The 233,539-nt window shown below is 47.3% G+C and overlaps 1 protein-coding gene across 1 annotated transcript; it reads right to left on the bottom strand.

Moving 5' to 3' along the window:
• Positions 1–16,121: 16,121 nt before the first annotated feature.
• Positions 16,122–184,153, bottom strand: CLSTN1 (calsyntenin 1). The gene is made up of 19 exons (XM_088457161.1): positions 183,873–184,153; positions 120,482–120,604; positions 104,444–104,473; positions 100,130–100,325; positions 92,967–93,175; positions 92,493–92,642; positions 91,093–91,278; positions 90,565–90,813; positions 88,411–88,532; positions 79,636–79,798; positions 78,629–78,679; positions 77,675–77,832; positions 76,836–76,984; positions 76,450–76,676; positions 65,847–66,017; positions 56,166–56,311; positions 23,409–23,544; positions 20,293–20,477; positions 16,122–18,775 (listed from the first exon to the last, which is right to left on the bottom strand). The coding sequence occupies exons 1-19, from the start codon at positions 183,952–183,954 to the stop codon at positions 18,578–18,580; spliced, it is 2,931 nt and encodes a 976-aa protein (XP_088313287.1). The 5' UTR covers positions 183,955–184,153; the 3' UTR covers positions 16,122–18,577.
• Positions 184,154–233,539: the final 49,386 nt, after the last annotated feature.

Raw genomic sequence — 233,539 nt, 5'->3', positions numbered from 1 at the left:
AGAGGTCCAAAAGAGGACCTTTCTGAGAGTTTCGGGGCGCAGAGACTGCTATTCACCAGGACTATAAGCCCTCCACCAGATACACTACCGCATGGTTCCCCTCTCTCTTGGAGGATCTCAGGGTGGGTCCACGTTTCAAGCCTTTACAGTGTGAGTACTCTCTTGTCTGGATTAGGGACCTCATTATCCACGGGTACAAGCTTGAAGGATTCACAGGTCCTATCTACGACCTAGCTTATTCATCATAGGTAATGGCTCTCCTTGGAACTCAGTCCTCCTTTGGCCTCTTGAACTGAATATTGCCCCTTACGTAAATGATTTCCTCCGGAAAGTTCCTTCCAGGCCTGAGTTGTGGGAACACAGATTGCGGACCCACAGTTGCCTCATGCAATGCGGATGAATTTTCAGGGGTCTCATCAGAAACAAATAGAAGTTTCCAGGTCTGAGAATGTTTTTAACATATAGCCCAGAATGTTTTCCTTCCTCAGGAAGAGGTAACCTCTATTTCATTAGCCCCACTCGACTAAGGTCGGTGCGCCTCTACATCTGTCTCTTTTGAGAATAGGGTGAGATTTACGAGGCCTTCCCATCCACTCCAGACCGGTTCAGTGGGGCCTCCTCTCAGTGGTCGGGTTCACCTTTTTACTTCACCGACAAGTGAGGTTGGGCTATAGTACTCAAGACGCCTTTGTTGTGGTGGTTGACTTTTTCTCACCGGTTGGAAGTCAAGCGGTTCCGAGTGTAAGATTAGTTTCTCCTCTAAACAAAAAGTGTCTGAGAAAGGGGGGCAGTGACTCTAGTGAGACACTTACAGGACTCTGGACTTCTCTGGAAGCAGTATTGCTGTTAAACAGCTTGGAATTCAGGGTGGATAGATTAGAGTCCATGAAAGAGGCAAGCTGTGAGGACAGAGGTTTTTGCAGTGGAGATTTCAGCAAAAATTATTCCCAGGAGTGGAAGATGGAGAGGCAGTCTACCTCATTTATCAGGATGGACATCCCTCTAGGGATCTAACAGCTGGTTCACCCGTGGGGTTTTTCACAAGTCGACCTCTCGGCAGCAGGACACGTCTCCACATTGGCCCAGAGGGGTGTGGTGGTTGCATCCTACGCCTTCTACTGATCTTTACAGACTCCGAGCTAGGAAGGACATTCCTTTAAAGCTCTACCGCCGTATTGAAAGGGTGTAGGTATTTTGGTGTGAACGCCGGGGCTCTCCTAGATAGTTCAGGATATCTAGGCTCCTTCTTTTCCTGGAGGTAGGTTCTCTGTGGTCCTTTGTCTGGAAACTCTGACAGTTCTGGTCTTAGCACTATTTTCTTTCAGAGGAATCTGGTTTTGCTTCTGGACGTTCACACTTTCCTCCAGGAAGTTATCACATTACTACCACTTTTTATTCCTCCCATGGCTCCGTGGAGATTTGGTTTTAGTTATTTTTTTTTTCTTACAGTCTCTTTTCTCTGTTTGAAGCATGACAGATTGTCGATTTGAGATTCTTATTTTAGAAAGTGGTTATTTTTAGTCCTGGTTTTAGGCCAGCACTGTGTCAGAACTTGGAGTTCTCTCCCATTGTCCTTCCTACTTGCCTTTCTGTAAGGACAGGGTTGAGTTTTGTTGCACATGTCTTTCTTTCTTAAGGGATGTCTGCGTTCCTCATTTTTCAGCCTATGGTGTTTAGGGGGGATTCTCTGTCTTCTTGATCCCTGGATGTTATCAGAGCCATCAGGGTCTACGTGAATAGGATGGCATCTCTCATGTAGATGGGTTTTCGGTTGGTCCGATATATTTTGGTCGTATTCATTGTCTGTCACGCAGCAGGCTATTGCAGGCTGCATTAGTCTGACCATCAGTTTGGCCTTTTAGCCTCATCTAAGGAGCCTTTGTTTCCATCGGGGTGTATTCCATGCGCTTGGTGGGTTCTCCCTAGGCAGTGGGTCTAGGGGTTTTCTATGGCTCTGCTTTGTGGTGCGGCCTCTTGGTCGGGCCGACATACCTTTTGTCAACCTTATTGTTTTGGCTCTTTTGCGGCCTTCTGTCTCGCATTTTGGCCATGAGTTTCTGCAGGGTTCTCAGCGCTCTCCCGCCCGGGATGTGAGCTCTGGGACATCCCCACTGTAATGAGACTCCAGTGTCCCCTAGTGGATGAAGGAGAAAACAGGATTTTGGTACTTACCGATAAATCCCTTTCTCCGATTCCACAGGGGACACTGGACGCCCACCCGGCGCTGTTCTTGCCTGCCAGGTTTGATTGTCAGTTCTATGTAATAACTGACTGTTTCCTTTGTTTGTCTTTTACACGCAGAATGTGTTTGTATGCTGCCTCAACATCCGGACCTGTTGTCTCAGGATCCTTGCCTTTCCCTGGATCGTCTGACTGCGTCCCTACTGTAGTCCAAAGACAAAGAATTCTCTGGCTCTATCATCATCGGGATGTTTTGAGTGCGTAAGCCAGCTTCAGCTGGGATCTACTAAAGAGTGTGGTGTACATATTTCTTATGGTATCGTACCTGTAGCTACGATCCTCAGGTGTTTAGGATTTCCAGGGTTCTGGCATACCTTCCAGCTGGATTGGATCTAGTCCTCCACAATTGCTCCACTCCCGGGTGTCCAGACCTACCTTCAGGGTGTTCTCTGGTTTCTGCCTCCCTTTATCCCCCCTAGGGGATCCTTGGGATTTGGCAGTAGTTCTTCGTGCCCTCCAGGGGCCTCAATTTGAACCACTAGTTTTGATAGCCCTTACGTGGTTTATAGCTTAGACTCTTTCTTATGGCTTTTGCATCTGCCAGGAGAGTGTCGGAATTGGGAGCGTTCTTATGTGGCTCCCTCTTATGGATATTTCACAAAGACAGGGCTGCGAGTCTCTCTCGCCCTGTGTATCTTCCTAAAGTAGTTTTTGAGTTCCATATTATTAAGGAACTTATTGTACCAACATTTCGATCACCAGTCCTCTCGGATGGTGGGGTCTCATTGACTGTGGTCCGGTATCTCAGGTTTTATGTGGACCGTACCAGTTCCTTCCGGAAATCAGACTCCTTATTTGTGCTCAATGGATTTCACAGGAAAGGATGGCCGGCCAATAAACAATTATTGGCTAGGTAGCTTCGTATGACTATCTCAGGGGCCTACACACAGGAAGGCCTTTCTGTTTCGGCTTCTGTTGATGCTTATTCTACTTGGGCTGTGGGCGGCTCGCTGTGGTGCCTCGGCTGTTCAGTCTTGTAAGGTGGTCATCTGTCTAGACCTTTCTAAGGTTCTTTGCATTGGATACCTTTGCCTTTCAGGATGCTTCCTTTGGACGCCGTATTCTCCTCTCAGCGCAGGAGCGTCCCCAACCTTAATTGGACTGCTTTGGGACATGCCCAAGGTCAACCCTGTGGACCCCCTATGGACTTCGAAGAAAGAGATAACAAGGGTAAGTTCTTACCATCTCTCTTATTTTCTTCTTCAAAGTCCATAGGGTCCAAAGGGCACCCGCCATGACACACCTGGCTTCATATGGGCTGTGTTACTGGTCACTGGTTTCCCGTCTCCTCTGTGAGTGTGGTTCTTGACTGTTCCAGTCTTCTTTCTTTTCTTCTCCGGCCTTTGGCTACTTACAAACTGAGGTGCCTCTGGCTTGGGGACAAGGTTATAGGGAGAGTGGACAAAAATGCATCCTGGGAGCTGAAAGCTTCAACTGTGTGGTGCCTGGATTTGGTTCCCAACCTATATCCCAAGGTCAACCCTGTGGACCCTATGGACTTCGAAGAAAGAGAGATAACAAGGGTAAGTTTTTACTGTATTTCATTTTTGGCAGTGGTTCCCATTCATAGCTGTGTTATAAGAAATAATTAACCTTTATTTGAAATTCTTACAGATGCTCAGCCTCCAGCAATGCGCTTTTTGCAAAGGTCAGGAACCATTTCTGGCCATGGTGGTATTGGCCTGGTGAAGAGCAGTGTCTGGGTTCCTCCAAACACCTGGCATTAATGCCAAAGAGTACAATCTTTGTCTCTCATGGTCGGAGAGTCCTTCAGATGCATTTTGGCATACAGGCCTGATTGGTGGATTGCTGCAGAGATGGTTGTCCTTCTGGAAGGTTCTCCTCTCTCCACAGAGGAATGCTGTAGCTCTGACAGTGACCATCGGGTTCTTGGTCACCTCCCTGACTAGGGCCCTTCTCTCCCGATCGCTCAGTTTAGGCGGCCGGCCAACTCTAGGAAGAGTCCTGGTGGTTCCGAACTTCTTCCATTTACGGATGATGGAGGCCACTGTGCTCATTGGGACCTTCAAAGCAGCAGATATTTTTCTGTACCCTTCCCCAGATTTGTAGACCTCCGAGACAGGATTGTCTTGAGGCACAGACAATTCCTTGGACTTCATGCTTGGTTTGTGCTCTGACAAGTGTGGGACCTTTATTTAGACAGGTGTATGCCTATCAAAATCATGTCCAATCAACTGAATTTACCACATGTGCTGTCCATCCTTGAGCTGTTCCTATAGCTTAATTGATCAGTGGAAACAGGATGCATCGGGGCTCAATTTTGAGCTTCATGGCAAAGGCTGTGAATACTTATGTACATGTGATTTCTTTAGCGTTTTTTTTATTATTATTAAATTAGCAAAAATCTCAACCTTTTTACACGTTGTCATTATGGGGTATTGTGTGTAGAATTTTGAGGACAAAAATTAATTAATTCCATTTTGGAATAAGGCTGTAACATAACAAAATGTGGAAAAAGTTAAGCGTGGTGAATACTTTCCGGATGCACTGTGTATATATAATATACAGTATATATACACTAAAGTGTGTGTGTGCAATGTACTTTGTGCTTGTCTTCATTGGAATGTATTATCTTTTCTTTTTCTGCCTGTACCTGTTCTCTCTGTACCTTGGCAGTTAGCCCCCTGTATTAACAGGGCGAGAGGGTGCACAGAACAGCTTGAGGACCTTTTAGCGAATGCTAGGAGACCTGCAAGCGTCTACAAAGTATGGTCCAAGTGCATTACAGTCTTTTATCCGCTCCCTGCCGAGCAGCGTCATAAATGGGATCCTGCTCCCCCGATGGACGCGCATATTGCCCGCCTAGTTAAGAACTCTACCCCTTCCTATCCCTAATACGGCTTCCCACTACCTAGCCGAAAAATCCTTAAGGTTTTTTTAATTCCCATGCACGTGCTATCACACATCTGGCTTCTGCTTGAATAGCTTAGGCCATCGGCAGTTGGACTGACACCATAGAAGAGGGCCTCTCCTCTGGTACTCCTAGGCGAGATGGCTCTTGCCACTAGTATCCTAACCTACAAGGTGTCAGCTTCCTCCGTTGCAGCTAGGAAAGGCCCCTGGCTTTGTTCCTGGCACGCTGACTCATTCGAAGAAGGCGCTGGAGGCTCTTCCTTATTCTGGGGTGTTCTCTTTGGTCTTGAATTGGACAAGATTATTGCCTCGGTGGCAGATTCCAAGACGGCGTTTCTGCGGTGGTCACTAGTGACTAATTTTCACTCCTATCATCCGCAAGGAAGGCCAAGAATCAGGGCTCTTCCACCAAGGGCTCTAAGCCCTGAAGCGAACAACCCTGGACTGCCTGACGCCCCACCACCAAGCCTGACAGGGCAGACCTTCACCTGGGAGACTGACTTCTGCTTTTCTCCCAGACTTGGTTGGCGACTGTCTGACACCTTAGTACTCTCAAACCTTCCAAAAGAACCCAGTTCGTTCCATGGCTCTTCCAGTGGCTCCTGAAAAGCAAAAGCCCTGCTGGAGTTCATTCACTACCTTCTGCCCTCCAAGGTAATTATTCCAGTACCCCGGGCTCAGAGAGGCACAGGCTTCTATGCCATCCTCTAATTGGTTCAGAAGCCGAATGGGTCCTTTCGGACAATACTCAACCTAAAGTCTCTCAACTGCTTTGTGTGGGTCCCTAAGTTCCACATGGAATCTGTGTTCTATCATTCGGATGCTGGACCTGGTGGATTTCATGGGCATCCAGGATGCCTACTTTACATGTTCCTTTCCGGATCAATCACCAGCATTTCCCCCAGTTCGATGTCCAGGGGGACCATTACCAATTTCGGGCATTTCCATTTGGTCTTCCACGGCTCATGTTTTTACATAGGTCATGGCAGCTCATTTGTGGCGCAGGGATGTCAGGATTCTCCCTTACCTGGACAATCTTCTTATCCTGGCCCAGTCGCCAGGTGTTCCCTAAGGACATCTTTATCTGACCATAGATCTCCAATCTCATGGATGGATCAACAATTGGAGACCATCTTTAACAAACAAAGGACAAAATGCACAGGTTCTTGCATCACCGCCAAGTTCCCATTCACTACTGCATGCAGATCCTGGGCTCACTTGTCTCCACCTTTGACTTTGTGAAATATGCACAGGTTTGCTCCCGGCTGCTTCAGAGGGAAGTTCTGACCCGATAGAACACATACCATCTCCAGATCAAGACTCAGACCATCATCCTCTCTCTGGAGGTCCAGTTCTACCTTTTGTGGTGGCTCCAGGCATCCCCTTTTTGTATTCAGGATGGGGTTCTGCTCACCATGCCAGTCTGCGAGGGTGGGGGGCAGTAGCCTGCCAGCAATCCTTTTCAGACTCGTTGGATGGTTCAGGAGAGCAGCCTTCTGATCAATTTTCTGGAGCTCTGAGCAATCTTCCAGGCTTTGTTTTGCGCAACTGTTCCTCCAGGTTTAGTCTGACATTGCGACTGTCACCTACATCAACCATCAGGGTGGCAGTTGCAGTGCCATGACTGAGGAGAGTCGCATTCTCAGCTGGACAGAGCGTCATCTACCCGCTCTGTCGCCGGTCTTCATTTCAGGGGTCCAGAATTGGGAAGCTGACTTCCTAAGCTGCCAGGACGTTGTTTCAGATGAGGTCTCTTAATCTGCCCATTTTTCAGCTTCTGGTTCATCGCTGGGGCCTACTGGATATAGACTTGATGGCATCTTGACACAACCACATGTTGCTGAGGTACTATTCTCACACCAGGGATCCAGGACCTCTAATGGTGGACGCCTTAGCGGTTTGATGAGTCTTTTGTTTCATTCACATATTCCCTCTGGTCTCACTAATTCCGCGGGTTCTCCGCAAATTGAAAGTGGAAGGTAGCTTCATGATCCTAGTGACTCCCGAGTGGCTGCGGGGAACCTGGTATGCAGATTTTCAAGTCCTTCCCATCTGTGCGCCTTCCGGTCCAGCTACCACGGAAGGAGCACCGCTGGGGAGTCCCATGCCTACATCTAGATCTAGCCGGTCTTGCTTTGACGAGTTGGCCAAGGGCTTTTCCAGGGCTGTCATTCGTACCATGCTCACTGCCTGCAAACCTGCCAGAGCTAGCATTTATCTCCGGGTTTGAAAGGTTTACTTCTCAGTGTTCGGCCAGGGGCTGGTGGGCATTCACTGGCAGACATAGGAAACTATATTCCTTCTGGCCATCATGTTAGGCCAGAGCCTGTCTGACTTGAGCACACTTTCATCACTCTGTTGCTGGTCTTTCACTCCGATTGGATCATTCTTTGGACACAAGTAGGCTACATCCTGAAGGTAGTTACTCTGTTCCACATCACATCTCTGTTCCAGATTGTGGTTTCTGCCTTTTCATTCATCTGCTTAGTCACCGCGGAGGCCTCTTTGGATGTTGTGAGGGCCCTCTGCATCTATGTAGACCACACTAGGAATATCTGTAACGCTGGCCACACACTAAATGACTCACAAATTATGTGATGTCATTAGCGATTTCCCTTGAACTCTTCCTGAAAGTCCAGGACACGATATGGTGTTTAAAGTGTCCAATCTGACCAACGACCTCTCGTGCGTCCTTAATGATTTCCAGTGTGTTGTATGAGATTGCACCTCCCATTATATATATTTAGGGTGTGCAGTCCAGGAACCTTTCCTATATTAGAAACAACAAAAAGTAATCACTGAATGAAATCAGCAATAAGATTTGAAAAACCACATGGTGGTCCATAATCAGTTGTATATATTTGCAAAGATATGGCTAAGCCTCCAGGTCGCGTCACGGCGTCTCTGATACCGGAGGTCCCTATCACTTGGTCAGAATCTGGAGTGCAGAACCCCAAAAAAGCCGGCGCTAGCCAGCCACCCCAGCGAAGCACACCAGTGAGAGACTAAGGTGTTAGTATGAGATTAAAGCAAAAACTGTGTGTTAATAAGTGAAAGGTGTAAATAAAATGCTAAGAAAACTATATATACACAATAGAAAATAAATAGTTGTTTCTTGTATAGACTAACCCGTCCCTTACATGCACCTGAGTGATATTACTTAAGTGATTGAGCAGCTACCAACATGTATTACCTTTCCTATATTGCCAGATCTTGCCGGCTGTAGGTACGTGCATTGTCAGTGGACACTTATGATTTGCACGATTTGTCTTTCCAATGCATTGAAATTGGGCAGAAAATCGTCTAGTGCGTGGCCAGCTTAAGTCTGATTTCTGTTTTGTGCTCTACGGCTTTCACAAGTGGGCTCAGTTTGACCATCTGCCACGTATACGTGGGGGTACCTCTTCTGTCCACATGTTTATCCGTTTCTATTCCTTTGACACCTTTGCGGACACAGCCTTTGGATGGAGAGGTCTCAGTGCAGCTCAAGAGTCTCCCGTCCCTTAGGGAACACTGATGTCCCAAAGCAATTCCCCTATGGAAGTGTAGAAGAAAATGATATTCATGGTTTTTACCTGGTTGAATCGTTTGCTTTGAGATCCATAAGGGACACAGAGCACCCACCCTGACGCACCTGGATTGTGCGGGTTTGTTCCATTTCCCCTGTTAATCTCTTGCTAATTTATTTGGCTGGGTGGGGTATCGGGGGGAGAAAGAGGCTGAGCTGCGTGATCTCAAGATGTTAACTGTTTGGTGCCCAATCCTCCTGCACAGTCCTACACCCAGCATTGTCCCTGTGTCACCTATGAATCTTAAAGAAAAGGATTTAAAAAGGTAAGAACATAAATCTACTTCTTTCTAGTGGTGACTAAGCAGTGGGAGGATCCCTTATCAGCTGGTACCGGTTGTTTGGAGAGCGTAAATGTAGCCTGTTGTGGTATCCAACCAGTGAGCCATGGATTGCTTGGAAGCATGCCAGCTGCGCCGATGTGCGTCAAAGTACAAAGCGGCAGTCTGACTTTCAAACTTCCACATTCAACATTAGTCTGCAATGACCAAACAACATCCAAGAAATGGCGGTGGCTCTCGGGATCAGAAAGATGAAAAACGGATACAACAGGCTCCGGCTTCAGATGGAAGAGGGACGACCACCTTAGGGTGAAAAGACAGCAGAGTCCAAGTGGAAAATCATGAGCAGGAAACGGGCAGATAGCGCTGCCAATCCTGAAACATGCTGCGCTAATAGCCAGAAAAAAAAAAAAAAAAAGCTAATTTCCACGTACGCCAACGCTAGTCCACCAACTCAAAGGGTTCAAAAGGGGCCTATTGGGGAGCTGCTGTCACAGGAGAGTGAAATAAAACACAGCTACCATTTATTGAGTGCGTCAGGTGATCGTTAGATGTTTAATATAACCAAGTAATTCAAAAGTGTGTTCTACAAGAAAGGACAAAGATCTCGGTCAGGTTTGTACACGACCATACAGAGAAGGGTTTACATTACAGGGTTATTCAATATTGAATAACCCTGTAACTAATCCAGGTAATAATTGTAAATTATAGTATTGCTTATGTCTAGAATTGAGGCAACACTGGGCCTGATTCAGCAAGAAACACACGGATCCAGACGCACGCAATCGGCCAATGTTCACGGTCTGCACACGCGTCTGGGTCGCAGTGCGTGAACCGCTCACTGCGCCCACAAAAGCGAGCTCAGTCGATACTCAGATGCAGGGAAAAGTGATTGACAGGACGTGCCATTTGTGGGTGGATGCAGGGAATGGGCAGCTGAATGCAGGTGTGCCAGTGCGTTGGCGCTCCCAGTTACAGGGGCGTGCAGAAATTAGCCACTAAGATGCAGGACACAGCCTGGCGTCCTTTTGTGTGCTGGAAGTCTCAACTCCTGCGGCAGAGTCAGGGCTGCGTGCGGAGCCGATGTTCCCTCAGCCTTGTGCATCAGTACAGACGTTAGCAGAGGGTAAAGGGGGCAGCATTATGTAGTGCTGGGCATCTGCCTCTTTGTGCTGCGATTGCCGTGCGTATGCAATCATTAACATTTTCTCGCAGCAGCCGATTGTGTGCATCCCTTGCAGAATCAGGCTCACTGTCCCTTAGTATTCATGTATATTTTCTAGTTGCACTTTGTACCTTTTTTACAAGAGTTATTCCAGAGCGCATGGTATATAAGCTAGCTCATTGCAAACAGCAGCAGCCACGTCCTAGGACTGACTGCAGAAAGTGCCCATGCAATACAGATTCCAGACGGTGACTGGGGCTCTTGAAAAAGCAGCTTGCCCATTCACCTAGCTGTCACCATCTATTCGAAGCTAACAAACCACCAAGAACAAATTGAGGTCCGGAGGCAGAACAGGCGGTATGTATGGCAGCTGTACATGCAGCACCCCCTGCCTAAATGTCTGAAAGAGAGGCCAGGAGTCTCTGAAAGAGCACCATCAAGGCAGAAACCGGACCATGTAACAAGGAAAGGTGGATGCCTTGAGACAATCCAGATGTAAAAGGAAAGGCAGAACAGAGACGCTGAGACACTACCCAATGTAAGAGTTCCACACCTGGTGGTAAATGACTGCAGTGGACAGTTTGAGCCTGTAGTAGTCTTAATGACATCTGAAGAAAACCCTATTAATCTTAAGATGCTGGTTTCAAGTGCCACACGAACAGCACCAGCCACGGAAAATCAGGATGCAGGAATGGTCCTTAAATTAAATCATCCCACAGTGGTATCGCGTTCAGAATGTTCACATATGTCGCAACCAGTCTGGTGCAATGAGGAGAACCTAGGCCTTTTCCCGCTTGATGCAGCAGATCATATGTGGAAGCATGGAGAAGGGCGGGGACAGTTAAGACACAAGGACCACCGGCCGGTCAGAGCATCAACCAAGACTGCCTAATTATCCCTGGACGGCACCCCATAACACGGAAGCTTCATGTTCAGATTGGATGCCGTGAGGTCGATGTCTGGAAGATTCAAATGCTCCACAATCAGCTTGAACGTGTCCTGGTGTAAGGACCCTGGGTGAAACATGCCAACTGTGGAAGTCTGCTTCCCAGTTGTCCCACCCTGGGATGAAAATTGTGGAAATGGCTGGAAACTTCTCCACCTACCTCATGATCCAGCAGACTATAGACTAAAGATTCTTGGTCCCATCCTGCCGGTTGACATATGCTACAGCCATGACATTATCAGACTGGACCCAAATTAGAGCTGAGCCTGTGTGTGGGCATTCCATTTTGCCAGAAGCTCCAGTACATTAATAGAATGGGCAGTCTGCTCCTTGGGCTCTTGGCCAAAGAGTCACTGCTCCAGCACTGGAGACTGGCACCTGACGGACTGGAATCGGATCCTGGTTACAATTCCAGATGGAGAACTGACAACTCATCGACAGGTTGGGGGAGTGGAGGCACCAAGCCATGGAGTTTCGTGTCAGGAGTGACCAGGGGAATAACTGCTGATAAAGGCAAGGATCAGATTTCCTTCAATGCTGTAGGATATTACGTTGAAGAGCCCTACAATCTTCCTCAGCAACGGCATACAGCGTAGGATGGACACCCAGAATGGGAGCAAAAGAGAGCACCAAAGACTTCTTCTGGCAGACAAGATTCTGACACTGCAAACACGTTGATAGGATGTGTTGAACAGCAGACCCAGGAACACCATCTTCTGCGTCGGGACCAGATTGGATTCGGCCAAGTTGAGATTCCAACTGTTGTTTTGAAGTAGAAATCACCGCCTGCATGTGACTGCTGAGCAAGGGCGCATACAAAGCTTTTACCATCAAGTTGTCCAAATAAGGGATGACAGTAGTCGCACTGTTACATTGGCAGGGGATCAAAGGGGCCATTACACCTTAATGAAAATGGGTGCGGTTGAAGGGCAAAGCCCTAAACTGGAAATTGAGGGACTACCATAACCAGACGCTCATGGCCTCATTCACATGTGTAAATATACATCGTTGATATTGAGCGATATCCAGAAATCACCCCCTCCCCCTTCCGTGGAAGCAATGATGCAAAGAAGAGATTTCAGATTAGAATTTTTTGTACTCTGTGTGGGTACAGCCATTTCAAGTTTAGAATGGGGCGAAATGACCCATCTGGTATCGGCAGAGATGGGATTAAAAGCCCAGCCACCATTGAAGTCCTGGAACCTGTACCACCACACCCAAGGCCAGAAGAGTATACTGTTCATAGCAATGCACTCCACCTAACCTGGTTCTGTGGTAGAGGGATACAAGGTAAAGAAGCTGATGAGGACCCATGAGATCGAGAATGTATGCCCAAATGAGGATACCCCTGACCCATAAGTCCATGACCAACTAGAACCAGACATCCAGGAACAAAAACAGACTGGCACCCACACCCATAGTTCCAAGACCTACACAGAAAGAGTCATGCTGATGGTTTGTTGCCCAGTCATGGACTTGGGCGGTGGGACGCCATGGCTAGATGTCATTTGAAGTGACCAGCTCTGGGGTGCCCCCCATGGACCCTTTAGTGGGCAGAGGCTGAATCCTACTAGAAAACTGAAAGGGCTGAAACCGTCCAACTTTGAGATGGGATTATTGAGAGATACGGACTCTTCCCTCTTGTCACCTGAGTGAAGATATGTTCAAGCTCCAGCCCAAACAGGGACTTCCTCACAAAAGGAACTGCCCCCAACATCTACTTAGACTCGGTCTCCGCCTGCCACTTAGCCAGAGTGACCTCCTGGCCGATATAGACAATGTCAAGATAAGTGAAAGGAGGCAAATCACATCCTAAGAAGCATGACCTACATAGATGGGGGTCTGCTTCAAGTTGTCCACCAGAGCCAGGTGGTCTGATGCACATGTTGTATGGCCTCTGCCAATTGGTCCGACCAGGTAGCCCAGGCCCCCATGGAACTGGCTGGAGAGTTGATGCTGCAAAAGAGAACTAGGACTTAAGCAAAGATTCACACTTATGATCTGTGGGATACTATAAAGTGGCAGAATTTGTTGTGGGAAGGACCGTGGCCTTTGCTATGCGGGTAATAGGTGCATTTACTATAGGAGGGACTTCCCATACTAATGTGTCCAAATCAGAAAACTGGTATGTGTACCTGAATCATGTGGAAAGTTTAAAACGCTTCCCCTAATATGTCCGCAAAATGCACAAATGTAGTTAATATAACAACCGGTTTCTTCTTTGAAAAAAATTAATTCAGAAGGAGCCGCTGAGGCCGGAGGCTCTCCCTCCACTATCTTTAAAGTCTGGGGGTAAGGGTAGATAGCTAGGGCAGTACTGGTGGACAAAGAGTGTGTTAGGGGCAGTGCTCGGGGAAGGGGTCAGGATAGGAGCTGGGGCAGCACAGGGATAAAGAGGGGGCAAGTGTAGATAGCAACTGGGGCAGGGAGGGGGCATGGATAGATAGCACCTGGGGCAGTACTGGGGGAAATAAAGGTTAGGGGCAGGCAGTACTGGGGTAGAGTAGATAGCAGCTGGGACAGTACTGGGGGGGGCAAGGAGGGGGTTAGGGAAAGGCAATACTGGGGGTAGGTAGGGGGTTAGGATAGCAGCTGGGGTAGTGAGGGGTACGGGTAGATAACACTTGAGGCAGTGGTTACCTGTTTTGCTTCTGCTGGAAGCCCTTGGCCGGGTCACTGTTGTCCGCTTGCAGCTCCCTTCTGCCCCATGTGCTGTCCACCTCCTGCATACAGAGAGCTCAGCTGGCTGAAGGAGAGCAGGCTGCTAGAGGGTCCTGGCCCCAATGACAACGCCATTGCAGCCAAATCGCCTCCGGACTTCTATGCAGGTGATGTCACCGTCTTTGATCAGGGACCTGCTTCATCTGCCTCTACTGCCTGCAGGAACTGCGCTAATCTCTGCTGTTGCCTGCCCAGCCTGCAGGAACCGCGCTCCTCTCTACTGCTGCCTGCCCAGCCTGCAGGAACCGCGCTCCTCTCTACTGCTGCCTGCCCAGCCTGCAGGAGCCGCGCTCCTCTCTACTGCTGCCTGCCCAGCCTGCAGGAGCCGCGCTCCTCTCTACTGCTGCCTGCCCAGCCTGTAGGAACCGCGCTCCTCTCTACTGCTGCCTGCCCAGCCTGTAGGAACCGCGCTCCTCTCAGCTGCTGCCCAACCTATGCTGGCTTCCCCACTTTTATTTATTTATTATTTATTTATTAACAGTTTCTTATATAGCGCAGCATATTCCGTTGCGCTTTACAATTGGAAACATTGATAGAACAAAACAGGGTAATAACAGACAGACATAGAGGTAAGAGGGCCCTGCTTGCAAGCTTACAATCTATAGGGAAACAGGCATTGATACACAAGGATAGGTGCTATATATATTGCAATTTGGTCTGGCCAGAATGCAGAGTTTCTTGGTGGGCTGCACTTCTCTTTTTACTCTCCCACATTGCAGATTGCAGAGTCTGGAGAGCACGCTTGCAGGAAGGAGGTGTCGGGACTCAAACAGTGAGGGCGATTGGCTGGGGGGGGGGGGCTGCTGCCCAGTGGTACACACACCGCATCCTGCAGAACCCGATCAGTTTTAAAAACTGGATCCCAAGTTTCCTGTAGTGCGTAAAAACATGCTATAGCGCGTATTTTGCGATTGCTAATTACCTTTGCCCAGGCCGGTAACACCCGGTATCTCAGGACATGCACTGACCGAAAGCCTCGGGCTCACAAGCTTCACAAAAGGGATCCTGCTCCTTGCTACCTGGGGGAGCCTGGAAGATGGGCAGTCCCCGGCTTAGATTTGGGATGTCTATCTCCATTTGCAGACATACTGTAAATAGGTCAGAGACACACAAACAAGGACTATATAACCTGTGTGTATTGGCAAAAAATATATCTTTTTTGTCAATAAACTGTAGACTGTACTTTGTATAAAATGTAAAATCCCTTAGTATAGTATAGTAATGCCATTCCTAGTGTAGCCGGTCACCTATATGCAGATACCTTATCGCTACTACAGTTGTCAGGTTATATGCAAAAACAGACTTTAGGAAAACAAAGTAAACTAACCACACTAACTGAAGGAACACTCTATAAAGAAAAGTGGGTTATAAAGGTAATGTTTTATATAAATATACCCTCCGGGTGCTGCTGCAGGCAGTGAAGTCGGCGTCTGAGGTCAGTAAGGCCGGGAAAGCAGCCGGCAGCGGTGTGGGAAGAACTTCCCTCTGACTCATGGAAGAGTGGGCAAGATGGCGGACGCCAATGGTAAAAGCTGTGCTCCTGGTAATGGCCGCCGGAGAGACCCAGAGCTCAATTAGTAAGCGACTTATACTAATATGGGCCACATAATACAAGCCGCAGCTCCCGGTGGTAATCTGGCAATGAGGGGGCCATCTGTGATAACATGAGCCTTAAACACCCGCAGGTTTCTGGGGACCCGAAGCGGGATGCAGCAGGGGAGACTGGTGCTGTCCTGGTCCTCCACAGCCTGATCCCCATAAGGGGAATCAGGTAACTAAATGCTGTATAAAGGCATTAGGAAAAAAATAACCTAGCTTCAAATTATGTGCGCCTCTCCTGCAGGCACTAAATAAAAAACTGAAATGCTGGAGGAGGGGGGAAGTTTCAGAACCAACAGCTACTTGTGTCTACTCCTCAGCCTCCCTCTAAACCCAGCGTTGCCCAGATGAGACAAAAGAGGAATACTGCGGACACCCCAAAACATTGGGCACCTCTGGTCTCCTTTCATGTTCTAGGTTCTGTAATAGCAGAGAGGCAATGACACATATAAAGGTACATTAATGTCACCGACCTCACTGGGAGCTTAGAAGATCCTTACTTATATATTATAGTATATATTTGTTACCATCATTTCCCACAAGTCACTGCTCCAGAAACTCCTTATTCCTCATCAAGTACTTACATAGAATCAATCTATTTATCCATTATGTCAGCGATGACCTGACCGCGACGTTCCGTTTGGCGGCAGAACTACCTCTCCGTGTTTTCCTTAGTCCAGAGTCGCAGCAGAGCACAACGCAAATAACACAAGACGGGCAGCGGAATTTAGAACCAGATATTTATTGTAGCTTATAGACTGTTCAAACGGACCTATCACCAATATACAAATCTGAAAAGTTAATATCCATAGCGCCTACGTACAGCATCAGCGTTATCGGTCGTGTTACATGACGCATTGGCTTTTATGTCTAAGTACAGCAGCTACAGTGATATTAAAATGGATGGACAGAGCTACACAACATAAACACAGGACAACTGGGAGGAACAAGGTAAAATTCCCCAGGTTACTCCACAGCTAGCAGTTATGTGTATCACGTTATCACAGAAGTCATTAAAACATTATCCCCGTATCTTACGTAAAAATCTAAGAATTTACATTTATGGTAAACAAAGCCTAAGCCAGCTGGTCTGCAGCGCTCGTGTACTGCAGCGCTCGTGTATGTAGGGGGGAGACCCTGACCCCTGTACACCGCTGACCCCTGCTGGTTCAATCTGGTCATTGCTCTACAACTTGCAGCCATCAACTCTCACTTATCTTTCAAGCCTTCTAATGCACCCGTCGTCACACGGCGGTGGTGGTTCCCGCTGCGCGCCAGCGACAGGATTCCCCACGTTCTCAACAATTGTCAAATCATCTAAACCTATTTAAAAAAATTAATCTCGGCCCATATTACAGCGTACAAATAACGCCATTCTAATTAATGACATCGTCCACTTACCTGGCACAAAAACACCTGTTCCTACTTACACCCACATTATCCCCCCAGTGTCAGAGGGTCACACACACCCTGACAGAGGCGGCATCTTGTAACACCCACAAACGGATACTGACTGTTTATATCATGACGGGAGTTTATCAGTGTGCGCAACTTCTTATCCACCTGGCTGCGAGCCGCGGTCTTCCTCGGCCCCTGTGTGCTGCAAGTCTCTCTCCGTAGTGCCAGCTGACAGGAAGTCCCATGTGCGTAGGGTAAAATGCTTCCCCTATAAGGAAACCCTGATTTATAATATTTGCCGGTATTAAAAGGATTTCCAAGTCTCTGGCACATGTATCTGTGACTGTTATTAAATGTCCGTTATATATGTAATCGGTTACGTTACAGAAGTAAGCCTTGACGTCGGCAGTGATTAATAGGAGAACATATTGGATTTCATACGTAATTATCCTTCCTGGCGAGACAGGATTGCGCCAGGAGACCGGTGACCCGCCGCTCTGCAGCTGTAGAGCTTCATGTCACAGCGTGACTTGCAAGTCACAGACTGGCAGGCAATGCTGGGACTTGTAGTTCCACAAGAGCAGGACAATGGCAATTTCTAATTACCAAGCGCTGACCCCTATGGCAGCAGACAGGTGCCGGCGTGTCCGGTTACGTCCAAGCCGCAAACGCCTTTTACTTCTCAGTGATCCCGCTGGTGCCCATAAGAGCATCACCCGACAAAGCCCCTCGCCTGATTCAGAAGTTCATTTATTCTCTTTTTTTTTTTTTTCTTCTTCTTCTTCTTCTTCAAACACAATTTACAGATTTATTATTTTACGCCAGTTTGGGAAATAATAAGAACTTACATGTAAACAATATAGGTAAGGCCCAGCTGGCAGCTTCTGGGCACGAGAGGACATTTCATAGGCCCTGGCACCCTGGCGGTCGGCGCTCTTACCAGGAAGTAGCACGGGGACAGAACAGGAAACTCCCCCACTGGGGGCTAAAAGGTAAAAAGTACCCAAGAGGCATTAATAACGCAAGGGGCGGCAGGCTGCACTCCTGCCCCTCTGAGGTCTGGTGTGCGGGCACCTTGTGGTCATTATAAATACAGGGCATGCCAGACGCTCTGGAGCAAGGATTAAAGCTGACTTGCGCTACCTTGTTTTCTAGCCTGTGAGGCTGCAGACCTCTGCCAGCCATGGAAAAGGGCCTCACTGAGGCTGCGCAAGACTGGCACAGGTGCCAACCGACATTCCATGATCCCAATTCCCTTCACACCACCAACATGGACATAATTACATTAATTCCAACATATTTACAACAAAATATTAAAAAGTCTTTTACTACTTGTACTAGTTGTCTTCTACGTGCCCCCTTTTATGGTCAGCGGAGCAGTTTGCGATGTTGCCCTATTTCGTGAGCTGCTGCCAGGAGAAACTGGCACCTCGGACAGAGAAAGGGTTCCTGGGTGAATTCTGCCAATATCGGACATGCAGTGATTGGGGTAAAAACAAACAATAAAATCACCAGTCTACATGGAGTCCGTGTGCCCCATACGTCAACCCACATGTTTGCAGCTTTAAGAAGAGAAATTAGGAATGAAGAATGAAGTCCAGAAACGGCCGTGTCCCTCCAGTCACTGAGCGACGGAGAGAACCTGGAAGGAGAGTGCAAGATGGATAGAAACACCGACACTGGCCCCAATCACCAGGAGGGCAGTAGAGGGTGCACAGTTTCTCCATGTGTCAGCAGGAAGATGAGTGTGTGCTGTGGTGACTGGGTGGTGATGGCGGTCGGCATCAGTAGGTCAGGGTGGAGTCGTCCCACTCCAGCTGCTGCTGCCGGTTCACGTTCTGCTGGTCCTCTTCCTGCTCGCCCTCCTCTTCCTCGCTGCTTTCCGATTCGGCGCTGGTAATGTCATCATCTTCCCCGTCTTCACTCTCCTCATCGTCATCGTCCTCCTCTTCCTCCTCACTGCTGTGCTGGTCTTCATAGGTCTGAGAGAGAAGATATAAGACTACGGTCATATGGGGAGAAGACCTGAGATACTCCGATTACTGTAACCTGAAGGACACCGGACATCAGTGATTCCACATGGATGAGCCTCTCAGGCCCCGCTAAATAGTATACTCCCATACGTGCTGCAATAAGCCCCCGTACCCAACAATTAATGTTAATGCAGTCTAATCAATCATTATCTTATATGACCAAAATGACTATCGTCAGCCAGCGACATGAACATGACAAGTATCCGCATCATCTCACAGCTAATACTGAGCACTTAGACGGAAAACATTATAACCTATGGGGGCAGAACTACTCATAAATAAGGTTTAGTTTTATTTTAGGGGACAAACAGTTGTAAAAATGTCCTGAATGAGGTTCAGTCACTGGTCAGACAGACTCCTGGACCTCAGAGGACTCACCCGCTAGCCCTGGCCCTCCCAGCCTCCTCCTCACTAGGCAGATCACAGGAGTCTATGTGCAGTAGGGAAGGGACGGGAGGCAGAGAGGGAGGCTCAGTCACTGGTCAGACAGACTCCTGGACCTCAGAGGACTCGCCCGCTAACCCTGGCCCTCCCAGCCTCCTCCTCACTAGGCAGATGACAGGAAAGTCTATGTGCAGTAGGGAAGGGACAGGAGGCAGAGAGGGAGGCTCAGTCTCTGATCAGACAGACTCCTGGTCCTCAGAGGACTCACCCGCTAACCCTGGCCTTCCCAGCCTCCTCCTCACTAGGCAGATGACAGGAGTCTATGTGCAGTAGGGAAGGGACAGGAGGCAGAGAGGGAGGCTCAGTCTCTGATCAGACAGACTCCTGGTCCTCAGAGGACTCGCCCACTAGCCCTGGTCCTCCCAGCCTCCTCCTCACTAGGCAGATGACAGGAGTCTATGTGCAGTAGGGAAGGAACAGGAGGCAGAGAGGGAGGCTCAGTCACTGGTCAGACAGACTCCTGGTCCTCAGAGGACTCACCCGCTAACCCTACTCCTGTCCCAAGTAAAGTCAGACAAATACCATCAGCATTGAGGCTTAGATCATATGTGGCACCCTAACATCTTGCTAGTCCCTCATTGCCTGGGGCAGGTGTATACAGCCTAGTACTAACCACCAGGAGAGACTAATTGTAACATTTCATTTCAAGCACGTACAGAAAACGCTCCATGAGCCTCTCTATGCAAATGAATGATAATTAGTAAGTGACCATGCAGACAATACGCTCCCAGTATTGCAATTCAATTGTTCTGGCGCCCATTAATTATCGCCCTCTTCACACCCTAACAGACCGGGCTTTAGGTGTGCACGGTCCTGGTTAGGGCGCCCTTACCATGGGTTTATTGCACATTTCTTTGCTCGCACCCTCCTGAGGCTGCAACAGAAATGCCGACACCAGTGGTTATCGCGCTCAGACGGAGCATCAATTGAATTGCTCCACCGGGCAGCTTAAAAGAATAGCCGCTGCCTAAACAATGAAATCACCCCCCTGTGAGCTACTGATAGAGATCAGCATCACTTACCTCCATGGGATTTACAGTAATGGTGAGAGCGGAGTCATCCCAGTCCATCTCATTCTCCTTGCCGCCCTCTTGGTCTCTGATGGTGCGCTGGTGAGCGGCGCGGATGCGGAACACTCCCAGAATGATCATGAAGACGAGGAAACTCACACAGACCACGATAACAATGGTCGCCGCACTGGGAACAACTGTGGAGGAGAAGATACAGTAAGCTGGACTGCAGTCACCTACCCAGCGTCTCGTCCATTTCCACCCTGCATGGCCACAAGTACGTGACACCACCTATAATTAATGCGGTGTGCTGAGCCGTTACAGACATACCCTTCCCCATAGTCACACATTAGCAGTAGGGTCAGTGTGGCACTGCCATAGGATGCCATCTCACCAAGCAGGCAGGTCATCACACTTCTGCCTCAGGCACCTGTAAGTGTGGTTAGTGGACACGTCTGCAGAGGGAGGGGTCTACAATAGTCACATCCACATTCATATGTACTAAATACTATATAGAGAGGCTACAATAATTGCTTTTGCCATACCCAACAAATACTGAGAATCAGATATAACACAATAAAATAAACACCATTTTCAACAGCCTCTCACAACACAACTTCCACACTCTGACACTGGCAGGAACCCGGATAAGAACGTGGCCAATAGTTCCGATCAGACATTTATCTGTCCTGTCAGGCAGGTCCAGTAATCTGTGACACAATCACGGTATATCACTTACTGGCAATCCTACCACTATAGCAGCAGAGGGCGCTATCTCCCAGCAAGTGAATCAGAATTAGTGTGACAGGAGTACCTTTAGCTGGGGGCAGGATACGGATATTTCCAGTTCACAAATCCAGATTCTTAAGGAGGCAATCAAACATATTACGCTATCAGACATATAAGGACGCTATCAAATATATAACACTATCAGATATATAAGGACGCTATCATATATATAACACTATCAGATATATAAGGACGCTATCAGATATATAACACTATCAGATATATAAGGACGCTATCAGATATATAACACTATCAGATATATAAGGACGCTATCAGATATATAACACTATCAGATATATAACACTATCATATATATAACACTATCAGATATATAAGGACGCTATCATATATATAACACTATCAGATATATAAGGACGCTATCAGATATATAACACTATCAGATATATAAGGACGCTATCAGATATATAACACTATCAGATATATAACACTATCAGATATATAAGGACGCTATCAGATATATAACACTATCAGATATATAACACTATCAGATATATAAGGACGCTATCATATATATAACACTATCAGATATATAAGGACGCTATCAGATATATAACACTATCAGATATATAAGGACGCTATCAGATATATAACACTATCAGATATATAACACTATCAGATATATAAGGACGCTATCAGATATATAACACTATCAGATATATGACGCTATCAGATATATAAGGACGCTATCAGATATATAACACTATCATATATATAACACTATCAGATATATAAGGACGCTATCATATATATAACACTATCAGATATATAAGGACGCTATCAGATATATAACACTATCAGATATATAAGGACGCTATCAGATATATAACACTATCAGATATATAACACTATCAGATATATAACACTATCAGATATATAAGGACGCTATCATATATATAACACTATCAGATATATAAGGACGCTATCAGATATATAACACTATCAGATATATAAGGACGCTATCAGATATATAACACTATCAGATATATAACACTATCAGATATATAAGGACGCTATCAGATATATAACACTATCAGATATATAACACTATCATATATATAACACTATCAGATATATAAGGACGCTATCATATATATAACACTATCAGATATATAAGGACGCTATCAGATATATAACACTATCAGATATATAAGGACGCTATCAGATATATAACACTATCAGATATATAACACTATCAGATATATAAGGACGCTATCAGATATATAACACTATCAGATATATGACGCTATCAGATATATAAGGACGCTATCAGATATATAACACTATCATATATATAAGGACGCTATCATATATATAACACTATCAGATATATAAGGACGCTATCAGATATATAACACTATCAGATATATAAGGACGCTATCAGATATATAACACTATCAGATATATAACACTATCAGATATATAACACTATCAGATATATAACACTATCAGATATATAAGGACGCTATCAGATATATAACACTATCAGATATATAAGGACGCTATCAGATATATAAGGACGCTAACAGATATATAACACTATTAGATATATAACACTATCAGATATATAAGGACGCTATCAGATATATAAGGACGCTATCAGATATATAAGGACGCTATTAAATATATAACACTATCAGATATATAACACTATCAGATATATAAGGACGCTATCAGATATATAACACTATCAGATATATAACACTATCAGATATATAAGGAAGCTATCAGATATATAACACTATCAGATATATAACACTATCAGATATATAAGGACGCTATCAGATATATAACACTATCAGATATATAAGGACGCTATCAAATATATAACACTATCAAATATATAACACTATCAGAAATATAAGGACGCTATCAGATATATAACACTATCAGATATATAAGGACGCTATCAGATATATAAGGACGCTATCAGATATATAAGGACGCTATCAGATATATAACACTATCAGATATATAAGGAAGCTATCAGATATATAACACTATCAGATATATAGCACTATCAAATATATAACACTATCAAATATATAACACTATCAGATATATAACACTATCAGATATATAACACTATCAGATATATAACACTATCAGATATATAACACTATCAGATATATAACACTATCAGATATATAACACTATCAGATATATAACACTATCAGATATATAACACTATCAGATATATAACACTATCAGATATATAACACTATCAGATATATAACACTATCAGATAGACTGTATAACCCATCCATGTTATGTGCTGAGCACACAACATAACATGGAATGGTTATATATCTGTAACGCACCTGAGGTTGGGTGAGGATTGGCCAGGTTGTGTCCGGACAGGTCGACAAAGGAATGGTGCACGGGATGGACAAACTGTGGTTGCGCGGCGATGTGATTTGGGGCCTCTGCGGGGCTGGCGGTGTGTATCACATTCACCTGTAATAAGGAAACATATACCATAAAATACAGAGTCACACATCTCTAACAGCCCCGCGCCATATGTCACAGGCATGGTCATAGCATTAACACGGGATATAGTCGGCATCTGGGATGAAGGTGGTATGAACACGGCGCCGTAATCCCAACAGGTCGGGATCCCGGCACCAATATCCAGACCGCCAGCATCCCGGAGGTAAGTATCGGGGTGTTAGGGAGAGGTTGGGGTTAGGCACCGGGAAGGGGGTGTTAGGATTAGGATGCGGGGAGGGGAAGGTAAGGCTTGGGCACTAGGTTAGGCACCAGGGATGGAAAGTTAGGGTAGGGGTTAGGAAAATACTTGCGTGCGTTCCCATGGCTGTCGGGATTCTGGCTGTCGGGATTCTGACCAGCGCCATCCAGACAGCCAGGATTTCATACCCAACCGCATTAACACACGTGTATAATGATCAGCTGCTGCCTGTAGCTGGACACGTCTGTAAGACTTTGCCCCCACGTACAGGGGTGGTCTCATATCTAATGCCCTTCATGTAGTGTGTGGTCTCTGTATGGTTGCGCTATAGAAGATACGGTCATTTCCAGGCGGCCAAAGGGAGACGGGAACATGAGAAATTATATCTGATCATTAAAGCTGAACTAAACAACTCAAACTGTGTATAATGTATAATATGGGAATAATAATAACCGTGTAACTCCCATGTAAGAGGCGGCTATATAATGTATAATATGGGAATAATAATAACCGTGTAACTCCGATGTAAGAGGCGGCTGTATAATGTATAATATGAGAATAATAACAGTGTAACTCAGATGTAATAGGCGGCTGTATAATGTATAATATGGGAATAATAACCGTGTAACTCCCATATAAGAGGCGGCTGTATAATGTATAATATGGGAATAATAACGGTGTAACTCCCATGTAAGAGGCGGCTGTATAATGTATAATATGGGAATAATAACGGTGTAACTGCCATGTAAGAGGCGGCTGTATAATGTATAATATGGGAATAATAACGGTGTAACTCCCATGTAAGAGGCGGCTGTATAATTTATAATATGGGAATAATAACGGTGTAACTCCCATGTAAGAGGCGGCTGTATAATGTATAACATGGGAATAATAACGGTGTAACTCCCATATAAAAGGCGGCTGTATAATGTATAATATGAGAATAAAAACCGTGTAACTCCCATGTAAGAGGCGGCTGTATAATGTATAACATGGGAATAATAATAACGGTGTAACTCCCATGTAAGAGGCGGCTGTATAATGTATAATATGGGAATAATAACAGTGTAACTCCCATGTAAGAGGCGGCTGTATAATGTATAATATGGGAATAATAACGGTGTAACTCCCATGTAAGAGGGGGCTGTATAATGTATAATATGGGAATAATAACCGTGTAACTCCCATGTAAGAGGCGGCTGTATAATGTATAATATGGGAATAATAACGGTGTAACTCCCATGTAAGAGGCGGCTGTATAATGTATAATATGGGAATAATAACCGTGTAACTCCCATGTAAGAGGCGGCTGTATAATGTATAATATGGGAATAATAACCGTGTAACTCCCATGTAAGAGGCGGCTGTATAATGTATAATATGGGAATAATAACCGTGTAGCTCCCATGTAATAGGCGGCTGTATAATATGGGAATAATAACCGTGTAACTCCCATGTAAGAGGCGGCTGTATAAAGTATAACATGGGAATAATAATAACGGTGTAACTCCCATGTAAGAGGCGGCTGTATAATGTATAATACGGGAATAATAACGGTGTAACTCCCATGTAAGAAGCGGCTGTATAATGTATAATACGGGAATAATAACCGTGTAACTCCCATGTAATAGGCGGCTGTATAATGTATAATACGGGAATAATAACGGTGTAACTCCCATGTAATAGGCAGCTGTATAATGTATAATATGAGAATAATAACGGTGTAACTCCCATGTAATAGGCGGCTGTATAATGTATAATATGGGAATAATAACCGTGTAACTCCCATGTAAGAGGCGGCTGTATAATGTACAATATAGGCATAATACCCGTGTAACTCCCATGTAAGAGGCGGCTGTATAATGTATAACATGGGAATAATAATAACGGTGTAACTCCCATGTAAGAGCGGCTGTATAATGTATAATATGGGAATAATAACCGTGTAACTCCCATGTAAGAGGCGGCTGTATAATGTATAATATGGGAATAATAACGGTGTAACTCCCATGTAAGAGGCGGCTGTATAATGTATAATATGAGAATAATAACCGTGTAACTCCCATGTAATAGGCGGCTGTATAATGTATAATATGGGAATAATAACCGTGTAACTCCCATGTAATAGGCGGCTGTATAATGTATAACATGGGAATAATAACGGTGTAACTCCCATGTAAGAGGCGGCTGTATAATGTATAATATGGGAATAATAACCGTGTAACTCCCATGTAATAGGCGGCTGTATAATGTATAACATGGGAATAATAATAACGGTGTAACTCCCATGTAAGAGGCGGCTGTATAATGTATAACATGGGAATAATAATAACGGTGTAACTCCCATGTAAGAGGCGGCTGTATAATGTATAATATGGGAATAATAACCGTGTAACTCCCATGTAATAGGCGGCTGTATAATGTATAACATGGGAATAATAATAACGGTGTAACTCCCATGTAATAGGCGGCTGTATAATGTATAACATGGGAATAATAATAACGGTGTAACTCCCATGTAAGAGGCGGCTGTATAATGTATAATATGGGAATAATAACCGTGTAACTCCCATGTAAGAGGCGGCTGTATAATGTATAATATGGGAATAATAACCGTGTAACTCCCATGTAAGAGGCGGCTGTATAATGTATAATACGGGAATAATAACGGTGTAACTCCCATGTAAGAGGCGGCTGTATAATGTATAATATGGGAATAATAGCGGTGTAACTCCCATGTAAGAGGCGGCTGTATAAAGTATAACATGGGAATAATAATAACGGTGTAACTCCCATGTAAGAGGCGGCTGTATAATGTATAATATGGGAATAATAACGGTGTAACTCCCATGTAAGAGGCGGCTGTATAATGTATAATATGGGAATAATATCTGTGTAACTCCCATATAAGAGGCGGCTGTATAATATATAATATGGGAGTAATAACGGTGTAACTCCCATGTAAGAGGCGGCTGCATAATGTATAATATGAGAATAATAACCGTGTAACTCCCATGTAAGAGGCGGCAGTATAATGTATAACATGGGAATAATAATAACGGTGTAACTCCCATGTAAAAGGCGGCTGTATAATGTATAACATGGGAATAATAATAACGGTGTAACTCCCATGTAAGAGGCGGCAGTATAATGTATAATATGGGAATAATAACCGTGTAACTCCCATGTAAGAGGCGGCTGTATAATGTATAATATGGGAATAATAACGGTGTAACTCCCATGTAAGAGGCGGCAGTATAATGTATAATATGGGAATAATAACCGTGTAACTCCCATGTAAGAGGCGGCTGTATAATGTATAATATGGGAATAACAACGGTGTAACTCCCATGTAAGAGGCGGCTGTATAATGTATAATATGAGAATAATAACCGTGTAACTCCCATATAAGAGGCGGCTGTATAATGTATAATATGGGAATAATAACGGTGTAACTCCCATGTAAGAGGCGGCAGTATAATGTATAATATGGGAATAATAACGGTGTAACTCCCATGTAAGAGGCGGCAGTATAATGTATAATGTGGGAATAATAACGGTGTAACTCCCATGTAAGAGGCGGCTGTATAATGTATAATATGGGAATAATAACCGTGTAACTCCCATGTAAGAGGCGGCTGTATAATGTATAATATGGGAATAATAACGGTGTAACTCCCATGTAAGAGGCGGCTGTATAATGTATAATATGAGAATAATAACCGTGTAACTCCCATGTAATAGGCGGCTGTATAATGTATAATATGGGAATAATAACCGTGTAACTCCCATGTAAGAGGCGGCTGTATAATGCATAACATGGGAATAACAATAACGGTGTAACTCCCATGTAAGAAGCGGCTGTATAATGTATAATATGAGAATAATAACGGTGTAACTCCCATGTAAGAGGCGGCTGTATAATGTATAACATGGGAATAATAATAACGGTGTAAATCCCATGTAAGAGGCGGCTGTATAATGTATAACATGGAAATAATAATAACGGTGTAACTCCCATGTAATAGGCGGCTGTATAATGTATAATATGGGAATAATAACCGTGTAACTCCCATGTAAGAGGCGGCTGTATAATATGGGGATAATAACCGTGTAACTCCCATGTAAGAGGCGGCTGTATAATATGGGAATAATAACCGTGTAACTCCCATGTAAGAGGCGGCTGTATAATGTATAATATGGGAATAATAACGGTGTAACTCCCATGTAAGAGGCGGCTGTATAATGTATAATGTGGGAATAATAAAGGTGTAACTCCCATGTAAGAGGGGGCTGTATAATGTATAATATGGGAATAATAACCGTGTAACTCCCATGTAAGAGGCGCCTGTATAATGTATAATATGGGAATAATAACCGTGTAACTCCCATGTAAGAGGCGGCTGTATAATGTATAATATGGGAATAATAACCGTGTAACTCCCATGTAAGAGGCGGCTGTATAATGTATAATATGGGAATAATAACGGTGTAACTCCCGTGTAAGAGGCGGCTGTATAATGTATAATATGAGAATAATAACCATGTAACTCCCATGTAATAGGCGGCTGTATAATGTATAATATGGGAATAATAACCGTGTAACTCCCATGTAAGAGGCGGCTGTATAATGTATAATATGGGAATAATAACGGTGTAACTCCCGTGTAAGAGGGGGCTGTATAATGTATAATATGGGAATAATAACCGTGTAACTCCCATGTAAGAGGCGGCTGTATAATGTATAATACGGGAATAATAACGGTGTAACTCCCATGTAAGAGGCGGCTGTATAATGTATAATATGAGAATAATAACCATGTAACTCCCATGTAATAGGCGGCTGTATAATGTATAATATGGGAATAATAATCGTGTAACTCCCATGTAAGAGGCGGCTGTATAATGTATAATATGGGAATAATAACGGTGTAACTCCCATATAAGAGGCGGCTGTATAATGTATAATATGGGAATAATAATAACGGTGTAACTCCCATGTAAGAGGCGGCTGTATAATGTATAATATGGGAATAATAACCGTGTAACTCCCATGTAAGAGGCGGCTGTATAATGTATAACATGGGAATAATAATAACGGTGTAACTCCCATGTAATAGGCGGCTGTATAATGTATAACATGGGAATAATAATAACGGTGTAACCCCCATGTAAGAGGCGGCTGTATAATGTATAATATGGGAATAATAACCGTGTAACTCCCATGTAAGAGGCGGCTGTATAATGTATAATGTGGGAATAATAACGGTGTAACTCCCATGTAAGAGGCGGCTGTATAATGTTTAATATGGGAATAATAACGGTGTAACTCCCATGTAAGAGGCGGCTGTATAATGTATAACATGGGAATAATAATAACGGTGTAACTCCCATGTAAGAGGCGGCTGTATAATGTATAACATGGGAATAATAATAACGGTGTAACTCCCATGTAAGAGGCGGCTGTATAATGTATAATATGGGAATAATAACGGTGTAACTCCCGTGTAAGAGGCGGCTGTATAATGTATAATATGAGAATAATAACCATGTAACTCCCATGTAATAGGCGGCTGTATAATGTATAATATGGGAATAATAACCGTGTTACTCCCATGTAATAGGCGGCTGTATAATGTATAACATGGGAATAATAACGGTGTAACTCCCATGTAAGAGGCGGCTGTATAATGTATAATATGGGAATAATAACCGTGTAACTCCCATGTAATAGGCGGCTGTATAATGTATAACATGGGAATAATAATAACGGTGTAACTCCCATGTAATAGGCGGCTGTATAATGTATAACATGGGAATAATAATAACGGTGTAACCCCCATGTAAGAGGCTGCTGTATAATGTATAATATGGGAATAATAACCGTGTAACTCCCATGTAAGAGGCGGCTGTATAATGTATAATATGGGAATAATAACGGTTTAACTCCCATATAAGAGGCGGCTGTATAATGTATAATATGGGAATAATAACGGTGTAACTCCCATGTAATAGGCGGCTGTATAATGTATAACATGGGAATAATAATAACGGTGTAACCCCCATGTAAGAGGCTGCTGTATAATGTATAATATGGGAATAATAACCGTGTAACTCCCATGTAAGAGGCGGCTGTATAATGTATAATATGGGAATAATAACGGTGTAACTCCCATGTAAGAGGCGGCTGTATAATGTATAATATGGGAATAATAACGGTTTAACTCCCATATAAGAGGCGGCTGTATAATGTATAATATGGGAATAATAACGGTGTAACTCCCATGTAAGAGGCGGCTGTATAATGTATAATATGAGAATAATAACCGTGTAACTCTCATGTAAGAGGCGGCTGTATAATGTATAACATGGGAATAATAATAACGGTGTAACTCCCATGTAAGAGGCGGCTGTATAATGTATAACATGGGAATAATAATAACGGTGTAACTCCCATGTAAGAGGCGGCTGTATAATGTATAATATGGGAATAATAATAACGGTGTAACTCCCATGTAAGAGGCGGCTGTATAATGTATAATATGGGAATAATAACGGTGTAACTCCCATGTAAGAGGCGGCTGTATAATGTATAATATGGGAATAATAACGGTGTAACTCCCATGTAAGAGGCGGCTGTATAATGTATAATATGGGAATAATAACCGTGTAACTCCCATGTAAGAGGCGGCTGTATAATATGGGAATAATAACCGTGTAACTCCCAAGTAAGAGGCGGCTGTATAATGTATAATATGGGAATAATAACCGTGTAACTCCCATGTAAGAGGCGGCTGTATAATGTATAATATGAGAATAATAACGGTGTAACTCCCATGTAAGAGGCGGCTGTGTAATGTATAATATGGGAATAATAACCGTGTAACTCCCATGTAATAGGCGGCTGTATAATGTATAATATGGGAATAATAATAGTGTAACTCCCATGTAAGAGGCGGCTGTATAATGTATAATATGAGAATAATAACCGTGTAACTCCCATGTAATAGGCGGCTGTATAATGTATAACATGGGAATAATAATAACGGTGTAACTCCCATGTAAGAGGCGGCTGTATAATGTATAATATGGGAATAATAATAACGGTGTAACTCCCATGTAAGAGGCGGCTGTATAATGTATAATATGGGAATAATAACCGTGTAACTCCCATGTAAGAGGCGGCTGTATAATGTAGAATAAGGGAATAATAACCGTGTAACTCCCATGTAAGAGGCGGCTGTATAATGTATAATATTGGAATAATAACGGTGTAACTCCGATGTAAGAGGCGGCTGTATAATGTATAATATGGGAATAATACCGGTGTAACTCCCATATAAGAGGCGGCTGTATAATGTATAATATGGGAATAATAACGGTGTAACTCCCATGTAAGAGGCGGCTGTATAATGTATAATATGAGAATAATAACCGTGTAACTCCCATATAAGAGGCGGCTTTATAATGTATAATATGGGAATAATAACGGTGTAACTCCCATGTAAGAGGCGGCTGTATAATGTATAATATGGGAATAATAACGGTGTAACTCCCATGTAAGAGGGGGCTGTATAATATGGGAATAATAACGGTGTAACTCCCATATAAGAGGCGGCTGTATAATGTATAATATGGGAATAATAACGGTGTAACTCCCATGTAAGAGGGGGCTGTATAATATGGGAATAATAACGGTGTAACTCCCATATAAGAGGCGGCTGTATAATGTATAATATGGGAATAATAACGGTGTAACTCCCATGTAAGAGGCGGCTGTATAATGTATAATATGGGAATAATAACGGTGTAACTCCCATATAAGAATCGGCTGTATAATGTATAATATGAGAATAATAACGGTGTAACTCCCATGTAAGAGGCGGCTGTATAATGTATAATATGAGAATAATAACGGTGTAACTCCCATATAAGAGGCGGCTGTATAATGTATAATATGGGAATAATAACGGTGTAACTCCCATGTAAGAGGCGGCTGTATAATGTATAATATGGGAATAATAACCATGTAACTCCCATGTAAGAGGCGGCTGTATAATATGGGAATAATAACCGTGTAACTCCCATGTAAGAGGCGGCTGTATAATGTATAATATGGGAATAATAACCGTGTAACTCCCATGTAAGAGGCGGCTGTATAATGTATAATATGAGAATAATAACGGTGTAACTCCCATGTAAGAGGCGGCTGTATAATGTATAATATGGGAATAATAACTGTGTAACTCCCATGTAATAGGCGGCTGTATAATGTATAATATGGGAATAATAACGGTGTAACTCCCATGTCTAAGAGGCGGCTGTATAATGTATAATATAGGCATAATAACCGGGTAACTCCCGTGTAAGAGGCGGCTGTATAATGTATAATATAGGAATAATAACGATGTAACTCCTATATAAGAGGCGGCTGTATAATGTATAATATGAGAATAATAACGGTGTAACTCCCATGTAATAGGCGGCTGTATAATGTATAACATGGGAACAATAATAATGGTGTAACTCCCATGTAAGAGGCGGCTGTATAATGTATAATATGGGAAAAATAATAACGGTGTAACTCCCATGTAAGAGGCGGCTGTATAATGTATAATATGGGAATAATAACCGTGTAACTCCCATGTAATAGGCGGCTGTATAATGTATAACATGGGAATAATAATAACGGTGTAACTCCCATGTAAGAGGCGGCTGTATAATGTATAACATGGGAATAATAATAACGGTGTAACTCCCATGTAAGAGGCGGCTGTATAATGAATAATATGAGAATAATAACCGTGTAACTCCCATGTAAGAGGCAGCTGTATAATGTATAATATGGGAATAATAATAACGGTGTAACTCCCATGTAAGAGGCGGCTGTATAATGTATAATATGGGAATAATAACGGTGTAACTCCCATGTAAGAGGGGGCTGTATAATGTATAATATGGGAATAATAACCGTGTAACTCCCATGTAAGAGGCGGCTGTATAATGTATAATATGGGAATAATAATGGTGTAACTCCCATGTAAGAGGAGGCTGTATAATGTATAATATGGGAATAATAACGGTGTAACTCCCAAGTAAGAGGCGGCTGTATAATGTATAATATGGGAATAATAACCGTGTAACTCCCATGTAAGAGGCGGCTGTATAATGTAGAATATGGGAATAATAACCGTGTAACTCCCATGTAAGAGGCGGCTGTATAATGTATAATATTGGAATAATAACGGTGTAACTCCGATGTAAGAGGCGGCTGTATAATGTATAATATGGGAATAATAACGGTGTAACTCCCATATAAGAGGCGGCTGTATAATGTATAATATGGGAATAATAACGGTGTAACTCCCATGTAAGAGGGGGCTGTATAATATGGGAATAATAACGGTGTAACTCCCATATAAGAGGCGGCTGTATAATGTATAATATGGGAATAATAACGGTGTAACTCCCATGTAAGAGGCGGCTGTATAATGTATAATATGGGAATAATAACGGTGTAACTCCCATATAAGAATCGGCTGTATAATGTATAATATGAGAATAATAACGGTGTAACTCCCATGTAAGAGGCGGCTGTATAATGTATAATATGAGAATAATAACCGTGTAACTCCCATATAAGAGGCGGCTGTATAATGTATAATATGGGAATAATAACCGTGTAACTCCCATGTAAGAGGCGGCTGTATAATGTATAATATGGGAATAATAACCGTGTAACTCCCATGTAAGAGGCGGCTGTATAATATGGGAATAATAACCGTGTAACTCCCATGTAAGAGGCGGCTGTATAATGTATAATATGGGAATAATAACCGTGTAACTCCCATGTAAGAGGCGGCTGTATAATGTATAATATGAGAATAATAACGGTGTAACTCCCATTTAAGAGGCGGCTGTATAATGTATAATATGGGAATAATAACCGTGTAACTCCCATGTAATAGGCGGCTGTATAATGTATAATATGGGAATAATAACGGTGTAACTTCCATGTCTAAGAGGCGGCTGTATAATGTATAATATAGGCATAATAACCGTGTAACTCCCATGTAAGAGGCGGCTGTATAATGTATAATATGGGAATAATAACGGTGTAACTCCCATATAAGAGGCGGCTGTATAATGTATAATATGAGAATAATAACCGTGTAACTCCCATGTAATAGGCGGCTGTATAATGTATAACATGGGAATAATAATAACGGTGTAACTCCCATGTAAGAGGCGGCTGTATAATGTACAACATGGGAATAATAATAACGGTGTAACTCCCATGTAAGAGGCGGCTGTATAATGTATAATATGGGAATAATACCGGTGTAACTCCCATATAAGAGGTGGCTGTATAATGTATAACATGGGAACAATAATAACGGTGTAACTCCCATGTAAGAGGCGGCTGTATAATGTATAATATGGGAATAATAATAACGGTGTAACTGCCATGTAAGAGGCGGCTGTATAATGTATAATATGGGAATAATAACGGTGTAACTCCCATGTAAGAGGCGGCTGTATAATGTATAATATGGGAATAATAACCGTGTAACTCCTATGTAATAGGCGGCTGTATAATGTATAACATGGGAATAATAATAACGGTGTAACTCCCATGTAAGAGGCGGCTGTATAATGTATAATATGGGAATAATAACCGTGTAACTCCTATGTAATAGGCGGCTGTATAATGTACAACATGGGAATAATAATAACGGTGTAACTCCCATGTAAGAGGCGGCTGTACAATGAATAATATGAGAATAATAACCGTGTAACTCCCATGTAAGAGGCGGCTGTATAATGTATAATATGGGAATAATAATAACCGTGTAACTCCCATGTAAGAGGCGGCTGTATAATGTATAATATGGGAATAATAACGGTGTAACTCCCATGTAAGAGGGGGCTGTATAATGTATAATATGGGAATAATAACCGTGTAACTCCCATGTAAGAGGCGGCTGTATAATGTATAATATGGGAATAATAACGGTGTAACTCCCATGTAAGAGGCGGCTGTATAATGTATAATATGGGAATAATAACGGTGTAACTCCCATGTAAGAGGCGGCTGTATAATGTATAATATGGGAATAATAACGGTGTAACTCCCATGTAAGAGGCGGCTGTATAATGTATAATATGAGAATAATAACCGTGTAACTCCCATGTAAGTGGCGGCTGTATAATGTATAACATGGGAATAATAATATCTGTGTAACTCCCATGTAAGAGGCGGCTGTATAATGTATAATATGGGAATAATAACGATGTAACTCCCATGTAAGAGGCGGCTGTATAATGTATAATATGGGAATAATAACGATGTAACTCCCATGTAAGAGGCGGCTGTATAATGTATAATATGGGAATAATAACGGTGTAACTCCCATGTAAGAGGGGGCTGTATAATGTATAATATGGGAATAATAACCGTGTAACTCCCATGTAAGAGGCGGCTGTATAATGTATAATATGTGAATAATAACGATGTAACTCCCATGTAAGAGGCGGCTGTATAATGTATAATATGGGAATAATAACGGTGTAACTCCCATGTAAGAGGCGGCTGTATAATGTACAATATGAGAATAATAACCGTGTAACTCCCATGTAATAGGTGGCTGTATAATGTATAACATGGGAACAATAATAACGGTGTAACTCCCATGTAAGAGGCGGCTGTATAATGTATAATATGGGAATAATAACCATGTAACTCCCATGTAAGAGGCGGCTGTATAATATGGGAATAATAACCGTGTAACTCCCATGTAAGAGGCGGCTGTATAATGTATAATATGGGAATAATAACCGTGTAACTCCCATGTAAGAGGCGGCTGTATAATGTATAATATGAGAATAATAACGGTGTAACTCCCATGTAAGAGGCGGCTGTATAATGTATAATATGGGAATAATAACTGTGTAACTCCCATGTAATAGGCGGCTGTATAATGTATAATATGGGAATAATAACGGTGTAACTCCCATGTCTAAGAGGCGGCTGTATAATGTATAATATAGGCATAATAACCGGGTAACTCCCGTGTAAGAGGCGGCTGTATAATGTATAATATAGGAATAATAACGATGTAACTCCTATATAAGAGGCGGCTGTATAATGTATAATATGAGAATAATAACCGTGTAACTCCCATGTAATAGGCGGCTGTATAATGTATAACATGGGAACAATAATAACGGTGTAACTCCCATGTAAGAGGCGGCTGTATAATGTATAATATGGGAAAAATAATAACGGTGTAACCCCCATGTAAGAGGCGGCTGTATGATGTATAATATGGGAATAATAACGGTGTAACTCCCATGTAAGAGGCGGCTGTATAATGTATAATATGGGAATAATAACGGTGTAACTCCCATGTAAGAGGCGGCTGTATAATGTATAACATGGGAATAATAATAACGGTGTAACTCCCATGTAAGAGGCGGCTGTATAATGAATAATATGAGAATAATAACCGTGTAACTCCCATGTAAGAGGCAGCTGTATAATGTATAATATGGGAATAATAATAACGGTGTAACTCCCATGTAAGAGGCGGCTGTATAATGTATAATATGGGAATAATAACGGTGTAACTCCCATGTAAGAGGGGGCTGTATAATGTATAATATGGGAATAATAACCGTGTAACTCCCATGTAAGAGGCGGCTGTATAATGTATAATATGGGAATAATAATGGTGTAACTCCCATGTAAGAGGAGGCTGTATAATGTATAATATGGGAATAATAACGGTGTAACTCCCAAGTAAGAGGCGGCTGTATAATGTATAATATGGGAATAATAACCGTGTAACTCCCATGTAAGAGGCGGCTGTATAATGTAGAATATGGGAATAATAACCGTGTAACTCCCATGTAAGAGGCGGCTGTATAATGTATAATATTGGAATAATAACGGTGTAACTCCGATGTAAGAGGCGGCTGTATAATGTATAATATGGGAATAATAACGGTGTAACTCCCATATAAGAGGCGGCTGTATAATGTATAATATGGGAATAATAACGGTGTAACTCCCATGTAATAGGCGGCTGTATAATGTATAATATGGGAATAATAACGGTGTAACTCCCATGTAAGAGGGGGCTGTATAATATGGGAATAATAACGGTGTAACTCCCATATAAGAGGCGGCTGTATAATGTATAATATGGGAATAATAACGGTGTAACTCCCAAGTAAGAGGCGGCTGTATAATGTATAATATGGGAATAATAACCGTGTAACTCCCATGTAAGAGGCGGCTGTATAATGTAGAATATGGGAATAATAACCGTGTAACTCCCATGTAAGAGGCGGCTGTATAATGTATAATATTGGAATAATAACGGTGTAACTCCGATGTAAGAGGCGGCTGTATAATGTATAATATGGGAATAATAACGGTGTAACTCCCATATAAGAGGCGGCTGTATAATGTATAATATGGGAATAATAACGGTGTAACTCCCATGTAATAGGCAGCTGTATAATGTATAATATGGGAATAATAACGGTGTAACTCCCATGTAAGAGGGGGCTGTATAATATGGGAATAATAACGGTGTAACTCCCATATAAGAGGCGGCTGTATAATGTATAATATGGGAATAATAACGGTGTAACTCCCATGTAAGAGGCGGCTGTATAATGTATAATATGGGAATAATAACGGTGTAACTCCCATATAAGAATCGGCTGTATAATGTATAATATGAGAATAATAACGGTGTAACTCCCATGTAAGAGGCGGCTGTATAATGTATAATATGAGAATAATAACCGTGTAACTCCCATATAAGAGGCGGCTGTATAATGTATAATATGGGAATAATAACCGTGTAACTCCCATGTAAGAGGCGGCTGTATAATGTATAATATGGGAATAATAACCGTGTAACTCCCATGTAAGAGGCGGCTGTATAATATGGGAATAATAACCGTGTAACTCCCATGTAAGAGGCGGCTGTATAATGTATAATATGGGAATAATAACCGTGTAACTCCCATGTAAGAGGCGGCTGTATAATGTATAATATGAGAATAACGGTGTAACTCCCATTTAAGAGGCGGCTGTATAATGTATAATATGGGAATAATAACCGTGTAACTCCCATGTAATAGGCGGCTGTATAATGTATAATATGGGAATAATAACGGTGTAACTTCCATGTCTAAGAGGCGGCTGTATAATGTATAATATAGGCATAATAACCGTGTAACTCCCATGTAAGAGGCGGCTGTATAATGTATAATATGGGAATAATAACGGTGTAACTCCCATATAAGAGGCGGCTGTATAATGTATAATATGAGAATAATAACCGTGTAACTCCCATGTAATAGGTGGCTGTATAATGTATAACATGGGAACAATAATAACGGTGTAACTCCCATGTAAGAGGCGGCTGTATAATGTATAATATGGGAATAATAATAACGGTGTAACTGCCATGTAAGAGGCGGCTGTATAATGTATAATATGGGAATAATAACGGTGTAACTCCCATGTAAGAGGCGGCTGTATAATGTATAATATGGGAATAATAACCGTGTAACTCCTATGTAATAGGCGGCTGTATAATGTATAACATGGGAATAATAATAACGGTGTAACTCCCATGTAAGAGGCGGCTGTATAATGTACAACATGGGAATAATAATAACGGTGTAACTCCCATGTAAGAGGCGGCTGTACAATGAATAATATGAGAATAATAACCGTGTAACTCCCATGTAAGAGGCGGCTGTATAATGTATAATATGGGAATAATAATAACCGTGTAACTCCCATGTAAGAGGCGGCTGTATAATGTATAATATGGGAATAATAACGGTGTAACTCCCATGTAAGAGGGGGCTGTATAATGTATAATATGGGAATAATAACCGTGTAACTCCCATGTAAGAGGCGGCTGTATAATGTATAATATGGGAATAATAACGGTGTAACTCCCATGTAAGAGGCGGCTGTATAATGTATAATATGGGAATAATAACGGTGTAACTCCCATGTAAGAGGCGGCTGTATAATGTATAATATGGGAATAATAACGGTGTAACTCCCATGTAAGAGGCGGCTGTATAATGTATAATATGAGAATAATAACCGTGTAACTCCCATGTAAGTGGCGGCTGTATAATGTATAACATGGGAATAATAATATCTGTGTAACTCCCATGTAAGAGGCGGCTGTATAATGTATAATATGGGAATAATAACTATGTAACTCCCATGTAAGAGGCGGCTGTATAATGTATAATATGGGAATAATAACGATGTAACTCCCATGTAAGAGGCGGCTGTATAATGTATAATATGGGAATAATAACGGTGTAACTCCCATGTAAGAGGGGGCTGTATAATGTATAATATGGGAATAATAACCGTGTAACTCCCATGTAAGAGGCGGCTGTATAATGTATAATATGTGAATAATAACGATGTAACTCCCATGTAAGAGGCGGCTGTATAATGTATAATATGGGAATAATAACGGTGTAACTTCCATGTAAGAGGCGGCTGTATAATGTATAATATGGGAATAATAACGGTGTAACTCCCATATAAGAGGCGGCGGTATAATGTATAATATGAGAATAATAACCGTGTAACTCCCATGTAATAGGTGGCTGTATAATGTATAACATGGGAACAATAATAACGGTGTAACTCCCATGTAAGAGGCGGCTGTATAATGTATAATATGGGAATAATAACCATGTAACTCCCATGTAAGAGGCGGCTGTATAATATGGGAATAATAACCGTGTAACTCCCATGTAAGAGGCGGCTGTATAATGTATAATATGGGAATAATAACCGTGTAACTCCCATGTAAGAGGCGGCTGTATAATGTATAATATGAGAATAATAACGGTGTAACTCCCATGTAAGAGGCGGCTGTATAATGTATAATATGGGAATAATAACTGTGTAACTCCCATGTAATAGGCGGCTGTATAATGTATAATATGGGAATAATAACGGTGTAACTCCCATGTCTAAGAGGCGGCTGTATAATGTATAATATAGGCATAATAACCGGGTAACTCCCGTGTAAGAGGCGGCTGTATAATGTATAATATAGGAATAATAACGATGTAACTCCTATATAAGAGGCGGCTGTATAATGTATAATATGAGAATAATAACCGTGTAACTCCCATGTAATAGGCGGCTGTATAATGTATAACATGGGAACAATAATAACGGTGTAACTCCCATGTAAGAGGCGGCTGTATAATGTATAATATGGGAAAAATAATAACGGTGTAACCCCCATGTAAGAGGCGGCTGTATGATGTATAATATGGGAATAATAACGGTGTAACTCCCATGTAAGAGGCGGCTGTATAATGTATAATATGGGAATAATAACGGTGTAACTCCCATGTAAGAGGCGGCTGTATAATGTATAACATGGGAATAATAATAACGGTGTAACTCCCATGTAAGAGGCGGCTGTATAATGAATAATATGAGAATAATAACCGTGTAACTCCCATGTAAGAGGCAGCTGTATAATGTATAATATGGGAATAATAATAACGGTGTAACTCCCATGTAAGAGGCGGCTGTATAATGTATAATATGGGAATAATAACGGTGTAACTCCCATGTAAGAGGGGGCTGTATAATGTATAATATGGGAATAATAACCGTGTAACTCCCATGTAAGAGGCGGCTGTATAATGTATAATATGGGAATAATAATGGTGTAACTCCCATGTAAGAGGAGGCTGTATAATGTATAATATGGGAATAATAACGGTGTAACTCCCAAGTAAGAGGCGGCTGTATAATGTATAATATGGGAATAATAACCGTGTAACTCCCATGTAAGAGGCGGCTGTATAATGTAGAATATGGGAATAATAACCGTGTAACTCCCATGTAAGAGGCGGCTGTATAATGTATAATATTGGAATAATAACGGTGTAACTCCGATGTAAGAGGCGGCTGTATAATGTAGAATATGGGAATAATAACGGTGTAACTCCCATATAAGAGGCGGCTGTATAATGTATAATATGGGAATAATAACGGTGTAACTCCCATGTAATAGGCGGCTGTATAATGTATAATATGGGAATAATAACGGTGTAACTCCCATGTAAGAGGGGGCTGTATAATATGGGAATAATAACGGTGTAACTCCCATATAAGAGGCGGCTGTATAATGTATAATATGGGAATAATAACGGTGTAACTCCCATGTAAGAGGCGGCTGTATAATGTATAATATGGGAATAATAACGGTGTAACTCCCATATAAGAATCGGCTGTATAATGTATAATATGAGAATAATAACGGTGTAACTCCCATGTAAGAGGCGGCTGTATAATGTATAATATGAGAATAATAACCGTGTAACTCCCATATAAGAGGCGGCTGTATAATGTATAATATGGGAATAATAACGGTGTAACTCCCATGTAAGAGGCGGCTGTATAATGTATAATATGGGAATAATAACCGTGTAACTCCCATGTAAGAGGCGGCTGTATAATATGGGAATAATAACCGTGTAACTCCCATGTAAGAGGCGGCTGTATAATGTATAATATGGGAATAATAACCGTGTAACTCCCATGTAAGAGGCGGCTGTATAATGTATAATATGAGAATAATAACGGTGTAACTCCCATTTAAGAGGCGGCTGTATAATGTATAATATGGGAATAATAACCGTGTAACTCCCATGTAATAGGCGGCTGTATAATGTATAATATGGGAATAATAACGGTGTAACTTCCATGTCTAAGAGGCGGCTGTATAATGTATAATATAGGCATAATAACCGTGTAACTCCCATGTAAGAGGCGGCTGTATAATGTATAATATGGGAATAATAACGGTGTAACTCCCATATAAGAGGCGGCTGTATAATGTATAATATGAGAATAATAACCGTGTAACTCCCATGTAATAGGTGGCTGTATAATGTATAACATGGGAACAATAATAACGGTGTAACTCCCATGTAAGAGGCGGCTGTATAATGTATAATATGGGAATAATAATAACGGTGTAACTGCCATGTAAGAGGCGGCTGTATAATGTATAATATGGGAATAATAACGGTGTAACTCCCATGTAAGAGGCGGCTGTATAATGTATAATATGGGAATAATAACCGTGTAACTCCTATGTAATAGGCGGCTGTATAATGTATAACATGGGAATAATAATAACGGTGTAACTCCCATGTAAGAGGCGGCTGTATAATGTACAACATGGGAATAATAATAACGGTGTAACTCCCATGTAAGAGGCGGCTGTACAATGAATAATATGAGAATAATAACCGTGTAACTCCCATGTAAGAGGCGGCTGTATAATGTATAATATGGGAATAATAATAACGGTGTAACTCCCATGTAAGAGGCGGCTGTATAATGTATAATATGTGAATAATAACGATGTAACTCCCATGTAAGAGGGGGCTGTATAATGTATAATATGGGAATAATAACCGTGTAACTCCCATGTAAGAGGCGGCTGTATAATGTATAATATGGGAATAATAATGGTGTAACTCCCATGTAAGAGGCGGCTGTATAATGTAGAATATGGGAATAATAACCGTGTAACTCCCATGTAAGAGGCGGCTGTATAATGTATAATATGGGAATAATAACGGTGTAACTCCCATGTAAGAGGCGGCTGTATAATGTATAATATGGGAATAATAACGGTGTAACTCCCATGTAAGAGGCGGCTGTATAATGTATAATATGGGAATAATAACGGTGTAACTCCCATGTAAGAAGCGGCTGTATAATGTATAATATGAGAATAATAACCGTGTAACTCCCATGTAAGTGGCGGCTGTATAATGTATAACATGGGAATAATAATATCTGTGTAACTCCCATGTAAGAGGCGGCTGTATAATGTATAATATGGGAATAATAACGGTGTAACTCCCATGTAAGAGGCGGCTGTATAATGTATAATATGGGAATAATAACGGTGTAACTCCCATATAAGAGGCGGCTGTATAATGTATAATATGAGAATAATAACCGTGTAACTCCCATGTAATAGGTGGCTGTATAATGTATAACATGGGAACAATAATAACGGTGTAACTCCCATGTAAGAGGCGGCTGTATAATGTATAATATGGGAATAATAATAACGGTGTAACTGCCATGTAAGAGGCGGCTGTATAATGTATAATATGGGAATAATAACGGTGTAACTCCCATGTAAGAGGCGGCTGTATAATGTATAATATGGGAATAATAACCGTGTAACTCCTATGTAATAGGCGGCTGTATAATGTATAACATGGGAATAATAATAACGGTGTAACTCCCATGTAAGAGGCGGCTGTACAATGAATAATATGAGAATAATAACCGTGTAACTCCCATGTAAGAGGCGGCTGTATAATGTATAATATGGGAATAATAATAACGGTGTAACTCCCATGTAAGAGGCGGCTGTATAATGTATAATATGGGAATAATAACGGTGTAACTCCCATGTAAGAGGGGGCTGTATAATGTATAATATGGGAATAATAACCGTGTAACTCCCATGTAAGAGGCGGCTGTATAATGTATAATATGGGAATAATAATGGTGTAACTCCCATGTAAGAGGCGGCTGTATAATGTATAATATGGGAATAATAACGGTGTAACTCCCATGTAAGAGGCGGCTGTATAATGTATAATATGGGAATAATAACGATGTAACTCCCATGTAAGAGGCGGCTGTATAATGTATAATATGGGAATAATAACGGTGTAACTCCCATGTAAGAGGCGGCTGTATAATGTATAATATGAGAATAATAACCGTGTAACTCCCATGTAAGTGGCGGCTGTATAATGTATAACATGGGAATAATAATATCTGTGTAACTCCCATGTAAGAGGCGGCTGTATAATGTATAATATGGGAATAATAACGATGTAACTCCCATGTAAGAGGCGGCTGTATAATGTATAATATGGGAATAATAACGGTGTAACTCCCATGTAAGAGGCGGCTGTATAATGTATAATATGGGAATAATAACGGTGTAACTCCCATGTAAGAGGCGGCTGTATAATGTATAATATGGGAATAATAACCGTGTAACTCCCATGTAAGAGGCGGCTGTATAATGTATAATATGGGAATAATAACGGTGTAACTCCCATGTAAGAGGCGGCTGTATAATGTATAATATGGGAATAATAACGGTGTAACTCCCATGTAAGAGGCGGCTGTATAATGTATAATATGGGAATAATAACGGTGTAACTCCCATGTAAGAGGCGGCTGTATAATGTATAATATGAGAATAATAACGGTGTAACTCCCATGTAAGAGGCGGCTGTATAATGTATAATATGAGAATAATAACCGTGTAACTCCCATGTAAGTGGCGGCTGTATAATGTATAACATGGGAATAATAATAACGGTGTAACTCCCATGTAAGAGGCGGCTGTATAATGTATAATATGGGAATAATAACGGTGTAACTCCCATGTAAGAGGCGGCTGTATAATGTATAATATGAGAATAATAACCGTGTAACTCCCATGTAAGTGGCGGCTGTATAATGTATAACATGGGAATAATAATAACGGTGTAACTCCCATGTAAGAGGGGGCTGTATAATGTATAATATGGGAATAATAACCGTGTAACTCCCATGTAAGAGGGGGCTGTATAATGTATAATATGGGAATAATAACCGTGTAACTCCCATGTAAGAGGCGGCTGTATAATGTATAATATGGGAATAATAACGGTGTAACTCCCATGTAAGAGGTGGCTGCATAATGTATAATATGGGAATAATAACGGTGTAACTCCCATGTAAGAGGCGGCTGTATAATGTATAATATGGGAATAATAACCGTGTAACTCCCATGTAAGAGGCGGCTGTATAATGTATAATATGGGAATAATAACCGTGTAACTCCCATGTAAGAGGCGGCTGTATAATGTATAATATGGGAATAATATCTGTGTAACTCCCATGTAAGAGGCGGCTGTATAATGTATAATATGGGAATAATAACGATGTAACTCCCATGTAAGAGGCGGCTGTATAATGTATAATATGGGAATAATAACCGTGTAACTCCCATGTAAGAGGCGGCTGTATAATGTATAATACGGGAATAATAACGGTGTAACTCCCATGTAAGAGGCGGCTGTATAATGTATAATATGGGAATAATAACCGTGTAACTCCCATGTAAGAGGGGACTGTATAATATGGGAATAATAACCGTGTAACTCCCATGTAAGAGGCGGCTGTATATGCCCTCAGGCTGTGGGCGGAGTATAGGGGGAAGGACTGAAGCATCCTGGGATTGCAAAGCTTTGCTGTTGGTGTCCGGTCCTCCAGGTCCCACCTACACCCCATTGTCTCCCTGTGGAGCCCTATGGACCCTGAAGTAGAAATTACCTTTATTAATGGGGTTTCCATTAATGTATTAGGGAAATTTATGCAGATTAGTCCACACTGCACAGTAACTTTGTGCCTTACTGACTCCCGTAGAGTATATGGTTTAATTAGGTTGCTGCGGGCAACAGACCCAGGGACCGTCAGCTCAGCGCCCCCTACTTAAAACTGAGTATTTTTTGTTGACCATTTCAGAATAAAACAGATTTACAAAGAGAACGCCGGCCCTTAGGTACAGAGAGAATGCATATAGGGGCTAGTGATCGCAGCAGAGGAGCGGCAGTAACAGGGTCCTAGACGGGGACCCAGACACACATCGTGATGTTAGCCCTGGCCAAAGCTGGATGGACAACAAATCAACTATCCAGTGGTAGATAAAGGGACACCCCATAGAGACAGGTTCTAGAAGAAAGAAGCAGAGTATCTACACCAGTACGGGGGATGGCTCCACCACCGCCAATCTCTACGTTATCGCTTCCCGCTTTGCCTTTAGCGACACAATAAGTGCAACTATAATACATATCCCCCTTTGCTTCTCTCCCAGTAGGGGGAAACGTAATGGCTGGAATTGTGGCGATGTCTGCCTGGGGTTTTGTTTTTTAAGAGGCAATAATTTAAAAAGCAGGTTGGTTTTTCATTTTAAATTATTGCCACCTAAAAAAACAAGAGATATGGTAAGAACTTACCTTTGTTATCTCTGTTTCTACGAAGTCCATAGGGTCCACAGGGTTGACCTTGGGGTATAGGTTGGGAACCAAATCCGGGCACCACGCAGTTAAAGCTTTTAGCTCCCAGGATGCACTTGGGTCCACTCTCCCTATAACCCCGCCCCCCAGCCAGAGGCACCTCAGATTGTAAGTAGCCAAAGGCCGGAGGAGGAGAGAAAAAGAGAGAGAAAACTGGAACACTCTAGAACCATACTCACAGAAAAGGAGACGGGAAGCCGGTGACCAGTAACACAGCCCATATGAAGCCAGGTGCGTCAGGGCGGGCGCCCTGTGGACCCTATGGACTTCGTAGAAACAGAGATAACAAAGGTAAGTTCTTACCATATCTCTTGTTTTCTACTTCAGGGTCCATAGGGGGTCCACAGGGTTGACCTTGGGGATGTCCCAAAGCAGTTCAACCAAGGGTGGGGACGCTCCTGTGCTGAGAGGAGAATCCGTCGCCAAAAAGGAAGCATCCTGAGAGGCAAAGGAAACCAATGCCTAGAACCTTAAAAAGGTATGGACAGAAGACCACGTGGACACCTAGTAAGGCAAAACAGCCGAGGCGCCACGACGAGCCGCCCACGAGGGTTACACGGCCCGAGAAAAAAAAAAACAAGCCTCAACGACAGAAATGCCCCCCCATGGGTAGGCCCCTGAGGAAGACATACGAGGCCATCCAGTCAACATTTCATTATAGGCCGGCCATCGTTTCCTGTTAAAACCAGAAACCGCAGACCACCAATAAGGAGTCCGCTTACCATAAGGAACTTGAACGGATCACATAAAGCCAAAGAGGCCGGACCACAGTCCATGAGGCCACAACAGCCGAGAGGACTGGGAACTGAATGGCCATACCATAAGTTCCAGAATAATATGGAACCTAAAAACCACTTTAAGAAGAAACACAGGGCGAGAGCAACTCACACCCTGACATGATGCCCTCCAGAAGAGGGAGCCACATGAGAACGCTCCCCATTCAGACACTCTCCTGGTTGATTTAAACACCCTGAGAGAGAGAGAGAGAGAGCTTAAACAATAGACCATGTAATGGCTATCACAACCAGCGGTTCCATTGACTGTCCCCGGAGGGAACAAAGAACCACTACTAACTCCCCAGGAGTCCCTAGGGAGGACAAGTGGAGACATAATCCAGAAAACACTCCAAAGGATGAACTGGATATCAGAGCGGAGCAATTCCATATCTTAACCATACCGACAGTGTAGAGATCCGCACTGTCAGGAAGGCCAGGCCAAGGGTGAAACCCAAGCCAGCTGGAAGGAATGCCAGAATATCTGGAAATCCTGGACACCGGAGGATCGTATCGACAGGTACGATACCATAAGAATTATGTATGCCACAGTCCGTGGCAGATCCCAGCAAAGTCTGGCCTATCTGCTCTAAACATCTCAATGAAGACAGAGCCAGGGAAGCCCGAGGACCACAGTAGGGGCGCAGTTAAAGACAAGCGATCCAGATCCAGGGAAAAACAAGGACCCTGAGACAACAGGTCCAGATAGTGAAGCAGTAGGAACGGAGCATCGAGGAGGAGACTCCGAAAATCTTAGTACCAGTGATGTCTGGGACGACCTGGAGCCCCCAGAAGGAAAGCCCCTCCGTCTCGAATTAAACTTCCGAAGACCTCGAGGAAGAAGGGAGACCGGAGGACACAGGTACACAAAGTGGAAGGACCACTTCACTGACAAAGAGTCACTGAAGGTAGCTTCAGTACTCCTAGAGCTGGACTGTAACACCGGTAATGTGTGATCGAGTCAGAAGGCCATGGGGATCAACCCCCTCAGGGAGGCCCCCTCTGCTCACCAGGAGTTGAAACCTCTCTTGGAGAAGAGACTAGTCCCCGGGATGCACGCCGTGACGGCTGAGGAAGCCCGCTTCCCAATGGAGAGCTCCGGGAATAAACACCGCAGAGTTGGCCAGGAGAAGACCCTTGGACTATGTCAGAATGGGTGACATTCCTAACATTGCCACCCAACTACCAGTGTTGCCTAGATGGAAGCCACTGTTGTGACACTGTCGGACTGAACCTATTCAGGTTAACCGTGACAAATGGGTTAGGCCAGAGTGAAAGTCCAAGACAGCTTAAAGTATCAACAAGTTAAGTGGCAGGGCAGAAGCGACAGACGTCCAACTGCCCCGAAATGAATGCGGACCAGACACTGTCTTTAGCAAAGAACACCCTGGACGAGATGGCCATAGCCACCCGGACAGAGACCAACTCGCCTCCGTAGAAAGTATCATCGTTCGAACAGCGATCCGGTGGAAAAAACTCGATCCATCTGGAGGGGAGTCAATTATGGCAAGGCCTGGAATGGAACTGAGCACATTCCACCCTACCAAAAGGTAGACACTCTGGTAGACCGCGCATCACAAAGAGTAATGACATATGTCGACTGCGTAGATATCCGCACACTCGAAGTTGAAGAGTGGAGATCTTGTCTTACGCCAGAAAAATTCTCAGATTCTGAGAATCCAGCAGTGCTCCCAGATGAAGAAAACCCTGTGAGGGATGCAGGGAGGACTTTTCTGTGACGAGAAGAAGCCCCGGTTATCCTGACCTGGCGGTAAAGTACCTTGGTGATCCTGCTAAAAGTAGGAGACCGTCCAGAGAAAGGAGCATTCGGATATACTGAACAGGTGAACTGTCAGAAAATCCATAAAGCTGGTAAACCCCGGTGGAGTTGAGGACAGCCCCAAAAGGCAGAGCCCGAAACTTACAAGTGTTGCTGTGGCACAGCAAACCTGAACCCATGCTGATGAGAGGGCTCTGTATGTACCCGTAGGTACGTATCCTGAATACTCGGATATACCATAAAATCCCCAGGTTCCAAACATCGGATGATGGAGCATGGACGATTCCACCTGAGTCAAGGCACCGTTGGAATCTGATTCAGGGATTTGAGACAGAGTATAGGCAAAGGAGGACCAGTCGGTCACCGCCCCAAAAAGAAAGTAGAACAACCAGTCCCTCACTGAGATAGTGAGGTTGGCCGAAATAGCTCTGCTTACCACAAAGACTGTATAGCTTTCTGGGATTGTAAGGCCCTGATCAGTTCTGAAGAAGGGCCCGTGTAACAATGCCTGTGAGGAGGCTGCATGAGCAATGAGAGGCCGTTGAGAATCAGTACCTCACTCTGGAAATTCCCCAGATGTAGACCTGTCCCGTCAGGCTGAGGGTATATCCTCAGGTGTAGAAACAGGGTCGTCCGGAAGTCCAGGACTGCTCGGTACTGGATATGGTGGCCCCCGTGGAGGCCGACAGCCTAGGAAAAAACAGGCCTTTAGGCTGACCCTGAGGACAAAAAGACTTAACAGAGTTAGTCCGAATGTAGTGGGAGTAGCTAAAGACGGTATCTCCCCATTAGTGATACTGCCAATGATGCAACGATCTTGTCAAGGTCAGGACCAAACAAGAACTTCCCCCTGGAAGGAGTGTGCACCTCTGCTTTCCCATAACGCAGCCATAGGGTACTAAGGCGGATACAGACGCCGCCGAAACCCTGAAAGTTAGAAGACCGGCATCCCATGAGGTAATCCCACATATGACCACTGCATATTTTGTGAGCGGCAAAAAGATATTTGAACCTCAGACGTGTTGGAGGGGAAAAACGTCACAAAAGCATCACCATGCGATGGCCATGGTAGGACGGGCAACAAGCCCTGAAAACTTGAGTACATTGATTTCAGGCAAAGTTACCACCTACGGATCCGTAAAATTCGTCCAGGCCGGGATGGGAGGCGTATTAATGCCTGTAACCCGATGATTAACATACAAATCCATCCCAGAAAGGGATTTCCATTACTTGTGAGGACCCTCAGGGAATGGGAAACAGGAGGCCTTTGTGACTCCTCGTATCTGGGGACAGCCAGACTCCCGCTATGAGATCCACCCGCTGGGCAGAAAACGGGAGATGTATGATACTGGTGCAGGATCGACATTCTCTATATCCAGAATGAGCCTGGCTACCAGCCCCAAAGCAGGGATAATAATACTTGAGATCGGCTCCCCCCCCTGTGAGAGGGAAAGAGCCGAATATACCATCCAGTTCACGGCAGAGCCACTGGTCAGTAACCACAGGGCGTATATCACGCCAATGAGTATTTCGTATAAAACGACATCCACCAGGGTGGCCGTTGTGGTAATCCCTGCAAGGGGAATGACAGACCGATGTGGTATCGGAGGTAATTCATGTACTGTGAAAAACCCCGGCAGGGAGCGATAGTCTGTGACACAGGGGTAAATTGCAAGAAATTGCGAGATACCCCGAGTTCAAAAGGGCAGTATGGTGAAGTAACTCCCAGCGAGTGACGACAATGGGGCCCGCCCGGCGATCCTCAAAGGAGAGGATCCTGAGAAACAACGCCCTTTAAGGGGGTCGTGCAAGGGGCCCGGCACCAGATGGTGCCGCATACGTAAACCTTTCTGAGTTAAAATCCTCCGCACTAATTCCTGCAGGCTATGACTTGCAGGATAGCAATAATGGGTGCAGTATCGTGTGCAATCTCCTGGTCAGATATATCTGACTATCTTGACGGAAATATTAAGCAGCGCCATACCGGTCCTGACTGACGCTAAGATTAGCTGCAGGAACCCATTATCAGCGTACGCAACTCACAGTTCCATCTAAAATATGGCAACGTGCAGCACGCAACAGTATGTGACAAACCTCACAGATATTAACAAATATATATATGTGAGGTCTCAGAACCACCCCAGGTACACCTGTATTAGGGCAGATAAAGAAAAGGGATAGATATACACTGACAGGTGAGAGAAAAAGCAGACAGTCAGCACTAGCATAAGTCACATACAATGCAGAAAAATATATATACATACATAAGCATGACATATAATATACTGCACAATGTCGCTACATTCAACTGCCCAGATTCAGTGTCTGGGAAGGCTATAGCGCTGTGTACACTCACCCAAAATGGCCAGGTACGCAGGGGGACTGGGCTCACTGACATCCTAGGAGTTCTGCAGCACCACAGAGAGAAAATGGCCGCTGGAGACCTCAGAAGAAGCGTGGCCCGCGGAGGAAGCAGCTCAGCGACGCCAGACTGTAGTATTGAAAGGCGCGCTGAGCTGAGGGGAGGAGCCGCTAGACAGGGAAGGCTTCCTCCCCTGGCTAGCAATTAACCCCCCGGGATGCCGGCTCCCGCTGCCGCTATAATCCCTGGTGGGCTGTGGACACGCGGGGTATGCCTCCATGGAGGGGGAGCCCGCCGCCACCGCTAGCGCCTCCGGTCTGTCCCCAGAGACCGGAGGCATAAGGCTGCATTATTCACACGTGGATCACCGCAAGCGGTGACCACGCGACTTACCTGTCCCCGTCGATCCGGCAGCAGCCCAGGGATTCCTCCAGAGCCCGGCTAGTACAGACTCTGGGGTCCCGCTGCGATCCCCAGATCTGTACTGGCGTCGCAGCGCCGGCGGGGTGTAGGAGCGGCAGCTCAGACGTCCATTGGACAGTCTGATGCTGCCGCTCTGAAGAGTAGTAAAAAAAAATAATAAAATAAAACTCTTTTAAGCTTAGGGGCTGCTAAGCAGCCCCCCTGCAGTAACGGTGACCCGACTCCGGCCGGGCACCAACTTAAACTGAGGTGCCTCTGGCTGGGGGGCGGGGTTATAGGGAGAGTGGACCCAAGTGCATCCTGGGAGCTAAAAGCTTTAACTGCGTGGTGCCCGGATTTGGTTCCCAACCTATACCCCAAGGTCAACCCTGTGGACCCCCTATGGACCCTGAAGTAGAAATATAAATAAAGTAATATGATGGAGTTTAGTGCCTAGCAATGTGAGTAACTCTTCCACGCCCTCATCATTTCTCACCTTGATTACTGCTCCTCTGTGGCTTCCTAACTCCCACCTCGCCCCTCCCTAGTCTATCCTCAACTCTGCTGCCCACCTCATGTTCCTCTCTCATCGCTCTACCTCTGCTGCCCTCCTCATGTTCCTCTCTCATCGCTCTACCTCTGCTGTCCACCTCATGTTCCTCTCTCATCGCTCTACCTCTGCTGCCCGCCTCATGTTCCGCTCTCATCGCTCTACCTCTGCTGCCCACCTCAAGTTCCTCTCCCATCGCTCTACCTCTGCTGCCCATCTCATGTTCCTATCTCATCGCTATACCTCTGCTGCCCGCCTCATGTTCCTCTCATCGCTCAACCTCTGCTGTCCTCCTCATGTTCATCTCTCATTGCTCTACCTCTGCTGTCTGCCTCATTTTCCGCTCTCCTCGCTCTACCTCTGCTGCCCACCTCATGTTCCTCTCCCATCGCTCTACCTCATGTTCCTATCTCATTGCTATACCTCTGCTGCCCGCCTCATGTTCCTCTCTCATCGCTCTACCTCTGCTGCTCGCCTCATGTTCCACTCTCATCGCTCTACCTCTGCTGTCCGCCTCATGTTCCACTCTCATCGCTCTACCTCTGCTGCCCACCTCATGTTCCTCTCTCATCGCTCTACCTCTGCTACCTACCTCATGTTCCTATCTCATCGCTCTACCTCTGCTGTCCTCCTCATGTTCCTCTCTCATCGCTCTACCTCTGCTGTCTGCCTCATGTTCCTCTCTCTACCTCCGCTGCCCATCTTATGTTCCTCTCTCATCGCTCTACCTCTGTTCCTCTCTCATCGCTATACCTCTGCTGCCCACCTCATGTTCCTCTCTCATCGCTCTACCTCTGCTGCCCACCTCATGTTCCTCTCATCGCTCTACCTCTGCTGCCTACCTCATGTTCCTATCTCATCGCTCTACCTCTGCTGCCCACCTCATGTTCCTCTCTCATCGCTCTACCTCTGCTGCCCATCTTATGTTCCTCTCTCATCGCTCTTCCTCTGCTGCCCATCTTACGTTCCTCTCTCATCGCTCTACCTCTGCCAGTCACTAACTATACCACTCCAAATTAAATTTAATATCCTCTCTCTCGTCCTCACTGCCCCCCCCCCTAAATCTCCTGCCTTTTCTCCTCTACACTTCCCTCTGCTAATGATTTCCGCCACACCCCCTCCCTGATCACCACGTCCCAATCTCACAATTAGGATTTCTCCTGGGCTGATCCTAACCTCTGGAATTCCCTCCCTCGAAGAGACATCCATACAGCCACCCAATGTTTAAAAACGTACCCTTATAACGCATTTAATAATTCTAGCTTGCCACCCCTCCTCCTAACTCTTCCCTCAATGTGTCCACCCATAATTCCCTACAGATTGTAAACTCGCATGAGCAGGGCCCTCTCTCCATTGTCTTCTACATAATATAATTATGTTTCTGGATTAATCTGTAATTATTTATCCTGTTGTCAGTTTTCTCACATTGTACAACGCAACGGAACGCTTGTGGCGCCTTATAAATAAAAGATACAAATAACAATAAATTATACAAAGATTTTTTGATACTTATGTAAAGGCAAGTTAGAGTTCACCCTCCCTTTCAATAAAGCCATGTATTTCAAGGCTATGTGTTACCAGGGTACAGGCACACCTCTGAGAAGGACACCATACAGTTACCAGGGAATACAGGCACATGTCTGAGAAGGACACCATACAGTTACCAGGGAATACAGGCACACCTCTGAGAGGGACACCATATAGTTACCAGGGAATACAGGCACACCTCTGAGATGGACATCATACAGTTACCAGGGAATACAGGCACACCTCTGAGAAGGACACCATACAGTTACCAGGGAATACAGGCACACCTCTGAAAGGGACACCATATAGTTACCAGGGAATACAGGCACATGTCTGAGAAGGACACCATACAGTTACCAGGGAATACAGGCACACCTCTGAGAGGGACACCATACAGTTACCAGGGAATACAGGCACACCTCTGAGAAGGACACCATACAGTTACCAGGGAATACAGGCACACCTCTGAGAAGGACACCATACAGTTACCAGGGAATACAGGCACACCTCTGAGAGGGACACCTTATAGTTACCAGGGAATACAGGCACACCTCTGAGAAGGACACCATACAGTTACCAGGGAATACAGTTACACCTCTGAGAAGGATACCATACAGTTACCAGGGAATACAGGCACACCACTGAGAAGGACACCATACAGTTACAAATACAGGCACACCTCTGAGGACACCATACAGTTACCAGAGAATACAGGCACACCTCTGAGAAGGACACCATACAGTTACCAGGGAATACAGTTACACCTCTGAGAAGGACACCATACAGTTACCAGGGAATACAGTTACACCTCTGAGAAGGACACCATACAGTTACAAATACAGGCACACCTCTGAGGACACCATACAGTTACCAGAGAATACAGGCACACCTCTGAGAAGGACACCATACAGTTACCAGGGAATACAGTTACACCTCTGAGAAGGACACCATACAGTTACCAGGGAATACAGTTACACCTCTGAGAAGGACACCATACAGTTACCAGGGAATACAGTTACACCTCTGAGAAGGACACCATACAGTTACCAGGGAATACAGTTACACCTCTGAGAAGGACACCATACAGTTACCAGGGAATACAGGCACACCTCTGAGAGGGACACCATACAGTTACCAGGGAATACAGGCACACCTCTGAGAGGGACACCATATAGTTACCAGGGAATACAGGCACACCTCTGAGAGGGACACCATACAGTTACCAGGGAATACAGGCACATGTCTGAGAAGGACACCATACAGTTACCAGGGAATACAGGCACACCTCTGAGAGGGACACCATATAGTTACCAGGGAATACAGGCACACCTCTGAGAAGGACACCATACAGTTACCAGGGAATACAGGCACACCTCTGAGAAGGACACCATACAGTTACCAGGGAATACAGGCACATGTCTGAGAAGGACACCATACAGTTACCAGGGAATACAGTTACACCTCTGAGAAGGACACCATACAGTTATACAGTTACTAATACAGGCACACCTCTGAGAAGGACACCATACAGTTACCAGGGAATACAGTTACACCTCTGAGAAGGACACCATACAGTTACCAGGGAATACAGCACACCTCTGAGAAGGACACCATACAGTTACCAGGGAATACAGGCACACCTCTGAGAAGGACACCATACAGTTACCAGGGAATACAGTTACACCTCTGAGAAGGACACCATACAGTTACCAGGGAATACAGTTACACCTCTGAGAAGGACACCATACAGTTACCAGGGAATACAGTTACACCTCTGAGAAGGACACCATACAGTTACCAGGGAATACAGGCACACCTCTGAGAAGGACACCATACAGTTACCAGGGAATACAGGCACACCTCTGAGAAGGACACCATACAGTTACCAGGGAATACAGTTACACCTCTGAGAAGGATACCATACAGTTAACAGGGAATACAGGCACACCTCTGAGAAGGACACCATACAGTTACCAGGGAATACAGGCACATCTCTGAGAAGGACACCATACAGTTACCAGGGAATACAGTTACACCTCTGAGAAGGACACCATACAGTTACCAGGGAATACAGGCACACCTCTGAGAGGGACACCATACAGTTACCAGGGAATACAGGCACACCTCTGAGAGGGACACCATTTAGTTACCAGGGAATACAGGCACACCTCTGAGAGGGACACCATACAGTTACCAGGGAATACAGGCACATGTCTGAGAAGGACACCATACAGTTACCAGGGAATACAGGCACACCTCTGAGAAGGACACCATACAGTTACCAGGGAATACAGTTACACCTCTGAGAAGGACACCATACAGTTATACAGTTACTAATACAGGCACACTTCTGAGAAGGACACCATACAGTTACCAGGGAATACAGCACACCTCTGAGAAGGACACCATACAGTTACCAGGGAATACAGGCACACCTCTGAGAAGGACACCATACAGTTACCAGGGAATACAGTTACACCTCTGAGAAGGACACCATACAGTTACCAGGGAATACAGGCACACCTCTGAGAGGGACACCATACAGTTACTAGGGAATACAGGCACACCTCTGCGAGGGACACCATATAGTTACCAAGGAATACAGGCACACCTCTGAGAGGGACACCATATAGTTACCAGGGAATACAGTTACACCATTGAGAAGGATACCAAACAGTTACCAGGAACCACCCCGATCAGAAGGCGCCATCTGACTGGTTCCTAGTGAATGGACAGGCTGCCTTCTCACATACTAGTTTCTGTTCCCAGTCTCTTCTGTGTGCGCTCACCTCCACCTGGAACTCATTGCTGCTGTAGCGCCCGTTCAGCTCAGAACAGACCAGTTTAAACTTCCTATCAAACAGCGAGACGGTATTCCAGTTCCTGTAGCGGACCAGATGCAGAACCTCCTCATAATTTGCCATTGTGTCAACACCTGTGAGAAATGAAAGGCGCGTTAAATTCCTGCGAGACCCTCGTGTAACAGTGTTACTGCTTACGGACACCGTTACATAACATGGCGTGTTCCCCAAGCATGACTGATCAGCGGGAACACAGATATACAGTAACAGTACAAGGAACAGTCTCTCATACCAGGAACCACATGGGAATCCCAACAAAACAATGCACAAACCAGCTGCTGGGCAATACAACACCAGTAAGACCAGGGAACTGCTCCTACTGAAGACTCTGCTGCTGCGAGAACAGCTTAATCACAATGTCTGATCTCGCCTCTGTATAGTTTATTGTTCTTAATATTATTCCTTCCTCTCTTCCTTGTTTTAGGATTGGTGAATTACAATCAGCCTGTGTGAGTGCGCATCATCTCACCTCAGTAACCCCGCGACAAAAGAAGGTAGTGTGTACCCTAGTCTTCAGCCATACACCCGATACCCCTACCACTTAGTCACATAGCGCACAGAGGAATGACCTACGGGGGACTATGGGATAATTACTTGCTCAGATACCCCTACCACTTAGTCACATAGCGCACAGAGGAATGACCTACGGGGGACTATGGGATAATTACTTGCTCAGATACCCCTACCACTTAGTCACATAGCGCACAGAGGAATGACCTACGGGGGACTATGGGATAATTACTTGCTCAGTTACTCTTCAGCCATACACCAGATACCCCTACCACTTACTCACATAGCGCACAGAGGAATGACCTACGGGGGACTACGGGATAATTACTTGCTCAGTTACTCTTCATCCATACACCCGATACCCCTACCACTTACTCACATAGCGCACAGAGGAATGACCTACGGGGGACTACGGGATAATTACTTGCTCAGTTACTCTTCAGCCATACACCAGATACCCCTACCACTTACTCACATAGCGCACAGAGGAATAACCTACGGGGGACTACGGGATAATTACTTGCTCAGTTACTCTTCATCCATACACCCCATACCCCTACCACTTACTCACATAGCGCACAGAGGAATGACCTACGGGGGACTACGGGATAATTACTTGCTCAGTTACTCCTCATCCATACACCAGATACCCCTACCACTTACTCACATAGCGCACAGAGGAATGACCTACGGGGGACTACGGGATAATTACTTGCTCAGTTACTCTTCATCCATACACCCCATACCCCTACCACTTACTCACATAGCACACAGAGGAATGACCTACGGGGGACTACGGGATAATTACTTGCTCAGTTACTCTTCATTCATACACCCGATACCCCTACCACTTACTCACATAGCGCACAGAGGAATGACCTACGGGGGACTATGGGATAATTACTTGCTCAGTTACTCTTCATCCATACACCAGATACCCCTACCACTTACTCACATAGCGCACAGAGGAATGACCTACGGGGGACTACGGGATAATTACTTGCTCAGTTACTCCTCATCCATACACCAGATACCCCTACCACTTACTCACATAGCGCACAGAGGAATGACCTACGGGGGACTACGGGATAATTACTTGCTCAGTTACTCTTCATCCATACACCCCATACCCCTACCACTTACTCACATAGCACACAGAGGAATGACCTACGGGGGACTACGGGATAATTACTTGCTCAGTTACTCTTCATTCATACACCCGATACCCCTACCACTTACTCACATAGCGCACAGAGGAATGACCTACGGGGGACTACGGGATAATTACTTGCTCAGTTACTCTTCATCCATACACCGGATACCCCTACCACTTACTCACATAGCGCACAGAGGAATGACCTACGGGGGACTACGGGATAATTACTCGCTCAATTACTCTTCATCCATACACCAGATACCCCTACCACTTACTCACATAGCGCACAGAGGAATGACCTACGGGGGACTATGGGATAATTACTCGCTCAATTACTCTTCATCCATAACTCAATACCCCTACCACTTACTCACATAGCGTACAGAGGAATGACCTACGGGGGACTACGGGATAATTACTTGCTCAGTTACTCTTCACCCATACACCAGATACACATACCACTTACTCACATAGCACACAGAGGAATGACCTACGGGGGACTACGGGACAATAGTTGCTCAGTTACTCTTCGCTTGAACAACACCCACAGTAGCATTACCGTATATGCTGGAGTATAAGCAGAGTTTTTCAGCACATTTTTTGTGCTGAAAAAGCATCCCCTCGGCTTATACTCGAGTGATGCCGGTTCTCCCGCATGGTACGCAGCTGAGTAGCGTACCATGCGGGCCGCGGTGTAGACTGTGTCTCTGTGACACAGCTGCACCGCGTGTGTAGCGCTGACCGGACTACCCCTGGTACTACCAGGGGGGGTACTGGCACTACCAGGGGGGGGATTACTTCTGGGGGCACTACCAGGGGGGGGATTACTTCTGGGGGCACTACCAGGGGGGAGTTACTACCAGTATTTTTTGGTAAAATTAGGTACCTCAGGTTATATTCGGGTCGACTTATACTCAAGTATATACGGTAGATCTAAATAACAAGAGATATGGTAAGAACTTACCTTTGTTATCTCTGTTTCTACGAAGTCCATAGGGTCCACAGGGTGACCTTGGGGTATAGCTGGATCCTGGATCCTGGGGCACCACGGAGTTAAAGCTTTTAGCTGCCCCCAGGATGCACTTGGGTCCAACCTCCCCTATACCCCGCCCCCGAGCCACAGGCACCTCAGTTGGTAAGCAGCCCAGGCCGGAGGAGGAGACGAAACAGAGAGAAGGAAGACTGGAACACACAAGAACCATACTCACAGAAATGGGAGACGGAAAACCGGTGACCAGTCACAGAGCCCATATGAAGCCAGGTGCGTCAGGGCGGGTGCCCTGTGGACCCTATGGACTTCGTAGAAACAGAGATAACAAAGGTAAGTTCTCACCATATCTCTTGTTTTCTACTTCAGGGTCCATATGGGGTCCACAGGGTGACCTTGGGGATGTCCCAAAGCAGTCCAACTAAGGGCGGGGACGCTCCTGTGCTGATAGGAGAACCCGGCGCCCAAAGGATGCATCCTGAGAGGCAAAGGTGTCAAACGCATAGAACCTCAAAAAGGTCTGAATGGAAGACCAGGTGGCCGCCTTACAGAGCTGAACAGCAGAGGCGCCACGGCTAGCAGCCCAAGAAGGGCCCACGGACCGAGTGGAACGAGCCTTAACCGAGGCTGGAACACGTAAACCCTCCTGCATATAAGCCTCAATAATAACAGAACGAAGCCAACGGGCTAGAGTCTGTTTGTTGGCAGGCCAACCCCTCTTGTGAAAACCAAAGAGGATAAACAAAGAATCCGACTTCCTCACAGAACTAGTCCGGTCCACATAAACCTGGAGTGCCCTTACAACGTCTAAGGAAGTCTCCCCAGCCGAAAGATCAGGTGACTGAAAGGCTGGTACAACAATTTCCTGATTAATGTGGAACCTGGAAACCACCTTAGGCAGGAAATCAGGACGAGTGCGAAGCACCGCTCTGTCCTGATGCAAAATCAGAAAAGGGGGACGACAAGAAAGCGCCCCCAAATCTGAAACCCTCCTGGCAGAAGCAATTGCCAAGAGGAAAACAGTTTTAAAAGTTAGCCACTTGAGCTCCACTGACTCCAAGGGCTCAAAAGGAGGACCCTGTAAGGCCCTAAGAACCACCGCCAAATCCCACGGGGCCACAGGTGGCACAAAGGGAGGCTGGATTCTCAAAACACCCTGGAAAAAGGTGTGTACGTCCGGCATAGCAGCGATCCTGCGCTGGAACCACACCGACAGACCAGACACGTGTACCTTCAGTGAAGAAAGACGTAATCCTAAGTCCAAACCGGACTGAAGGAAAGCCAGAATACGCGAAACTCGGAACACCTGGGGATCATAGTTTCTGGCCTCGCACCACTGAAAGTAAGTGTGCCACACTCTGTGATAGATCCTCGCGGAAGCAGGCTTGCGCGCCCTCAGCATGGTGGTAATAACGGAGCTAGAAAAGCCCCGAGACCTCAGGACGGCTGTCTCAAGAGCCACGCCGTCAAAGATAGTCGACCCAGATCCGAGTGAAGACAGGGCCCCTGAGACAACAGGTCCCGCCGTTGAGGTAGGAGGTACGGAGCGTCGATGGACAGGCTCCGCAGATCGGAGTACCACGGCCTTCTGGGCCACGCTGGGGCCACCAGGATCAGTGTGCCTCCGTCCTGTTTGAACTTGCGCAGGACCCGAGGCAGCAGAGATATCGGAGGGAACAAGTAAGCCAGTTGAAACAGCCATTTCACCGACAGCGCGTCTATCAGACTTGCGCCTGCGTCCCTTGACCTTGACCCGTACACAGGCAGCTTGTGATTGTAACGGGACGCCATCAGGTCCAGTTCTGGCAGCCCCCACTTGTCCACGAGTAGTTGGAATACCTCTGGATGAAGCGACCATTCCCCGGGATGCACATCGTAACGGCTGAGGAAGTCTGCCTCCCAATTGAGGACTCCTGGGATGAAAACTGCCGAGAGAGCTGGAAGATAGCGCTCCGCCCAAGCCAGGACGCGGGACACCTCCGACATCGCAGCTCGACTGCGAGTCCCTCCCTGGTGATTGATGTACGCCACCGTGGTGGCGTTGTCTGACTGCACCTGAACGGCCCTTCCGTGAAGAGCGGTGCCGGACGACTGCAGGGCTCTGTATACTGCCCGCAGTTCCAGGATGTTGATGGGAAGAATCGCTTCCTCCGCCGACCAACGACCCTGAAGTGACAAGGAGCCTGTCACCGCCCCCCAACCCCGGAGACTGGCATCTGTCGTGAGCAGAACCCATTCCGGGATCCAAAAGGGGCGCCCCTCCAGGAGATGCGCTGTCTGCAGCCACCAGGCTAGGGACAGACGCACCTCCGAGGACAACACCAGCATCTGAGAGCGGATCCTGTGTGGCAATCCGTTCCATTCTGATAGAATCAGCCCCTGCAGGGGCCTGGAATGGAACTGGGCAAACTCCACCATGTCGAATGCCGACACCATGGACCCCAAAACTCTCATCGCTGAGTGCACCGACACTCTGCCACTGCTCAGACAACTGTGAATCCGCAGCTGTAAGGAGGAGACCTTCTCTGGAGTCAGAAAAATCCGTTGCTGACGAGAGTCCAGCAGGGCCCCCAAATGAACCATCCATTGTGATGGGATGGGATGAGGGAGGATTTCTTCCAGTTGATCAACCAGCCGTGCGCCTGTAGACAAGCGACCGTCAGGTGGAGATGCTGGATCAGTACCTCCGGGGAGCTTGCCAGCAAGAGGAGGTCGTCTAGATACGGTAGCAACCGTATCCCCTGGCTCCGAAGGTGAGCCGCCATGACCGCCATCACCTTGGTAAATACCCTTGGTGCCGTGGAGAGACCAAAGGGTAGAGCCCTGATTGGTAGTGGTTGTGGAGAATAGCAAACCGCAGAAACCGTTGGTGCGATGTTGCTATAGGCACATGGAGGTAGGCGTCCTGGATATCCAGGGAGACCATATAATCCCCCGGTTCCATCGCCAGTATGATGGAACGCAAAGTTTCCATCCTGAATTTGGGAACCCTGAGAAACCTGTTCAGGGACTTCAAATTGAGGATGGGGCGATGAGAGCCATTGGGTTTCTGCACCAGAAACAGCGTAGAGTAATACCCCATCCCACGTTGAGACTGTGGTACGGGTATAATGACCCCCGCCGTCAGCAAGGCCTCTATGGCTTCCTGAACCTGCAAGGCCTTGGTTTTGTCCTGAGAAGGACTTGTGCAAAAAAACTGGCAAGGCGGCCTGTGCCGAAAAGACAGGGCGTACCCCTGGGAGACCACTTCTCGCACCCAGGCATCCGTGGTGGTATTGTGCCAGCACTGGGCGAATTGAAGAAGTCGGCCTCCCACTCTGGGGTCCCCCAGAGGGAGGCCCGTCCCATCACGCAGAAGGCTTATCTTCTGGCTTGGAAGAAGGGCGCCTAGCACTCCAGGCTTGCTTCTTTGGCTTTGAGGCGGTCTTGGGTGCGGACTGCCTCGGGAAGGACTGACCCTTTGCCTTGCCCTGAACCCGAAAGGAACGAAACGCCGAGCTCCGGACCTTAGCAGGTGTAGTAGCTGAAGGGAGGAAGGCTGACCTGGATTTTGCCAGGGTATCTACTATTTTGTCCAGGTCCGGACCAAATAGTAATTCCCCATTAAAAGGTAAGGCCTCCAAGCCTTTCTTTGAATCCGCGTCTGCTCTCCAAGACCGCAACCACAAGGATCTACGAGCAGACACTGCTGCCGCCGAAACCCTAGAGGTCAACAGGCTAGCATCCAAAGATGCTTCTCCAATGTAGGAGGCGGCATCTCTCATCTGTCCTAACAACGCCCTCTGGACGTCCGGAGATTCATCCGTAAACGTGTCCTCCAAGGCGTTGGCCCACCCCTCAATGGCCTTGGCCACCCAGGAGATGGCCATGGACGGCCGGGCTACAGCCCCTGAGAGAGAATAAATAGACTTTAGACAAGTCTCCACCTTCCTGTCCGTAGGATCCTTCAGCGAGGATATAGACGGCAATGGCAAAGTAGCACTCCTGATGAGGCGTGTTACATGGGAATCGACTGCAGGCGGAGTTTCCCATTTCTTACAATGCGCTTGGCAGGAAACGCTTACTGGGCGTCTGCCAGGCCACCGCCATGTGATCAGTCAACTGATCAGACAAGGGGAACGCTGTAGAAGTAACCTTAGCCTTTTTAAAACTAGGATACCTTGACTTGGGAGCGGGTGCCTCATCCTCAATCAGAAGAATAGCCCGCACCGCCTTAACCAGAGCCCGCACATTGATGGAAGACTTAGTGTCTACCTCCTGGACTGAGGCATCTGAGGCTGAGTCATCCTGTACCTCACCATCATCCGAGAACCCCTCAGAATCCGAAAGATGCGCAGCCTGTGCCATTACTGAGCGTTTAGACGCCCTGGAGGGCAGGTCACTGTGCAACATCGACTGAAAAGCCGAAGATGCTGCCGCCAAATCTTGGACAGTGTGGGAAAGCGCATCCACCCAGGGTGGAGGAGCTGTCACAGGAGCCTGAAACGGCACCACAGCCGGCTGTGCCACAGGGGTGGACTGAATATACATTGGCAACCCCGCATAGGGACCAACAGGCTGAGACCCCGGGGGAGTCTGCAATAATTGTGGGACACCCGGGGAATGGGGGATGGCAGGCTGGGGCAACGCCCTAGTAGGGGCGGCAGTCGGGACCGACAGACGGTCCGCGATGGACACCAGCACCTGGGAAAACATCGCCCATGGTGGCTCCTGCGAAATGGGAGGTTTAGACGTACCAGGGACCGCCTGGCACCGTCCGCACAGGCCGTCCTGTGACAAATCCTCCCTATCCACTCCTGCAGAACAGCGCCTGCAGGAGAACAATACCGGAGCCCCGGAGTGCTCAATCTCCTCCTCAGACATGACTTAGGAAGAAAACGTGCGCACTCACCAGTGTGCTGAACAACAGCCCACAATATGGCACCGTGTAGCACACAACTGTATGTGACGGACCTCACAAATACGTGATCTATATAGGTGAGGTCAGTAGAAACACCCTTCCCCCGCACACCTGTAGGGCTTGTAGGAGAAGGAAAGGGATAGGTACAGGCTGACAGTAAGTAGAAAAAAGACACAGACAGGCAGCACTAGCAAAAGTCACATACCATGCAGGAAGATATACTCACTGCACCTTTCCACTACAATCAACCTCCCAGATTCAGTGTCTGGGAGGGCTATAGTGCTGTGTACACTGTCCTTGTCGGGGGAGAGGTACACAGGGGGACCGGTCCGCGTGCTCCCTGAGAGTATCCACGCTGCCACAGAGAAAATGGCCGCTGGAGACCTCAGAGGAGGAGTGGCCGAGTATCTGCAGCTCAGCGACGCCAGACTCCGAGCTGAAAGGCGCGCTGAGCTGAGGGGAGGAGCCGCTGACAGGGAAGGCTTCCTCCCCTGGCTAGCATATTAACCCCCGGGTTTCCGGCATCCCGCTTGCCGCGATATTAACCCTGGTGGTCTAGTGGTCTGGCGGGGTATGCCTCCGCTGGAGGGGGGGCCCGCCGCCACCGCTAGCGCCCCCGGTCTGTCCCCTAGACCGGGGGCATGGGACTGCATTTAAAAGGAACCCGCGCACCGCCGCTAATCAGCGGTGCGCGGCTTACCTGATCTCCCCGGCGTCTTCCGGCAGCAGTCCCGGGGGAAGCCAGAGTCCGGCTAGTACAGACTCTGGCTTCCCCCGCCGCGATCCCCAGTTCAGTGCTGGCGTCGCGGCGCCAGCAGGGAGAAGGAGCGGCAGCGTGGGCGTCTGTACAGACAGCCCAGCGCTGCTGCTCTAGAGAAAAAACTAATAGTAAAAAATAAATAAATTTAACTAAGTTAAATAAAAAATTAAAAGCTTTAGGGGGCTGCTCCTGCAGCCCACCCCGCAGGGTGACCCGACTCCGGCCGGGCACCATCTAAAACTGAGGTGCCTGTGGCTCGGGGGCGGGGTATAGGGGAGGTTGGACCCAAGTGCATCCTGGGAGCAGCTAAAAGCTTTAACTCCGTGGTGCCCGAGGATCCAGGATCCAGCTATACCCCAAGGTCACCCTGTGGACCCCTATGGACCCTGAAGTAGAAAATTACTTATTACCAGTGCCCAGATAAGGTTCTGTAGCTATTTCCAGGCTGTCTGATAATGAGTCTCTCCCCTCACCTCCATATTAGAAGACGAGGGTAGCTGTACAGCAGCCGCTTACTTACCTGTGATTACAATGCCCTGATTGGAGCTTACCTGTGATTACAATGCCCTGATTGGAGCTTACCTGTGATTACAATGCCCTGATTGGAGCTTACCTGTGATTACAATGCCCTGATTGGAGCTTACCTGTGATTACAATGCCCTGATTGGAGCTTACCTGTGATTACAATGCCCTGATTGGAGCTTACCTGTGATTACAATGCCCTGATTGGAGCTTACCTGTGATTACAATGCCCTGATTGGAGCTTACCTGTGATTACAAAGCCCTGATTGGAGCTTACCTGTGATTACAATGCCCTGATTGGAGCTTACCTGTGATTACAATGCCCTGATTGGAGCTTACCTGTGATTACAATGCCCTGATTGGAGCTTACCTGTGATTACAATGCCCTGATTGGAGCTTACCTGTGATTACAATGCCCTGATTGGAGCTTACCTGTGATTACAATACCCTGATTGGAGCTTACCTGTGATTACAATGCCCTGATTGGAGCTTACCTGTGATTACAATGCCCTGATTGGAGCTTACCTGTGATTACAATGCCATGATTGGAGCTTACCTGTGATTACAATGCCCTGATTGGAGCTTACCTGTGATTACAATGCCATGATTGGAGCTTACCTGTGATTACAATGCCCTGATTGGAGCTTACCTGTGATTACAATGCCCTGATTGGAGCTTACCTGTGATTACAATGCCATGATTGGAGCTTACCTGTGATTACAAAGCCCTGATTGGAGCTTACCTGTGATTACAAAGCCCTGATTGGAGCTTACCTGTGATTACAATGCCCTGATTGGAGCTGCTCATCTCCATCCCTTTCTGCTGCAGGTGAGTTAGGTCTAGCTGCAGGCTCTCCCGATTGGGGTCCAGGTCCTCCCCCACCACACTGATGTCACACGTGTCCAGGTTATGCATGATCTCCTCTGACACCAGGGACTCTTGTACTGATGGAAAGAGAGGACAATGGCGCACAGGTCAGGCCTAGCTAGAAACCGATACAGCTTCTATATAATCACAGATCTAATCAATACTAAGGATTAATGTGTCACATACATGAAGTCCAGTATAATGGAAGAAACAAACATTTCCCTGCCCGAATTCACTGAAACGCGATGGACGCTGTGTGCCGCTCCACAGCGCAAGTTTTGTCTTGCACCCCAGAAAGGCGTAAAGGAAAACGTGCGATATTGTCGGTACCATAACTGTCTGAGATGTGCGCAGCAGAGCATTGCGGCTGTATGTACGTCAGTGATTGCTTTCTCCCCCCAGAGAGTCCAAATTGGTTTCAACACATAATTTTATCATCAGGTCTGTAGATTCTTAATGAAGATACACTGAGAGGGGAGGGTTATAGGATACACTGAGAGGGGAGGGTTATAGGATACACAGAGGGGAGGGTTATAGGATACACAGAGGGGAGGGTTATAGGATACACAGAGGGGAGGGTTATAGGATACACAGAGGGGAGGGTTATAGGATACACTGAGAGGGGAGGATTATAGGATACACAGAGGGGTGGGGTAATAGGATACGCTGGGAGGGGAGGGTTATAGGATACACAGAGGGGAGGGTTATAGAATACACAGAGGGGAGGGTTATAGGATACACTGAGAGGGGAGGGTTATAGGATACACTGAGAGGCTAGGGTTAAAGGATACACTGAGAGGCTAGGGTTAAAGGATACACTGAGGGGGGAGGGTAATAGGATACACTGAGAGGGGAGGGTTATAGGATACACTGAGAGGGGAGGGTTATAGGATACACTGAGAGGGGAGGGTTATAGGATACACTGAGAGGGGAGGGTTATAGGATACACTGAGAGGGGAGGGTTATAGGATACACTGAGAGGGGAGGGTTATAGGATACACTGAGAGGGGAGGGTTATAGGATACACTGAGAGGGGAGGGGAGGGTTATAGGATACACTGAGGGGGGAGGGTTATAGGATACACTGAGAGGGGAGGGTTATAGGATACACTGAGAGGGGAGGGTTATAGAATACACAGAGGGGAGGGTTATAGGATACACTGAGAGGGGAGGGTTATAGGATACACTGAGAGGGGAGGGTTATAGGATACACTGAGAGGGGAGGGTTATAGGATACACAGAGAGGGGAGGGTTATAGGATACACTGAGAGGGGAGGGTTATAGGATACACTGAGGGGGGAGGGTTATAGGATACACTGAGAGGGGAGGGTTATAGGATACACTGAGAGGGGAGGGTTATAGGATACACTGAGAGGGGAGGGTAATAGGATACACTGAGAGGGGAGGGTTATAGGATACACTGAGAGGGGAGGGTTATAGGATACACTGAGAGGGGAGGGTTATAGGATACACTGAGAGGGGAGGGTTATAGGATACACTGAGAGGGGAGGGTTATAGGATACACTGAGAGGGGAGGGTAATAGGAAACACAGAGGGGAGGGTTATAGGATACACTGAGAGGGGAGGGTTATAGGATACACTGAGAGGGGAGGGTTATAGGATACACTGAGAGGGGAGGGTTATAGGATACACAGAGGGGAGGGTTATAGGATACACAGAGGGGAGGGTTATAGGATACACTGAGAGGAGGGTTATAGAATACACTGAGAGGGGAGGGTTATAGGATACACTGAGGGGGGAGGGTTATAGAATACACAGAGGGGAGGGTTATAGGATACACTGAGAGGGGAGGGTTATAGAATACACTGAGAGGGGAGGGTTATAGGATACACTGAGGGGGGAGGGTTATAGAATACACAGAGGGGAGGGTTATAGGATACACTGAGAGGGGAGGGTAATAGGATACACTGAGAGGGGAGGGGAGGGTTATAGAATACACAGAGAGGAGGGTTATAGGATACACTGAGAGGGGAGGGTTATAGGATACACTGAGAGGCTAGGGTTAAAGGATACACTGAGGGGGGAGGGTAATAGGATACACTGAGAGGGGAGGGTTATAGGATACACTGAGAGGGGAGGGTTATAGGATACACTGAGAGGGGAGGGTTATAGGATACACTGAGAGGGGAGGGTTATAGGATACACTGAGAGGGGAGGGTTATAGGATACACTGAGAGGGGAGGGTTATAGGATACACTGAGAGGGGAGGGTTATAGGATACACAGAGGGGAGGGTTATAGGATACACTGAGAGGGGAGGGTTATAGGATACACTGAGGGGGGAGGGTAATAGGATACACTGAGGGGAGGGTTATAGGACACACTGAGAGGGGAGGGTTATAGGACACACTGAGAGGGGAGGGTTATAGGATACACTGAGAGGGGAGGGTTATAGGATACACTGAGAGGGGAGGGTTATAGGATACACAGAGGGGAGGGTTATAGGATACACTGAGAGGGGAGGGTTATAGGATACACAGAGGGAAGGGTTATAGGATACACTGAGAGGGGAGGGTTATAGGATACACAGAGAGGGGAGGTATATAGGATACACTGAGAGGGGAGGGTTATAGGATACACTGAGAGGGGAGGGTAATAGGATACACAGAGGGGAGGGTTATAGGATACACTGAGAGGGGAGGGTTATAGGATACACTGAGAGGTGAGGGTTATAGGATACACTGAGAGGGGAGGGTTATAGGATACACTGAGAGGGGAGGGTAATAGGAAACACAGAGGGGAGGGTTATAGGATACACTGAGAGGGGAGGGTAATAGGATACACTGAGAGGGGAGGGGAGGGTTATAGAATACACAGAGGGGAGGGTTATAGGATACACTGAGAGGGGAGGGTTATAGGATACACAGAGAGGGGAGGGTTATAGGATACACTGAGAGGGGAGGGGAGGGTTATAGAATACACAGAGGGGAGGGTTATAGGATACACTGAGAGGGGAGGGTTATAGGATACACTGAGAGGGGAGGGTTATAGGATACACTGAGAGGGGAGGGTTATAGGATACACTGAGAGGGGAGGGTTATAGGATACACTGAGAGGGGAGGGTTATAGAATACACAGAGGGGAGGGTTATAGGATACACTGAGAGGGGAGGGTTATAGGATACACAGAGGGGTGGGGTAATAGGATACGCTGGGAGGGGAGGGTTATAGGATACACTGAGAGGGGAGGGTTATAGGATACACTGAGAGGGGAGGGTTATAGGATACACTGAGAGGGGAGGGTTATAGGATACACTGAGAGGGGAGGGTAATAGGATACACTGAGAGGGGAAGGTATCGGGATATACTGAGGGGGGAGGGTTATAGGATACACTGAGAGGGGAGGGTTATAGGATACACTGAGAGGGGAGGGTTATAGGATACACTGAGAGGGGAGGGTTATAGGATACACTGAGAGGGGAGGGTTATAGGATACACTGAGAGGGGAGGGTTATAGAATACACTGAGAGGGGAGGGTTATAGAATACACAGAGGGGAGGGTTATAGAATACACAGAGGGGAGGGTTATAGGATACACTGAGAGGGGAGGGTTATAGGATACACAGAGGGGAGGGTTATAGGATACACTGAGAGGGGAGGGTTATAGAATACACTGAGAGGGGAGGGTAATAGGATACACAGAGGGGAGGGTTATAGGATACACTGAGAGGGGAGGGTTATAGAATACACAGAGGGGAGGGTTATAGGATACACTGAGAGGGGAGGGTTATAGGATACACTGAGGGGGGAGGGTAATAGGATACACAGAGAGGGGAGGGTTATAGGATACACTGAGAGGGGAGGGTAATAGGATACACTGAGAGGGGAGGGGAGGGTTATAGAATACACAGAGGGGAGGGTTATAGGATACACTGAGAGGGGAGGGTTATAGGATACACTGAGGGGGGAGGATAATAGGATACACTGAGGGGAGGGTTATAGGACACACTGAGAGGGGAGGGTTATAGGATACACTGAGAGGGGAGGGTTATAGGATACACAGAGGGGAGGGTTATAGGATACACTGAGAGGGGAGGGTTATAGGATACACTGAGAGGTGAGGGTTATAGGATACACTGAGAGGGGAGGGTTATAGGATACACTGAGAGGGGAGGGTTATAGGATACACTGAGAGGGGAGGGTAATAGGAAACACAGAGGGGAGGGTTATAGGATACACTGAGAGGGGAGGGTAATAGGATACACTGAGAGGGGAGGGGAGGGTTATAGAATACACAGAGGGGAGGGTTATAGGATACACTGAGAGGGGAGGGTTATAGGATACACAGAGAGGGGAGGGTTATAGGATACACTGAGAGGGGAGGGTTATAGGATACACTGAGAGGGGAGGGTTATAGAATACACAGAGGGGAGGGTTATAGGATACACTGAGAGGGGAGGGTTATAGGATACACAGAGAGGGGAGGGTTATAGGATACACTGAGAGGGGAGGGTTATAGGATACACTGAGAGGGGAGGGTAATAGGAAACACAGAGGGGAGGGTTATAGGATACACTGAGAGGGGAGGGTTATAGGATACACTGAGAGGGGAGGGTTATAGGATACACTGAGAGGGGAGGGTTATAGGATACACAGAGGGGAGGGTTATAGGATACACAGAGGGGAGGGTTATAGGATACACTGAGAGGAGGGTTATAGAATACACTGAGAGGGGAGGGTTATAGGATACACTGAGGGGGGAGGGTTATAGAATACACAGAGGGGAGGGTTATAGGATACACTGAGAGGGGAGGGTTATAGAATACACTGAGAGGGGAGGGTTATAGGATACACTGAGGGGGGAGGGTTATAGAATACACAGAGGGGAGGGTTATAGGATACACTGAGAGGGGAGGGTAATAGGATACACTGAGAGGGGAGGGGAGGGTTATAGAATACACAGAGAGGAGGGTTATAGGATACACTGAGAGGGGAGGGTTATAGGATACACTGAGAGGCTAGGGTTAAAGGATACACTGAGGGGGGAGGGTAATAGGATACACTGAGAGGGGAGGGTTATAGGATACACTGAGAGGGGAGGGTTATAGGATACACTGAGAGGGGAGGGTTATAGGATACACTGAGAGGGGAGGGTTATAGGATACACTGAGAGGGGAGGGTTATAGGATACACTGAGAGGGGAGGGTTATAGGATACACAGAGGGGAGGGTTATAGGATACACTGAGAGGGGAGGGTTATAGGATACACTGAGGGGGGAGGGTAATAGGATACACTGAGGGGAGGGTTATAGGACACACTGAGAGGGGAGGGTTATAGGACACACTGACAGGGGAGGGTTATAGGATACACTGAGAGGGGAGGGTTATAGGATACACTGAGAGGGGAGGGTTATAGGATACACAGAGGGAAGGGTTATAGGATACACTGAGAGGGGAGGGTTATAGGATACACAGAGAGGGGAGGGTTATAGGATACACTGAGAGGGGAGGGTTATAGGATACACTGAGAGGGGAGGGTAATAGGATACACAGAGGGGAGGGTTATAGGATACACTGAGAGGGGAGGGTTATAGGATACACTGAGAGGTGAGGGTTATAGGATACACTGAGAGGGGAGGGTTATAGGATACACTGAGAGGGGAGGGTTATAGGATACACTGAGAGGGGAGGGTAATAGGAAACACAGAGGGGAGGGTTATAGGATACACTGAGAGGGGAGGGTAATAGGATACACTGAGAGGGGAGGGGAGGGTTATAGAATACACAGAGGGGAGGGTTATAGGATACACTGAGAGGGGAGGGTTATAGGATACACAGAGAGGGGAGGGTTATAGGATACACTGAGAGGGGAGGGGAGGGTTATAGAATACACAGAGGGGAGGGTTATAGGATACACTGAGAGGGGAGGGTTATAGGATACACTGAGAGGGGAGGGTTATAGGATACACTGAGAGGGGAGGGTTATAGGATACACTGAGAGGGGAGGGTTATAGGATACACTGAGAGGGGAGGGTTATAGAATACACAGAGGGGAGGGTTATAGGATACACTGAGAGGGGAGGGTTATAGGATACACAGAGGGGTGGGGTAATAGGATACGCTGGGAGGGGAGGGTTATAGGATACACTGAGAGGGGAGGGTTATAGGATACACTGAGAGGGGAGGGTTATAGGATACACTGAGAGGGGAGGGTAATAGGATACACTGAGAGGGGAAGGTATCGGGATATACTGAGGGGGGAGGGTTATAGGATACACTGAGAGGGGAGGGTTATAGGATACACTGAGAGGGGAGGGTTATAGGATACACTGAGAGGGGAGGGTTATAGGATACACTGAGAGGGGAGGGTTATAGGATACACTGAGAGGGGAGGGTTATAGAATACACTGAGAGGGGAGGGTTATAGAATACACAGAGGGGAGGGTTATAGAATACACAGAGGGGAGGGTTATAGGATACACTGAGAGGGGAGGGTTATAGGATACACAGAGGGGAGGGTTATAGGATACACTGAGAGGGGAGGGTTATAGAATACACTGAGAGGGGAGGGTAATAGGATACACAGAGGGGAGGGTTATAGGATACACTGAGAGGGGAGGGTTATAGAATACACAGAGGGGAGGGTTATAGGATACACTGAGAGGGGAGGGTTATAGGATACACTGAGGGGGGAGGGTAATAGGATACACTGAGAGGGGAGGGGAGGGTTATAGAATACACAGAGGGGAGGGTTATAGGATACACTGAGAGGGGAGGGTTATAGGATACACTGAGGGGGGAGGATAATAGGATACACTGAGGGGAGGGTTATAGGACACACTGAGAGGGGAGGGTTATAGGATACACTGAGAGGGGAGGGTTATAGGATACACTGAGAGGGGAGGGTTATAGGATACACTGAGAGGGGAGGGTTATAGGATACACAGAGGGGAGGGTAATAGGATACACTGAGAGGGGAGGGTTATAGGATACACAGAGAGGGGAGGGTTATAGGATACACAGAGAGGGGAGGGTTATAGGATACACTGAGAGGGGAGGGTTATAGGATACACTGAGAGGGGAGGGTAATAGGATACACAGAGGGGAGGGTTATAGGATACACTGAGAGGGGAGGGTTATAGGATACACTGAGAGGTGAGGGTTATAGGATACACTGAGAGGGGAGGGTTATAGGATACACTGAGAGGGGAGGGTTATAGGATACACTGAGAGGGGAGGGTAATAGGATACACTGAGAGGGGAGGGGAGGGTTATAGAATACACAGAGGGGAGGGTTATAGGATACACTGAGAGGGGAGGGTTATAGGATACACTGAGAGGGGAGGGTTATAGAATACACAGAGGGGAGGGTTATAGAATACACAGAGGGGAGGGTTATAGAATACACAGAGGGGAGGGTTATAGGATACACTGAGAGGGGAGGGTTTAGGATACACTGAGAGGGGAGGGTTATAGGATACACTGAGAGGGGAGGGTTATAGAATACACAGAGGGGAGGGTTATAGGATACACTGAGAGGGGAGGGTTATAGAATACACAGAGGGGTGGGGTAATAGGATACGCTGGGAGGGGAGGGTTATAGGATACACTGAGAGGGGAGGGTTATAGGATACACTGAGAGGGGAGGGTTATAGGATACACTGAGAGGGGAGGGTAATAGGATACACTGAGAGAGGAAGGTATCGGGATATACTGAGGGGGGAGGGTTATAGGATACACTGAGAGGGGAGGGTTATAGGATACACTGAGAGGGGAGGGTTATAGGATACACTGAGAGGGGAGGGTTATAGGATACACTGAGAGGGGAGGGTTATAGGATACACTGAGAGGGGAGGGTTATAGGATACACTGAGAGGGGAGGGTTATAGGATACACTGAGAGGGGAGGGTTATAGGATACACTGAGAGGGGAGGGTTATAGAATACACAGAGGGGAGGGTTATAGAATACACAGAGGGGAGGGTTATAGGATACACTGAGAGGGGAGGGTTATAGGATACACAGAGGGGAGGGTTATAGGATACACTGAGAGGGGAGGGTTATAGAATACACTGAGAGGGGAGGGTAATAGGATACACAGAGGGGAGGGTTATAGGATACACTGAGAGGGGAGGGGAGGGTTATAGAATACACAGAGGGGAGGGTTATAGGATACACTGAGAGGGGAGGGTTATAGGATACACTGAGGGGGGAGGGTTATAGGATACACTGAGAGGGGAGGGTAATAGGATACACAGAGGGGAGGGTTATAGGATACACTGAGAGGGGAGGGGAGGGTTATAGAATACACAGAGGGGAGGGTTATAGGATACACTGAGAGGGGAGGGTTATAGGATACACTGAGAGGGGAGGGTAATAGGATACACTGAGAGGGGAGGGGAGGGTTATAGAATACACAGAGGGGAGGGTTATAGGATACACTGAGAGGGGAGGGTTATAGGATACACTGAGAGGGGAGGGTTATAGAATACACAGAGGGGAGGGTTATAGGATACACTGAGAGGGGAGGGTAATAGGATACACTGAGAGGGGAGGGTTATAGGATACACTGAGAGGGGAGGGTTATAGGATACACTGAGAGGGGAGGGTAATAGGATACACTGAGAGGGGAGGGTTATAGGATACACTGAGAGGGGAGGGTTATAGGATACACTGAGAGGGGAGGGTTATAGGATACACTGAGAGGGGAGGGTTATAGGATACACTGAGGGGGGAGGGTTATAGGATACACTGAGAGGGGAGGGTTATAGGATACACAGAGGGGAGGGTAATAGGATACACTGAGAGGGGAGGGTAATAGGATACACTGAGAGGGGAGGGGAGGGTTATAGAATACACAGAGTGGAGGGTTATAGGATACACTGAGAGGGGAGGGTTATAGGATACACTGAGAGGGGAGGGTAATAGGATACACTGAGAGGGGAGGGTTATAGGATACACTGAGAGGGGAGGGTTATAGGATACACTGAGAGGGGAGGGTAATAGGATACACTGAGAGGGGAGGGTTATAGGATACACTGAGAGGGGAGGGTTATAGGATACACTGAGAGGGGAGGGTTATAGGATACACTGAGAGGGGAGGGTTATAGGATACACTGAGGGGGGAGGGTTATAGGATACACTGAGAGGGGAGGGTTATAGGATACACTGAGAGGGGAGGGTAATAGGATACACTGAGAGGGGAGGGTAATAGGATACACTGAGAGGGGAGGGGAGGGTTATAGAATACACAGAGTGGAGGGTTATAGGATACACTGAGAGGGGAGGGTTATAGGATACACTGAGAGGGGAGGGTAATAGGATACACTGAGAGGGGAGGGGAGGGTTATAGAATACACAGAGGGGAGGGTTATAGGATACACTGAGAGGGGAGGGTTATAGGATACTCTGAGGGGGGAGGGTTATAGGATACACTGAGGGGGGAGGGTTATAGGATACACTGAGGGGGGAGGGTTATAGGATACACTGAGGGGGGAGGGTTATAGGATACACTGAGGGGGGAGGGTTATAGGATACACTGAGAGGGGAGGGTTATAGGATACACTGAGAGGGGAGGGTTATAGGATACACTGAGAGGGGAGGGTTATAGGATACACAGAGGGGAGGGTTATAGGATACACTGAGAGGGGAGGGTTATAGGATACACTGAGAGGGGAGGGTAATAGGATACACTGAGAGGGGAGGGTTATAGGATACACTGAGAGGGGAGGGTTATAGGATACACTGAGAGGGGAGGGTTATAGGATACACTGAGAGGGGAGGGTAATAGGATACACTGAGAGGGGAGGGTTATAGGATACACTGAGAGGGGAGGGTTATAGGATACACTGAGGGGGGAGGGTTATAGAATACACTGAGAGGGGAGGGTAATAGGGTACACTGAGAGGGGAGGGTTATAGGATACACTGAGAGGGGAGGGTTATAGGATACACTGAGAGGGGAGGGTAATAGGATACACTGAGAGGGGAGGGTTATAGGATACACTGAGAGGGGAGGGTTATAGAATACACTGAGAGGGGAGGGTTATAGGATACACTGAGGGGGGAGGGTTATAGGATACACTGAGAGGGGAGGGGAGGGTTATAGAATACACAGAGGGGAGGGTTATAGGATACACTGAGAGGGGAGGGTTATAGGATACACTGAGAGGGGAGGGTTATAGAATACACTGAGAGGGGAGGGTTATAGGATACACTGAGGGGGGAGGGTTATAGAATACACTGAGAGGGGAGGGCAATAGGAAGGTGCAGCAATAGTGGCAGTGCACAGACAGAAGTGGAGTATGCATGATGATGACTTATTATTATTAGTATCTGCTAAGTACAGGAACAAGGCAGTAAGATGGTTCCTGTTGTAGTGAACTACCCTCGCTGGTGCTGTCACACGCTGGCTGGCAATCACTGCTGCAGAGACTCTGCAAGCATCAGATGTTCTAACACATGGGCACTTTGCAAATGATGAACAGCTTGAAGTAACATTTATCTGCATATAAATCAGGTTTGGGGGGAAAAAAAACTAGTAGCGCACAAACCTGTAGGATCCTCATCCCCTTCACCTTCTGCTTCCACCTCACGTGTGATGGTGCTGATGAGATGTAGCTCGGGGAACAGAGAGACCCCTTCTGTGCTCTCAAACTCTGAGGCGGAACGTGCAAAGTGATCGATGCCGCTCAGGCTGATCTTGGGCTCCTCAGGCTGCAGCACCATGACGTATCCATCAACATCCGGGACACTGATACAGGTCTCCTCGTTAAAGCACCTACAGCAAAGCACAATGAGACAAGTTCGTGAGGGAAAGTGCGGAGACAAAGCCGTGGCCACGCGGCACGCAGCCGGAGGGGACACTCTGATATTTCAGGTTTAGTTTTATCTGCTCAGGTTATTAAAGGGTTTTGATACGTTCTTGCGTTTTGCGTACTTCACAGTGGTGGTGATCTTCAGGCGCCTGATGCCAGGGGTGGGGAACTGGCGGGAGTTCAGGTAGGAGATATGCTGCATGGCCTGGTCAAAGCGGTCAATGTCATCTCCCTCCAGCGTCAGGCTGGACTGGCTTGGACTTAGAGTAACCTGTGAATTCAGATCATTACACTGTAACACAGCCGGTCAGGTCATCCAAGCCTACAGCATTCTGTATATAGAAGGTAAAGGATTCACAACGTTTACAACAAACCAGGACTGAAATAATCAGTATCTGTAGGAGGGGGGCACTGCACCACTGGGTATAGAGGTTTAGCTGGCGTCTGGGCACTTTACATTTTGCTCTAAAACGCTACAATTGCATATACCCTGCAGCCTACTGGGTCATTATTATTATTTCCCCATATAGTGCCCGTCTGAGCTGCGCGGCCATTTCCTTTGTTTTCCTTCAGCTGTTCTTTGCTGCTGATACCCATCTCCTGCCACCCACTGTCACCCTAGGGCAGCCCAAGTGGTTATACGGGGAGAAGCTCCTACAGGGGGGAGGGAGTCCCTAGATATGGTGTCCGGGAGGACTTCTCAATCTCGTCTAACACCATGTGATTGAGGTTGTTGCAAAGATTTGGTATGAAGTACAATCTGAAGAGATTGGGGACCACAATGGGCACTACGTGTGGCCCATCCAAAGCCATTCTTTTCAAGCTTTGTTAACAAACTACTTAGTTAGTAGAATTCAGAATACCAATTTATGTATCTTTTGCTGGTCTCAGCATTATTTCCCGGTCTCTTCTCTATGGGATGTTATACCAGTGTCTTACCACTAGCCCTATTATCACTCACCTTAATGCCTTTCCCAACGCCATCTGCAGGTGGAAATTCCAGGCCCTCTTTGCAGGTATATAAACAATCTATCACCTTCTTGCTCTCTAGCTTTCCAGTGCGGACCATCAATCCCGCGAGGTTTCCTCGGAAAAACTGGGCCATGTGCTGCTCGCCACCTGGACAGAGAGAGGAGACAGATGTCAGTCAGTGTCGGGACCAAACCCACCCATGAGTCTTTACCAGCAGAAGATGTTACAGCGTTGCATGCAGGTTAGTAACACCCAGCCGTGGGCACTGCCCGGCCTTCGCCAGGAAACACGGTAGGGGAAAGGCATGCGAATGGGCTCTGAGGTGGCAGATGCAAGCGGTGGAAACAGAAAGAGGTATGAATCAGGCAAGCTGTGCTTTCTAGCCTATGATCGGAAGTAGCAAAAATATACATAACAGATATAAACCACCAATATGTCTCTACACATATTGCTACATAAAGTCTTATATTTTACATTTCTCATTCACAGCTACTAAAAGGAATATTACAATTCTAAAGTCAAATGGGGGTAAACTGTGGGCCATCAGCTGTTGTGGAACTACAAATCCCAGGAGGAAATGCAGGGGCCTGTAACTACACAGTCTGCCTTAGCCATTCTTTTTTTATCTATCTGTGTGTCCATGTTACTGTTCCCATCGGCAGGCAGCTCTGTTGTAGGACTCCCACTATTAGCGCGAGGGATCCAGCGTTACCCAGCGCTGCGGTCAGCTACATGAAGTGCTAGGTTAGCATTGCTTCTGTGTTATGAGATGGGGGGAGGAAGACTGAGAAACAGAAGAGGGTCAGAAGCGCATCCCAAAATTCACAAAAATAAATGGAGAAAGAGAAAGTGAGCTGTGCGCGTCATGCACGGACGGGATGACGTGAAATGTCTGTGTGGTTGGTGGAAGAGATGGATGGGGTAAGGGATAAACCGCAGCCACCTGCATCACTGTCTGTCATTGGGTCAGTGACATTCCCACTTCCTGAATACTCTGCAGAACGGTAAGAGAAGGGACAAACAGGGGAAGTGACCACAGGGTTAGGGACATTTGTAACAACAGAACATGTTATGACAACAATGCTTTGGCAGGAGGACACGTGTCTACGGCGGTGTGGCTGAGCTCAGAGACGTCCCACGGCGGCACAAGCTCTGTTCCGGGCGGCCTGCCCCCTAGGTTGGGATGGGTTCTGAAACACAATGCAACTCTGGCAAATACACAGAGAGCGAACTCCCAAACACAACACTGCCTGGGCGCAGGGCTCATGATCATGGTGACCGGCCCATATTAATACAGTCTACATGCCTATTATAAATATCAAGGCCTAGGAGAACTCACTACAAACAGTCATTAATATTCATGAGAAAAGCAGCCAATCACTTCACTAGGATACACTGACCAATGAGCACTCCCGTCAGGTCACGAGATCATTGTGCACTGATTGGCTGCCGTTTCTGCTTCACCATGATATTCCTTATAGGCTGCATTATATAGTATGTAACAAAACATTGCCACCGGGTGTAGGCAGCACAAAGGGACCTGCAACCAGCTCATCGGAAGTGGCACTATCCGTATACCCCCGGGCTGGCTCTATGTACTCTGTATGTAGCCTGAGGCAACCAGCTCCTCGGAAGTGGCACTATCCGTATACCCCCGGGCTGGCTCTATGTACTCTGTATGTAGCCTGAGGCAACCAGCTCCTCGGAAGTGGCACTATCCGTATACCCCCGGGGCTGGCTCTATGTACTCTGTACTCTGTATGTAGCCTGAGGCAACCAGCTCATCGGAAGTGGCACTATCCGTATACCCCCGGGGCTGGGTCTATGTACTCTGTATGTAGCCTGAGGCAACCAGCTCATCGGAAGTGGCACTATCCGTATACCCCCGACGCTGGCTCTATGTACTCTGTATGTAGCCTGAGGCAGCGATAGATGGATAGGTGTCATTACCTTGCCAGCATGCTCCGACCACCAGCTGGGTGCCCAGCTGTGTAGGGTGTAGAGGATAGTCCTCGGTCACTGTGAAGGGGTCATACAAAGCACCGTCCACATACAGAGTGACTGCGGGGAAGTCTACAGTGAGGACGTAGTGGTGCCATTCCTTGTCGCAGGACTGTAGAGACAAAACGCAGAAAGACCGTAAGGCCGTTATTAGCAGGAAGGGGACATGCAGGGGAGGCGCTGTACAAAGCATGAGCTGCCCGAGGCAACCAATCCCTAGTACAGCGCAGTACATACAAGCAAAGGTTACATTGACTGCTATGTGTAATGGCGCCTGATCGGTACACACACATCTCCTACATTACAGGCACATGAGATACACCCTAACACACATAAAGGAACCGTTCCATCTGCAGTGCCACCCCTTTATGGGCACACATATCTCCTACATTACAGGCACATGAGATACACCCTAACACACATAAAGGAACCGTTCCATCTGCAGTGCCACCCCTTTATGGGCACACACATCTCCTACATTACAGGCACATGAGATACATCCTAACACACATAAAGGAACCGTTTCATCTGCAGTGCCACCCCTTTATGGGCACACACATCTCCTACATTACAGGCACATGAGATACACCCTAACACACATAAAGGAACCGTTCCATCTGCAGTGCCACCCCTTTATGGGCACACACATCTCCTACATTACAGGCACATGAGATACACCCTAACACACATAAAGGAACCGTTCCATCTGCAGTGCCACCCCTTTATGGGCACACACATCTCCTACATTACAGGCACATGAGATACACCCTAACACACATAAAGGAACCGTTCCATCTGCAGTGCCACCCCTTTATGGGCACACACATTAATCAATAAAGAGTCATGAATACTCATAATATGACATATACTATACATGCAGGATAACAGTTGCCCAAAGTATCAGCGTAATTTTATTTATTTTTTCACATTTTCTTACTTTCATCTCACTATGTTTGAATCTATTTTGTTTTTTAATATTTCACTAGAACAAGGTTTTAAACGATACAATAAAGGTCATATTTTATGGTGCATACACACGGTCAGATAGGTCAGATGAATGATGAACGATTTTAGACTGTATTAAAATGAATGGAATCATCCAAGTCTGACTGCACACACATCAGATGTCGGATATCGCTATCTGACCATCGGGAACGCACATCGCTCATCGTTGCAGGCTCACGTCAGATTTTCTTTCACATGTGAACGAATTAATGATTTTTACAACCATTATCGTTCAGATCTGACAGGAAATCTGGCCGTGTGTGTGCGCCATTATCTGACCCTGTGTGTGCGCCATTATCTGACCGTGTGTGTGCGCCATTATCTGACCATGTGTGTGCGCCATTATCTGACCCTGTGTATGCGCCATTATCTGACCCTGTGTATGCGCCATTATCTGACCGTGTGTGTGCGCCATTATCTGGCCGTGTGTGTGCGCCATTATCTGACCCTGTGTATGCGCCATTATCTGACCGTGTGTGTGCGCCATTATCTGGCCGTGTGTGTGCGCCATTATCTGACCCTGTGTATGCGCCATTATCTGACCCTGTGTATGCGCCATTATCTGACCCTGTGTATGCGCCATTATCTGACCCTGTGTATGCGCCATTATCTGACCCTGTGTATGCGCCATTATCTGACCCTGTGTATGCGCCATTATCTGACCCTGTGTATGCGCCATTATCTGACCCTGTGTATGCACCATTATCTGACCCTGTGTATGCACCATTATCTGACCCTGTGTATGCACCATTATCTGACCCTGTGTGTGCACCATTATCTAACCCTGTGTATGCACCATTATCTGACCGTGTGTGTGCACCATTATCTGACCCTGTGTGTGCACCATTATCTGACCGTGTGTGTGCACCATTATCTGACCCTGTGTATGCACCATTATCTGACCCTGTGTATGCACCATTATCTGACCCTGTGTATGCACCATTATCTGACCCTGTGTATGCGCCATTATCTGACCCTGTGTATGCGCCATTATCTGACCCTGTGTATGCGCCATTATCTGACCCTGTGTATGCGCCATTATCTGACCGTGTGTATGCACCATTATCTGACCGTGTGTATGCACCATTATCTGACCGTGTGTATGCACCATTATCTGACCGTGTGTATGCGCCATTATCTGACCCTGTGTATGCGCCATTATCTGACCCTGTGTATGCGCCATTATCTGACCCTGTGTATGCGCCATTATCTGACCCTGTGTATGCGCCATTATCTGACCCTGTGTATGCGCCATTATCTGACCGTGTGTATGCACCATTATCTGACCGTGTGTATGCACCATTATCTGACCGTGTGTATGCACCATTATCTGACCGTGTGTATGCACCATTATCTGACCCTGTGTATGCGCCATTATCTGACCCTGTGTATGCACCATTATCTGACCGTGTGTATGCACCATTATCTGACCCTGTGTATGCACCATTATCTGACCCTGTGTATGCACCATTATCTGACCCTGTGTATGCACCATTATCTGACCCTGTGTATGCACCATTATCTGACCGAGTGTATGCACCATTATCTGACCCTGTGTATGCACCATTATCTGACCCTGTGTATGCACCATTATCTGACCCTGTGTATGCACCATTATCTGACCCTGTGTATGCACCATTATCTGACCCTGTGTATGCACCATTATCTGACCCTGTGTATGCACCATAACAATCCTTTGTCCTCAGTATAGGACATTCTGTCTCCTTCTTTTGGAATTTGTATATTAGATTTCGGGTATTGTCCTTGGCAGCACCCCCACTAAAAGATCCAATTTCAGCGAATACATTTAATGGGGTTCATTTGAATACAATATCGATAGTGCAGTTTTTTGTCCTTTTCCCTTGATTTATAGTATGCAATATGCCGCTATCTCACAGTAAGGACTGGCGCGCGCTGTCTGTATCGGGAGCTAACGCAGGTGTGAGGGGAGCAGAAATCTATCATTGGGTTACATTGTGAAGACATGAAGTCTGGAGAAATAAGAGCCATTTATAGTACAGAGCGAGAGACAGAATGAACTTCATGATAAGACAAGGTCACAGCAGCTCCCCAGGGGAGGAGACCGTGACTATCCGCATCCGAGGGCATCAGTAACAGTAACGCTAGAAGTTCTGCTCAGCTTTCACTTATCGCTACCTCATTTTATTCATTTACAGGCAACTTAGAACTGAAGAACATCATCTACATCAGGGAGAGGAGAAGTCATCTGAAAGAATGTTCAACAAGGTCTCACTACCCTGCTGGTATCTTGTGCCAGTACGGTACAGTCTCACTACCCTGCTGGTATCTTGTGCCAGTACGGTACAGTCTCACTACCCTGCTGGTATCTTGTGCCAGTACTGTACAGTCTCACTACCCTGCTGGTATCTTGTGCCAGTACTGTACAGTCTCACTACCCTGCAGGTATCTTGTGCCAGTACTGTACAGTCTCACTACCCTGCTGGTATCTTGTGCCAGTACTGTACAGTCTCACTACCCTGCTGGTATCTTGTGCCAGTACTGTACAGTCTCACTACCCTGCTGGTATCTTGTGCCAGTACGGTACAGTCTCACTACCCTGCTGGTATCTTGTGCCAGTACGGTACAGTCTCACTACCCTGCTGGTATCTTGTGCCAGTACGGTACAGTCTCACTACCCTGCTGGTATCTTGTGCCAGTACTGTACAGTCTCACTACCCTGCAGGTATCTTGTGCCAGTACTTGTGCCAGTACTGTACAGTCTCACTACCCTGCAGGTATCTTGTGCCAGTACTGTACAGTCTCACTACCCTGCTGGTATCTTGTGCCAGTACTGTACAGTCTCACTACCCTGCAGGTATCTTGTGCCAGTACTGTACAGTCTCACTACCCTGCTGGTATCTTGTGCCAGTACTGTACAGTCTCACTACCCTGCTGGTATCTTGTGCCAGTACGGTACAGTCTCACTACCCTGCCGGTATCTTGTGCCAGTACGGTACAGTCTCACTACCCTGCCGGTATCTTGTGCCAGTACGGTACAGTCTCACTACCCTGCCGGTATCTTGTGCCAGTACGGTACAGTCTCACTACCCTGCCGGTATCTTGTGCCAGTACTGTACAGTCTCACTACCCTGCCGGTATCTTGTGCCAGTACGGTACAGTCTCACTACCCTGCTGGTATCTTGTGCCAGTACTGTACAGTCTCACTACCCTGCTGGTATCTTGTGCCAGTACGGTACAGTCTCACTACCCTGCTGGTATCTTGTGCCAGTACGGTACAGTCTCACTACCCTGCTGGTATCTTGTGCCAGTACTGCACAGTCTCACTACCCTGCTGGTATCTTGTGCCAGTACTGTACAGTCTCACTACCATGCTGGTATCTTGTGCCAGTACTGTACAGTCTCACTACCCTGCCGGTATCTTGTGCCAGTACTGTACAGTCTCACTACCCTGCCGGTATCTTGTGCCAGTACTGTACAGTCTCACTACCCTGCTGGTATCTTGTGCCAGTACTGTACAGTATCACTACCCTGCTGGTATCTTGTGCCAGTACTGTACAGTCTCACTACCCTGCTGGTATCTTGTGCCAGTACTGTACAGTCTCACTACCCTGCTCACATTTTGCCCAGTGCTGTTAGATACAGTCTCACTACCCTGCTCACATTTTGTCCAGTGCTGTTAGATACGGTCTCACTACCCTGCTCACATTTTGTCCCAGTGCTGTTAGATACGGTCTCACTACCCTGCTCACATTTTGTCCCAGTGCTGTTAGATACGGTCTCACTACCCTGCTCACATTTTGTCCAGTGCTGTTAGATACAGTCTCACTACCCTGCTCACATTTTGTCCAGTGCTGTTAGATACAGTCTCACTACCTTGCTCACATTTTGTCCAGTGCTGTTAGATACAGTCTCACTACCCTGCTCACATTTTGTCCAGTGCTGTTAGATACGGTCTCACTACCCTGCTCACATTTTGTCCCAGTGCTGTTAGATACGGTCTCACTACCCTGCTCACATTTTGTCCAGTGCTGTTAGATACGGTCTCACTACCCTGCTCACATTTTGTCCAGTGCTGTTAGATACGGTCTCACTACCCTGCTCACATTTTGTCCAGTGCTGTTAGATACGGTCTCACTACCATGCTCACATTTTGTCCAGTGCTGTTAGATACAACCTCCCACACTGGTTTTAAATTTCTCACCAATTTCAGCTAAAGGTATCCTTAATAAAATCAGTTTACATCATTGCCTGTAAAGCGCTGTAGAAAGCTCCATCGGTGACTTGTATTAATAATTACAGCCAAATTTAATTTTCCACAAATCAAACCTGGCTCCACTGTAAACCCTCAAGCACCGTATCACAAGCACCTGATGTGTTCATCATCTCTAGACACAGGTCGATCCTAGCGATCATATCAGGACAGAGAGACCACAGGGTAACCCATCTGTACCCAGCCACTGCTGCCATCTGCTGAGTGACCAACATGAAAAGCAGAATTACCATTATCAATGTACGGCACCCTCAACGCGCGGCACCCTCAACGCGCGGCACCCTCAGGCAGCTCCGGGTGCTTGGAGAGTGTTGAGTAACAATGACAATGAGAGATGTCTTACCAGGTAGCCAGAGAAACACTGCAACTATATCTAAGTGCTCTCTGGACGCTGTCATAGATCTGTGAAACTCTGTCTCATATCTCTGGACGCTAATTTGCGCTATGGAAATACACCATTGGCAGAGATGCATGACCGGAAAGGTTTTATTTTGCCATATTAAAATATCAAGATTCCGTTGCCCCTCATCTCCCCTCACTATGAGCCAGCAAAGGCCAAGCTTGGTCTAAAGGCTGCAACCTATCCACATACAATTGTTGGGCTCAAACCTTTAAGATGCAATCAGAATGCAGATAGGTCATTTCCACGTCTTACGTGCCAGGTGGCGATTTAACGTCTCTGCGGGCACAAGGGTTATTCCTGTCTGCGTCCTACAATGTGACATGAACACTCATCTACAAGTGTTTACTGCACAGTAACTTGCAACCCACACCACCCACAGCAATCTGCTGCACGAGCGCCTGACATCGTCATCATCGCACAGACGTGTCTTTCTGCAGCAATCTGCGCCCGTAGCCGCCTTCTCCATCTCCCCCTTGCCTTTAGTGCCAACAAATGCCAGGCCTGGGGAACACTCTCACGCAATTGCAAATAGAAAGCAGGACAGATCTAGCACACTGAGAAACTTCCATGGGGAAAATACATTGCGTTCTAGAGCTTGGTCACACTCCGGTTCTTGCTGAAGGTCATTTCCCTGACCGGTCAGCTGGGGCTCGAAGTTCAACAAGGGTGAGTGCCGCAGACTGCCCAGGGGTGTCTGTCTGGCCACGTTAATACAGAGGATACCAGGACTACCGATAATGGATACATTTTGGTCGGACGGCAGTAAGAAGAATGGTCTCTCCCAATATCACTGGAGGGGCCGTAATCTGGGCACAGCTGGGTTATCTGCTGATCGGTCACTGAGTGGCAGCACATGCACCAGGGACTGGTAAGCCTGGCACTGTATTATCCTACAGAGGGCGCGTTACAGGGACACGACAATGCTGCATGATAATATTCCTAGTCTAGACCAGTAGAACTAAGAGATATAACAGTCATGTGCTAATGTACACCAACGTAGCCAATGACCTATAATGAATGCTACCGTTGTTGCAGACTATAGGGGATATGTACTAAGCCTTGGAGAGAGAGAGATAAAGTACCAACCAATCAGCTCCTGTCATGTTACAGGCTGTGTTTGAAAAATAACAGTCTGGTTTTCACTTTCCCTCTCTGCAAAGCTTAGTACATAGAGCCCGATGACAGATATCTCATTCCGTCTCAGCAGAGCACAAATGTGACAGCTGGCGCTCAGTGAAGCCTGCGGAGGGAGGGAAAGGCGATTTGCTGTGCGGAATCAGCTCAGATTTACTGATCATCCACAGATCCAGAGAAGAGAGAGTCTATTCTGGCAGAAGGGCAGATATTCCCCTGAACCCAGGTTGTAATAATCGGAATAGATGACTATGAGGAGAGTACTGTCATTACATTGTGCTAATAGTGCTCAGCAGAGAGCTACACTAGGACACAGGAAGCCTCTACGCAACATGGCACAGAGCCTCAGACAGACAGCGGCAGATCAGGACTGGCACAGGCCATGTACACAACGTTAGTGAGGGGACGATCAGGACTGGTACAGGCCATGTACACAACGCTAGTGAGGGGACAATCAGGACTGGCACAGGCCATGTACACAACGTTAGTGAGGGGACGATCAGGACTGGCACAGGCCATGTACACAACGTTAGTGAAGGGACGATCAGGACTGGCACAGGTCATGTACACATTGCTAGTGAGGGGACAATCTGGACTGGCACAGGCCATGTACACAACGCTAGTGAGGGGACAATCTGGACTGGCACAGGCCATGTACACAACGCTAGTGAGGGGACAATCAGGACTGGCACAGGCCATGTACAGGCCATGAGGGGACGATCAGGACTGGCACAGGCCATGTACACAACGTTAGTGAGGGGACGATCAGGACTGGCACAGGCCATGTACACAACGTTAGTGAGGGGACGATCAGGACTGGCACAGGCCATGTACACAACGCTAGTGAGGGGACAATCAGGACTGGCACAGGCCATGTACACAACGCTAGTGAGGGGACGATCAGGACTGGCACAGGCCATGTACAAAACGCTAGTGAGGGGACAATGGGGAGTGGCACAGGCCATGTACAAAACGCTAGTGAGAGAACAATCAGGACTGGCACAGGCCATGTACAAAGTGCTAGTGAGGGGACAATCAGGACTGGCACAGGCCATGTACAAAGCGCTAGTGAGGGGACAATCAGGACTGGCACAGGCCATGTACAAAGCGCTAGTGAGGGGACAATCAGGACTGGCACAGGCCATGTACAAAGCGGTAGTGAGGGGACGATCAGGACCGGCACAGGCCATGTACACAACGCTAGTGAGGGGACGATCAGGACTGGCACAGGCCATGTACACAACGCTAGTGAGGGGACGATCAGGACTGGCACAGGCCATGTACACAACGCTAGTGAGGGGACAATCAGGACTGGCACAGGCCATGTACAAAGCGCTAGTGAGGGGACGATCAGGACCGGCACAGGCCATGTACACAACGCTAGTGAGGGGACGATCAGGACTGGCACAGGCCATGTACACAACGCTAGTGTGGGGACAATCAGGACTGGCACAGGCCATGTACAAAGCGCTAGTGAGGGGACAATCAGGACTGGCACAGGCCATGTACACAACGCTAGTGAGGGGACAATGGGGAGTGGCACAGGCCATATACAAAGCGCTAGTGAGGGGACAATCAGGACTGGCACAGGTCATGTACAAAGCGCTAGTGAGGGGACAATCAGGACTGGCACAGGCCATGTACAAAACGCTAGTGAGAGAACAATCAGGACTGGCACAGGCCATGTACAAAGTGCTAGTGAGGGGACAATCAGGACTGGCACAGGCCATGTACAAAGCGCTAGTGAGGGGACGATCAGGAAAATCATCAGTTTTTATAAATGAGGGTATTAATGCCCATTATCCTCCTCACCCACCACTTTGCCCAGCTTTGGTGTACCCGCTGTTACCATTGTCCCAGTGTGTCCTCCTCCTCACCAGTGCCGTAGGCCCAGGGGCTGCCAGCAGGAGGCAGCAGACCGGCCGCTCACCTGGTTTAGCTTCCAGTGGAACTCGGCGGGCTTATAAGCCTTCTGCTCCGAGGGCTCTTGGCGGAGCAGGAATCCCAGCTTGCAGTTGTGAATGTAGAGGGAGTAATGGTGGCGATTCATATCTACATAGAAGAAGTGTAGAGGTTACAGCCAATAGGTCACAACAAATTGCACAAGTCACAGTATTCAATTACCACCGTGAACAGTGACAGCAACGGCTCCTAGAACCACACAAGCGGCAATATTGTGATATCTATAAAACCACTGACAGCACAAATCTCCTCCTTATTACTTGGAAATTACAGTACAAAAAGTATCAACCAGTCACCTGCACAATGTGCCTCCTACCTCACCTCACCGAGGTCACTGTGACCAGGCACCTGCACAATGTACCTCCTACCTCACCTCACCGAGGTCACTGTGACCAGTCACCTGCACAATGTGCCTCCTACCTCACCTCACTTTGACCAGGCACCTGCACAATGTGCCTCCTACCTCACCTTACTGAGGTCAAGGTAACCAGTCACCTGCACAATGTGCCTCCTACCTCACCTCACTGAGGTCACTGTAACCAGTCACCTGCACAATGTGCCGCCTACCTCACCTCACTGAGGTCGCTGTAACCAGTCACCTGCACAATGTGCCGCCTACCTCACCGAGGTCACTGTGACCAGTCACCTGCACAATGTGCCTCCTACCTCACCTCACCGAGGTCACTGTGACCAGTCACCTGCACAATGTGCCTCCTACCTCACCTCACAGAGGTCACTGTGACCAGTCACCTGCACAATGTGCCTCCTACCTCACCTCACTGAGGTCACTGTGACCAGTCACCTGCACAATGTGCCTCCTACCTCACCTCACCGAGGTCACTGTGACCAGTCACCTGCACAATGTGCCTCCTACCTCACCTCACAGAGCCGGGGAGTATCAAGGGAAATGGCACACATCGTCGGATCGGCAGCAGATCGCCATGTGTGTCGGCACCTTGACTTCATAACTTCTGCCGTTAGCGCCCTGTACATTCCCTGTGCCTCCTCCTCCACCCATTGGACACAATTATTTCTAATAAGCTCCTGTCTAGTTATATAGAACCACACAAGCGGCAATATTGTGATATCTATAAAACCACTGACAGCACAAATCTCCTCCTTATTACTTGGAAATTACAGTACAAAAAGTATCAACCAGTCACCTGCACAATGTGCCTCCTACCTCACCTCACCGAGGTCACTGTGACCAGGCACCTGCACAATGTACCTCCTACCTCACCTCACCGAGGTCACTGTGACCAGTCACCTGCACAATGTGCCTCCTACCTCACCTCACTTTGACCAGGCACCTGCACAATGTGCCTCCTACCTCACCTTACTGAGGTCAAGGTAACCAGTCACCTGCACAATGTGCCTCCTACCTCACCTCACTGAGGTCACTGTAACCAGTCACCTGCACAATGTGCCGCCTACCTCACCTCACTGAGGTCGCTGTAACCAGTCACCTGCACAATGTGCCGCCTACCTCACCGAGGTCACTGTGACCAGTCACCTGCACAATGTGCCTCCTACCTCACCGAGGTCACTGTGACCAGTCACCTGCACAATGTGCCTCCTACCTCACCTCACAGAGGTCACTGTGACCAGTCACCTGCACAATGTGCCTCCTACCTCACCTCACTGAGGTCACTGTGACCAGTCACCTGCACAATGTGCCTCCTACCTCACCTCACCGAGGTCACTGTGACCAGTCACCTGCACAATGTGCCTCCTACCTCACCTCACAGAGCCGGGGAGTATCAAGGGAAATGGCACACATCGTCGGATCGGCAGCAGATCGCCATGTGTGTCGGCACCTTGACTTCATAACTTCTGCCGTTAGCGCCCTGTACATTCCCTGTGCCTCCTCCTCCACCCATTGGACACAATTATTTCTAATAAGCTCCTGTCTAGTTATATCCTGAGCAGTGTTCTGACCATATAGCCTGATTCAGAGTTATGGAGGTGGCGAAGCTGATACAGACTAATCATAACGGTACAAAACAGTGCCTCACGCCTCAATGATGTCACTGGTCTCTCCTGACTGGACAGGCGGCAGTCCCATTCCCACAGTAACGACGCCGCAGTTATATAGCGTTACCGGTTATAAGGCGAGCAGTACCTGTCTTGTCAGAATTACACAGGATGGTCTCCTTCTCTCGTCCCCCTGGTCCGTGCCTCATCCAGACCGATATCACAAATGGCTCTTTCAGGTCCGTGGTCACAACCCCGTCTGGGATCTTCACCGCCTGCGTGCCGTTAAACTCAAACACCTGGTCGCTGTCATGTCCGTTATCTGTAGACAGCCCCAGTGTCCAGTTGGAAGCAGCGCTGGGTGGGGGGAGCAGCTCGGCGGTGTTAGACGTTGCTCCTACACAGACAGATATAAAACGTTAGGACCTCTCGGGACTTATTGGACTAAGTCCTGATACAGGTGAAAGTCCTCTACTATAGACACCATTACACACACAGGATCAGATATACAGCTAGGGGACTGATTGGGGAGACCGAGGCCCGGTGACAGATCTGTACCCACATTCTAGAGAGATTTAGTTATACAAATAGCAATATGTCTTTGTCCTATTGTATATAGACACCCGAGAGAGACGTCGTACCTCCATCACTTAGTATAATATAGAGATGATCTCACCACACAGCCGGTGCAGGGACTTCTCAGAGTACGTGTCCCTGTCGCAGCCTTTGCCAATGTGGCTGGTCTCCAGCTGTACAGTCGCTTGAATTGAAGTGATTGGCTCATCGCAGGTCTCCAGATGCATGCCAGGGAACAGTGCCAGGGATCCAGTGCCAGGCTCATACTCTATTCTCTTACTCCAACCTACAGTAACACCAATAGGAGAAGGAGTTATGGGGGGGGATGACTGGCATGGAACAGAAGATGCCCAATATACATTGTGCCCATTTCCCCAGCCAGGGAACAGTGCCAGGGATCCAGTGCCAGGCTCACACTCTATTCTCTTACTCCAACCTACTGTAACACCAATAGGAGAAGGAGTAATGGATGACTGGCATGGAACAGAAGATGCCCAATATACATTGTGCCCATTTCCCCAGCCAGGGAACAGTGCCAGGGATCCAGTGCCAGGCTCACACTCTATTCTCTTACTCCAACCTACAGTAACACCAATAGGAGGAGGAGTAATGGGGGGATGACTGGCATGGAACAGAAGATGCCCAATATACGTTGTGCCCATTTCCCCAGCCAGGGAACAGTGCCAGGGATCCAGTGCCAGGCTCATACTCTATTCTCTTACTCCAACCTACAGTAACACTAATAGGAGAAGGAGTAATGGGGGGATGACTGGCATGGAACAGAAGATGCCCAATATACATTGTGCCCATTTCCCCAGCCAGGGAACAGTGCCAGGGATCCAGTGCCAGGCTCACACTCCATTCTCTTACTCCAACCTACAGTAACACCAATTGGAGAAGGAGTTATGGCGGGGGGGGGGGGCTGGCATGGAACAGAAGATGCCCAATGTACATTGTGCCCATTTCCCCAGCCAGCGAACAGTGCCAGGGATCCAGTGCCAGGCTCACACTCTATTCTCTTACTCCAACCTACAGTAACACCAATAGGAGAAGGAGTTATGGGGGGATGACTGGCATGGAACAGAAGATGCCCAATATACATTGTGCCCATTTCCCCAGCCAGGGAACAGTGCCAGGGATCCAGTGCCAGGCTCACACTCTATTCTCTTACTCCAACCTACAGTAACACCAATAGGAGAAGGAGTTATGGGGGGGGGGGTGACTGGCATGGAACAGAAGATGCCCAATGTACATTGTGCCCATTTCCCCAGCCAGGGAACAGTGCCCATCGATCCAGTGCCAGGCTCACACTCTATTCTCTTACTCCAACCTACAGTAACACCAATAGGAGAAGTAGTAATGGGGGGATGACTGGCATGGAACAGAAGATGCTCACTATACATTGTGCCCATTTCCCCAGCCAGGGAACAGTGCCACGCTCACAGTACAGTCACACGGAGCCATACGGGCAGACACCAGTGGCACAGGATTGTTACTTACCCTGCCAGCTGGCTTTACATGTTGGTTTAATGTTGATTTTCACCAGTATGTCTTCGGTGGCCCTCTTCTTCCCGCAGTCATAGGCGGTCACTGTCAGCTTATACTGCCGCTCCTTGCCGTAATTCAGCTTCTCCGTGTTCTGGATATAACCTGACCAATCAGAATGAGGACAGGGTCAGTCAGGCCCTTGGCCACGCGACTAAATCACGCTGAGAAATGGAGGACACTGGGCGGACTAGTGATGGCCAGTGCGATCCTGTCCTGACGTGATAAGGGGCTTATTCTGCTTTCATCGTACACATAATACAGCACCGATACCGCCAAAGGGATAAAGCAAGAAAGCGAAAATATTACTGCTTTATATATAGAAGTCATCGGTACTTGTAATAAAGGGGCTTGTGTGCGCGAGTTGGCTTCCACCACAGACGTATGGACAATATTAAGCCCTGAGTCAGTGTTTAGGAGTCGTCTTACCGTCTTTGTCAATGGTGAAAGGCACATCGGGAGTTACGATCTCGTAGCTGCAGATCTGGCTAAACTGGGGGGAGCAGTCGGCGTCCACGGCTTCCACCTTCAGGATGTTGTCGTATTTCTTGCCCTCGATGGCCGTCGCTTTGTACGACTTCTCCTTAAAGACTGGAGCGTACTCGTTCACGTCATTCACTTGGATGTGAACAGTTGCCCTGTAGCGACACAATAACTCAATACATGGCGTCTACATAACTGGGGGGAGCTGGGCTGAGGGGGCTCTGAGGGGTAGGACACTTACTGGGACTCTATTGCACAATGTCAAGATTAAATACCCTGATAGTGTAAATGATAGAGCCCTTACAGACACCAGTACATGCAGAAGGGTACACAGCGGGTGCGTCATGCTTAAAGAGCAAAAATAGGCCTAAATATAAACTTTACTCAAAATCCTCAATGCCAATTCTCCGTCTGCCCCCATCACACACCCCATATCCCCCCACAACTGAATAGACTGCTAGGAGAGGGTTGTGCGTAACTCCCGAACTGGTATACAATCAGGAAACCGGCTTCCCGCCTGTCATATCCCGGCAATGGTGAAATTCCGGGCGTTTATATCTAGACGCCTGTCATTTCCCCGACGCCGGGCGCCGCGAGTGGACAGCCGGGGATGGGGAGGGTTAGGTTTAGGGCACCCGGGGGGGACTTAGGGTTAGGCACCCCCCCCCGGGAGGGTTAGGGTTTGGCACCCCCAGGGGGTACTTAGGGTTAGGCAGCGGGGAAGGGGGGGATTAGGGTTAGGGACTTGGGGTGGGAGGTTAGGGTTAGGCACTCCTAAGGAGGGTTAGACACCCCCCCGGGGGACTTAGGTTTAGGCAGCAGGGAAGGGGGGGGGATTAGGGTTTAGGCAGCGGGGAAGGGGGGGGGGATTAGGGTTAGTCACTTGGGGGGGAGGTTAGGGTTAGGCACCCCCCCGGGAGGGTTAGGGTTTGGCTAGGGGGAGGGAGGGTTGGGGTTAGGCACCCCCGGGGGGGACTTAGGTTTAGGCAGAGGGGAAGGGGGGGGATTAGGGTTAGGCACTTGGGGGGGAGGTTAGGGTTAGGCACCCCTAAGGAGGGTTAGGTTAGTTTATACTTACCTTAGCGACGATCGGGATTTCCAGCGCTGTCGGGCTTCCGCTGCCGGGAACTCTGCTCTTGTCGTCCAGGTGCTGCAGGGAATCGAACCGCCGGCCGTGCGGCCAGCGGTATTTCATACAGATTCCCAGGAACTGACTGCACTTCCATGCCGAGGGGAGGAGACCACAGAGCCGTCTGTGTCCATCAGGTCAGTGGGGTCACTATACAGAAGAGTGACGCTTGGGGTAGAGTTATCCCTTAGGTACAATTGGTTACACACAATTTTAAAGGAGTCGATTAAACTAGCAGCAAGCCCAGCTCCGTGCTGCTGTAACGGTGGGGAAATCCCATTACTCATTATACAGTACATGAAAGCATCAGTTATATGGTAAATGCAGGAAAAACAGGTGAGAAATGTAATGGGAGCCAGGTCTATTTTATGCGGCTATCATAGACAAACACCATGTACAGTATATGTACGTAGCTCTATGATGGGTGATATGAGGTGACCGTCCACAGGTACATGTGCTGGGGAGAACAAAACCTGCCCCTACCTTTCCCCAAAACGTCCCGTGGTGTTCTTATGTGCCAACGCTGCCACCCGGCTAATTTCCCTTTCGTAGTGCCCCGGCAGATTCCCCTATGGTGAGCGGTAAGGCGGGGAACGGGCGGATGTCCGGCTATCTGCCATTTCACAGAGCTCTGGCATCTACCTGGTAGTTACCGGCACGGTGGGGAATAGGCAGCGCGATGTCACTGCGTCGTGTAGGACGACCACTCAGGGACAGTGGTCATGAGAGGCCACCACTAACATAGCGCGTTACCCAGCTCACCGCAAAACCGCAGGGAAGACCCCTGGAGCACTCAGAAAGGGAGATAAGCCGGGCGGCAGGGACTGCACACAGGAACACCACGGGACGTTATAGGAAAAGGGAGATAAGCCGGGCGGCAGGGACTGCACACAGGAACACCACGGGACGTTATAGGGAAAGGGAGATAAGCTGGGCGGCAGGGACTGCACACAGGAACACCTTGGGACGTTATAGGGAAAGGGCGATAAGCCGGGCGGCAGGGACTGCACACAGGAACACCACGGGACGTTATAGGGAAAGGGAGATAAGGCGGGCGGCAGGGACTGCACACAGGAACAGCAAGGGACGTTATAGGGAAAAGGACATAAGCCGGGCGGCAGGGACTGCACACAGGAACACCACGGGACGTTATAGGGAAAGGGAGATAAGCCGGGCGGCAGGGACTGCACACAGGAACACCACGGGACGTTATAGGGAAAGGGAGATAAGCCGGGCGGCAGGGACTGCACACAGGAACACCACGGGACGTTATAGGGAAAGGGAGATAAGCCGGGCGGCAGGGACTGCACACAGGAACACCACGGGACGTTATAGGGAAAGGGAGATAAGCCGGGCGGCAGGGACTGCACACAGGAACACCACGGGACGTTATAGGGAAAGGGAGATAAGCCGGGCGGCAGGGACTGCACACAGGAACACCACGGGACGTTATAGGGAAAAGGAGATAAGGCAGGCGGCAGGGACTGCACACAGGAACACCTCGGGACGTTATAGGGAAAGGGAGATAAGCCGGGCGGCAGGGACTGCACACAGGAACACCACGGGACATTATAGGGAAAGGGAGATAAGCCGGGCAGCAGGGACTGCACACAGGAACACCTCGGGACGTTATAGGGAAAGGGAGATAAGCCGGGCGGCAGGGACTGCACACAGGAACACCACAGGACGTTATAGGGAAAGGGAGATAAGCCGGGCAGCAGGGACTGCACACAGGAACAGCACGGGACGTTATAGGGAAAAGGAGATAAGGCGGGCGGCAGGGACTGCACACAGGAACACCACGGGACATTATAGGGAAAGGGAGATAAGCCGGGCGGCAGGGACTGCACACAGGAACACCACGGGACGTTATAGGGAAAGGGAGATAAGCCGGGCGGCAGGGACTGCACACAGGAACACCACGGGACGTTATAGGGAAAGGGAGATAAGCCGGGCGGCAGGGACTGCACACAGGAACACCACGGGACATTATAGGGAAAGGGAGATAAGCCGGGCGGCAGGGACTGCACACAGGAACACCTCGGGACGTTATAGGGAAAGTGAGGGCATGATCTGTGGAAGGGCACCTCATATCATCTATCAAAGTGCTATTTACATGTTATTTGTGTTGGTCTATGATAGCCGCTGCGGCTACTGTTCCACCAATGGCACTCCTGTCCCATTATATCGGTCACTTGTTTATCCGGAATCTTCCATATAAGGAGCTCTTTCATGTATTATGACTTCACCAATTTACATTAATATTGAAAGCTGCTGCGACCACACCTAGGGAGCGCTGAGGAACAAGTTCTGTCTCTACGGTCTGGGAACGCCAGTGCTACAAACAAAACTTGGGGCTACTTGTTTGCGCGCACACTTCCTTGCGGGGGCGAGATGGTTCGCGGGTAATTGAATCATCCCTAAAATGTTCTGTGGTCTCCATTCTCCTCTTATGTGATGTCACTGTGTTATAATATCACAATCCGTAATCTCATGCATTTCAATGGCAACTACACTACCAACCAAAGAGGCAGAACTGCGGTGGGGTCTCACATCCCCAGGTGGGGTACACGTAGTGAGGACGTGCACTTTTGGAAGTGTATCTTTGGCACCTAGTATAAGGCAGACGCACGGACCACACACTCAGAGGAGGACGCACGGACCACACACTCAGGGGAGGACGCACGGACCACACACTCAGGGGAGGACGCACGGACCACACACTCAGGGGAGGACGCACGGACCACACACTCAGGGGAGGACGCACGGACCACACACTCAGGGGAGGACGCACGGACCACACACTCAGGGGAGGACGCACGGACCACACACTCAGGGGAGGACGCACGGACCACACACTCAGGGGAGGACGCACGGACCACACACTCAGGGGAGGACGCACGGACCACACACTCAGGGGAGGACGCACGGACCACACACTCAGGGGAGGACGCACGGACCACACACTCAGGGGAGGACGCACGGACCACACACTCAGGGGAGGACGCACGGACCACACACTCAGGGGAGGACGCACGGACCACACACTCAGGGGAGGACGCACGGACCACACACTCAGGGGAGGACGCACGGACCACACACTCAGGGGAGGACGCACGGACCACACACTCAGAGGAGGACGCACGGACCACACACTCACAGGAGGACGCACGCACCCCACACTCAGAGGAGGACGCACGCACCCCACACTCAGAGGAGGACGCACGCACCCCACACTCAGAGGAGGACGCACGCACCCCACACTCAGAGGAGGACGCACGCACCCCACACTCAGAGGAGGACGCACGCACCCCACACTCAGAGGAGGACGCACGCACCCCACACTCAGAGGAGGACGCACGCACCCCACAATCAGAGGAGGACGCACGGACCACACACTCAGAGGAGGACGCACGGACCACACACTCAGAGGAGGACGCACGGACCACACACTCAGAGGAGGACGCACGGACCACACACTCAGAGGAGGACGCACGCACCCCACACTCAGAGGAGGACGCACGCACCCCACAATCAGAGGAGGACGCACGGACCACACACTCAGAGGAGGACGCACGGACCACACACTCAGAGGAGGACGCACGGACCACACACTCAGAGGAGGACGCACGGACCACACACTCAGAGGAGGACGCACGGACCACACACTCAGAGGACGACGCACGGACCACACACTCAGAGGAGGACGCACGTACCACACCACACACTCAGAGGAGGACGCACGGACCATACGCCTGGGCTTGTATCTTACAGTCATACAGTGCTACGCCTGGGCTTGTGTCTTACAGTCATACAGTGCTACGCCTGGGCTTGTGTCTTACAGTCATACAGTGTGTTACACCTGGGTATGTGTCTTACAGTCATACAGTGTTACACCTAGGTATGTGTCTTACAGTCATACAATGCTACACCTGGGTATGTGTATTACAGTCATACAGTGCTACGTCCGGGCATGTGTATTACAGTCATACAGTGCTACGCCCGGGCTTGTGTCTTACAGTCATACAGTGCTACGCCTGGGCTTGTGTCTTACAGTCATACAGTGCTACGCCTGGGCATGTGTCTTACAGTCATACAGTGCTACGCCTGGGCATGTGTCTTACAGTCATACAGTGCTACGCCTGGGTATGTGTCTTACAGTCATACAGTGCTACGCCTGGGCTTGTGTCTTAGTCATACAGCGCTACGCCTGGGCTTGTGTCTTACAGTCATACAGCGCTACGCCTGGGTATGTGTCTTACAGTCATACAGCGCTACGCCTGGGTATGTGTCTTACAGTCATACAGTGCTACGCCTGGGTATGTGTCTTACAGTCATACAGTGCTACGCCTGGGTATGTGTCTTACAGTCATACAGTGTTACGCCTGGGCTTGTGTATTACAGTCATACAGTGTTACGCCTGGGCATGTGTATTACAGTCATACAGTGCTACGCCTGGGCTTGTGTATTACAGTCATACAATGCTACGCCTGGGTATGTGTATTACAGTCATACAGTGCTACGCCTGGGCTTGTGTCTTACAGTCATACAGTGCTACGCCTGGGCTTGTGTCTTACAGTCATACAGCGTTACGCCTGGGCTTGTGTCTTACAGTCATACAGCGCTACGCCTGGGCTTGTGTCTTACAGTCATACAGCGCTACGCCTGGGCTTGTGTCTTACAGTCATACAGCGCTACGCCTGGGTATGTGTCTTACAGTCATACAGCGCTACGCCTGGGTATGTGTATTACAGTCATACAGTGCTACGCCTGGGTATGTGTATTACAGTCATACAGTGCTACGCCTGGGCTTGTATCTTACAGTCATACAGTGCTACGCCTGGGTATGTGTCTTACAGTCATACAGTGCTACGCCTGGGCATGTGTATTACAGTCATACAGTGCTACGCCTGGGCATGTGTATTACAGTCATACAGTGCTACGCCTGGGCTTGTGTCTTACAGTCATACAGTGCTACGCCTGGGTATGTGTATTACAGTCATACAGTGCTACGCCTGGGCTTGTGTATTACAGTCATACAGTGCTACGCCTGGGTATGTGTCTTACAGTCATACAGTGCTACGCCTGGGTATGTGTATTACAGTCATACAGTGTTACGCCTGGGCTTGTGTATTACAGTCATACAGTGCTACGCCTGGGCTTGTGTATTACAGTCATACAGTGCTACGCCTGGGCTTGTATCTTACAGTCATACAGTGCTACGCCTGGGTATGTGTATTACAGTCATACAGTGCTACGCCTGGGTATGTGTATTACAGTCATACAGTGTTACGCCTGGGCTTGTGTCTTACAGTCATACAGTGTTACGCCTGGGCTTGTGTCTTACAGTCATACAGTGCTACGCCTGGGCTTGTGTCTTACAGTCATACAGTGCTACGCCTGGGCTTGTGTCTTACAGTCATACAGTGCTACGCCTGGGCTTGTGTATTACAGTCATACAGTGCTACGCCTGGGCTTGTATCTTACAGTCATACAGTGCTACGCCTGGGTATGTGTATTACAGTCATACAGTGTTACGCCTGGGCTTGTGTCTTACAGTCATACAGTGTTACGCCTGGGTATGTGTATTACAGTCATACAGTGCTACGCCTGGGCTTGTGTATTACAGTCATACAGTGCTACGCCTGGGCTTGTGTCTTACAGTCATACAGTGCTACACCTGGGCTTGTGTATTAGTCATACAGTGCTACGCCTGGGCTTGTGTCTTACAGTCATACAGTGCTACGCCTGGGCTTGTGTATTACAGTCATACAGTGCTACGCCTGGGCTTGTGTATTACAGTCATACAGTGCTACACCTGGGTATGTGTCTTACAGTCATACAGTGTTACACCTGGGTATGTGTATTACAGTCATACAGTGCTACGCCTGGGCTTGTATCTTACAGCGCTACGCCTGGGCTTGTGTCTTACAGCGCTACGCCTGGGTTTGTATCATCTCATCCCTCCCTGTGCGCTTACTTGTGGGACTTTTTGGCGCTTGAGCCGTCTGGCCCTTTGCCGCAGTCGTAAGCCTGGATGGTAAAGGTGTAGTCTTTCTGTAATTCACAGTCCAGCTTCTCTGTGGAGCGAATCACGCCCTCTCCGGTGCTCTTGTCCACCACCACCGCCTCAAACGGCACATCCTGCTCATGTATCTTAAATCCGCAGATCTCACCTGGAAAGACCATAGGGAAATAGCAGGTTATAGCCGTAACCCAAGATTTAACCCTTCTGCTGCCCAAATGTCTTCTCAAAACAGAGCAATCGAGCAGAAAAAGGGTTAACGTGCACACATGGGGTAACATATGACCACAGATAGACAACCAAAGTAAATAAATAAAATATGACTAGTGGGCAGCCAGGGGGTGTGAGGGATCGTGTGCAAGGCAAAAGCACTGTGCTGTAATAGATGGGTGAGGTCCAGGGACTGTTACTGACAAGAAGCGGATGCCTGCCTGTCAAGCAAGTCCAGTATCTTGCATCCATTCATGCAGGAATACAGAGAGAAAGAAATATACATAGAGAAATATAGGTAGACAGGCATTTCACAGGAGTACTCCAGTTACACAACAAGAAAGGAAGAAAGAAAAAGGTGGGATGGGGACGAAAAAGCAGAACAGGGGGCATGCAGCCGAAGCGGCTGGTATTCACGTTAGTGAGATCCACCCCTGCCAAGCAAATGGGCAATGTGGTTACCACAGCAGGGGGCTCAGCAAGAAGTACTGAAATTAGGTTACGAAACGTAGGCTCCCATTTACTAACGCGTATTATCATCAAAACGAGTGATAAATGTCACTGTGTATGATAATGGTGCTCCAGCCAATCAGCTCCCAACTGTCACTGTGTATGATAATGGTGCTCCAGCCAATCAGCTCCCAACTGTCACTGTGTATGATAAATGGTGCTCCAGCCAATCAGCTCCCAACTGTCACTGTGTATGATAATAGTGCTCCAGCCAATCAGCTCCCAACTGTCACTGTGTATGATAAATGGTGCTCCAGCCAATCAGCTCCCAACTGTCACTGTGTATGATAAATGGTGCTCCAGCCAATCAGCTCCCAACTGTCACTGTGTATGATAAATGGTGCTCCAGCCAATCAGCTCCCAACTGTCACTGTGTATGATAAATGGTGCTCCAGCCAATCAGCTCCCAACTGTCACTGTGTATGATAAATGGTGCTCCAGCCAATCAGCTCCCAACTGTCACTGTGTATGATAAATGGTGCTCCAGCCAATCAGCTCCCATCTGTCACTGTGTATGATAAATGGTGCTCCAGCCAATCAGCTCCCAACTGTCACTGTGTATGATAAATGGTGCTCCAGCCAATCAGCTCCCAACTGTCACTGTGTATGATAATGGTGCTCCAGCCAATCAGCTCCCAACTGTCACTGTGTATGATAATGGTGCTCCAGCCAATCAGCTCCCAACTGTCACTGTGTATGATAAATGGTGCTCCAGCCAATCAGCTCCCAACTGTCACTGTGTATGATAAATGGTGCTCCAGTCAATCAGTTCCCAACTGTCACTGTGTATGATAAATGATGCTCCAGCCAATCAGTTCCCAACTGTCACTGTGTATGATAAATGGTGCTCCAGCCAATCAGCTCCCAACTGTCACTGTGTATGATAAATGGTGCTCCAGCCAATCAGCTCCCAACTGTCACTGTGTATGATAAATGGTGCTCCAGCCAATCAGCTCCCAACTGTCACTGTGTATGATAAATGGTGCTCCAGCCAATCAGCTCCCAACTGTCACTGTGTATGATAAATGGTGCTCCAGCCAATCAGCTCCCAACTGTCACTGTGTATGATAAATGGTGCTCCAGCCAATCAGCTCCCAACTGTCACTGTGTATGATAAATGGTGCTCCAGCCAATCAGTTCCCAACTGTCACTGTGTATGATAATGGTGCTCCAGCCAATCAGCTCCCAACTGTCACTGTGTATGATAAATGGTGCTCCAGCCAATCAGCTCCCAACTGTCACTGTGTATGATAAATGGTGCTCCAGCCAATCAGCTCCCAACTGTCACTGTGTATGATAAATGGTGCTCCAGCCAATCAGCTCCCAACTGTCACTGTGTATGATAAATGGTGCTCCAGCCAATCAGCTCCCAACTGTCACTGTGTATGATAAATGGTGCTCCAGCCAATCAGCTCCCAACTGTCACTGTGTATGATAAATGGTGCTCCAGCCAATCAGCTCCCAACTGTCACTGTGTATGATAAATGGTGCTCCAGCCAATCAGCTCCCAACTGTCACAGTGTATGATAAATGGTGCTCCAGCCAATCAGCTCCCAACTGTCACTGTGTATGATAAATGGTGCTCCAGCCAATCAGCTCCCAACTGTCACTGTGTATGATAAATGGTGCTCCAGCCAATCAGTTCCCAACTGTCACTGTGTATGATAATGGTGCTCCAGCCAATCAGCTCCCAACTGTCACTGTGTATGATAAATGGTGCTCCAGCCAATCAGCTCCCAACTGTCACTGTGTATGATAAATGGTGCTCCAGCCAATCAGCTCCCAACTGTCACTGTGTATGATAAATGGTGCTCCAGCCAATCAGCTCCCAACTGTCACTGTGTATGATAAATGGTGCTCCAGCCAATCAGCTCCCAACTGTCACTGTGTATGATAAATGGTGCTCCAGCCAATCAGCTCCCAACTGTCACTGTGTATGATAAATGGTGCTCCAGCCAATCAGCTCCCAACTGTCACTGTGTATGATAATGGTGCTCCAGCCAATCAGCTCCCAACTGTCACTGTGTATGATAAATGGTGCTCCAGCCAATCAGCTCCCAACTGTCAGTTTTCTAACAGATGACAGTTGGGAGCTGATTGGCTGGAGCACCATTTATCATACACAGTGACATTTATCACTCGTTTTGGTGATAAAACTCGTTAGTAAATGAGGCCCTTAATCTCTTGGGGTAGTGGAAAATTTAAGAAAAATGTAAAGAAAAGAAAAACAGAAGCAGTGATAAGAAAAGTCTTCCTGTGCAATGAACCTGGCTACAATTAGGGAATCAAGTGCAAAAACGTCATATGGGAAAGGTAGAAATATCAATAGCGCAGACATCCATTTCTCCTAGCGCTCCGCACATAGCGGTGACGGCTGGATAAACGCCACCTGTCCTACTCAGCAAATGTCCTCTATATAAAGCCGTCTATAACATTTCTATACAAAGGCCCAGACCAGCCTCCTGCTGTCACACTTATGGAAACAGTTACAGGCAACTGGAAGCTAGACGAACGCCATCAAGAGCGCTGGGCCGCTAACATGTTTCCGGATTAACGTTACGCTGGGTACACCTTGGGCAGTATATCAGCCGTCCAATCCAACTGGCTGATATATTGCGAGCGCGTCAGCAGGTGAGTACCCCCGATATATCTGTGAACGACACTGTCACAGATATATCGCATCGGCCGTGCAGTACAACAGATGGTCGATATATCGGTGCGTCTGCTGGTGTGTACGAGCGATCACCTATACACATGCTGCAGGGACCTGGCGGTGAGTGACAGCTCAACTGGGCGGGCAAATTTAAATGCCCGGCACATCAGGCAGACAATAGGTCGGCAGGTTGACCAAATGGCCGACCCGTCGATCTAGTGTGTACCCAGGATAACACACCATCAGTGCCAAAATATAAGCATATACTCTGTAGGGCAGGCTTAGGGGCTCTGCTGTTAGGCCAGATGACAAAAGAACTATAAATCTCAGCATTTCCTGCCAGCCAAAAGATAGCAGGGTATGATGGGACTTGTAGTTGTACAGCAGCGGCAGAGCCTGATGTTACTTATCACCAGATAGAAAGGACGTGCCTGTGTACCCGCAGCAGCATAAACTCACAGGCCATACTACGCAGCGTATCACAGAGCGGACGATAGAGACCCAGGCGAGGGATAAACGCTGCAGAAAGGCCACGTTCCGGCCAATAGCCCGATACAGGCGTCATACCGCAAACATACCTTCAACAATACCGTCCCGAAATGGATGTCTGCTAACTAGATATTTCTAACCAATGGGGGGGCGGGGTGTCACATAAATCATTTTTGATTTTGAAATAAATTATATAAAAATAAAAAATAAGACAGATTATATAAAATAATAATAATAAAAAAGGGATCAGTATCTTCCGTTTAACCCCTTCAGTGCCGATACATAAAAGGCAAACGGTATTGCGGGCTGTACGGCGCTGAAGGTGCCAAGTGCTGATTCCCCGTTATCAGAACCAAAAGTTAGTGGGTTAATAAGTCAGAAGAGGGTAGAAAGATCCCGTTTATCACCTTCTTTGGTGACTGTCACCTCAAAACTCTCTAAAGGGAGAAAAGACAAACCTGTGTCAGTAAGACGGGAGAGAAAGCATCAGACATACATACATCACAGTGTACCTGCCCGGGGGCTAGAGAGGAACGCACGGGTCATGTATGAGGGGGAGACCATATAATAATAATAATAATATTAGTCATGACGTTATTTCTATATATACTACGGAAGTGGCAGCCGGTACACCATCACTCACCCTATGGTATACCAGTCCTTGTGCTACGGTTACCTGTACTGGGAAGGGGCACCACGCAGGACACTAATCCCCTGACCCACGTCCTGCCACCAGACCCTTGTACACATCTAAATACGCAGCATTTATTCCTGTCCTGCCAAACTCCCCCTGAGAGAGATGGAGGGTAGCTGGCCTGCAGGGGGGGGGGGCTGCTAGACAATAGCAAATACAAGCAGCTCCCTCCCCCCCCCCCCCCCCCCCCGAGCTGGACAGAGAAGAGATAAATGTCCGTGCTCGCTATCCCCCTCTATAATAACGCACACAGAGGCCAATTAGCAGTAATGAAGCAGATAGCTGTAACCCTACTGACAATATAATCCTTGCATTAGATAATTCACTTTAAGCTTAATGTAACCCCCCCAGATTCTTCCAGCGTTGTGTAAAGCAATGAGGGGAATGTCAGCCAGCGGGGGAGACGCCATGTAGACAGGTTTCTAGCTCTGCCCAGAGGGCATTTAGCTGCCTCAGGTATCCGCATGTGTGTAGCACAGACCTGCCAGGTGGGAGCCTCGATGCACCGTCCTGCAGGTTTACCCCAGACAATCGCTGCTCTGACGCAATGGCGAGTCTGGCACAGGCCAGGACCTGCAGCTCCCTCCACCAGCTAAAAGCTCCCGTTCACACGCTGCTCCCATTGTTGGGCTTTATAATGAGGATGAATGGCTCGGGGCTGATGGCCAGGCTTCCTGAGTGTGAATCAGACTTGCTTATAATGCAAATAAATAGCGTCAGCATCGCGGCTACAGTGAGAATACAGAGACGCTGGGGTAGAGTTACCCCGTTATCACATGATCTGCCCCTGATAGAGGGATTCAGCTCCCCCACACAGCGGGTATTTAGGGGCTACACTGAGCACCACCTGGGCTACAGAGCTCAGTGATAATCAGGAAGAACAATGAATGTGTCTTCCATGAGCTCCCAAGGCCAGGCCAGGTCTTACAGAGTGTATACAGCGTTCTACATGGCAGGCAGAGGAAACGACAAGACATGGCTTCCCACTAAACAAGGGGTGTATGGCCTTGTATGGGAGGCCGTCTGCTCGGAGGGTTTATCTAGTCCCTGGGGAGACCCCCGGGGCAGACATGTACTATATATCTGTGTTGTTTGGGGCAGACCCATGACCTCATTGTTCAGCAGGATAATCTGTGGGGGTGGGCTGCAATAATTAGCTGGGTAAATAGAAGCCAGAGCATGGGGCGGCTCTGACAGGTCCTCAGAGACTGAAGCGTTGGTAAAACAAGTAGATACTCTGCAATCTCAGCGGCCTCACACTGTGGCTGAGCAATCTAATGGTTATCCCACTGTAGCCTTCATTATCTAAGGACTAAATCTAACAACAAACGGTTTATAAAGGGTACAGGAGCTGCTTATATGAGGGATGTGTGAGGACAGGGCTGCATGTGACAGGGGCAGTGAGGAGGGGAATGGCAGGAAGCCACAGACAGAGTTATATAGTGTAAGGAGCAGGGTCCCCAGCAGCACAGAGTATATCAGGAGATAAGTGATATGTTAGTGAGGACAGGGCTGCATGTGACAGGGGCAGTGACATGATGTGAGGAGGGGAATGGAGGCAGCAGGAAGTCACAGACAGAGTTATATAGTGGGAGGAGCAGGGTCCCCAGCAGTACAGAGTATATCAGGAGATGTGTGATGTGTCAGTGAGGGCAGGGCTGCATGTGACAGGGGCAGTGACATGATGTGAGGAGGGGAATGGAGGCAGCAGGAAGCCACAGACTGAGAGTTATATAGTGGGGGGAGCAGGATCCCCAGCAGCACAGAGTATATCAGGAGATGTGTGATGTGTCAGTGAGGGCAGGGCTGCATGTGACAGGGGCAGTGACATGATGTGAGGAGGGGAATGGAGGCAGCAGGAAGCCACAGACTGAGAGTTATATAGTGGGGGGAGCAGGATCCCCAGCAGCACAGAGTATATCAGGAGATGTGTGATGTGTCAGTGAGGGCAGGGCTGCATGTGACAGGATGTCAGGATGGGAATGGAGGCAGCAGGAAGTCACAGACTGAGAGTTATATAGTGGGAGGAGCAGGGTCCCCAGCAGCACAGAGTATATCAGGAGATGTGTGATGTGTCAGTGAGGGCAGGGCTGCATGTGACAGGATGTCAGGATGGGAATGGAGGCAGCAGGAAGTCACAGACTGAGAGTTATATAGTGGGAGGAGCAGGGTCCCCAGCAGCACAGAGTATATCAGGAGATGAGTGATGTGTCAGTGAGGACAGGGCTGCATGTGACAGGGGCAGTGACATGATGTGAGGAGGGGAATGGAGGCAGCAGGAAGTTATATGCCGCGGCAATGGGATGTGTGGGTAGAGTATGGCTGTACACTGGGGGACAGGGAGAGCCAGCTCCCCGGTACCCCAGCGGTGTGACCAGGTAATTAGGAGAGTCCCAGACTGCAGACTAGGGAAGCACTGGTTACACTGCAGAGTGCTGGAGGACTGAGAGAGCAGCTCCCAGTACCACCAGCACTGAAAGAGTTAAAGTCCCAGCGTTGACACAGTTTAACGCCGAAAACACTGCACATGGTTTATAATAAACCGTATTGAAATATATATTTTATATTATATTATATATATATATATATACACACACACTGTATGTATTGTTATAAAGCACTGCAGCTGATCTGCAATGCATTGATGTATAAAGCAGAGTATTTTTAATAGACTATGCACTAATAGGAATATGGGTTAAGAGTATATTTTTGTAATAGGAATTGCCATCCAGACATAGGGAGTGATATGTAATTACCCTGACCTACAATAGTGGCCGAACCCTTTGTTCACAAAGCTCGCATCTGAAATGCGCTCCAGGGGTCTTCTGTGTGTCTCTGCCTAACATGCCCCTAAGTACTGGAAGTGTTAAGACTCTGATATCCAAACTGATTGATGCATAGATACTTGTATTTGGAAGGATGAATGGAATTTACCATGTCCTGTGAAATGTGGTAGATATTAAAATGGAGGAAATCGGGTCACTCCTTGGAAATGTAAGATATATTTATTTATATTTAGTGAGATAGTTTGATTGGTTAAGGAGCACAGGGCGGATTTACCCCCACCGTGGTATAGTGTGTAAGAATGATATGTGGGAATGTGAGCCCTGCATATGTATAGCTTTTTGGACATCAAGAACTGCTGTACAATCTTTGTATGTTGGGATAACCCCAAGGGGGAAAGAGTATTATTTATAACGACTGCATCCTGGGACAACAGAATTGCGCCAAACGCTATTCCTTTCTACGGCTGTTCTGGATTGAGCCCAGTGTCTCCACGCTCACGCCCTCTGCCAGCTACCGTGCAGGGTCTGGTCCATGGTGAGGGTTCAGGGGGAATCAGCCGACACCCATCAGGAGGTGTGGCCACAGATCTTCAACGCATACATAACAGTAAGCGGTTCCAGGGCCAGTCGAAGGACCTGGTGGTGGCAGCAACGTTACACGCCCACTGCTAAATGGGCGGAGTCAGTAACAGGCGTTACTGACGGTAAGCGCGGGATGTCGATTGAAAGATCTACAGTAAAAAGGTAGACAATGTCTAGATAGATACCAGATGTTAGAGAGTCAATAGGTCAACAGGGACAAAAGGTCGACAGGAACAAAAGGTCGACACACTAAAGGTCGACATGTGAGCAGGTCGACGGGTACAAATGGTCGACAAAAAATGGTCGACACATGTTTTTATTTTTTCTAACCCTCCCTCCTGGTGCCTAACCCTAACCGTTCCTCCTGGTGCCTAACCCTAACCCTCCCTCCTGGTGCCTAACCCTAACCGTTCCTCCTGGTGCCTAACCCTAACCCTCCCTCCTGGTGCCTAACCCTAACCGTTCCTCCTGGTGCCTAACCCTAACCCTCCCTCCTAGTGCCTAACCCTAACCATTCCTCCTGGTGCCTAACCCTCCCTCCTAGTGCCTAACAATAACCGTTCCTCCTAGTGCCTAACCCTAACCCGTCCCTCCTAGTCCCTAACCGTTCCTCCTGGTGCCTAACCCTAACCCTCCCTCCTAGTGCCTAACCCTAACCGTTCCTCCTGGTGCCTAACCCTCCCTCCTAGTGCCTAACCCTAACCGTTCCTCCTAGTGCCTAACCCTAACCCGTCCCTCCTAGTCCCTAACCGTCCCTCCTAGTGCCTAACCCTAACCCGTCCCTCCTAGTGCCTGACCCTAACCGTCCCTCCTAGTGCCTGACGCTAACCATCCCTCCTAGTGCCTAACCCTAACCCGTCCCTCCTAGTCCCTAACCGTCCCTCCTAGTGCCTAACCCTAACCCGTCCCTCCTAGTCCCTAACCGTCCCTCCTAGTGCCTAACCCTAACCCGTCCCTCCTAGTCCCTAACCGTCCCTCCTAGTGCCTGACCCTAACCGTCCCTCCTAGTGCCTGTCCCTAACCGTCCCTCCTAGTGACTGACCCTACCCGTCCCTCCTAGTGACTGACCCTAACCCTCCCTCCTAGTGCCTAACCCTAACTGTCCCATCTAGTGCCTAACCCTAACCCTCCCTCCTAGTGCCTAACTCTAACCCTCCCTCCTAGTGCCTAACCCTAACCGTCCCCTCCTAGTGCCTAACCCTAACCGTCCCTCCTAGTGCCTAACCGTCCCCTCCTAGTGCCTAACCCTAACTGTCCCTTCTAGTGCCTAACCCGTCCCTCCTAGTGCCTGACTCTAACCCTCCCCCCTAGTGCCTAACCCTAACTCTCCTTCCTAGTGCCTAACCCTAACCCGTCCCTCCTGGTGCCTAACCCTAACCCTCCCTCCTAGTGCCTAACCCTAACCCTCCCTCCTAGTGCCTAACCCTAACCGTCCCCTCCTAGTGCCTAACCCTAACCGTCCCTCCTAGTGCCTAACCCTAACCGTCCCCTCCTAGTGCCTAACCCTAACTGTCCCTTCTAGTGCCTAACCCGTCCCTCCTAGTGCCTGACTCTAACCCTCCCCCCTAGTGCCTAACCCTAACTCTCCTTCCTAGTGCCTAACCCTAACCCGTCCCTCCTGGTGCCTAACCCTAACCCGTCCCTCCTAGTGCCTAACCCTAACTGTTGGGGTAAGTGCCTAATTCTAACCCTCCGCAAAGTGCCTATTCCTAAAGAAAAAAAAAATATATACAAATCATGTGTCGACCATTTGTACCTATCGACCTTCTTACATGTCGACCTTTAGTGTGTCAGCCTTTTGACCCCGTCGACCTATTGACTGTCTATCATCTGGTGTCTATCTAGACATTGTCTACCTTTTTCCTGTAGATCTTTAGACCAGATCCTGGTAAGCAGGAATCCCAGATACCCCTAAGATCAAGCCTAATCAGTGATCGCGTAGAGAAGTGAGGTCATCCGGTCACACCGGGGAATAATGATAGTAGAAGGAGCAGGGCCCCCAAATAGTATACTACTGACGCAAGGTTCTGGGTTTCATATATATATACACACACATATATACATTCCACACACACACATACTACACACACACATACATACATACATACCACACACACACAACGCAAATGATAGTTGCTGCGTCTATGTAGGTCCTGCGGTGTCTGTAATATGACATGGTGGAACTAGAACGTCGTCTATAATATGACATGGTGGAACTAGAACGTCATCTATAATATGACATGGTTGAACTAGAATGTCGTCTATAATATGACATGGTGGAACTAGAACGTCGTCTGTAATATGACATGGTGGAACTAGAACGTCGTCTATAATGTGACATGGTGGAACTAGAACGTCGTCTGTAATATGACATGGTGGAACTAGAACGTCGTCTATAATATGACATGGTGGAACTAGAGTAGTCTATAATATGACATGGTGGAACTAGAGTAGTCTATAATATGACATGGTGGAGCTAGAGTCGTCTATAAAATGACATGGTGGAACTAGAGTCGTCTATAAAATAACATGGTGGAACTAGAACGTCGTCTATAATATGACATGGTGGAACTAGAACGTTGTCTGTAATATGACATGGTGGAACTAGAACGTCGTCTATAATATGACATGGTGGAACTAGAACGTCGTCTGTAATATGACATGGTGGAACTAGAACGTCGTCTATAATGTGACATGGTGGAACTAGAACGTCGTCTGTAATATGACATGGTGGAACTAGAACGTCGTCTATAATATGACATTGGTGGAACTAGAACGTCGTCTATAATATGACGTAGTGGAACTAGAACGTCGTCTATAATATGACATGGTGGAACTAGAGTCGTCTATAATATGACATGGTGGAACTAGAACGTCGTCTATATGATGACATGGTGAAACTAGAATGTCGTCTATAATATGACATGGTGGAACTAGAGTCGTCTATAATATGACATGGTGGAACTAGAGTCGTCTATAATGTGACATGGTGGAACTAGAGTCGTCTATAATGTGACATGGTGGAACTAGAGTCGTCTATAATGTGACATGGTGGAACTAGAGTCGTCTATAATGTGACATGGTGGAACTAGAGTCGTCTATAATGTGACATGGTGGAACTAGAACGTCGTCTGTAATATGACATGGTGGAACTAGAACGTCGTCTATAATATGACGTGGTGGAACTAGAACGTCGTCTATAATATGACATGGTGGAACTAGAAAGTCGTCTATAATATGACGTGGTGGAACTAGAACGTTGCCTATAATATGACATGGTGGAACAACGTCGCCTATAACATGACATGATGGAACTAGAACGTTGTCTCTGACAAAATGACAGTGCGGATACAATATGAAGAGGCTGTGAGCTAAGTGTATACTTCAGAAGTAAAAAAAAAAAAATCAATAAAATTAAATATATAACTTTTTGGTTTTCTGTAAAATGTTAATAAATACACCCCAGCATGTGCATTGCCATATGTGACACTGGAATAAGGATTAATCACACGCCCCTTGGATTTATCAAGTACAGAGAGCCTGCAGGACTCAGACAGGCTTATCCCAGTTGCGGCATTTGTACCCTCAGCTCACAGCAGCACAGAGGGAGGAGGAGACGGGGAATGAGAGGCGCAGCTCCCTGGTGGGATACGGGAGCCTTTGATTCTCACATCACACGTTCCAGCCTGCAGCAAGACCGGCAATAATACCGGCTCATTTACATTCCAGGCACGGCTTCCCTTCCACTCCCAGCAAGTTCTCAAAGTCCTTTGCTCGCTCACTTGAAGGAGGTCGTCTGTTATTCCTATTATACATGTTAAGCTAGTAATCGCGCCTGTGAGCTTCGGGGAGAGCTGGCAGAACCCATTATACCCTAATGTATGCCCAGTCCCGGCAGTATCACAGTATGGAGAGGGCAGGTGGCCTGAGCCCTCCTGGCATATTGCAATTACAACATCAAACACAATCCAAGTCTATGGTAAGCAATCAATGTGCAAGTTGTGCTGTAGCAGATATACCCACGCTCATGTATAAATATACAGAGACCACGATAGCATCACTAATGGAAACACAAACACAGGCTGGTTATATTTATCACAGGAAAACCCACAACGCGCCCGGAGGAATTCTCTAACCCCACCACTGCTGTATATGGACGCTGCGTGCTGGCACCGCAGGGGAGATGGCTGGAATTGCAGCCCTGGGTGTGACGCTATTATTTCTGATGGTCAGTAACGTAATACTGTAGCTAGAATTAACCACACAGTCCGAGAATAACCAATATAACAGAATCATTGCACCTAACCCGCAGAGTGATTTCAGTCCTACAGCAGCATCATCATTCCGCCTCTGCGAGAGCAACGTCTGGGGGAGCACAGAGTAGTGTACAGGGACAATACACCTCGCAGACATGCAGGACACGGGGGCGATTCCCCTTATAAAACTGCTTTACTGTGTCAGCACTTAGCAATGCGAGTGCTGTAATCGCAGGTCTATGACACTTGCACATTGGATGTGGTGGTCCTGTCGGGGCAGATGTGGCAGCTGGTACGTGTTACACACCCAGATACAGATGTTCTGCTAGATACATGCCATAGGACATTCCAGGGTGCTGCAGACAGAACGTCAGTCTCATTCCTAAGACGACAGTTTTGGGCACCATGGCTGCTTGGCACAAAGACACAAATCTCTCTCCTCCCGGGTACTAGGCCTCATGTATAGACCGTTGCGCAGAAGCCGCGCTGCATGAATTCATCTCACCGTGCTCCTACCCTATAGGGTGCAAGCACTGGGTGTCTAGATGGACATAATTACACAGCAGCATTCCCAGGGAACAGAGGCCCAGGACACCACAAAACAGGACCTCTGTTCCAGCACGGCTATGGTCATTAACTCATTCCACGGCAGCCAGCAGCCCGCTACGCTGTAGTAGTATGCGAGCCATGGCTAAACCAAATAACTAATAAGGTGAGGAGGCATCTAAGCAGCTTAACATTTGCAACCGGATCCTGCAGGAAAACATTTCCACCATACGTAATGGGCTTCTAGCTCAACAAAAACACCTACTGCAGAAGCTGGGACAAAGGGCCGGCTATGGGCACTGCCGGGGGAGGGACAGAACAAGGCCTTTCTGTATGTGACATGGGCAGCTCCCTGTGACTCCACTCTCTGGGAATGTGGCCTCTGCCTGCACCAAGTGTGTATGGGGACTGGAGATTCATATTAGGTGGCTGCTCGGAAATGCTTCCAGGAACCATTCCAGACTGCAGCCCATACACCCAGCATTGGGTCACATCAGCAGCAATGCACCAGGTATATATATATATATATATATATATATATATATATATATATATATATATATATATATATATATATATATATATATATATATATATATATCTATCTCCTTTATCCTGACTTATGTTACCTGCAGCCCATACACCCAGCATTAGGTCACAGCAGCAGCAACGTACCAGATACATACAGTCAGGTGCATAAATATTGGGACATTGACAGAATTTTCATATTTTGGCCTCTATTCACCACCACAATGGCTTTGAAATGAAACAAACAAGATGTACTTTACCTGCAGACTTTCAGATTTATTTTGAGGGTAATTACATCCAAATCAGGTGAACGGTGTAGGAATTACAACGGTTTCTATATGTACCTCCCACTTTTTAAGGGGCCAAAAGTAATGGGACAAACTAAACAATCCTAAATCTAACTTTCACTTTTTAATACTTTGTTGCAAATCCTTTGCAGGCAATTACAGCCTGAAGTCTGGAACGCATAGACGTCACCAGACGCTGGGTTTCATCCCTGGTGATGCTCTGCCAGGCCTCTACTGCAAATGTCTTCAGTTCCTGCTTGTTCTTGGGGCATTTTCCCTTCAGTTTTGTCTTCATCATGTGAAATGCATGCTCAATCAGATTCAGGTCAGGGGATTGACTTGGCCATTGCATAACATTCCACTTTTTAGCCTTAAAAAACTCTCTGGTTGCTTTTGCAGTATGCTTCGGGTCATTGTCCATCTGCACTGTGAAGCGCCGTCCAATGAGTTCTGAAGCATTTGACTGAACATGAGCATATAATATTGCCCGAAACACTTCAGAATTCATTCTGCTGCTTTTGTCAACAGTCACATCAATAAATACAAGGGAACCAGTTCCATTGGCAGCCATACATGCCCACGCCATGACACTACCACCACCATGCTTCACTGATGAGGTGGTATGTTTTGGATCATGAGCAGTTCCTTTCCTTCTCTTCACTTCCCATCACTCTGGTACAAGTTGATCTTTGTCTCATCTGTCCATAGGATGTTGTTCCAGAACTGTAATGGCTTTTTTAGATGTTGTTTGGCAAACTCTAATCTGGTCTTCCTGTTTTTGTGGCTCACCAATGGTTTACATCTTGTGGTGAACCCTCTTTATTCACTCTTGTGAAGTCTTCTCTTAATTGTTGACTTTGACACATATACACCAACCTCCTGGAGATTGATTTGGTCAACTGTTGTGAAGGGGTTTTTCTTCACCAGGAAAATAATTCTTCTGTCATCTACCACAGTTGTTTTCCGTGGTCTTCCGGGTCTTTTGGTGTTGCTGAGCTCTCTGGTGCGTTCTTTCTTTTTAAGAATGTTCCAAACAGTTGATTTGGCCACACCTAATGTTTTTGCTATCTCTCTGATGGGTTTGTTTTGATTTTTCAGCCTAATGATGGCTTCACTGATAGTGACAGCTCTTTGGATCTCATATTGAGAGTCGGCAGCAACTGACTCCAAATGCAAATGTCACACCTAGAATCAACTCCAAACCTTTTACCTGCTTAATTGATAATGAAATAACGAGGGAATAGCCCACACCTGTCCATGAAATAGCTTTTGCGTTGATAATCCCATTACTTTTGGCCCCTTAAAAAGTGGGAGGCACATATAGAAACCGTTGTAATTCCTACACCGTTCACCTGATTTGGATGTAATTACCCTCAAATTAAATCTGAAAGTCTGCAGGTAAAGCTCATCTTGTTTGTTTCATTTCAAAGCCATTGTGGTGGTGAATAGAGGCCAAAATATGAAAATTCTGTCAATGTCCCAATATTTATGGACCTGACTGTATATATACATATCTCCTTTATCCTGACTTATGTTACCTGCAGCCCATCACCCAGCATTAGGTCACATCAGCAGCAATGTACCAGGTGTGTATATATATATATATATATATATATATATATATCAAAATAATGCCAGCACTCAGCAAATGAATAAACTGTACATGCCTAGGTGCCCTCAGATGGTCCCAATGGATCAAAGATATCCATACAAATAACAGCGGCACTCACAGGACTTGTAGAGAAGACTCCAGACTCCCAAGGTCAACGTTTCAGTCAAACGACTTTTATCAAGATAAAAGTCGTTTGACTGAAACGTTGAACTTGACCTTGGGAGTCTGGAGTCTTCTTTACAAGTCCTGTGAGTGCCGCTGTTATTTGTATGTATGTATATATATATATATATATATATATATATATATATATATATATATACACACACACACACATATATATATATATATATATATATATACACACACACATATATATATATATATATATATATATATATATATATATATATACACACACACACACATATCTCCTTTATCCTGACTTATGTTACCTGCAGTTTGAGCCTTATATAGTATTTCTGCATAGCTGAATAGGATACTGATCTAAATCTGTTATTACAGAAAAAAAGTTACAATAACTTCACAAATTAAATCCTTTGGGCAGTGACGTTGGGTCTAACAAAGCGAAGCTGCGATGCCCATCCTCATCTCCATTCTGTGCTAGCTGGTATCAGTCATAAGAAGACCACACGGGAATATCCAATTACCCAGGACGGCAGAATATCAGTGTATTTGGCCTAATTGTGTGATCGCCTGATTACTGTACACGTGGCAACGCTTCATTCTGACCGCTTTATTATGGATATTTATGTTCTGAGGTGTCAGAGCTGGTTGGTTACTGCGAGTCATCTATAGCGGATTCTGCCATCGCAGCTACAGCCAATGGTAAATGCTGCATTATACAATGGGAGAGAGTATGTGCGTGAGGCACCAGGGCCAAGGGGGTTAGAGTATGTGCGTGAGGCACACTGCTGTGTGAGGCACCAGGCCCCAGGGGTCAGAGTATGTGCGTGAGGCATACTGCTGTGTGAGGCACCAGGCCCCAGGGGTCAGAGTATGTGCGTGAGGCATGCTGCTGTGTGAGGCACCAGGCCCCAGGGGTCAGAGTATGTGCGTGAGGCACGCTGCTGTGTGAGGCACCAGGCCCCAGGGGTCAGAGTATGTGCGTGAGGCATGCTGCTGTGTGAGGCACCAGGCCCCAGGGGTCAGAGTATGTGCGTGAGGCATGCTGCTGTGTGAGGCACCAGGCCCCAGGGGTCAGAGTATGTGCGTGAGGCTCGCTGCTGTGTGAGGCACCAGGCCCCAGGGGTCAGAGTATGTGCGTGAGGCACACTGCTGGGAGGCACCAGGCCCCAGGGGTCAGAGTATGTGCGTGAGGCACGCTGCTGTGTGAGACACCAGGCCCCAGGGGTCAGAGTATGTGCGTGAGGCACACTGCTGTGTGAGGCACCAGGCCCCAGGGGTCAGAATACTACTACTAATAATAACAGCTTGTATCATCTAAGTAACCTAGCAGACCCCCAGAGATATCAGGTCTGGCCTATCTGTATAGCAAACGCCCAGTAACAGCGACAAATAGCCGCTCTTTAGTTACAGTCTCATTATAATCTGCAGGACTTCAGATCTCTCCTGTAGGAATATTATTAGTTAAAAGTAATTATTTCAGCAATGAACAAAGTTAAGAGTAAAACATACATGGTCACATTACAGAGGAACACACACGCTAACAGTAACGTTTCACACTCTGCAATGATCAACGCTACAACAAACCGGAGTGTAACACACAAACTCACACATTCTACACACCTGTCCTCCTCCATACGTCTTATAGGCACAAGGAGGAGCTGCCCAGCAGCATTATATGAGCTAACAAACCGGAGTGTAACACACAAACTCACACATTCTACACACCTGTCCTCCTCCATACGTCTTATAGGCACAAGGAGGAGCTGCCCAGCTACATTATATGAGCAATTTGCTAACAAACAGAGTGGGGAAGGGTAGAAAGTGCTGAGCGGCGAGGTCCTGCCTGACAGAGCCGGGGGGTGAGGAACCCACTGAGGCAGAATCTGTGCAGAGCAGGCAGCCAATCAGCTGATACATGGGGATGGTGCGTGGGGCTGACAGCCAATCAGCTGATACATGGGGATGGTGCGCGGGGCTGACAGCCAATCAGCTGATACATGGGGATGGTGCGCAGAGCTGACAGCCAATCAGCTGATACATGGGGATGGTGCGCAGAGCTGACAGCCAATCAGCTGATACACGGGGATGGTGCGCGGGGCTGACAGCCAATCAGCTGATACACGGGGATGGTGCGTGGGGCTGACAGCCAATCAGCTGATACATGGGGATGGTGCGCGGGGCTGACAGCCAATCAGCTGATACATGGGGATGGTGCGCGGGGCTGACAGCCAATCAGCTGATACATGGGGATGGTGCGCGGGGCTGACAGCCAATCAGCTAATACATGGGGATGGTGCGCGGGGCTGACAGGCAAGTTCATTATTGCCGATTAGCAAACTTCTGTATCAGATAGACGGATTTATACATCCTGGGCATCCCCCAGCACTGTGCAGCACTGTACACACACATATACACATACATACATACACACATGTACACACAGATACACTGATTTATACATCCTGGGCATCCCCCAGCACTGTGCAGCACCGTACACACATACATACACACATGTACACACAGATAGACGGATTTATACATTCTGGGCATCCCCCAGGCACTGTGTAGCACCGTACACACACATATACACATGTACACACATACATACACACACATATACACAAATGTACACACACATACATACACACAGATACACTGATTTATACATCCTGGGCATCCCCCAGCACTGTGCAGCACCGTACACACATGTACACACACGTACACACAGATATACACACATGTACACACAGACAGATTTATACATCCTGGGCATCCCCCAGCACTGTGCAGCACCGTACACACATGTACACACACGTACACACAGATATACACACATGTACACACAGACAGATTTATACATCCTGGGCATCCCCCAGCACTGTGCAGCACCGTACACACATGTACACACACGTACACACAGATATACACACACGTACACACAGATATACACACATGTACACACAGACAGATTTATACATCCTGGGCATCCCACAGACACCGTACAACGCAGGAACCAGAGCCCGTACACACACATACACATAGGTAGGCACAGATACACATTACACACGTGTACACAGATACATGTACACACACATAGGTACACACATGTGTACACAGATATGTGCACACAGATATGTGCACACAGATACACATACATGTACATACAGATATGTGACACACAAATACTAATTTTTATTTATTAACAGCTTCTTACATAGTGCAGCATATTCCGTTGCGCTTTTCAATTGTAAACATTAATAGAACAAAACTGGGTAATAACAGCCAGATATATAGGTAGGAAGGCCCTGCTCGTAAGCTTACAATCTATATACAGAAATGTACACACACATATACACACAGATATATGTACACACACATATGTACACACAGATTGTGTACATGTGTACACAGATAGACACACACACACAGATAGGCACACAGACAAATATGCACACAGATAGGCACACACTTACACGTATGTACACACTTACACGTATGTACACAGATAGGCACACACTTACACGTATGTATCCAGATAGGCACACACTTACACGTATGTATCCAGATAGGCACACACTTACACATATGTACACAGATAGGCACACACTTACACATATGTACCCACTTACACGTATGTACACAGATAGGCACACACTTACACGTATGTACACACTTACATGCATGTACATAGATAGGCACACACTTACACATATGTACACAGATAGGCACACACTTACACGTATGTACACAGATAGGCACACACTTACGCGTATGTACACAGATAGGCACACACTTACACGCATGTATCCAGATAGGCACACACTTACACGCATGTACACAGATAGGCACACACGTACACTTATGTATCCAGATAGGCACACACTTACACGCATGTACACAGATAGGCACACACTTACACGTATGTATCCAGATAGGCACACACTTACACGTATGTATCCAGATAGGCACACACTTACACATATGTACACAGATAGGCACACACTTACACATATGTACACAGATAGGCACACACGTACACGTATGTACACAGATAGGCACACACGTACACGTATGTACACAGATAGGCACACACGTACACATGTACACAGATAGGCACACACTTACACATATGTACACAGATCAGCACACACGTACACGTATTTACACAGATAGGCACGCACTTACACGTATGCACAGAGAGGCACACACGTACGTATGTACACAGATAGGCACACACGTACACGTATGTACACAGATAGGCACACACGTACACGTATGTACACAGATAGGCACACACTTACACGTATGTACACAGATAGGCACACACATACACGTATGTACACAGATAGGCACACACGTACACGTATGTACACAGATAGGCACACACGTACACGTATGTACACAGATAGGCACACACGTACACGTATGTACACAGATAGGCACACACATACACGTATGTACACAGATAGGCACACACATACACGTATGTACACAGATAGGCACACACGTACACGTATGCACAGATAGGCACACACGTACACGTATGTACACAGATAGGCACACACGTACACGTATGTACACAGATAGGCACGCACTTACACGTATGTACACAGATAGGCACACACATACACGTATGTACACAGATAGGCACACACGTACACGTATGTACACAGATAGGCACACACGTACACGTATGTACACAGATAGGCACACACATACACGTATGTACACAGATAGGCACACACATACACGTATGTACACAGATAGGCACACACATACACGTATGTACACAGATAGGCACACACGTACACAGATAGGCACACATGTACACGTATGTACACAGATAGGCACACATGTACACAGATAGGCACACACGTACACGTATGTACACAGATAGGCACATCAGTCATTTGATAACTTGGAGGCAGCGTAGAAGGTTCTGTGCTATTAGCCACACACCAACATAAACGCTCCTAAGGAGCCGAGTTAGACGGGGGCTCATACCTGCGTAAAGTAGGGGGGCATCTTTGTCTAGTGCTATTAGCGGAGGGTCCAGCAGAACAGCGTTACTGTTTTCCGTTACAATTCCGTGGTACGTCGTTTCAATCCATGGCTTGTGCTTATTAACTGCAGAAACAGGGAAGATAAAGAACCACAATTAGACAGAAGAGGTGGTAAAATTTCATTTTTAAAAATTATTTCCATAGAAAATGCTGACTTGTATAAATGAAACTGACTGCATTGTCCTGCCATTGTGAGGAATGGGATACGCTGTGACGAATGGGATACGTTGTGACGAATGGGATACGTTGTGAGTAATGGGCTACGCTGTGACGAATGGGATACGCTGTGACGAATGGGATACGCTGTGACGAATGGGATACGCTGTGACGAATGGGATACGCTGTGACGAATGGGATACGTTGTGACGAATGGGATACGCTGTGACGAATGGGATACGCTGTGACGAATGGGCTACGCTGTGAGGAATGGGCTACGCTGTGAGGAATGGGCTACGCTGTGAGGAATGGGCTACGCTGTGAGGAATGGGCTACGCTGTGAGGAATGGGCTACGCTGTGAGGAATGGGCTATGCTGTGAGGAATGGGCTATGTTGTGTGGGCACCCGATGTCCTGGCATCACGGATCGCAGACATGGTGGGCAGCCACCTTACACTTCTAGGTGACCCATAGCGGCCTGACGGGGGGACCATAACGCAGATGAGACCACACAAATCTGCCATTGGGCTTAATCAGAATGTGCTGGGTTAGGTGTCTGGTGAACAACCTACAAGGGCAGTAACATCGCAGAGGGTACAGCTGCCAAATGCCTGTAACAGTGACAGTCCCGCACCCCTCAGATACAGTCTGGGGAGGGATCCAGCACCCAGCATAATTGGGTACGGGATGACAGCGCTCGGGATCTCGGCGCTCAGGATCCTGACAGGGTTAGGAGACCAGGACTTGTCGGTCAGTATTCTAACCCACCCCCTATCCCAGTTACCTAAACCTAACCTCCTGCTCTACGTACCCTAAACCTAACCCTCCCCTCATAGTACCTACCCCCGGTATTTCCCGTCAGGATGCCGCGCCAGGATTCTGACAGGAGTGGGGATTCCAGCACTGGCACTGTAAGTGCATCCCGTATAATGACAGTCTCTATGCCCATTCTCTGAGCTGTAGGACGGCAGCAGAACTATCTATATAGTAACACGGGGAGCCCTGGTCACACAGCACCAGCCGCCATGTACAGACAGAATAACACATTAAGCGGCAGATTGTTGAAGGGAATGAACAACATTTATTAGGGAGCGAGGAGATAAATCTACAGCAGGAAACGTGTCTACAAGATTCTAGCAAAATCTTCAGGGTTATAGCGAGGGCCCCACGTGACCCCCACCCTAAAGAACACATTGGAGGGTAAAACGCAGACAGACTGGCTTGTTACATGTGGGTACCTGCTGGGCTTTGTGGCAGCAATATTTGTACCATACAAACATTAATAGTCTGGTATATCTGCCATAGGGGGGAATTTACACCTATAACGCAGCAAAATGCTATATGATAAATAAAAAGCTATAATGAATAAATAGTATCTACATTACATGTGCAGATAAAGGAATGTACCACGTACAATTCCCTACAGAGCGGCACCAATCACTGCCCTGAAATAAATATTCCTATACACCATAAAGCAGGTAAATAGTGACTAATTACCAAGTAACAGAGATTAGCAGGAGCAATGTACAGCGCTAATCAGGCTGAAGCCTTTATCTGCTGTAATCTGCTTATCTGAGTCTTAACATTGGTGCAATCAGACCCTAATACAGCAGAAGGTAACCCTGTGCCCCGCCTGCTGCTCCCTACTCACTAATACAGCAGGAGATAACCCTGTGCCCCGTCTGCTGCTCCCTACTCACTACTCACTAATACAGCAGAAGGTAACCCTGTGCCCCGTCTGCTGCTCCCTACTCACTAATACAGGAGATAACCCTGTGCCCCGTCTGCTGCTCCCTACTCACTAATACAGGAGATAACCCTGTGCCCCGTCTGCTGCTCCCTACTCACTAATACAGCAGAAGGTAACCCTGTGCCCCGTCTGCTGCTCTCTACTCACTAATACAGGAGATAACCCTGTGCCATGTCTGCTGCTCCCTACTCACTAATACAGGAGATAACCCTGTGCCCCGTCTGCTGCTCCCTACTCACTAATACAGCAGAAGTTAACCCTGTGCCCCGTCTGCTGCTCCCTACTCACTAATACAGGAGACAACCCTGTGCCCCGTCTGCTGCTCCCTACTCAGTAATACAGGAGACAACCCTGTGCCCCGTCTGCTGCTCCCTACTCACTAATACAGGAGACAACCCTGTGCCCCGTCTGCTGCTCCCTACTCACTAATACAGGCGATAACCCTGTGCCCCGTCTGCTGCTACCTACTCTCTAATACAGCAGGTAATAACCCTGTGCCCCGTCTGCTGCTCCCTACTCACTAATACAGCAGGAGATAACAACCCTGTGCCCCGTCTGCTGCTCCCTACTCACTAATACAGCAGAAGGTAACCCTGTGCCCCGTCTGCTGCTCCCTACTCACTAATACAGCAGAAGGTAACCCTGTGCCCCGTCTGCTGCTCCCTACTCACTAATACAGGAGACAACCCTGTGCCCCGTCTGCTGCTCCCTACTCACTAATACAGGAGATAACCCTGTGCCCCGTCTGCTGCTCCCTACTCTCTAATACAGAAGGTAATAACCCTGTGCCCCGTCTGCTGCTCCCTACTCACTAATACAGGCGATAACCCTGTGCCCCGTCTGCTGCTACCTACTCTCTAATACAGCAGGTAATAACCCTGTGCCCCGTCTGCTGCTCCCTACTCACTAATACAGCAGGAGGTAGTAACCCTGTGCCCCGTCTGCTGCTCCCTACTCAGTAATACAGGAGACAACCCTGTGCCCCGTCTGCTGCTCCCTACTCACTAATACAGGCGATAACCCTGTGCCCCGTCTGCTGCTCCCTACTCTCTAATACAGGAGGTAATAACCCTGTGCCCCGTCTGCTGCTCCCTACTCACTAATACAGCAGGAGGTAATAACCCTGTGCCCAGTCTGCTGCTCTACTCACTAATACAGGAGATAACCCTGTCACCCGTCTCCTGCTCCCTACTCACAAATACAGCAGGAGATAATAACCGTGTGACCCGTCTACTGCTCCCTACTCACTAATACAGCAGGAGATAATAACCCTGTGCCCCGTCTGCTGCTCCCTACTCACTAATACAGCAGGAGATAATAACCCTGTGACCCGTCTACTGCTCCCTACTCACTAATACAGCAGGAGATAATAACCCTGTGACCCGTCTAATGCTCCCTACTCACTAATACAGCAGGAGATAATAACCCTGTCACCCGTCTACTGCTCCCTACTCACTAATACAGCAGGAGATAATAACCCTGTGACCCGTCTGCTGCTCCCTACTCAGTAATACAGCAGGAGATAATAACCCTGTGCCCCATCTGCTGCTCCCTATTCACTAATACAGCAGGAGATAATAACCCTGTGCCCCATCTGCTGCTCCCTACTCACTAATACAGGAGGTAATAACCCTGTGCCCCGTCTGCTGCTCCCTACTCACTAATACAGCAGGAGATAATAACCCTGTGCCCCGTCTGCTGCTCCCTACTCACTAATACAGCAGGAGATAATAACACTGTGCCCCGTCTGCTGCTCCCTACTCACTAATACAGCAGGAGATAATAACCCTGTGCCCAGTCTGCTGCTCCCTACTCACTAATACAGCAGGAGATAATAACCCTGTCACCCGTCTCCTGCTCCCTACTCACTAATACAGCAGGAGATAACCCTGTGCCCCGTCTGCTGCTCCCTACTCACTAATACAGCAGGAGATAATAACCCTGTGCCCCATCTGCTGCTCCCAACTCACTAATACAGCAGGAGATAACCCTGTGGCCCGTCTGCTGCTCCCTACTCACTAATACAGCAGGAGATAACCCTGTGCCCCGTCTGCTGCTCCCTACTCTCTAATACAGGAGATAACCCTGTGCCCCGTCTGCTGCTCCCTACTCACTAATACAGCAGGAGATAATAACCCCGTGACCCCTCTACTGCTCCCTACTCACTAATACAGCAGGAGATAATAACCCCGTGACCCCTCTACTGCTCCCTACTCACTAATACAGCAGGAGATAACCCTGTCACCCGTCTGCTGCTCCCAACTCAATAATAATATTAGTAATAAATACATTTCAGGAGACACTTCTGTATACTGAACTGCAGCCAGTAACACACACACACACACACACACACACACACATACTGCAACCAGTAACACACACACACACACACACACACACACACATACTGCAGCCAGTAACACACACACACACACACACACACACACACACACACTGCAGCCAGTAACACACACACACACATACTGCAGCCAGTAACACACACACACACATACTGCAGCCAGTAACACACACACACACACATACTGCAGCCAGTAACACACACACACACATACTGCAGCCAGTAACACACACACACATACTGCAGCCAGTAACACACACACACACATACTGCAGCCAGTAACACCCACACATACTGCAGCCAGTAACACACACACATACTGCAGCCAGTAACACACACACATACTGCAGCCAGTAACACACACACACATACTGCAGCCAGTAACACACACACACATACTGCAGCCAGTAACACACACATACTGCAGCCAGTAACACACACACACACACATACTGCAGCCAGTAACACACAAACACACATACTGCAGCCAGTAACACACAAACACACATACTGCAGCCAGTAACACACACACATACTGCAGCCAGTAACACACACACACACACATACTGCAGCCAGTAACACACACATACTGCAGCCAGTAACACACACACATACTGCAGCCAGTAACACACACACACCTATACTGCAGCCAGTAACACACACACATACTGCAGCCAGTAACACACACACATACTGCAGCCAGTAACACAAACACACCTATACTGCAGCCAGTAACACACACACACACACACATACTGCAGCCAGTAACACACACACACACATACTGCAGCCAGTAACACACACACACATACTGCAGCCAGTAACACACACACACATACTGCAGCCAGTAACACACACATACTGCAGCCAGTAACACACACACACTGCAGCAAGTAACACACACACACACACTGCAGCCAGTAAAACACACACACTGCAGCCAGTAATACACACACACACACACACTGCAGCCAGTAACACACACACACACACTGCAGCCAGTAACACACACACACATACTGCAGCCAGTAACACACACACACACACACATACTGCAGCCAGTAACACACACACACATACTGCAGCCAGTAACACACACACACACACTGCAGCCGGTAACACACACACACAAACTGCAGCCGGTAACACACACACACATACTGCAGCCAGTAACACACACACACTGCAGCCAGTAATACACACACACACTGCAGCCGGTAACACACACACACAAACTGCAGCCGGTAACACACACACACATACTGCAGCCAGTAAAACACACACACTGCAGCCAGTAATACACACACACACACACACTGCAGCCAGTAACACACACACACACACTGCAGCCAGTAACACACACACACATACTGCAGCCAGTAACACACACACACATACTGCAGCCAGTAACACACACACACACACATACTGCAGCCAGTAAAACACACACACACACATACTGCAGCCAGTAACACACACACACACACACTGCAGCCGGTAACACACACACACAAACTGCAGCCGGTAACACACACACACATACTGCAGCCAGTAACACACACACACATACTGCAGCCAGTAACACACACATACACACTGCAGCCAGTAACACACACACACACACACACAACTGCAGGCAGTAACACACACACACACACATATACTGCAGCCAGTAACACACACATACTGCAGCCAGTAACACACACACACATACTGCAGCCAGTAACACACACACATAACTGCAGCCAGTAACACACACACACTGCAGCCAGTAACACACACACACTGCAGCCAGTAACACACACATACATACTGCAGCCAGTAACACACACACACACATACTGCAGCCAGTAACACACACACACACACACTGCAGCCAGTAACACACACACATACTGCAGCCAGTAACACACACACACACATACTGCAGCCAGTAACACACACATACTGCAGCCAGTAACACACACACACACATACTGCAGCCAGTAACACACACACACACATACTGCAGCCAGTAACACACACACACACATACTGCAGCCAGTAACACACACACACACACTGCAGCCAGTAACACACACATACTGCAGCCAGTAACACACACACACACATACTGCAGCCAGTAACACACACACACACATACTGCAGCCAGTAACACACACACACACTGCAGCCAGTAACACACACACACACACACACTGCAGCCAGTAACACACACACACATACTGCAGCCAGTAACACACACACACATACTGCAGCCAGTAACACACACACACATACTGCAGCCAGTAACACCCACACACACACACTGCAGCCAGTAACACCCACACACACACACTGCAGCCAGTAACACCCACACATACTGCAGCCAGTAACACACACACATACTGCAGCCAGTAACACACACACATACTGCAGCCAGTAACACACACACACTGCAGCCAGTAACACACACACACTGCAGCCAGTAACACACACACACACATACTGCAGCCAGTAACACACACACACACATACTGCAGCCAGTAACACACACACACACACTGCAGCCAGTAACACACACACACTGCAGCCAGTAACACACACACATACTGCAGCCAGTAACACACACACACACATACTGCAGCCAGTAACACACACATACTGCAGCCAGTAACACACACACACACTGCAGCCAGTAACACACACACACACATACTGCAGCCAGTAACACACACACACACACATACTGCAGCCAGTAACACACACACACACACATACTGCAGCCAGTAACACCCACACATACTGAAGCCAGTAATACACACACATACTGCAGCCAGTAACACACACACATACTGCAGCCAGTAACACACACACACATACTGCAGCCAGTAACACACACACACATACTGCAGCCAGTAACACACACATACTGCAGCCAGTAACACACACACACACACACACATACTGCAGCCAGTAACACACAAACACACATACTGCAGCCAGTAACACACAAACACACATACTGCAGCCAGTAACACACAAACACACATACTGCAGCCAGTAACACACACACACACACACACACACATACTGCAGCCAGTAACACACACACATACTGCAGCCAGTAACACACACACACCTATACTGCAGCCAGTAACACACACACATACTGCAGCCAGTAACACACACACACACATACTGCAGCCAGTAACACACACATACTGCAGCCAGTAACACACACACATACTGCAGCCAGTAACACAAACACACCTATACTGCAGCCAGTAACACACACACACACACATACTGCAGCCAGTAACACACACACATACTGCAGCCAGTAACACACACACACCTATACTGCAGCCAGTAACACACACACATACTGCAGCCAGTAACACACACACACACATACTGCAGCCAGTAACACACACATACTGCAGCCAGTAACACACACACATACTGCAGCCAGTAACACAAACACACCTATACTGCAGCCAGTAACACACACACACACACACACACACTGCAGCCAGTAACACACACACACATACTGCAGCCAGTAACACACACACACACATACTGCAGCCAGTAACACACACACACACATACTGCAGCCAGTAACACACACACACATACTGCAGCCAGTAACACACACACACATACTACAGCCAGTAACACACACACACATACTGCAGCCAGTAACACACACACACATACTGCAGCCAGTAACACACACATACTGCAGCCAGTAACACATACATACTGCAGCCAGTAACACACACACACTGCAGCAAGTAACACACACACACACTGCAGCCAGTAACACACACACACTGCAGCCAGTAATACACACACACACACTGCAGCCAGTAACACACACACACACACTGCAGCCAGTAACACACACACACACATACTGCAGCCAGTAACACACACACACACACACTCATACTGCAGCCAGTAACACACACACACACATACTGCAGCCAGTAACACACACACACACACACACTGCAGCCAGTAACACACACACACATACTGCAGCCAGTAACACACACACACACACACTCATACTGCAGCCAGTAACACACACACACACATACTGCAGCCAGTAACACACACACACACACATACTGCAGCCAGTAACACACACACACATACTGCAGCCAGTAACACACACACACACATACTGCAGCCAGTAACACACACACACATACTGCAGCCAGTAACACACACACATACTGCAGCCAGTAACACACACACACACATACTGCAGCCAGTAACACACACACACACATACTGCAGCCAGTAACACACACACACACATACTGCAGCCAGTAACACACACAAACACACTGCAGCCAGTAACACACACACACACACTGCAGCCAGTAACACACACACACTGCAGCCAGTAACACACACACACACACACAACTGCAGGCAGTAACACACACACACATATACTGAAGCCAGTAACACACACACACACATGCTGCAGCCAGTAACACACACACACACACATATACTGAAGCCAGTAACACACACACACATGCTGCAGCCAGTAACACACACACACATGCTGCAGCCAGTAACACACACACACGCTGCAGCCAGTAACACACACACACACACTGCAGCCAGTAACACACACACACACTGCAGCCAGTAACACACACACACACGCATACTGCAGCCAGTAACACACACACACACACTGCAGCCAGTAAAACACACACACACACACATACTGCAGCCAGTAACACACACACACTGCAGCCAGTAACACACACACACACACACACTGCAGCCAGTATCACACACACACACACACAACTGCAGGCAGTAACACACACACACACATATACTGCAGCCAGTAACACACACACACACATGCTGCAGCCAGTAACACACACACACACACGCTGCAGCCAGTAACACACACACTGCAGCCAGTAACACACACACACACACATACTGCAGCCAATAACACACACACACACACACTGCAGCCAGTAACACACACACACACTGCAGCCAGTAAAACACACACACACACACATACTGCAGCCAGTAACACACACACACATACTGCAGCCAGTAACACACACACACATACTGCAGCCAGTAACACACACACACACACTGCAGCCAGTAACACACACACACACACACAACTGCAGGCAGTAACACACACACACATATACTGCAGCCAGTAACACACACACACATGCTGCAGCCAGTAACACACACACACATGCTGCAGCCAGTAACACACACACACACATACTGCAGCCGGAAACACACACACACAAACAGCAGCCAGTAACACACACACACACATACTGCAGCCAGTAACACACACACATACTGCAGCCAGTAACACACACACATACTGCAGCCAGTAACACACACACACACATACTGCAGCCAGTAACACACACACTGCAGCCGGTAACACACACACACAAACTGCAGCCGGTAACACACACACACATACTGCAGCCAGTAACACACACACACACATACTGCAGCCAGTAACACACACACACACATACTGCAGCCAGTAACACACACACACACACATACTGCAGCCAGTAACACACACACACATACTGCAGCCAGTAACACACACATACTGCAGCCAGTAACACACACACACATGCTGCAGCCGGTAACACACACACACATGCTGCAGCCGGTAACACACACACACATACTGCAGCCAGTAATACACACACACATGCTGCAGCCAGTAACACACACACACATACTGCAGCCAGTAACACACACACATATGCTGCAGCCAGTAACACACACATACACACTGCAGCCAGTAACACACACACACACACACACACAACTGCAGGCAGTAACACACACACACACACATATACTGCAGCCAGTAACACACACATACTGCAGCCAGTAACACACACACACATGCTGCAGCCAGTAACACACACACACATGCTGCAGCCAGTAACACACACATACACACTGCAGCCAGTAACACACACACACACACCCACACAACTGCAGGCAGTAACACACACACACACACACACATACTGCAGCGAGTAACACACATACACACACATACTGCAGCCAGTAACACACACACACACATACTGCAGCCAGTAATACACACACACACATACTGCAGCCAGTAATACACACACACACATACTGCAGCCAGTAACACACACACACATACTGCAGCCAGTAACACACACACACATACTGCAGCCAGTAACACAAACACACTGCAGCCAGTAACACACACACATACTGCAGCCAGTAACACACACACACATACTGCAGCCAGTAACACACACACACATACTGCAGCCAGTAACACACACACACATACTGCAGCCAGTAACACACACACTGCAGCCAGTAACACACACACACACACTGCAGCCAGTAACACACACACACTGCAGCCAGTAACACACACACACATACTGCAGCCAGCAACACACACACACATACTGCAGCCAGTAACACACACACACATACTGCAGCCAGTAACACACACACATAACTGCAGCCAGTAACACACACATACTGCAGCCAGTAACACACACACACATACTGCAGCCAGTAACACACACACACACTGCAGCCAGTAACACACACTGCAGCCAGTAACACACACACACACACATACTGCAGCTAGAAACACACACACAAACATACTGCAGCCAGAAACACACACACACACACATACTGCAGCCAGTAACACACACACACACATACTGCAGCCAGTAACACACACACACACATACTGCAGCCAGTAACACACACACACACATACTGCAGCCAGTAACACACACACACACATACTGCAGCCAGTAACACACACACACAAATACTGCAGCCAGAAACACACACACAAACATACTGCAGCCAGAAACACACACACACACTGCAGCCAGAAACACACACACACACATACTGCAGCCAGCAACACACACACACATACTGCAGCCAGTAACACACACACACATACTGCAGCCAGTAACACACATACACATACTGCAGCCAGTAACACACACACACATACTGCAGCCAGTAACACACACACACATACTGCAGCCAGTAACACACACACACACACATACTGCAGCCAGTAACACACACACACACACATACTGCAGCCAGTAACACACACACACATACTGCAGCCAGTAACACACACACACACATACTGCAGCCAGTAACACACACACACACATACTGCAGCCAGTAACACACACACACACACACATACTGCAGCCAGTAACACACACACACACATACTGCAGCCAGTAACACACACACACATACTGCAGCCAGTAACACACACACATACATACTGCAGCCAGTAACACACACACACACATACTGCAGCCAGTAACACACACACACACATACTGCAGCCAGTAACACACACACACACATACTGCAGCCAGTAACACACACACACACATACTGCAGCCAGTAACACACACATACTGCAGCCAGTAACACACACACACTGCAGCCAGTAACACACACACACTGCAGCCAGTAACACACACACACTGCAGCCAGTAACACACACACACTGCAGCCAGTAACACACACACACTGCAGCCAGTAACACACACACACACACTGCAGCCAGTAACACACACACACACACTGCAGCCAGTAACACACACACACATACTGCAGCCAGTAACACACACACACATACTGCAGCCAGTAACACACACACACACATAGCTGCAGCCAGTAACACACACATACTGTAGCCAGTAACACACACACACACATACTGCAGCCAGTAACACACACACACTGCAGCCAGTAACACACACACACTGCAGCCAGTAACACACACACACACACTGCAGCCAGTAACACACACACACACATACTGCAGCCAGCAACACACACACACATACTGCAGCCAGTAACACACACACACATACTGCAGCCAGTAACACACATACACACTGCGGCCAGTAACACACACACATACTGCAGCCAGCAACACACACACACACACACACATACTGCAGCCAGTAACACACACACCCACATACTGCAGCCAGTAACACACATACACACTGCGGCCAGTAACACACACACTGCAGCCAGTAGCACACACACACACACACACATACTGCAATACCGCAGCTGTTAACAACACAAACATACTGCTATACCACAGCTGGTAACACACTCCTTGTCTGCAATACTATAGTCAGTAACAGATAACGCTGTAATATGTAACCCCTGCAATACCGCAGCCAGTAATATGTAACCCCTGCAATACCGCAGCCAGTAATATGTAACCCCTGCAATACCGCAGCCAGTAATAGGTAACCCCTGCAATACCGCAGCCAGTAATAGGTAACCCCTGCAATACCCCAGCCAGTAATATGTAACCCCTGCAATACCCCAGCCAGTAATGTGTAACCCCTGCAATACCGCAGCTAGTAATGTGTAACCCCTGCAATACCGCAGCCAGTAATATGTAACCCCTGCAATACCGCAGCCAGTATTATGTAACCCCTGCAATACCGCAGCCAGTAATATGTAACCCCTGCAATACCGCAGCCAGTAATATGTAACCCCTGCAATACCGCAGCCAGTAATATGTAACCCCTGCAATACCGCAGCCAGTAATACGTAACCCCTGCAATACCACAGCCAGTAATACGTAACCCCTGCAATACCACATCCAGTAATGTGTAACCCCTGCAATACCACAGCCAGTAATGTGTAACCCCTGCAATACCACAGCCAGTAATATGTAACCCCTGCAATACCACAGCCAGTAATGTGTAACCCCTGCAATACCCCAGCCAGTAATATGTAACCCCTGCAATACCCCAGCCAGTAATATGTAACCCCTGCAATACCACAGCCAGTAATGTGTAACCCCTGCAATACCACAGCCAGTAATATGTAACCCCTGCAATACCACAGCCAGTAATGTGTAACCCCTGCAATACCACAGCCAGTAACACATAACCCCTGTCACATGTACAGACACAGGTTCACTTTTATTTTTGGATTGTTGGAGGAAACCGGAGCACCAGAAGCAATCCCACACAAACATGGGTAGAACCTACAAACTCCACACAAATAAAACAATGGTAGAAGTCAAACCCAAGATCTCAGTCTTTTGAGGCAGCAAAGCTAACCACTACTCCAACCGTGTCACACAATATATGTATGTGTGACTGACATAGCTCAATCTGTTAGTATAATGTGCCAATGTGTAAAAACAAAATAATGTCTACTCCAGCAACCATATTCCACCAATAGCAAATCATTCATAGCTCGGAGCTAGGGACTGGTGTAAGCTATGGAAGCTAGCAGTGAGATATCATCCATAGCTCAGAGCTAGGGACTGTGTAAGCTATGGAAGCTAGCAGTGAGAAATCATTCCTAGCTCGGAGCTAGGGACTGGTGTAAGCTATGGAAGCTAGCAGTGAGATATCATCCATAGCTCAGAGCTAGGACTGTGTAAGCTATGGAAGCTAGCAGTGAGAAATCATTCATAGCTCGGAGCTAGGGACTGGTGTAAGCTATGGAAGCTAGCAGTGAGATATCATCCATAGCTCAGAGCTAGGGACTGTGTAAGCTATGGAAGCTAGCAGTGAGAAATCATTCATAGCTCGGAGCTAGGGACTGGTGTAAGCTATGGAAGCTAGCAGTGAGAAATCATTCATAGCTCGGAGCTAGGGACTGGTGTAAGCTATGGAAGCTAGCAGTGAGAAATCATTCCTAGCTCAGAGCTAGTGACTGGTGTAAGCTATGGAAGCTAGCAGTGAGAAATCATCCGTAGCTCAGAGCTAGGGACTGGTGTAAGCTATGGAAGCTAGCAGTGAGAAATCATCCGTAGCTCAGAGCTAGGGACTGGTGTAAGCTATGGAAGCTAGCAGTGAGAAATCATTCCTAGCTCAGAGCTAGGGACTGGTGTAAACTATGGAAGCTAGCAGAGAGAAATCATCCATAGCTCGGAGCTAGGGACTGGTGTAAGCTATGGAAGCTAGCAGTGAGAAATCATCCGTAGCTCAGAGCTAGGGACTGGTGTAAGCTATGGAAGCTAGCAGTGAGAAATCATTCCTAGCTCAGAGCTAGGGACTGGTGTAAACTATGGAAGCTAGCAGAGAGAAATCATCCATAGCTCGGAGCTAGGGACTGGTGTAAGCTATGGAAGCTAGCAGTGAGATATCATTCCTAGCTCAGAGCTAGGGACTGGTGTAAGCTATGGAAGCTAGCAGAGAGAAATCATTCATAGCTCAGAGCTAGGGACTGGTGTAAGGTATGGAAGCTAGCAGTGAGATATCATCCATAGCTCAGAGCTAGGACTGTGTAAGCTATGGAAGCTAGCAGTGAGAAATCATTCATAGCTCGGAGCTAGGGACTGGTGTAAGCTATGGAAGCTAGCAGTGAGATATCATCCATAGCTCAGAGCTAGGGACTGTGTAAGCTATGGAAGCTAGCAGTGAGAAATCATCCGTAGCTCAGAGCTAGGGACTGGTGTAAGCTATGGAAGCTAGCAGTGAGAAATCATCCGTAGCTCAGAGCTAGGGACTGGTGTAAGCTATGGAAGCTAGCAGTGAGAAATCATTCCTAGCTCAGAGCTAGGGACTGGTGTAAACTATGGAAGCTAGCAGAGAGAAATCATCCATAGCTCGGAGCTAGGGACTGGTGTAAGCTATGGAAGCTAGCAGTGAGATATCATTCCTAGCTCAGAGCTAGGGACTGGTGTAAGCTATGGAAGCTAGCAGAGAGAAATCATCCATAGCTCAGAGCTAGGAACTGGTGTAAGGTATGGAAGCTAGCAGAGAGAAATCATCCATAGCTCAGAGCTAGGAACTGGTGTAAGCTATGGAAGCTAGCAGTGAGAAATCATTCATAGCTCGGAGCTAGGGACTGGTGTAAGCTATGGAAGCTAGCAGTGAGAAATCATTCATAGCTCAGAGCTAGGGACTGGTGTAAGGTATGGAAGCTAGCAGTGAGAAATCATTCATAGCTCGGAGCTAGGGACTGGTGTAAGCTATGGAAGCTAGCAGTGAGAAATCATTCATAGCTCAGAGCTAGGGACTGGTGTAAGGTATGGAAGCTAGCAGGTAGAAATCATTCATAGCTCAGAGCTAGGGACTGGTGTAAGCTATGGAAGCTAGCAGTGAGAAATCATTCCTAGCTCGGAGCTAGGGACTGGTGTAAGCTATGGAAGCTAGCAGTGAGAAATCATCCATAGCTCAGAGCTAGTGACTGGTGTAAGCTATGGAAGCTAGCAGTGAGAAATCATTCATAGCTCGGAGCTAGGGACTGGTGTAAGCTATGGAAGCTAGCAGTGAGAAATCATCCATAGCTCAGAGCTAGGGACTGGTGTAAGCTATGGAAGCTAGCAGTGAGATATCATCCATAGCTCAGAGCTAGGGACTGTGTAAGCTATGGAAGCTAGCAGTGAGATATCATCCATAGCTCAGAGCTAGGGACTGTGTAAGCTATGGAAGCTAGCAGTGAGATATCATTCATAGATCAGAGCTAGGGACTGGTGTAAGCTATGGAAGCTAGCAGTGAGAAATCATTGATAGCTCGGAGCTAGGGACTGGTGTAAGGTATGGAAGCTAGCAGTGAGAAATCATTCCTAGCTCGGAGCTAGGGACTGGTGTAAGCTATGGAAGCTAGCAGTGAGAAATCATTCATAGCTCAGAGCTAGAGACTGGTGTAAGCTATGGAAGCTAGCAGTGAGAAATCATCCATAGCTCAGAGCTAGAGACTGGTGTAAGCTATGGAAGCTAGCAGTGAGAAATCATCCATAGCTCAGAGCTAGGGACTGGTGTAAGCTATGGAAGCTAGCAGTGAGATATCATCCATAGCTCAGAGCTAGGGACTGTGTAAGCTATGGAAGCTAGCAGTGAGATATCATCCATAGCTCAGAGCTAGGGACTGTGTAAGCTATGGAAGCTAGCAGTGAGATATCATTCATAGATCAGAGCTAGGGACTGGTGTAAGCTATGGAAGCTAGCAGTGAGAAATCATTGATAGCTCGGAGCTAGGGACTGGTGTAAGGTATGGAAGCTAGCAGTGAGAAATCATTCCTAGCTCGGAGCTAGGGACTGGTGTAAGCTATGGAAGCTAGCAGTGAGAAATCATTCATAGCTCAGAGCTAGAGACTGGTGTAAGCTATGGAAGCTAGCAGTGAGAAATCATTCATAGCTCAGAGCTAGGGACTGGTGTAAGCTATGGAAGCTAGCAGTGAGAAATCATTGATAGCTCGGAGCTAGGGACTGGTGTAAGGTATGGAAGCTAGCAGTGAGAAATCATTCATGGCTCAGAGCTAGGGACTGGTGTAAGCTATGGAAGCTAGCAGTGAGAAATCATTCATAGCTCGGAGCTAGGGACTGGTGTAAGCTATGGAAGCTAGCAGTGAGAAATCATTCATAGCTCAGAGCTAGGGACTGGTGTAAGGTATGGAAGCTAGCAGTGAGAAATCATTCCTAGCTCGGAGATAGGGGCCACCCGTATTATACCTGCTGCAGAGGCTGCGAGGAGGTGGGTGTGACGCGGGACCCGCAGCCAGATGAGTGTTGTTCAGTGTGTATGAACAACCATCATCTGGAGATATATCTTTTAGGTGTATACCCAGCTTTACAGTTTGTCATGTCGGGAGCAAAACTTAAAGGGACACGAATGGAACAAGAAAACACAGAGCCAATTACACAGACAGGAGCGGATGGTCTCAGTGGTAACATGGCGGGTCATCCATCATGGGTACACCCTGGATTCAGGTCATTTGAGTACAAGTTAGTGTCGCCTGTTTGACCACCCCAAAGCCAGCAACATACATTCTTAATTTACAGAGGCCAAACATTGGTTAGCAGGGTCCCAGAGTGTCACATCACACGGAGATATCATTTTTAGATTGTAAGCTCTCACGAGCAGGGCCAGCTACCCTCTTGTGCTTCTCCTTACTATAGAGTAATTTACTTCTTACTCACCACTAGGGCACCTAACACTTGGTGCTTATGCTCTGTTGCTTATCTGGGTGATATGGTCGCTAATTGCAATATGTATTATCCATGTCCATGTCCTGTATTGTATTGTTCTGTAAGTCACTTGTCTACAATTTGTTTATGTACTTTGTAAGGCGCTGCGGAACACTTGTGGCGCCATATAAATAAATGATAATAATAATAATAATGGACCAGTCATGTTTGCTGTACATCTGAATGAAGGAATTTGTTACAAAAAAAAAAGTGAATAACCTACTAAACTGTGCCCCCCCCCAAAAAAATGGCAAATAAGATAACCAGACACTGTCTGATGCCCTGAGTGGTCATATGTATTACAGGCTGTGTACAGTTTTATAGGGTTTTACAGCTTTTATTACCCAGCAAGTGTCTATCAGCAAATACAGTCCCTAGAGTATTTTAGGGTACATTAACATGTCTGTTGTGATATTTATGTAGTACATGCAAGTTTGTAAAATATCAGGAAAAACACTTTAAAATCTGTTTAAAAACAATTTCCCATCAATAGAACACCCAACATCCATGTTCCACATCATTACGCCCATTTCCACCACTATAACATCCAAAATCCATGTTCCACATCATTATACCCATTTCCCATCAGTACAGCACCTCACCATACATCTCACATCATTACACCCATTCCCCATCACCTCACCATACATGTCCCACATCATTACACCTATTTCCCATCAGTACAACATCCACCATACGTGTCCCACATCATTATACCCATTTCTACCACTATAACACCCAACATCCATGTCCCACATCATTACACCCATTTTCCATCAGTACATCACCTCACCATACATGTCCTACATCATTACACCCATTTCCCATCACTACATCCCCTCACCATACATGTCCCACATCATTACACCTATTTCCCATCAGTACATCACATCACCATACATGTCCTACATCAATACACCTATTTCCCATCACTACATCACCTCACCATACATGTCCCACATCATTACACCCATTTCCCATCACCTCACCATCCATGTCCTACATCATTACACCCATTTCCCATCACTACATCCCCTCACCATACATGTCCTACATCATTACACCCATTTCCCATCAGTACAGCACCTCACCATCCATGTCCCACATCATTACACCCATTTCCCATCAGTACAGCACCTCACCATCCATGTCCTACATCATTACACCTATTTCCCATCACTACATCACCTCACCATACATGTCATACATTGTTACACCTATTTCCCATCACTACATCCCCTCACCATACATGTCCCACATCATTACACCTATTTCCCATCAGTACAGCACCTCACCATACATGTCCTACATCATTACACCCATTTCCCATCAGTACAGCACCTCACCATACATGTCCTACATCGTTACACCTATTTCCCATCACTACATCCCCTCACCATACATGTCCCACATCATTACACCTATTTTCCATCAGTACATCACCTCACCATACATGTCCCACATCATTACACCCATTTCACATCAGTACATCTCCTCCCCATACATGTCCTACATCATTACACCCATTTCCCATTACCTCACCATACATGTCCCACATCATTACACCCATTTCCCATCTCCTCACCATACATGTCCCACATCATTACACCCATTTCCCATCACCTCACCATACATGTCCTACATCATTACACCCATTTCCCATCAGTACATCTCCTCACCATGCATGTCCTACATCATTACACCCATTTCTCACCATACATGTCCTACATCATTACACCCATTTCCCATCAGTACAGCACCTCACCATACATGTCCTACATCATTACACCCATTTCCCATCAGTACATCACCTCATCATACATGTCCTACATCATTACACCCATTTCCCATCACCTCACCATACATGTCCTACATCATAACACCCATTTCCTCATCATACATGTCCTACATCATTACACCACCTCACCATACATGTCCTACATCATTACACCCATTTCCCATCACCTCACCATACATGTCCTACATCATTACACCCATTTCCTCACCATACATGTCCTACATCATTACACCCATTTCCCATTACCTCACCATACATGTCCTACATCATTACACCCATTTCCCATCATTAAACCTCACCATACATATCCTACATCATTACACCCATTTCCCATCTCCTCACCATACATGTCCCACATCATTACACCCATTTCCCATCACCTCACCATACATGTCCTACATCATTACACCCATTTCCCATCAGTACATCTCCTCACCATACATGTCCTACATCATTACACCCATTTCCTCACCATACATGTCCTACATCATTACACCCATTTCCCATCAGTACAGCACCTCACCATACATGCCCTACATCATTACACCCATTTCCCATCAGTACATCACCTCACCATACATGTCCCACATCATTACACCCATTTCCCATCACCTCACCATACATGTCCTACATCATTACACCCATTTCCCCTCAATACAATACCCAATATCCATGTCCCACATCATTACACCCATTTCCCACCAATACACATCCAAACATTGACTGTGACAACCACCTTTAGCAAACAAAGTTTAGAATCCATGCAACGTACAATCCGTACATTTCTCCTTAGAAGGGAACCCAGGTTTTCAAAATGGCGCTAGGGCTGATCTGTGTGCTTTGATCGTTTCAAGCTATAGAGTCCTTCCAATTTATTGGCTCTGCCATCGTTTGGCTTCAGCATTTCACAGAAATATTGTTAGGCATTTGTTTGTTATTTCCCCAAGTTTTGACTTGTATTACGGGACTCCCTAGACCACAATACAAAGGGCATTGCTGAATGGGTGACAACTGCCAGATGTATCAGTGGATGACTAGCACAAGGCATTAAACAATCTAGGCCCTCTCACCTGTGTGCCTAACTCAGGTTTGGCGTTTTGGAAGTTCTACTTTGGTTTCAGAGTTCATGTTCCTGGGGACCCAGTACAACCACCCTGTGGATTACATGTAGTCAGACTGGCGAGCCTTTGTGTGGTGTGCATCGACCCTTGTGATTACTCTATTCCATATGTATCTGAAGTTCCGAAAAACTTTTTAAAAAATTGATATATAGCTCAGACTTTAGCAAATCTAACATATAAGCTAATAACTCTGACTAGCTTTGCACACAGAAACTGAACTGATTTTATGTACAGAAGGAAGCCAGAATTTATTATCGGGAACGTTCTGAAAGTCATCAGCATCTATGGCTGAGGCTGGTAACACTTGCAATACAGAAGTGTTCAATTTCGTTAGCTGGACACATCTGCAGTATAACGAGATTCATGTTTCATGGACCTTATCAGCAATCAAGGCTCTGTCCCTAGTGACTATTCTATTGCCAAGCAATGTTCCATCTTCATGGCATTAAATAGGAATACCCACTGCCCACCACTGGTTGTTGACCTTGTGATAATGCCGGTGAAGGATCCTGGCAATGGAATCTTTTGGGGTGGGGGGGAAGGGGGAAGACATCAGTGATGCCCAATAGACTTTGTTGTGACAATATAGCACCAGTACTAGCAGGTTACCAAATGCAAGAGAAACAACCCCCCAATTTGGTGGTAAAGTCAGCCCATCCAGCCCCAAACACTTGTTCTGAGGGACCTTAGGTCAATATACATCCCAAATTGCCCTGTTGCAGATCTCATGGTTGGTAATAGATGTGAAGCTCTGATTGGGCAGAATTGGGTCATTTACATTTCTTAGGGAAACCCATTCAAGCTCCTAGAGATTATATAGGACTCTGCAGAGGTAATGCCAGAGCACCAGAGGCGATACAAGTCTAGCCCCAAAGTCATTTCCTCATTACACATGAACCACTATGTACAAAGAAGGGATTTATTCTTTAGGCTGGAGTGAAAGCGTATACTGTAATCTTCCAGTGACATAGGAGGCCCAATGTTCTTGGCTGCTAGAAAAGACATATTACCCCTTTTGATTTCTTCATCAGCACCAGGATTACACATAAGAAATATGACTGGAATGAACCAAGCCGTTTAGGAGGGGTCCATCCTCCAGGTGCTTCTCATTCTTTAGTCACTCACTAGACAAACACAAGAGAAACTAAGTTATCAACTTAGATGGGAAGGAACGGCCGACTGATGCGCAATGATCACAGTTCGCGGGAGAGGGACAGAGGGCACTCTAAGCCGAGACAGCGTCTCCAAAAGACTAGCGACGTCTCGTTAAGTTACTGCACGAGACTTCGGTAAAATAACTCTCCAGGCAACAACATCACTCACAATCTGTAACTAAACTGGAAACAAGATCCTACTTATAGTGATTTCATACATGTAATCTCACCTAATAATACTTTTGTGATGTGGATTATACTGGAACACTCAAACCATTTAGGGGTAGATTTACTGGAGATGTTGCCCATAGCAACCAATCAGATTCTACTTAACATTTAACTAGTACCTTCTAGAAGATAATAGCTAGAATCTGATTGGTTGCTATGGGCAACATCTCCACTTCTATAAACTCTCACTTTAATAAATTGACCCTTTAGTGTGAGAGAACCAGGTGTAAATCACCACCTCCAGCCGGTCACAGGAGCTGTATGTGCCCAGCATGGCAGGCTTAGCCTGGCATCAGCTCTCCAGCTGCCCTTCATGTAGAAATAATCGGCGCACAAATGTACAACCTCTGGCGCTGTGAGAGAGCACATGGCGCTGATGTAGGGCATGTAACAGGTCAGTGGTCCGCGATACGTGGCGCTGTGCTCATGTGTGGGGGCCTGGGCCACGGTAAATAAGTCTTTTCACCCTTAAATCACCATAAAGGCAGCTCCTCCAATTCCTGCACATAATCTTCTAGATTTGTGTCAGAAGGAAACTAACCTACCAGTATGCTCCGACTATGGGCGGATACACAGCACCCGGAGGTAGTCTGTGCTAACACAAGTACAAACTCCACACAGAATAAGTCCCTAGTCAGAATGAGACCAATGACTGCAGCACAGAAAGACAACAATACTAACCACTGTGCCATGGTACACCTTGAAGAGCTGGGGTATGGTTAAGTCTCATCATTTCTGATTAGGGAGCATATGTTCTAGTACTAAATTGATATTGGTACTGTAATATATAAAGTTCCAATCTGCAACTAACCCCCTGTACATGACTGCTAATCAGTAGGGATGCTGATCCCTATTATATGGCTCATGTACAGGGGGCACACAGCTGGGGCACATCGACAACGCCGCTCCTTAGGTCCGTCTCGCACCTACACACCAGTATACAGACAAGTAGCGTAAGCCCAGGGGAGGTTCTCAGATCTGGAATCTTTCTTTTATTCTGGGTTCTGACCATATAATGAGCTGTAACATGTCATTGGAACACTAGAATATTAATACTGAAAAGTTACCATATTGACGCAGCTACCCAACACTAGCACCTTATAGTGATCATAGAGCCTGATTCAGAGCCGGACGCAATTAGCGCTCGCTCGTCCAGAAAATAGGGGTGGCTATTCAAATGAACCGTTCGCTCTTTGCGGTCTGTTCACGCCTCTAGGTCTGAACAAGCGTACAAAACTTGCGGTCGTTTTTTGGGAAACTACGCCCCCTGGCCGCACGCATCCTATGTCATGTCCGCTATTTATTAGATTAATCGAGTACATCGACCAGGGTATGAACTGCTCGCTATTCTTGTGGTTGGTTTTTGCTACCACAATTTTGCGAGCAGTTCGGGCTATAAAATAACCCAGTGACGTGGTCAATGACGCTGCTGTATTAATTATGCACACCCATAAAACGCTCTTTTTGACCTTTAAGCACGCCTGCGTTCGGATCTCCACTCCCCGTTTTCAAGCACCTTCCCCCGTTACCACCCACATACGCCTCATTCTGTCACTCAAATTATCAGGCATTCGCTATTTTGCGAGCACATGAATTTCGACCGCACTGACTGGTTCGTGCATGCGTATAACGATCCGTACGCATGCGCAGTTGGGCAAACATCGCTCGGAGCGAACGAGCGGCTCTGAATCAGGCCCATAGTCCCATTATACCATGTATGACCTCAACACAGACATCACTTTCCACAGATTTAGGAATTCATTTGTTTTCCGCAGGAGCAGCTCCCGTCTAAACTATTCAAAAATCGGCTAATCCCATCTAAAGAGACCCAAAAGATGGCTGCGCGGTCTGGTTATGGCGCCCAAAAGCCCTACTTTGGCCTGATTTCTGCGATAAGCAATGGGCACCTGAGCTAGGTACACCGGCCTGTGTACGGGATGCGCCTAGGAAACGAGTAGTGGCATTTATCCTGGGAAATACAGAAGCCAACCATATCGCACAACATTCCAGATTGAAAAATAGAGCAACTTCATGCCACACCCTACATTCACCACACCCCAATCTGCGCGGCAGGAGAAAATACGTTCAGAATGTTCCCTTATTCAGAAAAACCCCACAATCCTAAAAATCAGGATAGTGCAGTGAAAACTGGGACTCTGCATACAGATTTACGGTCCGAGTAACAGTTCCCACAAAGAAAAAGGCAGAAATGTGGCATCTACTTGAGATTGATGTTATTGGGAGGGTCACAAACTGTTAGTAAGTGCGGCTGGCTCGCTTTCTCCCTGCGCAATGCTGCGATTGGAGGTCTGGTGGCCTCATAAGGGGACATTTCTCTTAGGCTTGTTCTATATAACCCTTTACTCTCAGCCAATGGTATCATAACGCAGAACCTCTAACCTCTCACCATTAAGGGCCTCATTACCATCAGTACCCCTTCTGTATCCAGTGTAATCAGTTTATAACTCAGTGCACGTGTCATAACGCAGAACCTCTAACCTCTCACCATTAAGGGCCTCATTACCATCAGTACCCCTTCTGTATCCAGTGTAACCAGTTTATAACTCAGTGCACGTGTCATAACGCAGAACCTCTAACCTCTCACCATTAAGGGCCTCATTACCATCAGTACCCCTTCTCTATCCAGTGTAACCAGTTTATAACTCAGTGCACGTGTCATAACGCAGAACCTCTAACCTCTCACCATTAAGGGCCTCAGTACCTCTTCTCTATCCAGTGTAACCAGTTTATAACTCAGTGCACGTGTCATAACGCAGAACCTCTAACCTCTCACCATTAAGGGCCTCATTACCATCAGTACCTCTTCTCTATCCAGTGTAATCAGTTTATAACTCAGTGCACGTGTCATAACACAGAACCTCTAACCTCTCACCATTAAGGGCCTCACCCTCATTACCATCAGTACCCCTTCTCTATCCAGTGTAACCAGTTTATAACTCAGTGCACGTGTCATAACGCAGAACCTCTAACCTCTCACCATTAAGGGCCTCATTACCATCAGTACCTTCTCTATCCAGTGTAATCAGTTTATAACTCAGTGCACGTGTCATAACACAGAACCTCTAACCTCTCACCATTAAGGGCCTCATTACCATCAGTACCTCTTCTGTATCCAGTGTAATCAGTTTATAACTCAGTGCACGTGTCATAACGGAGAACCTCTAACCTCTCACCATTAAGGGCCTCATTACCATCAGTACCTCTTCTGTATCCAGTGTAATCAGTTTAAAACTCAGTGCACGTGTCATAACACAGAACCTCTAACCTCTCACCATTAAGGGCCTCATTACCATCAGTACCTCTTCTCTATCCAGTGTAACCAGTTTATAACTCAGTGCACGTGTCATAACACAGAACCTCTAACCTCTCACCATTAAGGGCCTCATTACCATCAGTACCCCTTCTGTATCCAGTGTAATCAGTTTATAACTCAATGGTGAGAGGTTAGAGGTTCTCCGTTATGACACGTGCACTGAGTTATAAACTGGTTACACTGGATAGAGAAGAGGTACTGATGGTAATGAGGCCCTTAATGGTGAGAGGTTAGAGGTTCTCCGTTATGACACGTGCACTAAGGGCCTCATTACCATCAGTACCTCTTCTCTATCCAGTGTAACCAGTTTATAACTCAGTGCACGTGTCATAACGCAGAACCTCTAACCTCTCACCATTAAGGGCCTCATTACCATCAGTACATCTTCTGTATCCAGTGTAACCAGTTTATAACTCAGTGCACGTGTCATAACGCAGAACCTCTAACCTCTCACCATTAAGGGCCTCATTACCATCAGTACCTCTTCTCTATCCAGTGTAATCAGTTTATAACTCAGTGCACGTGTCATAACACAGAACCTCTAACCTCTCACCATTAAGGGCCTCATTACCATCAGTACCTCTTCTCTATCCAGTGTAACCAGTTTATAACTCAGTGCACGTGTCATAACACAGAACCTCTAACCTCTCACCATTAAGGGCCTCATTACCATCAGTACCCCTTCTGTATCCAGTGTAATCAGTTTATAACTCAGTGCACGTGTCATAACGCAGAACCTCTAACCTCTCACCATTAAGGGCCTCATTACCATCAGTACCCCTTCTCTATCCAGTGTAATCAGTTTATAACTCAGTGCACGTGTCATAACGCAGAACCTCTAACCTCTCACCATTAAGGGCCTCATTACCATCAGTATCCCTTCTCTATCCAGTGTAACCAGTTTATAACTCAGTGCACGTGTCATAACGCAGAACCTCTAACCTCTCACCATTAAGGGCCTCACCCTCATTACCATCAGTACCCCCTCTCTCAGGTGTAATCAACCCTGTATGAACCTGTTCTATTTATATGAGACACATGTAAATGACGGCCATGTATATGTAATATCGGTCAGAGGAGAAATAAAATGTATATAATTGTGTATCTATTGTAAGATTTTTCTTTTCCCATAAAAAAACAAACCTTTTTATACACAACAAATCCTGCAATACGCTAAAATCTCAACAGGTGGCCGGGAAATGCTCAGCACTATATCCCGCCTCAGTGGCGCACAGCCAGAGCCGTTCCCTAAAAGACCAGACAGGTAAAGCAGTAGGAGAGATGGTGACTAGGAATAGCTGGCAGGGCATCATTTTCCTGTGTCTGAGTAATAATAATGGAGACTTCATATACAAGCAGACGACGGGATTTCTACCAATCCTACGAATATATGTTGCACGAAAACGAAGAAGTGTTTAAAGAGCATACAAGACTGCCGGCATAGTAAGCATGAGCAGTACTATCATTGGTGATACTTAGGAGTTAAGTGAGTAAAAATTGTTGTGTTAATAAGAGAAAGACCTGTCAATGAGGCGTCAGAAAAGCATGTTCTACGTGCCAACGCGTCAGGTCACTTCTGATAAGTGTCAGTACAACACAAGAGGTTAATCATACCCTCCAAGATACAAACATCGCACTGCAACGGAACCAAGAATTGGCGCCATTTTGTTTCCATCATGGAATGCGCCCGTCATGTCTGTACTGGAGACGCAGCCATCAGATGACTGGAAACCAGTGACACTACTCGCACTCCGCAGCCTAATGTCGGGAGGCTGCCAATGATTTCCTGCAATGTGATACAGTCCTCAGATGCGGCTTCAGCCATCGTACATCGGCGACCAATACATTGTTTTGGATTTTTTTTTCATTTTTTACTTCTCTTAATCTAATGAATTAAGATCTAAAAGTTGACTTGAGGGGTCTTGACCTGAAGACAGTGTAGGGGCTGCAGTACAATGCACTAACGTCATTGGACTGTATGCACCAAAGTGAATAGTTAGGGCTACAAAAGGCCACGGACCCCATTGAAGGACTTGCCCATACCCAGGAGAAGCAGCGGTGATATAACTAATCACATCCACCTTTATGTATTACTGAGTGCTTGCTTCCTGCTCAGGACAGATCCCACTGGGAAGCAGTGGTGATATAACTAATCACATCCACCTTTATATATTACTGAGTGCTTGCTTCCTGCTCAGGACAGATCACACTGGGAAGCAGCGGTGATATAACTAATCACATCCACCTTTATGTATTACTGAGTGCTTGCTTCCTGCTCAGGACAGATCACACTGGGAAGCAGCGGTGATATAACTAATCACATCCCCCTTTATATATTACTGAGTGCTTGCTTCCTGCTCAGGACAGATCACACTGGGAAGCAGCGGTGATATAACTAATCACATCCACCTTTATGTATTACTGAGTGCTTGCTTCCTGCTCAGGACAGATCACACTGGGAAGCAGTGGTGATATAACTAATCACATCCCCCTTTATATATTACTGAGTGCTTGCTTCCTGCTCAGGACAGATCACACTGGGAAGCAGCGGTGATATAACTAATCACATCCCCCTTTATATATTACTGAGTGCTTGCTTCCTGCTCAGGACAGATCACACTGGGAAGCAGCGGTGATATAACTAATCACATCCACCTTTATGTATTACTGAGTGCTTGCTTCCTGCTCAGGACAGATCACACTGGGAAGCAGCAGTGATATAACTAATCACATCCACCTTTATGTATTACTGAGTGCTTGCTTCCTGCTCAGAACAGATCACACTGGGAAGCAGTGGTGATATAACTAATCACATCCACCTTTATATATTACTGAGTGCTTGCTTCCTGCTCAGGACAGATCACACTGGGAAGCAGTGGTGATATAACTAATCACATCCACCTTTATATATTACTGAGTGCTTGCTTCCTGCTCAGGACAGATCACACTGGGAAGCAGCGGTGATATAACTAATCACATCCACCTTTATATATTACTGAGTGCTTGCTTCCTGCTCAGGACAGATCACACTGGGAAGCAGCAGTGATATAACTAATCACATCCACCTTTATGTATTACTGAGTGCTTGCTTCCTGCTCAGAACAGATCACACTGGGAAGCAGTGGTGATATAACTAATCACATCCACCTTTATATATTACTGAGTGCTTGCTTCCTGCTCAGGACAGATCACACTGGGAAGCAGTGGTGATATAACTAATCACATCCACCTTTATATATTACTGAGTGCTTGCTTCTTGCTCAGGACAGATCACACTGGGAAGCAGTGGTGATATAACTAATCACATCCACCTTTATATATTACTGAGTGCTTGCTTCCTGCTCAGGACAGATCACACTGGGAAGCAGTGGTGATATAACTAATCACATCCACCTTTATATATTACTGAGTGCTTGCTTCCTGCTCAGGACAGATCACACTGGGAAGCAGCGGTGATATAACTAATCACATCCACCTTTATATATTACTGAGTGCTTGCTTCCTGCTCAGGACAGATCACACTGGGAAGCAGCGGTGATATAACTAATCACATCCACCTTTATATATTACTGAGTGCTTGCTTCCTGCTCAGGACAGATCACACTGGGAAGCAGCGGTGATATAACTAATCACATCCATCTTTATATATTACTGAGTGCTTGCTTCCTGCTCAGGACAGATCACACTGGGAAGCAGCGGTGATATAACTAATCACATCCACCTTTATATATTACTGAGTGCTTGCTTCCTGCTCAGGACAGATCACACTGGGAAGCAGCGGTGATATAACTAATCACATCCACCTTTATGTATTACTGAGTGCTTGCTTCCTGCTCAGGAGAGATCACACTGGGAAGCAGTGGTGATATAACTAATCACATCCACCTTTATATATTACTGAGTGCTTGCTTCCTGCTCAGGACAGATCACACTGGGAAGCAGCGGTGATATAACTAATCACATCCACCTTTATGTATTACTGAGTGCTTGCTTCCTGCTCAGGACAGATCACACTGGGAAGCAGTGGTGATATAACTAATCACATCCACCTTTATATATTACTGAGTGCTTGCTTCCTGCTCAGGACAGATCACACTGGGAAGCAGCGGTGATATAACTAATCACATCCCCCTTTATATATTACTGAGTGCTTGCTTCCTGCTCAGGACAGATCACACTGGGAAGCAGTGGTGATATAACTAATCACATCCACCTTTATGTATTACTGAGTGCTTGCTTCCTGCTCAGGACAGATCACACTGGGAAGCAGCGGTGATATAACTAATCACATCCATCTTTATATATTACTGAGTGCTTGCTTCCTGCTCAGGACAGATCACACTGGGAAGCAGCGGTGATATAACTAATCACATCCACCTTTATGTATTACTGAGTGCTTGCTTCCTGCTCAGGACAGATCACACTGGGAAGCAGTGGTGATATAACTAATCACATCCACCTTTATATATTACTGAGTGCTTGCTTCCTGCTCAGGACAGATCACACTGGGAAGCAGTGGGTTAAACCTGTAGACAAATATTTTAGCAAAAATGTTTCAAGTCTGTGTGTAAGGGGGGAATTCAATTGTTTTCAACGGCGGCCGTTAGTATTGGGCACCTGACGGAGATATTACATTGTTGCTCCATTCGTGCTTGAGAGCTGCTGGCGACGACATCTCTGCTCGCACCTTCCAGAAGTGGCGATCAGAAACGTGCGGAAAGTCTGTGTGAAAAGACTGCGCCCTAACCAGGACTTTAGATGGGTTTAGGAGCTTTACACGCCTAAACCCGGTGCCTTTGGGGCGTGACGTGTGTGAAAAGGTATTCCAAACCACGGCATGTCGCACCCCGATCTCCCGTCACTTTAGATGGGAAATTAGGTGCGAAAAACAACTGAACATGTGCGCGGCCATCAGAATAGGATATTGATGTTCAGTGGGGAACACAGCGAGGAGCACAAAGGTGTCGCTGTACGCCAAAGGAATCCATCATGACCTGCGGCACCTGATCGCTTCCTCTATTTCCTCTTCAGCAATATCGCAGTGTAAGGGTTAATAATCGGGGACAGATGCACTTTACACAGTGATTTTTGCTTTACACACAGCACAATAACCTACCAGCTCTGCTCCTGCTCCTGAACGTGGATCTGAACAGAAGGAAAAGTTGGAACAAAGGCCCTCATTCAGAGCCACTCGCTAGCGGCAGTACGCTCGTTCCGAGCGATGTTCGTACATCTGCGCATGCGTACGGTTTTTAGTACGCATGAGCGAACCAGTCAGTGCGGCCGAAAAACATTTGTACGCAATATAGCGAGTGCCTGCTATTTTGAGTGACAGGAGGAGGCGTATGTGGGTGGTAACAGGGGAAGGTGCTTGAAAACGGGGAGTGGAGATCCGTTCGCAGGCGTGCTTAAAGGTCAAAACGGGCGTTTTAAGGGTGTGCATAATTAATACAGCAGCGTCAATGACCACGTCACTTGTTTTTTTTTAACTCAGAACTGCTCGCAAAATAGCGGTTGAAAAAACCAACCACAAGAATAGTGAGCAGTTCATACCCTGTTCGATGTACTCGATTAATCTAATAAATAGCGGACATGACGTATGGAGCGAGCGGCCAGGGTTTAAGATATAAAAGAGCGTATGTTTTGCTCGCTCGTTCAGACTTAGAGGCGTGAACAGACTGCAATGTGCGAACGGATCATTTGCATAGCCACCCCTTGTTTTTGAACGAACGCAAATAGCGAACGGCTCTGAATGAGGGCCAAAGAGTAAAACGTTCCCAAAAAGGTAAAATGTTACATTCCCTGTGGAAGTAGCCCGATATAAGAGCAGCACAAAACCAAATGGAAGTTGATCACTGAAGAAGCATTAAAGTGCCTGAGAGTGACAGGCCGTGAAGAATGAGAGACCCTGAACGAGAGACAGGCTTATGGAGAGTGACGGGCCGTGAAGAATGAGAGACCCTGAACGAGAGACAGGCTTATGGAGAGTGACAGGCCGTGAAGAATGAGAGACCCTGAATAAGAGACAGGCTTATGGACCATCTAAGTATTTCTCAGGCTGTAAATAAACTTAGAAAGGAGCCGCTCTGCAATGGATAAACTTTTCAGTCCGGAGTCATACAGGTATGTAGGTGGGTACAGGCAGTAGGTGGGTGCAGGCAGTAGGTGGGTGCAGGCAGTAGGTGGGTGCAGGCAGTAGGTGGGTACAGGAATGTAGGTGGGTACAGGAATGTAGGTGGGTACAGGCAGTAGGTGGGTACAGGTATGTAGGTGGGTACAGGTATGTAGGTGGGTACAGGTATGTAGGTGGGTACAGGTATGTAGGTGGGTACAGGCAGTAGGTAAACACCTGCCTCAGCCACCCAGCGTGATCATTGCACCTAGGTGTGGCTTTCTATACTTAGTGTACAGCAGACAATGCCGCTTTGTATGACAGTTATGGGACACAGGAACCAGGTGCTACTTATGGTTACCTAGAAATACGGCTTATATGGGCTGTAATCCTGCAACTCATTAGCTGCAATCATCAGACAAAAGACATTATTAAGTCTGTTAGTAATACAGTCTGTGAGCAAACAGGGTTATAACCACAAATTAAATACATGTCTGCCTGGCTGAGATGAATTGCGCTCCGAGGAGCGGTTACTAGGCCTGTATGGAACCCGCTACTCTCCCATGTATAATGTTACTGCCATGGAACGCCGCACACATAGGCAAGTAATTTTGTGTCGGCAGGTGATTTGGTACAGGGCGTATTTGAGGATCCCCCAGTTTAGGACACACGTGAGATCTGAAGTTATATTCGCAATCACACTGATAATCACATGCCAGCAGTATCATACAGAGACATGGAAGGGAGCAGTGCTGCCTGCATCACCATCACACTGATAATCACATGCCAGCAGCATCATACAGAGACATGGAAGGAAGCAGTGCTGCCTGCATCACCATCACACTGATAATCACATGCCAGCAGTGTCATACAGAGACATGGAAGGGAGCAGTGCTGCCTGCATCACCATCACACTGATAATCACATGCCAGCAGTGTCATACAGAGACATGGAAGGGAGCAGTGCTGCCTGCATGACCATCACACTGATAATCACATGCCATCAGTGTCATACAGAGACATGGAAGGGAGCAGTGCTGCCTGCATCACCATCACACTGATAATCACATGACAGCAGCGTCATACAGAGACATGGAAGGGAGCAATGCTGCCTGCATCACCATCACACTGATAATCACATGCCAGCAGCATCATACAGAGACATGGAAGGGAGCAGTGCTGCCTGCATCACCATCACACTGATAATCACATGCCAGCAGCGTCATACAGAGACATGGAAGGGAGCAGTGCTGCCTGCATCACCATCACACTGATAATCACATGCCAGCAGCGTCATACAGAGAGACATGGAAGGGAGCAGTGCTGCCTGCATCACCATCACACTGATAATCACATGCCAGCAGCGTCATACAGAGAGACATGGAAGGGAGCAGTGCTGCCTGCATCACCATCACACTGATAATCACATGCCAGCAGCGTCATACAGAGAGACATGGAAGGGAGCAGTGCTGCCTGCATCACCATCACACTGAAAATCACATGCCAGCAGCATCATACAGAGACATGGAAGGGAGCAGTGCTGCCTGCATCACCATCACACTGATAATCACATGCCAGCAGTATCATACAGAGACATGGAAGGGAGCAGTGCTGCCTGCATCACCATCACACTGATAATCACATGCCAGCAGCGTCATACAGACATGGAAGGGAGCAGTGCTGCCTGCATCACCATCACACTGATAATCACATGCCAGCAGTATCATACAGAGACATGGAAGGGAGCAGTGCTGCCTGCATCACCATCACACTGATAATCACATGCCAGCAGCGTCATACAGACATGGAAGGGAGCAGTGCTGCCTGCATCACCATCACACTGATAATCACATGCCAGCAGCATCATACAGAGACATGGAAGGGAGCAGTGCTGCCTGCATCACCATCACACTGATAATCACATGCCAGCAGCGTCATACAGACATGGAAGGGAGCAGTGCTGCCTGCATCACCATCACACTGATAATCACATGCCAGCAGCATCATACAGAGACATGGAAGGGAGCAGTGCTGCCTGTATCACCATCACACTGATAATCACATGCCAGCAGCATCATACAGAGACATGGAAGGGAGCAGTGCTGCCTGTATCACCATCACACCGATAATCACATGCCAGCAGCGTCATACAGACATGGAAGGGAGCAGTGCTGCCTGTATCACCATCACACCGATAATCACATGCCAGCAGCGTCATACAGACATGGAAGGGAGCAGTGCTGCCTGTATCACCATCACACCGATAATCACATGCCAGCAGCGTCCATGAAAATGAGAAGCACAATTTTATAAATCTGTGGGGGCGATTCAATTGTTTTATCACACCCTATCTACTGTCTAAAGTGACAGGAGATCGGGGTGAGATATTCAATTGTTTTTGGGCACCCATGCATATCACGCATGTCATGCCCAAATAGACAGGGTTTACCTGTGTAAAACAACTAAACCCATGTAAAGTCCTGCTTTGGGAGCGACTTCATCACACATTTCTGCTCGTCTACCTGGAAGCTGTACACGCCAGAACAGAGCAATAATCAGATGCATGGCACCACCAGCCGCAGATGAATATCCGGGTCGGCTGTCACCAAGGAGACGGGCAGGAAGAGATTACAGCCTCCCCGTATGAAGCAGAATGGTCCGGACCATACGGGGAGGCTGTAATCTCTCCCTCCCCGGTGACAGCTGTTCCGAATACCACCCAATCACCATGCTGGAAACAGGTCCCGGGTCACCCGTTTCCACTGAGCCTGACCAGGGTTTTACCCCCTAAAAACCCTGCTCGATACCTGAGAAAGAATGCCGGGACTTTTTCCTAGGAGCCTTTTGCACTGAACCGCTACCCGGGATGACACGGCAATAACCCGGGTATTAGGGAAAGCTTATATGTGAGGCAGTGATGTACCCAGGGCTTAAGGCTCATGTAAAAGCATTTGCCACCAATTGTTCTAGGTACAGAACATGTATATTCCATGCAGACGTGTCCATGTCACAGACAGCCATTGCTCCCTACACCTCCATTCTCTCCCCACGCAGCCACGTAGTCTGTGTACAAGTATGAGCAGGGCCTCTGATTACTCACTTACATGCAGACGTGTCCATGTCACAGACAGCCATTGCTCCCTACACCTCCATTCTCTCCCCACGCAGCCACGTAGCCTCTGTACAAGTATGAGCAGGGCCTCTGATTACTCACTAACATGCAGACGTGTCCATGTCACAGACAGCCATTACTCCCTACACCTCCATTCTCTCACCACGCAGCCACGTAGTCTCTGTACAAGTATGAGCAGGGCCTCTGATTACTCACTAACATGCAGACGTGTCCATGTCACAGACAGCCATTGCTCCCTACACCTCCATTCTCTCACCACGTAGTCTCTGTACAAGTATGAGCAGGGCCTCTGATTACTCACTTACATGTAGACGTATCCATGTCACAGACAGCCATTGCTCCCTACACCTCCATTCTCTCCCCACGCAGCCACGTAGTCTCTGAGTAATCAGAGGCCCTGCTCATAGTTGTACAGAGACTACGTGGCTGCGTGGGGAGAGAATGGAGGTGTAGGGAGTAATGGCTGTCTGTGACATGGACACGTCTGCATGTTAGTGAGTAATCAGAGGCCCTGCTCATAGTTGTACGCTTACATGTAGACGTGTCCATGTCACAGACAGCCATTACTCCCTACACCTCCATTCTCTCCCCACGCAGCCACGTAGTCTCTGTACAAGTATGAGCAGGGCCTCTGATTACTCACTAACATGTAGACGTGTCCATGTCACAGACAGCCATTGCTCCCTACACGTCCATTCTCTCACCACGCAGCCACGTAGTCTCTGTACAAGTATGAGCGGGGCCTCTGATTACTCACTAACATGTAGACGTGTCCATGTCACAGACAGCCATTGCTCCCTACACCTCCATTCTCTCCCCACGCAGCCACGTAGTCTCTGTACAAGTATGAGCAGGGCCTCTGATTACACACTAACATGTAGATGTGTCCATGTCACAGACAGCCATTGCTCCCTACACCTCCATTCTCTCCCCACGCAGCCACGTAGTCTCTGTACAAGTATGAGAAGGGCCTCTGATTACTCACTAACATGTAGACGTGTCCATGTCACAGACAGCCATTACTCCCTACACCTCCATTCTCTCCCCACGCAGCCACGTAGTCTCTGTACAAGTATGAGCAGGGCCTCTGATTACTCACTAACATGTAGACGTGTCCATGTCACAGACAGCCATTGCTCCCTACACCTCCATTCTCTCCCCACGCAGCCACGTAGTCTCTGTACAAGTATGAGCAGGGCCTCTGATTACTCACTAACATGTAGACGTGTCCATGTCACAGACAGCCATTACTCCCTACACCTCCATTCTCTCCCCACGTAGCCTCTGTACAAGTATGAGCAGGGCCTCTGATTACTCACTAACATGCAGGCGTGTCCATGTCACAGACAGCCATTACTCCCTACACCTCCATTCTCTCCCCACGCAGCCACGTAGTCTCTGTACAAGTATGAGCAGGGCCTCTGATTATTCACTAAAATGCAGACGTGTACATGTCACAGACCGCCATTACTCCCTACACCTCCATTCTCTCCCCACGCAGCCACGTAGTCTCTGTACAAGTATGAGCAGGGCCTCTGATTACTCACTAACATGTAGACGTGTCCATGTCACAGACAGCCATTACTCCCTACACCTCCATTCTCTCCCCACGCAGCCACGTAGTCTCTGTACAAGTATGAGCAGGGCCTCTGATTACTCACTAACATGTAGACGTGTCCATGTCACAGACAGCCATTACTCCCTACACCTCCATTCTCTCCCCACGCAGCCACGTAGTCTCTGTACAAGTATGAGCGGGGCCTCTGATTACTCGCTAACATTTAGACGTGTCCATGTCACAGACAGCCATTACTCCCTACACCTCCATTCTCTCCCCACGCAGCCCCTGTACAAGTATGAGCAGGGCCTCTGATTACTCACTAACATGTAGACGTATCCATGTCACAGACAGCCATTGCTCCCTACACCTCCATTCTCTCACCACGCAGCCACGTAGTCTCTGTACAAGTATGAGCGGGGCCTCTGATTACTCACTAACATGTAGACGTGTCCATGTCACAGACAGCCATTGCTCCCGACACCTCCATTCTCTCCCCACTCAGCCACGTAGTCTCTGTACAAGTATGAGCAGGGCCTCTGATTACTCACTAACATGTAGATGTGTCCATGTCACAGACAGCCATTGCTCCCTACACCTCCATTCTCTCCCCACACAGCCACGTAGTCTCTGTACAAGTATGAGCAGGGCCTCTGATTACTCACTAACATGTAGACGTGTCCATGTCTCAGACAGCCATTACTCCCTACACCTCCATTCTCTCCCCACGCAGCCACGTAGTCTCTGTACAAGTATGAGCAGGGCCTCTGATTACTCACTAACATGTAGACGTGTCCATGTCACAGACAGCCATTACTCCCTACACCTCCATTCTCTCCCCACGCAGCCACGTAGTCTCTGTACAAGTATGAGCAGGGCCTCTGATTACTCACTAACATGTAGACGTGTCCATGTCACAGACAGCCATTGCTCCCTACACCTCCATTCTCTCCCCACGCAGCCACGTAGTCTCTGTACAAGTATGAGCAGGGCCTCTGATTACTCACTAACATGTAGACGTGTCCATGTCACAGACAGCCATTACTCCCTACACCTCCATTCTCTCCCCACGTAGCCTCTGTACAAGTATGAGCAGGGCCTCTGATTACTCACTAACATGCAGGCGTGTCCATGTCACAGACAGCCATTACTCCCTACACCTCCATTCTCTCCCCACGCAGCCACGTAGTCTCTGTACAAGTATGAGCGGGGCCTCTGATTACTCACTAACATGTAGACGTGTCCATGTCACAGACAGCCATTACTCCCTACACCTCCATTCTCTCCCCACGCAGCCACGTAGTCTCTGTACAAGTATGAGCGGGGCCTCTGATTACTCACTAACATGTAGACGTGTCCATGTCACAGACAGCCATTGCTCCCGACACCTCCATTCTCTCCCCACTCAGCCACGTAGTCTCTGTACAAGTATGAGCAGGGCCTCTGATTACTCACTAACATGTAGACGTGTCCATGTCACAGACAGCCATTGCTCCCTACACCTCCATTCTCTCCCCACGCAGCCACGTAGTCTCTGTACAAGTATGAGCAGGGCCTCTGATTACTCACTAACATGTAGACGTGTCCATGTCACAGACAGCCATTACTCCCTACACCTCCATTCTCTCCCCACGTAGCCTCTGTACAAGTATGAGCAGGGCCTCTGATTACTCACTAACATGCAGGCGTGTCCATGTCACAGACAGCCATTACTCCCCACACCTCCATTCTCTCCCCACGCAGTCTCTGTACAAGTATTAGCAGGGCCTCTGATTACTCACTAACATGCAGACGTGTACATGTCACAGACCGCCATTACTCCCTACACCTCCATTCTCTCCCCACGCAGCCACGTAGTCTCTGTACAAGTATGAGCAGGGCCTCTGATTACTCACTAACATGGAGACGTGTCCATGTCACAGACAGCCATTGCTCCCTACACCTCCATTCTCTCCCCACGCAGCCACGTAGTCTCTGTACAAGTATGAGCAGGGCCTCTGATTACTCACTAACATGTAGACGTGTCCATGTCACAGACAGCCATTACTCCCTACACCTCCATTCTCTCCCCACGCAGCCACGTAGTCTCTGTACAAGTATGAGCAGGGCCTCTGATTACTCACTAACATGTAGACGTGTCCATGTCACAGACAGCCATTACTCCCTACACCTCCATTCTCTCCCCACGCAGCCACGTAGTCTCTGTACAAGTATGAGCAGGGCCTCTGATTACTCACTAACATGTAGACTTGTCCATGTCACAGACAGCCATTACTCCCTACACCTCCATTCTCTCCCCACGCAGCCACGTAGTCTCTGTACAAGTATGAGCAGGGCCTCTGATTACTCACTAACATGCAGACGTGTCCATGTCACAGACAGCCATTACTCCCTACACCTCCATTCTCTCCCCACGCAGCCACGTAGCCTCTGTACAAGTATGAGCAGGGCCTCTGATTAATCACTAACATGCAGACGTGTACATGTCACAGACAGCCATTACTCCCTACACCTCCATTCTCTCACCATGCAGCCACGTAGTCTTTGTACAAGTATAAGCAGGGCCTCTGATTACTCACTAACATGTAGACGTGTCCATGTCACAGACAGCCATTACTCCCTACACCTCCATTCTCTCCCAACGCAGCCACGTAGTCTCTGTATGAGCAGGGCCTCTGATTACTCACTAACATGTAGACGTGTCCATGTCACAGACAGCCATTACTCCCTACACCTCCATTCTCTCCCCACGCAGCCACGTAGTCTCTGTACAAGTATGAGCAGGGCCTCTGATTATTCACTAACATGCAGACGTGTCCATGTCACAGACAGCCATTACTCCCTACACCTCCATTCTCTCCCCACGCAGCCTCTGTACAAGTATGAGCAGGGCCTCTGATTACTCACTAACATGTAGACGTGTCCATGTCACAGACAGCCATTGCTCCCTACACCTCCATTCTCTCCCCACGCAGCCACGTAGTCTCTGTACAAGTATGAGCAGGGCCTCTGATTACTCACTAACATGCAGAAACAGGTTTCATTTTTATATCGACAATTCTGCTGAAAACTATTCATAGGGACGGAGGATGACGCTACAGTCTCCATTACACAGTCTATACGCTCTGCGCTATATATGGTATAAATCAGTCATCAATGCCACCTTTCATCAATATTGTAATGACAGGAATATCACGTAGGGGTTACTCTATACTGTAATATAAGGTCTTGCAAAAAAGACAGTACGGCCCAGCAGGATCGTGTTAGACTGCGAAGTAAAAATCAATAGCAGAATGTAAGTCGCAGACACGCGTTACACCTGGAATATTTCTGGTAATGCTGCAATGACCGATCAGTAAATGACTGTATGTACAATCGTCCCGTGTGTATGCACAATATCGTTTGTCCGGGAGTGTTCAGGAGTTCAAGGGAAATCGTTAACTAGATTGGATCGTTACCCAAATCGTATCGTGTGTACCCAGCTTAAGAGCTCTTCAGTGATCTGCTGGGTGAGGAGAGAATAGAACGAGTACTGTTTGGAGTCCGTCTGTCTGTCCATCATGCAGGGACTACAGACAAGGAGCTCCTAATAGTAATCTACGGCTGTGGATTGAAAGATAGTAAAAACGTTGACAGTGTCTAGATAGACACCAGATGTTAGACAGATAACAGATCGACAGGGACCAAAGGTCGACATGTACAAATGGTCGAAAGGATCAAAAGGTTGATCCTTTTTTTTTTTTTCTAACCCGCAACTTCACCCTAACCCTTCCCTTGGTGGGCCTAACCCTAACCCTCCAGTAAGTGTCTAACCCTAACCCTTCCCTTGGTGGGCCTAACCCTCCGGTAAGTGTCTAACCCTAACCCTTCCCTTGGTGGGCCTAACCCTCCGGTAAGTGTCTAACCCCAACCCTCCCCTTGGTAGGCCTAACCCTAACCCTCCATTAAGTGTCTAACCCTAACCCTTCCCTTGGTGGGCCTAACCCTCCGGTAAGTGTCTAACTCTAACCCTCCCCTTGGTGGGCCTAACCCTAACCCTCCGGTAAGTGTCTAACCCTAACCCTCCCCTTGGTGGGCCTAACCCTAAAGCTGGCCACACATCTAAAGATTATCTGTCCAACCAGCCAACTAGTTGATTGGTTGGAATGAGAATCTGGTAACGTATGGGAGTAACTGATGATCAGCAATTTGCTCCTAAATGCCAGAAAACAGATGAAAATGGCGTCAGACAAGTTTGTTAAATGTTTGATCTAAACAATTTGTTCAAACAACAGTTTTTGTCCATTTTCTGGCGTTTGGGAGCAAATTGCTGATTGTCAGTTACTCCCATACGTTACCAGGTTCTCATTCCAATCAATCAACTAGTTGGCTGGTTGGACAGATAGTCTTTAGATGTGTGGCCCTGGTTGGACAGATAATCTTTAGATGTGTGGCCATCTTTAGTGTCCTCATAGTGAGCAATGGGTCACCATTTGGAGGTGTGGTGAACGCAGTGCAGGACATTAATACCACAGGCAGTATTGGATTACATAACCTAGAAGAAGTGAATACAATCTACATACAACACATGCAGTAGTTCTAAAGCAACAACCCTACAACGCTGTCACTGGCAGGACGGGCAGACCTTTTTCCTCCAAGCTATGCTATTATATTTGGGTGCAAATTTGTCTAGTGTATGAAACCATTTGCATATTCAGTAGCCTGCACCTAGAACCCTTTCCCCTACCCGTACAGGCGGAACAGAGCAGGGAGATGGCTTGCGAGCAAACCCTGATAGAGGTATATGCATTTGTCAGAAATTCTTTATCTTACACAGGCTCCACCCATGGCGCATAACGCACGTGCTGGTGAGGATGCCTGACAGCTGCTTGATCCCTCCTTACTGATTTGATTACGGTTGTCAGTGACACCACTGCTATTAGCGACATTATAACACAATCTATAGAGTCAGACCTGTAACGGATGTACATCTGTCCATTCCAAGGAGAAGGAGAACTCAGGAGACATTACTGGGGACATTATAACACAATCTATAGATTCAGACCTGTAACGGATGTACATCTGTCCATTCCAAGGAGAAGGAGAACTCAGGAGACATTACTGGGGACATTATAACACAATCTATAGAGTCAGACCTGTAACAGATGTACATCTGTCCATTCCAAGGAGAAGGAGAACTCAGGAGACATTACTGGGGACATTATAACACAATCTATAGAGTCAGACCTGTAACGGATGTACATCTGTCCATTCCAAAGAGAAGGAGAACTCAGGAGACATTACTGGGGACATTATAACACAATCTATAGAGTCAGACCTGTAACAGATGTACATCTGTCCATTCCAAGGAGAAGGAGAACTCAGGAGACATTACTGGGGACATTATAACACAATCTATAGAGTCAGACCTGTAACAGATGTACATCTGTCCATTCCAAGGAGAAGGAGAACTCAGGAGACATTACTGGGGACATTATAACACAATCTATAGATTCAGACCTGTAACGGATGTACATCTGTCCATTCCAAGGAGAAGGAGAACTCAGGAGACATTACTGGGGACATTATAACACAATCTATAGATTCAGACCTGTAACGGATGTACATCTGTCCATTCCAAGGAGAAGGAGAACTCAGGAGACATTACTGGGGACATTATAACACAATCTATAGATTCAGACCTGTAACGGATGTACATCTGTCCATTCCAAGGAGAAGGAGAACTCAGGAGACATTACTGGGGACATTATAACACAATCTATAGATTCAGACCTGTAACGGATGTACATCTGTCCATTCCAAGGAGAAGGAGAACTCAGGAGACATTACTGGGGACATTATAACACAATCTATAGATTCAGACCTGTAACGGATGTACATCTGTCCATTCCAAGGAGAAGGAGAACTCAGGAGACATTACTGGGGACATTATAACACAATCTATAGATTCAGACCTGTAACGGATGTACATCTGTCCATTCCAAGGAGAAGGAGAACTCAGGAGACATTACTGGGGACATTATAACACAATCTATAGATTCAGACCTGTAACGGATGTACATCTGTCCATTCCAAGGAGAAGGAGAACTCAGGAGACATTACTGGGGACATTATAACACAATCTATAGATTCAGACCTGTAACGGATGTACATCTGTCCATTCCAAGGAGAAGGAGAACTCAGGAGACATTACTGGGGACATTATAACACAATCTATAGATTCAGACCTGTAACGGATGTACATCTGTCCATTCCAAGGAGAAGGAGAACTCAGGAGACATTAAACCATTACTGAGAAGATGCAAAACCAGCTCTAGTTACAGTATTTTAATCGGTGCCATTTGGCACAAAAGCGAATATAACCTGTGTGGAATAAGGATGTGAACACGACACAGTGTACTGTACACGGAGCATTAATAGGACACTTTATTCAAATACCGCACAAAGTAAACTGACGGCTTTTATTGACACTAGGAAAAAGGACTGACAATAGCGGCTGTAATCCGAGCTCGGGAATGGCTGTAATTAGGAGCCTGCGGATACATTTCTACACAGCTGTACAGCAGATTGCCGGCATAGCTGGAATCGCAATAATCCATTTGACAGTGAAGGTTTATGATCACCAGATTTTCGCCTTGTTTGAAACTGCATTCTGCATCGGATACTGCGAATAACAGCGGCTCCAACATAATGTGTCACAATAACGGCTCTGAACGCAGAGAGGAAGGAGACCGCCGCAGCCACCATCGCACACAATGGCAGAAATACTCGCCACGCACTGAGTGTATCATTACAGCAATATTGTACAGACGCACATCAGATATCTCTCCTCGTATCCAGGGGTGGGGGGGGGGGGGGGGGCACTGGTTTATTGTGGGCTGAATCAATAGCACTGGAATCAAAAGACTAACTGGTAAATGGAAGTCTGGCTTGTACATGGAATGTCTATGAAACTGAATTAAGTGCCTATGGGTCAGACAATGACAGAGTGGTCTGACCCTGTACCCAGAACCCTATTGGTGGTCTCCTCTCTGCACACTATACAAAGCACTCAGGTGGTTGAGGAACCCTTTGAACAACACTAAAGTTACGTCCCATAGAGGCAGAGCATGATGAGCGTGTTCATTTGCTGTAAGTGGGTATAGATGGGGTCACACCATCTTCTAGCACTAACTGAGCGGCCTGCAGACTCAGAAACACCAATGTGCTGATAGACAGAGACAAAATGGACGCACTCTCATCAGGGGGCCGCCATCCATTGCTTCCCCACATGTTATACGTCCTGTCAGAGGACCACACCTTACAGTCTGATCAATGGTTATCTGAGCAGTTCCTTAGGGGGGGCAGGCTGTACAGAGTCCTCAATGTATGGCTAGCCCTCACTATATCATGTACCATATACAGAACAAGGTCCATAATATGACTGACATCTACACAATAATCCATAGGTCCCTACAGACTGCAGCCAGGCTGGGTCGCAGCAGGAAGACCATTTACCTTCTCCAGCTAATGTTCTGATGCATACAGACGTGTCTCCCTACGCCGATCCTCAAATCGCAACAAACAGCCCCGTTTGGCGCGCCACAGACTACAGGGGCGATTCAAATCAGCGGGAGTTGTATAGCGCCAGGAAGTTGGTCTCAGAGTTATTCATTTAAGTGCGCTGTTTAGTCCGACACTTACACGTTAAGGCCCTTATTCAATAAGTCGCGATAAGCCGAGCCGCGATGTTTTCAACGCCTTCGCCTGTTTTGGGGCAAAACTGTTTCCCCGCGCGCTCCCGCTTATCTCTGTATTCAATTCCAAAAGATGCGAACAGACGAAATCGGCGGAAGGCGATACTGGAAAATTGTCCCCAAGATTTGGGGGAAATCAGTCTGTACCCCCGAAAAAGCTGCACTAACATTAGAAATCAATATAGAAGTGTTCTAATAGTCCTAATAAAAGTGTCTTGTATTCTTAAAGTGCCAGAGTTCTCTGTTCTATGCATAAGTGATGATAATGATAGAGAGCAATTTCTTTTGGGAAAAATAAGTACCGAGTTCAAATTTGGGGTACATGAAAATGGGTACTAGCATATTTTGATGTCACTAAAGTGAAGATTTAAAAAAAAATCTTAAAAATACACCTCCAGCAGCCTCGTGCAATCCCAAAAACACCTGTCCCATCCATACAGCCCCACAAACACCTGTCCCATCCATACAGCCCCACAAACACCTGTCCCATCCATACAGCCCCACAAACACCTGTCCCATCCATACAGCCCCACAAACACCTGTCCCATCCATACAGCCCCACAAACACCTGTCCCATCCATACAGCCCCACAAACACCTGTCCCATCCACACAGCCCCACAAACACCTGTCCCATCCATACAGCCCCACAAACACCTGTCCCATCCATATAGCCCCCAAAGAACCAGGCCCCCCACTTTTTACCCATTTTCCAATACTTTATTAATTTTATTTTAACTGATTAGTCAATAGGGGGGTGTCCAAAGGGTTCTGGACCAAATCCCAACATTTGCACCCCAAAATATAGATTTTGCACATTCATACATAGAAAAAAACTTTGTCTGTTTTTTTTCCGCATAGGAAAAAACTCCTGGAATTGAAAAATACACCTGCGGCAGCCCCCTGCAATCCTAAAAATACCTGCCACATCTACACAGCCCCTCAAACACCTGTCCCATCCACACAGACCCCCAAACACCTGTCCCATCCATACAGCCCCCCAAACACCTGTCCTATCCATACAGCCCCACAAACACCTGTCCCATCCATACAGCCCCACAAACACCTGTCCCATCCATACAGCCCCACAAACACCTGTCCCATCCACACAGACCCCCAAACACCTGTCCCATCCACACAGACCCCCAAACACCTGTCCCATCCACACAGACCCCCAAACACCTGTCCTATCCATACAGCCCCACAAACACCTGTCCCATCCATACAGCCCCACAAACACCTGTCCCATCCATACAGCCCCACAAACACCTGTCCCATCCATACAGCCCCACAAACACCTGTCCCATCCATACAGCCCCACAAACACCTGTCCCATCCATACAGCCCCACAAACACCTGTCCCATCCACACAGCCCCACAAACACCTGTCCCATCCATACAGCCCCACAAACACCTGTCCCATCCACACAGCCCCACAAACACCTGTCCCATCCACACAGCCCCACAAACACCTGTCCCATCCACATAGACCCCCAAACACCTGTCCCATCCATACAGCCCAACAAACACCTGTCCCATCCATACAGCCCCACAAACACCTGTCCCATCCATACAGCCCCACAAACACCTGTCCCATCCACACAGACCCCCAAAGTACCACACACAGTACTTAATGCCCATTTTCAAACACTTTTCACATTTTCGCCACAAAATTGACGAGTGTATTTTGGGGTGTATTTAGATATGTATGAAATATTTTTGGCCTAATTAGTCATTATTGGGGGATGTCCAAAGGGTTCTGAACCAAGCCCCCACAATTTTAGTCATAAACAGTGATTTTGCACGTCTTTTCTCCCCTGCCTTTGGGTGGAGAAACTTTTTCGCCTGTTTTAGCCTTTTGGACTTTTCGCACATGTAACAAATGTTCTGGAATTGAATAAGGAGATAAGCGGGAATGTGGAAAAACATTGCCGCGACGAAACTTTTCCGCCGATTGCGGCTTTTCACCTCTAAGTCGGATGTCTCCGCGCACCCTCCTGAGAGGTGCAAGAAAAAATAATTTAGTCACCCTAACAGCGCGACCAAATGAATAACTGCAGAAGCTCCCTCCCGGCGCTATTTCACTTCCACTGAACTGAATCGTCCCCTTTGTGACTTAGCTGCGCCAAAACACTCATCCTTAGTGCACTATAAGTGAACGAAGATGCTAAACTGAGGAAAAAGTTGCAGAATTGAGGAAAAAGGGCATAGTCTAGGGAAGAACACAGGATGTAACCGGAGACCCAGGCCACGTGTTCAATATGGCGGCCACGGCACTGAGGGGGTTAATCCGTTGTGCTGCCGCACCATTTTCATATGAACTGTCGGTGCTAGGCACCATGTACTGTAAATAATATGTAATAATTTATTTATCATGCATGTTATATTTATCGTGCTGTTGTAGAATGAATGCATGGACTGTGCACTTATAGGAAGGTATGTGGTATATCATTATTATATGTAATGTGCTGTGCACAGTTGTAGAATGAATGCATGGACTGTGCACTTATAGGAAGGTATGGGGTATATCATTATTATATTATATGTAATGTGCTGTGCACAGTTGTAGAATGAATACATGGACTGTGCACTTATAGGAAGGTACGTGGTTTATCATTATTATATGTAATGTGCTGTGCGCAGTTGTAGAATGAATGCATGGACTGTGCACTTATAGGAATGTATGTGGTTTATCATTATTATATGTAATAATGATAAACCACATACCTTCCTATAAGTGCACAGTCCATGTATTCATTCTACAACTGCGCACAGCACATTACATATAATATAATAATGATATACCTTCCTATAAGTGCACAGTCCATGTATTCATTCTACAACTGCGCACAGCACATTACATATAATAATGATAAACCACATACCTTCCTATAAGTGCACAGTCCATGTATTCATTCTACAACTGCGCACAGCACATTACATATAATATAATAATGAAATACCACATACCTTCATATAAGTGCACAGTCCATGTATTCATTCTACAACTGCACACAGCACATTACATATAATAATGATAAACCACATACCTACCTATAAGTGCACAGTCCATGTATTCATTCTACAACTGCACACAGCACATTACATATAATAATGATAAACCACATACCTACCTATACGTAATGTGCTGTGTGCAGTTGTAGAATGAATACATGGACTGTGCACTTATAGGTAGGTATGTGGTTTATCATTATTATATTATATGTAATGTGCTGTGCACAGTTGTAGAATGAATACATGGACAGTGCACTTATAGGAAGGTATGGGGTATATCATTATTATATGTAATGTGCTGTGTGCAGTTGTAGAATGAATACATGGACTGGGCACTTATAGGAATGTATGTGGTTTATCATTATTATATTATATGTAATGTGCTGTGCACAGTTGTAGAATGAATACATGGACAGTGCACTTATAGGAAGGTATGGGGTATATCATTATTATATGTAATGTGCTGTGCGCAGTTGTAGAATGAATGCATGGACTGTGCACTTATAGGAAGGTATGGGGTATATCATTATTATATGTAATGTGCTGTGCACAGTTGTAGAATGAATGCATGGACTGTGCACTTATAGGAAGGTATGGGGTATATCATTATTATATTATATGTAATGTGCTGTGCGCAGTTGTAGAATGAATACATGGACTGGGCACTTATAGGAATGTATGTGGTTTATCATTATTATATTATATGTAATGTGCTGTGCACAGTTGTAGAATGAATACATGGACTGTGCACTTATAGGAAGGTATGGGGTATATCATTATTATATGTAATGTGCTGTGTGCAGTTGTAGAATGAATACATGGACTGTGCACTTATAGGAATGTATGTGGTTTATCATTATTATATGTAATGTGCTGTGCGCAGTTGTAGAATGAATGCATGGACTGTGCACTTATAGGAAGGTATGGGGTATATCATTATTATATTATATGTAATGTGCTGTGCACAGTTGTAGAATGAATACATGGACTGTGCACTTATAGGAATGTATGTGGTTTATCATTATTATATGTAATGTGCTGTGCGCAGTTGTAGAATGAATGCATGGACTGTGCACTTATAGGAAGGTATGGGGTATATCATTATTATATTATATGTAATGTGCTGTGCACAGTTGTAGAATGAATACATGGACTGTGCACTTATAGGAAGGTATGGGGTATATCATTATTATATGTAATGTGCTGTGTGCAGTTGTAGAATGAATACATGGACTGTGCACTTATAGGAATGTATGTGGTTTATCATTATTATATGTAATGTGCTGTGCACAGTTGTAGAATGAATACATGGACTGTGCACTTATAGGAAGGTATGGGGTATATCATTATTATATGTAATGTGCTGTGTGCAGTTGTAGAATGAATACATGGACTGTGCACTTATAGGAATGTATGTGGTATATCATTATTATATTATATGTAATGTGCTGTGCACAGTTGTAGAATGAATACATGGACTGTGCACTTATAGGAATGTATGTGGTTTATCATTATTATATTATATGTAATGTGCTGTGCACAGTTGTAGAATGAATGCATGGACTGTGCACTTATAGGAAGGTATGGGGTATATCATTATTATATGTAATGTGCTGTGTGCAGTTGTAGAATGAATACATGGACTGTGCACTTATAGGAATGTATGTGGTTTATCATTATTATATGTAATGTGCTGTGCGCAGTTGTAGAATGAATACATGGACTGTGCACTTATAGGAATGTATGTGGTATATCATTATTATATTATATGTAATGTGCTGTGCACAGTTGTAGAATGAATACATGGACTGTGCACTTATAGGAATGTATGTGGTTTATCATTATTATATTATATGTAATGTGCTGTGCACAGTTGTAGAATGAATGCATGGGCTGTGCACTTATAGGAATGTATGTGGTTTATCATTATTATATTATATGTAATGTGCTGTGCACAGTTGTAGAATGAATACATGGACTGTGCACTTATAGGAATGTATGTGGTATATCATTATTATATTATATGTAATGTGCTGTGCACAGTTGTAGAATGAATACATGGACTGTGCACTTATAGGAATGTATGTGGTTTATCATTATTATATTATATGTAATGTGCTGTGCGCAGTTGTAGAATGAATGCATGGACTGTGCACTTATAGGAATGTATGTGGTTTATCATTATTATATGTAATGTGCTGTGCACAGTTGTAGAATGAATGCATGGACTGTGCACTTATAGGAAGGTATGGGGTATATCATTATTATATTATATGTAATGTGCTGTGCGCAGTTGTAGAATGAATACATGGACTGGGCACTTATAGGAATGTATGTGGTTTATCATTATTATATTATATGTAATGTGCTGTGCACAGTTGTAGAATGAATACATGGACTGTGCACTTATAGGAAGGTATGGGGTATATCATTATTATATGTAATGTGCTGTGTGCAGTTGTAGAATGAATACATGGACTGTGCACTTATAGGAATGTATGTGGTATATCATTATTATATTATATGTAATGTGCTGTGCACAGTTGTAGAATGAATACATGGACTGTGCACTTATAGGAATGTATGTGGTTTATCACATTATTATATTATATGTAATGTGCTGTGCACAGTTGTAGAATGAATGCATGGACTGTGCACTTATAGGAATGTATGTGGTTTATCATTATTATATTATATGTAATGTGCTGTGCACAGTTGTAGAATGAATGCATGGGCTGTGCACTTATAGGAATGTATGTGGTTTATCATTATTATATTATATGTAATGTGCTGTGCGCAGTTGTAGAATGAATGCATGGACTGTGCACTTATAGGAATGTATGTGGTTTATCATTATTATATTATATGTAATGTGCTGTGCGCAGTTGTAGAATGAATACATGGACTGGGCACTTATAGGAATGTATGTGGTTTATCATTATTATATTATATGTAATGTGCTGTGCACAGTTGTAGAATGAATACATGGACTGTGCACTTATAGGAAGGTATGTGGTATATCATTATTATATGTAATGTGCTGTGTGCAGTTGTAGAATGAATACATGGACTGTGCACTTATAGGAATGTATGTGGTTTATCATTATTATATGTAATGTGCTGTGCGCAGTTGTAGAATGAATGCATGGACTGTGCACTTATAGGAAGGTATGGGGTATATCATTATTATATTATATGTAATGTGCTGTGCGCAGTTGTAGAATGAATACATGGACTGGGCACTTATAGGAATGTATGTGGTTTATCATTATTATATTATATGTAATGTGCTGTGCACAGTTGTAGAATGAATACATGGACTGTGCACTTATAGGAAGGTATGGGGTATATCATTATTATATGTAATGTGCTGTGTGCAGTTGTAGAATGAATACATGGACTGTGCACTTATAGGAATGTATGTGGTATATCATTATTATATTATATGTAATGTGCTGTGCACAGTTGTAGAATGAATGCATGGACTGTGCACTTATAGGAAGGTATGGGGTATATCATTATTATATGTAATGTGCTGTGTGCAGTTGTAGAATGAATACATGGACTGTGCACTTATAGGAATGTATGTGGTTTATCATTATTATATGTAATGTGCTGTGTGCAGTTGTAGAATGAATACATGGACTGTGCACTTATAGGAATGTATGTGGTATATCATTATTATATTATATGTAATGTGCTGTGCACAGTTGTAGAATGAATACATGGACTGTGCACTTATAGGAATGTATGTGGTTTATCATTATTATATTATATGTAATGTGCTGTGCACAGTTGTAGAATGAATGCATGGGCTGTGCACTTATAGGAATGTATGTGGTTTATCATTATTATATTATATGTAATGTGCTGTGCACAGTTGTAGAATGAATACATGGACTGTGCACTTATAGGAATGTATGTGGTATATCATTATTATATTATATGTAATGTGCTGTGCACAGTTGTAGAATGAATACATGGACTGTGCACTTATAGGAATGTATGTGGTTTATCATTATTATATTATATGTAATGTGCTGTGCGCAGTTGTAGAATGAATGCATGGACTGTGCACTTATAGGAAGGTATGGGGTATATCATTATTATATGTAATGTGCTGTGCACAGTTGTAGAATGAATGCATGGACTGTGCACTTATAGGAATGTATGTGGTTTATCATTATTATATTATATGTAATGTGCTGTGCACAGTTGTAGAATGAATGCATGGACTGTGCACTTATAGGAAGGTATGTGGTATATCATTATTATATGTAATGTGCTGTGTGCAGTTGTAGAATGAATACATGGACTGTGCACTTATAGGAATGTATGTGGTTTATCATTATTATATGTAATGTGCTGTGCGCAGTTGTAGAATGAATGCATGGACTGTGCACTTATAGGAAGGTATGGGGTATATCATTATTATATTATATGTAATGTGCTGTGCGCAGTTGTAGAATGAATACATGGACTGGGCACTTATAGGAATGTATGTGGTTTATCATTATTATATTATATGTAATGTGCTGTGCACAGTTGTAGAATGAATACATGGACTGTGCACTTATAGGAAGGTATGGGGTATATCATTATTATATGTAATGTGCTGTGTGCAGTTGTAGAATGAATACATGGACTGTGCACTTATAGGAATGTATGTGGTATATCATTATTATATTATATGTAATGTGCTGTGCACAGTTGTAGAATGAATGCATGGACTGTGCACTTATAGGAAGGTATGGGGTATATCATTATTATATGTAATGTGCTGTGTGCAGTTGTAGAATGAATACATGGACTGTGCACTTATAGGAATGTATGTGGTTTATCATTATTATATGTAATGTGCTGTGTGCAGTTGTAGAATGAATACATGGACTGTGCACTTATAGGAATGTATGTGGTATATCATTATTATATTATATGTAATGTGCTGTGCACAGTTGTAGAATGAATACATGGACTGTGCACTTATAGGAATGTATGTGGTTTATCATTATTATATTATATGTAATGTGCTGTGCACAGTTGTAGAATGAATGCATGGGCTGTGCACTTATAGGAATGTATGTGGTTTATCATTATTATATTATATGTAATGTGCTGTGCACAGTTGTAGAATGAATACATGGACTGTGCACTTATAGGAATGTATGTGGTATATCATTATTATATTATATGTAATGTGCTGTGCACAGTTGTAGAATGAATACATGGACTGTGCACTTATAGGAATGTATGTGGTTTATCATTATTATATTATATGTAATGTGCTGTGCGCAGTTGTAGAATGAATGCATGGACTGTGCACTTATAGGAAGGTATGGGGTATATCATTATTATATGTAATGTGCTGTGCACAGTTGTAGAATGAATGCATGGACTGTGCACTTATAGGAATGTATGTGGTTTATCATTATTATATTATATGTAATGTGCTGTGCACAGTTGTAGAATGAATGCATGGACTGTGCACTTATAGGAAGGTATGGGGTATATCATTATTATATTATATGTAATGTGCTGTGCGCAGTTGTAGAATGAATGCATGGACTGTGCACTTATAGGAAGGTATGGGGTATATCATTATTATATTATATGTAATGTGCTGTGCGCAGTTGTAGAATGAATACATGGACTGGGCACTTATAGGAATGTATGTGGTTTATCATTATTATATTATATGTAATGTGCTGTGCACAGTTGTAGAATGAATACATGGACTGTGCACTTATAGGAAGGTATGGGGTATATCATTATTATATGTAATGTGCTGTGTGCAGTTGTAGAATGAATACATGGACTGTGCACTTATAGGAATGTATGTGGTTTATCATTATTATATGTAATGTGCTGTGTGCAGTTGTAGAATGAATACATGGACTGTGCACTTATAGGAAGGTATGGGGTATATCATTATTATATTATATGTAATGTGCTGTGCGCAGTTGTAGAATGAATGCATGGACTGTGCACTTATAGGAAGGTATGGGGTATATCATTATTATATTATATGTAATGTGCTGTGCGCAGTTGTAGAATGAATACATGGACTGGGCACTTATAGGAATGTATGTGGTTTATCATTATTATATTATATGTAATGTGCTGTGCACAGTTGTAGAATGAATACATGGACTGTGCACTTATAGGAAGGTATGGGGTATATCATTATTATATGTAATGTGCTGTGTGCAGTTGTAGAATGAATACATGGACTGTGCACTTATAGGAATGTATGTGGTTTATCATTATTATATGTAATGTGCTGTGCGCAGTTGTAGAATGAATGCATGGACTGTGCACTTATAGGAAGGTATGGGGTATATCATTATTATATTATATGTAATGTGCTGTGCGCAGTTGTAGAATGAATACATGGACTGGGCACTTATAGGAATGTATGTGGTTTATCATTATTATATTATATGTAATGTGCTGTGCACAGTTGTAGAATGAATACATGGACTGTGCACTTATAGGAAGGTATGGGGTATATCATTATTATATGTAATGTGCTGTGTGCAGTTGTAGAATGAATACATGGACTGTGCACTTATAGGAATGTATGTGGTTTATCATTATTATATGTAATGTGCTGTGTGCAGTTGTAGAATGAATACATGGACTGTGCACTTATAGGAATGTATGTGGTATATCATTATTATATTATATGTAATGTGCTGTGCACAGTTGTAGAATGAATACATGGACTGTGCACTTATAGGAATGTATGTGGTTTATCATTATTATATTATATGTAATGTGCTGTGCACAGTTGTAGAATGAATGCATGGACTGTGCACTTATAGGAATGTATGTGGTTTATCATTATTATATTATATGTAATGTGCTGTGCACAGTTGTAGAATGAATGCATGGGCTGTGCACTTATAGGAATGTATGTGGTTTATCATTATTATATTATATGTAATGTGCTGTGCACAGTTGTAGAATGAATACATGGACTGTGCACTTATAGGAATGTATGTGGTATATCATTATTATATTATATGTAATGTGCTGTGCACAGTTGTAGAATGAATACATGGACTGTGCACTTATAGGAATGTATGTGGTATATCATTATTATATTATATGTAATGTGCTGTGCACAGTTGTAGAATGAATACATGGACTGTGCACTTATAGGAATGTATGTGGTTTATCATTATTATATTATATGTAATGTGCTGTGCACAGTTGTAGAATGAATACATGGACTGTGCACTTATAGGAATGTATGTGGTTTATCATTATTATATGTAATGTGCTGTGCACAGTTGTAGAATGAATACATGGACTGTGCACTTATAGGAATGTATGTGGTTTATCATTATTATATTATATGTAATGTGCTGTGCGCAGTTGTAGAATGAATACATGGACTGTGCACTTATAGGAAGGTATGGGGTATATCATTATTATATTATATGTAATGTGCTGTGCGCAGTTGTAGAATGAATACATGGACTGTGCACTTATAGGTCTGGACTGAGGAGTCACCATTGTGACTCCTCAGTCCAGACCACCTGCTGCCAGTTTTCTGCACCCCAGTTGCTATGTTTTCGCGCATAGTTGAGTCGCTTGGCCTTGTGTCCACGTAGAAGGTATGGCTTTTTGGCCGCAATTCTTCCATTAAGACCACTTCTGGCAAGACTTCTCAGAACAGTAGATGGGTGTACCTGGGTCATACTGGTTTCTGCCAGTTCTGAGCTGATGGCACAGCTGGGCATCTTCCGATTTAGAAGGGAAGTAAGCACCATGTGTCTTTCATCTGATGCACTAAGTTTCCTTGGCCGACCACTGCGTCTACGGTCCTCAGCGTTGCCAGTTTCTTTCTGCTTCTTCAAAAGACAACTGTACCCAGAAGTTGGCGGTTAGAGGTGCCGAAGTAGGAGCCTGGGAGAAGTGGGTCCAGGTACCAGTGTGGTGCTACGCAGAGGGAGGAGTCAGTAACATGCGTTTACTGCCGGTGAGAGGGAATCCCTAGGAGTGTGGAAGCCCACTCAGGTTACTCAGTGACGAGTAACCACCCTCTGTACTGATCAGTGATCAAAATATCTGTGATCATTTGGCAGAACGCGGTCGTCCAGTCACACAGGTCCTATAGGTGTGAAACGCGTCACTCGTCGTAACGCTTCATCTACGACTTTATACCAATTCCTTTGCTACAAAATAACTAATCCTAAATAAGCAAAGTATAGCTGGGAACACACTAATCAATCTATCGTCCAATATATCATTCCGATGGGAACGATATATCATACACATTTAATCATCCACTGCGGTCGTTCATTGAATCGTCCAATCTGCTGTGCAGCGCATCAGATGGGACCATTCCACGGCCGATGCGGTGTTGTTACATGCAGCATGTAATGATACATTGCGCAGTCGTATGCCAGATCGTATAGTGCGTACAGTGACAATGTATCGTTACATCGCATCACCGGGACGCACCGTTGTTTAGGTGGGTACCCAGCTTAAGACACATAAATGAGGGAACAGTACACAATCCAGGGTAATAAGACAAAAGACAGGTCAGATATACGGCGCGGGTCTATAGTGTCGTCACGCTTAATCTGCGACTTTACGCCAATTCCCTTCAACAAAATCACTAATCCTACTGTGAGTATCTGGTACAGTCTATGGGTAGAAATTCAGTTGTGTTTTGGGGCATCCGACGGAGCTTTTCAATTGTTGTTCTGATCCGGCGCCTAATTATTTATGCTCGTTCCCATTTGAGGTTGACGAGCAAAAATGAGCGAATGTCCGGCTTTTGGGCTGCCAACCTGCATTTTCGGAAGCGCGCCCAATAGCTTAGATGGGTTTAGTTGCTTTCCGCGTCTAAACCCGGTGCACGTGGCCGCGACATTCGCGAATAGTAATGGACTCCCAAAACAATTGAACATTGCCCCCCGATCTCCCGTCACTTTATATATTATGCTCCAGTAGTATGGCAAGGGGAAGATCCGCGCTTTGGCTCTTGGGTAATAATGCCTTCCGTGAGGTATTCCCGGCACACACGTGACACCGCACATGGAGAATTGTTGGTTGTTCGCACAACTTCAAAAATAGAATGTCCCGTCGGGCACCCACTATCATGGCCCGTTCCAACTCAGATAATTCACGTCGCCTTGAGCAGCCTAGCCGGCGTTCAAACTGACTCATGAGATGTCAGATTACAACCGATGCAGGTCTGGGCATTTCCGAGATGTCAAAGGACGGTGATGCTACCTACCATTACCCTTACATACTGCTCTCCCATGACTTTTGGCCCTTCAGTGTATATTAGTGCAGATAACACTGGCAATCTATATTCATGGTGTGACCATATATTAAGTCATGAATTCAACCCAAAAAGCGTCAAATGACTGATAGAGAGCAGCAGTTTTCTACCTTGTGTTCCAGCAACGCTGGCGCTCACACGGGACACTGGTATTACTTTGGGAGGCGCAGACCTATCCTGAGTCACAGCCCCAATATAACGCATAGTGCGGTGTGAGCAGGATACAAGGCCAGGTACCCAAAGGCGCTGCCAGTAATAGTACATTAGTAACTGCTATTTAATACTCACTGTAGAGAGATTAATGCTCAGTGGAGCTCACACTAGGCTTCTCCAATACATTTATTGCCATGGAATAGAAAAAGAGGTGCTCTAAAAATAACAGAACGCGGCCACAATGCAACCATGCCGCTAGCAAACACTATTAACGATATGTGGGCGCTCACCGCCATCTAGTGTCACACCCAGCTAACACGCTATTTACCAGCGATACAAACGCTACAACGCATGAAAACCGTCAGTGACTATGAAGCCGAAAGTGACTTTTAAACAAATAATGTATTTGCGGTGGGGGGGTTGTCACTAGATGAGTCATTATATACATCCTCATTCCGCATAGTCTCCAAGGTGACAGTCCTTAGTATAAGAGGAGAAGACAATACATACAAGTAGCCTAAGTATAGTAATATGCGTAAGAAGAGCTATAGGACAGATAAACCATATCCAATAGTAACACCACCATGCTCCTACACTACAACACGGCATATGCTTGTTTTATCCATTTATAGCTCAAACACCTATATGTACATACATGAGGACATCCAGCTGACAGACACCTATATGTACATACATGAGGACATCCAGCTGACAGACACCTATATGTACATACATGAGGACATCCAGCTGACAGACACCTATATGTACATACATGAGGACATCCAGCTGACAGACACCTATATATGTACATACATGAGGACATCTAGCTGACAGACACCTATATATGTACATACATGAGGACATCCAGCTGACAGACACCTATATATGTACATACATGAGGACATCTAGCTGACAGACACCTATATATGTACATACATGAGGACATCCAGCTGACAGACACCTATATGTACATACATGAGGACATCTAGCTGACAGACACCTATATATGTACATACATGAGGACATCCAGCTGACAGACACCTATATGTACATACATGAGGACATCTAGCTGACAGACACCTATATATGTACATACATGAGGACATCCAGCTGACAGACACCTATATGTACATACATGAGGACATCCAGCTGACAGACACCTATATGTACATACATGAGGACATCCAGCTGACAGACACCTATATATGTACATACATGAGGACATCCAGCTGACAGACACCTATATGTACATACATGAGGACATCCAGCTGACAGACACCTATATGTACATACATGAGGACATCCAGCTGACAGACACCTATATGTACATACATGAGGACATCCAGCTGACAGACACCTATATGTACATACATGAGGACATCCAGCTGACAGACACCTATATGTACATACATGAGGACATCCAGCTGACAGACAAGGAGAAGAACCAGCATCTGAAAACCTAGGGGTGAGTCAAGTCCAAGAGATGGTCTTTAAGTGCCTTCGGGCCGGTGGGGTAAAGGAACTAGAGCGCTCCCCACACAACCACACAGTATAATTAGCGCGCTGGCTGTTCTGCCATGATGTGTGCAGCCGGATACCACAGAGGACTCAGGTTCCCAATTAGTACCAGAAAAACAGGAGGAAAAGATTTTGCAGACACAAGCAATGGGCAGGGGGATCTTCAGCCCCTGACCCTTCTCAAATCCCGTAGTTCGTAATTTTACATGTTTTCCAGACATTCCAGCTTTTCTTTTTACATTTGTTTTTCTACATATTGACAATAATCCTTATTGTATACTGGCTGCAGTAATTACTTATCTATTCTTATTACATGTAACGTGTAAGCTGGGATTTACTAGGGAAAAGATAAGCATTCTCCGTGGACATGACAGGCTGGGAGCTGTAGTTCAGCGAGGCCTGTGTCCCTGCAGATTATGTGCAGGCTGAGGCAGGGCTGGGAAGAGAAGAGCCTGAATGGAAGAGCTCGTCGCCCCTTTTATCTGCAGGTCTTTGAAACAAACCATCAATCTGGAGCAGAGGAATCCAGTGAAGCAGATCGGTTACAGCAGCACAATGCTGGGGGCACAGGGAGGAATGTGCAGTGCCTGGGAGAGAAGGGGGTGATCCCTATCCTTCCAGCTCAATGCCCCCCCACAGAATGCCTGACATCCTCTGCCTGCTGCAGCTTCCCACGTGCACCCAGACAGCGCGAGGACTACACCACCGCGCACCGCAGCCCACACAGCCCAGAACACACACAGTCCCACGCGCCACAACACACACAGTCCCACGCGCCACAACACACACAGTCCCACGCGCCACAACACACACAGTCCCACGCGCCACAACACACACAGTCCCACGCGCCACAACACACACAGTCCCACGCGCCACAACACACACAGACCCACGCGCCACAACACACACAGACCCACGCGCCACAACACACACAGTCCCACGCGCCACAACACACACAGTCCCACGCGCCACAACACACACAGTCCCACGCGCCACAACACACACAGTCCCACAAGGCACACACACACAGTCCCACAAGGCACACACACACACACAGTCCCACAAGGCACACACACACAGTCCCACAAGGCACACACACACACACAGTCCCACAAGGCACACACACACACACAGTCCCACAAGGCACAACACACACAGTCCCACAAGCCACGCGGCACACAGTCCGACGCGCCACAACACACACAGTCCCACAAGGCACAACACACACAGTCCCACAAGGCACAACACACACAGTCCCACAAGGCACAACACACACAGTCCCACAAGGCACAACACACACAGTCCCACAAGGCACAACACACACAGTTCCACACGCCACGCGGCACAGTCCCACACGCCACGCGGCACAGTCCCACACGCCACGCGGCACAGTCCCACACGCCACGCGGCACACACACACAGCGCCACGCGGCACACACACACAGTCCCACGCGGCACACACACACAGTCCCACGCGGCAGGCACACACACAGTCCCACGCGGCAGGCACACACACAGTCCCACGCGGCAGGCACACACACAGTCCCACGCGGCAGGCACACACACAGTCCCACGCGGCAGGCACACACACACACAGTCCCACGCGGCACGCACACACACACACAGTCCCACGCGGCACGCACACACACAGTCCCACGCGGCACACACACACACAGTCCCACGCGGCACACACACACACAGTCCCACGCGGCACACACAGTCCCACGCGGCACACACACACAGTCCCACGCGGCACACACACACAGTCCCACGCGGCACACACACACAGTCCCACGCGGTAGGCACACACACAGTCCCACGCGGTAGGCACACACACAGTCCCACGCGGCACGCACACACACAGTCCCACGCGGCACACACACAGTCCCACGCGGCACACACACACAGTCCCACGCGGCACACACACACACAGTCCCACGCGGCACACACACACACAGTCCCACGCGGCACACACACACACACACAGTCCCACGCGGCACACACACACACACAGTCCCACGCGGCACACACACACACACAGTCCCACGCGGCACACACACACACACAGTCCCACGCGGCACACACACACACACAGTCCCACGCGGCACACACACACACACAGTCCCACGCGGCACACACACACACACAGTCCCACGCGGCACACACACACACACACAGTCCCACGCGGCACACACACACAAAGTCCCATGCGGCACACACACACACAGTCCCACGCGGCACACACACACACAGTCCCACGCGGCACACACACACAGTCCCACGCGGCACACACACACAGTCCCACGCGGCACACACACACAGTCCCACGCGGCACACACACACAGTCCCACGCGGCACACACACACACACAGTCCCACGCGACACACACACACACAGTCCCACGCGCCACAAGGCACACACACAGTCCCACGCGCCACAAGGCACACACACAGTCCCACAAAGCACACACACACACACAGTCCCACAAAGCACACACACACACACAGTCCCATGGCGCACACACACACACAGTCCCACGCGCCACAAGGCACACACACACAGTCCCACGCGTCACAAGGTGCACACACAGTCCCACGCGCCACAAGGCACACACACACACAGTCCCACGCGACACAAGGCACACACACACAGTCCCACGCGCCACAAGGCGCACACACACAGTCCCACGCGCCACAAGGCGCACACACACACAGTCCCACGCGCCACAAGGCACACACACACACAGTCCCACGCGCCACAAGGCACACACACACAGTCCCACGCGCCACAAGGCACACACACACACAGACAGTCCCACGCGCCACAAGAAACACACACAGACAGTCCCACGCGCCACAAGGCACACACACACAGTCCCACACGCCACAAGGCACACACACACAGTCCCAAACGCCACACAAACACAGTCCCACACAAACACAGTCCCACACGCCACACAAACACAGTCCCACACGCCACACAAACAGTCCCACACGCCACACAAACACAGTCCCACACGCCACACAAACACAGTCCCACACGCCACAAGGCACACACACAGTCCCACACGCCACAAGGCACACACTGTCCCTCACGCAGCACACAGTCCAACACACCATAAGGCACACACCACCCCACACGCCGCAACACACAGTCCCACGCACCACAATGTACACACTGTCCCTCACGCCGCAACACAGTCCCACACGCTGCGGCGCAACACATACAGTCCCACACGCAGCATCGCACACACACGTCCCTTAATCACACAGTAGAATGCGCTGCACTTTGTAAGGCATGAATTTTTATGTATCTTTTCAAATAAATTAATACAATTAACAGTCTTCATTCAAATCCAAATGTAATCCCGATAATAGATATAATTGCATTTAGGTACAAGACACAGGTAATACTCATTTTGCATTAAACTTCTACTGAATGCTGCATGGACAATCTCACAGTAAGCAGTACCAGGATAACAGCGATTACTGTCATTACACTCAATGCGGACAAAGCGAACGGACACCGGAACAATACAATAAAAAAGTGCATACAATAAATACATGCAACATTTCAACATAAGTAACCAAACACGGAAACACCCGTCCAGTCCACGCGGTTGGTCATTTGTAGCCGGAGACATTTACACATAGAAGCAGTTTTATATGTTACCAGTCTCCTCCGACATAAAAGCAGGGAGTAATAACTACATGCACAATAGGAAGAATACCGGCCACTGATGGCGACAGCACTTTGTCAGGAGACACACGCTATTACTGGACGTCAGTGATGCACACGCCAAAAATAAAGCTATTTCCACAGTATTGTCTTACTGGGGCTCAATATATTTATATACACATCTGCTGAACACTACGCATCTCACAAATATAGCAGCACCGGTTCCTTGCTATCAGAACCCGCCACTCGCGTTGCCAAGACAGCCAGGAGACAGCGTTAAAATTCAGAAGCATCGCAGCACCATTAACCCCTGAGCAGCTGGAATAACTGAATGCAATGCAGACATTTTAGGTGACAATTAATGAACATGGCTAAAAAAAAACCCACCAAAATGTGTCCACGATGATCACATAATGTTTGACGACCTTTGTTACAGGCGAATATAAATCAGGATGTGAAGCAGGCCAGATTAGGTGACGATGCCAGCATCATTGTTATATACCAGTACAGGCATTGCATAAACTGGGCATACATTCCCCACTGGCTCCAGTAAACTTGCTCTGTACTCAGAAATCCCCTTTACCATGATTTTATTTGGAAAAACACAATAGCGGAGGGATGAGGCTTATTCAGCACTGACCAGGAGAAAGCGAGAATCTCTTACTAATGTTCCTATTGTCTGACAAAGCAAGAGGCCCATATAATGCTCCTGCAGGGATAGACTGGCCTGATGCATCATATGGAGACCTGCATTGCGTATACCTACAGCCCGGCCGTACTACATGTGTGTGGGAGAGGGAGGGGAGTCTGTGATCGGCAGGAGCCCAGGACCCCACACATGGAAGAACAGCACAAGGAATTGCGCTAAGTGAAATATAATAACTACTCAAACTATTGGCACAGAATGGGCCCAGATCACCTGGTCGTGTAACAATCATCATCATAGGGAATTATATGTATGAGATACAAGGATATAGAATAATTCCCACCTAGGGGCTGAGCTGTGTGATCTGCCTGGGAATTACAGAGCTGCCAGCATGGAGGTGACCCCAGGCGTTGGGTAGGGGGTATGGGGGGTGCTGGCAGCTGATCTCAGTAGTATCAGGGTGTAATAGTGTAACATGGGCACCAGCAGGGTGAGGTGACCCCAGGCATTGGGTAGGGGGCATGACGGGGGTGCTGGCAGCTGATCTCAGTAGCATCGGGGTGTAATAGTGTACCATGGGCACCAGCAGGGTGAGGTGACCCCAGGTATTGGGTAGGGGGCATGACGGGGGTGCTGGCAGCTGATCTCAGTAGCATCGGGGTGTAATAGTGTACCATGGGCAACAGCAGGGTGAGGTGACCCCAGGCATTGGGTAGGGGGTATGGGCGGTGCTGGCAGCTGATCTCAGTAGCATCGGGGTGTAATAGTGTAACACGGGCACCAGCAGGGTGAGGTGACCCCAGGCATTGGGTAGGGGGTATGGGGGGTGCTGGCAGCTGATCTCAGTAGCATCAGGGTGTAATAGTGTAACACGGGCACCAGCAGGGTGAGGTGACCCCAGGCATTGGGTAGGGGGTATGGGGGGTGCTGGAAGCTGATCTCAGTAGCATCAGGGTGTAATAGTGTAACACGGGCACCAGCAGGGTGAGGTGACCCCAGGCATTGGGTAGGGGGTATGGGGGGTGCTGGAAGCTGATCTCAGTAGCATCAGGGTGTAATAGTGTAACATGGGCACCAGCAGGGTGAGGTGACCCCAGGCATTGGGTAGGGGGTATGGGGGGTGCTGGCAGCTGATCTCAGTAGCATCGGGGTGTAATAGTGTAACATGGGCACCAGCAGGGTAAGGTGACCCCAGGCATTGGGTAGGGGGTATGGGGGGTGCTGGCAGCTGATCTCAGTAGTATCGGGGTGTAATAGTGTAACATGGGCACCAGCAGGGTGAGGTGACCCCAGGCATTGGGTAGGGGGTATGGGGGGTGCTGGCAGCTGATCTCAGTAGTATCAGGGTGTAATAGTGTAACATGGGCACCAGCAGGGTGAGGTGACCCCAGGCATTGGGTAGGGGGCATGACGGGGGTGCTGGCAGCTGATCTCAGTAGTATCAGGGTGTAATAGTGTAACATGGGCACCAGCAGGGTAATACCCCCGCCCGGTTATAACGCAACGCCCACCACAGGACACACCCTGAGCGCCCCGTGTACCCCTCCTCACCTCGGGCGGCCCATGCCCCGCACACTAGCCCGGTGACGAGCAGCAGGCAGGCCGGGGAGCACCGCCACATCCCCGGCATCATCTCCGCCCTCCCTTGGTCCTTGTGATGGGAGCGGCCAGATGTGGGAGGGCTGTCAGGCGCCGGTGCGAGCTCCTCGGTGCGGCGGTCCCGGTACCCGGTGTAGAGGTAAGATGGCGGATGCTGCTGTCTCTGTGTCTGCGGGCACCGCGGATACTAACCCCGCCCCTCGCCGCGTCACCACAGCAGCCTGCACCGTCACCACGCCTACTCCTGCCCTTTTCCCATAGGAGTGACTGTGCCCCGCCCAGTGTGGGCTGCTCCCCTAGCACATTCCAACCACGCCCCCTGCCTTAGGGGATGATTATTATGTGATGGGACAGGACCAGGATACCCTACAGGAGGGAGATGGGGCAGGGTACCCTACAGGAGGGAGATGGGGCAGGGTACCCTACAGGAGGGAGATGGGGCAGGGTACCCTACAGGAGGGAGATGGGGCAGGGTACCCTACAGGAGGGAGATGGGGCAGGGTACCCTACAGGAGAGAGATGGGGCAGGGTACCCTACAGGAGGGAGATGGGGCAGGGTACCCTACAGGAGAGAGATGGGGCAGGGTACCCTACAGGAGGGAGATGGGGCAGGGTACCCTACAGGAGGGAGATGGGGCAGGGTACCCTACAGGAGGGAGATGGGGCAGGGTACCCTACAGGAGGGAGATGGGACAGGGTACCCTACAGGAGGGAGATGGGGCAGGGTTACCCTACAGGAGGGAGATGGGGCAGGTTACCCTACAGGAGGGAGATGGGGCAGGGTACCCTACAGGAGGGAGATGGGGCAGGGTACCCTACAGGAGGGAGATGGGGCAGGGTACCCTACAGGAGGGAGATGGGGCAGGGTACCCTACAGGAGGGAGATGGGGCAGGGTACCCTACAGGAGAGAGATGGGGCAGGGTACCCTACAGGAGGGAGATGGGGCAGGGTACCCTACAGGAGAGAGATGGGGCAGGGTACCCTACAGGAGGGAGATGGGACAGGGTACCCTACAGGAGGGAGATGGGGCAGGGTACCCTACAGGAGGGAGATGGGGCAGGTTACCCTACAGGAGGGAGATGGGGCAGGGTACCCTACAGGAGGGAGATGGGGCAGGGTACCCTACAGGAGGGAGATGGGGCAGGGGTACCCTACAGGAGAGAGATGGGGCAGGGTACCCTACAGGAGGGAGATGGGGCAGGGTACCCTACAGGAGAGAGATGGGGCAGGGTACCCTACAGGAAGGAGATGGGGCAGGGTACCCTACAGGAGGGAGATGGGGCAGGGTACCCTACAGGAGGGAGATGGGGCAGGGTACCCTACAGGAGGAGATGGGGCAGGGTACCCTACAGGAGGGAGATGGGCAGGGTACCCTACAGGAGGGAGATGGGGCAGGGTACCCTACAGGAGGGAGATGGGGCAGGGTACCCTACAGGAGAGAGATGGGGCAGGGTACCCTACAGGAGGGAGATGGGGCAGGGTACCCTACAGGAGAGAGATGGGGCAGGGTACCCTACAGGAGGGAGATGGGGCAGGGTACCCTACAGGAGGGAGATGGGGCAGGGTACCCTACAGGAGGGAGATGGGGCAGGGTACCCTACAGGAGGGAGATGGGACAGGGTACCCTACAGGAGGGAGATGGGGCAGGTTACCCTACAGGAGGGAGATGGGGCAGGTTACCCTACAGGAGGGAGATGGGGCAGGGTACCCTACAGGAGGGAGATGGGGCAGGGTACCCTACAGGAGGGAGATGGGGCAGGGTACCCTACAGGAGGGAGATGGGGCAGGGTACCCTACAGGAGGGAGATGGGGCAGGGTACCCTACAGGAGAGAGATGGGGCAGGGTACCCTACAGGAGGGAGATGGGGCAGGGTACCCTACAGGAGAGAGATGGGGCAGGGTACCCTACAGGAGGGAGATGGGACAGGGTACCCTACAGGAGGGAGATGGGGCAGGGTACCCTACAGGAGGGAGATGGGGCAGGTTACCCTACAGGAGGGAGATGGGGCAGGGTACCCTACAGGAGGGAGATGGGGCAGGGTACCCTACAGGAGGGAGATGGGGGCAGGGTACCCTACAGGAGAGAGATGGGGCAGGGTACCCTACAGGAGGGAGATGGGGCAGGGTACCCTACAGGAGAGAGATGGGGCAGGGTACCCTACAGGAAGGAGATGGGGCAGGGTACCCTACAGGAGGGAGATGGGGCAGGGTACCCTACAGGAGGGAGATGGGGCAGGGTACCCTACAGGAGGGAGATGGGGCAGGGTACCCTACAGGAGGGAGATGGGGCAGGGTACCCTACAGGAGGGAGATGGGGCAGGGTACCCTACAGGAGGGAGATGGGGCAGGGTACCCTACAGGAGGGAGATGGGGCAGGGTACCCTACAGGAGGGAGATGGGGCAGGGTACCCTACAGGAGAGAGTGGGGCAGGGTACCCTACAGGAGGGAGATGGGGCAGGGTACCCTACAGGAGGGAGATGGGGCAGGGTACCCTACAGGAGGGAGATGGGGCAGGGTACCCTACAGGAGGGAGATGGGACAGGGTACCCTACAGGAGGAGATGGGGCAGGTACCCTACAGGAGAGGAGATGGGGCAGGGTACCCTACAGGAGGGAGATGGGGCAGGGTACCCTACAGGAGGGAGATGGGGCAGGGTACCCTACAGGAGAGAGATGGGGCAGGGTACCCTACAGGAGGGAGATGGGGCAGGGTACCCTACAGGAGGGAGATGGGGCAGGGTACCCTACAGGAGGGAGATGGGGCAGGGTACCCTACAGGAGGGAGATGGGGCAGGGTACCCTACAGGAGGGAGATGGGGCAGGGTACCCTACAGGAGGGAGATGGGGCAGGTTACCCTACAGGAGGGAGATGGGGCAGGGTACCCTACAGGAGGGAGATGGGGCAGGGTACCCTACAGGAGGGAGATGGGGCAGGGTACCCTACAGGAGGGAGATGGGGCAGGGTACCCTACAGGAGGGAGATGGGGCAGGGTACCCTACAGGAGAGAGATGGGGCAGGGTACCCTACAGGAGGGAGATGGGGCAGGGTACCCTACAGCAGGGAGATGGGGCAGGTACCCTACAGGAGGGAGATGGGGCAGGGTACCCTACAGGAGGGAGATGGGGCAGGGTACCCTACAGGAGGGAGATGGGGCAGGGTACCCTACAGGAGGGAGATGGGGCAGGGTACCCTACAGGAGAGAGATGGGGCAGGGTACCCTACAGGAGGGAGATGGGGCAGGGTACCCTACAGGAGAGAGATGGGGCAGGGTACCCTACAGGAGGGAGATGGGGCAGGGTACCCTACAGGAGGGAGATGGGGCAGGGTACCCTACAGGAGGGAGATGGGACAGGGTACCCTACAGGAGGGAGATGGGGCAGGGTACCCTACAGGAGGGAGATGGGGCAGGTTACCCTACAGGAGGGAGATGGGCAGGGTACCCTACAGGAGGGAGATGGGGCAGGGTACCCTACAGGAGGGAGATGGGGCAGGGTACCCTACAGGAGGGAGATGGGGCAGGGTACCCTACAGGAGGGAGATGGGGCAGGGTACCCTACAGGAGAGAGATGGGGCAGGGTACCCTACAGGAGGGAGATGGGGCAGGGTACCCTACAGGAGAGAGATGGGGCAGGGTACCCTACAGGAGGGAGATGGGACAGGGTACCCTACAGGAGGGAGATGGGGCAGGGTACCCTACAGGAGGGAGATGGGGCAGGTTACCCTACAGGAGGGAGATGGGGCAGGGTACCCTACAGGAGGGAGATGGGCAGGGTACCCTACAGGAGGGAGATGGGGCAGGGTACCCTACAGGAGGGAGATGGGGCAGGGTACCCTACAGGAGGGAGATGGGGCAGGGTACCCTACAGGAGAGAGATGGGGCAGGGTACCCTACAGGAAGGAGATGGGGGCAGGCTACCCTACAGGAGGGAGATGGGGCAGGGTACCCTACAGGAGGGAGATGGGGCAGGGTACCCTACAGGAGGGAGATGGGGCAGGGTACCCTACAGGAGGGAGATGGGGCAGGGTACCCTACAGGAGGGAGATGGGGCAGGGTACCCTACAGGAGAGAGATGGGGCAGGGTACCCTACAGGAGGGAGATGGGGCAGGGTACCCTACAGGAGAGAGATGGGGCAGAGTACCCTACAGGAGGGAGATGGGGCAGGGTACCCTACAGGAGGGAGATGGGGCAGGGTACCCTACAGGAGGGAGATGGGGCAGGGTACCCTACAGGAGGGAGATGGGACAGGGTACCCTACAGGAGGGAGATGGGGCAGGGTACCCTACAGGAGGGAGATGGGGCAGGTTACCCTACAGGAGGGAGATGGGGCAGGGTACCCTACAGGAGGGAGATGGGGCAGGGTACCCTACAGGAGGGAGATGGGGCAGGGTACCCTACAGGAGGGAGATGGGGCAGGGTACCCTACAGGAGGGAGATGGGGCAGGGTACCCTACAGGAGAGAGATGGGCAGGGTACCCTACAGGAGGGAGATGGGGCAGGGTACCCTACAGGAGAGAGATGGGGCAGGGTACCCTACAGGAGGGAGATGGGACAGGGTACCCTACAGGAGGGAGATGGGGCAGGGTACCCTACAGGAGGGAGATGGGGCAGGTTACCCTACAGGAGGGAGATGGGGCAGGGTACCCTACAGGAGGGAGATGGGGCAGGGTACCCTACAGGAGGGAGATGGGGCAGGGTACCCTACAGGAGAGAGATGGGGCAGGGTACCCTACAGGAGGGAGATGGGGCAGGGTACCCTACAGGAGAGAGATGGGGCAGGGTACCCTACAGGAAGGAGATGGGGCAGGCTACCCTACAGGAGGGAGATGGGGCAGGGTACCCTACAGGAGGGAGATGGGGCAGGGTACCCTACAGGAGGGAGATGGGGCAGGGTACCCTACAGGAGGGAGATGGGGCAGGGTACCCTACAGGAGGGAGATGGGGGCAGGGTACCCTACAGGAGAGAGATGGGGCAGGGTACCCTACAGGAGGGAGATGGGGCAGGGTACCCTACAGGAGAGAGATGGGGCAGGGTACCCTACAGGAGGGAGATGGGGCAGGGTACCCTACAGGAGGGAGATGGGGCAGGGTACCCTACAGGAGGGAGATGGGACAGGGTACCCTACAGGAGGGAGATGGGGCAGGGTACCCTACAGGAGGGAGATGGGGCAGGTTACCCTACAGGAGGGAGATGGGGCAGGGTACCCTACAGGAGGGAGATGGGGCAGGGTACCCTACAGGAGGGAGATGGGGCAGGGTACCCTACAGGAGAGAGATGGGGCAGGGTACCCTACAGGAGGGAGATGGGGCAGGGTACCTACAGGAGAGAGATGGGGCAGGGTACCCTACAGGAAGGAGATGGGGCAGGCTACCCTACAGGAGGGAGATGGGGCAGGGTACCCTACAGGAGGGAGATGGGGCAGGGTACCCTACAGGAGAGAGATGGGGCAGGGTACCCTACAGGAGAGAGATGGGGCAGGGTACCCTACAGGAGGGAGATGGGGCAGGGGTACCCTACAGGAGAGAGATGGGGCAGGGTACCCTACAGGAAGGAGATGGGGCAGGCTACCCTACAGGAAGGAGATGGGGCAGGGTACCCTACAGGAGGGAGATGGGGCAGGGTACCCTACAGGAGGGAGATGGGGCAGGGTACCCTACAGGAGAGGAGATGGGGCAGGGTACCCTACAGGAGGAGATGGGGCAGGGTACCCTACAGGAGAGAGATGGGGCAGGGTACCCTACAGGAGGGAGATGGGGCAGGGTACCCTAACAGGAGAGAGATGGGGCAGGGTACCCTACAGGAGGGAGATGGGGCAGGGTACCCTACAGGAGGAGATGGGGCAGGGTACCCTACAGGAGGGAGATGGGGCAGGGTACCCTACAGGAGGGAGATGGGACAGGGTACCCTACAGGAGGGAGATGGGGCAGGGTACCCTACAGGAGGGAGATGGGGCAGGTTACCCTACAGGAGGGAGATGGGGCAGGGTACCCTACAGGAGGGAGATGGGGCAGGGTACCCTACAGGAGGAGATGGGACAGGGTACCCTACAGGAGAGAGATGGGGCAGGGTACCCTACAGGAGGGAGATGGGGCAGGGTACCCTACAGGAGAGAGATGGGGCAGGGTACCCTACAGGAAGGAGATGGGCAGGGTACCCTACAGGAGGGAGATGGGGCAGGGTACCCTACAGGAGGGAGATGGGGCAGGGTACCCTACAGGAGGGAGATGGGGCAGGGTACCCTACAGGGAGGGAGATGGGGCAGGGTACCCTACAGGAGGGAGATGGGGCAGGGTACCCTACAGGAGAGAGATGGGGCAGGGTACCCTACAGGAGGGAGATGGGGCAGGGTACCCTACAGGAGAGAGATGGGGCAGGGTACCCTTACAGGAGGGAGATGGGGCAGGGTACCCTACAGGAGGGAGATGGGGGCAGGGTACCCTACAGGAGGGAGATGGGGCAGGGTACCCTACAGGAGGGAGATGGGGCAGGGGTACCCTACAGGAGGGAGATGGGGCAGGGTACCCTACAGGAGGGAGATGGGACAGGGTACCCTACAGGAGGGAGATGGGGCAGGGTACCCTACAGGAGGGAGATGGGGCAGGGTACCCTACAGGAGGGAGATGGGGCAGGGTACCCTACAGGAGGGAGATGGGGCAGGGTACCCTACAGGAGGGAGATGGGGCAGGGTACCCTACAGGAGAGAGATGGGGCAGGGTACCCTACAGGAGGGAGATGGGGCAGGGTACCCTACAGGAGAGAGATGGGGCAGGGTACCCTACAGGAGGGAGATGGGACAGGGTACCCTACAGGAGGGAGATGGGGCAGGGTACCCTACAGGAGGGAGATGGGGCAGGTTACCCTACAGGAGGGAGATGGGGCAGGGTACCCTACAGGAGGGAGATGGGGCAGGGTACCCTACAGGAGAGAGATGGGGCAGGGTACCCTACAGGAGGGAGATGGGGCAGGGTACCCTACAGGAGAGAGATGGGGCAGGGTACCCTACAGGAAGGAGATGGGGCAGGCTACCCTACAGGAGGGAGATGGGGCAGGGTACCCTACAGGAGGGAGATGGGGCAGGGTACCCTACAGGAGGGAGATGGGGCAGGGTACCCTACAGGAGGGAGATGGGGCAGGGTACCCTACAGGAGGGAGATGGGGCAGGGTACCCTACAGGAGAGAGATGGGGCAGGGTACCCTACAGGAGGGAGATGGGGCAGGGTACCCTACAGGAGAGAGATGGGGCAGGGTACCCTACAGGAGGGAGATGGGGCAGGGTACCCTACAGGAGGGAGATGGGGCAGGGTACCCTACAGGAGGGAGATGGGGCAGGGTACCCTACAGGAGGGAGATGGGACAGGGTACCCTACAGGAGGGAGATGGGGCAGGGTACCCTACAGGAGGGAGATGGGGCAGGTTACCCTACAGGAGGGAGATGGGGCAGGGTACCCTACAGGAGGGAGATGGGGCAGGGTACCCTACAGGAGAGAGATGGGGCAGGGTACCCTACAGGAGAGAGATGAGGCAGGTTACCCTATGGGAGGGGAGCGAGATGAAGCAAGTTACACTACGGGAGGGAAGGGAGATGAGGCAGGTTACCCTATGGGAGGGAAGAGAGATGGGGCAGGTTACCCTATTGGGGAAGGAGATGGGGCAGGTTACCCTATGGGAGAGGAAGAGAGATGGGCAGGTTACTCTATGGGGGAAGGGAGATGAGGCAGTTTACCCTATGGGAGGGAAGAGAGATGAGGCAAGTTACCCTATGGGAGGGGAGAGAGATGGGGCAGGTTACCCTATGGGAGGGAAGGGAGATGAGGCAAGTTTCCCTATGGGAGGGAAGGTAGATGGGGCAGGTTACCCTATGGGAGGGAAGAGAGATGGGACAGGTTATCCTATGCGAAGGAAGGGAGATGGGGCAGGTTACCCTATGAGAGGGCAGGTAGATGGGGCAGGTTACCCTATGGGAGGGAAGGGAGATGGGGCAGGTTACCCTATGAGAGGGCAGGTAGATGGGGCAGGTTACCCTATTGGAGGGAAGGGAGATGGGCATGTTACCCTATGGGTGGGAAGAAAGATGGGCAGGTTACCATATGAGAGGGAAGGGAGATGAGGCAGGTTACCCTATGGGAGGGAAGAGAGATGGGGCAGATTACCCTATGGAGGAAGAGAGATGGGGCAGGTTACTGTATGGCTAAGAAAGGAGATTTGGCAGGTTACCCTATGGGGGGAAGGGATATGGGGCAGGTTACCCTATGGGAGGGAAGGGAGATGGGCATGTTACCCTATGGGAGGGAAGGGAGATGAGGCAAGTTACCCTATTGGGGAAGGGAGATGAGGCAGGTTACCCTATGAGAGGGAAGGGAGATGAGGCAGGTTACCCTATGGGAGGGAAGAGAGATGGGGAAGGTTACCCTATGGGGGAAGGGAGATGGGGCAGGTTACCCTATGGGAGAAGGGAGATGGGGCAGGTTACCCTATGGGAGGGAAGAGAGATGGGGCAGGTTACCCTATGGGGGAAGGGAGATGGGGCAGGTTACTCTATGCAGGAAGAGAGATGGGGCAGGTTACTCTATGGGAAAGAAGGGAGATGGGGCAGGTTACCCTATGCGAGGGAAGGGAGATGGGGCAGGTTACCCTATGGGAGGGAAGGGAGATGGGGCAGGTTACCTTATGGGAGGGAAGGGAGATGGGGCAGGTTACTCTATGGGAAAGAAGGGAGATGGGGCAGGTTACCCTATGAGAGGGAAGAGTGATGGTGCAGGTTACCCTATGGAAGAAGAGAGATGGGGCAGGTTACCCTATGAGAGGGAAGAGAGATGGGGCAGGTTACCCTATGAGAGGGCAGGTAGATGGGGCAGGTTACCCTATTGGAGGGAAGGGAGATGGGAATGTTACCCTATGGGTGGGAAGAAAGATGGGGCAGGTTACCATATGAGAGGGAAGGGAGATGAGGCAGGTTACCCTATGGGAGGGAAGAGAGATGGGGCAGATTACCCTATGGAGGAAGAGAGATGGGGCAGGTTACTGTATGGCTAAGAAAGGAGATTTGGCAGGTTACCCTATGGGGGGAAGGGATATGGGGCAGGTTACCCTATGGGAGGGAAGGGAGATGGGCATGTTACCCTATGGGAGGGAAGGGAGATGAGGCAAGTTACCCTATTGGGGAAGGGAGATGAGGCAGGTTACCCTATGAGAGGGAAGGGAGATGAGGCAGGTTACCCTATGGGAGGGAAGAGAGATGGGGCAGGTTACCCTATGGGGGAAGGGAGATGGGGCAGGTTACCCTATGGGAGGGAAGAGAGATGGGGCAGGTTACCCTATGGGGGAAGGGAGATGGGGCAGGTTACTCTATGCAGGAAGAGAGATGGGGCAGGTTACTCTATGGGAAAGAAGGGAGATGGGGCAGGTTACCCTATGCGAGGGAAGGGAGATGGGGCAGGTTACCCTATGGGAGGGAAGGGAGATGGGGCAGGTTACCTTATGGGAGGGAAGGGAGATGAGGCAGGTTACCCTATGGGAGGGAAGAGAGATGAAGCAAGTTACACTACGGGAGGGAAGGGAGATGAGGCAGGTTACCCTATGGGAGGGAAGAGAGATGGGGCAGGTTACCCTATTGGGGAAGGAGATGGGGCAGGTTACCCTATGGGAGAGGAAGAGAGATGGGCAGGTTACTCTATGGGGGAAGGGAGATGAGGCAGTTTACCCTATGGGAGGGAAGAGAGATGAGGCAAGTTACCCTATGGAGGAAGAGAGATGGGGCAGGTTACCCTATGAGAGGGAAGAGAGATGGGGCAGGTTACCCTATGGGAGGGAAGGTAGATGGGGCAGGTTACCCTATGGGAAGGAAGGGAGATGGGACAGGTTATCCTATGAGAGGGAGGGTAGATGGTGCAGGTTACCATATGGGAAGGAAGGGAGATGGGACAGGTGACCCTATGGGAGAGAAGAGAGATGGGACAGGTTACTCTATGAGAGGGAAAGTAGATGGGGCAGGTTACTCTATGAGAGGGAAGGGAGATGGGACAGGTGACCCTATGGGAGGGAAGAGAGATGGGACAGGTTACTCTATGAGAGGGAAGGTAGATGGGGCATGTTACCCTATGAGAGGGAAGAGAGATGAGGCAGGTTACCCTATGAGAGGGAAGGTAGATGGGGCAGGTTACCCTATGAGAGGGAAGGGAGATGAGGCAGGTTACCCTATGAGAGGGAAGGTAGATGGGGCATGTTACCCTATGAGAGGGAAGGGAGATGAGGCAGGTTACCCTATGGGATTGAAGGTAGATGGTGCAGGTTACCCTATGGGAAGGAAGGGAGATGGGACAGGTGACCCTATGGGAGGGAAGAGAGATGGGACAGGTTACTCTATGAGAGGGAAGGTAGATGGGGCATGTTACCCTATGAGAGGGAAGAGAGATGAGGCAGGTACACTGTGTAATGTAAGTGAAACATTCATCCAACAAATGGATGCTCACCATGTGGTGTAGAGAATTGCGCTGTGCGTAAAATTGCACCGAAACCCGCTGGTGGTCGGGGTTTGCAACGTTGTCTCCAGGAATTCCAGCTGTTGTAGTCCTCGATGGGTCTATGGAATACAATGGGAGAAAAACATTGTGTTCCCTGTTGTATAGGATGGACCCACCAGATAAGGATTCATTACACTTTGACAGAGGCATGTTCGATTTGGACATTAATTTGGAACCCTTGGGTGTCTTTATTATGAGTTGTAGGGATACCCTCTCAATTGTAGGAAGAAAATTGCATAGTGAGAATGCTATACAGTACTCCCCTGTTAATAAATATTGTATCAATCTGTAGAAAATTTAATTTTTTATCATATGCAATTAAGTTTTATTTCATGTAAGAAAACTTTGAATTTCTTGCCAAATAGGGAAGTTAACACCAAAGATAAAAAAATATAGATAATAAAAAACTAACTCTAATAATAATTGTAAAAATATTAAATTGTCGAGATAAATAGAAATAAAATAAACTCACAATTTTGCACCTAAATTTACTTTGGTCTCTAGGTTATGCTGGATACACACTGGCGACATATCGGCCGTTCAGTTGACGCGACGCGACCCCCAGTCAACGGGACCCGTGACCAGAAGCAATGATGGTTGGTCAGTGTATATGAACAATCATCATCTGCAGATATATCTTCCCAGTGGTCTCTTTATATGAGCCCATCGCCATGATTCTGCGGTTAGTATTTGAAGCGGTTCAGAAGTTGAGACAGGGCCATTTCATTCTGATGGGCAACTTTAGCCTAGTCCTAATCCCAAATGATAGAAATCTCCTGCCCCTTCCTGAGACTCTAATGCAGCTTCCTCCATGTCCTTATGAAAGGTGATAGCTGAGTATGACCTGAAGCCACTTAATCTGTGACAGATGCTCTCACCTCCTATAACGCCCACTAACCCTCCTCAGGACATTTTTGATCCATGTTCGGGTGTGCCCTTGCAGCTGTTCTTGGTGGAACAGGCTCCTTTCTCCCCCAGACAATGGGGCCTATTCATCAACACTAAAGTAACGACTTTAAGGACATCTTCCTTAATTACCTTTTTTAGTATTCATGAAGACACTTAACACAGACGATATCATTGATATCATTATATATATCAATGATATCTCCTGGATAAGTCAGTCTGTGTTACTTTCCACACTCCCCATACATTAGTACATTATTATGGGGATATTAGTACATTAGTATGGGGATATGGAAATTATGCTGTTCACCAAAATATGTATGTTCGGAATTTGATGGAGTTACTATTCGCCACTGTGAGGTGGCGTATAGCACGTGACACTTACCTGTGTCAGCATGGGCAGCTCCTCCTCCACTCCCTCCGGCACTCCCTGGTCTCTCCTCTGGCTCCGGTGGCTGTTCTGACACGTGTTCTCCCGGCAGAACACAGTAAAGTTTAGAAAAAAATAAACATTTTTTTTTTCTATACTTTACTGTGTTCTGCCGGGAGAACACGTGTCACACCAGCAGACGGATCCTGAGGTGGCTGCAGCGGGCAGGTAAGTTGGGGACGGGGTGGAGGGGGGTTGGGGGAGACACACAGAATTACCGCAGCTGTAGGCAGTGCTGCGCATGCGTTGCTTTACAGATGTAACGGTGCATGCGCAGCACTGATTCCAGCTGCGGTAAGGTAGTGTAAATAAGGAAAACTATCTATTTCCTGAAAAGCTGTCATCGCAAAAATGACACGGTCACTAAAGCCGGCATGTGTCATTATATTACCTCTTACAGAGAAGTTACTCGGTGTATTGCTGTATCTGTAGTAAGTTAGGCTGTACCTGTGCCCCGCACAGCAGGTATAATAGCACTGAGAGCAGCGGTGGTACAGTCACTAATGCCGGCATGTGTCATTATATTGCCTCTTACAGAGAAGTTACTGAGTGTATTGCTGTATCTGTAGTAAGTTAGGCTGTACCTGTGCCCCGCACAGCAGGTATAGTAGCACTGAGAGCAGCGGTGGTACAGTCACTAATGCCGGCATGTGTCATTATATTACCTCTTACAGAGAAGTTACTGGGTGTATTGCTGTATCTGTAGTAAGTTAGGCTGTACCTGTGCCGCGCACAGCAGGTATAATAGCACTGAGAGCAGTGGTGGTACAGTCACTAATGCCGGCATGTGTCATTATATTACCTCTTACAGAGAAGTTACTGAGTGTATTGCTGTATCTGTAGTAAGTTAGGCTGTACCTGTGCCCCGCACAGCAGGTATGATAGCACTGAGAGCAGCGGTGGTACAGTCACTAATGCCGGCATGTGTCATTATATTACCTCTTACAGAGAAGTTACTGGGTGTATTGCTGTATCTGTAGTGAGTTAGGCTGTACCTGTGCCCCGCACAGCAGGTATAGTAGCACTGAGAGCAGCGGTGGTACAGTCACTAATGCCGGCATGTGTCAATATATTACCTCTTACAGAGAAGTTACTGAGTGTATTGCTGTATTTGTAGTAAGTTAGGCTGTACCTGTGCCCCGCACAGCAGGTATAGTAGCACTGAGAGCAGCGGTGGTACAGTCACTAATGCCGGCATGTGTCAATATATTACCTCTTACAGAGAAGTTACTGAGTGTATTGCTGTATCTGTAGTAAGTTAGGCTGTACCTGTGCCCCGCACAGCAGGTATAATAGCACTGAGAGCAGTGGTGGTACAGTCACTAATGCCGGCATGTGTCATTATATTACCTCTTACAGAGAAGTTACTGAGTGTATTGCTGTATCTGTAGTAAGTTAGGCTGTACCTGTGCCCCGCACAGCAGGTATAATAGCACTGAGAGCAGCGGTGGTACTATCAATAATGGCGGCATGTGTTATTATATTACGTCTTACAGAGAAGTTACTGAGTGTATTGCTGTATCTGTAGCAAGTTAGGCTGTACCTGTGCCCCGCACAGCAGGTATAATAGCACTGAGAGCAGCGGTGGTACAGTCACTAATGCCGGCATGTGTCATTATATTACCTCTTACAGAGAAGTTACTGAGTGTATTGCTGTATCTGTAGTAAGTTAGGCTGTACCTGTGCCCCGCACAGCAGGTATAGTAGCACTGAGAGCAGCGGTGGTACAGTCACTAATGCCGTCATGTGTCATTATATTACCTCTTACAGAGAAGTTGCTGAGTGTATTGCTGTATCTGTGGTAAGATAGGCTGTACCTGTGCCCCGCACAGCAGGTATAATAGCACTGAGAGCAGCGGTGGTACAGTCACTAATGCCGGCATGTGTCATTATATTGCCTCTTACAGAGAAGTTACTGAGTGTATTGCTGTATCTGTAGTAAGTTAGGCTGTACCTGTGCCCCGCACAGCAGGTATAATAGCACTGAGAGCAGCGGTGGTACAGTCACTAATGCCGGCATGTGTCATATTTCCTCTTACAGAGAAGTTGCTGAGTGTATTGCTGTATCTGTAGTAAGTTAGGCTGTACCTGTGCCCCGCACAGCAGGTATAATAGCACTGAGAGCAGCGGTGGTACAGTCACTAATGCCGGCATGTGTCATTATATTACCTCTTACAGAGAAGTTGCTGAGTGTATTGCTGTATCTGTAGTAAGTTAGGCTGTACCTGTGCCCCGCACAGCAGGTATAATAGCACTGAGAGCAGCGGTGGTACAGTCACTAATGCCGGCATGTGTCAATATATTACCTCTTACAGAGAAGTTACTGAGTGTATTGCTGTATCTGTAGTAAGTTAGGCTGTACCTGTGCCCCGCACAGCAGGTATAGTAGAACTGAGAGTAGCGGTGGTACGGTCACTAATGCCGGCACGTGTCATTATATTACCTCTTACAGAGAAGGTACTGAGGGCCTGATTCAGAGTCGCTCGTAAGCGGACGCTCGTTCGCATACGTATGGGTTTTAGTACGCATGCGCGAACCAGTCAGTGCAGTCGAAAATCGTGTGCTCGCAAAATAGCGAATGCCTACTAATTTGAGTGACAGAATGAGGCGTTTGTGGGTGGTAACAGGGGAATGTGCTTGAAAACGGGGAGTGGAGATCCGAACGCAGGCGTGCCAAAAGGTCAAAACGGGCGTTTTAAGGGTGTGCATAATTAACAAAGCAGCGTCTTCGACCACGTCACTTGGTTGTCTTTTAGCCTGAACTGCTCGCATGATTGCGGTAGGAAAATTCAACCACAAGCACTGCGAGCAGTTCGTACGCCTTTCGATGTACTCGATTAATCAAATAAATAGCGGAGATGACGTAGGATGCGAGCGGCCAGGGGGCGTTTTTTCCTAAATAGTGAGCGCATTTTTTGTTCGCTCGTTCAGACATAGAGGCGTCAACAGACCGCAAAGAGCGAAAGCTTAATTTAAATAGCCAGCCCCTTTTTATGAACGAGCGTCCGCAAATAGCATCCGTGTCTGAATCAGGCCCTGAGTGTATTGCTGTATCTGTAGTAAGTTAGGCTGTACCTGTGCCCCGCACAGCAGGTATAGTAGCACTGAGAGCAGCGGTGGTACAGTCACTAAAGCCGGCATGTGTCATTATATTACCTCTTACAGAGAAGTTGCTGAGTGTATTGCTGTTATCTGTAGTAAGTTAGGCTGTACCTGTGCCCCGCACAGCAGGTATAATAGGACAGAGAGCAGCAGTGGTACAGTCACTAATGCCGGCACGTGTCATTATATTACCTCTTACATAGAAGTTGCTAATTGTATTGCTGTATCTGTAGTAAGTTAGGCTGTACCTGTGCCCCGCACAGCAGGTATAGTAGCACTGAGAGCAGCGGTGGTACAGTCACTAATGCCGGCATGTGTCATTATATTACCTCTTACAGAGAAGTTACTGAGTGTATTGCTGTATCTGTAGTAAGTTAGTCTGTACCTGTGCCCCGCACAGCAGGTATAGTAGCACTGAGAGTAGCGGTGGTACAGTCACTAATGCCGGCACGTGTCATATTACCTCTTACAAAGAAGTTACTGAGTGTATTGCTGTATCTGTAGTAAGTTAGGCTGTACCTGTGCCCCGCACAGCAGGTATAGTAGCACTGAGAGCAGCGGTGGTACAGTCACTAATGCCGTCATGTGTCATTATATTACCTCTTACAGAGAAGTTGCTGAGTGTATTGCTGTATCTGTGGTAAGATAGGCTGTACCTGTGCCCGCACAGCAGGTATAATAGCACTGAGAGCAGCGGTGGTACAGTCACTAATGCCGGCATGTGTCATTATATTGCCTCTTACAGAGAAGTTACTGAGTGTATTGCTGTATCTGTAGTAAGTTAGGCTGTACCTGTGCCCCGCACAGCAGGTATAATAGCACTGAGAGCAGCGGTGGTACAGTCACTAATGCCGGCATGTGTCATATTTCCTCTTACAGAGAAGTTGCTGAGTGTATTGCTGTATCTGTAGTAAGTTAGGCTGTACCTGTGCCCCGCACAGCAGGTATAATAGCACTGAGAGCAGCGGTGGTACAGTCACTAATGCCGGCATGTGTCATTATATTACCTCTTACAGAGAAGTTGCTGAGTGTATTGCTGTATCTGTAGTAAGTTAGGCTGTACCTGTGCCCCGCACAGCAGGTATAATAGCACTGAGAGCAGCGGTGGTACAGTCACTAATGCCGGCATGTGTCAATATATTACCTCTTACAGAGAAGTTACTGAGTGTATTGCTGTATCTGTAGTAAGTTAGGCTGTACCTGTGCCCCGCACAGCAGGTATAGTAGAACTGAGAGTAGCGGTGGTACGGTCACTAATGCCGGCACGTGTCATTATATTACCTCTTACAGAGAAGGTACTGAGGGCCTGATTCAGAGTCGCTCGTAAGCGGACGCTCGTTCGCATACGTATGGGTTTTAGTACGCATGCGCGAACCAGTCAGTGCAGTCGAAAATCGTGTGCTCGCAAAATAGCGAATGCCTACTAATTTGAGTGACAGAATGAGGCGTTTGTGGGTGGTAACAGGGGAATGTGCTTGAAAACGGGGAGTGGAGATCCGAACGCAGGCGTGCCAAAAGGTCAAAACGGGCGTTTTAAGGGTGTGCATAATTAACAAAGCAGCGTCTTCGACCACGTCACTTGGTTGTCTTTTAGCCTGAACTGCTCGCATGATTGCGGTAGGAAAATTCAACCACAAGCACTGCGAGCAGTTCGTACGCCTTTCGATGTACTCGATTAATCAAATAAATAGCGGAGATGACGTAGGATGCGAGCGGCCAGGGGGCGTTTTTTCCTAAATAGTGAGCGCATTTTTTGTTCGCTCGTTCAGACATAGAGGCGTCAACAGACCGCAAAGAGCGAAAGCTTAATTTAAATAGCCAGCCCCTTTTTATGAACGAGCGTCCGCAAATAGCATCCGTGTCTGAATCAGGCCCTGAGTGTATTGCTGTATCTGTAGTAAGTTAGGCTGTACCTGTGCCCCGCACAGCAGGTATAGTAGCACTGAGAGCAGCGGTGGTACAGTCACTAAAGCCGGCATGTGTCATTATATTACCTCTTACAGAGAAGTTGCTGAGTGTATTGCTGTTATCTGTAGTAAGTTAGGCTGTACCTGTGCCTCGCACAGCAGGTATAATAGCACTGAGAGCAGCGGTGGTACAGTCACTAATGCCGGCATGTGTCATTATATTACCTCTTACAGAGAAGTTACTGAGTGTATTGCTGTATCTGTAGTAAGTTAGGCTCTACCTGTGCCCCGCACAGCAGGTATAATAGGACAGAGAGCAGCAGTGGTACAGTCACTAATGCCGGCACGTGTCATTATATTACCTCTTACATAGAAGTTGCTAATTGTATTGCTGTATCTGTAGTAAGTTAGGCTGTACCTGTGCCCCGCACAGCAGGTATAGTAGCACTGAGAGCAGCGGTGGTACAGTCACTAATGCCGGCATGTGTCATTATATTACCTCTTACAGAGAAGTTACTGAGTGTATTGCTGTATCTGTAGTAAGTTAGTCTGTACCTGTGCCCCGCACAGCAGGTATAGTAGCACTGAGAGCAGCGGTGGTACAGTCACTAATGCCGGCACGTGTCATATTACCTCTTACAAAGAAGTTACTGAGTGTATTGCTGTATCTGTAGTAAGTTAGGCTGTACCTGTGCCCCGCACAGCAGGTATAGTAGCACTGAGAGCAGCGGTGGTACAGTCACTAAAGCCGGCATGTGTCATTATATTACCTCTTACAGAGAAGTTGCTGAGTGTATTGCTGTTATCTGTAGTAAGTTAGGCTGTACCTGTGCCTCGCACAGCAGGTATAATAGCACTGAGAGCAGCGGTGGTACAGTCACTAATGCCGGCATGTGTCATTATATTACCTCTTACAGAGAAGTTACTGAGTGTATTGCTGTATCTGTAGTAAGTTAGGCTCTACCTGTGCCCCGCACAGCAGGTATAATAGGACAGAGAGCAGCGGTGGTACAGTCACTAATGCCGGCACGTGTCATTATATTACCTCTTACATAGAAGTTGCTAATTGTATTGCTGTATCTGTAGTAAGTTAGGCTGTACCTGTGCCCCGCACAGCAGGTATAGTAGCACTGAGAGCAGCGGTGGTACAGTCACTTATGCCGGCATGTGTCATTATATTACCTCTTACAGAGAAGTTACTGAGTGTATTGCTGTATCTGTAGTAAGTTAGTCTGTACCTGTGCCCCGCACAGCAGGTATAGTAGCACTGAGAGCAGCGGTGGTACAGTCACTAATGCCGGCACGTGTCATATTACCTCTTACAGAGAAGATACTGAGTGTATTGCTGTATCTGTAGTAAGATAGGCTGTACCTGTGCCCCGCACAGCAGGTATAGTAGCACTGAGAGCAGCGGTGGTACAGTCACTAAAGCCGGCATGTGTCATTATATTACCTCTTACAGAGAAGGTACTGAGTGTATTGCTGTTATCTGTAGTAAATTAGGCTGTACATGTGCCCCGCACAGCAGGTATAATAGCACTGAGAGCAGCGGTGGTACAGTCACTAATGCCGGCATGTGTCATTGTATTACCTCTTACAGAGAAGTTATTGGGTGTATTGCTGTATCTGTAGTAAGTTAGGCTGTACCTGTGCCCCGCACAGCAGGTATATACGGTCACTAAAGCCGACATGTGTTATTATATTACCTCTTACAGAGAAGGTACTGAGTGTATTGCTGTATCTGTAGTAAGTTAGGCTGTACCTGTGCCCCACACAGCAGGTATAATAGCACATAGAGCAGCGGTGGTACTATCACTAATGCCGGCATGTGTCATTTTATTACCTCTTACAGAGAAGTTGCTGAGTGTATTGCTGTATCTGTAGTAAGTTAGGCTGTACCTGTGCCTCGCACAGCAGCTATAATAGCACTGAGAGCAGCGGTGGTACAGTCACTAATGCCGGCATGTGTCATTGTATTACCTCTTACAGAGAAGTTACTGAGTGTATTGCTGTATCTGTAGTAAGTTAGGCTGTACCTGTGCCCCGCACAGCAGGTATAATAGCACTGAGAGCAGCGGTGGTACAGTCACTAATGCCAGCATGTGTCATTATATTACCTCTTACAGAGAAGTTACTGAGTGTATTGCTGTATCTGTAGTAAGTTAGGCTGTACCTGTGCCCCGCACAGCAGGTATAGTAGCACTGAGAGCAGCGGTGGTACTATCACTAATGGCGGCATGTGTCATTATATTACCTCTTACAGAGAAGTTACTGAGTGTATTGCTGTATCTGTAGTAAGTTAGGCTGTACCTGTGCCCCGCACAGCAGGTACAGTAGCACTGAGAGCAGCGGTGGTACAGTCACTAAAGCCAGCATGTGTTATTATATTACCTCTTACAGAGACGGTACTGAGTGTATTGCTGTATCTGTAGTAAGTTAGGCTGTACCTGTGCCCCACACAGCAGGTATAATAGCACATAGAGCAGCGGTGGTACTATCACTAATACCTGCATGTGTCATTATATTACCTCTTACAGAGAAGTTACTGAGTGTATTGCTGTATCTGTAGTAAGTTAGGCTGTACCTGTGCCCCGCACAGCAGGTATAATAGCACTGAGAGCAGCGGTGGTAAAGTCACTAATGCCGGCATGTGTCATTATATTACCTCTTACAGAGAAGTTACTGAGTGTATTGCTGTATCTGTAGTAAGTTAGGCTGTACCTGTGCCCCGCACAGCAGGTATAATAGCACTGAGAGCAGCGGTGGTACAGTCACTAATGCCAGCATGTGTCATTATATTACCTCTTACAGAGAAGTTACTGAGTGTATTGCTGTATCTGTAGTAAGTTAGGCTGTACCTGTGTCCCGCACAGCAGGTATAATAGCACTGAGAGCAGCGGTGGTATAGTCACTAATGCCGGCATGTGTCATTATATTACCTCTTACAGAGAAGTTACTGAGTGTATTGCTTTATCTGTAGTAAGTTAGGCTGTACCTGTGCCCCGCACAGCAGGTATAGTAGCACTGAGAGCAGCGGTGGTACAGTCACTAATGGCGGCATGTGTCATTATATTACCTCTTACAGAGATGTTCCTGAGTGTATTGCTGTATCTGTAGTAAGTTAGGCTGTACCTGTGCCCCGCACAGCAGGTACAGTAGCACTGAGAGCAGCGGTGGTACAGTCACTAAAGCCAGCATGTGTTATTATATTACCTCTTACAGAGACGGTACTGAGTGTATTGCTGTATCTGTAGTAAGTTAGGCTGTACCTGTGCCCCACACAGCAGGTATAATAGCACATAGAGCAGCGGTGGTACTATCACTAATACCTGCATGTGTCATTATATTACCTCTTACAGAGAAGTTACTGAGTGTATTGCTGTATCTGTAGTAAGTTAGGCTGTACCTGTGCCCCGCACAGCAGGTATAATAGCACTGAGAGCAGCGGTGGTAAAGTCACTAATGCCGGCATGTGTCATTATATTACCTCTTACAGAGAAGTTACTGAGTGTATTGCTGTATCTGTAGTAAGTTAGGCTGTACCTGTGCCCCGCACAGCAGGTATAATAGCACTGAGAGCAGCGGTGGTACAGTCACTAATGCCAGCATGTGTCATTATATTACCTCTTACAGAGAAGTTACTGAGTGTATTGCTGTATCTGTAGTAAGTTAGGCTGTACCTGTGTCCCGCACAGCAGGTATAATAGCACTGAGAGCAGCGGTGGTATAGTCACTAATGCCGGCATGTGTCATTATATTACCTCTTACAGAGAAGTTACTGAGTGTATTGCTTTATCTGTAGTAAGTTAGGCTGTACCTGTGCCCCGCACAGCAGGAATAGTAGCACTGAGAGCAGCGGTGGTACAGTCACTAATGCCGGCATGTGTCATTATATTACCTCTTACAGAGAAGTTGCTGAGTGTATTGCTGTATCTGTAGTAAGTTAGGCTGTACCTGTGCCCCGCACAGCAGGTATAGTAGCACTGAGAGCAGCGGTGGTACAGTCACTAATGCCGGCATGTGTCATTATATTACCTCTTACAGAGAAGTTATTTAGTGTATTGCTGTATCTGTAGTAAGTTAGGCTGTACCTGTGCCCCGCACAGCAGGTATAATAGCACTGAGAGTAGCGGTGGTACAGTCACTAATGCCAGCATGTGTCATTATATTGCCTCTTACAGAGAAGTTACTGAGTGTATTGCTGTATCTGTAGTAAGTTTGGCTGTACCTGTGCCCCGCACAGCAGGTATAGTAGCACTCAGAGCAGCGGTGGAACAGTCACTAATGCCGGCTTGTGTCATTATATTACCTCTTACAGAGAAGTTACTGAGTGTATTGCTGTATCTGTAGTAAGTTAGGCTGTACCTGTGCCCCGCACAGCAGGTATAGTAGCACTGAGAGTAGCGGTGGTACAGTCACTAATGCCGGCATGTGTCATTATATTACCTCTTACAGAGAAGTTACTGAGTGTATTGCTGTATCTGTAGTAAGTTAGGCTGTACCTGTGCCCCGCACAGCAGGTATAGTAGCACTGAAAGCAGCGGTGGTACAGTCTCTAATGCCAGCATGTGTTATTATATTGCCTCTTACAGAGAAGTTACTGAGTGTATTGCTGTATCTGTAGTAAGATAGGCTGTAGCTGTGCCCCGCACAGCAGATATAGTAGCACTGAGAGCAGCGGTGGTACAGTCACTAATGCCGGCATGTGTCATTATATTACCTCTTACAGAGAAGTTACTGAGTGTATTGCTGTATCTGTAGTAAGTTAGGCTGCACCTGTGCCCCGCACAGCAGGTATAGTAGCACTGAGAGCAGCGGTGGTACAGTCACTAATGCCGGCATGTGTCATTATATTACCTCTTACAGAGAAGTTACTGAGTGTATTGCTGTATCTGTAGTAAGTTAGGCAGTACCTGTGCCCCGCACAGCAGGTATAGTAGCACTGAGAGCAGCGGTGGTACAGTCACTAATGCCGGCATGTGTCATTATATTACCTCTTACAGAGAAGTTGCTGAGTGTATTTCTGTATCTGTAGTAAGTTAGGCTGTGCCCCGCACAGCAGGTATAATAGCACTGAGAGCAGCGGTGGTACAGTCACTAATGCCGGCATGTATCATTATATTACCTATTACAGAGAAGTTACTGAGTGTATTGCTGTATCTGTAGTAAGTTAGGCTGTACCTGTGCCCCGCACAGCAGGTATAATAGCACCGAGAGCAGCGGTGGTACTATCACTAATGGCGGCATGTGTTATTATATTACCTCTTACAGAGAAGTTGCTGAGTGTATTACTGTATCTGTAGTAAGTTAGGCTGCACCTGTGCCCCGCACAGCAGGTATAGTAGCACTGAGAGCAGCGGTGGTACAGTCACTAATGCCGGCATGTGTCATTATATTACCTCTTACAGAGAAGTTGCTGAGTGTATTGCTGTATCTGTAGTAAGTTAGGCTGTACCTGTGCCCCCCACAGCAGGTATAGTAGCACTGAGAGCAGCGGTGGAACAGTCACTAATGCCGGCTTGTGTCATTATATTACCTCTTACAGAGAAGTTACTGAGTGTATTGCTGTATCTGTAGTAAGTTAGGCTGTACCTGTGCCCCGCACAGCAGGTATAGTAGCACTGAGAGTAGCGGTGGTACAGTGACTAATGCCGGCATGTGTCATTATATTACCTCTTACAGAGAAGTTACTGAGTGTATTGCTGTATCTGTAGTAAGTTAGGCTGTACCTGTGCCCCGCACAGCAGGTATAGTAGCACTGAGAGCAGCGGTGGTACAGTCACTAATGCCGGCATGTGTCATTATATTACCTCTTACAGAGAAGTTACTGAGTGTATTGCTGTATCTGTAGTAAGTTAGGCAGTACCTGTGCCCCGCACAGCAGGTATAGTAGCACTGAGAGCAGCGGTGGTACAGTCACTAATGCCGGCATGTGTCATTATATTACCTCTTACAGAGAAGTTGCTGAGTGTATTTCTGTATCTGTAGTAAGTTAGGCTGTGCCCCGCACAGCAGGTATAATAGCACTGAGAGCAGCGGTGGTACAGTCACTAATGCCGGCATGTATCATTATATTACCTATTACAGAGAAGTTACTGAGTGTATTGCTGTATCTGTAGTAAGTTAGGCTGTACCTGTGCCCCGCACAGCAGGTATAATAGCACCGAGAGCAGCGGTGGTACTATCACTAATGGCGGCATGTGTTATTATATTACCTCTTACAGAGAAGTTGCTGAGTGTATTACTGTATCTGTAGTAAGTTAGGCTGCACCTGTGCCCCGCACAGCAGGTATAGTAGCACTGAGAGCAGCGGTGGTACAGTCACTAATGCCGGCATGTGTCATTATATTACCTCTTACAGAGAAGTTGCTGAGTGTATTGCTGTATCTGTAGTAAGTTAGGCTGTACCTGTGCCCCGCACAGCAGGTATAGTAGCACTGAGAGCAGCAGCGGTACAGTCACTAATGCCGGCATGTGTCATTATATTACCTCTTACAGAGAAGTTACTGAGTGTATTGATTTATCTGTAGTAAGTTAGGCTGTACCTGTGCCCCACACAGCAGGTATAATAGCACTGAGAGCAGCGGTGGTACAGTCACTAATGCCGGCATGTGTCATTATATTACCTCTTACAGAGAAGTTACTGAGTGTATTGCTGTATCTGTGGTAAGATAGGCTGTACCTGTGCCCCGCACAGCAGGTATAGTAGCACTGAGAGCAGCGGTGGTACAGTCACTAATGCCGGCATGTGTCATTATATTACCTCTTACAGAGAAGTTGCTGAGTGTATTGCTGTATCTGTAGTAAGTTAGGCTGTACCTGTGCCCCGCACAGCAGGTATAATAGCACTGAGAGCAGCGGTGGTACAGTCACTAATGACAGCATGAGTCATTATATTACCTCTTACAGAGAAGTTTCTGAGTGTATTGCTGTATCTGTGTAGTAAGTTAGGCTGTACCTGTGCCCCGCACAGCAGGTATAGTAGCACTGAGAGCAGCGGTAGTACAGTCACTAATGCCGGCATGTGTCATTATATTACCTCTTACAGAGAAGTTACTGAGTGTATTGCTGTATCTGTAGTAAGTTAGGCTGTACCTGTGCCCCGCACAGTAGGTATAATAGCACTGAGGGCAGCGGTGGTACAGTCACTAATGCCGACGCGTGTCATTATATTACCTCTTACAGAGAAGATGCTGAGTTTTTTGCTGTATCTGTAGTAAGTTAGGCTGTACCTGTGCCCCGCACAGCAGGAATAGTAGCTCTGACAGCGGCGGTGGTACAGTCACTAATGCCGGCATGTGTCATTATATTACCTCTTACAGAGAAGTTATTTAGTGTATTGCTGTATCTGTAGTAAGTTAGGCTGTACCTGTGCCCCGCACAGCAGGTATAATAGCACTGAGAGTAGCGGTGGTACAGTCACTAATGCCAGCATGTGTCATTATATTGCCTCTTACAGAGAAGTTACTGAGTGTATTGCTGTATCTGTAGTAAGTTTGGCTGTACCTGTGCCCCGCACAGCAGGTATAGTAGCACTGAGAGCAGCGGTGGAACAGTCACTAATGCCGGCTTGTGTCATTATATTACCTCTTACAGAGAAGTTACTGAGTGTATTGCTGTATCTGTAGTAAGTTAGGCTGTACCTGTGCCCCGCACAGCAGGTATAGTAGCACTGAGAGTAGCGGTGGTACAGTCACTATTGCCGGCATGTGTCATTATATTACCTCTTACAGAGAAGTTACTGAGTGTATTGCTGTATCTGTAGTAAGTTAGGCTGTACCTGTGCCCCGCACAGCAGGTATAGTAGCACTGAAAGCAGCGGTGGTACAGTCTCTAATGCCAGCATGTGTTATTATATTGCCTCTTACAGAGAAGTTACTGAGTGTATTGCTGTATCTGTAGTAAGATAGGCTGTAGCTGTGCCCCGCACAGCAGATATAGTAGCACTGAGAGCAGCGGTGGTACAGTCACTAATGCCGGCATGTGTCATTATATTACCTCTTACAGAGAAGTTACTGAGTGTATTGCTGTATCTGTAGTAAGTTAGGCTGTACCTGTGCCCCGCACAGCAGGTATAGTAGCACTGAGAGCAGCGGTGGTACAGTCACTAATGCCGGCATGTGTCATTATATTACCTCTTACAGAGAAGTTACTGAGTGTATTGCTGTATCTGTAGTAAGTTAGGCAGTACCTGTGCCCCGCACAGCAGGTATAGTAGCACTGAGAGCAGCGGTGGTACAGTCACTAATGCCGGCATGTGTCATTATATTACCTCTTACAGAGAAGTTGCTGAGTGTATTTCTGTATCTGTAGTAAGTTAGGCTGTGCCCCGCACAGCAGGTATAATAGCACTGAGAGCAGCGGTGGTACAGTCACTAATGCCGGCATGTATCATTATATTACCTATTACAGAGAAGTTACTGAGTGTATTGCTGTATCTGTAGTAAGTTAGGCTGTACCTGTGCCCCGCACAGCAGGTATAATAGCACCGAGAGCAGCGGTGGTACTATCACTAATGGCGGCATGTGTTATTATATTACCTCTTACAGAGAAGTTGCTGAGTGTATTACTGTATCTGTAGTAAGTTAGGCTGCACCTGTGCCCCGCACAGCAGGTATAGTAGCACTGAGAGCAGCGGTGGTACAGTCACTAATGCCGGCATGTGTCATTATATTACCTCTTACAGAGAAGTTGCTGAGTGTATTGCTGTATCTGTAGTAAGTTAGGCTGTACCTGTGCCCCGCACAGCAGGTATAGTAGCACTGAGAGCAGCGGTGGAACAGTCACTAATGCCGGCTTGTGTCATTATATTACCTCTTACAGAGAAGTTACTGAGTGTATTGCTGTATCTGTAGTAAGTTAGGCTGTACCTGTGCCCCGCACAGCAGGTATAGTAGCACTGAAAGCAGCGGTGGTACAGTCTCTAATGCCAGCATGTGTTATTATATTGCCTCTTACAGAGAAGTTACTGAGTGTATTGCTGTATCTGTAGTAAGATAGGCTGTAGCTGTGCCCCGCACAGCAGATATAGTAGCACTGAGAGCAGCGGTGGTACAGTCACTAATGCCGGCATGTGTCATTATATTACCTCTTACAGAGAAGTTACTGAGTGTATTGCTGTATCTGTAGTAAGTTAGGCTGTACCTGTGCCCCGCACAGCAGGTATAGTAGCACTGAGAGCAGCGGTGGTACAGTCACTAATGCCGGCATGTGTCATTATATTACCTCTTACAGAGAAGTTACTGAGTGTATTGCTGTATCTGTAGTAAGTTAGGCAGTACCTGTGCCCCGCACAGCAGGTATAGTAGCACTGAGAGCAGCGGTGGTACAGTCACTAATGTCGGCATGTGTCATTATATTACCTCTTACAGAGAAGTTGCTGAGTGTATTTCTGTATCTGTAGTAAGTTAGGCTGTGCCCCGCACAGCAGGTATAATAGCACTGAGAGCAGCGGTGGTACAGTCACTAATGCCGGCATGTATCATTATATTACCTATTACAGAGAAGTTACTGAGTGTATTGCTGTATCTGTAGTAAGTTAGGCTGTACCTGTGCCCCGCACAGCAGGTATAATAGCACCGAGAGCAGCGGTGGTACTATCACTAATGGCGGCATGTGTTATTATATTACCTCTTACAGAGAAGTTGCTGAGTGTATTACTGTATCTGTAGTAAGTTAGGCTGCACCTGTGCCCCGCACAGCAGGTATAGTAGCACTGAGAGCAGCGGTGGTACAGTCACTAATGCCGGCATGTGTCATTATATTACCTCTTACAGAGAAGTTGCTGAGTGTATTGCTGTATCTGTAGTACGTTAGGCTGTACCTGTGCCCCGCACAGCAGGTATAGTAGCACTGAGAGCAGCAGCGGTACAGTCACTAATGCCGGCATGTGTCATTATATTACCTCTTACAGAGAAGTTCCTGAGTGTATTGATTTATCTGTAGTAAGTTAGGCTGTACCTGTGCCCCACACAGCAGGTATAATAGCACTGAGAGCAGCGGTGGTACAGTCACTAATGCCGGCATGTGTCATTATATTACCTCTTACAGAGAAGTTACTGAGTGTATTGCTGTATCTGTGGTAAGATAGGCTGTACCTGTGCCCCGCACAGCAGGTATAGTAGCACTGAGAGCAGCGGTGGTACAGTCACTAATGCCGGCATGTGTCATTATATTACCTGTTACAGAGAAGTTGCTGAGTGTATTGCTGTATCTGTAGTAAGTTAGGCTGTACCTGTGCCCCGCACAGCAGGTATAATAGCACTGAGAGCAGCGGTGGTACAGTCACTAATGACAGCATGAGTCATTATATTACCTCTTACAGAGAAGTTTCTGAGTGTATTGCTGTATCTGTAGTAAGTTAGGCTGTACCTGTGCCCCGCACAGCAGGTATAGTAGCACTGAGAGCAGCGGTAGTACAGTCACTAATGCCGGCATGTGTCATTATATTACCTCTTACAGAGAAGTTACTGAGTGTATTGCTGTATCTGTAGTAAGTTATGCTGTACCTGTGCCCCGCACAGCAGGTATAGTAGCACTGAGAGCAGCAGCGGTACAGTCACTAATGCCAGCATGTGTCATTATATTACCTCTTACAGAGAAGTTACTGGGTGTATTGCTGTATCTGTAGTAAGATAGGCTGTACCTGTGCCCCGCACAGCAGGTATAATAGCACTGAGAGCAGCGGTGGTACAGTCACTAATGCCGGCATGTATCATTATATTACCTATTACAGAGAAGTTACTGAATGTATTGCTGAATCTGTAGTAAGTTAGGCTGTACCTGTGCCCCGCACAGCAGGTATAATAGCACTGAGAGCAGCGGTGGAACAGTCACTAATGCCGGCATGTGTCATTATATTACCTCTTACAGAGAAGTTACTGAGTGTATTGCTGTATCTGTAGTAAGTTAGGCTGTACCTGTGCCCCGCACAGCAGGTATAGTAGCACTGAAAGCAGCGGTGGTACAGTCACTAATGCCAGCATGTGTTATTATATTGCCTCTTACAGAGAAGTTACTGAGTGTATTGCTGTATCTGTAGTAAGATAGGCTGTAGCTGTGCCCCGCACAGCAGATATAGTAGCACTGAGAGCAGCGGTGGTACAGTCACTAATGCCAGCATGTGTCATTATATTACCTCTTACAGAGAAGTTACTGAGTGTATTGCTGTATCTGTAGTAAGTTAGGCTGTACCTGTGCCCCGCACAGCAGGTATTGTAGCACTGAGAGCAGCGGTGGTACAGTCACTAATGCCGGCATGTGTCATTATATTATCTCTTACAGAGAAGTTACTGAGTGTATTGCTGTATCTGTAGTAAGTTAGGCAGTACCTGTGCCCCGCACAGCAGGTATAGTAGCACTGAGAGCAGCGGTGGTACAGTCACTAATGCCGGCATGTGTCATTATATTACCTCTTACAGAGAAGTTGCTGAGTGTATTGCTGTATCTGTAGTAAGTTAGGCTGTGCCCCGCACAGTAGGTATAATAGCACTGAGAGCAGCGGTGGTACAGTCACTAATGCCGACGCGTGTCATTATATTACCTCTTACAGAGAAGTTGCTGAGTGTATTGCTGTATCTGTAGTAAGTTAGGCTGTACCTGTGCCCCGCACAGCAGGTATAGTAGCACTGAGAGCAGCGGTGGTACAGTCACTAATGCCGGCATGTGTCATTATATTACCTCTTACAGAGAAGTTATTTAGTGTATTGCTGTATCTGTAGTAAGGTAGGCTGTACCTGTGCCCCGCACAGCAGGTATAATAGCACTGAGAGTAGCGGTGGTACAGTCACTAATGCCAGCATGTGTCATTATATTGCCTCTTACAGAGAAGTTACTGAGTGTATTGCTGTATCTGTAGTAAGTTAGGCTGTACCTGTGCCCCGCACAGCAGGAATAGTAGCTCTGACAGCGGCGGTGGTACAGTCACTAATGCCGGCAAGTGTCATTATATTACCTCTTACAGAGAAGTTGCTGAGTGTATTGCTGTATCTGTAGTAAGTTAGGCTGTACCTGTGCCCCGGACAGCAGGTATAGTAGCACTGACAGCGGCGGTGGTACAGTCACTAATGCCGGCATGTGTCATTATATTACCTCTTACAGAGAAGGTACTGAGTGTATTGCTGTTATCTGTAGTAAATTAGGCTGTACATGTGCCCCGCACAGCAGGTATAATAGCACTGAGAGCAGCGGTGGTACAGTCACTAATGCCGGCATGTGTCATTGTATTACCTCTTACAGAGAAGTTATTGGGTGTATTGCTGTATCTGTAGTAAGTTAGGCTGTACCTGTGCCCCGCACAGCAGGTATATACGGTCACTAAAGCCGACATGTGTTATTATATTACCTCTTACAGAGAAGGTACTGAGTGTATTGCTGTATCTGTAGTAAGTTAGGCTGTACCTGTGCCCCACACAGCAGGTATAATAGCACATAGAGCAGCGGTGGTACTATCACTAATGCCGGCATGTGTCATTTTATTACCTCTTACAGAGAAGTTGCTGAGTGTATTGCTGTATCTGTAGTAAGTTAGGCTGTACCTGTGCCTCGCACAGCAGCTATAATAGCACTGAGAGCAGCGGTGGTACAGTCACTAATGCCGGCATGTGTCATTGTATTACCTCTTACAGAGAAGTTACTGAGTGTATTGCTGTATCTGTAGTAAGTTAGGCTGTACCTGTGCCCCGCACAGCAGGTATAATAGCACTGAGAGCAGCGGTGGTACAGTCACTAATGCCAGCATGTGTCATTATATTACCTCTTACAGAGAAGTTACTGAGTGTATTGCTGTATCTGTAGTAAGTTAGGCTGTACCTGTGCCCCGCACAGCAGGTATAGTAGCACTGAGAGCAGCGGTGGTACTATCACTAATGGCGGCATGTGTCATTATATTACCTCTTACAGAGAAGTTACTGAGTGTATTGCTGTATCTGTAGTAAGTTAGGCTGTACCTGTGCCCCGCACAGCAGGTACAGTAGCACTGAGAGCAGCGGTGGTACAGTCACTAATGCTGGCATGTGTCATTATATTACCTCTTACAGAGAAGTTGCTGAGTGTATTGCTGTATCTGTAGTAAGTTAGGCTGTACCTGTGCCCCGCACAGCAGGTATAGTAGCACTGAGAGCAGCAGCGGTACAGTCACTAATGCCGGCATGTGTCATTATATTACCTCTTACAGAGAAGTTACTGAGTGTATTGCTGTATCTGTAGTAAGATAGGCTGTACCTGTGCCCCGCACAGCAGGTATAGTAGCACTGAGAGCAGCGGTGGTACAGTCACTAATGCCGGCATGTGTCATTATATTACCTCTTACAGAGAAGTTGCTGAGTGTATTGCTGTATCTGTAGTAAGTTAGGCTGTACCTGTGCCCCGCACAGCAGGTATAATAGCACTGAGAGCAGCGGTGGTACAGTCACTAATGCCAGCATGTGTCATTATATTACCTCTTACAGAGAAGTTTCTGAGTGTATTGCTGTATCTGTAGTAAGTTAGGCTGTACCTGTGCCCCGCACAGCAGGTATAGTAGTACTGAGAGCAGCGGTGGTACAGTCACTAATGCCGGCATGTGTCATTATATTACCTCTTACAGAGAAGTTACTGAGTGTATTGCTGTATCTGTAGTAAGTTAGGCTGTACCTGTTCCCCGCACAGCAGGTATAGTAGCACTGAGAGCAGCAGCGGTACAGTCACTAATGCCAGCATGTGTCATTATATTACCTCTTACAGAGAAGTTACTGGGTGTATTGCTGTATCTGTAGTAAGATAGGTTGTACCTGTGCCCCGCACAGAAGGTATAATAGCACTGAGAGCAGCGGTGGTACAGTGACTAATGCCGGCATGTAGCATTATATTACCTCTTACAGAGAAGTTACTGAGTGTATTGCTGTATCTTTAGTAAGTTAGGCTGTACCTGTGCCCCGCACAGCAGGTATAGTAGCACCGATAGCAGCGGTGGTACTATCACTAATGGCGGCATGTGTTATTATATTACCTCTTACAGAGAAGTTGCTGAGTGTATTGCTGTATCTGTAGTAAGTTAGGCTGTACCTGTGCCCCGCACAGCAGGTATAGTAGCACTGAGAGCAGCAGCGGTACAGTCACTAATGCCGGCATGTGTCATTATATTACCTCTTACAGAGAAGTTATTGAGTGTATTGCTGTATCTGTAGTAAGTTATGCTGTATCTGTGCCCCGCACAGCAGGTATAATAGCACCGAGAGCAGCGGTGGTACTATCACTAATGGCGGCATGTGTTATTATATTACCTCTTACAGAGAAGTTACTGGGTGTATTGCTGTATCTGTAGTAAGATAGGCTGTACCTGTGCCCCGCACAGCAGGTATAATAGCACTGAGAGTAGCGGTGGTACAGTCACTAATGCCAGCATGTGTCATTATATTACCTCTTACAGAGAAGTTCCTGAGTGTATTGCTGTATCTGTAGTAAGTTAGGCTGTACCTGTGCCCCGCACAGCAGGTATAATAGCACCGATAGCAGCGGTGGTACTATCACTAATGGCGGCATGTGTTATTATATTACCTCTTACAGAGAAGTTGCTGAGTGTATTGCTGTATCTGTAGTAAGTTAGGCTGTACCTGTGCCCCGCACAGCAGGTATAGTAGCAGTGAGAGCAGCGGTGGTACAGTCACTAATGCTGGCATGTGTCATTATATTACCTCTTACAGAGAAGTTGCTGAGTGTATTGCTGTATCTGTAGTAAGTTAGGCTGTACCTGTGCCCCGCATAGCAGGTATAGTAGCACTGAGAGCAGCAGCGGTACAGTCACTAATGCCGGCATGTGTCATTATATTACCTCTTACAGAGAAGTTACTGAGTGTATTGCTGTATCTGTAGTAAGATAGGCTGTACCTGTGCCCCGCACAGCAGGTATAGTAGCACTGAGAGCAGCGGTGGTACAGTCACTAATGCCGGCATGTGTCATTATATTACCTCTTACAGAGAAGTTGCTGAGTGTATTGCTGTATCTGTAGTAAGTTAGGCTGTACCTGTGCCCCGCACAGCAGGTATAATAGCACTGAGAGCAGCGGTGGTACAGTCACTAATGCCAGCATGTGTCATTATATTACCTCTTACAGAGAAGTTTCTGAGTGTATTGCTGTATCTGTAGTAAGTTAGGCTGTACCTGTGCCCCGCACAGCAGGTATAGTAGCACTGAGAGCAGCGGTGGTACAGTCACTAATGCCGGCATGTGTTATTATATTACCTCTTACAGAGAAGTTACTGAGTGTATTGCTGTATCTGTAGTAAGTTAGGCTGTACCTGTTCCCCGCACAGCAGGTATAGTAGCACTGAGAGCAGCAGCGGTACAGTCACTAATGCCAGCATGTGTCATTATATTACCTCTTACAGAGAAGTTACTGGGTGTATTGCTGTATCTGTAGTAAGTTAGGTTGTACCTGTGCCCCGCACAGCAGGTATAATAGCACTGAGAGCAGCGGTGGTACAGTGACTAATGCCGGCATGTAGCATTATATTACCTCTTACAGAGAAGTTACTGAGTGTATTGCTGTATCTTTAGTAAGTTAGGCTGTACCTGTGCCCCGCACAGCAGGTATAGTAGCACCGATAGCAGCGGTGGTACTATCACTAATGGCGGCATGTGTTATTATATTACCTCTTACAGAGAAGTTGCTGAATGTATTGCTGTATCTGTAGTAAGTTAGGCTGTACCTGTGCCCCGCACAGCAGGTATAGTAGCACTGAGAGCAGCAGCGGTACAGTCACTAATGCCGGCATGTGTCATTATATTACCTCTTACAGAGAAGTTATTGAGTGTATTGCTGTATCTGTAGTAAGTTATGCTGTACCTGTGCCCCGCACAGCAGGTATAATAGCACCGAGAGCAGCGGTGGTACTATCACTAATGGCGGCATGTGTTATTATATTACCTCTTACAGAGAAGTTACTGGGTGTATTGCTGTATCTGTAGTAAGATAGGCTGTACCTGTGCCCCGCACAGCAGGTATAATAGCACTGAGAGCAGCGGTGGTACAGTCACTAATGCCGGCATGTGTCATTATATTACCTCTTACAGAGAAGTTACTGAGTGTATTGCTGTATCTGTAGTAAGTTATGCTGTACCTGTGCCCCGCACAGCAGGTATAGTAGCACTGAGAGCAGCGGTGGTACAGTCACTAATGCCGGCATGTGTCATTATATTACCTCTTACAGAGAAGTTGCTGAGTGTATTGATGTATCTGTAGTAAGTTATGCTGTACCTGTGCCCCGCACAGCAGGTATAATAGCACTGAGAGCAGCGGTGGTACAGTCACTAATGCCGGCATGTGTCATTATATTACCTCTTACAGAGAAGTTATTTAGTGTATTGCTGTATCTGTAGTAAGATAGGCTGTACCTGTGCCCCGCACAGCAGGTATAATAGCACTGAGAGCAGCGGTGGTACAGTCACTAATGCCGGCATGTGTCATTATATTGCCTCTTACAGAGAAGTTACTGAGTGTATTGCTGTATCTGTAGTAAGTTAGGCTGCACCTTTGCCCCGCACAGCACGTATAGTAGCACTGAGAGCAGCGGTGGTACAGTCACTAATGCCGACGCGTGTCATTATATTACCTCTTACAGAGAAGTTGCTGAGTGTATTGCTGTATCTGTAGTAAGTTAGGCTGTACCTGTGCCCCGCACAGCAGGTAAAGTAGCACTGAGAGCAGTGGTGGTACAGTCACTAATGCCGGCATGTGTCATTATATTACCTCTTACAGAGAAGTTACTGAGTGTATTGCTGTATCTGTAGTAAGTTAGGCTGTACCTGTGCCCCGCACAGCAGGTGTAATAGCACTGAGAGCAGCGGTGGTACTGTCACTAATGCCGGCATGTGTCATTGTATTACCTCTTACAGAGAAGTTACTGAGTGTATTGCTGTATCTGTAGTAAGTTAGACTGTACCTGTGCCCCGCACAGCAGGTATAATAGCACTGAGAGCAGCGGTGGTACAGTCACTAATGCCGGCATGTGTTATTATATTGCCTCTTACAGAGAAGTTACTGAGTGTATTGCTGTATCTGTAGTAAGTTAGGCTGTACCTGTGCCCCGCACAGTAGGTATAATAGCACTGAGAGCAGCGGTGGTACAGTCACTAATGCCGACGCGTGTCATTATATTACCTCTTACAGAGAAGTTACTGAGTGTATTGCTGTATCTGTAGTAAGTTAGGCTGTACCTGTGCCCCGCACAGCAGGTGTAATAGCACTGACAGCGGCGGTGGTACAGTCACTAATGCCGGCATGTGTCATTATATTACCTCTTACAGAGAAGTTGCTGAGTGTATTGCTGTATCTGTAGTAAGTTAGGCTGTACCTGTGCCCCGCACAGCAGGTATAGTAGCACTGAGAGCAGCGGTGGTACAGTCACTAATGCCGGCATGTGTCATTATATTACCTCTTACAGAGAAGTTATTTAGTGTATTGCTGTATCTGTAGTAAGGTAGGCTGTACCTGTGCCCCGCACAGCAGGTATAATAGCACTGAGAGTAGCGGTGGTACAGTCACTAATGCCAGCATGTGTCATTATATTGCCTCTTACAGAGAAGTTACTGAGTGTATTGCTGTATCTGTAGTAAGTTAGGCTGTACCTGTGCCCCGCACAGTAGGTATAATAGCACTGAGGGCAGCGGTGGTACAGTCACTAATGCCGACGCGTGTCATTATATTACCTCTTACAGAGAAGATGCTGAGTTTTTTGCTGTATCTGTAGTAAGTTAGGCTGTACCTGTGCCCCGCACAGCAGGAATAGTAGCTCTGACAGCGGCGGTGGTACAGTCACTAATGCCGGCATGTGTCATTATATTACCTCTTACAGAGAAGTTGCTGAGTGTATTGCTGTATCTGTAGTAAGTTAGGCTGTACCTGTGCCCCGCACAGCAGGTATAGTAGCACTGAGAGCAGCGGTGGTACAGTCACTAATGCCGGCATGTGTCATTATATTACCTCTTACAGAGAAGTTATTTAGTGTATTGCTGTATCTGTAGTAAGTTAGGCTGTACCTGTGCCCCGCACAGCAGGTATAATAGCACTGAGAGTAGCGGTGGTACAGTCACTAATGCCAGCATGTGTCATTATATTGCCTCTTACAGAGAAGTTACTGAGTGTATTGCTGTATCTGTAGTAAGTTTGGCTGTACCTGTGCCCCGCACAGCAGGTATAGTAGCACTCAGAGCAGCGGTGGAACAGTCACTAATGCCGGCTTGTGTCATTATATTACCTCTTACAGAGAAGTTACTGAGTGTATTGCTGTATCTGTAGTAAGTTAGGCTGTACCTGTGCCCCGCACAGCAGGTATAGTAGCACTGAGAGTAGCGGTGGTACAGTCACTAATGCCGGCATGTGTCATTATATTACCTCTTACAGAGAAGTTACTGAGTGTATTGCTGTATCTGTAGTAAGTTAGGCTGTACCTGTGCCCCGCACAGCAGGTATAGTAGCACTGAAAGCAGCGGTGGTACAGTCTCTAATGCCAGCATGTGTTATTATATTGCCTCTTACAGAGAAGTTACTGAGTGTATTGCTGTATCTGTAGTAAGATAGGCTGTAGCTGTGCCCCGCACAGCAGATATAGTAGCACTGAGAGCAGCGGTGGTACAGTCACTAATGCCGGCATGTGTCATTATATTACCTCTTACAGAGAAGTTACTGAGTGTATTGCTGTATCTGTAGTAAGTTAGGCTGCACCTGTGCCCCGCACAGCAGGTATAGTAGCACTGAGAGCAGCGGTGGTACAGTCACTAATGCCGGCATGTGTCATTATATTACCTCTTACAGAGAAGTTACTGAGTGTATTGCTGTATCTGTAGTAAGTTAGGCAGTACCTGTGCCCCGCACAGCAGGTATAGTAGCACTGAGAGCAGCGGTGGTACAGTCACTAATGCCGGCATGTGTCATTATATTACCTCTTACAGAGAAGTTGCTGAGTGTATTTCTGTATCTGTAGTAAGTTAGGCTGTGCCCCGCACAGCAGGTATAATAGCACTGAGAGCAGCGGTGGTACAGTCACTAATGCCGGCATGTATCATTATATTACCTATTACAGAGAAGTTACTGAGTGTATTGCTGTATCTGTAGTAAGTTAGGCTGTACCTGTGCCCCGCACAGCAGGTATAATAGCACCGAGAGCAGCGGTGGTACTATCACTAATGGCGGCATGTGTTATTATATTACCTCTTACAGAGAAGTTGCTGAGTGTATTACTGTATCTGTAGTAAGTTAGGCTGCACCTGTGCCCCGCACAGCAGGTATAGTAGCACTGAGAGCAGCGGTGGTACAGTCACTAATGCCGGCATGTGTCATTATATTACCTCTTACAGAGAAGTTGCTGAGTGTATTGCTGTATCTGTAGTAAGTTAGGCTGTACCTGTGCCCCCCACAGCAGGTATAGTAGCACTGAGAGCAGCGGTGGAACAGTCACTAATGCCGGCTTGTGTCATTATATTACCTCTTACAGAGAAGTTACTGAGTGTATTGCTGTATCTGTAGTAAGTTAGGCTGTACCTGTGCCCCGCACAGCAGGTATAGTAGCACTGAGAGTAGCGGTGGTACAGTGACTAATGCCGGCATGTGTCATTATATTACCTCTTACAGAGAAGTTACTGAGTGTATTGCTGTATCTGTAGTAAGTTAGGCTGTACCTGTGCCCCGCACAGCAGGTATAGTAGCACTGAGAGCAGCGGTGGTACAGTCACTAATGCCGGCATGTGTCATTATATTACCTCTTACAGAGAAGTTACTGAGTGTATTGCTGTATCTGTAGTAAGTTAGGCTGTACCTGTGCCCCGCACAGCAGGTATAGTAGCACTGAGAGCAGCGGTGGTACAGTCACTAATGCCGGCATGTGTCATTATATTACCTCTTACAGAGAAGTTGCTGAGTGTATTTCTGTATCTGTAGTAAGTTAGGCTGTGCCCCGCACAGCAGGTATAATAGCACTGAGAGCAGCGGTGGTACAGTCACTAATGCCGGCATGTATCATTATATTACCTATTACAGAGAAGTTACTGAGTGTATTGCTGTATCTGTAGTAAGTTAGGCTGTACCTGTGCCCCGCACAGCAGGTATAATAGCACCGAGAGCAGCGGTGGTACTATCACTAATGGCGGCATGTGTTATTATATTACCTCTTACAGAGAAGTTGCTGAGTGTATTACTGTATCTGTAGTAAGTTAGGCTGCACCTGTGCCCCGCACAGCAGGTATAGTAGCACTGAGAGCAGCGGTGGTACAGTCACTAATGCCGGCATGTGTCATTATATTACCTCTTACAGAGAAGTTGCTGAGTGTATTGCTGTATCTGTAGTAAGTTAGGCTGTACCTGTGCCCCGCACAGCAGGTATAGTAGCACTGAGAGCAGCAGCGGTACAGTCACTAATGCCGGCATGTGTCATTATATTACCTCTTACAGAGAAGTTACTGAGTGTATTGATTTATCTGTAGTAAGTTAGGCTGTACCTGTGCCCCACACAGCAGGTATAATAGCACTGAGAGCAGCGGTGGTACAGTCACTAATGCCGGCATGTGTCATTATATTACCTCTTACAGAGAAGTTACTGAGTGTATTGCTGTATCTGTGGTAAGATAGGCTGTACCTGTGCCCCGCACAGCAGGTATAGTAGCACTGAGAGCAGCGGTGGTACAGTCACTAATGCCGGTATGTGTCATTATATTACCTCTTACAGAGAAGTTGCTGAGTGTATTGCTGTATCTGTAGTAAGTTAGGCTGTACCTGTGCCCCGCACAGCAGGTATAATAGCACTGAGAGCAGCGGTGGTACAGTCACTAATGACAGCATGAGTCATTATATTACCTCTTACAGAGAAGTTTCTGAGTGTATTGCTGTATCTGTGTAGTAAGTTAGGCTGTACCTGTGCCCCGCACAGCAGGTATAGTAGCACTGAGAGCAGCGGTAGTACAGTCACTAATGCCGGCATGTGTCATTATATTACCTCTTACAGAGAAGTTACTGAGTGTATTGCTGTATCTGTAGTAAGTTAGGCTGTACCTGTGCCCCGCACAGTAGGTATAATAGCACTGAGGGCAGCGGTGGTACAGTCACTAATGCCGACGCGTGTCATTATATTACCTCTTACAGAGAAGATGCTGAGTTTTTTGCTGTATCTGTAGTAAGTTAGGCTGTACCTGTGCCCCGCACAGCAGGAATAGTAGCTCTGACAGCGGCGGTGGTACAGTCACTAATGCCGGCATGTGTCATTATATTACCTCTTACAGAGAAGTTGCTGAGTGTATTGCTGTATCTGTAGTAAGTTAGGCTGTACCTGTGCCCCGCACAGCAGGTATAGTAGCACTGAGAGCAGCGGTGGTACAGTCACTAATGCCGGCATGTGTCATTATATTACCTCTTACAGAGAAGTTATTTAGTGTATTGCTGTATCTGTAGTAAGTTAGGCTGTACCTGTGCCCCGCACAGCAGGTATAATAGCACTGAGAGTAGCGGTGGTACAGTCACTAATGCCAGCATGTGTCATTATATTGCCTCTTACAGAGAAGTTACTGAGTGTATTGCTGTATCTGTAGTAAGTTTGGCTGTACCTGTGCCCCGCACAGCAGGTATAGTAGCACTGAGAGCAGCGGTGGAACAGTCACTAATGCCGGCTTGTGTCATTATATTACCTCTTACAGAGAAGTTACTGAGTGTATTGCTGTATCTGTAGTAAGTTAGGCTGTACCTGTGCCCCGCACAGCAGGTATAGTAGCACTGAGAGTAGCGGTGGTACAGTCACTAATGCCGGCATGTGTCATTATATTACCTCTTACAGAGAAGTTACTGAGTGTATTGCTGTATCTGTAGTAAGTTAGGCTGTACCTGTGCCCCGCACAGCAGGTATAGTAGCACTGAAAGCAGCGGTGGTACAGTCTCTAATGCCAGCATGTGTTATTATATTGTCTCTTACAGAGAAGTTACTGAGTGTATTGCTGTATCTGTAGTAAGATAGGCTGTAGCTGTGCCCCGCACAGCAGATATAGTAGCACTGAGAGCAGCGGTGGTACAGTCACTAATGCCGGCATGTGTCATTATATTACCTCTTACAGAGAAGTTACTGAGTGTATTGCTGTATCTGTAGTAAGTTAGGCTGTACCTGTGCCCCGCACAGCAGGTATAGTAGCACTGAGAGCAGCGGTGGTACAGTCACTAATGCCGGCATGTGTCATTATATTACCTCTTACAGAGAAGTTACTGAGTGTATTGCTGTATCTGTAGTAAGTTAGGCAGTACCTGTGCCCCGCACAGCAGGTATAGTAGCACTGAGAGCAGCGGTGGTACAGTCACTAATGCCGGCATGTGTCATTATATTACCTCTTACAGAGAAGTTGCTGAGTGTATTTCTGTATCTGTAGTAAGTTAGGCTGTGCCCCGCACAGCAGGTATAATAGCACTGAGAGCAGCGGTGGTACAGTCACTAATGCCGGCATGTATCATTATATTACCTATTACAGAGAAGTTACTGAGTGTATTGCTGTATCTGTAGTAAGTTAGGCTGTACCTGTGCCCCGCACAGCAGGTATAATAGCACCGAGAGCAGCGGTGGTACTATCACTAATGGCGGCATGTGTTATTATATTACCTCTTACAGAGAAGTTGCTGAGTGTATTACTGTATCTGTAGTAAGTTAGGCTGCACCTGTGCCCCGCACAGCAGGTATAGTAGCACTGAGAGCAGCGGTGGTACAGTCACTAATGCCGGCATGTGTCATTATATTACCTCTTACAGAGAAGTTGCTGAGTGTATTGCTGTATCTGTAGTAAGTTAGGCTGTACCTGTGCCCCGCACAGCAGGTATAGTAGCACTGAGAGCAGCGGTGGAACAGTCACTAATGCCGGCTTGTGTCATTATATTACCTCTTACAGAGAAGTTACTGAGTGTATTGCTGTATCTGTAGTAAGTTAGGCTGTACCTGTGCCCCGCACAGCAGGTATAGTAGCACTGAAAGCAGCGGTGGTACAGTCTCTAATGCCAGCATGTGTTATTATATTGCCTCTTACAGAGAAGTTACTGAGTGTATTGCTGTATCTGTAGTAAGATAGGCTGTAGCTGTGCCCCGCACAGCAGATATAGTAGCACTGAGAGCAGCGGTGGTACAGTCACTAATGCCGGCATGTGTCATTATATTACCTCTTACAGAGAAGTTACTGAGTGTATTGCTGTATCTGTAGTAAGTTAGGCTGTACCTGTGCCCCGCACAGCAGGTATAGTAGCACTGAGAGCAGCGGTGGTACAGTCACTAATGCCGGCATGTGTCATTATATTACCTCTTACAGAGAAGTTACTGAGTGTATTGCTGTATCTGTAGTAAGTTAGGCAGTACCTGTGCCCCGCACAGCAGGTATAGTAGCACTGAGAGCAGCGGTGGTACAGTCACTAATGTCGGCATGTGTCATTATATTACCTCTTACAGAGAAGTTGCTGAGTGTATTTCTGTATCTGTAGTAAGTTAGGCTGTGCCCCGCACAGCAGGTATAATAGCACTGAGAGCAGCGGTGGTACAGTCACTAATGCCGGCATGTATCATTATATTACCTATTACAGAGAAGTTACTGAGTGTATTGCTGTATCTGTAGTAAGTTAGGCTGTACCTGTGCCCCGCACAGCAGGTATAATAGCACCGAGAGCAGCGGTGGTACTATCACTAATGGCGGCATGTGTTATTATATTACCTCTTACAGAGAAGTTGCTGAGTGTATTACTGTATCTGTAGTAAGTTAGGCTGCACCTGTGCCCCGCACAGCAGGTATAGTAGCACTGAGAGCAGCGGTGGTACAGTCACTAATGCCGGCATGTGTCATTATATTACCTCTTACAGAGAAGTTGCTGAGTGTATTGCTGTATCTGTAGTAAGTTAGGCTGTACCTGTGCCCCGCACAGCAGGTATAGTAGCACTGAGAGCAGCAGCGGTACAGTCACTAATGCCGGCATGTGTCATTATATTACCTCTTACAGAGAAGTTCCTGAGTGTATTGATTTATCTGTAGTAAGTTAGGCTGTACCTGTGCCCGACACAGCAGGTATAATAGCACTGAGAGCAGCGGTGGTACAGTCACTAATGCCGGCATGTGTCATTATATTACCTCTTACAGAGAAGTTACTGAGTGTATTGCTGTATCTGTGGTAAGATAGGCTGTACCTGTGCCCCGCACAGCAGGTATAGTAGCACTGAGAGCAGCGGTGGTACAGTCACTAATGCCGGCATGTGTCATTATATTACCTGTTACAGAGAAGTTGCTGAGTGTATTGCTGTATCTGTAGTAAGTTAGGCTGTACCTGTGCCCCGCACAGCAGGTATAATAGCACTGAGAGCAGCGGTGGTACAGTCACTAATGACAGCATGAGTCATTATATTACCTCTTACAGAGAAGTTTCTGAGTGTATTGCTGTATCTGTAGTAAGTTAGGCTGTACCTGTGCCCCGCACAGCAGGTATAGTAGCACTGAGAGCAGCGGTAGTACAGTCACTAAAGCCGGCATGTGTCATTATATTACCTCTTACAGAGAAGTTACTGAGTGTATTGCTGTATCTGTAGTAAGTTATGCTGTACCTGTGCCCCGCACAGCAGGTATAGTAGCACTGAGAGCAGCAGCGGTACAGTCACTAATGCCAGCATGTGTCATTATATTACCTCTTACAGAGAAGTTACTGGGTGTATTGCTGTATCTGTAGTAAGATAGGCTGTACCTGTGCCCCGCACAGCAGGTATAATAGCACTGAGAGCAGCGGTGGTACAGTCACTAATGCCGGCATGTATCATTATATTACCTATTACAGAGAAGTTACTGAATGTATTGCTGAATCTGTAGTAAGTTAGGCTGTACCTGTGCCCCGCACAGCAGGTATAATAGCACTGAGAGCAGCGGTGGAACAGTCACTAATGCCGGCATGTGTCATTATATTACCTCTTACAGAGAAGTTACTGAGTGTATTGCTGTATCTGTAGTAAGTTAGGCTGTACCTGTGCCCCGCACAGCAGGTATAGTAGCACTGAAAGCAGCGGTGGTACAGTCACTAATGCCAGCATGTGTTATTATATTGCCTCTTACAGAGAAGTTACTGAGTGTATTGCTGTATCTGTAGTAAGATAGGCTGTAGCTGTGCCCCGCACAGCAGATATAGTAGCACTGAGAGCAGCGGTGGTACAGTCACTAATGCCAGCATGTGTCATTATATTACCTCTTACAGAGAAGTTACTGAGTGTATTGCTGTATCTGTAGTAAGTTAGGCTGTACCTGTGCCCCGCACAGCAGGTATTGTAGCACTGAGAGCAGCGGTGGTACAGTCACTAATGCCGGCATGTGTCATTATATTATCTCTTACAGAGAAGTTACTGAGTGTATTGCTGTATCTGTAGTAAGTTAGGCAGTACCTGTGCCCCGCACAGCAGGTATAGTAGCACTGAGAGCAGCGGTGGTACAGTCACTAATGCCGGCATGTGTCATTATATTACCTCTTACAGAGAAGTTGCTGAGTGTATTGCTGTATCTGTAGTAAGTTAGGCTGTGCCCCGCACAGCAGGTATAGTAGCACTGAGAGCAGCTATGGTACAGTCACTAATGCCAGCATGTGTCATTATATTACCTCTTACAGAGAAGTTACTGGGTGTATTGCTGTATCTGTATTTAAGATAGGCTGTACCTGTGCCCCGCACAGCAGGTATAATAGCACTGAGAGCAGCGGTGGTACAGTCACTAATGACAGCATGTGTCATTATATTACCTCTTACAGAGAAGTTACTGAGTGTATTGCTGTATCTGTAGTAAGTTATGCTGTACCTGTGCCCCGCACAGCAGGTATAGTAGCACTGAGAGCAGCAGCGGTACAGTCACTAATGCCAGCATGTGTCATTATATTACCTCTTACAGAGAAGTTACTGGGTGTATTGCTGTATCTGTAGTAAGATAGGCTGTACCTGTGCCCCGCACAGCAGGTATAATAGCACTGAGAGCAGCGGTGGTACAGTCACTAATGCCGGCATGTATCATTATATTACCTCTTACAGAGAAGTTACTGAGTGTATTGCTGAATCTGTAGTAAGTTAGGCTGTACCTGTGCCCCGCACAGCAGGTATAATAGCAACGATAGCAGCGGTGGTACTATCACTAATGGCGGCATGTGTTATTATATTACTTCTTACAGAGAAGTTGCTGAGTGTATTGCTGTATCTGTAGTAAGTTAGGCTGTACCTGTGCCCCGCATAGCAGGTATAGTAGCACTGAGAGCAGCGGTGGTACAGTCACTAATGCCGGCATGTGTCATTATATTACCTCTTACAGAGAAGTTGCTGAGTGTATTGCTGTATCTGTAGTAAGTTAGGCTGTACCTGTGCCCCGCACAGCAGGTATAGTAGCACTGAGAGCAGCAGCGGTACAGTCACTAATGCCGGCATGTGTCATTATATTACCTCTTACAGAGAAGTTACTGAGTGTATTGCTGTACCTGTAGTAAGTTAGGCTGTACCTGTGCCCCGCACAGCAGGTATAATAGCACCGAGAGCAGCGGTGGTACTATCACTAATGGCGGCATGTGTTATTATATTACCTCTTACAGAGAAGTTGCTGAGTGTATTACTGTATCTGTAGTAAGTTAGGCTGTACCTGTGCCCCGCACAGCAGGTATAATAGCACTGAGAGCAGCGGTGGTACAGTCACTAATGCCGGCATGTGTTATTATATTACCTCTTACAGAGAAGGTACTGAGTGTATTGCTGTATCTGTAGTAAGTTAGGCTGTACCTGTGCCCCGCACAGTAGGTATAATAGCACTGAGAGCAGCGGTGGTACAGTCACTAATGCCGACGCGTGTCATTATATTACCTCTTACAGAGAAGTTGCTGAGTGTATTGCTGTATCTGTAGTAAGTTAGGCTGTACCTGTGCCCCGCACAGCAGGTATAGTAGCACTGAGAGCAGCAGCGGTACAGTCACTAATGCCGGCATGTGTCATTATATTACCTCTTACAGAGAAGTTACTGAGTGTATTGCTGTATCTGTAGTAAGTTAGGCTGTACCTGTGCCCCGCACAGCAGGTATAATAGCACTGAGAGCAGCGGTGGTACAGTCACTAATGCCGGCATGTGTCATTATATTAACTCATACAGAGAAGTTACTGAGTGTATTGCTGTATCTGTAGTAAGTTAGGCTGTACCTGTGCCCCGCACAGCAGGTATAATAGCACTGAGAGCAGCGGTGGTACAGTCACTAATGCCGGCAAGTGTTATTATATTGCCTCTTACAGAGAAGTTACTGAGTGTATTGCTGTATCTGTAGTAAGTTAGGCTGTACCTGTGCCCCGCACAGTAGGTATAATAGCACTGAGAGCAGCGGTGGTACAGTCACTAATGCCGACACGTGTCATTATATTACCTCTTACAGAGAAGTTGCTGAGTGTATTGCTGTATCTGTAGTAAGTTAGGCTGTACCTGTGCCCCGCACAGCAGGTATAGTAGCACTGACAGCGGCGGTGGTACAGTCACTAATGCCGGCATGTGTCATTATATTACCTCTTACAGAGAAGTTGCTGAGTGTATTGCTGTATCTGTAGTAAGTTAGGCTGTACCTGTGCCCCGCACAGCAGGTATAGTAGCACTGAGAGCAGCGGTGATACAGTCACTAATGCCGGCATGTGTCATTATATTACCTCTTACAGAGAAGTTACTGAGTGTATTGCTGTATCTGTAGTAAGATAGGCTGTACCTGTGCCCCGCACAGCAGGTATAGTAGCACTGAGAGCAGCGGTGGTACAGTCACTAATGCCGGCATGTGTCATTATATTACCTCTTACAGAGAAGTTGCTGAGTGTATTGCTGTATCTGTAGTAAGTTAGGCTGTGCCCCGCACAGCAGGTATAGTAGCACTGAGAGCAGCTATGGTACAGTCACTAATGCCAGCATGTGTCATTATATTACCTCTTACAGAGAAGTTACTGGGTGTATTGCTGTATCTGTAGTAAGATAGGCTGTACCTGTGCCCCGCACAGCAGGTATAATAGCACTGAGAGCAGCGGTGGTACTATCACTAATGTCGGCATGTGTTATTATATTACCTCTTACAGAGAAGTTGCTGAGTGTATTACTGTATCTGTAGTAAGTTAGGCTGTACCTGTGCCCCGCACAGCAGGTATAGTAGCACTGAGAGCAGCGGTGGTACAGTCACTAATGCCGGCATGTGTAATTATATTACCTCTTACAGAGAAGTTGCTGAGTGTATTGCTGTATCTGTAGTAAGTTAGGCTGTACCTGTGCCCCGCACAGCAGGTATAGTAGCACTGAGAGCAGCAGCGGTACAGTCACTAATGCCGGCATGTGTCATTATATTACCTCTTACAGAGAAGTTACTGAGTGTATTGATTTATCTCTAGTAAGTTAGGCTGTACCTGTGCCCCACACAGCAGGTATAATAGCACTGAGAGCAGCGGTGGTACTATCACTAATGCCGGCATGTGTCATTATATTACCTCTTACAGAGAAGTTACTGAGTGTATTGCTGTATCTGTAGTAAGTTAGGCTGTACCTGTGCCCCGCACAGCAGGTATAATAGCACTGAGAGCAGCGGTGGTACAGTCACTAATGCCGGCATGTGTTATTATATTGCCTCTTACAGAGAAGTTACTGAGTGTATTGCTGTATCTGTAGTAAGTTAGGCTGTACCTGTGCCCCGCACAGTAGGTATAATAGCACTGAGAGCAGCGGTGGTACAGTCACTAATGCCGACGCGTGTCATTATATTACCTCTTACAGAGAAGTTGCTGAGTGTATTGCTGTATCTGTAGTAAGTTAGGCTGTACCTGTGCCCCGCACAGCAGGTATAGTAGCACTGACAGCGGCGGTGGTACAGTCACTAATGCCGGCATGTGTTATTATATTACCTCTTACAGAGAAGTTACTGGGTGTATTGCTGTATCTGTAGTAAGATAGGCTGTACCTGTGCCCCGCACAGCAGGTATAATAGCACTGAGAGCAGCGATGGTACAGTCACTGATGCCAGCATGTGTCATTATATTACCTCTTACAGAGAAGTTACTGAGTGTATTGCTGTATCTGTAGTAAGTTAGGCTGTACCTGTGCCCCGCACAGCAGGTATAGTAGCACTGAGAGCAGCGGTGGTACAGTCACTAATGCCGGCATGTGTCATTATATTACCTCTTACAGAGAAGTTACTGAGTGTATTGCTGTATCTGTAGTAAGTTAGGCTGTACCTGTGCCCCGCACAGCAGGTATAGTAGCACTGAAAGCAGCGGTGGTACAGTCACTAATGCCAGCATGTGTTATTATATTACCTCTTACAGAGAAGTTACTGAGTGTATTGCTGTATCTGTAGTAAGATAGGCTGTAGCTGTGCCCCGCACAGCAGATATAGTAGCACTGAGAGCAGCGGTGGTACAGTCACTAATGCCAGCATGTGTCATTATATTACCTCTTACAGAGAAGTTACTGAGTGTATTGCTGTATCTGTAGTAAGTTAGGCTGTACCTGTGCCCCGCACAGCAGGTATAGTAGCACTGAGAGCAGCTGTGGTACAGTCACTAATGCCGGCATGTGTCAATATATTACCTCTTACAGAGAAGTTACTGAGTGTATTGCTGTAATTGTAGTAAGTTAGGCTGTACCTATGCCCCGCACAGCAGGTATAGTAGCACTGAGAGCAGCGGTGGTACAGTCACTAATGCCGGCATGTGTCATTATATTACCACTTACAGAGAAGTTGCTGAGTGTATTGCTGTATCTGTAGTAAGTTAGGCTGTGCCCCGCACAGCAGGTATAGTAGCACTGAGAGCAGCTATGGTACAGTCACTAATGCCAGCATGTGTCATTATATTACCTCTTACAGAGAAGTTACTGGGTGTATTGCTGTATCTGTAGTAAGATAGGCTGTACCTGTGCCCCGCACAGCAGGTATAAAAGCACTGAGAGCAGCGGTGGTACAGTCACTAATTCCGGCATGTATCATTATATTACCTATTACAGAGAAGTTACTGAGTGTATTGCTGTATCTGTAGTAAGTTAGGCTGTACCTGTGCCCCGCACAGCAGGTATAATAGCACCGAGAGCAGCGGTGGTACTATCACTAATGGCGGCATGTGTTATTATATTACCTCTTACAGAGAAGTTGCTGAGTGTATTACTGTATCTGTAGTAAGTTAGGCTGTACCTGTGCCCCGCACAGCAGGTATAGTAGCACTGAGAGCAGCGGTGGTACAGTCACTAATGCCGGCATGTGTCATTATATTACCTCTTACAGAGAAGTTGCTGAGTGTATTGCTGTATCTGTAGTAAGTTAGGCTGTACCTGTGCCCCGCACAGCAGGTATAGTAGCACTGAGAGCAGCAGCGGTACAGTCACTAATGCCGGCATGTGTCATTATATTACCTCTTACAGAGAAGTTCCTGAGTGTATTGATTTATCTGTAGTAAGTTAGGCTGTACCTGTGCCCCACACAGCAGGTATAATAGCACTGAGAGCAGCGGTGGTACTATCACTAATGCCGGCATGTGTCATTATATTACCTCTTACAGAGAAGTTACTGAGTGTATTGCTGTATCTGTAGTAAGATAGGCTGTACCTGTGCCCCACACAGCAGGTATAGTAGCACTGAGAGCAGCGGTGGTACATTCACTAATGCCGGCATGTGTCATTATATTACCTCTTACAGAGAAGTTGCTGAGTGTATTGCTGTATCTGTAGTAAGTTAGGCTGTACCTGTGCCCCGCACAGCAGGTATAGTAGCACTGACAGCGGCGGTGGTACAGTCACTAATGCCGGCATGTGTCATTATATTACCTCTTACAGAGAAGTTGCTGAGTGTATTGCTGTATCTGTAGTAAGTTAGGCTGTACCTGTGCCCCGCACAGCAGGTATAGTAGCACTGAGAGCAGCGGTGGTACTGTCACTAATGCCGGCATGTGTCATTATATTACCTCTTACAGAGAAGTTACTGAGTGTATTGCTGTATCTGTAGTAAGTTAGGCTGTCCCTGTGCCCCGCACAGCAGGTATAGTAGCACTGAAAGCAGCGGTGGTACAGTCACTAATGCCAGCATGTGTTATTATATTGCCTCTTACAGAGAAGTTACTGAGTGTATTGCTGTATCTGTAGTAAGATAGGCTGTAGCTGTGCCCCGCACAGCAGATATAGTAGCACTGAGAGCAGCGGTGGTACAGTCACTAATGCCGGCATGTGTCATTATATTACCTCTTACAGAGAAGTTACTGAGTGTATTGCTGTATCTGTAGTAAGTTACGCTGTACCTGTGCCCCGCACAGCAGGTATAGTAGCACTGAGAGCAGCGGTGGTACAGTCACTAATGCCGGCATGTGTCATTATATTACCTCTTACAGAGAAGTTACTGAGTGTATTGCTGTATTTGTAGTAAGTTAGGCTGTACCTCTGCCCCGCACAGCAGGTATAGTAGCACTGAGAGCAGCGGTGGTACAGTCACTAATGCCGGCATGTGTCATTATATTACCTCTTACAGAGAAGTTGCTGAGTGTATTGCTGTATCTGTAGTAAGTTAGGCTGTGCCCCGCACAGCAGGTATAGTAGCACTGAGAGCAGCTATGGTACAGTCACTAATGCCAGCATGTGTCATTATATTACCTCTTACAGAGAAGTTACTGGGTGTATTGCTGTATCTGTAGTAAGATAGGCTGTACCTGTGCCCCGCACAGCAGGTATAATAGCACTGAGAGCAGCGGTGGTACAGTCACTAATGCCGGCATGTATCATTATATTACCTATTACAGAGAAGTTACTGAGTGTATTGCTGTATCTGTAGTAAGTTAGGCTGTACCTGTGCCCCGCACAGCAGGTATAATAGCACCGAGAGCAGCGGTGGTACTATCACTAATGCCAGCATGTGTTATTATATTGCCTCTTACAGAGAAGTTACTGAGTGTATTGCTGTATCTGTAGTAAGTTAGGCTGTACCTGTGCCCCGCACAGCAGGTATAGTAGCACTGAAAGCAGCGGTGGTACAGTCACTAATGCCAGCATGTGTTATTATATTGCCTCTTACAGAGAAGTTACTGAGTGTATTGCTGTATCTGTAGTAAGTTATGCTGTACCTGTGCCCCGCACAGCAGGTATAGTAGCACTGAGAGCAGCAGCGGTACAGTCACTAATGCCAGCATGTGTCATTATATTACCTCTTACAGAGAAGTTACTGGGTGTATTGCTGTATCTGTAGTAAGATAGGCTGTACCTGTGCCCCGCACAGCAGGTATAATAGCACTGAGAGCAGCGGTGGTACAGTCACTAATGCCGGCATGTATCATTATATTACCTCTTACAGAGAAGTTACTGAGTGTATTGCTGAATCTGTAGTAAGTTAGGCTGTACCTGTGCCCCGCACAGCAGGTATAATAGCAACGATAGCAGCGGTGGTACTATCACTAATGGCGGCATGTGTTATTATATTACCTCTTACAGAGAAGTTGCTGAGTGTATTACTGTATCTGTAGTAAGTTAGGCTGTGCCTGTGCCCCGCACAGCAGGTATAGTAGCACTGAGAGCAGCGGTGGTACAGTCACTAATGCCGGCATGTGTCATTATATTCCCTCTTACAGAGAAGTTGCTGAGTGTATTGCTGTATCTGTAGTAAGTTAGGCTGTACCTGTACCCCGCACAGCAGGTATAGTAGCACTGAGAGCAGCAGCGGTACAGTCACTAATGCCGGCATGTGTCATTATATTACCTCATACAGAGAAGTTACTGAGTGTATTGCTGTATCTGTAG

Source organism: Taudactylus pleione, unplaced genomic scaffold (assembly GCF_031769625.1).
Source record: "Taudactylus pleione unplaced genomic scaffold, aTauple2 ptg000740l, whole genome shotgun sequence".
In the NCBI taxonomy this organism is placed as follows: domain Eukaryota; kingdom Metazoa; phylum Chordata; class Amphibia; order Anura; family Myobatrachidae; genus Taudactylus; species Taudactylus pleione.
Note: the sequence above shows the minus strand (reverse complement) of the source record. Positions and strands in the feature narration are given on the sequence as shown.

Bases quoted from the DNA above. Each gene is read 5' to 3' on its own strand.
- CLSTN1 (XM_088457161.1), bottom strand. From the start codon at position 183,954: ATGATGCCGGGGATGTGGCGGTGCTCCCCGGCCTGCCTGCTGCTCGTC. The intron at 104,474-120,481 runs GTATGAGCCCCC...TTCTCCCTTTAG, and splicing joins TGCCCCCCTACTTTACGCAG to AGAGTTTTGAGGTGACAGTC. The intron at 79,799-88,410 runs GTGAGCGGCCGG...TTGTCTCTACAG, and splicing joins TCCACTGGAAGCTAAACCAG to TCCTGCGACAAGGAATGGCA.